The 247,823-nt window shown below is 40.0% G+C and overlaps 15 protein-coding genes across 26 annotated transcripts in view; 9 read left to right on the plus strand and 6 right to left on the minus strand.

The window, feature by feature from the left end:
- Nucleotides 1-14,646, plus strand: part of LOC306817045 (rho-related GTP-binding protein RhoN-like) — a 31,602-nt gene extending 16,956 nt beyond the window's left edge. For both annotated transcript variants that reach the window (XM_079333601.1, XM_079333602.1), the window contains 3 exons: nt 6,904-7,013; nt 11,106-11,240; nt 14,275-14,646. In XM_079333601.1, coding sequence (XP_079189727.1) covers nt 6,904-7,013; nt 11,106-11,240; nt 14,275-14,529 — 500 coding nt within the window. In that variant the 3' untranslated portion in view covers nt 14,530-14,646. The remainder of the gene's footprint in view (nt 1-6,903; nt 7,014-11,105; nt 11,241-14,274) is intronic.
- Nucleotides 14,647-24,919: 10,273 nt separating this feature from the next.
- Nucleotides 24,920-47,921, minus strand: LOC306817046 (uncharacterized protein). Of its 3 annotated transcripts, none has more exons than XM_079333604.1 (21): nt 47,726-47,921; nt 46,797-46,884; nt 46,662-46,715; nt 46,471-46,551; nt 46,287-46,375; nt 46,163-46,193; nt 45,934-46,055; nt 43,172-45,808; nt 42,912-42,985; nt 42,055-42,178; nt 41,630-41,687; nt 38,864-38,952; nt 37,542-37,738; nt 37,361-37,448; nt 34,955-35,032; nt 34,757-34,797; nt 34,166-34,249; nt 31,906-31,963; nt 28,390-28,463; nt 27,710-27,770; nt 24,920-25,186 (listed from the first exon to the last, which is right to left on the minus strand). In XM_079333604.1, exons 2-21 carry the CDS (start codon nt 46,868-46,870, stop codon nt 25,092-25,094), a joined length of 4,209 nt encoding a protein of 1,402 aa, XP_079189730.1. In that variant the 5' UTR covers nt 46,871-46,884; nt 47,726-47,921; the 3' UTR covers nt 24,920-25,091. The 3 variants fall into 3 exon arrangements, with proteins under 3 accessions (XP_079189730.1, XP_079189731.1, XP_079189729.1); XM_079333605.1 differs by having other exon boundaries at nt 37,542-37,735; nt 46,797-46,897; XM_079333603.1 differs by having other exon boundaries at nt 46,797-46,897.
- A 472-nt stretch (nt 47,922-48,393) lies between these two features.
- Nucleotides 48,394-53,535, plus strand: becn1 (beclin 1, autophagy related). The gene is made up of 12 exons (XM_079333743.1): nt 48,394-48,514; nt 48,804-48,936; nt 49,049-49,113; nt 49,556-49,614; nt 49,733-49,823; nt 49,931-50,067; nt 50,152-50,346; nt 50,721-50,867; nt 51,035-51,184; nt 51,847-51,907; nt 52,005-52,147; nt 52,634-53,535. Exons 2-12 carry the CDS (start codon nt 48,810-48,812, stop codon nt 52,800-52,802), a joined length of 1,344 nt encoding a protein of 447 aa, XP_079189869.1. The 5' UTR covers nt 48,394-48,514; nt 48,804-48,809; the 3' UTR covers nt 52,803-53,535.
- Nucleotides 53,536-53,658: 123 nt separating this feature from the next.
- LOC306817125 (serine/threonine-protein kinase tousled-like 2) lies at nt 53,659-62,931 on the minus strand. Of its 2 annotated transcripts, XM_079333741.1 has the most exons (21): nt 62,810-62,931; nt 61,998-62,092; nt 60,623-60,694; nt 60,144-60,216; nt 59,981-60,018; nt 59,686-59,778; nt 58,857-58,964; nt 58,320-58,412; nt 57,919-58,029; nt 57,635-57,771; nt 57,362-57,514; nt 56,490-56,556; nt 56,299-56,396; nt 56,088-56,169; nt 55,903-55,994; nt 55,730-55,819; nt 55,455-55,624; nt 55,215-55,353; nt 54,965-55,076; nt 54,762-54,869; nt 53,659-54,642 (listed from the first exon to the last, which is right to left on the minus strand). In XM_079333741.1, the coding sequence occupies exons 2-21, from the start codon at nt 62,088-62,090 to the stop codon at nt 54,469-54,471; spliced, it is 2,103 nt and encodes a 700-aa protein (XP_079189867.1). In that variant the 5' UTR covers nt 62,091-62,092; nt 62,810-62,931; the 3' UTR covers nt 53,659-54,468. The 2 variants fall into 2 exon arrangements, with proteins under 2 accessions (XP_079189867.1, XP_079189868.1); XM_079333742.1 differs by lacking the exon at nt 59,686-59,778 and having other exon boundaries at nt 62,810-62,930.
- Nucleotides 62,932-65,398: 2,467 nt separating this feature from the next.
- Nucleotides 65,399-83,235, minus strand: LOC306817127 (integrin beta-3-like). Its single transcript, XM_079333744.1, has 15 exons — nt 83,138-83,235; nt 82,534-82,619; nt 81,667-81,871; nt 81,235-81,487; nt 78,653-78,815; nt 78,221-78,382; nt 77,985-78,080; nt 77,175-77,264; nt 76,561-76,695; nt 75,224-75,668; nt 71,155-71,377; nt 70,967-71,067; nt 70,707-70,826; nt 66,292-66,458; nt 65,399-65,726 (listed from the first exon to the last, which is right to left on the minus strand). The coding sequence occupies exons 1-15, from the start codon at nt 83,202-83,204 to the stop codon at nt 65,658-65,660; spliced, it is 2,382 nt and encodes a 793-aa protein (XP_079189870.1). The 5' UTR covers nt 83,205-83,235; the 3' UTR covers nt 65,399-65,657.
- A 3,098-nt stretch (nt 83,236-86,333) lies between these two features.
- Nucleotides 86,334-102,488, plus strand: cpn1 (carboxypeptidase N, polypeptide 1). Its single transcript, XM_079333901.1, has 9 exons — nt 86,334-86,764; nt 89,395-89,591; nt 92,141-92,296; nt 96,507-96,683; nt 96,773-96,884; nt 99,828-99,967; nt 100,630-100,729; nt 101,716-101,834; nt 102,008-102,488. Exons 1-9 carry the CDS (start codon nt 86,527-86,529, stop codon nt 102,116-102,118), a joined length of 1,350 nt encoding a protein of 449 aa, XP_079190027.1. The 5' UTR covers nt 86,334-86,526; the 3' UTR covers nt 102,119-102,488.
- A 4,406-nt stretch (nt 102,489-106,894) lies between these two features.
- Nucleotides 106,895-148,320, plus strand: dnmbp (dynamin binding protein). Of its 4 annotated transcripts, XM_079334540.1 has the most exons (17): nt 106,895-107,261; nt 117,264-117,418; nt 118,664-118,786; nt 120,925-123,186; nt 140,617-140,825; nt 141,391-141,490; nt 142,041-142,188; nt 143,273-143,290; nt 144,086-144,285; nt 144,391-144,521; nt 144,662-144,766; nt 145,053-145,181; nt 145,281-145,613; nt 145,749-145,937; nt 146,055-146,253; nt 146,348-147,033; nt 147,193-148,320. In XM_079334540.1, exons 2-17 carry the CDS (start codon nt 117,274-117,276, stop codon nt 147,376-147,378), a joined length of 5,163 nt encoding a protein of 1,720 aa, XP_079190666.1. In that variant the 5' UTR covers nt 106,895-107,261; nt 117,264-117,273; the 3' UTR covers nt 147,379-148,320. The 4 variants fall into 4 exon arrangements, with proteins under 4 accessions (XP_079190666.1, XP_079190667.1, XP_079190668.1 ...); XM_079334541.1 differs by lacking the exon at nt 143,273-143,290; XM_079334542.1 differs by lacking the exons at nt 106,895-107,261; nt 117,264-117,418 and adding an exon at nt 118,980-119,012 and having other exon boundaries at nt 118,727-118,786.
- Nucleotides 148,321-149,254: 934 nt separating this feature from the next.
- On the plus strand, nt 149,255-154,955 carry LOC306842250 (hyaluronan-binding protein 2-like; the record flags this gene model as incomplete). The annotated part of the gene is made up of 14 exons (XM_079372377.1): nt 149,255-149,335; nt 149,455-149,482; nt 149,575-149,673; nt 149,863-149,973; nt 150,829-150,945; nt 151,049-151,165; nt 151,276-151,447; nt 151,914-152,005; nt 152,091-152,352; nt 152,901-153,043; nt 153,164-153,301; nt 153,523-153,576; nt 154,292-154,437; nt 154,516-154,955. The coding sequence occupies 14 exons, from the start codon at nt 149,255-149,257 to the stop codon at nt 154,672-154,674; spliced, it is 1,719 nt and encodes a 572-aa protein (XP_079228503.1). The 3' UTR covers nt 154,675-154,955.
- Nucleotides 154,956-156,032: 1,077 nt separating this feature from the next.
- LOC306842251 (hyaluronan-binding protein 2-like) lies at nt 156,033-161,426 on the plus strand (the record flags this gene model as incomplete). Its single annotated transcript, XM_079372378.1, has 13 exons — nt 156,033-156,098; nt 156,234-156,246; nt 156,543-156,629; nt 156,727-156,837; nt 157,121-157,240; nt 157,391-157,507; nt 157,796-157,964; nt 158,731-158,822; nt 158,926-159,178; nt 159,279-159,421; nt 159,755-159,892; nt 160,541-160,683; nt 161,149-161,426. The coding sequence occupies 13 exons, from the start codon at nt 156,033-156,035 to the stop codon at nt 161,302-161,304; spliced, it is 1,608 nt and encodes a 535-aa protein (XP_079228504.1). The 3' UTR covers nt 161,305-161,426.
- Nucleotides 161,427-161,489: 63 nt separating this feature from the next.
- nrap (nebulin-related anchoring protein) lies at nt 161,490-182,097 on the minus strand. 2 transcript variants are annotated; one of them, XM_079372036.1, is made up of 43 exons: nt 181,866-182,097; nt 181,073-181,167; nt 180,841-180,928; nt 178,919-179,023; nt 178,595-178,702; nt 178,371-178,475; nt 178,121-178,225; nt 177,882-177,989; nt 177,693-177,800; nt 177,364-177,471; nt 176,505-176,621; nt 175,703-175,807; nt 175,435-175,542; nt 174,998-175,102; nt 174,748-174,846; nt 174,514-174,618; nt 174,292-174,399; nt 174,077-174,184; nt 173,760-173,957; nt 173,030-173,134; nt 172,823-172,921; nt 172,632-172,736; nt 171,493-171,600; nt 171,203-171,360; nt 170,682-170,835; nt 170,483-170,587; nt 169,048-169,146; nt 168,730-168,834; nt 168,497-168,604; nt 168,148-168,261; nt 167,862-168,059; nt 167,590-167,694; nt 167,224-167,322; nt 166,939-167,043; nt 166,730-166,837; nt 166,307-166,618; nt 166,120-166,224; nt 165,001-165,099; nt 164,790-164,894; nt 164,582-164,689; nt 163,993-164,304; nt 162,452-162,607; nt 161,490-162,372 (listed from the first exon to the last, which is right to left on the minus strand). In XM_079372036.1, the coding sequence occupies exons 1-43, from the start codon at nt 181,929-181,931 to the stop codon at nt 162,079-162,081; spliced, it is 5,415 nt and encodes a 1,804-aa protein (XP_079228162.1). In that variant the 5' UTR covers nt 181,932-182,097; the 3' UTR covers nt 161,490-162,078. The 2 variants fall into 2 exon arrangements, with proteins under 2 accessions (XP_079228162.1, XP_079228163.1); XM_079372037.1 differs by lacking the exon at nt 178,919-179,023.
- An 859-nt stretch (nt 182,098-182,956) lies between these two features.
- casp7 (caspase 7, apoptosis-related cysteine peptidase) lies at nt 182,957-192,766 on the plus strand. The gene is made up of 7 exons (XM_079372473.1): nt 182,957-183,131; nt 183,487-183,605; nt 187,083-187,234; nt 187,305-187,433; nt 188,951-189,126; nt 189,475-189,613; nt 189,731-192,766. Exons 2-7 carry the CDS (start codon nt 183,487-183,489, stop codon nt 189,955-189,957), a joined length of 942 nt encoding a protein of 313 aa, XP_079228599.1. The 5' UTR covers nt 182,957-183,131; the 3' UTR covers nt 189,958-192,766.
- Nucleotides 192,300-212,757, minus strand: LOC306842304 (zinc-binding protein A33). Of its 2 annotated transcripts, XM_079372472.1 has the most exons (7): nt 212,640-212,757; nt 205,944-206,047; nt 196,639-196,734; nt 195,642-195,869; nt 195,509-195,528; nt 194,609-194,751; nt 192,300-194,433 (listed from the first exon to the last, which is right to left on the minus strand). In XM_079372472.1, exons 3-7 carry the CDS (start codon nt 196,672-196,674, stop codon nt 193,856-193,858), a joined length of 1,005 nt encoding a protein of 334 aa, XP_079228598.1. In that variant the 5' UTR covers nt 196,675-196,734; nt 205,944-206,047; nt 212,640-212,757; the 3' UTR covers nt 192,300-193,855. The 2 variants fall into 2 exon arrangements, with proteins under 2 accessions (XP_079228598.1, XP_079228597.1); XM_079372471.1 differs by lacking the exons at nt 205,944-206,047; nt 212,640-212,757 and adding an exon at nt 196,822-196,878.
- LOC306842303 (pleckstrin homology domain-containing family S member 1-like) lies at nt 199,126-210,355 on the plus strand. Of its 2 annotated transcripts, XM_079372470.1 has the most exons (17): nt 199,126-199,242; nt 199,693-199,730; nt 200,045-200,142; nt 200,223-200,335; nt 200,487-200,621; nt 201,446-201,521; nt 201,633-201,662; nt 202,501-202,554; nt 202,718-202,789; nt 202,931-203,053; nt 203,246-203,301; nt 203,441-203,479; nt 203,573-203,698; nt 205,992-206,108; nt 206,740-206,835; nt 208,094-208,229; nt 208,338-210,355. In XM_079372470.1, the coding sequence occupies exons 2-17, from the start codon at nt 199,706-199,708 to the stop codon at nt 208,407-208,409; spliced, it is 1,368 nt and encodes a 455-aa protein (XP_079228596.1). In that variant the 5' UTR covers nt 199,126-199,242; nt 199,693-199,705; the 3' UTR covers nt 208,410-210,355. The 2 variants fall into 2 exon arrangements, with proteins under 2 accessions (XP_079228596.1, XP_079228595.1); XM_079372469.1 differs by having other exon boundaries at nt 208,094-210,355.
- A 482-nt stretch (nt 212,758-213,239) lies between the features above and the next one.
- On the minus strand, nt 213,240-222,445 carry dclre1a (DNA cross-link repair 1A (PSO2 homolog, S. cerevisiae)). 2 transcript variants are annotated; one of them, XM_079372465.1, is made up of 10 exons: nt 222,363-222,380; nt 221,824-221,961; nt 219,773-221,086; nt 219,523-219,656; nt 217,458-217,576; nt 216,386-216,529; nt 215,976-216,121; nt 214,751-214,905; nt 214,337-214,478; nt 213,240-213,734 (listed from the first exon to the last, which is right to left on the minus strand). In XM_079372465.1, the coding sequence occupies exons 2-10, from the start codon at nt 221,915-221,917 to the stop codon at nt 213,568-213,570; spliced, it is 2,415 nt and encodes an 804-aa protein (XP_079228591.1). In that variant the 5' UTR covers nt 221,918-221,961; nt 222,363-222,380; the 3' UTR covers nt 213,240-213,567. The 2 variants fall into 2 exon arrangements, with proteins under 2 accessions (XP_079228591.1, XP_079228590.1); XM_079372464.1 differs by having other exon boundaries at nt 221,824-222,445.
- A 213-nt stretch (nt 222,446-222,658) lies between these two features.
- Nucleotides 222,659-242,725, plus strand: nhlrc2 (NHL repeat containing 2). Its single transcript, XM_079372466.1, has 12 exons — nt 222,659-222,848; nt 224,265-224,417; nt 229,126-229,175; nt 229,678-230,083; nt 230,814-230,935; nt 231,042-231,171; nt 234,008-234,101; nt 234,403-234,634; nt 237,658-237,780; nt 237,921-238,130; nt 238,293-238,506; nt 242,098-242,725. Exons 1-12 carry the CDS (start codon nt 222,686-222,688, stop codon nt 242,358-242,360), a joined length of 2,160 nt encoding a protein of 719 aa, XP_079228592.1. The 5' UTR covers nt 222,659-222,685; the 3' UTR covers nt 242,361-242,725.
- The last annotated feature ends 5,098 nt before the right edge of the window (nt 242,726-247,823 follow it).

A 247,823-nucleotide genomic window follows, 5' to 3' on the forward strand; every position in this document is an offset into this window, starting at 1 on the left:
CAACTAAAAGAATGGAAGTAAGCTGTAGACAAGTGATATTAGGCACTTTGGGTTTAGCCATTTCGTGATTGGCTTCTACGACAGTACAAGACTGAACCACCTGTCATAATAAACGCTATATAGAGAGATATTCACGCATGTGTGTGGTAATCGCTTGTCACATTGTTGACAAGCAGATCGTGGAAACAAGTAGTCACTCCTTGATGTTATTGGCATCACCACCATCACTTAGTCCTCCAAAGTGCTACTTAGACTTTTGTTTTGTATTAAAGCAGAGGAGTACACATGACAGCAAGAATAGGGCTTTTTAGTTAGACGAATCCACGACTCATGAACGTCTATGTGCCTGAAAACAGCACCTGTCTACCTGAGCTCTGTGAGCTCGCTTAAATTAATTCGGTTGCCCATTTAGAGCTGCAGTTGGAAAGATCAAATATTGAAGTACTGTATATAGAATACCTCTAGCATAAAATCATAGCCAATGAAAAAGAATTAGTATCTCCTTTAACATCATTGCATGGAAAACAAAAGGTGGAAAAAAAAATAAGCTGAACCTCCAAAAAATGTTGCCTAAATAAACTTGAGATGTTTAACTGTCCATCTTTACGTTGCAACTTGCCAATACATCATGCAGAGTCTCTGTTTTGTTAAACTCGTCACCTTGTTTTTTGGCTTCAAATCTCAATCTAATCTTTAAACAAATCTTCTGTAGAATTGGTAGCACTTAAAGGTTTCTAATTTCCTCAGCTTAACCAGTTTCATTTTATGTAAAAAAAAAAAAAAACCCTGAAGGAACAAATTGCGCAACTTTTTTAGAAATAGATTAGACCATCTATCTGGCCTCGTTGGGGAGTATTTTGAATGAAATTGCAAACAAAAACATGTAACGCATAAGACATTTCCAGCTGGAATTGCTTTGAAGTCAGTCGTGATTCTGTACAGGTGAGACATGACACCTTGTTAGCTCTGCAGGGTGTCTCAAATTGTCTTTTCTGTCAGCGTGTATTTGTTTGTGTCCAAGCTGCCATTGTTCAAATCCAAAGTCATACAGGCTGATTTCCCTTCTTTATTTCCCAGACAGTCAGGTTGTCACCACATCGCACACACAATGAGCTCCAAGCAGAAGGTGGTGGAAAGAAATATGTGGTAGTCAATTGTATTGAAAGCTGCTGCTGCTTCATCTTTGGATGTGTTTAGGAAGTTTAGACCTGCACTCTTTCTCCAGAAGGGCATGACAAAAAGAAACGGGACAACACAAATGAATGAATATCTGAGTGTGATGCAAGACTAAAGATTGAGATGTCATAAGAGGGGATTAATGGTGATTGTCAGCGCAAAAATCTCAAGAAGTGTTTTTTTCTCCTTCTGAATCATGCCGAGCTGAGAAGAGTGAAAGATACGACAGGCAGTCTGATTGTCTCTTATCAGTCACTCTGCAGCTCTGAGCTTAACTAACCAAAGACACTTCCAAAAATATAACAATGAGTTTAGAGTTGATAAAAAAAGGGAGCTACTGTATCTCTGGAGCATTAAGAAAATCAATAACGACACATGGAGGATAATATCCCCCATTTTAATTGATCATTTAGAAAGCTGCCCATTGGGACTCATTAAATGTTACTTCTCATGAATCATTACTTCTGAGGTAAGGTTTGTTCATCTAATCCAGGAGAAAAAAGCTGAAGTGGAAAAACAAGACACTTTTTAAAGAGTTGATGACGTGTTATGTCTGACAGTCATGAAAACAGCATGTTTCCTTTGAAAGAGCTCAGACACTGAAGCCATTTTCGTGACCTTCTTAAAATACTCTGTTTTCTTCCATCATGTCGCCAAAAAAAAAAAGGAAATGCTAGGCAATGATACGTGCAGGACTTGATAACAATAACTTATTTGGATCATATACACACAGTTGTCCCCTCGTATTTTGTCTCACATAAAAAAAATAAAAAAATAAAAAAAATATATATATTTATGAGAGGACAGTATGTGACATAGATTAGAGATTTGTAACAAACGTCTGGCTTAATGTTGCAGGCGCTGACCCGTCAGCTCTTTGATAGATCGATATGATATGATACCAAATGATAAGATGCGATACTCTTTGTTGGCCCCTGAGGGAAATTCATCATGAACTGGAGTGCTGCACACAATTAGCTGCCTTTCACACAATAACCAATAAATAAGAACAATAGAAAAAAAAAAACAATGCACAAAAGAGAAACACAAAAGTGATGCTTACAGAATGCCATTTGAAAGCAGGAATACCTATACGCCCCCTGCTACGCCGAGCGTGCACTTTGTAATACACTGATGCGGAATGGTGAGTTGATTTCGTTATACCCCTGACCTGCTGTCTTCACGGGGGGAAAGACTGGCAATGTGATGATTGTGCTACCCATCGAGATGCACTGTTGCAGAACTACAATCTGTAAAGGGCTAATGGAAGCAGAAAACTACATTGTACAAAACAAGATAAAAAAAGATACACGCTGAGAACACCAAGAGCCTTTTGTGAAACCCAAACAAGAAATATTAAATACTAAAACTGAAAAAGGCATCTATGGATTGATCATTTTAATTATTGTTAATGAGATTCAGCAAACAGGAAACATCCAGCAGTTTCTGTGCCGAGCCCCTTAAATTCGATTGTTTGTTCTGCAGTATGCGATAGTAATCTGAAACGTTATGTGTTGCACTGTTGATCAGACAAAATCAAGCAATTGGAGATGTCACTTTTAGCTTTGGAAAATGTGTAAATGAACGCTATGCCAGTCCATTGACATTAAAAGAAGCATTGCTTTATGTTGTGTTGCTCAAATGGAAGGCTCTAAGATAAGAAGGACAGCAAATACCAACCTGTCCTCTCCTGTGGTGCAGCCTTATTTCTGCATTCATGTCTATAGCATCATGTTGTTAATCCTCACTTCAACACATCACTGTAAAGAACTCATCAGTTCTTAAACATATCTTTTCCACACCAGTCTTTCCTCTCTAAACTCAAGCACAACCTTTCTTCAGAAGCCTCTCACAAGTGGATTACAAAACACTACAAGGTTTAGACAGAACTTGCTTAGCAGTGGTTTTTTCTGTGTGCAAACAGACGTGAGAAGAAAGGAAACAGCTTTTTGTGAGTTTCAGACGTCACAGGCATGACAACCCCATGTGGAGTCACAGCATGGGGTTGCTTTTTTTGCAGCCTGCTCTGCGTCACTATGTCAAATACTGTACGGCAGCCTTTCAATTAACTGGCATTTGACATTTAGTATTTAAGTAAAAATTGAATTTATAGATTTTTTTTTTAAAAGACCTGTTTCATTGAAGTTTTTTTTTTTTTTTTAACAGAACTCTTCAATTTTACGCTCTGCACTTCTTGCTTTTTTGTATCCTAAATATATACTAAAAAAACAAGTTTCAAAGCAAGCTGTACAACCCCAAAATGCCACATTTCGCCCTTTGAGATATCTGAATACATGCAGTTATCTGAGTGGCTTTTTAAGTTTGTTCTTGAGGCTTTCATACAAGGACAGATGGGCTAAAATGTTTTTTTTTTTTTTTTTTTAAATGTGCGTGCGTGTGAACTGGTTCTTATTGTCGAGTAGGCCCTGCAGTTTTTCAGAATTTGATCCAAGTATGACTGATGTGTGTGTGTGTGTGTGTGTATGTGTTTGTGCTGTAGCAACAAGAGCAGGAAACTTCCCATGAGGGGCATCATACTACAGGTCCCCGGGAGGGTCAAAAAAGCCTACAGATCAATACACATTAGCTGCTGCTGGAGTGCTGAACATGGATTAGTTGACATCATGAAACCTTGAGGCTAGCTCTGCAGTCTGTGCGTGTGTGTGTGTGTGTTTGTGTGTGTGTGTGTGTGTGTGTGTTGGTTCTATCATAATTGGTCAAATAAGCCCTGCAGTTTTTCAGGATCTGAAGTATGACTAATGTATAGATGTCCTATACCTATAAGGCATTTAGTAAGTCAAACATACCTATTAAGATACACATGAATGTGAAATGTTTAAGTTTAGGTATCAGACTCTTTCTAGAAACAGAATATATTAATCACAAGATAGAACTGAGTCAGCATCAATTGAAGCATTGCAAGATTAGTTTTGATTTTGTGTGGCGCAACGAATGGAAGCAGGTCTGGTTGCCTTTCGCTCGCTTTTCATACTGTGGTGTACAAACTAAAAGAGCATGATACTTATTATTTATTTATTTATTTATTTGTGTTTGTTGCAAGGGAGTAACATTAGCATATTTGTATGTAAGAGAAGGAGAAGGAGGAGAATTCAAGTGCAAGGAGATTTCAGTCTCAGGAGAGTCTTGATGCTTGTTTATTCTGGCAGTGATAGGTTTAAAGAACAAGAGCAAGGAGAACCTGGCAAAAGAACAAACAGGTATGTAACTGCCAAAGAAGAAGCAACTAACTTTATTACACCTGAGAAAAGAAATCCATTAAAGTTGACTGACTGGATGCCAAATAAACAGCTCACATTGTCGCCCTAGTTGGGCAGGACAAAGCTAAGTGAAGTGGGCATACCACATATTTGCGACTGATCCCTAGTTAGGATGGCTGTTGGTCCAACTTTGTTATTCGACCTAACTTAATAATAATAATTAGGAATACTAACGTCTAAATATTAGACGAGTATGAGAGTGATCAAAATGAATTCTCGGCAAAGTATGTTAAAAATAGGAAGAGGACTCTGAAGAAAAAAAAAAGAAAGAAAAATATCAGTTTAACAAACCTGCCCCCATAGGTAGATACTGCTATGTGAATAATGTACTGGTTGGGGTCTTTGATTTGGTGACATTAGGCTCAGTCGTCCATCTCTAATAATGTCCAAATCACAGAAATGTTGGTGCAGAGCCATACATTCCAGCATTGTTAAAGACTAACACATTTTCTGTATTTGTTATTTCTGACCCAGTGGCAACTTCAGGTGTTTGGGTCAGAACATCATATTTGAATGAATTTTGTGAGAACTCTGCACCACTTCTTTTGAGAGTAGCTGACCAAAACACATGACTCTGCAGTCTATATCGCCCGGTGTACTTGCAAAAGCGCAAAGACAGCAGTTCTGCAATGACTTCTTTTACAGGGACTCATCCCATTGCACAGATTAGTCCAGCAATATTTCATAAACAGTTTTCCGTGCTTCAGGTGCGCTGAGATGAAGATATGGTGTTTTATAAAAAGGAAGAAAATGCAACACTTACACAACATGACAAAAAGAAAACAGTCAGTGACATCTAGAAAACAAAGAAATTGCTGTTTTATTCAGTATAGCAGAGAGCCTCATGGAACCCACTAAATTTTAAAGGAGGAACTTTTTAAAGGCTGGATTATCACAAATGTGAAGCTGAACTGCTGCTGTCTGTTCAATGATGGAAACCTGTGGCAGGTTTTTTTTAGTGACTTTCTAATCAAGTCAAGGTGCCATGCCCTTTTCTGAATTAATCATTCCAATTTGCAGCTGATGTTACGACTTGATCTGCACCTTGAAAAGGTCTAAGTGAGTGTGTGTGATGCCCAGAAGCAGGAAAAGGGATAGGAGTAAAATTGGTTGTGGCCTTTATTTTGACGTTCATGACCACAGAAACACGTGTGCAAGCATGTGTTCTGCTTTGGGGGACATATTTTTACACAACAGGATACATATGGCTGCTCTCTGTGGCAAGAAAAATACTATTATTAGATGTTTAAAATTCGTAGTTTGCCATAGACTTAGATGTGAAAAAAAATCTGAAACAAACTTTTAAATACAATGCAATTTATTGAATTTGTCGATATTAAAAGGTTCACATTACTTTACCCTGTCATCAAATTGTGATCCAGGATTTGTTCAGAAATATGACTAAGTCGTAATGTGCTAGTTGCAGTTACAACAGATAGAAGTAAGTAAAAAATATAAATGTAACAAACTGTTTTGTGGTAAATTCACAGTGGAATTGCAGTTGCAGTGTGTTTTGTTTCTGGGATATACTATTAATGAGTAGAGGAATATGCAGAGGCAGACTGGTGGTGACGTGCACAAAATAACTGAAATATAGAGCTGTAGAACTGGTTACTTCTGTATATGAATACACACGTCACTGAGACTATTTGTCCACTAACTGTGTCGACTGACAAGCTAACGGTCAAGTGCTAATGAAGGTTTTATATCAACTTTTATTAGGTTGAGTTTAAACCCTGACTGTCTTTAAATGTAACTGATTAAATAAAATGTAATTTATCTGAAGCCAGTGACCTTAAAACATTTATATTTTAAAAACTTATTTTCTTCAGATTTTTTTTCTTTTTCTTTCTGTGAGTTATGTAATGTGTTTCTTCAGTCCAATATGTGTTGTATGTGCTGCAGTATGTTTAATTCATTGGGGTTCTATGGGAGTTTTTCTGACAAACATGTTTTTTTGTGAAGTGGTCCAAAGCCTTGTGTGTGGTGACAAAAGCTTGCATAGTGTTGGAGACAAAGAGGGCAACCCAAAGGGAATGTTGTCCCCTCTGGATAGGAATGTGTCCCCTTCCCCAGGTCACAATGTCGGGCCCCCGGCAGAAAAACATGCCATTCTGAAATTCCAGGTGACGCTTTCTGTGAGCCCGGCATTATACATATTACATATCAGCGTCACACGTCTGTCAGCTCTTTCAAAATTGTCAGACAAACAGACCTGGGGTTCGTGGTTGGCGCTTCTCTGCTTGTTTCCAAAGCAATGAATCACACCCACTCATTGTCCTTCGCAAAATGGCTTGGTTCATGGTAATTACATTTAATCATAGTTATTACAGCTGAGAGTGCTCTGTAAGGACTCACTTTGTGATAGAAAAGTTAACTTTCAAAGAAACTAATTTACATGGCATCTATCTGGAAATGTCAGTCACGTCTGTGTCCTTTTCCCCAACAGGTTCAGCCTACTACGACAATGTGCGGCCTCTGGCGTATCCCGATGCTGACGCTGTTCTCATCTGCTTCGATATCAGCCGTCCTGAAACACTGGACAGCGTGCTGAAAAAGGTCAGTGTCACATTAGTGAAGTGAACAGAGTGTGACAGATTTCAAGGTACATTCTGTCTCCTGTCAGGACATCAGACAACAGGAGCCTTAAAGAATGGATTTTGGTATTTGAAGTCCTATATTACATAACTCACATGCAGCACATACACTAAAGGTCACTGAAATCATTTTCTGCTCTATGTTGGCCAAGAAACATTTTTTTTAAGCATAACCACTTTTAAAGACAGTGTACAATATCTACAGCCCTTGTCTTGAAATGTCGCCTCTTAATGCGATTTTATTTCTTTGGCCTCATAAAAACAACATAACGTAATTCACAGAGAAGCTTTAAAGTTCAGCATTAGCCCCTATATCCCAATATTAGAAGTAAAAGACAGTATTCATTGGCTCTGTTTTTATTCTCAAGAAGTTTCAGCTCTCTAGCTCTTTCACTGCTAATGCTAGCTGCTAACGTTTTAACAAGTTTATTTGGGGCTTATAAAGGGACAGATCTTCTTGCATGCCCAAAACAATGCATGAAAATAACACTATGAGAGCTTTCATAGTGAATTACAAGATAAAGTTGGTAACAGTATAGCTTAATAATAACCCTAAAATAACACTTAAAGTTCTCCAAGGTTGGGGGAGCATAAAATTTGTTTATGTTTGTCCTGTGAGCTCTGTGTAGGTTGGTTGCTGCTGGAGCTTTGTTCTGGCAATGGAACCACCAGAACTTAAGACGTATACAATCTCCTGCAACATATCATGGTTTATTGAAACACAAACAAGAAATAATCTGCGAAACATAACTCGGAATGGTGAAGCCTCATATTAGCTCTGCCTAAAAGGCATTTTTGCACCAAACTGCTGATGAACATCAAAAGTGTTGGGGTGTTTGACCTTTCTGAGTCCACAGACATTCCTGCAGTCGTGTCATCATTCATCAGTGACATCATCAGTATAAGACAAAACACAGATCTTTTATGGTTGTCGAGTTCTCACATCTACAGGGGGTCCACTTGAGAACTAACTTGACCGCTGACCTCATTGGATGACCTCAGGTTCCCTCAGTAATAGTGTTGAATAAACTGTTCTCACAATGCATGCACAGGATGCCAAAGTGACATGTTGAATGGTCCCTCTCTAAAGATGAAACTAACAGCTTATGTTTATTCTATTTAATTATTGCAATGTGCCCTTTTTTCTAGTCATGGTTTTAGGTTGTTTTCTTTTTCATTTTCCATCTGCATGCTTCTTTTCTCATGCCGTTGAAGTACACAGCACTTTTCTCTTTCACCATTTCTGACAAACTGTCAGACTAACAAGTTCTTGTGCTCTCCAATTTTTGTTTTAAAAGGAATATTCTTTTCACAGCACGGCTAAGCTACAAAAACACCCCTTAAAGTCTGTATGTTTCCCTTTTTCGTATCCTTTGTTCTCTTCAAATGCTCATCGAGTCTCCTATGTCAGAGCATTACCAACTGAAGATGTTATCCTGGCTATCACTTCTTTGTAGCACTTCAACACTTGTTTTGCCACAAGTGACATTTTTCTCACCTTTTCTCTCTCTCTCTCTCTCCCTCTTTTTTTTTAAACTCTGACTGCAGGAAAAACAGCGAGACACCCCGTCTCACTATTTTTCCCCTGGTCTCTTTCCATTCTGCTGCCATTTCGGATCACTTTATTTGTAAAGGAAATGATGAAAGCTACAATTAGGCTTTACGTTTTGTATCTTTACTTAAAGAATGCAAATTACAGCATGCACAAAGACAAACGGATAAGAAGAAAGCACTGGCTGTAACTGTCTTTTATTGTGTAATCACAGGTTTTACCAAGACCGGCTCTGTAAAGCAGAAGATGTCAGCATAAGGTCGACCGGAAAAAAAACAACTTGTTTTTTCATGAGACTAGAAACCGGCTGCTAGGTGCACAGGTTTAGCTCAGCTGTTAGAGAGCAACCCCATATATGAGGAGCAGGGTTTGAATCTGACCTCGGCCAATTGCATTAAGACTTTAAAGAAACAAGCGGCAAGAGCTGTTGCCAACATTTCTGAAAATTTTCTTTTTTTCCCAAAACTGTCCCATATAATTGCAGCAAAGAACAATACTTTGCAAAGGATTTGACGAGCTAAAGTTGTGTTAGCTAGGAATATCCTTTCTAGCTAATGTAATGCAAATACGTTCTTTTTAATTAAAATATATCCCGTCCCATGTCCTTTCTTAAGCTAGCATAGAAGCACTTAGAGCCATAAACAAAAGAATTATGTGAAGGGAAACTTTATTTGATGATTGTGCTAGATCCAATGTAAGTCATTTGTTCGGGTTTCAGGTTGAAAAAACAGAGGAGGACCCAGGTGCAGAAAACACAAACATATTTATTAAACTAAAAAAAGGCAAAAGCAAAACAAATCTACTTACAACAAGTGTCCAAACAAAATCCATCCAAAGCCAACACCCACAAGGACAAAAAGGCAGAGGGAGACAAACTACTGACTACAACAGACAATGTACCCACACAGGGTAAGAAACACTGGGACTAAATAGAGTTGGGGTAATCAGACACAGGTGAGACTAATGAGACAGGTGAAGACAATCAGGGTAATCAAGACAGGAGGGAACCACAGAGGAGCAGGAAACAAGAAAACACTGAAAACAAAACTACAGAATAAAATAGGAAACACTATAGACTGAAACTAAGAAACACACACGGGAAAACAGGCAACACTGGGGAATGATAAAACAGAAATCAAAACCCTGAAATAAAACATAAACGTGACCAAACCATGAAAGAATTTTTTTATTTTTTTTTATTTTTACATTTCATCCTGAGAACTTGGAGCTCTTCATCAGATTTCAGAACAACCCAACCTAAATTTCAATCAAAGCTACAATTGTTAAGCTCTTGGTGGAAACAGTGGACAAACTAAATCATTGAGATTCATGGTTTGTAAACCAGTAATTTACAGCATGTGTAAGTTAATGTTGATGCCTTTAAACTTCCCTTAATTTGTAGAAATATTACTGCAGGCATGAACTTAGTCTTCTCAATGATAGCTACAGCGTTTCTGAGGGGTTTTGATAAGTGTATTGCAGATAACAGTCAGCTGAAGTTATTCAAAACTGCAGCCTTATTTTCCTCTTTTGATAAACCAGACTCTTAGCTCCGACAGCTCTCATTCTGCTCTTCATTCTGGACAAAACTCTCACTTATTATGAACATTAACACAAACAATAAACCACTCTTCCGATGGCTCCTTTGTGACTCATCTAAATTGGCGCTTATTAACAGTTGCATACTGTTCGGCAGGACGGGTCTATTGAAAGGCAACAGCTCACTCTGCACAACAGCATAACACACTGGAGCTCCCGACAGCAGAGACACACAAACATCCAGCTTTTCTTTTTTTTTGTTTTAAAAGATCTCTTTGTCAAGGGGAACAAATGAAGCAAGTGTGCGGAGTGGTTGCCTGCGCCATGGCATGAGGAGATAATCACTGAAGTTGCAGAGACAAAGTGTTAAATCATTTGAGTCATGTCAGTCAAATGTTAGAGTTTTGTCTATTTACATTTTCACTGGCCGACCAGAAGCATCATTAGCTAGGGTGACAAAAGTATTTTATTTTTCTCTGCTTTTGTCCTGCTTGTCTTGTCAGACCAGTTTATGTTTTGTCATGTTCCTTATCAAGATGCAATGTGCTGTAAGTTCAGATCTGTGGGCCTTGAGGAAGATTCAGAAAGTTTTTTGGAGTTGTGTAGGTGTTCGTTGTTGCAGACATTTAACTTATCTGGAGCAAAGTAACATTTATTGATACTCCCTCATGGAAGGCTTTTACATATACATAGAAGAAGAAAAAACTTCATCCAATAAGATTTATATAGTTTTAGTTTCATATTTAACAGAATTTAATCAACAGTTTTCTTATCACATGTGTCACAACTGTTTTTTCCTCATAAAATGTAAATCACCAATATATTTTGATTTGAAAAGATGAGTTTTTGATGTAAAATAATCTCTGTTTCAATTTAGGGAAGAACAACTCAAATGTTTCCAGTTTATGAGATGATAAACGAAAACATATAAATGTTCATTTGTATTTGTCTCATGATACACAGTGGCAGGGTGAGACGCAGGAGTTCTGTCCTAATGCCAAAGTGGTGCTGGTTGGCTGCAAGTTGGACATGAGGACGGACCTTAACGTCTTAAGAGAGCTTTCCAAACACAGACTCATCCCTGTCACTCATGAACAGGTAAGATAAAATGCCATTCATCTTTTTATATACAGTATTTATTTTTGTTTCCGTGGAAAGCATCCCATTGTCTGCAATCATCAGAGTCAAACCCAGCTAAAAATGAGCAACAGCTGAGCAGTGTTTTTTTTTCAGCTTATCTAACAGAATAATATTTGGAACCTGCTTAACAAATAGTTTCAAACAATTACTGCTCTACAACTTTCCCCTGCATATTCATTTGCTTGACACAAATATTACAAATCTCAAATTATTACCGCAGACAAATGACACCCATTACTTTCATCCCTTGTGCACTTAAACAAAACTTTAGAAAATTAATTTTGACAGTGACATTTGCTTCAGATCATAACTTGACCAAATATGGCAACATTGGGAGGATAAAAGAGCCGGGGACTGAACAAAGATAGAGGCAAACAGGCGGATGTGCGATAATGCAATTGTTTTGTTTGTGTCTTGAAGCGATGAACAGTGGCATGCATGAATTTTAATAGCCTATTTTCATGTAAATTTGAATTCCTTCTTCTTGGCACCCTTTTGTCAACATATTAATATTTTCCCATACCTCCGACAAAGCAAATGTTATAACCACTCTCATTTTGCTGTCAGTAATGACATCAAAATTGGTCTATCACGATCCCAGATGAGTTTCTCTGCATAAAGTTATTAATTTACATTTGAACAGAAACATTTGATCACAGCAAACATCTTACTGAAACTCTCAACTTTTAAACGTTCAGCCATCCAACTTGCACAAACTGAAATCCTCACATCTTCAATCAGTCCTGTATGACTAACGCACTCAACATATTGATACTAGACACATTTTGTTTAGAGCACTTTGATATATGAAATTAAACATACGAAACTGCACATTATATGTGTAAAAAGTGGGAAATCCATTCAACATATTGCAATGGTGGCTGTTTTAATCTGAAGTGTAGAGTTGAGCTCAAATGGTGTTCTAAAGCAGTGTTGTTAATATAAATTGCAATGAATACAATGCATTGGGAAGAATTGTTGGAACTTTACTCCATAATTGAGCTCAAACGCTATTCAATAATTTAATAACAAAGTCATAACAGCTAACACTAGCATTCAGCCTCCTTAGAAAACATGCCCTGTTCTACTGTAACACAAAGCTGTGAGCTAGCTCACATAATTCTAGCTAGCTAACATTGCTGTTAGTTATAAATGTATACCTGTATTTTCGGTTACTGCAATACTACCACAGTCACACAGTAGTCTAACGTTTGCTTGGAAAAGGTGGAAAACTTACAGTAAGTTAGCTGTTGTGCTTGAAATGTGTCCCTTCTGATTTTCACTTTTAATTGAGATGTCAGAGTGCATGATGGTAAATGGAATTTATATTATTTGTTGTGTATGACTAAATGTGTGACTACAGAGTGAATAATCAACAGCGACAACTTTTCTTTGCCTTAATAAAAGCCAATCGATACGAGCATAGACTAAAGAGCCCTTAACCTTGGCTAAAAAGTAAGCACACAAACATTGAAAATGGATGAGGTGTTGGAAATGGCTGGAGTTGAAAATAAAACTGCATAATATTCCTAATGGGCCTATTTAAACGAAGTAATGAAATGCAAACAGCTAAAAAGAGGGGGTTGTAGCCACTTGACCAACTGATGTGATCCCCGGGGGGTAAGTGTCTCCACCAGAGCAAACCTCTCATTAACTGTTCGACTATAGTGCTCTAATCACCACCTCTAAGGTATTCAGACAGAGCCATGAAGTGTTGGAACGTTTCCATTAATGCAGAAATAATACAGCTTCCCTGGAAGCACATCTCAAGCCTTTAATATTCTTATAGACAAGTACTGCTAAGCATAACTAACACTAAAAGCTGAACACCTACGCTGTCAGACAGACAGTGTAGAGGTTTCATTGCCAACAAATGTAATGAATATAAAATAAACTAAAAAAAGGTAACCAATAAAGTAACACACCGGTGATTTTGTCAGACGGCATGTTATATTTGTATGACCGTTTTCTTTTGTCTTTTTACACGACACACAAAAGCAAAAGTCGAGATCAGCAACATGACGGCGCCAGATGCTCGTCCAACCAGTCCAGATTTAAGATGCTGCCACCACTACTGGGAATAAGCAGAGCTTTTACGCCAGAGTTTTACAGCAGCTCCGATAGGCTTTGAATATTTCATGGCTTTGTGGAGTATCTTAGCTTTCTGTATGCCCTCGCTCGCAATCATGCCTCTGAGATCACAGACTTTTATTAAGTGGGACGCTTTGATCTTAAAAGAATAAGGTAACATTAAGTTATAAATGTTGATCATAAAGTAAACTTATGAAAATGTTTATCGTTGGTTGATGCGCACTCACCACTCTGCAGCTATCACGTGTTTTGATCGGAGAAAGCCTATGTGTCACTCTGTCTAGGAACAAGAGGCATCGAGCAGTATTCAGGGGGTTCAACATGGTTTAAGGACATGCAAAAAGCTTCATTTCCATCGCATGAACTCTCTGTCTTTTCTAAACACACAAACACAATTATCTTGACATCGCTCTAAGTGCCACCACTCAGCAGCTCTCTGTCGGAGTCACCTGCTTTTAGACAACAAACGCAAACCGAGGCATGCAGCTGGGTAAATGCTTATGTTTTAAAGCTGCAAGACTAAATCGATTGCCTTTTTCCCCGTCTGGGAAAGACCCACAAAAAAAAACCTCTTCAACTACAGTTTCCGCCATCGTTATTCATTTAACTTTGTCGCTGGCACATAAACATGTTTTTTGTTAAATCTAATTATCCACATCATCATATTTAAAGATGCAGCTGCAGCAAAAATATTGACCACATTCCTCACACCAAATGGCAGATACAGTTAAAAGAGCCAGATAGGTCTCTTATAGATGGAGACCAAAAAGAGCAAAAAAGAAGGGGAAATGTTAGAATAACAATCATCACAAGAGCAGCTCTTAAATATTCACTGTGAGAATTACACCTGTTTAATATTTCTCTTAACAGACCCATATTCTATGTTTTTCTGTGTTTTTAGGGAACTAATTTGGCGAGGCAGATCGGTGCCGTGGCCTACGCAGAGTGCACCTCGAAGTTCTCTGAGAACAGCGTCCGCGACGTTTTCCACGTCACCACACTGTCGTCTGTGTTTCGCATTCACCGGCCTCAGCTCAAACGTGCTGGATCACGTCGCGGCCTGAAGCGGGTCTCCCAGCAGCCGCCTCGGACTGAAATTCACGAGCAGACTCCTGCCGTGAGAAAGGACCGGGCCAAAAGCTGCACACTCATGTAGGACCGGCGACCTGACCCGCGTGCACTGATGGACATCCAACCACACTGCACATGAACTTAATTTATTGGTGAATTCTTGTCAGATCTTTGCACTGCATAAAGGAAGATACAAGAACAATTGCTTTCCCCGTGGAGTTCTTTTTCAGGAGTTGTTTGTCAAAGCTTTCCCTGTTATATTTCTCTGTGGCCGTGCTCTCATCAGGGGAAGGTACACTTTTACTTGAACAATTTGATAAACATGGTCACGGAAAGGAGTGTGCAGATGAGATGAAGTAATGATAAGAAATATCAACTTGCCCTCTTTTGTGTCGCTTCCTTATGTTGAAATGCTACTCTTTCTTTAAGTGTTTAAGTAAACGAAGCACAAACATGACGCACGCAAACTTTTATGAGTCATTCACAAATGTCTCAAATGAGCTCTGCTGTTTCACTCCATGACTGATTGAAAAGAACATTTGGACAGACAAAAAAAAAGAAAACTACAAAGAAACTGTGGGCTGAGATCACACTAATTTTCTTAAACCACAAGTGCTTTTAATATTGAGATCTGAATCATCACTGACCACATAATACTGACGTGTCGTGAAATTAATAATGTTATAACAATGCACACTGGATGGAGAAGTCATTAAAGGGAGTAAAGGTGACTGTTGCAGTATGTTGTACATGTGATAATGAAATAAAAAAAAACTTGCTCTGCTGAGTGTTGGAACAGCTTTAATACCAAACGTTTTGAATAACACTGCTGTGAAAACGGGAGAGTACAGTGGGAAATCTTTGAGTTATAATACCTGTGTCTTGGTCCGAATATTTCTCACAGCACATCAGTTCTTTGGAGCAGAAAGCTCAATGATTTCCAGTTCTCGAAGGAAGAACGTTTTCTCCAGCAAAAAAGGCTTTTTCTCTTTGGGAAGAGAAGTTGAAAAGGATTTCTAAAATGAATCAACAGAACAGACGTAAAAGCAAATTAGTTTCATGACAAAGAAACACAAAATTAGGTCAGAAATCTGGACAAGATTCACAGCTATGATTCCTACGTGTTAATAGTTTTGTCTTTGTTTAGACTTTATGTAGCATGGCTAACATCTGTGTGAGGTTTAGACACAGTGTTGCTTTTAGCTAAATGTTAATGTAAGCATGCTAACAAAAGCGATCGATCCCACAACAGTGCTGTCAAAGAAAAGTGTCACCATACTTTCTCTGTACAGGTTAAGCCTGTTTATATAAACAAGCCAATCATGTCACTCCTGGAGATTGGATAACCATTTTCATGCTGCCTTTAATTTCCAACTTACAGAAACACTTTAACTGTATTCAGTAAAAAAACAAACCTCTAAAATGAGTGTTTTGGCTTAACATTTAAATGTAATACAGGGGGTCTGGACTGTATCTATGAATCTTGCAATCTGACCTTTAACAGTGACTCCTGTTCCACTTGTTTTCCACCATCATGGATGAGGCCCTGCAGCAAGGCGCTACATCTGTGAGCAACAGCAAAGTGACATTTCACAGCATCACTGCCATGTTGTCGTGCAGCGAGCGTGAGGTCACGCCACAAGCCAGAGGCGAGATCAGGGAGCGGTCTGTAGTCGTGTTAGAGAGGAATGTCCACTCAAATATCCTGCATGCATACAGCGTGTGAAAAATATTTGCAATGTAATTTAGTCACAATTGCTAGTAGGGGTTAACATTAAGCTGGACAAATATGGAGAATGATTCCCTGCAGTGGTTTATTATAGAGATAGGCAGTGGATAGATTCAGACATTTGGTGAGAGAGAGAATGTGGGGGATGACATGCAGAAAAGGATCCACAGGTCAGATTGGGCTGCCCACTTTAAGGACTGTGGCCTCTGTACATGGGGCACGGGAACTAACCACTAGGACACCTGTACCCCAGGACTGCATCATTCTTGATTTTGACCATCCATCCATCTCTCCCTCTCTCTGTCTGTATGCATTCATGTCCCATTATTGTGAGCCACTAACTTCATATATATTCCCTGGAGTTTCTGCAGGTTTCTCGGGTTTATCGTTATGAACTGGCTTAACTAATTGTACAATAATTATCTAGATGATTTATTTTAGGCGGTAATGATAAGACAACAATATTTTACATTATAAGTTTGTCTCCTCTGGATCTTTCTGTCTCCATCCATTCTCCCTAAGTTCTCCGTCCATCCAGTAGTGGCAGACGCTCGAGGTTTCTGCTCGTTAAAATGCTCTTCCTGCAATGGTTGTTCAGTATTTTCACATAAATTCATGTTGGGTATATGTAAATACATTTACACAGTGCAGTTTAGCCAGTTAAGGAAGCGCAGACACCGGAGCCTTGAGATAGGCCGGTAAAATCGATGAAGGTTAGAAACCAAGGCCAACGTGACCTCAGCCTGAGGCAGCCTCTGCTTTGGAGGCAGAAATGTATGTTGTTGCTACAGCGACTGTGAAAAAAAATATGACTTTGCGGTCTCTTCAGCCTACAGCTAAAGTGAGCAACCATATTTAGTAAACACTTATCCCTCATGTCTTTTCAGACCCAACTGGCTCACTAAAATCCCATTCTGACACAGCTGAGTATTACCATTAAACGACGAGTTCCTAAAGATGCTTCATTTTTAAGGGAACATTTTTTTATTCCAGCTACTCTCAGATACTTCCCACTTAACTAAGAGGATTTGTGTGAGAAAAAGCTGAAGTGAGAATAGGGAAATTGAACTCCAAATGGCCCAGAAGCTTAAGATCCGTAAAGTCGCAGAGAAGGAAAAGGCCAGAAGACTCCCGCACGGACACGTTTATAATCCAGAGGTGCTCCCAATGAGTAGAATATTATGCAGCTCCTGGAATTAGAGCAGAAACGGACGAGTCCTTGGTGTAGGAGCAGAGTGAGATTCAACTCGAGAGCAAAGAGAGGTGGAAGAGAAAACACAGGACAATGTTAGGAACACGTTAACATGACGTAGTTCTTTAAGAGTTGATGTTCAACAAAAGAAGATCGGAGGCTGACTGGTTTAAAGTGAGGTAACATTAAAAAAAATGTAGGGCCGTGGCAGTACTAAGTGGTTAAATATACATTGTAATAAAGATGAAGCTACTGTAGCTTCCAGTTGAGAACAGACAGGAGTGGCATCTGTGTTGTTTGGATCCAAATGAATTTTGGTGCAGATGTTTTGAAATATGACTCACAATAACTACAATTGGACTAAGTTGAGATACTTCATGAAATGTAAAAAAAAAAAAAAGAAGTGTTTCAAAGCTGTTTTGGTGCGACAAAGAAGAAGCCAGATATCCTATCTGGCAGCCATGGCGCTTGATTGGCTGAAACTTTAGTTTGAGACAGTAAACTAATGACTGACAAAGAAGAGCTCCGAGCAGAAAAAGGGTTGGGAACCACTAGCTTAGACAAATGAACAAATGATTCTTGGTCTTGTTCCTCAGGATTCAGAGAGCAGCTTTGTTTCAATCTAACAGTCTCATCACACTGCATTTAACTGGAATGAGAGTTAAACGTGTTCTAGAGAAACAACAATCGACTCACAACACACAACAACTCTGGCTTTCAAATCCAGCCCACCAGCTGCATGATAAGTCCCTTGTTAGATGAGGTAGCCATTTGTAAAGTCATTGTGTGAAGTGATTCTTATGTTCACATGTATTTATACTAGATTTTACATGTCACATGGATAAGAGCACTACTGCAAATGAAGATCGTTTGCTTATATACTTCAGAGTCGGACATTTATCCGACTGAATCGTTTTTGTGACATTATTATTATCAGCTCCATTATCTCGATGCAAACACACTTTGCAGGGGGTCCTTTCTTCATTTTAATTCCACTATAAAGCAGCGGTGATCAGTGACCGCCAAGGCTCAACCCTTCTGCATCTTTAATGTCTTTCCTGTTTGCACAGTGTCAGTAGATATAAAACTACCCCCTAATGCTCCAGGAGGGGGGAAGATGGACGACAAAACTGCTCTATTATCCGTTCAGTTATGCTCAAATCCCCAATTTACCATTACAAGAAAGGGAATTAGGTAAAATAAGGTCAGCAACAAGAAATCCAAGTAGCACAATAGCAGTGCCAAAGTACCGGTTGCCGTGTCAGTGTGGGAGAGAGTGATGCATTAAAAATGCAGGACCCATTTAAACAGTATGTAAAATTGAGCGGATTAAAAATATATGTGCTCCGTGTGCACGAGGGCTGAGGCATTTCCTTCTGTTCTCTCTGTGCAACAATGAAGGCAGAAACTTTGTGGAGTCAGGATGAGTGAAAGCGTGCGCACACACACACACACACACACACACACACACACAAGCATGTAAACAGCTCGCATGGACAAGACATTCAAGATTTTTTCTTTTCTTTTCTGAAAGTGGATTTTCACTTGCAAATTTAACCAGGAGTAAAAAAAAAGCTTCAGTGACCTTCTTTTCAACAAGGGAGAACGTTTTCAAGCATCTAGCAAGCAAGGCAACCAAACCGGTTTGTTTTCTAGATGTGTGAACTTAAAGTGTTCGGGTGGCAGCTGAAGAGTTCAACCAAAATAGTGTTACCGTTTAAAAAGCTTAAGGTCAGAAACTAATGAGGATCATGGCAGCAAAAGTGTGAGAGCATTCAGGGTCATCATAGACAAGTACATTCATTATTCACAGCAGCTTGACTACACAGGGATTACATGGGTGAGCACATCAAGTACACAGTTATTTAGAAAAACAGAGTTTACAAACACAGAAGGCAAAGCGCATTGTTAGCTAGTTTTAAGGGTGTGATAAGTTGTGTGTCCAACACAGCTGGTACCTACTAATTGTTCAGCTTTTCCAGGTGTTATCTTGTAGGATAAACACGATTCTGGGTTAAGAACACATTTGATCCACATATGCAACACTGACCCAGGATGACCCTGACATGAACAAATTGAAAGCATTTCAACGCATCGTAACAAGAAAATGTACTCTTGAATGTTTGACTTTGAGGCTATAACTGTTTTCCTTTATCAATCAGTCCAACATGATTTCATTCTTTCCAATCTTGCCAAAGACGTCACTGGACTGTTGAAAATTGTATGACAGCCAAAGATTCCTCACACAATCATTACATCAGGAGCTGGAATCAGAGAGTTACTGAGCTTTTTTAGCCTGAAGCTATGCTAGCAGCTCTGTAAGGCTGACAGAAAGTACCCTGAGCTAAAAATCAGCAAACCAACGCTAAGATCAAACTTATCGACATGTAGGTTTTCAAACGAGGAATGTGTCCTGGTTTTTGTTGTCAGTACGAGCACAATGAACATAACAATACATTGTATGAGAATAAAGCATGTTAACATGAAGACTTACACTGAACAAGTTAAAAATGAATAATAATTTTAAAAAAAAACATCATATGCTACAAATTATTTACATATTGGTACATATTTAGAGATTCTGATTTTATCAGGTATAGTCCGAACCATGTTACGTTAGCATGCTATGATTTGGCATGTATAGCAGTCCTGTTGCAGTTCACATGTATTTCAGTCGTGACCAAAATATTTCACCAACCATCAAAAAATAGGAAACTCTACAGCCTTGCCACTAATATGGTTTGAAATGATTTCAATCAAAATTTGGCCGAATCAGAGTTGGCCTCTACCCAAAAGGTGTCTAGTATCAACAATGTATCAAGGACAGACTCAGACACTTTTGTCTATGACATTATGTAAATATTGAAAATGTGTCTCAATCTCCTCCAGGTGAAGACTAAGACATTTGGAGCCAGACTCTGCACAGTAGAGATCTGCTCTTTACACTTACAAAAGCAAAGGATCTAGCAAGGGATCTAAATTTAAACCATACCCCTTGTCTTTATTATTACCTTAAAATCTGCCTCTTGTTGCCCCTTTTATTGGCACTACTAGAAAGGATAACATGTGCCTGGTACTAATCAAACTTTACAAACTGTCCTCTGCTGAAGCCCTCTGCTGCACTTTTATCCATTTATTTAGTAAACTTGTTTTGCAGTTTAAAAAAATTCAGAACAGAATAGAATAGAGTGACAGGGATATGCTTAATATTGTCAGAACATAATGCAGAGTTCAACTACAGTCTTTATCTCTTTTCATAATCCAATTATTCTTAAGGGCAGAAAAGTATCGAAGTCATTGCTAACAAGACATGTGGGTCTTTCCAGTGGTTGCTGTTGTTCTTTCCCTTCGACCCCTGTCGGGGCCTGATGTTTTACCTCATGAAGGAGACACACAACAACCCCATGCAAACACATATTCATGTGTCACTGCAAGAAAAACAGGAACAATCACTCTGCTTATGCCAAATTTAGCTGGGAGGCAAAGTACTACCCTCAGGTGTTTGAAGCCAATCTGCTTGTACATGTTTGCATACACGTACACAGATGTGCAGCTTCAGAAACAAACAAGCTCTCTGAAACGTTCCAGATGGCCGAGCAGATTGTTTTGTGCTAATTTCCCCTGAGCAGTGTTTGAACGGAAATATCATCCATGCTGGGATTCCCTAGTCAATGCTCTGGATGTTTTAAAAGCAACGGACTCTGAACATTCACAGGTAAAACTCAGTGACTGTGTCAAGGCGGAACAGACCTGTCTCTAATGAGAGAATCTACACCAAGTGACCAACAAATGATTTAATTGGTTCACTCTTCTGTCAATTCTCTAATAGACAATTCTGTTTTCTTTATAAATGTAATTAATGAATTAATTTTTCTGCCATAGGTCTACAGTACCATTATCAGTCTTATAGTTCAACACTGTGGTCCAGACACATAGGCCTACTGTGTAGTTTGTTTTGTTTTTAGTAAAATGTATTTCTATTTCCATTACATTTAACATGTCTCAATTTAGGTTGAATTTTAATTATTTGGGTACTTTTCATTTTGAGCAATTACTGGGTGAATTTAGTAAATTTAAATTAGTAAAATAATCGGGTTTATCAAAAAAAAACTTAAAAACTACAAACATTCCCATCAGCCTCGGGCATACTAGTGCTAATTAGCCAATGACGCCTTTAACAAGCGAACATAGTAAACGAAAGTGTGTTGCTATGTTGTTATTGTGATAATTAGCATTTAGCTCAAACTTAAATTGTAAAGGCTCATGGCGGTTAACATATGCTTGCTCTTATATGGACTAACAGCAAAGAGTGGACTAGTCATGTGTTAGCATTAGCATTTGGCTCATCAAACGATAAATGCTCACAGAGACGCTAACACAGCTGTGTACTATACTAACAGTAAATCTAGGGATTGGATGGATTACAGACATGAATTAAAGATAGTAAATGTATTGTCCGGAGCACATTTGTCTAATTATAAGTAATAAAATATCCCTTACATCGTGTAGAGCATTAAAGTAAGTTGTCATGTGGCTGCTGGTATAGTTACAATTGGTCCACAAAAGGTCACCAACCATTGTGTCTCCATCTATTAAACAAAACAAAACAATCTGACTGAATCCATTCAGTTGAGTGTATTGTACGAGAAAGCACAGAGCTGCATTGAAGAGCCTCAGCGCTGTATCACATTGTAACACATACAGTACAGAGAAAGAGCTGAGTGTTTGCCCCACTGTAGCACAGCGATGGAAAAAAAATCAGCTGACTGGAGGAAAGCAGCATCCTGGCGCTGCGGCGTCTGGCACCGAACATCTGGCATTCAAAAGGGCTCGAAGCGAACGTGCTGACATTACTGTTTCGTGTGGGCTCTCTCTCTATTTTCAGCCACCTGGTTGTTGTCTTCATAATGAATGACACTGAATGCAGCGTTTGTATTCATGCTTGCCTCCAACTCAAAACACAAAGCAGATTATGATAATCATTTATAGCTAATGTCAGTAAGAAACTTGATTTTGGAGGCCAAATTAGTCAAATCTGCAGGAAGAACAGAGTTTGAAAATACTGTCAATGTTGCTGGAGGCACATTTTGTACCCTTTTTAAGCACTTTTTTTTTTTTAAACCAAGACAACTTTTTTTGGCACTTGAAGGCTTTGCAACAGATATACTGAATATATTGACCACGCCAGCCTTCACGTCTCTGTCTCTACAGAGTTGATGAGGGGTAGGAGAGTCATGTCCTGGAGGCATAATTGTTCTAAGCTCCTTCAACTTGAACAGTTGGTATTAGCTGCGGGAGTATTGTGTTTTCCTGCACTTTCTCTGCCCTTTAAACATTCCCTTTGTCACTCATTTCCACAATGTTTTTTGTGGGTTACGGTCTCAGGGATATGATTCCCCCACAACATTAGTTCTGCATAGATTATAATCACAACTGTGCGAGCTGCAAACACATCCTGAGGGATGTTGAGATCGTGCTATAAGTAGAAACCTTCATCATTAATGGGTATGCTTTCCATACACAGAGAAACATTGTCAACATGTTGTACATGGTCTCATTTGTCATGTATGCTGAACAAAAAACAAAAAAGTGAATATATGAATGTAACACGAGATACTAATATAGGATATGTTTGAGATTGTAGAAGATATGAGGCGTTATATCGAAATTCAGTTTTTACATTTGTTGTTTTCATCATAGCAATATCTAAGTCTAGATAGGGTGCAGCATGGGGGGGGGGGGGTTAAGCTATGGATTACAATAACATCAAACAAAAACCTTAAACTGTTTCTGTAATGTCATCACAAACCTGTGTATCACCTGCGTATCAAAGTCCCACTCGCTGACATACGAGCCGTGTAAAATAAGTTCAGACGAAGAAGTTTCACTCACTGCATTATTTGAATTCACTTTGTCGATTTGCGTACTTTAAACACACTAACAGCATTAAGAAGTTACATTTAACTCAGACTTTGGATTTCTAAAGGTGTTAGAAAGTGTAAGATGTCACTAAAGATGTAAAACTTGGGCACACCATGCTACACTGGAACATTGTTACTTAAACGATATCTCTGAACGTATACAGACAGTGACAGCGTTTGTCTTGCTGTTGTACCTTCGTTTTGAGTAGAGGCCACTTCTAAATTGAATTCATATGAACTGATGATTGTGACTGTCACTGTCCCGGCCTAATACCAGGCTATTACTAATTGGTTCTTTCTCTCCTATTCGTAGAGGACTCTACTGAACCAATTTAGAGCTCCTGGGCCTGTTGCTCAACACCAGGTTCTCTCTCTCATGCCACATGGACTCGCATCGATCACTAACTGCACTGTTCAGACTTTGTAACGTTTTGCTTCACATCTCCCACACTTCATTTAAGCCACCACATCCACACCCACACTACTGACCTGGCTGACTGAGACACACTAGATCAGTATTGTTTTTAGTTAACTGGCGTCCTTTCTCATTCTTGTCATCAATGGTCAATGCGTATCTGTGCTGATTGTGACCTTAAATCTCATCCAGATCAGGAACGAAAAAAGACAAAAGAGAGAAAATAAAAATCTGCGGCTCAGTTTCAACTTTTCAATTTTGATACTTTTCTTCTTCTCTTTGTTGTATGTCAAAGTAAACGAATTATCTTGAGGGTTTTTTGTCATTGGTTTAATAACACAAGCACAAAGAAGACATCACTAAACAATAAACAGATTTAACAAAGGATACAGTCAACCATTTTATCCATTTTTATTTAAACAAACCTGGCAAGCACGTTGTATCCTGTCAAATCTCGTTCTCCTGTGAGCTGATGTAGAACACACACAGAGGGGTCAGCTTTCAGACCACTCCTGTAAATCTCTCCTGTCTCATTTGATTCCCACACAATGGCTGTTCAATTATTCAAGACTCTGTGCAGAGCATGTTGCCACATCCAGGACACGTTCAGGAACTCTACAGGCTCTCCGCCTCGGCCAGAAAGCTGCAATACACCGACAATTTGTAAACAACAGTCGCCTTATAAAGAAAACGGAATGACGAGAGCTTATTAAAATACATCGCAACAGACAGGAAACACCGTGAATGGATCTTTAAAAATCCCAAAGTGACATATTGAGCACGGTGAGAGGGTTTAAATTCCACACGACCTTCGTTTGCTCCTCAAGGAAGCTTAGCTCAGCAAGATCTGCAACCCCTGAATGAATTTAAATACATTTGTTTTTATAGACTCTTCAAAATGTTTCTATACCGTCTATAATTTCCAATGTGGTGAAAATTTTTCCCGTTTCTTGCATAACCATTTCAGCATTCAAACGACAGGCTGACAAAATCCCTCAAGGATCATGTTTGAATTTTTCAAACATATTATCACAGTTTGACTTTATCTGCTGATATATTTGGAAGCATAAAGCGTTTTACACTAAAGTTCATAATTAGCAGTAAAGCTTTTCTGCTCTAGGCATCATGTCATCAGGGTCTTTATAACTATGATATTATGTTTAAGCTGTGTGCAGTAAGTTCACAGAACAAATAAAACAATAAGAATCAATTCAAGGGTCTTTTTATAGATTAAACTTTATATACAACATGCGCGCACACAAAACACAAAGAGTTTTAAGTCTTCAACACAGATGGATGACAGTTTAATCAAATTGTTTCCATTAAAAAGATGTTATAAAGAATGTAGGATGAGAAGAAGATCTATGGCTGCTGGTATGATGAGTTTGGCTCATGTTGTGTACTTGTTGTAGTTTTGGAGGGTGTAGGTTGCCACGGTATCCAACAACCAACCACGTGTTACAACTGCAGCTCGTCTGGAGAGACCTGTTGAACGGACAAGGTTTTTTTTTTTAAACACGGCTTTCAATCCATCAATTCATTCATGAATTTCAACAGTTCCAGTAATCACGGTTAATTACTGTATTTTTACAGTTAATCGTGATGCATCAATTCATAGTTCATCGCATGTTTGAAATTCAAGTCTTTTGCATTTCTGAAAACTTTCATACTTTGATTTGTAATCAACTTCAGTTAAGTATAGATTTGAAATTTAATGATTGTTTTTACGTGATTGTTAACTCCAATATTGTTTAATAAATATATGCTAATCCATGATGTTGACTGATTTTAAATTCCATTATAAAAGTTCACCTTTAAAACAGTGATGTGTGCTACTAGCCGAGCAAACATTAACACCGCAACATCCTTGCAACTCGTCACCAGAATTACTGTCCTGTCAAAGTAATTATTAATATCTTTATTAACTCGGGCCCTGAAAGATGGCTGTTGTTTTCAAGCTGTAATGCAGCTATCCACCACTAGAGGGACAGTAGACGGATGTAAACTAGGATACAGAACAAATAGCATCTGGTAGCATGGAGCAATTTAATGTGAACATTGAAACGGAGATAATGTTGTGTGTAGGCTGTCACGTTAAAAAAAGGGAGACGACCAGAAGATGACTGGAGCAACTTTTAACCAGCATCGGAATAAGGATGTGAAGAGGGAGCGAAGGCGAACAGTAATAGCTATGCTAACATTAGCAACACTCAGCAAACCACTCTAACAGTGCTTACCCGCTAACCCTGTGATCCCATGTGTATTTTTTGATAACCACTCGACAGGATAAACAACTTGGGCTCATTTTTGATTGTTTTCTGAACAGTGAACTGATTGACAAGTCTGAATTTAAATGGCTTTAAATCAACAGGGAAATTAGTCACAAGGAACATCCTTACTTTATCTCCTAGAAACGAGATATTAAACTCGAGAAGATTGAAGTTTTTCCCGGCTACTTACCACATCAAAATCACATCCAAAGCAACAAGAAGAACAGCAGAAAATATTTGCAAGCCCATCCCACACAATATGCCTAACTTCTATAGGTTCTAATTAAAACAATCAGCCTGAACCTACATGTCCAGAATATGTTTTAGATAAGCTAAAGAGAGCGCTAGAAGTCCCACGTTTCAGTCACATCAGAAAACAAAGATGTGTGTGATTGTAATCAAAGGTTCAGAAGAAAAGGATGAGGGTGGACAGAGAAGGAGGGAGGGAGTGACGGGCTCCTCGATTACCTGTGCCAAAGGACGTGGAAAAGCGTCATTAAATATGCAGCAGTTCAAATTGGGATGCCAGGAGGAGGTTGGAGGAGGGGAGCGCGACTCGGAGCCACTTTCTCTCGCTCTGTTTTAAACTGTCAGCCATCACCTGTGCTGCGGCAGCCTCTTCTTTTCTGTGGCCAACTTGTTCTGACATTTCCCCCTCGCACCAGTCTGACATTTTCTCTCGGCCATTTCTCTGCTGCAACACTTATTTCACACTCGTTTTCTCTGCGAGTCACTCCCCGCTCCGCTGTCTGACTTTGGCTGGCAGCATCTGCCATTTCACTGCTGTGTCACTTTTCAATGGGAAAACATGTGCAGACACTTACCACCTGACTGAATACCTATGCTTGTGGGGACCAGGTATTCATGTTATGGTTTATTTTTAAAAGAACTGAAACAATATGTCAACCAGTTCGAGTAAATTATTTCATGACTTTATATAAAAAAGGACGTCACTGAGATTAGCTCGTGGATAAAGTGAAGATATTTTGAGGTTACAGAAATGATTTTTATCATACTGAATGAAAGTAGTCCCTTCAAATGAATCTTCTTAACACTAGCCTCGAGCTTCACCTTTAAATAGCTTAACCCATCTCAAGCGATCGAAAAAAATTGTGCTGCTATGGCTAATGATTGTTAGCCTCAGGCCGCGTGTCCAACGAGCGCCAGCGTCTTTTAAAAATGATTTTCAATGAGGAGAGAGCAGGCGGCAACCTGAAGAAAAGGCAACAGTGCTTTCTTTGTGCGGCTACTCCGAGTGCTTTGAGTTAAAAAAAAAAAATCTTTCAAATTTTCAGAAGTGAATTGTTGAGTGCGATTTTTCCATGTGTGATATTCCCTGTAATTTGGTCTACTACGGATCGTGTTTGTACCCACATCCCTTTTGCTCAATGTCTGCTTGGCTAAATATGAGCACAAATAAATAACAACACATAGTTAAAAGAAACAGTGACATACAGGATATTGTCATTAGACACTAGAGTTTCTGTTGTCATAGAAACAGGATGAACGTGCGTCGTTTTTCTCTTCAGAGCACAAACTTGCTTCGTGCAGACTCAAACCTCGGGTGAAACCTTTCATGAAGAGTGCGTTCAGCCTCTGCTGCTCCCGTCAGTCTCATTCCTACATAGGAAGACTGCATGTGCTCCTTTCAGTGTGTGTGTGTGTGTGTGCGCGCGTGTGCGTGTGTGTGTCCCCGAAGCACTCGAATATGGTTATGGTGTGTTCAGGCAGGACTCACCGCTGTATGAAGACGATGACGAGTCTGACCCGGGCTGCACAACGATCATCTGACGAGACCTCTGTGCAACAGAAAGTGAAGGTGAATATGATGGAGTTTTTAACATTACAAGTTCAGCTGTGCAACATACTTTATACTGATATCAAGCACTGCCTGTCAGATTATATTTTCCTATAATCTCTTGGCTAAAAATTGTGGTGGCTGTTGGGTTTCAGTTACCGTGTTGGTGATTGGAATAAGGGGTTTGGCGTTTTGTTTTTTAATCTCTATAACTGTAACTAGGGGATAAAAATCAAACTACAAATGAACTGAAGTTATTTGTTGTTTATGAAAGAAATGCCTTCTAATCACAGTAATAACGTGTAAAAATACAAATCAGTGGTGGTCTTGATTTCAAATCTGGAGTCTGCCCCGTCCAAGACTGAGATAGATAGAAGACACAGAGACAAGGCTGAGACCTTCAATTTTACAACACGAGTCAGACAGACCTGCATTTCCAAGTCCATGATTTTGTATCACTGGTGGGCTGAGCCATGTGAGGCTGTCAAAGAGTTTCATGAAAAGGACTCTGCCTCCGTTTATTTTTTGTTTTTTTCAAGAGCAAACTCTTTCAATACCACCGATCTCTTCAAGCACGACACTTTTGTCTTTTTCATGTCGGAGAGGCTCGACTCTCTTACCTGTTTACTGTCAAGCTGAAGTGGATCTTTGACCACAGCTGCTCCACAGAGCTCCACCATCCACTCCATTTCATCTGCAATGTTCAACACACACACACACACACACACACACACACACACACACACACACACACACACACACACACACACACACACACACACACACACACACACACACACACACACACACACACACACACACACACACACACACACACACACACACACACACACACACACACACACACACACACACACACACACACACACACACACACACACACACACACACACACACACACACACACACACACACACACACACACACACACACACACACACACGGTTTGCAATGAGTGGCGTCTTCTCCACTTTCTTCCCTTTAACCTCTGGGAATACGTAGCAGCAGACGGATCTTTAAGCGCCGACTTCCTTTTGATCGTTCGGATGGAAAACAAGTCAAATAAGTCCAGTGACATCAGTGTTTATTTGATCCATCAGTCCGCACATGTTTCACTTGGTTTAGAGTGAAATTGTTCACTCTTATGTTTCTTTTCTTTTCAGACACCGTACACACACACACACACACACACACACACACACACACACACTAACATTTTTAAATCAGCTTCGTCCCTTGCCGTGAACACTGGTGTCAGGAAAACCTCATTTCTGTTCAACTACAGAACCGCCTCAATTTACATACAACAATGTGAGCAATTAAATAACGGATGAATCTTTCCGGACGGAAGATAAACAGACTCCATCCTATCGTTTGTGCCATGTAGGGAAAAAAACAACAACAAAAAAAACCTCCTCACGCTATGCTAGCAGATGTCGAGCCATTAGCGAAGCTTCATCGATCGAGCGGGCAGCGGGAGGATGCTGCTGCAGGAGCACTTTTAGGAGCCAGGAAGAAGGAAAGCAAAGACTGCTGCCTCGAGGGCTTTTTAAGCAATGGCCCCCCTGAGACATTCACACATGATCTATACGCCGAGTCATTCATGCTGGAAGGATAAAGTAATCAAAGAATCTTGTATGAAGGGCAACTTTTTTTTTTTTTTTTCAGATTTCTTCTCTCGTCTGTTACAGTTTGAACATTAGCTTAGTGCAGAAGCTATAAGAGCGGGATATGGACACAAGATCAGCTGATATTGTCAGTATTAATATGAGCCTGTCACAGATATGTTGGTATCAGCTGAAGAAAATAATAAAAAGTAATAAAAGGGAAAAGGCTCAAGTTGATTTCAAAGCTTGATCCAACTGGACTTTGTCGAAGACGCTTCACTTCTCCTCTTCTTCAGTTTTAAACTAACTGCTGGACACTTTTAAAGATTTCTCCACCAAAGATTACAGTTATCACCGCTGTATTCTTCTCCTTGTTTCCCAAAGTAATCAGACGTCTCTCCTCAGATAAATGTGATTAAACTCCATTAGTCCTCCAGATGTTGTGATTAGAACTGTCGTCTGCTCTGCATAGAGATGGTTTGTTCTTCAGAAGCATGATTATTCTGTTAGACCAATCAGAATCAAGTGTTTAACACAGCTGTATAATGCATTCCTCTCCAGCACCGTCGTAGGCGCATGCGGCGGAGCCTCAGCCCTGACTATTCAGTGACACATGTCGCACAGACAGCGAGGCAAGGTGACATGATTACGCCTTTATGCTCCTTCAACCTGGAGACCTGGGAGAAGCCTTTTGAAGATCGACACACAATCCAAACAGAAAAGCTTCAGAAGGAGCTTTCATTTTCCATTTGTGAGAGAGAGAGAAAAAAAAAAAGTATACAAAGTTCCTTAAATGCAAACTATGTAAATTCCACCACCAGAGGGCTCTCAATCAAAACAATAACAAAAGACGAAGGCATGGGAGTGAGACGCTCTGCTATTCCACCCCGACACATCTGAGCTGACCGTGTCAGGAGGAAAGTGCGAAACGGACCTGAGAGAGAGAGAGAGATTCACAAATTGGCAGCTCAATGGAAGAAATGAATTTGTAATCGGTATATAAATGTTTTGTGAGCCTGTCTGTTTAATATGCAGCTAACTAACCCAGGGATGTTATGTAAAGTTCCACCATTCTAGTATAAGGCGTTTATTCCCCTCTTCTTAATCCTCATCTCTACCCGTCTCTAAATCGGATCCTGCTCGTTTTTTGTTTTTATTTTGCCAAAATTAAAGATCCTGTCAGCGATAGTATTTTGGTATTGCCTGAAGGTCCATCTTCATCATCACAGCTAACACCATGGCAGCCGCTGAGCGATGTGACAAAACCCTCACCGAAAATATCTCAAACAACTCCTTCGTCTGTATTCCATCCACCCACGCTCTGGAAAACACCTGTCATCGTTCTCTAGTGCTGAAGTGACAGGGCTTTAAAAAAAAAACCCAGCACAGGCTTCAAGCTGCGTCAGTCAGAACCTCACTCTTTTATTTATTTATTATTGTTTTCCTCTTTTAAATGCAGGCTGGGCGTCTCACAGAGTCCTGCAGGAAACCGACATCAATAAAAGTGAATAAGTAGTTATTCTGAAAAGTGCTTTTTGATTAAGAAAGCAGAACAGAGTAAACAGCCTGAAAGACATCGCAGTCGGGGATTCTTTGAAAACATGCACATGCACACAAAAGCAACATTTCTTGTTTTGTGTCGAGTGATCAGAGGCATTTTTTCCCACATTTTTTAATTTCTGTTCAGTGTGCCAAAAAGAAAACCAACGTGATCGAAATATTTCACGGTGGTTGTCGAGAGTGAGCACTTTCTCACTTTGCTTTTCTTCTTTAACGCAACTGAGACTTAAACACACGAAGAGAGGAAACAATAAAGAAAAAATAAAAACTCAAATACAAATACTACACGTTACATCTCTATTTGTGCACAGACTCTCACGTAGTGTGTCGGTATCGTCTGGTGTTAGCTAACAAAACAAAGACACTCCTGGAGGTGTCCATGTTGCTTTTCCGACTTGCAACTGGAACACGCTCAACTCGGGTGAGACGTCATTCCCAGCTCCGAGCTACATGGAAGTTTTACACTCTATGCACTGATTCCAGTCACAGTATATAAACACCCCTCCCCTCTCCTGATTGGCTGGAGGTGACTTCTTTGGATAATATCCCGCTGTGTTCTCAACGTCAGCGCACTCGGACTTGCTGCGGAAGAAAAAATAAAATAAAATAAAATACGAAGGGATCTGGCAGGAGAAACTCCGAGCGAGTTTTTCAGGAGATTTCATGGAAGTGTGAAAGCCCAAATAACCGAACTAAACCCACCGACCAGCTTCTCGACAGAGCACAAACATGAAACGTCATCGATTTTTTTCACCCAAACAAAGAGCCTCCCTCCGAATGCAGGAACACGACGCATGAAGAAACCAAAATGTCAAACAATCTCTTTAATCACCAAATCGAATTCACCCATCTCCCAGTTTTCAATGGAATCAACGTCAAACTTAAAGGATGGAATCGCGTCTCTCTTACCAAGTCGGAACAGTTTCATGAAAAGCCTGACGTGTTTACCTGTGGTCATGTCCGTAAAAAGCCCCTGGAAGCAGATCGTGTAGCCCTTCATGAGCAGCTGGGAGAAACAAGAAAGAAACAAAAAGGTTCAAATGATTTTTCTGAGACATGATGACCAAAAAGGATTTTTTTCCTTCAGTTGACTTAACCTTCAGAAAATGTTCAAAAATACAGTTTTTTTTGTTTTTGTTTTTTGAAAGCAGCTTGGACTCCCACAGCACTGCATTCTTTCTGAACTCTTAACACTGACTGAATCACTCCACCAAGTACATCTTGCAATTTATTGCAGGTACTCCTCACTAAAGAGTGTTAAGAAACATTCCTGTAACACATAAATTCAGTGAGGACTTGAACTGTGAGAGCATCCGCCGAGGTAATAGTCGTCCTGCTTTGTAGAGCGCGAAGAAAAACGACCCACCTGGCGCACGTTGTTTTATTGCACTCAGGGTCAATAAGTTGGCTTGAAATGGGAATGTAAAAAAAAAAAATGTTCCCTTGAACTGTAGTAACTACTGAAAAGGAAAAGTGCGCCTCACCTCACAGGCTCGTATACACTGTGCGGCTGGATGGAAGTGTTTGGAAGATAAATGTCGGAGCAGCTGGAGAGAGAAATACTAATTTCTCACACCTCCATAACGATCATTAGCCAGGGGTGCTTGCTGAGATGAAAAAGTGTTTCTGTTACTGATTTTTAATTTAGACAACACCTAATGTCCTTCAGGGGGTATTAAAGTGTGTGATAACACACACACACACACACACACACACACACACACACATACACACAGTGTCTTTGACAGATTTCCTGTGCATCAACATTCAGGTGACAGAGTCCTGGCTCTTCATTTTTAACCTCTGAGTCTGTTTTGTCGGAGCAGAGCGGATGACAGGAAGCGAGTACGAACAGGACAATCCGTCTGCCTCCATCAGAGTGCCGCGGATGTGCTGAAGCCGTTTAAAAAAGGAGCCTGAAATTACAGACTAATTCAATTAGCAGAGCTCCTTCAAAAGGCAGGGATGCAGCCGACATGACATCCAGCCATTTCTAATTTTCCCCATCAGTGGGAACAGAACTGGAGCTGCTGTGCTTTACACCAGGAGGAAAATTACAATTAGCTTTTTTTTTTCTCTCTCTCTCTTTTCCAACATGGCCTGAGCTGAGACGAGGATGGTGCAATAGGAAGAAATAGGTATATGTGCTGTTTGTTATTGGGGCACGTTATTTGATTTTCTTCACAGAACAGGACTTCTATTTGGGAAGAACAGGAAGTTCGTGCTTTTTATTTTGGATCTTTCCTTCCTCTAAAAAGGTTCCATGTTTAGACGGTTGGTTCTGCTGTTAAAGCTCCGGTTGAGGAGGATTTGAAACAGACTTAAAATGAACACTGACCGACAAAAGCGCATTTACAAATCAGCAAGCGTTTATGCGTTTACCTGCCCAGACGCACACAACGGTCACAGGCTACAACGTTACACTTTAACAAACGCTTCAGGTTCATCATTTATACAAACTGATGTTGTGAAATGAAGAATTGACGTCACAGTAATCAATGAGCCATTCAATCCAAAGTCAGTACTTGATGTACTAAAATTAACCAGACCTATAAGCTGGAAAAACCTGTGTGTTCTGTGTGTGGCAGGATGAAGGCGGGCTTTATGTGTAGTGTAAATGTGTGAGTGTGAACCACAATCTCTTCATTCATTCATGAGTGCGGCGTTCTCTTTTATTGACAGAAACAACTGGATCGTTCCTCACGTGTGAGCTGCTCGTTCATTTTTGAATTTTCAACAGTCCACGAGGACGAGTCGCCTTCATTCGTGCTGATTTTACAGCAGGCGGGACTCCTTAAGAAATACTTCAGGAAACAAAGTGAAAGTGATCTCAGGCATGTTTGGGGGAAAAAAAAAAAAAAAAAAAAAAAAAGTTGAAGAACTTTTTCCAAACACGTCTGTTTGAGCTTTGAACAAACGTCTTCGTGTACCTTCCATCACTTCGCTCTCGTGTTTCTTTGTGTGTTAACCTCACAAATAAAGTCACAATAAAAGAAAGTTAAAAAAAAAACGTTGAGGGTGCATGCAGGTGAAAGAACGTAGCCTCTTTTAGATTCCTGTGGGAGACACTACATTTGAGTTTTGAACTTTGGATATTGTTATATGGTGTGTGTACAGTGCATGGTGTGTGTGTGTGTGTGTGTGTGTGTGTGTGTGTGTGTGTGTGTGTGTGTGTGTGTGTGTGTGTGTGTGGGGGGGGGAGACTCACATTATTGCTGTCAGTGGTGCGAGCTCTCATGGGGCCCTGGTGGCTCGCTCCGTTCACGACGTCGCCCCTGACTTCATAGAGGCTCTGTTGGCAAACAAAGCAAACCTCTTCACTTTCTGAACATTACGCAGTCGATCCCAAAGCTACAAAATCTTAGATGCCATTTACTTTTCCATAATTGAAGCAATGATTCACAGTAATCTGACAACAGAACTCCTGAAAGGCAGCTAATATTCTTCGGTTTATTTCAAAAGGGAACAAAATGCTCTCACGAGTACGCAGAGCATCCTTCAGTCTGACACTTTATTTTCATTGTACGGCTTCTTTCTCTACATACGCGATGTGATGCTCCGAAATGCTAATAACCAAACCCTCACGGCGGAGGAAAAAAGTTTGAAGACTAATAGAGATGTTACACTAAAGCTGGAGAGGGATTACACTCGCACAGCTCCGAACAAGTTGCAGGGATTACTCAAGCAAATGGATGTCAAATAATTGATGAGGTATCACAGGCGAGCCGCATGGAGAGATTCATCATGCAGCCTTTAATTCAACATGGAGACACAGAGCGAAGACAACAGGCGAGCGTACCTCGTCTAAGAGTTTCTTTTGCTTGAAGCACTCGGAAATCCCTGCGGAGAGGAACAAACGCTCATGAGCTTATTGTCAGTGTCACTCTCCTGGTGGGGAGAGGATTATGTAACGCTGCTGTTATACCAGACGATGCCTCCACTCTATGGCGTTTTGTGTTCAGAAATCTGTTTCATAACGGGAGTCGGCAGGACTCACACTGGAAGCTCACGACCCACTTCCTGCCGGCGATGCCGAGGAAGTACTTCAGCGTTCGCTCGCAGACCAGTTGTTCGTCTGGAGGAGAAAAGGAAGTTGTGTGAAAAAGATGCTGACCAGCAGGAGAATGCTCGTAAACACTAAATGATTAAAGGCTTTTTCATTTTAAGCGTAATAGACAAAGAACAATGGCTTTAATTAAGGACTATGTTCCATGATTGTAAATTAAGTTTAATTTCAGAGGAACAAAGTTGAGTATGTTCTCGTTTCCAAAAAAAGGATCCGTTTCTCGTCAGCAGATAGAAACAGGCGGCGATCCAAAAAAGTTTCAACGTAAAACTCAATAAAAAAAAAAAGAGCTATTTATAGAGTAATAACTGCTGCTCACTCTTCCCAGAAATTACTTTTTTTTACTATGTTATCATTTATAGTTAGAATTAAACCACTTGTGTAAATCTTGCTCCGAGTTCTTTTTGAAAAAAAAAAAAAAAAAAAAAAAAAAAAAAAAAAAGAACAGTGTGATGTTCCACACTGACGACCTTTACAGTGAATCTGGAACCTGTTTCATCAGCTCTGGCAGATACGTCTGCTCCTTCAGACAGATTTGAAACGCAGCAAGAGCGCGTCTAAAAGTGACCAGGTTTTACCATGAGCCACTTTCAAACGTGAAATAAACACTGTTGGATATAAAAGAAGAAATAGAAATTGAAGTAGCGAGCTGCATGTGTGAAAATAAACATGCAACCGTTGTAAAGCCAAACAGTTCAGCTGCCAGTACGGTCTTCTCTTTATACTCTGATTATGTCCAATTAAATACTGCATTGATAAAATATACTTTGTTGCTTCGTCAGCCATCTTGGATACGTTGTAGGCATTACACTGTTGGTGCTTTTACACATGCACAAAAACTTCAAAAGTAAATTTGTGAAGACAGGACGAGCTGATGTGAGATAAGCAGCAAACATTCAGGGAAATACAGTGCGAGCGAGCGGTTAGAGGGGGGGGCGTGTGGTTTCTTAAATGTGACCAACACAGGACCATAAACCGTATGGGTGTGCACACTGACATCTCCGTGCACGTACTCAAAGTGCTTCATCACTACAACTACATCATGTACTGGCTTCTAAAACTCTCCCATATACAGATTTCAGGGGGGGAGCCTGCCTGAAGTACTTTTTTAGAAAACATGCGTCGTGAAAACTGCTTTTCTTTTCACAGTGAAAAAAAAAAATCATGTGTAAAAAATTGTGTGAAAGTGCATGTGTGAAAAGGGCTATTTCTCACGTCCAACTTGGAAACAGAATCTGATTATGATTTCAAAAACAAAAACGACTAAACAACTAGACCAAGACAAAATCCTTGTGCTGTATATGGAAATGTACATGTCAATAAAAACAATTCTGAAAAGAGGTCACAGCAAACCCACAGTTTAACTTCATTAAATTAAAAATAAAAGCCCTTCAAAATTGGATGTTAGAACTCAAAACCCAGCTGCATGCACGACGGTAAGTATTACATGTTGATCGCTCTGATTGGTTGTTGCTTTCAGTGGTATCTTAGTCTGCGCTGTTGACACTAACTGGTCATTAGAAATGTACTCGGATGATCTTTACAGTCAAAGAAAACAGTCAGAATTGATTTAAAGTGAAACGTACTTGCTAGTATCCAAAAGCAAAAATGACCCTTTTAAAACATCAGGCGGATGAGAAGCTGTACGTTCATACATACATTTTTATCCTCATGATTCTAGACTGAAGTGAAGACAGAGTGTGAAGAGCTTCTCAGACATAAATCACAGTTAATCACTCAGGTTTTTCATCACTCAGTAAATACACTCGCTTTTTATTGATTTTTATCCAGGCAAGAGTCAACTGCACTGTATCGATATTTCTTGATTTTCAATGATTCCCCCCCTTCTCCTCCCGGTGTGAAAGGGACACCTCCTGCTCCTCTCCAACCAAAGAGATCAACAAGCACAATGTTCCTGTTTTTTTTGTTGTTTTTTTTGTTTTTTTTTAAGTAACCCAGGAAACAGCTGCTCAACTCATTAAAAACGCTCTTAAACAGTGGCAGTTCATAATAAGTGGAGACAGTAAGCTCTGAAATGTAAAAAATAATCAATCAGAGAGGGTAATTAGCAACGAGCGGATGATTGGAGGAGAGCGCGAGTGTGTGAGAGAGAAACAAAGAGCATATCCCTGAGGAGCCCTTTAAAAAAAATAAAAAAACGCACAAAACAAGCCGGGACTTCATGTTCAAAGAATATTGTACTTTGAATTTAAATTTTCCGGCTGAATAAAATATTGAAAAACAGAACCTCAAAAGACCTTAAGTGGAATCTTAAAAAAGGCATTATATCAAACATGAATTAAAACCCGTTTGGCTGGATGCTACACTAATACTGACCTGTGTGCATGACGACGTGAGTCACTTCTGGTGTTACCTGGGAAACCATGAGGGCGCCGACTCTCTTGGCAAACTTTTTCACCATTATCTGTCGGAGGCAAGGTTTGATTGGTTAATCTAGCCAATCACGCAATGCCCTTTAAAAAAAACCCAAAAAAAACCACATTGACTTGATCCAAACCTGCTCATTGGGGCTCAACCCAGACGACACCAGAACCATCGCAGCTTTACTCCCGTCCCTCGGAGGAGTGCTGTTCTCTTTGTCTTCTGACGGAGACGCGTTGTTCTTTGTTGTTTTGGCGGCTGAACTTGTAATAGGAGTCTTGGAGGCCCCGGTGCCTGTAACGCTCGGCAGTGTGTGTGTGGAGCGCTGCACTGCTGAACAGAGAGGGAGCTACATCAATCCAAATACATGAACATCCTGATTCTGGAGGAAAACTTACATTTCTAATCGTCCGTTTAATAAAGTTTTACCTTCAGCGTTTGTGTCCATCCATATCAAAATGATGAATCCAATGCTGTAATCCATGGATGTATGGTTTGTGCAACAGCGTCAACATGTTCCTACTTATTTCTTTCTTATCTATGTTTTTGGTCTCATGTGGATCTTGCTTGAGTGTATAGTATATATGAGATTAACAGTTAACATTAGTATTAGGGCCTGACCGATGATTGATCTTTGGGGCCAAAACTGATATATATTGGCCAATATCTTTCTCAGATCTATGTGCGATCTGCAGAGATAGATATAGAGACGCAAACTGGTCCCTCAAATGCAGTTATTAAACACTTGAGGAACGAGACCCTGCACATGTCTGTTCAGGACACTTGACACTGTGGAGAGTGATAATGCTCGTTCTAGTTCCACATAGCACACTCTGCTGGTGACAGTCAGAAGGAGAAACGCTTGTGTAACAGAAGACGACTTCAATGAAATGTTACTCGAGAGGGAAATAAATCGAGTAATATCAGCCCATATCTGTGGTAAAATCAGCTGATACTGTTGGTCACTTGATTCGCTAAGATCCGCCGATATCATCCGCTAGCCGATTAATCGAGCTGTTATAAGGATGTGCTTCTTTGTTTTCGTGGATTTTCAGCTTCTGTGGATGTGTGCAGCACTTTAGCCCGAGACAAATTCGCCATAGGGGACAATCTATCGTTTGGTATTATTATTGATTAAGTCTATTGTATTTTTTTAACCCCTTTATTTAATTCATGTAAACTTGCTCATGGCTGTTCTTTTCAACTTTTTTTTGTTATTGATGCTGTTTACGTTACCTGTTTTACTGTTTTTTGGAGCTGCTGTAACACCCGAATTTCCCCAATTGGGGGGGATCAATAACGTTTATTCTTATCTTTATCCTACTGTATCGTAACAAACCGTATTGAATTGTGTACGGTGTGGAATCAAAAGCTCATCACATAAAGAGTTTGTTCGAATGTTCCCGTCTCATTGGTTCTTCTAAAACAATCCAACAGGCAGTCTGTCAGCAGTCTTACCGGTCTCGACAGCGCTGCTGGGCTGCGTCACAGCTTTGCCACCAGACCACCTTGTTCTTGGCTCTGCTTCTGCTTCGGGAGGAGTTTTCCTGTGAACAGAGACACGAGCGTTTGTAGAAGGCATCGAGTGAGACGGTGTGAGGACATGCTGGGCTGTTTTAAAAAAAAAGTTACAATTTTAAAATTTAAAAAAAAAAGTTGGAAGGATGGATTTTGGCTCGTTTGTATTTGCAGGTGCACCATTGCTTTAAAGCACGAACAGGGGAATCATAACTTTCATTTTTATGTTGTTCATGCTGGAGATAAAGAACGATGGATCAAATCATATCAAACCACTTCTGGGAACAGATTGGATGGAGCTCTCGTAATAGAGACGAATAAAGATACAGGAGAGTACTGATGAGGCTCCAGCTTTAAAAACGCACTCACAACGATCAGCTGCAGGACCGTGTGCTCAAGACCGACAACTCCCACAGATGACAAAAGGAAGAGAAGCAGTGCGACAACAATGTCTGCACCTTTTCCAGTTTAACTCGACTATTTGAATACACGCACGATGCATGCATCTTTAAAATCCAATTACAGCTCACCCCCGGTGCAGAGGTGTGCAGATCACTCAAAAGGATGAATCAAAGCATGGCACCTGCACGTCACGGCAGGAAGTCTGCATTCAGAGTTCTCAGGCGTTTGAACGCTGAAGCTGTTCTCTCCATCTTCTAAATGCACGAGGGTGCAGCATATATGAACGCGCGGCTTCTTTTTCTGTTCGACTCTGAAGCATGTGGACAGTAACACAATCACGTCGCGCTCTCTGAAGCAAAAGCAGCTTTCACTTCGGTTCGAGTCACTGGTGCAGCCACACAGGAAACGAGAAGCCGTGTTGGGTCGTCTGTACGTTTGAAGTGGTTATCCTGCTGCATTATGTACGAGCAGCCATTCAAACTTTTAATGATTGGAAGCTGAATTTACCTCTCTCCCCCCCCCCTTCCCCTCCCCTCCCCCCTGATGGTTGAAATGCAAATGTGGCTAGGATGGGGGAAACTTTCTGAAAATGAAAATAATTGGCAGGAAGAAAAAAAAAACACTACAAAAAAAACAACAAAGAAACAGAAACAAGCAGGCCAACATTAAAACAGGAGAGTTTGGTACAGAATTATTTACAAAGGGACTGAAATAAGAGCTGGGCATCTCTCTCGTGAATAGATCTTAATATTGGTGCATATCTGTGATCAAATTAGCCGATCGTCTCTGGATAAACTAATATCAGCCGCTATCATCAGCTGGCTGATTAATTGCTGGGGCCTCAGGAAGGATAGTCCTTATTGCAGCGGCCGTGGGTTCGAATATGATCTCAGCTCTTCACTGCACATGATCCCCATTAGGGTAAAATACATTTTCACCAATTACACTCAAGTTCCCCGCTAACGGCCAACCTTCAATTCTGTAAATTCCCAGTTTATTCCATTACCTTTTTAATTCAATAGAAAGTTTCCAACATTGACCCACATTTAAAGAGACAATTAAACACGCTCTTATCTTAACCACTGAAAACACTAAACTGTGGATGCACTGTGCTATTCAGTTAAGCATAAAGATGTTTCAACAGTCTTTTATTACCGACGGTTTATAAGATGTTTAATACTCATTTGCAGGTGATTTTTCCATTGCTGTTCCGTTGGGTTCACTTTCAGACAACCAGCAGAGGGCCTGCACTGAAGTTAGCAGCACTGATGTAATAAAGACTCACTGAAAACTTGTCAGCACTAACTACTTCCTCCAACTTCTCCAGCTCCCTCATGGAGCGCATCCTTTTTAATTTGGAACTTGTCTAACTGAGACCCTCTGTGCTTTCATCTGCTTCTTCCTTTCTTCCCTCTCTCTTGCCTGAAGGAGTGAGTGCACTTCCCTTCAAGGCGAGAGGTTTGGAGGGGGGGAGGGGGGGGGGGGGGGTGTATGGAGCAGTCAAGCAGGAGAGATAAATGGCTGTGGCAACACAAGTTTCCCCTCTAAGTGCTCTAAATGACACATAAGACGCAGTCTGTAATGACTTTCTTATTCTCCACAGCATAAGCACATTCTGGGTTCATTAGTGAGATTATCCGCCTGTCCTCTCCAGAAGCATCGCCCTCTGAGAACCCCCCCCCCCCACACACACACACACACACATATACACACACTAACTTTCTCCTTCAGTTAAAGAGACCAATTACATACAACTTGCTCCAATCATTGTTCTGTTTAATATGTAGCTCCAGTTAAGACGTATTAACAATCGATAAGTGTCTCTGCGGAGAGAAATTCTACGCACTGACGATGAGATTTTTTTTTGGACTGTAAGGATTTAAGCTTTAAACTGATTGTAGTGACCCCAGCAAAACCTTTCTGCTAGTCAGGCTAGCTGTTTGCACCCGTTTACAGTCCTTATGCTAAGCTAAGCTAAAAAAAAAAAAAGATGGCTGTAGCTTCATGTAAAAGAGAATTACAGAACCATATTTCCCAACATGGTTAGTTGTTACCTTTGAAGTGTGATGGAGTTAAATAAAGTGTACTTAAAGTCTGAGTGATGTATTCATCTGTTTGCGTTCACACATTCAGTACAGCTCCTCCTGAAGATTTAGCGATTAATGCTGATAATGTAATCACTTTTTATTGTATAATATATAAAAGAGATATTTGAGTGAACTCAGATCAGGAGACAGTGACATAGTCTGAGCAGAAATAGATGTTTCTTGTTATTGATACTCAAAGTTCATTTTGTTTACTCACTGGTCTGAACTTTGCTCTGTGTTCTGGTCACATGGGACGGGCCCGGGTGCGTTTGGACCTGATGAGGAACAAAAGAAAGAAGAAAAAAAAACTCTTAATATTTGCAGCAAACTCATACATGACTCCTCACAGATCCCGAGGAGAGACTCTGTTTTGAGGATTCACTCAGACGCCAGACGTTTAAAAGAAGACAATGCAAGAACTCAAAGAAGTTTCCCCTCGATCTCTGCTTTGTTTCTTTATTTTTCCCCGTTTACCCAAAAATGTCTGTAGTGTGTTATGTTTTGTCCTTATATTACTATGTTGTACTTATTTCTTTGTAAATGTGCTTGAAAACGAGGTGCTACACCTCAAGGGGCCTTCTCCCAATATATAATACATTTCAACTATTAGAGCGTCATCGTTTCAGACAGAGGTAAACTGACCTGTGCTTCGGCTGCTCGGATGAACTTCTTTTGCAGGACTGCCTTCTTTTTCCTGAAGCACCTCCGACACCAGAGCCATCAACTTCTCCAACCGCACCAGCTCCTTCTGCATCTCGACCTTTTGCTGGAAGAAAAGGAAACACGAATCAAGAATGATGACACTTCAATAAATGTAAGGCGGGGAATAAGGGGGGGGGGGGAGAGGAAAAAAAAGCAGCAATGCTTTTATGATCTCGGCTGATCCAGGTTATGATGTCAGATTTTAAACGTCTTTTTCAACTTGTGCAAATTTGCAAAAAAAGGAAAATCCATATGTTTAAATTGTTTCAATGCTTCACTGGACTAATACTTTGTTATTTCATCCTTTAAGTTTACCCCTCAAGTAAGCCCATTGATTATTTATACAGACACACAACACAAGCACCAAATCTCTGTATTCTCAGATGGTTTTTAATCCTGGCCGCTTTCTAAAGCCCGGGGGCGTGAAACTCGAGCTCGCAGTCAAATACAGTCGACAGATAAAAGTGAGAGTGCGGGAAGATGGATGAGGTAGAAAAACAAGAATCATCTCTTCGGCGGCGTTTCAGCTAACGTAAATGAAATGCAATTTAGAAAGCTGCTGAGGGGGACATTTTTTACTGAGCGAGGTAGTCTGTCATCTGGGACGCTTGACAGTTTGGTTGGTGGGGGGGGGGGGGATGTGGTTGCTGCCCTCTCCGGGGCGCAGCGTGACAGTGCATCAGCAGGCAGGTAGTGCTGAACAGGCAAAGAGATGGACTTAATGTTTGATGTGTTCAACATAATGGAGTATGTAATCGTTTGATGCCGCTAAAGCGCAAAACACAAATCACATTTACCTGCGTTACAAGAACTTCGCTCGAAAATTGCGACGATTCCACAGAGGCGTTGAGGTCATTTGCCGTGACATCACCTGCGGAGAGGAAGTCATGGAATTGTTTCCTGTTGAAATTCTTGAGAGTCACTTCCTTTGCCCAAACGGACACAGAAGTCATAACAACGGGAAACAAAACGAGCAAAAAGTGCACATCTGGCAGATCTGAGAGAAAAATAAAAGGAGTTTCAAAGATGAATTTCAGACACTAAAGAGTCCACTCACATTCTTCTTGGGTCCCAAACAAATCCTCCGATCCTTGACTGGAATGAACGTGCTCGGGGCTGACGCAGGCAGGTGGATGGCTCCGCCCTTCTTCTTCTTCTTCAGCTGGAAGATCATTCAGTTCGTCGGCTTCATTCCAGGCCTGAGTCCCAGCACAGCGGGGAGCTGATGTTCCGAAAATATCCTTCAACGCTGGCAAATCCTCTTCGCTGCAGTCTGACTCGGACGTAGAGTTGAGCCTCTGGGTCCGTCTCCTCTTCCTGCTCTTGACGGAAGGATCGCCGAGTTCTCCGCTTCCATTGAAGCCGTTTGACTTCGCATCTTGGTGAACGGTCGGCGGTCCAAGGCCGTCGGGAGTTAAAGATGACTGTGCATTTAAAGAATGTTCCTCGCTGTTCCTTGACAGTTCCCTTGCAGCATCTGAATCCCTTCGCCCTTCTTCAACAACCTCTCCGATGTTCCTCGCGGTACATTTGAGCTGATTCTCAGGGATCGGAGATTTCTTTGAGGCTGAATTGAGCTCCTCGTGTTCAGTCCCCGAGTAGCAGAGCCCAGAATCAACGACACGTGGCACAACAGAAAGAATCGAACCTTCTAATTCATGCACGGTCACTTTATTAGGAGTTAGGTCACTGCTGACAGAGACAGAGTAGCCTTTAGCATGTTCTTGTCCTGAACAGATACTATCAGGGATTGAGGCTTGAAGCACCACCTGATCTGTTTTTCTAGTCTGACCAGGCGAGTAAGAAGGGGAGATGAAATCGCCAAAAGGCGAGTTTTCATTGTCTCTTAATGTCTCTGCTTTGGCGTCTTCGGACGTCCTGGTATGGCTTACATTTCTTGCAGATTCAACTCCAGCATCATTTCGCTTGCTCTCCTCCGTTTCCTCTCCTGCAACAGTTCCCTGATCTAAGCCACGGCTTCTTTTCACATTCGGACCGCCGAGATGAAAAGACTTCCTCTTCGTGGCTTTAAAGCTCCTGAGAAGTTGCTCCGTGTCCAGCTCGCTGTCGTTCTTATCATCCTCACATTGCGTTTCGGCACACTTAGACTCGCAAGCTGACGACTCCAACCGCACGGCGTTTGGAATATCATGTGCTGGATTGTCTATTTCAGGTGTCGGACCGACCACGGATGCTTCAGCTGGACTTGTAGTCGTTGGGACCACGTGGACACAAGCAGCACTACATTCTGATAAGGTTCCAGTATTTGGTATTTCTCCTGTTGATCTCAAATTGGAAGTCTCCATGTTTTCTATGCCATCTAAATCTTCGTTGTAAATACACCCGTTTCTTTCAGCCACCTTGTTTGTGGTTCCGTTCTCAGGTGATGCCTCATCATTTAAGGTTTCGACGGTAGCTCCATCGGACTCTACATTGATCTGTTTTTTGGGAACTACGGCTTTCAAGTTCGCTCTCTTGTGACCTTCCTGGACTTTATCAACGAACGCTTGAAGTCTTCTACTTTTTCTTGTGCTCCTTGTGAGGGGAACTTCTTGGTCCTCACTGCTTGGATAGTTCTCGATATGAACTTGAACATCCTCTGCCCTTGGCCTAGCCATGGGACCGGTTTCTCCATTTTGGACTTCGACCAGATCAAGTGGTTTTGGCACTCTAGTAAGCCTTCCAACTTTTTTCCTCTTGCCAGTTTTCTTTTGCTCTGTGACTTCCTGCTTCTCTTGTTCTTGTAAATCACTGTCAACCAGCTCTACAGCTTTGGTAGTCATCTTTACATTTCTTTCTGTTTCAGGCACAAGGCAGGAAGCATCGTTTGTACTACAATTTTTGACACTTTCTGGCAAATTGTTCAAGTTCTCCTCATTTTTCTTTCCATCCCTTTTTTCCTGTATGACTTCCATAAGGTCTGTGTTTCGAAAAAAGTCACTGTTGGTGTGTTGCTCTTCCTCAGTATTGCTTTCGATTGATTTTTCTGAGCTCGTTTTTTTATCACAATCAGCATTGATTTCAGACCTTTTCTGCCCTCTTCTAGGAACTGTTCCGGTCAGCTTACTGTCTTTAGTTTTTGGTGGTTCTGCGAACGCATTGCGCAAAGGAGAGCTAAATCTGTTCCCTCTTGGCTCTCGTTTGTAAACGGCCCCAAACACCTGCTCTTCAAGAGCTTTCACACGATTCTCTCTCCTGGCATTCACATCACTGTAATGTTGCTTGACGTCGATTGTTGAAGTGGAAGAACAGCTGTCTGAGTCGTCCGTGTCTTGGTCTGGCGGTTCCAATTCAATACTTCCTTCAGTTGGAACTTTCATGAGCCACTCAGCTACTTTCTCCAAACTTTTCTTCTGTTTGTCATCAAGAATCTTATCAGGCTCCTCGCCCCTGTTCGTCTTCTTCCTCCTTAAGGACTTTCTTAAAGGTTTTTGTTCAGTCTCCTTTGGAATTAATGGTGGACATACAGTGGTTTTCTCTGATTCAGGAACTTGTTTTTTGCCTTTTGTTTCGCGTGTTGATTTTGCATTTTCCACGTCTTCTGCTATTACCATAAGAGCTGGTTCGAAGTCACCTATGATGTTCTGGTCAGTAGTTGGTGGAGCCCCTCCAAGGCCACTGTCCAGGCCTTCGTTTTCTGTCATGACAGGACTTGAGTTTTCAAGACCCATTAGTCTTGCAAAATCATTCTGAGCTGAAAATGAACAAAAATGGCATTAATAGATACTCCAGAGGAAAAAAAATATTGATCTCCATTAGACTAATAGCTCTAAAAGAAAACAAACCTGCACCCTTATATACTAAGCTGCAAGATTTTACCTGCTATGGTTGAGGAGGGAGACTTTGGAAGATCACTGTCGTTTTCCACATTTTTAAGGTCAGTTCCTGGTGTTTCTTCAGATGAAATATCATGACTATATTTAGCGTCAACATATTTGACCCTGGAAATAGGAAACAGGATAATACAGGAGGAAATAAACAGTGTGCAACCACTTTAAATACATTTGAATTTGTATTACTGCTAGTAGGGGATGTTTACAGTTCTTACCCTGGTTGTTCTGTTTGCATCCCAGTAAAGTCTGAAAACATAAAAAGGTAAGTATTTTGATCACGTGTTTCAAGCTCGTCTTTTACCATTCAGTCATTTTTTGAAGTCCATGATGTATTCTTACAGTTTGTGCCAGTGTCATGTTCATACGCCTGTATCATGTCCTGCAATCCAGTTACAAGTTTCTGAAATCCAGGGCTCTCCTGTAAGCTCCTGCACGGATTGAGAAATACACACTCGTTAGGATGAAGTTCTTATAATGAAACAATGAATGTTGTCATAATATCATATTGCTGAATTTGTCCAACCTTCTGGTTATCTTGGCTTTACACACTGGACAGCTTGCCTGATTTTGTTTTTTATTGTCCAAAAGTTTTAACATGCAAAATCTAGTTTAAAAAAAAAAAAAGAAAGAAGAAAAACACCCGATTGTTAATGAATGCAATCAAAAACGATATTAACCTTTACATTTTTTTAAGCAAAAGGAAAAGTTATTTACTTGCAAAACTGATGGTCACACTTAGTTGATACAGGTGCAGTCATTAAATCCAAGCTGCAAATGAGAAAGGGAAGTTAAGAAGTGACAAAAGAATAATCACTTGATTCACCAAAATAAATTAAAAAGTAAACTTACCATATGGGACACTGAAGGGTCTCCCAAAGGACTGAAATCCCTTTTTTCACATCTGATGCCTTTGGAGTTCTCATGGTGATTTCTATCACTAATAAACACAACTATAAGTGGCAAAGTATTTGATGCATTGCATTATGAGAAATGTCAATTTGTTTATGTAAAATATAGCAGCATGGATATGGCATGCGAGTCTGCTGACCTCAAAATATTCTGAACTGTTCTGCGGTTTATCAGCTTCAAACTGAATAAATGTTTTATTTGACATTATAACTTATTCTGCTACGTTTATTGTAAAGTAAAAAACCTCGGGCTCACCATATCAAAGTTTAATGTCAGTGTTGTTGCTGCAGAAGTCAAGTTATGACAATTGATTATCTTTGTGTACTTTGGTCAGGTCACTTTCATTGTACATGTAGATACTATTGTTATCCAGGTAGTCAGCTTTATCTTAAAAAAAAAATAAAAAAAAGTTACAGAAACTAAACTTTCCCTGCCATTTATTCAATGTACATAAGAGTCAGCAACTCAAATGATTTCAATAAAGTTGTAATATTGTTAAGAAAGTGTCCAAATTAAATGGACATGTTCAGTAAGAGGTTTTCTGGATACCCAACAAATGTTACACTGTACACGTCTACTGAGTATAAAGATGTTCTTAACGGTGATGAGCGCAGAATAAGATTCAGATTAAAACACTTGTGAATAACAAATAATAGTAATAGATGACTTAGGGGAACAGTAACGTAAAAATCACAGTTTCCTAAACATAAACAGCAGATCTCGTTACACGCCTTCTGTTTCAATGCGGGACTGATCAGAGGATGACAGTTGACTAGAATGAATCGGCGGACTAAGTTGTAAGTAGAAAAGTAACTCAAAGTTTTTAACATCACAGTGACACTGTCTTTATCGTATATTGGTTGACTTACCTTGTTTTATTACAGTACGAAGATCTGGACTCGCAGGAAACTAGGCTTCAGTTTTCCCGCAACTATTCTCTTCTTCTCATAATGTTTAAAAGCAATTTGTGTCAGAGCGCCGCCTACTGGTCCGGAGGGGGAATCACACACTGCACAGTACAGTGTAGAGGGGACATTTTTATTTAAATAAAAAAAAAAAAAAAAAAAGTTCAGAGCTTACGTTTGTCCAAACAGACGCAAAGACTGAGACTGATACTGCTGTAGTAACGCTGCAGCTTGGAACCAAACTATGAACAAGACAGAAACACACACACACACACACACACACACACACACCATAGACTCTAAATATGACTCACACATACAAAAACGATACTGCACTTACGAGGAAACAAATATTTGGGGGAGGAAATACTTATTTTTCATAGGTGGCAATTTGTGTAGCTTAACTCTATCATTTATGTACTAATCAAAACGTTGTTTGGATGATGTTATACCTTACATGTTAATTGGCCTAATTCAATCAATGTGTCATATTATTTTTTGACTGACTGTATTGCAGCTGATTTTTTTTTCATCGTACATCACACAAAACATACATGACATACACAAATTATGTCATTTGGTACTACTTTTTGTGTTTCTAGTTAGTAATGTAAAAAAAAAAGTATTCATCTGACAAACGTAACTCTGACGTCACGTCCGCCGTAAACAACAATAAGGAAGTGGAGAGATAAGCCCCGAGGTGTAAAATGCAACAGTCACGCTAGATACATCAGAGCGATTTATTTCCCTTCGGTATGTAAAAGCCAGGATTATAATGTAATATTGTGTGGCTCTTCACACCCGCAGTGAGTCCTTCTGACGTGTCTTGACGTTGTTACGCTCTGGCTAGCTGCGAAGCTACAATTAGCCAACTCGCTGTTTGACAGTTAAACATTAACAGAAACAGAAATATATCCATGGTTTTCAGTCACTTCTAGACATTGAAGAAAAATGCATTTGGTAGAAATAATACCAAGCTGCCAGTGTTGTTACTCGTCCAGCCCTTTAACAGTGCCTTGTATTATTTTTGTGTTTCTTGAAGCTAACGATGGAGGGCTCCAAGTCGTCGAGCTCGACCATGCAGGTGAGCTTCGTGTGTCAGCGCTGCTGTCAGCCGCTCAAACTGGACACATCCTTCAATGTCCTCGACCGGGTCACCATCCAGGAGCTCATCGGTGTGTATCACCCCCATACCTTTGACATGTTTACAAAGGAGAAATGTCCGTGATGTTTAGTGTAACAGTTCCATACAGTATGTGTCATGAAGTGTTTCTCTCTCCTCCTCAGCTCCTTTAGTCACAGTGACCCCGAGCAAACACACTGACAGCACCGAGGCTCAGACAGCTCCAGAGGTAAGTACAGTCTTTAAACTGTCTGATGTTTCACTTTGTCATGTTTACAAAGGAGAAATGTGGCAGCTCCGATAGTGACTACAGCTAGCACCACAGAATTTATGAAAATAATGTGTTTTGAATGAGCTAATTTTAGTTTTAAATTTAAGTAGTTATATAAAGAATCCTTAAGAAACCTTTTCCTTTCTGCATAGTTCATAGAATCCAGCACAGGAAGTAAAAAAAAATGATTGCACAATGTGAAATAACATAATTACATTATTATCAATATATGATGTCATTGTCAACACTTAACCTTTGTCTGGTTCTGTTCAGGATTTTTATGAAAATTAAACAATTGTGTAGATGTTTTGTGTGTGTGTGTGTGTGTGGTTTTTTTGGTTGTTTTTTTTTTTTTTTACTACAAGCACGGTTGATCATCAGAATAATATTTTCCTTTCAGGAGACCTTTGTAGAAAACAAGACAGATGGAGTATCAAGAAAATACATCCCTCCTTCCCGGTGAATATTCATAAAGATTTCAATTCAGAATATGGAACAGAACTCATTCAGGATCTTTTTTTTCTTCATGGTGTCTGTGTTTAACATTTTGACTTAACTGCTGAATTTTGCATCCCAGAATGATGTCAACAGAGAGCGCCAATAGCTTTACGCTGATTGGAGAAGCATCTGATGGGGGCACCATGGAAAATCTCAGTCGTAGACTGAAGGTGAAGCCTTTTTTTTCCTTTTTTTTTTTAAACTAAAACCACACAGCTAAAAACACTTGTGTAAACTTTATCTGATCCTTTAATTGAACTCGTCCTATCACACACAGGTGACCAGCGACCTGTTTGACATCATGTCGGGCCAGACAGATGTTGACCACCCGCTGTGTGAAGAATGTACTGACACGCTGCTGGACCACCTGGACACACAGCTCAACATCACAGAGAACGAATGCCAGAATTACAAGTAAGTTCACTTTAAATCTTTTTAAATAACTGAACTCAAAAAAAGTGCATGTTGTAACTTGAACTGTGTGTGAATGTATTTCAGGCAGTGTCTGGAGCTGCTGTCACACCTGCAGGTGGAGGAAGAGGAGACCCTGCTGGCAGAGCTGCAGCATCTCAATGAGGAGGAGGAGGCTCTGGTCCAGGAGCTGGAGTCCGTGGAGGAGCAGAGGGCCGCCGTGGCCCAGGACCTTGCAGAGAGCAGGATCCAGTCTCAGCAGCTGGACACAGAGGAGCTACAGTGAGTCTGTGCAGGGTGGCGAAACCACCACATAAACTACATTCAGCAGCTAACTGCTTATAGTAGAGCAACTCGGGCCCCTAAAAGTTGAGATACCCCAACCCGAGGTAGAACAAAGCACAACCATATTTTTTCATAACTTGAACATTAATTTATTAAACTGTTTGTTGTATACAAATATTTTACTGCACAACTACTATTTTGGATGTTTTATGCATCTTACCAACAAAGGGACAGCTCCAGCCTTATCACATGTATCTCTGGAAATCAAAATCAGAATGTCACCAAATCAGGACAGGATGTTCACAGGTGGTTATTAATAACTACATTTGAGCAAAGTTTTATTTTTGTATCAATAGTGTTTGTGCTTAAAGGTACCAAAAGGAGTACAGCGAGTTTAAACGGCAGCAGCTGGAGCTGGATGATGAGCTGAAGAGCGTCGACAATCAGATGCGTTACTGCCAGATTCAGCTCGACCGTCTGAAAAAGACCAACGTCTTCAACGCCACGTTTCACATCTGGTATGCACCCGCATGCAGTCAGACACATACGATGTCATGCACGGGAGGATGAAGAAGTCCTTTGCTTTCTGTAACCCATCAACCAGTATGGGAGCAAATATTTCATACGTGTGTTCACATAATCGAATCCAATGAAACTGTCCTTTGACTGAACCGTCTGTTTGCAGGCACAGCGGACAGTTTGGTACCATCAACAACTTCCGTCTGGGTCGACTCCCGAGCGTGCCGGTGGAATGGAATGAAATCAACGCAGCCTGGGGGCAAACAGTGCTTCTGCTGCACGCTCTGGCTAACAAGATGGGGCTGCGCTTTCAGAGGTATACACACACACACACACACACACACACACACACACAGATGCATCTGTGCTTCCATGCAGCATATTCTAGGGTGGAGGGGTGGTCACGGGGAGGCAAGACGTGATTTAAAAGGACAAGGCAGCAGATGATTAATTGGACAATATACACAGTATAAACAAACAAGTTGAATCGAACATACTTAACTGTCGGTTAAAAAAAAACAGTCCCACCAGTTGCAAAGCTGCCACAGGATATATACAGTGAATATCAACCCCGCTGCCAACCCGCTCATGGAGACTATTCCTGACTATTACCTTCTGCGTTCACACATCGACTCCCCCCCCCCACCCCCCTGGTGGAAATTTTATTCGTCCATCAGTAAAAAAAAATAGGCAAAAATAAATATTTGCCTGCTTTGCAGTCACACCTGAACATTTGAGGAGTTTTGAGCATGTGTGAAAACAGCTACTGGAGGAGTCTATGAGTGTCCATAAAGGTTTTTAGTTGATTCCTGTAGACTCCCTCACACTTATGAGGGGATTTTAACCCTCCACCTGTTTTCAGCTCTTGATTTGCTGCTTGGTTTTTTTTTGCACATCATGCTAAATTTCTTTTTGGAGTGTTTTTTGTTTTGACTTTTTAATCAGAAAATGAAGCTTAAACGACCCTTCTCTCTTCAGATACCGCCTCGTCCCGTATGGAAACCACTCGTACTTAGAGTCTCTGACAGACAAGTCCAAGGTAACGACCGTAGTAGGATCAAGCTGAGCTCTCCCATCAACAGTCAGACACTCACACAGGCTCAAATTCTTTTCCCCTCCGTCTCGTCTTCTTCCAGGAACTCCCTCTGTACTGCACAGGCGGCCTGAGGTTCTTCTGGGACAACAAATTCGACCACGCCATGGTGGCTTTCCTCGATTGTGTGCAGCAGTTCAAAGAGGAGGTGGAGAAAGGAGACACCGGCTTCTGCCTCCCGTACAGGTCAGACGCCCTCAGTGCCAGGATGAACAGTCTTCAGCACCGTCCTCATTAAGAAGGGCATCACTGCAGCCATTTAGGACGCAGCTGTGAATATTCATGAAGTTTAAACGCAACTTCCAGAACCATTAAGCGTAACATACTCTAGAGGGTCTGTAATAGTGTGGGCTCTGATGATGCCTTTGAGAAAAATAATGGACATTTGGGAAAGCTTTGTCTTTTATAACTCTTTGAATTATTAAAGCGGGGCCTCCTGTTTAGTCACTTCAACCAGCACATCCGCACCACACTAACGCCGCAACTGGTGTTTAATATTTGATCGTGCATACTTGTATTATTTTCATTAAATAATGCAGATAAAATGGTATAACTTTGGTCGACCCTGTAGAGCTGTATGCACAACAGACCTTGTGCACTTCTTTTCTGTATAATGGCATCGATAGCAGGAGTATTCGACGACTGTGGTCTGTGTTTTGTTCCTCGTTTCAGGATGGATGTGGAGAAGGGTAAGATCGAGGACACGGGAGGCAGCGGCGGCTCTTACTCCATCAAAACGCAGTTCAACTCAGAGGAGCAGTGGACCAAAGCGCTCAAATTCATGCTCACCAACCTGAAGTGGGGACTGGCCTGGGTGACTTCGCAGTTCTACAACAAATAAACCGGCTGGAAATCAAGTCGTTGGGTTTTTTTTTTTGGATGTCATTCGAATCGTATTTGGATACTTTGCCAAAGGAAAATAAATAATGTTTGCACTCTGCACTAGTTTTGATTACAGAAAACTAGATCCTCAGTCCAGACCGTGTGTTTCTACTTGTTACAAAGACACGGTTATTGTAACTTCTTAACCCTGAAGTGGAGATTAAAAAATGTAGAAGCTTAATGGTCATGAACAAGCTAGTTTTGATGTCACTGAAAGGAAGCAGCATAAGACCGACTTTGTTTTTATCCTCTGCTTTTTCCACTAACTCTAAGTTGCATAAAGATAAAACATACACTTCCTCTGTCTAGAATGTAATTATGAAGAAGTCTTCGTTAGATTGAGATCTGATTGATATCTTATGAGGTCCTTTATTTCCTGTTGCACTGCTCCTCTTTCACTCCGTGTCTCCACGGTCAGTCTCCTGTTCAGTAAGCTCTATGATGTGATATGTTCAAGGGTAGGTTTAAAAAAAAAAAAAAATTTAACAGTTAAGTATTTAACCAGTCTGTCAGTATTTTAATAGTCTTGATTGCTGTTATCTCATACAAACTTGTTTTGCAGGCTGTGTTGTTGTCACTGATAAACTGATCAATGTTACGACTGCTCAAAGTCTGCTGCATTCGTTTGTTTACAGACGCCACGGATGCTCTCATGTCAGGATTTGAATGAATAAACATTTTACGCTTTTAAAGTGTGGAGTGGAGAATTTCTACAATCTTCTGAATCACCTTTTAAAGGTTAATTCAATCATGTATGTGAATGTGCACCAAAAACAACAACAGGTTTCCCCCATGAATGGACGGACACAGCACAGTTAACCAAATGTTTTTTTTAATTTCATTATTTCTTTCCACTCTTAACTCTCATCACAACACTCACTCGTAGCTAGTCCCCTCTTTAATGTTAAAACCATTACAGGGATTACATTTCATGGAAAAATATGGACTGCACAATTCAAATCATACGCTGACTTCCAGTTTTCCAGTAAATCTTTAAAATAGGTCAAAAAGCAGCCGCTCTTTCTAGAATCAGCTCTCCTCTGTTTTCAAGTTAATTCTTTAGAAACCATTTCATGGTTTCATGTGGACAAGGCCGGCCTTGAACTTTGGTCATCGGTCACTCCTTATTACTTTAACAAGCCCTTCCTTACGTCTCGGGGTTCAAACCTATAGGGAGACGCGTTTCAAAGTGACTGCTGTAGTTATGAAAAATAGTTTGATAGACGATACATCTCGAGCAGAGTGCAATGACACTTCATGAACGCCTTTTCCTTCCACACGCTCCTTTAGAGTTCAGGCAGATCTTCCACGCATGGCGAAGTTCTCAGCCTGTCAGTTGTGCAATTTTTCTTTTTTCTTTTCAGGTGCTCTTACTTTATCAGGTAAAAAAGCCCCTCTTAATAAGTCAGATTTTGTGTGTTGCTGCATGCATATGGGCAACTCTTTCAGTTCTAATGAGCCCACAGCCACAGACCAGCATGTCACTTTTACCACTTGGATGATGGAGGTGGTCGTGGTTTTTTTTTTTTTTTTCCCTCTCACCACATCACCCAGCATTTTGGTTCCATTCACACTTTTCGTCTCCACGTGGCTTCATCCTATTTTTTTTTTTTTTTTTCATAGCTTCAGTCAGAGGCACTGCTGCTGAAGACGCTGGAGGTGGAGGGAAGAGGAGGCGGCAGCAGTGTGCTGCTCCCCAGCGCTTTACGAATATGTGGCATGAGGAAGGGGTCGCTTGCCAACTGCAGGACGTCCACGCGGTCCTCTTTGTGATACGCCAGGCAGCGTCGGATGAAGGCCTGTGGAGGCACAAAGTGACTTTTTTTTTAACCATTTCTGCAGTGTTTGTCATAACAATCTTCAACCTAAGATCAAAAAACTAAGGAGCTAGGTCACATAAATCTTTTGAGTATCACACCTTTGCTTCTGTGGTGACCACAGGTTTGGGGGGAAACTGCACATCAGTAGCTTTTAATATGGTGTTTTCTTGAAGGATGTCCTGCTGTGATTGGTTATGACCAAACGGCTGGGGAAAAACAAAAACAGGAAAAGGTGAACAGGCTGCTTACTTTTAAACTGGATTAAACAAAACCTGAAGGAAAAAAACTGATCACTGCTTACCTTGCGCCCATATAAACACTGGTAGAAGATGACCCCCACAGACCAGACGTCCACCTTGTTGGATATTTTGGGCGGCTCCTTGCCCACCACAAAGCACTCAGGGGGCAGATACCTGGAAACACAACGAGAACAACTTTTCTCTTTGCATGTTTTCTGAGTGGAGAGTGGGTTTCCAAAAGATGGCCTACAATCATGTGAGGCCTTATTTGTCGTTTGGTTAGTAAAGTGAAACGTGTGTGTGTGTGTGTACCAGTATGTCCCTGCGCCCTGTGACGTCAGATCCATGCCATCTGCGGAGCTGTAACTGTCGTCATCCATGATCTTTGACAGACCAAAGTCGGTGATCTTAATCTCTCCACAAGCTGTGCCGTTCACCAACAGGATGTTTCCTAAAAATCACAACAAGTGAACAGAAAGGTATCAGCCAGACCAAACAGAAGAAGGGAAACGAGGCTCATCTGAGAAATATAACCTCGAGCTGTGAGGTCACCTGGTTTGAGGTCGTAGTGGATGATTGGCGGGCGGATCTGATTGAGGTACTTGAGTGCGTTGACAATCTGCATGACGATGGAGCGACCCTCCTTCTCAGGCATCAGCTTATTCTGCTTCAAGTAGAAGTCCAGGTCGTTGCCTTCACAGTACTCCAGCACCGTGCAGAACCTGCCAAAGGTCACACAACTCAAAGATCAGCACAGTCGCGATCACAGTTACGAAGAGATCGGATATCTGCAGATCGCCAGTTTGAGCTTCCACTGGTTCACTTACGAGTCTGTTTCGAGGGAGAAGTAGTCGAACAGTTTGACTATCCTCGGGTGGTCAAGCTCTTTGTGGATTCTATACTCTCGACACGCGTGCCTGTAAAACACGCGACACATTGATTTCACTTCATTGTTTAAACACAGTTTAAAGCTCGAAGGACTGCGGGGGCTCAGACTCACTTGTGGTAGTTCTGCTTCTTCTCCTCCCTCCAGTTCTTGTTGAGCTGATGGATTTTAATGGCCACATACCTTTGCTCGGTCAAATCAAAAGCCTGCAAGAAACATTACACGATCACCAACGAGTGTTGAGATTGTAAAAGTGGAGCATCTGAAGAATGAAAGCATGCTGAACACCTCCTGCTTACCTTGAAAACTTCACTGAAGCCGCCTTTCCCAAGTAAATATAACAGAAGATATCTCTCGTTCAGTGTAGGGTGGTCTTTAAATCTAGAACAGAACGTTTCTTCAGTCATTCATCTTTTTGTTTTTTTTCCTCAAATCATTATTTCATGCTAAAAAAACTCTCCACAGAACTTTGACAGAGTACATTACACTGATGACGATGATGATACGTACTGGGAGCTGTCTTCGTTATGGATTCTCTTCAGTTCCCTGATGTGCAGGTTCCTAACTCGCTCCAAATGTTCGAGCTCTGATTGGATCTCTGCCTCTTCCTGTAACAATCACAACAACGCTCAGAGCTGGTAAAGAAGGACACGTAGGGGGAAAAAAACGGAAGAAAACGCTATTTTTTGGGGATCCGGTACCTTTTTCATGTGACCAATTCGAAGTTTGAAGATCTCCTCTTGCTCGTGATATTCTGCTAAAGACAACCTGTGTCAGACAGACAAAAAATGCATTCCAGTTAAACCTTCAACACCTGAAACGAACCAATTCAAGCCTTCCTACAGTTAAGACCCGTTTCCACCCGGCAGTTCGGTTCGTCTCGGTACAATGCATATTCCTGTAGCGTTTCCACCGACCAAAGCTGAGAGATTTCCAAATTACAGACCCGTACCGGCCTACTGTTTGGGACCCTAAAAGGTGGAGCTAAACACTGCAGTCCGTCGATTGGTCGAAAGAATCGTCACTTCCTGTGTGACAGCGGTGAACACAACCCCGCCGTGTTTAAAGACACAGTCGGTTGTTTTTGTTACCGTCTGTATTTCTCCTCGTGGCACAGAGCCCGCTCTTAAGACAAAGCTCGATTGTGTTTTTGTAACGAAGAGCCACATGAGTGGATGAACTGCTGGATGTCTTTCATCGTTGGTCTTTGTTTACTGAGTCGCGTTTTTCTTCTTTGTTGAATTTATTAGCGGGATACACTGAGTTGCGCTGCTAGGGATGTCATGCTATTACATAGCTGGCGCAGATATCGGTCTCCGGCTTACACGCCGCCGAGCAAATATGGCACGATTGGCTGTGGGAACGCAAACTGGATCAGGCTTTACCGTACCAAACTTTACAGATCCGTACCGGAGTGCTTGGTGGAAACGGGGCTTTGGTGATTTATACTTCGGCCTGGTCAGAGCGGGGCCTGCGTCCATTAATCTGTTAATGAACTGTGCCCACCTCTGGGCCTCGTCCTTGTGGATCATTCAACACGGTGATGTAACTGAGCTATTGTTTGGGATCTTACGCCTCGTTCTCCTGGCCGTTGCTCCGGCTCTTTCGCTTGTTCTGTTCCAGACTCGGTGGAAGGCCCGAGGCCATGGAGGGAGGTTTCCTTTTCCCGAGCAGCTTCCTCTGCCTCTCGATGTCCTCCCTCTGCGAGTTGATTTTCTCCTGCTGCCTGGAGTGTGGAAGAACAAGCTCGCGTGAACATTCCCCCGTATTCTTACAGCTTAAACAAAAACAAAACAACAGCAAACAAATAAAGCACACAGATGTTTGAGCCTGTTTGCATGCTGACTTGATGAGGTTCTGGAAGGCAAATCCATCCGTCCACTGCTCAGTGAAGGAGGCTCCATGGCGGACAGTGGTGAAGTGGCCCAGACGCAGACGGTCCTGCATGCTCTTGTCCCTGCAGGCCATCTTCTCCTGCTTTGACTGAAGAATAAAGGAATAAACTTAAAACGCAGGTATTCGTACGAAACGGCTTGACTGATTTTTTTTTTAATATGACCGACTTGATCTAAACACTCGTCCATGTTAGTTTAACATTATTGGATAAGAAAACTAACACGATCAACCCACCTTCTCGATCAGGAGCTTCTTGCTCATGGTCACACACTTGTTGAGCCGCTCCTTGTAGCGCTCCAGCATCTTCTGCTGCTCATCTACCTGCCGCCGCAAGTCACAGTTTGCCTGCCAACACATGTATACATAAAGACTCCGACATCTAACTGTGCGTACGAACACTTTACAAGGCTGCAACAACAACTCAGTTTGCTGACATTTATACTAAATCTAAATCAAGCGACAATGGGATTTGAGAATGAATGAGGACACTTTTAAATTGATCTCTTAAATATGTTAAATGAGTCATGTGTATATTTTTGCATTTTAAAGTATGAGAGTTTGTCGGGAATATAAAACGCCTCTAAAGCAGAGTTCTACTTGTTGGCGTTTTTTGCTGATTTTGCACATCCTCTCACCCTCAACAGATCGTCTATCCTCCCCTCCTTCTTCTCCAGGTCAGAGTTCTTGTCCTTCTCTAGAGCGGTCAGCTTCAGCAGCGTCAGTTCTGACTGAACATGGAGGGAAAAGCCACAGCAGATTGACAGTTCACATCTCGTCCTGATCAAACTATGTCGACACCCTGCCAGGGTTTAACACACGATCACTTTCAATGGATCAAAATGAGTCGTCGGCGTTTACCCCTGAATTCAACATGCTGACATTTAATAAGTGGAACATGCAGGGGTAGCTGGACGAGTGCTGCATGTCAGATGACCTGCAGTGTGGGTGGTTTGACCTTTACTTTGAAAAAAAGTGGCACTTCTTTTAATTTTAAAAAAAATGCTTGCCTCAAATATATATATTTTTTTTTTCAACCAATCTCAACTAATGCGGCTAAAGCCACTTATATGAAAGAAGGAACACTTCGTGGAACAAAAGAGACGTCTACAGATGAACACTCAAGAGGAAGTTGAGGTGAAGTTTCCCCTCGAACGGGACAGTAGGGGAATTACCTGGATGGCCTTGTGTGAGCAGGAGTATGTGGGGGCTGCTTTCACAGAGCTGCACGAGGAAGAGTCAGTGTGGACTGAGCCTGTGGACGAAGGGCTGCCGTGCTGAAACTGCAAATCAGAAAAACAACAACAACAACAAAAGATATAAAAAGATGATAAATGTCCTGGTAAGAGGAAACAGATATTATAGAGGTATTAAACAAAAGGAACAAACGTGAGCTATTACAGGAGATACATTTATGGAAATAGTGAAGGATAATAACAACACATAATTTCAGGAGACCTGAATGATTAAGAAACTGTGTTGGCCCTCACTCTTTCAATCCTACAAAAAACCCAAAATCTTGAACCTGAAGTGTCGTGGCCTGTGACAAGCTTCCAAAGCAGAGTGGCTCACCTGTGCTCCAAGCAAAACATTGACACCAAACCAGCTCCTTGAAATCTTTTTTTTTTTTTTTTTTTTTTAAACAGTCCTGTTTTATGATCGGAGTCAAATGAACAATGGAGACGGTTTTGTATGTCAGGGCAGAGAAGTTTTTAAAAAGCCAAAATCTGAATTAAATCCGACTTTGCAGCAGTTGAACATGTTGATGAAGAGCTCCAGAAAGTGGGAGGCACACAGTGAGTCGCTGATCACCCGTGTTTATTAGACACAACACACATAGACTGCTTGCCCATCCCTCTAACATGAGCAAAAAGCAACACATGAATTTGAATCTAACTGAAGACTCATCAGATGGTGAATTAGTAAGAAAAAAAAAAGAAGAAGAAGTGAGAAAGGACAGAGACAAAGACGGAGAAAGCTATGAAGATGGATGCTGGTGCTCACCAAAGGATTAGACAGTGAATGCTGGGGAGAGGAGCGCACCAGCATGGAAATGCCCCGAGCAGGACTGGTGCCAGAGCCACTGCTACCAGCAAACTGGCCGCAGCGACATGAGTGACAGAGAATGCAAACAAGACAGAAAATAAGCACAAATAGATGTTATTTAAGAGGGGAAAGGAGACGGACTCGCACTGTCAAAGTCAGAGAGTGTGGGTTAAGAGGTGATTTGAAACCAGGCGAAGCAGAGTGTTTTATGACCAAATATTTCCACAAACTAAAGGAATACGTTTTCACTCACCTCAAAATAATCACTTATTTTATGCCCTCTCAGTTTTCCTAGAAAAAAACAGAACAGATGTAAGGAACGACACGCAATATGACTCATCCGTATAGAGAGCCAATGAAGGGGGGGGGGGGGGGGCTGTCTCTTTTGGAAGCCCTCTACCTGAAGTAAGACTTACCCTGACTGTTGCTGTCATAGATGTCTCCTTTTCTCTTCCTGATTCTCTGCTCATTGCCCTTCTTCTCCGGTGTCTGACATGAGCAGAAAAGCAGCACAGCTTTAATTAATCAACGTACATTTCAGTCCACTGTTTTTTATCCCATGAACCCCTTTAAAGTACTGGCAGAGCAACTCTTGTTCACAACATAAAGCCTCGTGTCTTACAGTTATGAAGAGGATTTTTGTCCTTGCTTGTATTTGTGGTGCCACGAAACCTCCAATTTGCCGTTTTACATATTTTTAATTGTTTTCAAAAATGTTTCCCATTCATGCCTCAACATGTATTATTAATCAGCATGCATCACTTTCGAATGATCATCAGGAAAAAAAAAAGAAAAAAAGACAACAGGTCACCACTACAATCAGTGACATTGAAGAGCAAATGATGAGACGGTCATTTGTTGCATCGATTGTAAAAAGAATTCCTGTGACACCAACCTCCAGTTCCTTGTCACTGAGTGATCCTGCGCTGCACAGAGACTGGTTGGATGACTCACTATTGGCTGAACTCTGGAAAGTCAAAAACACATTTATGAGACCTGTGTTGTGCTCAGTTTGAAGTAGATATATACAGGTTTATAAAATGTTCAGTGAACCACGCTGTCCATTCATTCCAGTGTCATACATTTAGCTACGGTTGTGTTTGTTTTAGGTCTGTTAACATTCACATACCGTACAAGAGAACTCAATCAAAGTGCAGATTTTCCCAACTTTCTCATTTTTCAAATTTAACTAACTGGCTTAACACTTGATATACTCACTTTCAGCGCTCACAGTTGGGATACAAGTTCATTCAGATTATAAAGCCCTTTTGAAGCTTTACATTGTTTTTCCCACCCTGGATTTTTTTTTTTTTAGAAATGTCAGTACACGCTTTAGATCATAGGTGACTACGCTCTAACTGTCCTAACAAAGCAGAGCCAATAAGCGAGGACGCTACAGAAGGAGAATAATGTATCCCCTTGTTAATCTGCAAATCTTCAGCTAACATCCACTAGGTGGAATCAGCCTGTGTCATACCTCGCGTTCACGGCCAGCTGCACAGTCTGATGAGACTTAGAAGAAACAGCAGGCTAATTGGAGCAGGAGGTTAATGCTTTTAGGCCTGTTGGCTTTCTGCTGCTCAAGGTCACACGCACGGCCAGAAATGCTCTTTTCTTTTTGTAAACAACATTTTTATCGAATGGTACTTTAATACAACATTTAATCTGTTTGTCATACCCCCAGCATTCGATCATTCACAATGTAATCTCACAGCAAGCAGGCCGAACACTTCATTTTCAAAGCAGCACTGCAGGTCCAAGCATGAACAAGAGTGATTGCTTTCTCAGGGGTTGCCATTTTCTAATTCTCAGTTCAACAGCAGGGTTGCAGCATCACGCACAGCCTGAGCTGTGAGCTTCAGCCTCGGTGCCATTTCACTGTCACTAGTCTCAACTGAAACAAAGAGCTGCTGGCTGGCTCCCATGTCAGCCGAGACAGAGATCGTCTTGTTTAGCTTTAGCTCAGGGAGACGCCATCATTCCACGGGGGAAACTCAAAACACAGGGCATCAGTCAATACTGGAAAGAGAGAATACTCCCAAGCTGAGGGGTTTGCATCCGAGGGAGAAAATATGATGCCCAGGTTTAGAGTCACACTTCAACCACAGGGCTCGGGGTTGTAGGAGGACTTTCTGCATGAAAACGGGGAGCCTTTTATTTGCATTTAAACATTGATTGAAGCGCAACTTAAAACAGGACCCTCATTAGATTTAAGAACAAACTCAGAAGCTCCAATATTTTCATTTTAACCGCTATTTAGAAATGCAAACCTTGGTGACACCGACTCCAGTAAAGCGAGCCTCGAGCAGCTCCTGCCTGCGTGGGTCCAGGCTAATAGCCTGGCTATGAAGTCCCTCCATCATGTCTAGAATGACACAGACAGACACAAACAATTAAAAGTGTTATCATGTAGACTAAGTGGTTTGGTTACCATGGAAACAGAATAAATTGGTATATATGAATAGGCATTAGTTTGCCGGTTTTCTGATGTTAACTTAAATAATTTAAATAAAAAAACAATATTTCATTGTGTAAAAAATGTTTACAAAACTTTTTTTTTTCTTACAAAATCCATCACAGACTGTTTCTTCAAATAACATTTGACAGTCACAGGCAGCATTGACACAGCTCGAGTTTTAAGCTTTATAGTAGTAGATGAATTTCACAAACTGTACTGAAAATATAGTTCTGCTAAGATCTTGAACCCAAGCTAAAATGATTGAAACAGTTCACAGGCAGTTTGTGTGTTTTCTCATAAGAGAGCATGGTAATCTAACCAGTTATAACACTGCATGCTCAGATGCAGGTCCTAGGACACTCTGCAAAAAAATTTAAAAAAAATAATTAAATTTATCAAATCAGCAAGTGAACAAGTAAGGAAACCTGGGAGAGGTTATTACGTCATTGTCATCATTTTATAACCAATTGAAGTCACTGACACGTACCGACAACAGACCAAAAACGGAATATCTTCTCTTGTTCTGTTACATAGTTTATAATAAGTTATTATAAATAATAAGTTCTTATTAATAACTAAATGAGAAATAAGGTTTGACTTGATTTCTCAGTCGGGAAATCCTACCTGACAGAGTCCATCAACTAGTGTCTTTTTTTGTTGTTGTTGATCAAATTATTATGTAAAGGTGGTGACAGTCAGTCAAACATATCAATACGAACTGGTACAATTTTAAACAAACAGCTGTTGCCAAGGAAACAAACGTTTAAATATATTAACCGAACAATCACAAATAAAAACAATACGACTAAATGGTAGTTAGCTGAAAAGAGTTATAGATTCAAACACACCACTGACCTGTTTTTAAGTTAACCAATCTTTAAGACCGAAACAAGCGTTTTAATACTTTTATTGACGAACAAAAAGGTGCTACTTCAGGGTAATGCTAACTGGCTAGTTAACGTTGTTAAATGCTATTATGCTTGACCACAATCTTGCCAACATTTCAAGGCTGTGATTATAATTCACTGTGATTCTGTACCAAATAAAAGTGGATCTTAAAACAGTGTTTACAGTAACAAGGCTGTTACTTTACACATATTTAACTGCTAAACTACGTGGTATTTTTTAGTTACCATTACTAGCTAGCGTTAAGTTATTTAGCTAACAGTGGTTGCATTAATGCTACAAGTCTCACCTGAAGACCCCTCCGCAGTTTTTACTCACGGTCCAGAAATGGATGTTTTCCGTCCGTCCATCCGGTAAAAGCGACCTCCTTAACAACTCTCACCCTTAAACCTCACCTTAAGTTTTTTTCAATACACGTATCCATTTACAATTATGTCGAATTAGGGGAAGACATTTGTTAGCCTGGCTAATGCTAGCTCAGGAGGGGATTGTGGCTGGCTCCTGCTGGTGTCATCCGGACAGGAGGCCCTGATCCTCGGGGTTTCCTTGTCCGTCTTGGAGCCCCGCACGGGCAAACCTGGAGCTGTCAATGCTCTGAAGCCTCCCAACAACTGTTGTTACATTTCTGCTGCTCCATCGGTCTTTGTACTGTCATTGTGAAGCGATGTTAAGGTTCACACTGGGAGGAGAAGTTCAGCCACCTCGTTAGTGTCCATTTTGCAACTGTTAATAAAAGATCATTACCCCCTGCTGTGAGGCCACACTGGGCTCCAGGGAGAGCTTTAACTGATGCTTCCCATACGCTTATTAAACAGACCGATGCTCAGGTCAGAGCCTCACCAAGTCCACTCATGGCTTTTGAGGGTGTGCCACAGACCTTCAGGGACCCCCATTTTTTTGGGCTTCTTTTCTTATTATTATAGTGAGTTATCTAACTATTCCCATCACTAATGTTATAGACTACATGAATCAACAATGTCCATCCCAATAATAACTGAGCTTGAACTCACTTTGTGGCATATACACGACTGTATGAGGAGTGTCATGATACTTTAATTCTTTTCAAAACAACCCTTTTAAAAATGTCAAAATCTCTATTATTTGAATGATTGATAGTATTGAAAAGTAATGAGGCTTACAAAAAAATAACAGATCTTAAAATACTATTTTTAACCATGGCGTCGAACTTCAAATTTATTTAATTTTTGCGACAGGTACTATTAATATCGTTTGAATTTTTACTTGTATCATATCTAAGTTTAACATTCTGGTATCATGACAACTTTAGCGTCAAGCAGGCAGGTTTGTAGCTTTGTTTTGTATTTGTAGGTTTGATTTGTAGTTATATGCCCATTCAGTTTAAAAAGCAAATACTTTTTGATGATGATGAATGTTTAAGAGGAAGAGGACACAGGGGCCTCTCCTTGATGCAGCTGTAGGTTTAAAGGGCCTTCTTACCCTGCACACACGCAAACCTCTGCTGTATCATAAGTTTTGTTTTCACATCATCATCCAGATGCTGGTCCATAAACTAATTAGAGAACAATTTATTTTAATCATATTGTGTGATTTCTACGTAAAGCACTTTGCACATGTTGGACAGACCATGTGATCTGTACTTGCAGCTTAAAACCAGGAGATGGAGGCAGAGTATTCTTGACAAAAAGGCTTGCACACTAAGGTAACAAATAGAGTTGAGCTATCTAACTAATTGCTCAACTTTAGTAATTGAATTTGTGGTTTTGAATATCTAATAACTAAATTGGAGCATTTCCTTGACGATATACATGTTACTATTAAACCACATCATGTTTCAATCATGTTCACCCACTAAAAGTGATGTCAGCCTGACTACAGTGGTTCTTTGTCTCAATGTTTTTATGATGAAGTTGAGATTTAAGGATGCTTAGATTCAACTTCAAGAAGGCATTGCTGAATAATGCTTGTTATTTTATCAACACAAAGAACTGCACCACGCCTTAGTACATTTAAACCCTTACTTTTAAACTACACTGTATCTCCAGCCCGTCATTTGACAGCCTATACAACAATCCAAATGAGAATCACGAACACCAAATCCACCTGTCATAAACAGAAAATAATGTTGTTTTGAAAGATGACCCAATTTGTTCTCCTCTTGACTTCAATGATTCAATAAATAAACTGCATCACTTTAAATACCAAATACTGTTTGGATTTGTTACTTTTTCATACCAATGTTAAAAAAAAGAGTTTTCACAGCAGTCTATGAGTTTCCTGTAGTATAGTACTACTATAGTACAAATAATAAATAACTACAAACATGGCTGGAGTATTGGTAGAAGTCTTGTTCAATCACACAAAATCAAAACAACATCTCATTTATCAGCGTAGAAGTGGGCGTTTATGAGAAATGCCTGATAAACTGTGTCCTTAAAATCACTTTCTACATATTTACAAACACAAATAATTATTATTCGTTGTTATCTTGGGACAGTAGAGGCCTGCACATGATTGGGTGCCTTTCCACAAAGGACAGTAAAAGTCTGTTATTTTATCCTTTATCTTTTGTCCTTGTTCAGCAGTGTCAGTCTTTTCCTCTGTATGTGATGTTTGTGAAAGTAGATGTGGCTCCTTTGTAGAGCGGGTTGTGTCCCTGTTGTGAAAATACACATAAAGAGACATAAGTTAAAGGGAAACAAATTAATGAATGAGAGAGAACATTAATGCAATGAATGGCTACTCCATGTCAGCATTTATTCAGTACACCTCTCCTGGGATTTAGACACGAGTATTAACTTAAAAGTATCGTCGATGGATTTGGTTTCTGTTACTAATAAAGCACTCTGATAGTGTTCAACCTTATGGGATTCCTTTTCTCTTTTTTTCAGGCCACAAAGAGGCCTGTTACCAGTAAATAGCTCATTAGCGTTTGCTAATTTAAACCCAGCCCTTCCGGTGGCTGCCTTTTGTTCTGCTGGGAGTTACAACATGCCACAAAAATAATAAAAAACATCTTCAGCCAAGGAGGGTGAGAGACTGCGTGTGTGGCCTTTAGTGTGTGAATGTGTGTGTACAAAAGGTGCTTTCAGGGCGGCAAGAAATAATGTATTAATTGCATCGTTGCTAAGTGTATATTTTCTAAATAAAGACTACGAACACTGGTTTATCTTGATTGATGCCTGAAAAAACTGAACGGAGTGCGTGCTGAATTTACTGACCGTATCCCATTTGGCACGAGCCCGTTCTTCCTCAAATTTGGCGAACTCCCGTCTGTCGTGAATTGTGACAAGTAGTTTCCAGATAAGCAGAGCGGCCAACCCTAGAAAGAGGATGGCTCCAGCCACAGATAGAAGAACCACCAAAACGTCTGGACCTTTGGGGCAGTCTGGGTGGAAGAGGAAGGGCAAAAAAGAAGAAGAGATAAAGTCATGAGTCACATGGGCACACAGGAGAAGATAAGCCAGGAGTCATGACAGAGGAAGTCTGCTTTCATAACACTGTTTCCTCCCTGCCTCCATCTTCACTTACATGGATTTTATATTGCTTTTGCTGCTGCCCACTCTTCTATTAAATCTTCTAAATGACTTCTGGATTCAGAAATATTCTCTTGGATTCTATTGGATATTTTACAGGAAACCTTCAAGGTTAAGTGATGAAGACAATGTAGAAGAGGCAAACGCTGCAGTATGACTGGTGGTCACTTGAGGCTGGCTCCAAAGATGAAGGAGACCAGAAGGAGGCTGTACAATTTGACTGATAGTACAAGTCCCTGTTAACATGAAGCTGTCCTTCCCTAAACTGTCTTGTAACTTTACACTACTTGCTTTTTTTTTTTTTTTTTTTTTTAATTTTCCCAACATTAGCTTCTCTGGAGAACTTTGCTATAAATGAACCACCAAAAACGGTTTCTTTTTGAGGCTCAAAGGTTAAAGATTAGGTTTTCAGAATCCTATTGTTTTTGTGCCAATTTATTTTTATTTGTCCCATGCCGCAGCTAAAATTCCCTTCAGACACAACACGGAGCTTGGCACAGTAACTGTAAATGATGTGCATCAGCGTCTCAAAACTATAAACACAATTGGCAAGATGGTGGCGCTTCATTTAAAGACACAGACCCAATTGTTAAAAGCTCATGTCCCTCACACCACAAGTCATATTTACTTGACAGTTGGTACACTACTCCAGCTCATTGTGCTCTACAAAATAAGCCTCTCGGACCAAAGTCCTCCATGGTGTATTTTCTGCATTCTTTTTTTACATCTCCTAAACTGTTGGGTCAAATTGTAGATAGTTTGCTGTGGATGCTCATTGGGCAAAGCTTGTTAAATGTTTCACAAATGTTGTTAATATCTTATTAAGTTTAAAATACATTGAGAAATACATTTCAAAAGCGGTGGAGCTTATAAGAGAAAACAGCCATAATAATGATTCGGCCAATGGGCCGTCTAGTAAATCCATCCTAACCCATAGCTGTTTCCAAAAATGTGTATCTGAGGCACCAAATGGCCTTGCAATTATGTTGCATGTATGGAGGCTTTAATTCTTGTAGCGGCTGTAGGTTTTAATTGGACCTCGGCCCTTTGATGCATGTTATCTCCCTCTCTCTTCTCTGAATGTTTTCTGGAGCTGTTCTATCCATTAAAAATGTCCTGAAGATATTTTCAAAAAAGTGTGTGTGCCATCACTGGGTGGCCAGATTATCTTCCAAATTGGTGTACTTTCTCTGTGGGTAAGTATTCATCAAAATGTCAGATTGATAAAATATTGAATAGCTGAAGGGTTTGTGATTATTTTATGACTAATTAATTGTGCTCACTCCTTCTTTAAGCAGAAGGAGTGACCAGCTGAAAGTGTTGTGGCTGGAACCCTTTAACTGCCACTCGCAGCAATTATTTTTTTCTTTTTTTTGCCACCAAAAGGCAGTAAAAACAAGCTGTGAACACACTGAGATTTTATTATTGTATCAGATTGGGTGGAGCCATCTCTCCTCTTAGAGAGGGAGGGATTCATGCAAAACACAAACATGTATGGAACATGTATGCAGGACACATAGACAGGCTGCGTATCTGGAATGAGGAGCAGTTCTAAACACAGAGCTGAGAACTACAAACCCAGAGGACTGAGGGAGGTCAACTTCACTCAAACATTTTTTACTCAAGGATATGTTTTCATCAGGGATATTTGATATTTGCTTTATTTATATTAGCAAATTTGTAAAATTAGTCCCTTAAGTTGATATTTCCAACTTAATAGCAACAAGTTTCCTTTTCACACAAGCAGCAATAGCGTGTATTTGGAGTTTTTTTTGGGGCTATGTTATGTATGTTATATCCATAGACTGTAAAAATTAACGAACGAAGCCTGAGTGACATTAGCAACGGCAGGCGCCTCTGGATGCTCATTGGCTGCTGCCACCATGTTGGAAATGCTGTTTCAGCCTCACTTTCAGTCAAAACAATGACAGGCTTAGAGCCAAAGCTGAGTCGGGTTTTAAGCGTCTTGACAAACGTTTTCTAAATCAAAACTGAGCTGTTTTAAAAACATTCACCCCCTGTACAGTGTGTGCCTATGGTGACAATAGCTAATCAGACCTATATCGATTTTTGTACCAGGCTGTAAACATATTAATATATGCTGCAAAAACAGATTATTATGCCAGTCATGTTTCCAGTATGTGACTTCCGGTGTTCCTGGAACCAGCTTCAAGTGGATACTTTTCTAAGAATTGCAGGATTTGCACTTCCACAGTGGTTTAATTTTTCAAAACAGGAGATAACCACTTGGTTATACCTGATATTAAATCCTTTATAAGATTTAATTTAGCTCCACTTTTCTCACCCGCTACTTGGCCAGTTTATTGTTTTTTATTCCACAGTGGCCTTCAGAGGTTGGTTTTAGAGCACAACTGCCTGCTGTTGCTGAATAAGAACAGTAATGAAAAAGAGCCAAAACAGAAACGTTTAGCCAAACCAAAATAATTAGCTGACAGTGACTATGAGGCTAACTGTCGAGCTTGGTGGTAAATAATTCTTCATCGGTGAGTACAACTTATCCTCCTAGCGGCTTTACTTTTATTTGCTACATTACAAGAAATGGACACCAATGTTATTGACAAAGAGATGTCATTTGATTAAAACAATGAAAATAATTTGTTTTCCTGGTAACAGGATGCAATGATTGAAGTCTGGTAATGGTTTTCTTCTTTATTGCAAATGTCTAAAGTTTAAACTTCTATTCACCAGCGTTACGATCCGTCTTGTCTCTATATGTTTTTGTTTGCCGGTCTGGATCTCTGTACTATTTACTCACTTTCGTATGTGCATAGTAAGCCAAGTGGATAGAAGGAAGCTGGGTTAATGTAAAGGTACAACCAGGGTTAATGTTTACAACCAGCATCAAAGCCTTCTACCTCTTCCTGCCTCCTTATAGCTTACGGTATTTCCCTTTACTTCCTGCTCTTGAACTGACCCTTTTGATCCCTATAGATGCTACCAATAAGGCAAAACACACATTATACACACATTAGAACTCATGACTATTTCTAAACCTACTGTTATACATATTACGACTATTGAATGAGAAAATGCTTCATATCTTTTTCCCAATTTCACTGTCCTCTCTTCTTTTTATCCTGTAAGTCTCATTCTTCCCTTATAAAATGTTTTCCATCCCTTTCTTTTTCTTACAAAGTCTCCTCTATTTCTCCCTCTCCTGCTTCCCTCTTGAGGATTTGTGGAGTCAGCGGGTTCCAGGAGGACCTGGCCAGCTGTTTACGACCCTCTTTGACACGACGGGGTGCACTGTGTTCAAGGCAAATTTTGGTTTACTCCTCTGCTACCCAGTTGTGTCTTAATTAAACCCACACATTCATTAAAGGCAAACCCTGGGACAGACTTTCTCTGCGGGCACTGCTGGTCATTAAAGGCTGTTTTGCCGCCTCACACTATTTCTTTTTGGCCACTTAACAAGCAGATGAAGGGCATGCAGAGGGATGTGACAACTCGTACTCGAGTAAAGAGAAAACACACAGGTTTCACTAGTAGAGGATTTTGTTTTTCAACTAATCTGACTTGAATGTTAATTTTCCTTTCTGTTTTCTGTGCAATGCTTGCTTTTTATGCTATCAATTTTGCTTTGCTCGTATCTGCACAAAATCCAAACCATGTTTTTTATACTGTCGTTTAGCCAGTATTTAATTTTTTGGGGGTCATTTTAGAGTGCTAAACAACATTTAAACACTACATTGAAAACCATGAAAGTGTGGAATAAATATCTGACTAGGTAGCTGCTAAATGATTATTTATGTTCAACAGCTCATTTCTACAGCTTCCTGAGAGTTTGGTATTGTTTAGCTAAAACAATGTAACCTAGATTATTCAACCTTTTTTTAAAGCAGCTGAAAAGAAGGTTAAATAGAGATTAAGTCAAAAACAATGAGCTAAAATAAGATAAATCATTCTGAAGAAAGAGAGCAGTAGAGTTTAGAAATCACATTTGGGTTCCTCACAAAGAGCAACCCATTAACATCAACATTTTTTATTGAAGTAATCATTAAAATATTATATCATTGATTAAAACAGCTTTAATTTTCTGTGGTTACTCAAAATTTTAATGCACCACAGATTTTTCTTACCTGGCTCTTTGACGACAAACAATATAGACTTGCCACTGGTGTCCTCATAATACTGGAAACGCTCCAGGCAATCATCCTCATCCTTGTAAGTGCAGTTCACAGCATTTGTATCATGGAGCACTGCGTGGAGAGAAAATAGTTTCTTTTTAAACAGAAAATTCCTTTTTTTTTTCATCTTTTTCTTCTTGCTAGTGATTGTAACTGTTTTCAAGTTGTAAGTGATGGCTTTATGGGTTGGTAATTGTTAAGATTGGTCTCACCTAATATGTCAACCAGCATAATTTCATCCTTGCAGATTCGAGAGCAGGTGTTGTCCTCAAACAGCTTTCCCCTCTTGAAGTGCTTACACTCCACACACTCTCTTCATAAAAAAAAAAAACATACATTCAATTGTTACTTTATTCCGAAAGCAGATGTTTAATATGTCCATTGTTTTTTGTCGACTTACTTCTTCATCGTGCAGGCATCAGGGCAGGTGGGGCATTTGTCACATGTGGCTCCATAAGCACCTGGCTGCGTGCACTCACAGGCCCCACATTCACACTGGCCCCTACCGCTGCACAGCAGACCCACATTGGACATGCAAGTGTCAGTGCGTCTGGAGCAGTTACAGTTCTCACCCTGCCAGTCTGGTGCACACTGGCAGAAGCCACAGTTACAGACGCCATGGCCTGGTACAGGGACGACGAAAGAGGAATCAAGAAAACAACCATTTATTATTTGACCACTTTGCTGTTGCTTTTATGCCCGGCATGAGTATGTAGTGACAACACCACCAAAGTGTCAGTGGGTGCAGAGGCTTTTCAAAGCCACTAGAAAATTGTTTACTGGTAACAATTTATTTCCAAAGAGACAGCCAATAAATGATTAAGGAGAGGAGGACAGTGCGAGTAAAAGAAATTCCGAGCTAAAACGCGGGTGTGGTCGGAGTTTGGAAACAAAGAGGAAAGGCTTGGGCTGCTTTGTGGTGGTTGACAGGACTGTATTTTAAATTGTTGTGGATTATTTGTTTTGAATGAGTCAGTTTGATAGGCTAATATTATATGTTGTTATTTTTAGCCGTGTTAACAAACACAAACTTCTAGTCTAAATCTTTTTCACGTTATAACCCCATAAAAAGTCCTTGTACCTGAATCATTGTCATCTTTTTTTTTACTTTATCACCATAGGGTCAGTTTATTACTCTAAAGATTACATTTATACAGTCTTTACAAAGAAAAGGCAGGTTTTCATGAATTCATCTAATGCCTAGTATTAGATTCCATTTTCTAGGAAAGTTTCTTTAGAAATCTTGGAAAATTTCTGTGGGCTTCAATGTTTGTCAGGTCAGCATGAGTCTTTAAATGATCTATCCTAGCTTGTTAAGTGGTTTTGAGTGTATTTACCACAAGCCTGTGTCAGAACTTTGTATATTTTCCTATTGGATTAAATGTTTGAACTGTGTTGTTGTTAAGAAATTACAAAATAGCTTGAGAATATCCACCACTTTGCCTTTAAGACAAAAAACATACAAGCTCCCTCAAGCTAGCTAAAACATGCTAGCTGAGATACATTCAATTGTTTTCTTTTTCTGAATAATAGTGTTTGCACCAACAACCACTTAAACTTTCCAATAGAAACAATTCCACTACATCTTGGTTAGACATTTTTTTGCATATGTTAGCAACCTCTATGTTTGATTTTGAGAAGTATTTAGTGTTTGTTAAGAGACACAAGCCCCACTTGATCTTGTGGAGAGCTTTTACTTTTGGATACATGGTTCAGTGTGTCAGGGATGAATTTGTCCACTTGTGTTTGTTGTTATTCCATGTATCTATGTGTGTATGTGCATACCAATTTACAAAGAGTGACAATGCAGAAAACAGTGTGGCCTATATCAACACAACAATGCCATGGTAAACAATAAGACAGGAAGCTTCTTGGAACCGTCTGACTAAATAAAAATGTACCCTTGACCAAACCATCATTACCACTTGACCACAGAACCGCTGACTTTTAATTACATCCCTCAGTGGGGACGAACATAGACTGTGTTCCTCATCGTGAACAAGGCATTTTCAGACAAAAGACCATATCTTAGATGCACGCACAGACCCACACACACACACACACACACACACACACACACACACCTACACACACAGTGATCATTTCCAGTTCTCTCCATCTCGGCCTCTTTCTGACCAAACATGGGTTTATTTTTAGCCTCATTACACCCCACGAGCCAATATGTAAGCAGAAAGGTATTTTTCATGTTAATCTACGGGCACTGGGGAATAAACGAAAACATTTCCCTGTGAGGGGAGCAGATGGGGGGGGGGGGGGTAGAGTGATATGATATCTTATGGTAAGCTATAGGCAGTAGTGCAGCCAATGTGCAACAATGCTATATGAACATTTTTCGTACATTTTTTAGTAAATCAATTACCAGTTGATGTTCTAACTACTATACAATGTAGAAGAGCACTTGTGATACATCAGTGTAAATTCTAAATTCTAACTTTGTCTCGACTCCATCCTCCAGCTCTCTTTGCAAGAAGAGGAAAACAGCCAGCCTGACACAAAATATGTTGTTCTTACATGTCTGATTGAGCATGGATGGTAAAGACTAAGGAGTTAAACGTTCAACATTCAACATCAGGTGTTAGCTGATGTATTTGTGCTGTTACAGGTTAGCCAAGCTAAACTAAGCTCTAGACATGTGCTGCATCAACAAATAATTGGGCAGAATGGGTAAAACAGAAATATCTCACACAGATAAATGATAAATGGATTGGAACAGAGACTTTTAAGTCTTCTTACTACTTAAAGCAGGTGTAGCAGCAGTAGCACTTAGGGGTTGAGTAGCTTGCCCAAATGCACTTTAGCATGTGGCTTCATGATGCGGGGAATTTAACCGCAAAACTTCCATAGAGAGATTGCCAACTCTACCATGATAAATATTGTCATGAATAATAACCAGTGATGGTGACTACATGTCTTATTTACTTGGTTTAATGCACAATAGTTTGAGACATCTTCTATCCATGACTATGTTTAACGGTTCATTGAATTTCCTTGTATAGATTATGCTGAATTTAAGTGTTATAACAGGTACATAGAAAATCAATTACTATTAGAAAAAGACTAAAAGCATGGACAATTAATATGGTTTTATGTTTATCCCAGACTGAAAATAAGTGACAAACCTCCTCAGGATAACATTTCTTTTGGCTGAATAGCATACTATCTTTTTTAAATCAATAGAAAACAGAAGGATTCTGAGTCTCTGACTTAAAGCTCTTAACAATTACCAAACACAAACTCATCCTAACTATTTCAAAACCTCAACCACATTAATGAAACGTTCAGAAAACCGAGACGAGTCTCCTTTAAGCGGAGAAAGCTAATGTCAAACTTGAGAAATCTCCTCTATACATCAATCCTGTTGAACTTTGTCATACAAAAGCTTATCCTGACTGTCATAAACATACAACCTGGGTTTACATTCACACGCATGCACACATCACACCATGTGTTTATTGTGAATGGAGCCCATGTCCCGGGCAGAGGGGAGGGTTGTTATTGTAAGTAATGTTTCCCAGATTGGGTGGGTGGCAAGTCAGTGTGGTGAAGGGGGACCGCAAACCCCTGATGGCAAAGAGGCATACATTGTCTGAAACTCTACACATTATGTTTATGAAAGTCAGAGGGACACTTATACCTACCTCATCCTTCACTTTCACCAGTATTGTTTGATTCATGATGGAAAACGGTTTCACAGTTTAAGAAATAAGATGAATCTGAACATAAAGAAAGCAGCAGCTTTGCTTAGCTTAGTATTGTATTATAGCCTTGTTGTGAACCCTGCAATGCTGATAATACTTCAGGAAGCCACTGCAAAAATTATGAATGTGATATATTTACAAAAGATAGGGGGGAAAAAAACCCAAATTTGCGAATTTACATGTCAGATGTTTGAGGGATTAAATACTTTTAGCCAGCAATTACCTTTATCTTAATGCTATGCTAATACGCTAATCAGCCCTAATAACATGTTCAGATAGGAGAATTGTATTATTCTTCTGGTCAAGCTTGACAAGAATACAACAAATCATACTTCCTAAAATATTGAGCTATTCCTTCAAACGTAAAAACAAACTATCAATGTTCATCAAAATGTATTGCATAATGTTGCATATCTGTTGCAAGCTGTATTGCATAAAAATGTTTTTCAATTATTTGTTTTGCATGATTTTGGTGGCTCACACTGAAGAAGTTTAACCTGTTAGGTGTACCATTTTTTCCTTGGTAAATATTTGTAATTCATACATTTATATTGGATTTTACACTCATGGTTATATGTAAGGAGATATCAAGGTCTGGGTGATTAAGGTGTGAATGTTCTTCTCTATCCTCTAACTTTTACACAACAACAAACACAGCAGTAACAATTAATTTCAAAATCATTTGATCTTTCTATTAAACATTCATTCTAAAGGCAAATCATATTCCTATATTGGCTCATTAGATCTTACCTGAGCATAGTTCACCCTTGTAGCGAAGGCAGTTGAAGTCGTCACACTCGCAGAGCTTTCCCCACACTTTTCCAAAGTCGCTGCTGTGGCACACACACTGGCCGCACACACAGTCTCCACGGCCACTGCAGATGGCAGACTGAGGACCTCTGGAGCCTGCAGGTCCACTGCAGCGGTCTTGCTCTGAGGGGTTATAATCCCCCTCTGCACATTCGCAGTGCGGACCAAGGCGGCCTGGGTGGCAATGGCAGATGCCACACTCGTAGGTGCCATTTCCATGGTTACACTTAGGACTGTCGGGCTGGGCTTTGCTCTGACACTTACAGTCGCACTCAAAGGTGACAGTGATGGAGAGGGAATCCTTAAAGCCCACAGGTTTAATGATGAAGGTTTTTTTCTTCTGTTTGGGGCAACCACGAGCTCTGGCTTCCACGCTGAAAGAGACCTGAGAGGGAATTGAAATTGTGACCAAAACAATTGGGATGAAAGAAATGTTTGTCTCAAAAATGTTTAGAGTTTTGTGTTTGAATGTTTTCTTAAGTTTTACAGCAGATTCTGTATCCAGATTATCTTTTCTCTGTAACACCCGATTGTAAATGAGGTAACAAATTACAGCAGTTAAGTAAATGTTGTTTTATTAGGCCTTTAAACCATGAGCATTGTCTAAGCATTGGGTGGAAACAACACAAAAATGTCAGACAGGAATGCCTCCATATGTATTTAGTAAAAGTAACTGTTCATTCAGCATTACATCCCAATCTGGTAAATGTCCAAAAGTGGGCAGTTTTCAAATCTGGAGAGAAAGCCTTATATGGTGAAAACAAGAGGAGCCAAGGCAGAAAAAAGAAATGTGTGAAGGCCAAAAAATGTCACCTGCAGTGAGGAGAGAGCTGGGAAAATAGCCAAAGAAGAGGTGATAAAGAAGAAATGCAAAATAAAAAAACAACAAAAATAACTGTGAGTTGTCAGATTGCTGTGAATAAAGAAGCCAGAAGAATTGAAAGACAAGAAAACATAAAACTCTAAAAAAAACCCTGATCAGTTTTTTTCCCCATCATCTGCTCTTTGACTCCATGAGGGAAAATCTTGTTAAAAGCAGCAAAAGGGGAAATGGAAAGAAACCAAAAATAACTTAAACTAAAGTCTGTCTTTTTTTTTTTTAATGAATCATCCTAATGGAAGAACAATAATCCATTTTTGTTGAACAGAAAATTTGTTTTCCATTAATTTCAACAGTGATGCCATGAAGTTTGTAGAGAGAGTCAGAAGTAGACATGACTTAATGTTAATTGGCAGGAAACATGAACAAATGTGGGTGTCGGATTGCATGCACTAACCGTGTCTCCTATCTTGAGTCCAGAGCAGGATTTAAGGCCAGGGATGATCTCTCCATTCAGACAGGTGGCGTTGAAGGACAGGGACAGTTCCTCAGGGACTCCTTGAAGCTCCAACTCCACCTTAGAGCGAATTTTCTGACAAAAAAAAAAACAGTAGGAAACACATGGAAGGCTTACAATGGAGATAATGTTGAAACTGCTTAAGTTAGTGTTACAGAAAACTAAATAATTAAACAACTTTTTTTCACAAATCAAAACATGTATTATTTTTCCTCCCATTCTCCCAAAACATTGCTTTGTATGAGGGAAATACAAGTGCACATGTAAAGACTTAATTTCCACCTGCTTGCATTTAGATCTTAGACCCAAGTAATCACACAACAAGGAGTTTACTGCATTTGGTCAGCTTGACACTTCGACCACTGCAGAAGTTCAGCTGAGACTTTGGCTCAACTGTGTATATGACTCAGACGCTATGGGTGTGTGTCAGCAAACACATGTCAATCCCTAAAACACTGTCTAGTCTAAGGTTTGTGCATGTGTATGAATGTGTGTGTGTGTGTGTGTGTGTGTGTGTGTGTGTGTGTGTGTGTCTGTGTGTGTGTAACACTTACAGTGTAGGCCTTCAGTATGAGCTGAATAACATTGCCAGAGTCGTTTGACAGTATTCCGACCGTGGTGCCAGGAATAAGCTCACTGTAGTTCTACAAGACAGAAAAACACAGAATGAACGCCTTCAGAAAACACAGTCAGAAAAACTATAAATCAACATTTTTTTAATGACTTTTACTTATTAGTTCATGTTTGTGTCACATAAACGGTGAAATGAACGTCATTAAGATTTTTAACGTAATTACTTTTACCTATACAACTTGTACTACTGCTGACGACTGAATTATCAAAATCAATGCAACTTTGTCAGTACAGTTCCACTGACAGTGTTCCCTTCATTTAAAGAAAATTGATGGCAAACAAGGTCACCAAAATGAAGCTTATTGGAAACTCTCTGGGTTAGTTTTAAAAGGTGTACGTAACCTTTTCTGTCGTAGGGGCAAGAAACATTTTAAAAGCAGTAGTTTCTCACACTCTTAACCTGCCCTATGTCCTTGGATTCCTTACCTGTTGGTTGGATGATGAATTGAATAATCTTCCTCTGTAATTCCTTCAAACACTCCAGTTTGGAAAAAAAAATGAAGTTTGTATCTTACTGTGTCTGTCCTAAAAAAAGTGATTCATTTTGAGTTTTCCAGTCTTTCAATGCAGGATCCAAGAATCTCAAAACCAGTGAGGTTTGGGGGACTTGTGTTAAAATGTTCTGTGTTTAACATGAGATTAAAACAGACTTGGATTTGTCTATATCTCAGTTTTCCTCTAAAAACATTGTGCTTAAAGCACTTTGCTGTGTACTTTTCTGTGCTGCTGACCTGGTACAGAGGAACCACAGGGTTGGTGACGGCAAAGATGAGGTTGATGTTGTTCTCTGACATCTTCTCTGTGATCAGAGCGAGAGACGGGTAATCCTGTGGAGTCAAACCAGGTGGTATGGTAAGCACATGCACACATAAACACACATGTTCCCTCTCACACTTCGACAGTTTTAAACAATGCCTCACCCTTTTCTGCTTGTCCAACTAACACACACTTCCAGTATTACACTAACCATGATGGTAGACATGTTGTACATATTGTCAGAGTTGAGGTGACACTTTCCATCGTGGGGCTGCACGATTCCAGACAGACGACCGTCCAGAGCTTGGTGGGTCTTAGCATCAGAGGTGAAGATCAGAAGGTGAGAAGCACCAGGACGCCAACCAATCTGTTCCTGGTTAACATCCACACATGTAGAAAGATAGAAAGGAAAGATTAAACTTTTTTTGAAGTCAGATTTTGAATGTTGGAGAGGTTATATTGAAGTCAATTTTAGACTCTTATCTTAATCAGACATTCTTTTTACCTCACCTTATGTTGTTTGTTTACCTAAAATCTAGTTGCTGTTCTTTTTCCTTAATTGTTTGAGTGTGCACATCTGTTACAGAAGTGTGAAAGACTGTTAAACAAAATCGGAGTTGCGTGTTTCAGTATGTGCACACACCTTGCACACAGCAGCCTGGATGATGGCATCAAAGCCTCCCTCAGGGGCATCTCGGTTCCTTGAGACCATCTGCTTCTTCACCTCCTCTGTGAAGCGGCTCACCTCCTCCGTCAGAGACAGAACGTGTTTGTAGCCAAACTGGGGCAGACAGGTGGTGTTGATGCTGCCAATAACACAGAGATCATCTAATCAGAGGAGCTGATCAAAGCTTGGATTCATCTGAACATATTTTTTATAAAAAAGTTATTGAAGGGAAGTTATGACTGGGAACATAAACAGCTGGATCAGGTTTGTTACGTTTGTGTTTGAAAAGGTATATCAATCTAAAGATGTTTTGCAAAGCCACAGTTATATTTATTATACATACCATAACATACAATTTATTTTCTCCTTTGGGACATTTTGTTTGGACCCAAGTGCTGCATACATTCATTGGGCTCTAATTTTGACATTCATACAGTTTGGCTTTTATTCATTAAGATTTCTTTGCCGTATTTACTGTCAGACTTCAGACTGTCAGTGTTCATTTTTAAACTCAAAGTCATTTTATATTTTACTCAGGTGTTCCAAGACAGCATTAACAGCCATGCTAGCCTCTTAATGAGACTTTAATAAGTTACAATGGTGCTTGAAAATAAAATCTAAAATCAGCAAGGAACAATGGTAACATTTGTTTAGCTTTCTTACAAGCTAATATTTGCTAACTTGCACTTTATGCTAATATTGTGAGAATGCCCATTTGTTTTGTTATTATTTGTTTGTAAGTAAAGTATGTAAGTCAAATATATGAATGTTTCTTCACAGACATGAGCTACAGTAAATAGTGCTTTACATGGACATACCATCAAGAACTATTGATATAAAACATACAACTGTCTCATGAGCCAAGCAACTAATTATGTTCAAAAATGTCTGACACGTTCTCTGGCTCATTGAAAATATCTAACTACCCAGTACATTGACAATGTTTAGCATGATTAAATAAATATACCACTTGACTCTTGAACTGGCAGACCACAGGGATATGTTCTAAGTAATCTAAAGTTTGGTTGCACAAAGCCTTAAAAAATATATGAATCTTAATAAATTATTTCAAAGGGAAAACAACAACTTTTTTTAACAACTCTAATGCCATTCATTCAGAAGTTTCTGATATATTCAACCAAGAAAAAGAAGAAACTCAGTAGTGCCGGTGAGTGAATAGATTCCTCAAAGTAGAATTCAAGCTGCCATCAGATAGCATTTGAGATGTTTCAGTTTGGACCAATATGATGAACAAAATAAAGGTGCCACCTGAGACTTTAGACTTTTTCATTATGTTAATTGTTCTTTTCCAAAATCCTTTAGTTTCACAAAAATCACTCTTCCTCGAAGAAGACTTTATCAGCACTTCCATTGTGCCCCTCTGTCTCCCTCCATTATGAATCACTGGACCAAAATTCTCCCCTTGTCTTATCTCTTATCCGAAACATTCCTGGAAGCTGGGTCTCAGCAGACCGTTTGTGAACAAGAAAATAAATGACCGTCAAAGAGACCCTTAAACAACCAAATCAACCTCAGAAGAGCTTTGGGTGGGGTTAGGTGGTTTGCATTGGGACACTTTTAACCTCTCAGTAGATTACCTACAGCTGATTCAGAGCAGCTGACCAAGCAGTATGAAACCACAATAAGCCTTTAACAAGTGCTGTGACTCTGAGCATGCATGAGTTTTTACTGAGCAACGCTGTGTTTAAAGATGTCCTCACGAACATGACATCATCTGCATAATGAAGCTCGTTCCCACAAACAGACATAAACAAGTAGCTAAATGAAATCAACACCAATCAGTAGTCCTGGATATAAAGAGTGTTTAACCCCTGACGCCTGAATTTGTTTCCAAGTGTTAAAACATTTTTTTACATGTGTTTCTGCTTTCAAGTAGATGCTAAATTAAGTTGAGAAAGTTTATTTGAAAACAGCATATAAATAGATATTACATAAAAATAGCACATACATAGCACATGAAACGGATGTTGTTGGTATGTATTGAAAGTTCATCAACCGGCAGTGGAGGAATACGGATGCTATTTTGGCTGCATTTGGAGCGGAAGCGGTTGGATGCAAATTTGCAACAATAGGCGTCAAGGGGTTAAAAGTCAATATTTGACTTGTTGCATTGTTGGTGTTAGATATTTAAAAGTGTAAAACATTGTATAGTTTTGGGATCCTCTCAGCTTTTATGCTTTACGAAGCTAACTATCAGAGAGTAGAAGGTGTTAGCGTATATACAAAAAAGTCAAGCTATTACTTTAATGTTTTTCATTTTGATAAATTGCCCTTTATAGCTTACAGCTTAACCAAATCTAAGGAAACACAAAAGTCTCATTTTTTGGACATTATTATTTCATGGAGGTAATTACACTTGGGAATGATGGAAGTAATTGATCTTTGATATCTTTAATTTGAGGAAGTGTACCTGGCGATCCACAATGTAAGCATCAGGAGTACTATGAGTTATGCCTGCATTGTTTTCCAATATGACTAACAAATACACCGTTTCATAAAACTGAAAGAAGTATGACATTCAAAATCAAATCCTGTACCTGTAACAGGGATTCTTTACCGCCTCTTTGGGGGAGATGTACATGTAGGGTGAAAGCGGCTTGTCCACAAAGGCCCCAAAGCCCATGCGGAGGTTGCTGGTGGTGCGATTCATGGCCTCTGCCAGAACCTTACCCAGAGTCCTCAGACGGAAGAGGTCATCGTTCATTGAGTAGGAGAGATCCATGAGGTAGTAAAGATCCACCGGGTAGTCCTCTACCTGACGCACTTTTACTGTAAAGCGCTTTGCATCATCTGATGGGAGACAGGAATTGATGTTACTTCTACTGTGACTATTGCATGACACTAAACTTATACTTACACAGTACATAAAAGGTACCGTGCATATAACTTTATTTAAAACAAAACACATATTTTCGCCATCAACAAATCGGAAGTTCTCCCGCCTTGGTTGTTCTTGGTTAGTGATCTACCTGGCCTGAGGGTGATGCTTAATTTCTGGGGTTTGATCTGGGTGACGTCTTGTGTGGCTCCCGCTGCCTTGTTACTGAGAGGCCGGTCTTCAATCACCTGAAGTTTACTGTTTGGAGACTCCAGAGCTGACAGAGCACAACCGGCTGCCACAAGGTTACCTTTTAAATCACAGCGGGAAGAACTGGCAAAACCCTGGCCAAAGTCCTGAAAGAATAGATCACAGGTTTTATGCAGGAAATCAGTCCATTTTCATTAAAAAAAAACACTGCTTTGGAAGTATATTCTTTTAAAAATGGAACCCAGCTGTTATTTATTCACAGAATTCTCAACTGTGACAAAGCTGTGTTGAGAAAGAGACCATATTGGATTCATTTAGAGGCTAAAGTCCCAAAATCACCATGAAAATGGTGCTTGTGTTGAAGAAAGAATCTCCTAAATTCACCAAATTGACAGCTTTAAAACGCAAAACCAGTTCATGTGCTCCTATAAATGATGAACCTTACTGTCAAGTCATCCTTAGAACATTTCACACTTGAGTGAAAGGCTGAGTTTGTTGACTCCCAAGGTGGGTTTACAGTTTTACATCATTCCACTCATTATAGTGAAACAGGAAACATACAGTAATAGTGAAGTCACTGTGTCTATTATACCAGGAATCCAATCCAAACAGATGGGAGAGGGTTTTGACAAATAGACACCAAAAGAATGAGCTTCTTTTATTCCTTTTCCCCTCGAATTTCTTTCTTTGGAATTGTACATCTGCAAGAATTCTTCTAAGTTGGATAACATGTCTAAAGAGGAGATCTGTACCACCCAGCACCAGCCCTTCATTGCCTGAATGAAATGAAGCGGAAAAGGGAACCCACCTCTTGTAAGCACCATGCGCAGCTGGGGTGAACAGCCAGACACTGCTTGCATGTGCTGGCCCCTCTGGTGGTGCAGACATTTGAACCTGTAACCAAAAAGTGTCAATATTTCTTCCAACAGTAAAGTGATGCCTCACCCATTACATCTTCAAAACGTCACAGAAATTTGTTTTGCCTCACAACATCTTATGTTCTTTTTTAATATGAAGTTAAAAAAAAAAATAAAAAAAAGCTTTTGCATGTGACAAAAGAGTATATGGGCCAAATGTGTTAAAGAGAGAACGTAGCATCAAGAGTTCTGTCAACAAAAGAACTGCATGTTATTGGGCTTAATTTTGGCACTTGACTGAGAAGTAATTATATACACATAATGCATCCATGTGCATTCTCTGCATTGCATTTTTCGTATTCCTGAAATGCATAAAGAAACACCAACTAGACCCTAAAAAGCAGGGATTCTCTCCAAATCTACAGAGCAACTTTAACAATCCAGTTATTTAAGTAAAAAAAAGAGAACACTTTATGAATCTGTGTCTCTGTGCAAAATATACATCTCTTAAGTAGCAACACAATAAAACACGACAATAGTATAATTACTACTCACCGTAAACTAATGTTATTCCATAAAATATGAGAATCCATAATATCCCTGACGCCGGTTGAGCACCCATCCTGGTGCAGGCTCTCTGTGGGGACGCAGCCTGCGGACGAACTCTGCTGATGCAGCTACAACTAGAAGAGAACAAGAGGAAGAAAAAAAAAACTTCCCTCTGGAATGGACACAACTCCAAATAGAGTCAAATGCCTTAAAACCACCCCTCACTCCACATCCAAAGCCCTCATTATCATCCTATTACATGAAGAGGGCGGGAAGAGGGCACGAAGAGGAGGTGGGAGCTTTTATTATGATGGAGGGCAGGTCTGAGAGCATCATCTAACATTTCATATGTGACGTTCAGATCCAGCTGCTATGTTTTTGTTGCGCACTTCGGCATATATTTATAGCCCATTTTATGAAAAGCACAGCATTTTAATTTGATAACAGATTCAATTTGGAATAAAACATTCTCATAAATAGGCTGATGATCTCTAGGCCCGCCCACTTAATGATAATGTAAAACTTTGATCATGGCATTAAAAAAAAAGTTTAAGGCTGTAAAATGAGTAGTAGCCTAACCGTAATAAATCTATGAGGTTGTAATCTTTCACTGTCATTATGCTATGACTGCCCCCTAGTGGACATAATAAAAAGGGCACGTCTCAACAAAATCTGTTTCCCTTCTTTTAATAAATATAAAACAACAGAATCAAAAGTCTTTGAAGGAAATAATAGCCAAATATATCATCTTATATACTATTTTAGTTGGTCACGTGCATTTAGTTCTGATTGTTGTTTGTTTTTTAAAGGGTGTGTTGAGAAGTACAGTCTCTAAGTTGTGACTGAATTTCCTTTACATATCTATCGTCAGAATAGGCCCTGACAGAGTGCTTGATATGGCCTATATAACCTTATATTATTTTTGCAATCATGCATGAATTAGAATTTTAAGGACATTTTGTCTCTTAACATAATTATACAGTTTCTTTGAACCGTGAATGTAAAAAGGGCTAGTATATAGGCCTAAGATGTCGTGTAACTCGATAAAATATAATATTCAGTTAAACGTGCTGAATGGTGTCCCATGTACTGTAGGGCAGGAAGCAGGCCAGGGTTCGTATCCGACCTGTGGCTACTTGACTGCACGTCCTTGCCCACTCTCTCCCCATTCACTCTCCTGTCTATCAAATAAAGGCACAAAAAGCCCCAAAACACAATTTTTTTTTGAAAAAATAACTATTATACTATTTGATCTGAGATGAATGACAGTTTCAATAAAACACTGTATGATGTAAATACTCAAGTAAAGTAAACACATGGGGACTTATTGGTCAGAGAGCTGTTCTATGTCATTGGGATATACTACTGCTTAATAGACATTATGAAACAAGTTAACTTCAATGGATTCTTATATCCACGAGTCTTTCCAGAAGAAACAATACTGGCACCATAAAAGCAAGCCCAGTTCCATCTACATCCACCAGGTGTCATCTTCCTGTTATGTTTTCTGAATCAACTTTACAACGTCTTTTGGCAGCAAATGAAAGATGCATCTGCATTTGAATCACATTTCTGGGTGTCCAACCCTGTAGGTTTCAATGAAATGAAACATATGACAAATCCAAAGTGTTCAGATAAAAATACAAAATTACTCAAGGTAAAAATGTGAAGTTAAATTATTTGGCTCCAAATGTCAGCTGTTTTCACTTATTCAGTGCCAATGTCAAGAAAATGTTTTTTATCTGGTGAGCTGAACATTCTTACCCACATTACTAATGTACTGTACAGAAAGTTGTTGTTGCTAATCTGCAACTTTTGTATTTTAATTGGCTTTAACATGTAGTGTAATGAAAATATTCAGCTTTGTCACAAACCAGAATACATGACAAATATGGAAATAGAATTAAATGTATGTACTATCATTAAACATTTAAACCAGTACATAGGTTTATTCATTTAAAAAAAGACAATAAGGCTTAATCCAGAACTGCTTGAATTACTTTAGCTTTTAAAAAGGAAGGACATCGATTGATGTTATAAGAACAATTTCAGCGATACATTTTCAGCTTTTCCTTACAGACGTTACAAGTACATCCAACCATGTGTTCCTTTATTGTCTCATTTTCCCTTTGCACTTCTCCTGCTCTCTCTCCATCCCTGGAAGTTGTTCCTCCTTGTCTACATCTTGAGCCCTCTGTTGCACAATTTTCCATCTGTTACTTTTTCTCTGTCTTGCTTCACATTTGCCTTTCCTTCCCTCTTCACTGCGAACCTCCGCACACAGTTGCACAACACTGCAAGAGAGAAAGCTCCTCTTTTCTCCTGCAGATTTGATTGACAGCACCCCTTGCACACTCTTCAGTAAGTGTGTGTTTGTGGAAGGGAAGGGAGTTGTGCATGTGTCTTGGCATCAACCTGTGTCTTTTAGTCTAAGTCTAATTGCAGCATTTGGTCTTACTTCTGTGAGCCAGAAGTGCATGAGTGGAGACTCTTACACATACACACACTTTTTCTTATGTGTTTGTGATTGTGATTGTTAGTGTTTGAGTATTGTGTGTGTGTGTGTGTGTGTGTGTGTGTGTGTGTGTGTGTGTGTGTGTGTGTGTGTGTGTGTGTGTGTGTGAGAAAAAGAGAGAGAGAGAGAGAAAGAGAGAGAGAGAGAGAGAGAGAGAGAGAGAGAGAGAGTGTGCATGCACATGCATCTCAACTCCTCAGATGAATCAGTGTGAGAGCTCTTTCGCAACCTTTGGACTGATTTGGTTTCTCTGTTTTCTAAAAGCAGCATTCACGCACACACAAACACACACACACACACACACACACACACACACACACACACACACACACACACAGAAGGGTTGTGTGTTGACTTAAGAGTTAATGAATGGATGATTGAGGGCTGCAGGGGTTAGGGAAAGCAGTGCCGTGGAAACAACCCCTCTTTCCCAGGAAGGGAGTAAAGAACAAGAGTTAAAGACAAAGAAAGGGACAGAAAACAAGTGTCTCCAAGACAGAATGAAATTCAGATTGTGTGTGCAGAGAGCAGAGGGGGGCCGTGGGGCAAAACTACTTGAGGCAGAAGCTTTGTAAGAGCCAATAAAGCAAGTAGCATGTACTTGACAAGGACCCAAAGGGGAAGAGAGAGAGAGGGAGAGAAGCAGCTGTTGGAGGAGGAGAGTGAGACAAAGAGGGAGCAGGGGGCTGTCCTTACTTAGTCTTCAGTGTATGTGGGAGGAGGCACAGGGAGACCAAGAGAAAGAAGAGAGCAAGAAAGAGAAATAGCAAAAAGGGAGTGAGCAGTATGTTTGGTGTGTGAGTAGATAAATATACTTTGGAGAGTCTGTGAGGTTTTTGGAGAGTGTCCTCTTTACTGCAAAACTTTGGGCTCAGTGACCATGCAGCAGGGGTGGACTCTTCTTCCCTGGCTCCGTGCTCTCCTGCTGGGGCTGATGGGGCTCCTGGTCTGCAGCTCGGAGTTCCAGCATCACCGCTATGAGGATATGGTGAGAGCCCTGTTTGCAGTGCAGAGTGAGTGTCCCTACATCACTCGTATTTACAGCATCGGGCGCAGCGTGGAGGGGCGCCACCTCTACGTGCTGGAGATCAGTGACAACCCTGGCATCCATGAGCCATGTGAGTAACACCTGATTCAATGTTTGACAGATCAATAGATTAGGATTTTAAGTGTTTGCATGCAGACTAAAAATATTGCAAAACAGGTAACTATCCCTTCTATGCAATGAAACAGTACCAAATGATATAAGTAAGTATCTCATGAAAGGATTAGACCATAGAGCAACAATAAAGCCACAATAACTGAGTATACTTGACTAAAGTTGCATGAAAAAAATGTCCTTCCAATAGGCAGAAACTTTCAGCAGAACCTCTCATCGATCTGCAGTTATCTGCCTTGACCAGAGGTGTTAAGATTTCCCTCACTTTCTGCAAAAATGTAAAATATGCAACAGAGTGAGTAAGACTAGAAACTGATATTCAAATGTGTTTTGGTGTCACAGCTAATTAACTGAAAATGACCATGGGTTTCACATGCACAGGCCATTTGTTTTGCACTTCTTACTGATGTGAAGTGAGAGCATAGCTGGCAAGAGACAGCAGTCTGTGGGGGCTTTAGTTTTTTTCCCACAGGAGATGAAACGCAAGCTTTCCATGTAGCTTTCAGAAGCTGAATTACTGTGTGGCTTCATAGTGAGCAGGGAAAAAAGAGGAGCTTTCCCAAGCTGGCTTCTTTGATAAACATCAGTGGAACACTCAAAGTGAAACCCCAAAGCAAAAGAATTGCAAAACATCTGTGATTGATTTGATTTTTTTTTTTTTTTGCCATCCAACCGCTGACAACATGTGGGGTGTTATTCAAAGCTGAGCAGATGACACAGGAGTTCACTTCAAGTTAACATGTCTTTAACCCTGAACTCGCTCTGGCAAAATCTTTGCTTGTTTTCCCTCCTTTTCTCACCACCCAATTCAGCTTCCAGGTGTTTATCTTGCATATCAGTTGCTAATTTAAACACCACAATGTTCTCATAGTGTTTGTATTTAAAACAGGCCAAAAGGTCAGAAGAGATTTAAAGTGTTTTTTTCTGTTCTTTCATCTTTCATAGTAACTCTTTTTGGGGATAAAAAAAAGGATTGACAACTGCGGGAATGCTGCATTTTTATCATCATTTGCAGTCATAGGGGCTTCCTTCAAGAGAATTGAAGGATGTGCGCCTGTGCTGTTGCATGATGACCGAGGGTGAAAAACAGGAACTGTGCACTTCACTGAAGGGAGTGACCTCAGGTCTCGTCTGGGTCAGCCCCACTGCTATCTTTAGGAAGTTCATTTCATTCACATGCTGCTGAGTTTGTATGTGTGTGTTTCTGCCTATGTATGTGTGTGTGTGTGTGTGTGTGTGTGTGTGTGTGTGTGTGTGTGTGGCTGCATGCTAAAGCCAACACTGTTTTCTAAACGTGAGGCCAGTTGGATGTTACCTTGATAAAGAGGAGGTGAATGGTTGCACCCAAGTTGATATTTGGATGCTTGAAGAAATTAGTAAAGAATGTTTATGCACTTGGGTTAAATTGCTTGAGCCAACATATAAAAAAATCTCATCTCCAAAAATACATGAAGTTCTACTCATAAGCAAAGAAATACCTGTTACTGTATGTGCCATGTTTGAGGTATAACAGCCATATAGAGGGCACAATGTTCTGCAGTAGCTCTGTCAGCATCAGGGTTTTGAGGTCCTTGGTTCTATCAACACTCCAGCACCAGCAATGATTAATGAAGGGACCCTTGGGAGAAGGGAACCTTATACAGAGAGAGAGAGACTGTTTGGATAGGTGGCTCACCCAATCAGTGACAGATAGCCATAGGAATGCAAGATGACCTTATCCAAATAATTCAATCAGTGGTAATCAGAATCACTACCCAGAGTTCACCTTTGACATGACTTAAGCTACCCTATAAAAAATTTAAAAAAATTGGGAGTGACGTGTATTACAATTCGTTTTGAGGTTTTGAAACCTTTATATTTAAAAGTTGAACCCATACACAATAAAACGGGCAACATTGCTCATTCAACACAGAAAGGACTAAAAGATACAGCCTTACTCAGTCTGTTATTGCCAGTTGCTCTATACTGTAGGTAGCTAATGCTAGGTTTTGGGGAATGCTCAATAAAGTCTCCTGGACTTGTTTTTTAGAAAGGGTATTTTGTTTAACCTAGTGTGGAACCAGAGATAGCTGCTAATAAATTGCCAAAATGCCACCAGATTGGAAATGAAAAAAAAAAAAAAAGGTTTGCAATGTCAGTTACCAGAGTTTTTAATACCCCGAGGCTAGCTAAAGGCTAAACTAGCCTTTAGTAAACTAGCTAGCATTACACACCAAAATCACAAAACTCTTGTGCAAAACCTGATTTAAGAAAATCTCAATAAATGGAAATGCAATCTGGTATAATGCTGTAAATATCATTTTTACTTTTGACCAGAACAATTCAATTACGATTTTTGTGTATTCACTTTAAATTTTAATCTGGTAATACTTTATATAATGACACAATGGCTCATAGAAAATCTCTTGTCTTGGCTCAGGTTCAATTTGAAAAATCCCTTTCACTTGAGTCAACTGTTAATGCATATGTTACAGTGTATGGTTTGTATGTGTGTGCATGCTCAGGCAGTCATTTCAAATGTCACGCTTGGCAGACCTGTGCAACCTTTTGACCTTTATGTCCCCCTTCACCTCTTCACTTCCTCCTCAGTGGAGCCGGAGTTCAAGTACGTCGGGAACATGCATGGCAACGAAGTGCTGGGCCGTGAGCTCCTCATTAAGCTTTCCCAGTTCCTGTGCGAGGAGTACCGGGCCGGAAACCAACGGATCACAAGACTGATCCATGACACCCGCATCCACATCCTGCCCTCCATGAACCCTGATGGCTATGAGGTGGCTGCCAGACAGGTAATGTGCACCCTGAAAATAAATGTAAGCTGGAGGCATTGAGAACAAAAAAGAGCAACGTTTCCCATGCTTTAGCTAGAACAATCATTAATCAACTTGGAGAAAGGCATTTCCACTGACTGTGTTCTTGCCTGTGGAAATGACATGTAAAGTTCCTTCGGAGTAATACTAACACAAGGACAGTATCCACTAACCAGCAGTCTTAAACTTACAGTTCCTTCTTTTGAAAATAAATCTTTCACGGTTTGCTAATGTCTGTAATAATCCCATCTGCTCACCATGAGAACCCCTATTTTTACCTTTGGGGAGTAATTATAAGGATCCTAAAAAACAGACATACAGTACATGCAATCCCCTTTAAAAACAAACACATACACACAATCTTTTAGAGACTAATTATATGTCTTGAGGAAGCAATTTGCACATGACAGTGTCTCTATTTGCTACTCAGACAACACATTCACACAGCACTGTAATTTATTGCATCAACAGATGTTGAGATGCAGTAGAGTCATCCCAACAGAAACAGGAAGGCAGCTCCATTTACCAGCATCCACAATGTCCAAGTGTGGATGTAGGGTACTGATTTTGTTAACAACACATTGTTTTATACTCATAGCATCCGAAGATGCAACTATACAAGAGACCACAGCCATGTTGTCAGCTTTTTACAGTGCATCTACTTAGACACTGTGGTGCTTTGAGCTTAGAGCTAACCTTCAGAATGCATTTAGTGATAATGTTTTTAAAAAGTTGATGTTAAGCAGGTTTCATTATATTAGGGTGACCATATTTTGATTTCCAAAAAAGAGGACACTCATGAGACACAAATTCAGACAGGCTTCTCAGAGGTCTATGATCATGATTTATTATGCCTCAATGGTGCAAATGTAACTTCTGTAATGAAATATGTAACTACCTCACAAAATAATAGCTCTCTTTTCAAATAAGCAATGTGAAAATATGAACTCTTTGTGTTAGAAAATCCAGCTTTTAATATATACCTTTTCAAGGTAACAAGATAAATAATAAATTAGAAAAAATGCTCATAAAATACTTTTTTTTTGTCTTAATCATCCTGCTTTTCTTCTTCATCCTCCTTGTCTACCCATCCATATTTTCTGCAGAACTGGTCTTTCCCAGCAGTTTCCAGTTGCTCAACAAATAAGCGTAAAAGTCTTTGCAAGACATCTCTTTGCTGTTGCTGTGTAGTTGCTGTAGTGTTTTACAGTGTTTTTGTAGTTCATCTGTGAAGCTGCGCCTACGCTTCGGCATTTTGCTCCGCTGCCTGCTCTATTGCCGCTGTCTGCTGTTCCCTGTGCACGTGCACGTCGCAGAGCCGCCCACAAAGCAGCCTCTCGAGAATTACGTCACGCAACGAAGTAGCTACCGTAGTATTTTGCGCCGGTCAATTTAAGTACAAACTTGATGGTTCCATGAAAGACAGTGAACCCCGGACAATTTCATGATTTTATAAAACGCCCCGGACAGGATGTAAAAAGTGGACATGTCCGGGCAAAAGAGCACGTTTGGTCACCCTACATGATATTTGCCTTGTTCCCATAAATCTGGGAATCAGGAGTGAAGACAATGTTTAATTACCTTAAAACTGGCAGCAGTGTGCGCCTCTAGTGGATGCAGAAAGAAGTATGAAAGCAGATGAGAAAATCAACTTTTCTTGGTGGTTGAAATAGTGATTAATTAATTAACAATAGTTCATTATCATTGAGTTGATGATCAGTAGTTTAAAGCTTTTTTTTAATGAGCATGTTGTGGCATGTCATGATGACGTTCCTGTTAGCCTCTCAAAGCCTGTTTCTTCACGATCACATTTTAGCATGGTAGAATGGTAACTTTTTCTACTTACTAAATACACATTAAAAGTGGAGGGCTTTATCTGAAACCACAAACTAAATGTGTGCCTACTACAAGTGTGCATACTCAAACAGTACATACTGCCTTTAAGTGCTGATGCAATGGTGAAAGTTAAGGGATCACCAAAGACATCATGATTTATCCTGTTTGTGCCAATTTTCACGCCAATATGGAAAATGGGCTCGAGCTTCTATGTGGTTTTCTAGTCTTCTGACGCAGGTCACAACTACCGTACCTATTCACACACATTCAAACACTGATGGTACACATTTATAGGCCGCCCCTATATCCTAGATACATTTGGAGAAAGTTCAACAAATACATGAAACCTACTGTATAATGCTTGTCATTCTTGACCAAACACTTTTCATTGTTCTCAAAACATATTCTAGGAGTCTCTTGTCATCCTCGCTTGTTTATAGTCTAAACATCCTTTAAAGGTTTGGGAAGTTTTGAAGTTTGGATTCCTAAAAAACAAGTGAATCATTGTGAAGGAAAGGTTATATCCAGAAAAAACCCTGCTACAAATAATTCACTGTTAATACGCTCAGTAGATCACATAAACCAGTTTTCCTTCTCTGCTTCCAAGCAATGTGAACTCACAACTTAAAAAGCTCTAAGCCAGCGCTGAAAACCCAAGACCCCAAAACGAATGATTGATGTTTTGTGGACAGGGTCCAGAGTTCAACGGCTACCTGGTGGGCAGAGGAAATTCAAGAGACATTGATCTTAACCGGAACTTTCCAGACCTGAACGCCCTCATGTACTACTACGAGAAGACCAATGGACGAAACCACCACTTGCCCCTGCCCGACAACTGGGAGCAGCAGGTCAGTGCTGAAAAAACACACACAACCGCCCTTATCTTTCTGTATGTGCTTGTGCATAATTATTCATGTATGTGCCTGTGTGGGTAGGAAAGGAAGAAGGGGGGAGTAGATGGATGAGTACATGTCTCATGCTTGTGTGAGTGTGTTTAATGTTTAAATATGTGGCAATAATGAGCAACTGTTTCATAGATGACTGGTCTTGGCTTTAGAGATGTTGACATAGAGATTTTTGTACTGGATCAGATTCCACTGAAAATAACTGAAGTAAAAGACCCTGCATATGAACTTCAATAACAAGTAGGAAAAGAAAATGGCTCAGTAGATATTTTGTTCGTGTTGTATATGTTCATGTGCTTGTACAGGTTGACCTTTCTGGATGGGTGTGTTTGCTGTAATAACCTAAACCTCCTCACACACACTGTTTGCCCTCTGGGTCAAACCTCCTGGCAACTCTCCTTTGTCTTTCCATCATGAAACAACGGTGCATAAGTGCAGCCTTACTCATTTCAAATTTGAGAGTTTAACAGGAGCTTTGTTCACAATGTAGTTTAAAAAAGAAGTTTTGACTATTTTAATAGCAGTTTTCTGTTGTTGTAAATTGTAAAAATTAAATCAGAGCAAGGCGTATTGAATAAGAATTCTTACGAATAGCAGGATAGTGATGGTGCTGTACATGAAGACTTTAAGCTTCAGCTAAACATTTTTGTCTTTCTCACACCACCATGACAGTCCGAAATGACCTACTCTGTGGTCTCAGAGTGTACATGTTACCTGCGAGCTTCATATGAGACTGCACGTAACCGCACATAGCATACAACACAGGTCTAGATATGATGAATAGAATACTTTTTTTTTTTTAAATAAAGGTTCAGATTCTTAGAACATTTTCAGATTTTTGTAAAATATTGAAGAGTTTGATCCATAAACTAAGGTACTAACTTAGAAGTATAAGAACATTAAATTGCAACACGGTTGTTATAAAAACCTACTACATACTGTAAGAACACTTACCTAGCTATATTCCAACACTGTGGCTTTTATCAACTTTTGAAAATACATTAAATCATATTTTACAGAGGCCTATAAACAAGTGGCCCTGTTGGATAGTTTTCACTGTTTGATACTTTTGGCAACTTACTGACACTCTGTGATCCTTGAAATATTTCAAACTTGGCAACAACAAACTTAGTGCTCTGAATAGCCAGGTACTGTACATGTAACAGCATGCACTAGCCATTCAAACTATAAGAAGCTGGGTGGAGGAGTAAACTGAACCAATCATTCAAAGAAATACTCAGATGTGTTGCACGTGGCTCAATTTTGCATGTAGTTGACCAGCTGCTGTAAACACATTTCTGTTCCAGTGAACTCTAAACTGTGCACTACAGTATGTCAGCTCACTGAGGTCTATAGGTGAAAAAAAAGGGAAGGATGAAAGTGTGTGCTGTCAAACTACTGCTAATATCTAACCGAGGAGATTATTTGAAATATTAAGGTCAGGTCCTTGGGGAAGTTCCGTCTGCAGCTGTCATATCTTCAGCAGACACTAAAGAAGCGTCTGCTCCCACGGCTGATTTTCATGAAGGTTTCGCTCTCAAATTGACTTGCACATTGGTTGATTGGTACAGACTGTCTTTGCTTAACAGATTAAGCAAATGACTGTGACTTTACTTTTACTCTTACATGTTCAATGACATCATCAATAAAAGCCTGATGTAATGGATTCAGCCAGCATTTCCATTCAGCAGAAAAAGACAAGAATAATCAACAATCATGTGGAACAATTAATAATATTTATACGTATCACAACAGTGTAAAAATAAGTATCTATTTTACCCGTTTTTTCTTAACAAATAACCTCAGTGAAAGACCCAAACGCATTGAAATAGGTGCTACAAAGGAGTGCTTTATAACCACAGAAACCACAACATTGAGCCTCTACGGATGAACATGTTCTTTCAAAATAACTCGGACTGTTTTCAGTAGAATTTGGCGAGGATTATGACATTGTAAAGGAGTCACGGCAGAGCTTATAGTTAAATATCAATAAAATGTGTATTACAAGTGAGTTAACACCATTGGTTTGTAGTTTTTCCTATTTATTTGATCCTCAGTTGGCTGATTTGTTGAGAGAGCTAAAACGTTGGTCTTCCCAGGCTGGCTGTGTACCCACATGACTGCCTCCTGGAAGGCCAACACAAAAGAGTAACTGTGCCACTGTTACAGATACTTCATTCATGCCTCTCAGGAATACATTCTCACAGGCTACATGAGGCTACACACACATGTGCAAACTATGCTACATTTTGATTAGCTGCATGGCTGATGGTGCCTCATGCCGAGGAATGAGTCTGTTTCTCGGTTTCTCGCCTTAGCATGATAGAAACAGCTCCATGCCAAGTCAGACAGAGACAGAAATGTGCATGTGCATGATCTCTAAAAGAAAAACAAATGTTTCACCACCTGCAGACAGAAGGGTCTGTTCTAAGCCCTGCATACCACATTTTTACATCCTGTATAGAACGCCATGATAACCATTTGTTTGTCCTCCCAGCCAACCTTGAAATAGTTATCTATAAGCCGCTAAGAGATTTCAAATGGGCAGATTTCTGTATGTTTGTTTTTAAGATGACACGGTTCACTCAATTGTTTGAGTTGACATGCTTATCTGTGTGTATATGTACATTTGTGTGTCTGTCCTTCATATGCAATCCTACACCATAGTGACAACTCTGACTTCAAAGCTTGTTCATGTGTATATATAGATTCACAGACAATAAACACCTTAATACAGAAGGTCAGCTTCTTGGTTACCAAGGCCGCATTCATAGCCAGTAGCCTAGATTGTCCTCCAGCTGGACCAGACTGTGTTTATTGTCCTGCATACCTCATTCAAGGAGAGGTATAATTCATTGCCTCCATGTGTGATATATGGCTTGGATCATGTGAGAAGAGTTAGTGCTGACAGAGACAATAAAAGGCAGCCTGACCTGGGATTGATAGGTTTGAGATTTTTTTTTTTTTAATACTGCATTCGAATGTGAGATGCCAAAGAACTGTCAGTAAGAAGACAGGGATGTAACATCATCTTGATGACTGATCGTTTTTCCTCAATAAACGTTGAAAGACCAGAAACAAAGAGTATTTAGAGACTAGATAAAATGAGATGCCTTAAAATTGTTTGCCCATCATTACCTTGCATTCAAAAGTGAGAATCAGGGGCAAAGTTACAGAAAAATGTGCGCACAGTAAAGCAGGGAAAATAAGAATTTGTCAAGATAACAGGCCAAGTAGAAGAGCCAGATTTTCTAGGTAAAAGGAAAACCAGATGTGGTAAATCCATGGATGGTGTTAAGGGAATGTCTGGGATGAAGTGAAGGTCAGGTGCATTATCAATAACCAGACAATACACAGAACATCTGACAAGAACTTAAAGTGTTTGTACAGTTCAATTTGAGGATCAGGAGGAATCTGTGGACTTTACAGAAAATCTTTTCCAGTACCTGAATAAACCATACAACATGAGTTGACTTTATTTTTGTCTTTGTAGAAGTTGGCTTCACAGCAATGACATATCACATTGCTGCAGTTTAGTTTAAAAAGACTTTAAAGCAGCTTTCGTTAAATTTTTTTTTAAAAAAGCCTGTTGTTTAAAGCAGTAAAGCAGAGTTAACAACCTTTTTCCTCGGTGCCCAAGTTTTTGATTCTAAGAAATGCTGAGATCCCAAAGGAACAAAACAAAAAAAAATGATACAGTGCTGACAAAAAATAATATTTTATTTTTTCATTATAACCAGAAATATAGGTGTAGTTAAAACATCTTTGAATAAATTATTTAAAAAGTGGGTTAACATTGTTTAGTCAATATGCGTAAATGTAATTTTTACCACTTAGGAGCAAACAGAGCCTTGGCCCCCCCAGGGATCTTTGGCCCCTCCTGGCGAGGACCCAAGGTTGGAAACCCTTTAGTTTACCAAGACAGACTAAAAGCAATGATATTAAACGAGTATAGAGTCAGTAGTATAATATAGATAAACAATAAAGAGCTCTGGCCTAAAGGTAATACTCGTGTTAGCTCAAGTTAGAAATTTGTATAAGAAGGAAAAAATGGTATTAGAGCAACTTCATTGTGTTTATAATGTGCTGACGTTACACAAGAGCTGAGTGTTCGTGCTCACTTTATATCCATCTCTTTTACTGTCATCCACAGGTTGAACCAGAGACTTTGGCGGTCATAAAATGGATGCAAAACTACAATTTTATCCTGTCGGCCAACCTTCACGGAGGAGCTGTCGTAGCTAACTACCCATTTGACAAGTCGAGAGATCCGAGAATTCGAGGCAGGACCACGTATGCAGCCACTCCTGATGACAAAGTCTTCAGAAAGGTGTGTTACAGATTAAAGGTTATTTCCAGATTCTAAACACACACGTCACTTTATATTGTGTGTTTAAAAAAATCTGTGTGTAATGACAGTTGGCAAGGACGTACTCATATGCTCACAGCTGGATGCACAAGGGTTGGAACTGCGGGGACTTTTTTGATGAGGGCATCACCAATGGGGCCAGCTGGTACTCTTTATCCAAAGGTAAGCAATCTAAAGAATTGTCTAAAGAATTCTGCATTGTCTTACAATGTTTAATAGTGTCCCTAAATCTCCAGTTTATTTAGTTAAAATACACAAATTAATGACTCAAAGTAGCTGTTTCTTGTGACTTGTTGTTTTTGGTTGATTCTAAAATTCTGCTTGTAAATTTTCACCTTTGAAAGTCCATTTGCTGCTGTGGGTTAGCATTTTTTTGTAGGCTAATTTACCAGTTAGCATCAAGCATTGTTTTCTGAACAAAAAAAGCCAATTTGATACTTATGTTGGACAGAAAAAAATCTCATTGTCAAACTCAGATGATTAGATTTACTTACTTTGTTCAGAAAGATAATCTTAACAAATGAACAACACTTTTATGTTTTGAAAGCCCAAGTGAAAGGCTAACATCAGGCTACAAGCAGAGTACATGTCAGGTCTTCACTTCAGTGACCACACAGTTAGATTCTCACTGTTTTGTTCCAGGTATGGTGAAATGGACACCATTATTTCATCTGTGCTCTGTTTGAAATATTAAGCTTATCCAAGTAGCCAGTAGATTTAGACTCACAACATGGACCTTTTACACTTAGGTTTACACTTTGGTTTCACAATATGGATTTGATGAACTATGTCATGAAAAGTCATGACAGTGAAGTCGATCAGGGAGCTCATCTAAGTTTGTACTAGAAAATATCTTGTCGTTCCACAGACTGACAAAGCCACCTGCAGCTGACTTAGACTTAGACAATATTCGGTTTAGTGTGAATGCACCCTTAAACGTGTAGGACATGCCTGGTACGATTTGCAAAGCACTCATACCTACTGTGGTCATGAACTCTGTGACTCCTTCTGTGGCCTCTGCAGAGGCCCTGCTTCTCCACAGGCAAGGCAGGCAACTGCTTGGGGCCCTGGGCCAGTAGGGGGCCCCTAAGGACTGACAAACTTTCAAACCACAGACAGCATTGCCTCAAATGGTGCACATTTTGACATCACTCAATTTAAATGCCCTGCTAACTGTAACAGCATTATTACATATATAAGGGGCCACCAATGCACCTTTTCCTAGGTTCCCAACAGACACTAGACACTCTTCTTTACTGTCCTGACTTTGACCTCTTCATCTTTTAGTCCTACACCAACAGCTGCAGCTCCAGTGACCCCTCAAATTAGCTGCATGATGTAACCAGTGGATATCCAGACAATAGATAATAGGAGATATCCTTGTTAGGACTTTCCTTTCATTGTGCTGGTCATTATTTATGATCCAACAAGCAACTTGAGATCCCCAGTGTGCATTTTTCTCTTAAAAATTGTTAAAAACCACATAAAAACAGAGTTTTTCGGCAATAATATGAGGACATCAATTGTCAACGTTTGGACTGGAAATCTGCTTTTGTCACAGGACTTGTTACACATTCACACACATATCAGCTCCAATTTCAAGAAGTCTTATATACGGCAGCTACACTGTACTGAGCAGTGCATCATTTTAACAAGATGTCATTGTTGATTACAGTTGGTGCTCACTGGGACACACACACACACACACACACACACACACACACACACACACACACACAGAGTTTGGATTTAGAAAAGACATTCTCAACATATGCAAATATCCTTTTGTAGGTAGTAATCCTAAACTGTAGATATTAATGGACTAAGCCTGAGTGACATCACCTATCTGTTACTGCAGGGAAAGCCCATTGATGGCTGTCGCCACGCTGGAAATGCTTCCTCAACCTAACTTCCTGTCAACCTAAAGAAGGATTTTTGGAGGGGATGTCACATACACAGTGGACACTCAGCAGGATTTTGCACTTGGATCTTGTTTTTTCAACACTTGAGGTTGCTGCTTGATAATAATTAGAAGCTACAATAATGTGACATAAGATGATAGCCAATAGATTTTAAGATTCTGTTCAAACTTAATGGGTTACAGTATAGTATGTTTGTAAAGGTTACAAGTGTTCAAGCCAACAACGCTCTTGTTGCTTTACTTTAACAAATGAAATGTGTAGATACAGTTTTTCTTCTCGGTCTTGTGTGTCTGCCAGTATGCCTGGTCTCGCTGCTTGTAAAAACATTGTGCATCTTATGCCAATAATAATAAATACGTCAAGGCAGTTAAAATTTTTCTCATAAAATAACTTGAAGTAAATTTTCTTTGTATTAGGTTCTGGTTTAATTTTGTGTTATATGAATTTACTGTTAAGTCCCAGTCCCCACAAACCTTTATTTGATTTAGTAGTAAAAACGGAAAAAAATGTCAATGACTTGTCAGAAGCTACAGTGCACCAAATTCTTTAAAACAGTCTGGGCATGTTTTCAGCTTCGGAACAGTTAATCTATAACACCAACAATAACAGTATGCACCTCTTTGATCTGTGAATCCTGGTCAGGGCTGGTCTGGATCATGTCAAAAAAAAAAAGAAAATCCTTTGAGCTTTTTTGGTTGAGTCATGAAAGCTTTAGAATTAGTCAAAAACGCTTGGCAGTCACATTTAGTAGGAGCACGTTATGTTTGTTTTAACAAGTAGCTCCAAAAGTTACGTCATGGTCTATGAGGTTACATTTGAACTTTCCCTCCCTTGTTTGGCCACATATGAAAAGTAGTTTATTGCAAAGTTGCGAATCCGAAAACATATAAAAAAGGCTCATTATCAGTTCATCTAAAATACTTTCTTGAATGTTTTTCAAAACAGCAAAATGCAGTGGGTTGCACAAATATATGCTAAACTGTAACAAAAACTGAGGAAAACCTGGAATCAGATTTGATTTCTAAATAAGTCTGAAATGACAAATCACATCAACTCTTCAAAACTCTAAAATGCCCCGTTATAGGAAAACCAAGGTTTCACAAAACAACACAGGAAGAAGCCATCAAATTGTGCGGACTATCCATGAAATCAAAGATAAAGTGTCCTTTTCTGTGTGTTTTAGGCATGCAGGACTTCAACTACCTGTACAGCAACTGTTTCGAGATCACCCTGGAACTCAGCTGTGACAAGTTCCCTTCAGCGTCTGCGTTGCCCAGAGAATGGCTTGGAAACCGTGAAGCACTGGTTTCATACCTTGAACAGGTCAAAGCGCAAAATATACACACTCTAACTTTTTTTCTTCCAAAAGCACAGGTATATCGTTTCCAAGCTAGCAGCAACCACTAAGTCATGAGTTTTATGTCCTTTTTACGTGTTGTCTTACTTTCCCTGGATATATAAACTTTAAAGAGGGTGCGTGAAATATAGTGAAATAAAAGTTTACTGACTCTTACCTTCTGCCAATCATTATAAAAGGTCTAGCTTTAAGAACTAAATCTCCTTCAACCTTAATTCTCAGAGTGCCAATAAACACATACATGTATTTCACTTATTAATGGCAGGAATAACTTTTCTGTGATGATGATTGATCAAACCAGATTAACAGAGTTTGTAATTACTGATCTGTTCCTGTTTACTGTTTGAGTGTTTTAGGCCCTATAGCCTTAATGTTTGGAGACTTACATATACAAATGTGTTATATGTATATAACGGGCTGCGGTGAGGAACTTTTCCTTAATTGGATGGACAGATCAAGAGAAACAGGAAATGTTTGGAACAGAGAGTGGACAATGAGAACTGTAGATGCTGTTCATCTCAACACATGTAAAAAACAAAGGCTTAAAAAATTAGTGACAGTAATATTTTAAACTCAAGAGTAACTGAAATGTTAACATTTTTTGTACCTTTTTGTTTATTTTATACAGGTGCATCATGGGATAAAAGGCATAGTTTATGATGAAAACAACAACCCTGTTGGCAATGCAGAGATCTCAGTGGTTGGAGTCAACCATGATGTGACCAGCGGTGAGATTGGAGTCTGTTTATTGTAATACAGATGTGGTTGTTTTACAGCTGTGGTTACTCTTTTCATGGTGTGTTTTGATTTTTTATACTGAAATGTTAAGAAGTTAAGGGAGTGGTAAATTTAGGGCTTGTCTTAAATTATCTTTTGATGTCTTGGCTCTTCGAAAACCTGTCGTCCTACAGACATTAAAATCAAAGAAAGCAGGCTTGTTCTGCGACTGAGAAAGGTTTAGCTCCTAACAATGTGGATAAATAGTCTGTTGGAAACTGGAAACTTCTAAAGCCATTTACACTGGAAAGAAAAATGCCACCCTCTAATGGGCAATGGAGGTATTACATTTTAAAAAATATTTAAAGACATATACACTACTTTTTTTTTCATGAATGAATTTACTCTTCAATACTGATTTTCTTGTAGTTATTATAGTTTTATGAAGCTTTAGACAGTACCACAATTAAGAAGGAAATATTGTTTTGTTGTATATTTTCTATCTGATTAATAATGAACTTCTTAACTTAAACTCTTGGATGTTACATTTTCATATTGTGAATTACACCAACTTACATCACACATAATGGATCATGTTTGCGTAACATATTACTTTAGCTTCGATTCAGATCTGAGTACAGTTTCCACATCTATTAAAATTGCTACTTTTATTTATTATAAGATGAAGGACCTGATGCATTGTTACTAAGATTTTAAACGCAAACAGTAGTAAGTAAGTAAATTTTATTTATATAGCACCTTTCACAGACAAAGGCCACAAAGTACTTCACAAACATAGTTTAAAACATCACACACAATATGAAAGGCCAAGACAATACAAAATCATAGCAGGCCAAAAGTAGCTAATTAAAAGCATAGAAGTGTCTTCAGTTTGCTCTTAAAGTTGTCAACTGAGTCAATTGAATGCAACGAGTGCGGTAGTTCATTCCAGAGCTTAAATGTATGATTTGATGTCTAACTTCTGACCTATTTCAAGGAGTGGACGGCGACTATTTCAGACTTCTGTTACCAGGCACCTACACAGTGACAGCATCTGCTCCGGGCTACGTCGCCTCCACCAGCACAGTCACAGTGGGGCCAGCTGAGGCCATACAGGTGTGTGTTTTTAGTATAAACAAGCTGTCTTAAAAAAGGAGTATAAAAGCAGATTAAGTCATTTCAAACAGAAGATGCAGGTTTAAATACACCTTTCGGGTCTTGTTTGTTTGAATAGTTTGTTGTTGTGGCTTTGAGCTCTCACACCTTGTTGTTCATGTCTTCCCTCACAGCTTCATTTTTACTTGAAAACGGCACCAAAACAAAACCTGAAAGGGAAGCACCACAACGGCAAGAAGAACCTCTCATCTCCCAAGTCCCCCTTAAAGCTCGGGCCTAGATGAGGCGTAGTCTAAAATGAACAAACTTACATTAATACACAATTACTGAGAATCCGACACGAAACACACCAGCACACGCACACACGCACACACACACACACACACACACACACACACGCACACACACAAACACACACACGCACATTTTGGAAAAGATAATTGACCGTTAAAGAAGTATGTTATTTTTTCGTTGTAGTCCTATGATGTATTTCATTTTGTGTTTTTGTTTGTTTTGTTTGATAATCGGTCTGTCTGATGTATTTATGTAACAGAGTTGTTTTGTATGAACACAGCTATACTGTATTTTCTATTTCTGATTTATATAATTTGTTGACAATTGAAAGTGAAATAAAGGATGCATCAGTTGTTAATATATTATTTCTGCTTTGGTTTTACTCTTAATTGACTAAAAAAACAGTTCTTGCACTAAAGTGATAAAAAATAAAAATCAATGACACTTTATTTCTAGCATAAATAAATAAATAATAACATTATAGGAGACATAACAGGAAATAAATAAATATAAAAGTAAAATAATAAAAAAAAAAAAAAAAATCTTAATAGATATAATGCATCCCAAAGACTCAGAAGAGGGTTTTTTTTTTTTTTTTTTACAGATTTATGATGATTTAAAAACACTCCACTGCAATTATTATCATTTGGACTAAAGAGTTTAATTGATAGGATAATGATAATATAATAATAAAAAGTGTCATTATAATAATTGTTATTATTATTATTCCTTTTCATACTATTATTTTCAAATTATTCAGAGGTTTTTATTGACAACTGGAGATAATTATTCCTGGAACATGTGTTAAAGTAAAGTGTCAGGCCTCTCACTACCAACAGAGAACAGTAGATGTCACTGCTGTATAAAATAGATTTATTCATTGATCAATCATCTAAAATGTTAATAAAAGTTGTTATTTGACAAAAAAAGGAGTATATCTGCAACTTCCCAGTGCTATTTAGGTGGAGATGTGAGGTTTCTTCTGATGTAAACAATGTTTATGTAGAAAAATGTATAATGTATCTTAAATTACAATTTAACTACTGTAAGCAACTGAGATCAGTGAACATCAAACCCACAGTCAAACAAAAATCCTAAGTCATTCAGTTTCTGACATCAGTTCAACAAGCAGTCCAGTAAACCTCAAATAACGAGCACAATAATTTCCTTTTTCTTCCAGCTCTGACTCTGTCACAGCTGATCTTTCTCAGATCAGACACAATTGGGTAATTGTACGTCAGCCAAATGTATTCTCTGCCCACAGAGCATTATAGTGATGATCAACTGGCAGCAAATCCTGAAAGACAACAACAGACCCACATACTGGCCTTGAATGAAAGTGGTCACTGTGAGAGAAGACAAAGCCAACGTTCATACACAGACACTGATCTGGAGTTTTCTCAGCTGTAGTAGTGTGCGAATGTGGTGTGTGTGTGTGTGTGTGTGTGTGTGTGTGTGTGTGTGTGTGTGTATATGTGTGTGTATGTGTGAGAGAGGCGGTATGCACTTGTATTGATGTGCAAGTAGCTCGCCTAAAGTGGCGTCAATGAAGCCCACCAGTAATCCTACAGTGTCACACATCTCTTACAACAACTCACGCATATTCATTGACTCAGAGTTCATGGTGGGATTCTATAAACCTGGGGGAGGCCTTCTCAGAAATGACAAAACACCACTCTAAAACTGATGGGGAAAAAAACAGATGACATTTGGAGAAAGACTGAAGTAATTGGAGATTGAGGATACACTGACATGATGACATCGATCATTAATATGTTAAGAGATGCAATTGATTAAGTCAATGATTATTTCCACCCAGTCAATAAAAAACACAGGAAGTGGCAAAGAAGAAGTTAATGATTGTTTAATAAACAATTGAGAGGTAAGATCAGTGGTGTAGTGTAGGGTATACACAGGTATACACAGGTATACAGAGTATACCAACTTATTTTTCTGTTTCCATAAAGTAAATACGTTTCTAAATCTCCTCTGGTTCACGCCATTGATTGATTGACGATATTCAGTAGTATGCTACATTTTGTTCCTATTGGATAGTAAAGGGATGACTCTCCCAACTCTGTCTCTTATTTGCAAGTACACGCTGACTAAATCTACAAGACTGGTCTTGCATGTTAGTGTTTATAACAGAGGTCATTTATCCTCTGCTGGACGGACATTCAAAAAAACATATTATGGGTAAAAATGAAGAGTGTACTTTGTCGGGCACCACCACACAACTGGGTAAGATCCTACAATAACAGTACACAAGAATGAACTTTGTTAAATTAGATATATACAGAATAGGCTGGCGTTAGTACACACTGCTTCTTTATGGTCTGCAAAGACAAATATTGATTACTTTGTTATTATTATTTTTAGTTCCTGTAATTGCAGACACCAGGTTCAGGTAACTTGGTATGTTTTCTTACTTAGTGACATCAAAACAAAACAAAACAGCCTTTGTTTGTTTTTTTAGTGATATGCTTTCCTGTTTAAAACAAGCAGGATGTGATTTTCTTCAGAAAACATAACTTACACCTTTCAAGGCAAGAGCAACAAAGAGATGACCTGCTGTGTCCACAAGATGAGCAAAATCAACTAGAATTCAAAGCTCATCATGGGAGGTTCAACATTAAGTTAAAAGTATTACATATACAAAGTAAATAAAGTATACATATAGATTGTATAATACATAGGTTATTGATGAAGTTAACTTCAGTAAGTTTATTTGAGTTTTATTAAGGCTGGTTGTTGGTTCTGATAAAAATTGGATTCAAGGTTAACAAAAGCTGCACTCACATGAGATGATGTTTAAGATAGTATCAAAACTCCATATGACATTATCATCATTATCTAACCTGTTGTTATTGTTGTGTCAGATTTTAATAATAACACGTTTCATGATGTGATATATCTCAGAAGCAGATCTGTATAATACGTCAAGGTGTGTATAGTATAGTATGCAGGTATGTAAGTCTCAAGGGGAGCCTGTTTTTCATCTGTTTTTCAACCTGGCAGCTCTGCTATCTTTTCCTTTTCCGTGACAACACTTAAAAGCAAAAGCCTCCAACTCACTCAGTTTCCTGCTATTGTCCTGCACATACTGAATCACATATGAGGAAGCTGTTATTACTGCAGACACAGCGAAAAAACTGGATCCAGTGTTTCACACCACAACACGCTGAAGCAATGGAAGAGAAAAGGGTTACCCAACATATAATCCCTGATGCAACAACTATGATTTTCTCTCTGTAAATGTAGGTTTTCATTGTCTCAATGAATGTCCCAAATGAAAGATCTGCAGCCACAAATAGAATACAGGTTACACCTTCCTGCTGGGTGTCAAAAAGTTTGAATGCAGGGTAACTTTTTGTACACGATAATGGAGTATAAGATTGGTTAGATCATGTGAAATGAGTCATAGTGACACTATCGATGCCCAACACAGAGATTTAGTTCCATACATAGACAGTGCTACTTCCTATAACTGCTGTGTTGTGAGGCCTGCGTGGAGTGGTCATCTCAAACATGTGCTGACCTGCACAGGAATTGAGGAAATGTTTCATGTTGTTTTTTGTCATTCTGTACCACGAAAAGGTCTTGTCACATGTGTTTAACAAACATTACAAAGCTTTATTAGCTATTTAAATGTAGCTTTGTTGCATTTTGCATAGAGGAATTATATCTGTGGGCAAAATAATTCAAAGATTGCTCACACTTGAGTTAAATGAAAATGGAAGATCTTAAAAATGAAAAACTAGACGTTAAAGTAAAAACATGTTTCTGTATGTCAACTCTGTTTCTTTAAATGCTTAAAAACAACTTAAAAGACAGCAGCAACATTTTCTTTAATCAGGAGTTTATATGGTATTTTAACATTCAGTTGTAATCTTAAAAAGTGGACTTAATCGATCCTGCTGCCTCAATAGTTTTTTAAAATTCATTAAACAGATGGACTCTGGACTACTTAACAAGATATACATTTAATGTTCACTTCCTGAGAGGATTTATGATATCTGCAGTGAAAAGAGAGTCTCCAGATCCTTTTCTTGATTGAAAGTTGGGTCCTGCATCCATTATGTCATTTAAGGTCAACTGCAAGAGTGCAAGTACAAAAATGAACCAAAGAAGAAAATGGGGTGTGCATAAAAAAGTTGACATATTCTTTTGAGCAAAGAAAAATAATAAAAAGACTAGATTTTAGGTTGATTTTCTTTGACTTAAATTTGTAGACCTATATGAGCAATTACAGCCCTTAGTGCCAGAGAATAATACATAACTTATTCATAACTTGATTGGGGTTTAGTCATCTTATTATTTAATGATGGTTACTTAAATAAAAAAATAACAGTAATGCTTCAGAGTAGAAAGGGTACAGTATGTGTGACATATCATATAGCCATTTCATTATGAACTTGGAGGGAAGGTAGCCTACATATCTAAGGCTAATTGTTCAGGGGAACTGTGCAGCACTAGTTATTTGGACATGACTACATTTGTTTCATTAAGAAATAACTAAGTGAAAGTGTGACTTTCATGCAGCAGTTTAAGACTGAACTGTGACAGGAGCCTGCAACGTTGCAATGTTGTGATATGTTGAACCACTCCAAGTGATTTTGACACAAGGGTTTGACACTTTGTGTGCATGACACTAAAAATAAAACAAATGCAGAGTGTTATTCTACACAAGCTAGAAGGGAAATAAATCAGGTCCTCTTGTTCTTTTGGAGGAACTTTTAAGTCAGGCATCAGCTGAGCCACCTACAGCACCCTGTGGAAAAAGTGGGTGGCGTTGTTTGTATGTATGTAGGCATGGAGAGAAGCAGAGCGACTCGGCTTCTGCTGTGTCTAATGTGATGACAGCTGATTCTGCCGAGACAGAGCCGCAGGATCGACGTGTCAGCGATGCTGTAGTCGACATAAGTTTAAAGTTGAAGACCATCTCTGCGGGAAAATCATGAATCTGCGCTCAGCTGCGGGGCCGTGGAGGGAAGTGTAGCCGCTCGGAAAAGTTGAGGGAAAAACCGCCGACACATCACCACCAGGTTTGAAGAAGAAGAAGTTGGATATCTCGTCTGACTGGATATAACGGCCCAGTCCCACGTTTTCCATTTGGACCCAGACACTTTACAGGTAAGAAAACATACCAAAAAGTCTGAAAAGGTTGACCTTACTGGCCCTGCTCGAACCAGAGGAACGCCTGTTATGGCTTTGAAGGATAAGAAGATAATCATGTAAGTTTGTATTGAGACAAAAAATACAGGCTTTTACTTTCAAAGCCATTTGCAAAGGCACAATAGTAGTTAAAGTGTGGTTTGTCATAATACTACTTTAAAAAGAAAATGAACTCAAGCTTTTTGCTTTAACATTCAAGTGCTGGTCTTTTATATTAGGGCGTACTTTGAACACTATTTATCCTCTGAGCAGTGAATACAGAGCTCTGAAGATAACTGAGTCATGACGTGAGCTGAATGGGTGATAGCTGTGAACACAAGCGCTTTACACCAAGTTGTCCCCCCCCCTGTCTGTCTCTGTCACCTGTGGTCCCTAATGTCAGTTGTTCCATTAGGAAGGACAGAGACACCCCCAACACTAAACCGTCTGAAAGAGAGAGGGGAAGATAGTAGTCAAACACACGTGCACACTGGACTGGTCACTAAGACTTTAATATTTTGTGTATTTTAGTATTGATTGTTATTACTGTGTTTATTTCTTGTCCGCTCTGCTCTCCAATGTCCCATGCTGTTCATTTCTGCTCTGTTCTGTTGCACAATGTTGGTGCTGTTGTTTAATAATCTATGTCCTGTTCTGATTTATTCTGTGCTGTTTGCTGTCCTTTCTATCTTGTTCTATTCTGTCTCATCTGTTCTATTCTGCTCCGCTCTATTATTTTGATTCCGTTCGAGCCCCTCTCCTTCTGTGTCGTTCTGTTCTGTTCCATACCATTGTACAACAGCATGCTGAGATGTGCTCTGTGGTACAAATCATTCATGACTGTGCAGGTCGTCTCATATCAGCCCGAGCTCATTTACTTTGAAACAAACATGCTGAATACATGTTGCCTATAGTTGAAACCTGAGATGGCCATAAAATAACCTGTTATTTACATTTGCATTTTCCCAATACAACTAGATAGCCGAAATAAATGATGGTATCAAAAAAATAAAGACAAATGCGGTGTGTCGCATTTATAATATTTTCAATAAGAACAATATATGAATTGTACTGCTTTGAATGGGAATCAGAGTTTTTAGATATATTTGCCTGCAGGTATCAAACCATCAATGTTAATGTGAGAATGAAAGACTCAATAACGTGTTCCTTTTTTTGCATGTCCACAGTACATGACCATATCCATGTTTAACTTTTCTTCTTAGTCGAAACACTCTGCTCTTGCTCTTAATTACCGTCAGCCTTCATCAAGGATTCTGTCTCTTTTTCCTCTTCTCTCGTCCAGCTTTTGTGTTCAATGCCCTGTCAGGATTTGGGAAGAACATAAACGCCCCTACACACACTGAATTATTCAACAATTTGCATTTGCAGCAGGGTCATGTAGCAGCACTTGGCGGTGGAGAAAGCTGAGACTTCAGTGTCAGTGTGCATGTGTTACATGCCACAAACACTTTTGGGTCAGGCAGAGCAAAATGACAATGATGAGAATAACTCGATGATTCATTCTGATTATGTAATCTGCCGGCGGGATGGTGTTTCTCAGATGTTAAAAATCACATTCTTCGTTGCCCAGTTTTCTGGCAGAACAGGCAGAGAAATATGTAGGAATTCAACTGTTTGTAAAAAAGAGGCAGGGTACGTTTAGTGTTATGATACCAATGGACTTTAAGATGAAAAGTTTTGCACACCTGGCTTGAAGGTTGTCAGTAAATTAGGAGAAGACCATGGACTATTAAAAAACTCTGACACACATTCGTCTGTACTTAAAATAGAAAAACAGTGAATTATCAGAAGACCCTTTTATCAGTTTTTTCCCCCCTAATAAGAACAAATAAGAAAATGTTGTTTTGTAAGAAGGTCCAGACATGTACCTGTGAGTGACCAAGCGAGTGGTTAAAAACGTAAAGCAACAATCGGTAGAGAGAATGCGTCTCGTCAGGAAGTTTTTTTTTTATTTACCTTTTTAAGACTTGCATTTGTCATTTAGATCATGCACTATAAGTTTGAAATTAAGAGCAATCCCAAACTGTGTTAGCGCATGTTTGCTTTGTAAGTGTGTGACCGTTAGAACCTTGATGTAGCTGAAGTCTTCATCAGATATTCTTTTTTTAATTATTTTTTATTTATACACTAGGTGGTAAGTACATATTTAAAGTGAGAACAGATACAAAGTAGGGTCAGGAAAATGGGGGATTAACAGTTGGGGGAGGGATAAAAACAATGGGGGGGAAACCGAATCAGATATTCAACCTGTGTTTGGTTTTTGCCGGTCACAGTGAGCTGGTTGTGCCATCTTAGCCGTCTCTTGTTCTTGTACTCAATTCACCCTGAATTCTCTAAAAGTTTGGGCAGTGACAACTTGTTGGATTCACATCTCTCTAATAGAGAACACATATTTCCCCCTCCATGAATTGATCGTGTTTCTGCAGGCACGTCATGGTGTGATTCCAAGGCACAGATCAGTTATGTAACAGCTCACATGCAAACTATTAAAGTCCTCCATGTTTTAAGGCCGAGGCATATCCTGGGGCACCTCTGGGGTCCTAGCAGGGAAAACCCTCCTGCCGTCCAAACAGATCCCTGTAGCCATGACAACTGCAGCCTCTCTCCCCCCCCCCCCGAGCTCAGACGTCTGAGCTGTCCTCCTCACTGTGGAAATGTTTATGCGAAAGAACAGCTCCACCCTGTTTGTATACGTGTGTGAGGCCAGTAATGTTCAACACGTGCGCGCTTGAGAGGGGAAAGGAGAAACAAACGTGCGAGACAAAAGGACAAATGGAAAGAAATTCAAAAAGTATGAAACGTAATCTGAAGACGCGACACGTGCTCTGCGTGCTACAATCTGGGAAAGATGCTGGAATCGCAACGTGAACGAGAGTGTGAAGAGGATGGGCGATCTCTAGAAATGGATGAGCCAAAGAGTGTGCTGCTTCCAAGGGCCCACCCAGGGTTTTCCCCTCGCATTCACGGAGCCACTCCTGCAATAGTTCCCTCTGCGACTTGAAATCCTGAGAAAAGTGGAAACGTAGCATCTTCAAACCAGCGTTTAAACACTGTTGCTGTTTTCTGAACCAAAGTGTTCCTCCTAAAGGAATGCAAACAAGACGGGACTTTGTAGGAAGTTACATGTGAGGAAGCGGACTGCTTTGCTGGGCTCGTCCTGCCGTGACTCATCCCCCTGTTAGCCAATAAATAAAACAATTGACTCCATTCAGAATCTGACTTGCCTAAACAGGTATGAAAGCTGTATTTAGACGACCCTCCCAGCATGCTTCAGGGTTAGATTCCACTTCTTCAGAAAAGTGAAGAATCTGCACTGGCCCATTAATGACCTCAGATGATTTTCCTATCAGTGAGATTCAAGATTTACGAGGCAAGGAATAGACAGTATATATATGTTGAGCCCCATTTCCACCAAGCGTTCTGGTCCAGTTCGTTTTAGGACAGTACGCTTTTATTGGCGTTTCTACCGTCAAAAGTTGGTAATGGTATCAAAACACTATAATCATCTGTATATATCCCCCCCTTACTACCTGGATTTTATTCGTTTTTTGACTTTTTGTGTTTTATTCTGCACTGCTGCTGCTGCTGCTGCTGCTGCTGCTGTAACGCCCGAATTTCCCCATTGGGGATCAATAAAGGCCATCCTAAAATAACGGATCCACACCGTCCACATTTTTTGCTACCCTTCTGTTCGGGTTTAGTTCTGACCCTGGACGCTGGAGCTAGACACAATGCAGTCTGTTGGTTTGTGGAGAGATGCACTACGTTTCGTTCTTGTTGATTTGTATTAGCGGGCTCCACTGCGTTGCGCTGTTATGATGTTACACTTTAGTGTAGCTGACATGGCTGTTTCTATCAGACGTACACTCCCCCATGATCATACTTTAGCATACCAAACTGTACAGAACCAAACTGGACCTCATGGTGGAGACGGGGCAAATCCGAAGATCAATATCAGTATATTACATCAATTCCAATTTACTGATTTTGATAACGTTAGCAGTTTAATCTGCGGCAGTTGATGGTTAGCTTCAAAACACTTCAGGAACAATGTGTTCACTGTGCTAGTTTTCTGATTTTCTGTCAGAGCCAGGCAAACTATTTACATGTATTTTACGCGCTAATGCTAAGCTAGGCTATCTGCTGTTGGTAAAAGCATCACATCAATCCATCCAGTCATGTTGATGACGACGATGATGATAATAATAATAATGTGTTTTATTTAAAGGAGCCTTTCAGAACTCTTAAGGTCACCTTACAGAGCAAAGTAGCAACGACATCGCTATAATTAACAATGTTCTCAATGTTTACAGGCCGAACTGCTGTCAGATTTCCTTCTGAGGGTGGAAATCACTTGAAAAAAGTGGATACACAGCATTTTTAGAAAGAAATAGTGTGTCATGCTTACCACATAAATCAGCTTTCTGTGTGAGTCAAAAGAAAGAACAGTTCTCTCTGTCTTTGGTTCAATCAGTTTGATTTGCTGTCTAAACTGCTTTGTTTGTGTTTCGCTGGTTGTTTGCATTGAAAGGCCGAGCTTTCACGTCAGTTTATGGCACAGTGTGTCTGCTGTCTTCTTTAAATATCTCTGTGTATTTGTAGGTTTGAGCATACCAGGACCACGCCGTCTTCTTCAGGCATTTGACTCGGCTCGCCAGATGTGTTCTTCTTTCCCTCCAGCTGGCTGAGGCCACGTCGTGCTGCCTCATCTGGATGAAATGTTCTTTAGAGCCGGACTGTTCTCTTCACTGTCCCGCCTTTTATCTGTTGTTTTTAGGCAATAACATTAGAACACAGGCCTTTTTATGAAGTGGATTAAGGATTCGAGGAGCTGATAACTCGGTTCTGACCCTGGACTGAAATCTGATCCCTTCAATGAAATGGTATATGGGTCACAGCTGAAAGACCTAGTGGAGGCTCATCTGCAACTTTTTGTTTAACAATTAAAGTGAGCGGGAAACCCCCCCCCCCCCCCCCCCCCTCTCCATGATAAGAATTGTATTCCTTTTTTTGTCATACAAAGTGTAACCCTAAAGTGAACATTATTGGTAATGAACGTTGTTGAGACAACATGAGAATTCTTCACAAGGTAACTTTGTGAATGTAAAACATTTAATAAACTGATTTAAAGAAAAATCAGCAAGTTAACTGTGAATCCTGAAACAAAATAATTAGTTGTTGGTGTTTTTAAATGATTCGACAACCCGTAACAGTTTATTGTTTGCTAAAAGTGATAATTATTTCTAACACCTTTTGTTGGTTAATGTCGTCGGTAAAGTAAAAAAGAAAGCAAAACTAAAGAAGCAGTCGCAACATGATGCCTCCGGGTTCTGTGAGGCTCTGACTCTACACAACCACATGACTCATGTTGACAACTGTCAGCCTCTGCCCCCCCCCCATCACATGTGCTGAAAGACTAGACGGTGAAAAAGAAAAAGCAGCAGATGTCCCCCACAGCTTTTAATATCTAGAACCTTCCATCGGCTGCTCACCTGTTTTGGGAGATGTTGTTTGGCGGTGAATGTGTTTTGGAGGACTCAGCACTCTGCAGGACGCGCTCTCTGTAAACAGTCCCAATCAAAAGATCAGCTGTCATCCAGCTCACTCCAGAGGATTCTACCAGCCTGTGTGTGTGTGTGTGTGTGTGTGTGTGTGTGTGTGAGGCACATGCCAGCCTGCCACCTCAGTGTATCTGAATAGGATGAATGGCACATAGGCCGTGAATCAGTGTGAGCCCCGTCCTGGCAGGCTCACACATAATGAAGCGGCGGCTTCATTGTTGGCATCAGATGACCGCGTTCAATAGAAGGTCCAGGCAGTCAGCAGATCTGACTTCCTCCGCTCTGTCCTCACATTACAGTCACTCAGCACACACCACCTGCTGTACCTGTGCAGACACCCTGAGCCAAAGAACGGACCACTCAGACACTGATACTTAACACGGAGATAAAAAAAAAAAAACTAAAGTAACGGGAGAAGACAAAGAGCATGCTCAGCAGTGTGTGTCCCAGTCACCTGCAGTGGATGTGACATGTTGTTGCACCGAGAAAAAAAAAAAAAAAAAAGCCTCGAACATTGCAACATTGCCAGAACGACAACACAAAAATTCCAAAGGGACTGAGTGACGAAGCACCTGCATGACCTCGATAAATGAAGCATTGAAATGCTTCAGTAATTCTCCGCAGCTTTCACTCACTTCTCCCAGCCCTGACTATTCTAACTGCTTGAATGTGATTCATATTTGTCTCATTCTGGCTTCGTTATAACCCTCGTGGAAACCTTCTGTATAAATGTGTGAAACATGTTTGTAGATTTTCTTGTTCGCTCATCCTTGCTGTACACGTGTGTACATGTAAAGACAGTCCAGTAAAGCTCGGCGATGTTTTTAAGGCCATGTCTCAGGTCAGACAGTCGGCGCTTTGTCCCGCTGTCAGCTGTAACGTGTGTGTGTGTGTGTGTGTGTGTGTGTGTGTGTGTGTGTGTGTGTGTGTGTGTGTGTGTGTGTGTGTGTGTGTGTGTGTGTGTGTGTGTGTGTGTGTGTGTGTGTGTGTGTGTGTGTGTGTGTGTGTGTGTGTGTGTGTGTGTGTGTGTGTGTGTGTGTGTGTGTGTGTGTGTGTGTGTGTGTGTGTGTGTCTCAGCTGTTGATTTAGCTGTCTGCCATAATCCTGTTACTTTCTCCATGACGATGCCAAGTGGAGCACACTGGTCCCAGTCCCTTTTCGTCTCGAGAGCCTGCTGTCCTGAAACGCTGTCAGCAGGCGGGCTAATGTCGGAAAACAACTTTGAATTAAGAAGCCAGCATTTACACCCAGGTCCATGATAAACTCCTACTTGCACATGCACATCGCTCTCGTTTTTTTTTTTTTAAATCTTCGAATTAGATTTCTCTGTCATCAGTAGTTTATTTAAGGACACTCGTCATAATCAGAGTCCTGTTGCTTATCAGGATCTCATGAATCAGGCTCAAATGGACACGCCTGTTTAAGTGTTCTGATGAGGAGCGTACAGTGTGCCGAATGCCCTTTGTACCCAAACAACAGGTTACACCTCACTTTTCTCTGACACTTGAACTCGACTGAACGACAGGATGTGGAAGTTCCTTCTCGTGTGAAAAAGTTCTCCTTGTTTTCTTCGCTGACCTGATATGTTGCCTTTCATGGATGGGTAGTGATCCTGAAGCCTGCAGCTTGGCTTTCTGCAGATCTGTCGGCTGCTTCCAATGTGATCAACTCAAAATGAGTCTCGCAAAACTCATTTCTAAATGGAAGAACCTTTTTTTTTTTTTTTTTTTTTTTTTTTTTTTTTTTAATTCAGTCAGGAAGTTGAATCTGTGCAGGACTTTTTTGCACTCGTGGTTGAGCGTATGGACGCTATGAGCTGATTTAAACATGCTCACAGTCTTGTATAAAATCTGATCGATTTTGTATGGAAGCCGATCAGATAAGTCCCTGTATGGAACCACACTACCTCAGGAATCTATCTCTGGTCTTCATCAGGCAGCTTTGACCATCATCTTCCAGAGCAGAGAGTAAACGTCACCGAGCACAGAGTCCACTGACACACTGACAGAAGCCCTAAATACACTTAAGGAGCTTGTCTGGCTGGCTGCAGATCGGGAGGATTAAGTCGAAGAAAAAGCCGCAGCAGCCCGGTGACTCCGTGCACGATCTCACACCGCATCACGTGTGGGAGGAGGTTTTGGTCCTCTGGGTGTGTTGGCTGTAAGCTTAGCCGGCTGCTGTGGACAAGACGTGATGAGTCAAGTCGTGGAAAGTGGCGCGTTAAGGACGACACGTTTCCCACAACAGTCATTTTGATGCACTATTTAACATTTAGAGAAACACGATTCAGTGAAGAAGGTCGCAGTCTACACAAAGATTTCACATTGTGGAAAACCTACCTAATTACTCGGGGCGGCTGTGGTTCATTTGGTGGGATGGTCGGGGTTCGATCCCCAGCGCCCGCAGCCACATGCCCGATGTGTTCATGTGGAAGACCCTGAACACCAAGTTGCTCCCCCTGCTTCGTTGGCTTGTGATATACTCATTTAGACTTTCCACAGCAGCCTCTTCCATCCGTGTGACACCTGCGTCGTGAAAGCACTTTTTAAGTAGTCGGAAGACTTGAAAAGCGCTTTACAAGCCCCAAGTCCATTTATTAAAAATGCAAATGAAAGTCAAAATGAGACAAACGGTCTCACGTTTTGTTGTGAATGCCTTTCAGCCACGGGTGTCTCCGTGATCTCCTCGCAGGAGCTGCAAAATGTACGTGAATGTACAACATTTTCCTGTGGGGGTTCAAGGTTGAAGAGTGTCGAGGGGAGTAAAATGTTTCACCTACTGTGAATAGAAATGATTTCCAAAATCTCTGAAAGGTTTATCTCGGCCGCCCCCGAAAAGTCTAAATCAAACACACAAACAGAGGAGGATCTACTCCTGCTAAACGTCGACTCCCTCGAGGTGAGTCCATCGGGTGGATCATTATCTGTCACTGCTACGTGCTCACCTGAGTGAATGCCAGGACACGTTCTGACTTGCTGAGGTGTCGACAGTCAGCCGGTGTTTCATTTGAGCTGAGGAGGAGCAGACAGATGAGCTACATGTATTTCAAAGGATATTCAAAAAAACAAAATATGTGTGTGTGTGTGTGTGTGTATATATATATATAGTTATTTTTGTGTTTCCTTTAAAAACAGGAAGTTATTTTTAAAGATACAACAACATGGCTCATTTAGTGTGTGGAAGCACACAGTCATGTGTGTTATTGCCCGGTGTGTGTGTGTGTGTTTTTTGTTGGCCTCCTGTTTTCTTGCATTAGTTAAATCCTTGGCTTGGGTTTCACTCCGGCTCTAACACCGTGAGGCGTTGTGTTCACAAACTTCTACTTTTGTGAAGAAAGAAAGAAGTGCGTCACCTTCACACTCAAAGACTCACATGTCCAGTTGTTTTTAGTAGTAGTCGACCTCCCCTTGTATCTTTACCTTCACATGATGGATAATCTCAGAGACGGTGACACTGGACCGGGTAACGGTTCCCCCCCCTTCAGCCATCGTCCCACTTAACAGAGGCCCCATTGATCGACGCTCACTACAGCTCTCCTCTCTTATTTCCAGTCTGTTCCAGCGCCTCCTTCCCCACCTGTGGTTAGTCTGTCTCAACATAATCATACACAAGGGCTGCAGAAATACTCATTAAATACATGTTTGGTAGTTCTGTGTGCAGATGCTCATTATGCTTCTATTTAATATGGTCAGAGATTAACCACCAATTTAGACAACTGTTGTAATGACATGTTACGTGGCATAAGGTGATGAATGCATTCGGGGTTCTTCTCACAAGTTCGCTCGCATTCTTTCAAAGTTTTAATTTCCTTTTTTTGATATATCAGCAAAAAGTGTCAGAAATGAAAACGCTTAGGCTACAGGAAATGGATGAATGGTTAAAGAGGGTGGATCTGATGAGGCGTAAGGCTCAAAGGTCAAGGGATAACATACAGGAGGTAAACGTTGTTAACTGTTCAATGTTTTGTTTGCCAGTTACCCAGCATTCACCGGCCTGTAGTTCCTGTGCATCGCTTTTTTTTTTTTTTTTTTGTCCTCGTGAGAAAGAAGAGAAACTGGATAAGGATGGAAGAGTGTCGAGGAATGTCCCGCAGCCTTCTAAAGCGCGGCTCTCTCTTCTCAGCTTTTTTTTCCTCTTTTCCTCCTCTCGACACCAAGGTTTCTCACGCTCTCACTTTTATTCGCCGTGGTTTCATGAAAGCTCGCTCTCTTAATCAGGCGTTTGTTGAGTTGTATGGCGAGGGGTCTGAATAGCACCAGTATGCTTTGTTTACAAAGAGGAGACTAATCTCACATAGGAAACACTTCCTTTTTTATTTTTTATTTTTTTAAGTTTCACTTGTGTAAACATTCATTTAATTTAAAACTTTACTATAAATGTGTGTCTCTCTTCTTTAAAGGTAATGAGTAATGGAAGCAGGATCGGTGGTGCGTGCCGTGTTCGAGTTCCTCCCCAGCGTTTCTGAGGAACTACCACTCTTCCCTGGTGATGTCATCGAGGTGCTCAGTGTCCTGGATGAGTTCTGGTTGCTTGGTAACAAAGATGGCGTCACAGGTAAGGTGGCACGCTGATAGCACGTATTTAGCGTCTTAAGATTTATTGATAAACACATGAATTATAGGTTGTTGTTTTTTTTTAAACAATGGTTGCTTAATTTACCACAAATGATTTGAGCTGTTGAAAAATCTGAACTGTATATTATTGATCACAAAAATTAGCCAATGTTGAACTTTTTTATCACAAGCAGTTTCATCCAAAAATGCTTAAATTGTTGTCATTCCTTTGATAATGTTCTTTGACTTTAAAATGAACTACATAACACACCAGACCTAGCCTCCTGTGAAATCAGTGTGAAGGGTTTAAAAAGTGTAGGGGACTACAAACGGAACCATTTCCACCTTAAGCAGGTGAGATAATGGTGAAAAAAGTAGATTAAAGCTTCACTTTAAAGCAAAGAACAAATCTTTGGGAAGTTGACAGTGGAAGTTCAGTTGTGGGTTTTGCAGAGAAAAGCAGTCCTGAGGTGTAACCGGTCACACTTTGTCGCACTCTGCCCTTGAAGGGTCAAACTCGCAGAAATCCACTTAATTTTTCCGAGAGTCGGACGTCGCTTAAGACGAAGGGAGGGGATTTCCTCAGAGGGAAGAGGAAGTGCAGATGGGAAGTCAGTGTTGGCTTTGCTGGAAAAATGGGATGACGCCAGATACAAGACAATTAAACTTCAAAGTTCAAAGAAATACACATGCTGTTTTTAGAACACTACAGAAACAACTTATAACCTTCATTTTTGTTTCTTTTTAAGCAATTAAATGCTGCCCTGAACCGGAAACTACATCTGAAGTACACGTATAAAGATCCTCCTGTTGTGTATCGTCGCTGATTTTGTCCTGTACACACTGCCGCTTCTGTACAAAAACTCATCCAGCTTTATTTTAACAGACTAACGTGACTCACTGTGACTCTTTGCAGGGGAAAATCTATACGATAAAACAACAATCAGTCTTGTTGGGAATAATTCACTCTATTTCATAAGCTGCTAAAAACTCCTCACAGTGGCCTTAGAGTGAGAATACTATTAAAGAGGTTGCAGAACAAAAAAATCAAAAATATGGAAACAAATGTGTTTAATTACCAAAACATCCTTTTGTTCATCTTATAATGGAGAAACAGTGTATACTGTCTTTAAATGACTCTTTCTTCTTCCTGTATAGACATTAAATCCACTAGTTCCTGATGACAACAGAAGATATTTGGAGTGTCTGCTGTTGTCAATGTACCGTCTGTGTCTCTTCTCTGCAGGTCAGTTTCCCAGCACCTTTGTGGAAGAGGTCACCATACCCAGCACCAAACCTGAAGACAGACTGTACGTGTGCATCAATGACTTCAGCTCAGCAGAGCCAGGCAACCTTCACCTGAAGAGAGGTACGGACATGTTGCATTTACTCACCCTGACTCCGACTCTTTGTCTTTGTCATATTCATCCAAACTGTTCGATTCGTTTTGTTCTTTGTCGTCTGTTTTGTGAAAGACACTGGACGTGACGTAAAAAATCCATCACTTTGTTTCAAGTCGTTCCTCTGTGAACTCTAACAACCAGTCGTGTTTCCTCACTTAGCTTAACGCTTCTGGTTGATGTCGCTGCACTCAGGTAATTGTGACTTTTGTGTTGTCGTGTCTCTGTGTTGTGTTGGATACTTTGACCTGACTGATGCACTGTCTCAGCTGCTACAATCTGGGAATCCTAAGAGTCTATTGTTATAACTGAAACACAGGTTTCTGCACCATTTGATTTCAGTGTAAAAGATCGATATGTACATACAACCATGAAGAAGAACGAGCTAAGAAATGCCATATTAATCACACTGGAACAGAGCAAGCTCTTATTGCACTCACCACAATGAGAGGAGAGTTGATCTTTTCTTTGATGGCATCCTCTTTAAAGAGAATCTTAGTTGCAATTGTTGTTCAAAGACTGAAACAAAGAAACAGCTATTTCTAACAAACTCGTTGAGGGTTCTTAAACTGCTTTACAAGGTTAGAAATCTCATTAGAATGAAGTAAGATTAACATAAAACACAACTTTTTTTTTTTCCTCCCGTTTCCAATCCCAAGAAGACATCATTCATATTTTGAGAAGATATTGACCTGTTTCTTCACCTTAAAGTCAATTGTTAATTAGTTAAAAATCGTGTTCAATACAAAAAACATGACACTCTCCCTCAGAGTGAAATGTTCCTTGTCTTACAGAAATCTGTTTGTGTGTATGTGTTCTAAAAAATCCTGTCAAAAGAGCTGCGCATTGATTTAGTTTCTCTGCACATTCGTGGAGTTTTCTCTTTAAATCTTGGGGTACTTCCTGAGTTGTTCCACATACAGATCATTCTTAAGAAAAGGCCACCTCTTGCTCCGTTGCAGCGTCGCACGCCAATACGTCACACAGAGTGAATTTCCTAAACTCCCCACTAGATGTCCCCAGATACCAAACGGATCCCAATATCGACTGTCTTCACTTTGTTTTCTTTTACATTCCTGAATTGTTTCAAGTCTATTCCATTTTTCTCTTCTCGTTTGCATCCACAACACTCCCAGAGATACAACAGTGATGTTTGCAGAGAGGCTTTACATCGGTAAACCTTTTTGTCCTTAATCATGTCATTAAAAGAGCCAGTAGTAGTAGACGTAGTCATAGTTGGGGTAGTAGTAGTTGAAGTATTGTGATTTATACAAGGCAATAAAAGATGACTAAAAGTTGACAAAACTTTGAGTAAATCCAGGACATGGATATGTTCCTGCTGCTAAAGCTCTTAATTGTGTTCTTTAGTTGCCAAATGAATGTCAAGGAATTACTTAGAAATTCACTCAATATACATCATACACATTTATGTCTTATTTTATTTGGTGTTGTTTGGTTTAAATCCCATAAACCAAATTCACCTGAGAGCAATAACACAGTGTTTTTTTGTTTTCCATCTGATAAATAACTCATCCCAGATCATAGGAAACATTGGATACTGTGCTTACTGGCCACTTGAGAGCTTAAATGTTCATTTCCAGTATGGTTTTCCATTGTCCATGTTGGCTGTGTTCCAGTTGTGGTTGCAGACACAATGGGAGGTGGGGCCAGAGGCCTTTGGAATGTGACCCCTGTGACTTCTGGCCATGTAGTCAACGCTCCAATAATCTGATTCTCTTGTTATATTAGCGGCACTGCTGACATTGGTACTGTTATTAGAAATGAAATAACAAAGCCAAACCTAAAAATGGATGTTATCTTACCTGGTCTACTCGAAAACCAACTACAGTTTTTAGAATAGTTTTTTCTTTAGTTTGACTTTTGTCCTTTTTCAATAAGTTTACCTCAAGTTAGTTCAATCTAGTGCATTTCTTTTTTTTTTTTTTTTTACAGTTACCAAAACAGTGCACGGTATTCACAAAAACACATCAACTCCTACTCTCAGTGCCAGGCACACTTACCAAGCACTCTTCAATCTGCAACTATAGAATATATATAATATATATACAATCATATATATGATTCTCTTCATTCTGTGTCTTTCCAGGTGATGTGGTTGTTGGGGAGGCAGGAGGGTCCGTGGACCTTGGAGAAACCTGGCAGCGTGGTTGCAATGCCTGGGGCGTCCGTGGCCTCTTCCCCACATCATGTGTGAAGGAGCTGAACCTGTCATGCCGCTCCAGGCAGCTGTCTGAACGCTCGGCTCAAGCCCAAGCTTCAGAACTCCCTCCTTATGCCCTGGGTCAAGCCAGGGCCCTTATGAGCCTCCATGCTCAGTTAAATGAGGAGCTGGACTTTCGTGAGGGGGACTTAATCATCATCACCGGCCTCCCAGAGCCAGGCTGGTTCCAGGGGGAGTTGGAGGGTCGCCGCGGCATCTTCCCAGAGGGTTTTGTGGAGCTCCTGGGTCCTCTGCGATCACCTCAGGTGCCCATGGACTGCCAGTATTTGAACAATGATTCTGGACCGTATAGTTATGAGGACCCTTATGATGCAGGAGAAGGGACTGAGGAGGAAGGAGAGACTTTACAGAAAGAGGAAGAGGAGCAGAAAGAGGCTGTAGTAGTAGAAGAAGAAGAAGAAGAAGAGGAGGAGGAGGGCGGTGTCTATGTAGTGGCACTGTATGAGTTCAGGGCCATGGAACAAGGAGAGTTGGACTTTGATACGGGCGACCGCATACGTCTGATAAGCACTTTAGAAGATGGTTGGCTTGAAGGGGAGCTGCATGGGCGACGTGGTATTTTTCCTCATCGATTCGTCAAAATGGAGGATAATGGGCAGCAATCTACAGAGGAAGCAAATGTTGCGGAATCTGAAGAAGACAAAGACAATAGCTCTACTTCTGACTACAGCTCTGGCCAATTATGTTCTAATGAATCTGAGAACGATGCTGACTGGAGGACTTATGAGGATCACACAGTGTGGGACCTGGATTACTTTGAGAGGACAGAGGAGAGGAGGTGGCAAAGTGAAAACCAAACTACTGGAGCTCAAACAACCAACAGAGGACAAAGAGATGGGGGTATCAGGCCTGACACTCAACCACGTAGACCTTCTGCTCCAGCACAGAGACGGCCAGAGAGACCCAGATCCACTCCTCCGGCGAGGCCAAGACTCCCAGCGAGGCCTAGCCTACCTGCACGCAACCGTAGGAATCATGGTCCATCTTCAGAGACTAATAGATCTGGTTATACTAATGGTAACTCGCAATCCTCACGTCCAAAACTAACCCATAGTCTAACCCTACCTAGAACTCTGCCTGGTTGGTCGAAAGAAAGCAGATACAATCAAAAATCAACAAAAGACAGTTCCACCACCAATAACGGAACTTCCAGTCTTGGCCAGGTGTTATTAAACCTTGCTGAGGGCCACATGCAAAACAAACTAACTCGCCATGCTAGCGTCAGTGATGCTGATATGAGGATTGGTACTTCTGAGACGCATCGACAATCCCATCAAAGGGTACGTGCCTCCAATGGTTTGACGTCAACATCAATGACCTTAGATGCTCTCACGACCTCCGCTGGTGACCTGGAGGCCAAGTTGTCCCAGCAGCTTTTTGAATTTGAGAAAAGCTTGACTACTTCATATAGTGATTCCAACATGAGTTCTGATGATCCACGGGATATTTCCCCGCTCAGCGATGGGAACCGGCAATCCCAAATCTTGCGCCACTTTTCTATAATGGACTACAGCGACGAAAGCGACATCATCCGAGGCTCCTCTCGTTCACCGGTTTCCCACCTGCTGCGCTCCAACTCTGCAAACTCGTCACTGGAAAGACGCAGGACCCTTCGCCCTCCTCCTCCGCGTCCTCGAGTCCTTCGTCCCCAAGCCCGGCCAGTGTACAGACCTGCTCGCCCTCCACCACGTCCGCCTCCTCGATACCCAAGACAAAACACCGCTCCTCCAGCCAGCGGCTCCCTCCCCAACAGCCAGATCTTCTACGCCTCTGACGAAGCCGACACAAATGTCTTTGACCAAACAACAGACGGGCAGGCCGAGCTCGGTGACCTTGCTGCTGCACAGGAACATGAAATCCAGTGCCAGCTGGACGCTGAGCGAGAGCTGGAGACGGCAATGGAGTTGGAGAGTCAGAGAGAGAGGGAAGAGGAGGAAAATTACCAGCTGCTGCTACGGCTGCAAGAGGTGGAGAACGACATGGATGCGTACGCGCACACAGCTGAGGAGCTGCGGACGATGTTGGAGGAAGAGGAGGATGAGACGGCACGCGAGCAAGCCCTGGAGAATCTGGAGTTCTGTAACTACACATTGGAGACGCTGGCCCTGGAGCAACAGCAGCTACAAGGTAAGAAGGGAGGGAGAAGTATTTTAGTAATATTGTGTCTTTGTAAGATGGTGAAGAGTAGAGAAATATTAAACAAACGGTCCCAGAGTCGTATCAAACTGGGAAGGTTTCAATCTAAGACCACCTGGACCTTCTAAACTTGGGTTTGTTCTGTGTCTCAAGATGGAGCCAAAAGATCATCGTCATAGAAAATGGGTTCACGGACTCAGCACTAAACCCTGCATTTTCTTGTTTCTGTTATGTTGTGTTGTGTTGCGTTGCCTAGACGATTAACCAGTTAGTCAGTGACCGGGTATCTAGGTCTAGATCTAAACTAAATGTAGTGGTTACACACTCCCAATATGTTTTCAACATTTCATTGAAGGTTAAATATCTTTGGACCTAAACCACTGGTCCACTGGTTTAAATCCCCGCCCAAGGGACAAATAACTTTTTTTGAATTGAATTGAGAAAACCAACTGAATAGTTTTCTTTTGCGTCATTGCCGGCAGGTTGGTCACAGGAGACAAAATGTAATATTGCAGGAATCTAAAAGTGAGCCATCAGTGCTTTGCAGATTTCCTCTTGGACTCGCCAGATCCAATCCTGTAAACACACAGACAAACACGCACACACACACACACACACACACACACACACACACACACACACACACACACACACTTGTATAGAAACAGTAGTTATTCAAATTCCTCGGTGCACTAATCAAACAAGACATCCCTATTTACTGCCACAATGATCAGAGGAAGAAGAATTGTGTATTTAACTTAAGCGTTATCATAACACTGTGTATACCGGTGTCTCAGCGCTACGGAATTTTCTTTGTCCCATGACAATGCTAACTGAGGAAAGAACAGCAACATTATTCAGGATGAGTGCTTTGCTGTAAGGTTATGGTGGACAATAATTTAGCCCAAGTTTGGGATAAGTTAAGTTTGGTTTTCAAAGGTTAAATTACAGTTGAAGTATTTATAGTAAATACATTATACATAGTAGCATTTTACGTCTTATTTGACATTGCAGATCCAAAGGAGACAATGATGTAAAATTGAGGAATCAAAAGTTTATTTTCAAGGATCTGAAGATCCATTTTTATTGGTCCTGGATGAGGCAAGATTTCAATGTTTTAAACGATTCAATATTCTCAGATGGGTTTTGCCATCTAATACAGTCGTCTGCTCGTACAGTGCTGTCCCAAACAGCCCAACACTCTTTCACATAGGTACGAAGTGCATTCCACATATCACACGAGAGGGTTAGCAATGCACATGGGCCTCTGTCTCTTTTTCCATCCTCCCTTTAACTCCCTCTCTCTACATCCAAATTTCCAAAGTTTCCTCACTCGGCACCTTTCAATGCTTTTCCTTCATCATTAGTTCCTCTTCGAAAAGAGTGAGACTAAGGAGTACAGTAGTTGGGGGGTTTTTTTTGAGGGGGGGAGAGAGAAAGGCAGGGCATGGCCCATTCTAGAGTGCGGCCCAAAGTGTGGCTGTGGCGAGCTGTGACGTGGCCCATGGCTCACCTCTCCACACTCTTTGGACTTTCTCAGGATGCCAGGTCCAACAGAGGGGCAGGTAGGCTTTGAATCGAGCACATATTTTCCAGACCTTTGTGTTTTTATAAAGGCGGTGTTTTTGAATGTCTGTTTTACGTCTCTGCTTTGTGCTCATTGAGTCAGTGCAGTTTTTGATGGGTTAAAACAACCAACAGGCAGGAGGTAGAAATGTGAAAAACTTTTTTATTTTATTTTTTTATTTTTAAATTTTTAAAAAAAAATCTTGGTTATCGAAGCATTGCTAACCTGTCCTTTTTTTAATCTGAGTTTTAATTTTAATTTCAAGTTTGAATATGTAAAGGGGAGAAATGAATTTACAAGAAAGCACAAAAACAGTTATATTTACAATCAACGAAATGATGAACTGTCAGGTCTTGAGTTCTCTTATCTGCAAGTAAAATCACAGGCACTAATATCTGCTTGACAGGAACTACTCGCCGTCCATGTTTTCGCCACAGACCTCACTCATTTCTGTTACAACACACACACACAGACACACACACACACACACACACACACACTATACTTTCCTGCAGTTGTTTCTGCAAGTGTTTTTGTTACTTAATCAAGTTTCTCAATAATCTAAAAACAGATTAGCATTCTTGACAGCTGAGGCTATTATTCACCTACACTAAGCTCATCTCACTCATGTAATCTCAGTTATAATTGGATGCTAATGAGTTCAATCCTATTTTTATTGTTTCTATTCTTGTCTTATTCAAATGACTCCTCCTGTTATCTGACACCCTCCACAGCTCATCAATTTCTGTCTGATATTTACGTCTGCCAATGAAAGCAATCAGCCTGCAGGCTCGCTACAGGTGCCTCTAGGGGTCATGCGGCCACATAGTTTCAGTTCACTCCTGAAACTGCAGAGCTTCTCACACCCTCTTTACAAAGTCATTAAATCTGTTATGCAATCTCTGTTTTTCTGTTGTTTGGGTATTTGTTGCAATGTTTGATGTGGAAACGGACCAAGAATTTGACGAGATTTGAGAGTTGAGATCCGGCATCTCTGTGGGAGAAACAGTTTAATATGATGGTAATCAACACATCAGTGGCACTCCTTGATAGGATGTTTTTCCCCTTGAAAAGCTTAGCTCATTGAAAGATTTGTCAATATCAAGCATAGTCTCATGATCTTTCTCATCTCTTTGTTATGCACACATGCTCGCAGGAGGGAGCATTCTCTGTGGTTTTGCAGGGTGTGTTCCTGAGTGTAACATTTGAAAGACAATGGAAGCTTATTGTTGCAAGGCAGGGAGTTATTTCCACATGGAGGCTCTGAGTGTACTCCACTGTGCAGAGGTCTGTTTAAAAAAACTAAAATGACATCCAAATAGAGAGAAACTTGAATCTTTAGACGTTTTCAGTGTACAGTTCAAATATTTGTCAACTAGAGAGACTGGTTCCTAAGTGAGTGAGTTAAAGTGCGATGTAGGGGGGATGTGTGTTTGCAAGTTAGGCTGTTTAGTATGCATGGCTGATGGACTGGGGGATATGGTTGAAAACAATCGGCACAAAAATAATGTTCTTCTGAAATCAGAACCACAAAATGGCAAAATGAAAACTGAAAACGGAATAATCAGGATGATGTTCTGTTGAAAAAGTTCTGTTTTACTGCTTCACTTTAAATCAACACAACGAACAGAGTGATACCATGTTACGATCATTAAATCAGGATATAATCTCAGCTTCAATGCTGTCTTTGAACTCCTTGTAAGACTTTGCTCATTGCTAGTGTTTTCTGGGGATTCTTTGGAACCGAAAATAATCAAATTAAACGTTTAGAACATGTATTACTGTATGTTGTGTTTGTATTTAAGTGCATCATAGCTGGTGTAAAGTGGGATGTTTAATCTTCGAACTTTTTGAAAATGACTTTAAATGTGATCGGTGAAAGTTGCGTCTTCAACTTTCCTTGACCTTTACCCTCTTTTGATTCGTAGAACCCATCTTTAAAAGGCCTGCACAAGCCTCAGTGACGCCACAGTCTGATCGATTTAACACTGTTTTGTAGGATCTGTTTCAGCTTCAGGTTTCCCTCAATCTGTCTCACAAACTGTGCGTCTCCCTGGCTGCAGACAGTTTTCTTCTTTGACCATGTTCCTTGAAATCACACCTCTTTTTTGCAAAAGGTGAGCCATCTGTTGATCACGTGTCATTCAGCTTTATTTACACAAGCTAACACAGCCACCTTGAGGAATGTTGTATTATACATTCCTACAGTAAACACCCGCACACAAAAGTGGTTTCGGTCTTGTTTTTGTCACTGAAAGCTGAGATGTTGCACACTGATAATTAAACAGCCTTATGTAAGAAGAGAACGAATAAGTTCCATTATAGTGTTGAGTCTTACTTCATGAAACTTCATGAATCTGTGTGAAAATATGGGCCTGTTAAATTAAAAAAAAATGGTTCATTGACTAGTTATGAAGAATAGAAATGTCCAAAAAATTAAACAAAATGAAGGCAACCGTCATGTCCAATCTTTGAATAATCTTAAAAAACACTTCAGATGTGAAAATTATTTTTGAGATTAGTTCAACTCGTTATGTAGGAAACAACACTGGACACAAAAGGATGTGAGATAACATCACAAAGCTACCGGTGTTGTCTTTGGTTAGAACAAAAAATCTTAAGGTGTGTTTCATGTCTCTGTGGTTCACTGTGTTTGAAATTTGTAAGAAAGGAAGTACATTACATTAATACATTTATTTCCTGTTTGTGATAAGAGTTTTAGAGGCTTGGCTTACTTCAACCAGGAACTAGACTTTACTTAAAAATTGAATTTTGGAAAAAAAAAATCTTTGGCAATAAAAGGACAAACAAGCCCTTTAAACCTGTACTTATAGTGCCTGTTTCTTTCATCTAGAGTTAAGGGGGAGGGATATATTAGACTCTCCCTTTATGAATAGTTTTTTCTCACACTGAAAGATCGTGTCTCTTCTGAGAGTGGGGACAGTCTTCAACAATAGCTCTTTGTACACACCAGCAGCTACTTTTTCATTGGCTGCTCTAATCGGGCTTTGTAAATATCTTTCTTGCTCCACACTCAGGGACTTGAATAACTTTTCTGAAAAAAAAAAAAAATCTTTCCCCTTCACATTTTCTACTTCAAACTTCTCTTTCAATTAATTATTGCTCCGAAAGAAAACGTGTGTGTAATCATGTGTGGGAGTGATTGCTCCTCCTTGAAATGTAGGTCAAAGTCAAACAATTGGACCGAGGTCAGTTTGTTGTTCAGTTTCAGTTCAACCAACATAGCAGCCTTTTGAGACGTGCTGAAAAATATAATGTGAAAGAGCATGTTGTAAAATTTGGTGCACTTGTCACTGCTGTTGAACATGGCAGTTAAATGGAGAGGAAATGGCGAAACAAAGAGAACAGGATACTCGGAAGGATGGAGAATTGTTTGTGAAAGGGAAAGAAAACATTTGGTGCCAAAAGTCTGTCTACCAGACTAAAGTTTGTCTCCGTCTTCCATCAAAGACAATATTCTGCCAGACAGTTTTCCTGCAAACACAGGCCCTAGCCAATTGAAAGAATGGGAGGGGCTGTTGGGCTAATCCGCCACTCATGTGACTGACCGAATCATTAACCTAAGGAGGCCCCACCTTCACTAACACTGCTCCCCCCTCTCCCTCTCTGATTCGCTGAGATAGCTGCTGGGAGGGAACGATTCAGTTACACTCAGGGCTGGGAGGTGCTTGGGCCAAGCAGTTCTACTGAGGCAGAGGAGAGGAGACAGAGAAAACAAGTGGGAGAGTTACAGACAATATGCCTGACAGGTGGAGTCTCCTACAGTGCTTTGTTGTGGAATGCAGGACTTTGAAAAGAGGAAATACGCCATGTTGAAGAAGAAATTGTGTCAGCTATGGGTGAGCTGATTTAAACCACTACAGCCATGAAGAGCCCGGTGGTTTATGGCAACCCAGTCATGTTTGGTCCAGTGGATTGGAATCATGCAGTTGGTGCCCCGGTCAGGAGAGGGATGAGTGTGGAGGAGCTGGGGGATGCCGGTTGGGCCAGGGAGCGGGAGAGGATGGCCCATCTGCAACAAATACAACAACTACACCATCTGCAGCTTCAGCAGCAACAGGTTGGATATCCTGGGTATGGAGTAGTTCCTCCTGGTCAGCCACAGGGGCAATTTATTGTAGCAGGTCCTTGTGACCCAGTTCCAGTTCCTATGCCAGTTCATGGTGGCATGATGGTTCCTGCCGGCAGTCAAATGCCACCTCCAGTGCATATGCCAGCTCAATGGCCAGCACAATGGGACAAACAACCTCAAATTGGACCTAACAATGTTTGCCACCAAAGAGAGAGGCCTCCAGGCCAGGATGTTTACTTCCATCCAGGTTCAGAAGACGGTCACCTAAATGTAAGGGTATCTGAATGGAAAGGCAAACCTATTTTTTACCAGGGTCCTGAGGATAATAGACACCAGGACTGCAGCAGAGTGCCAAAAGAAAAAGACCCCAATGACTTCCGAACACAAGAGCGGTATGAAACATTGGACGAGGACCGAAGAAGAAGGGATGAATGGGTGAGAGAAAATGACTACAGGACTGAACGTTATGATCATAGGAGTCCCAGAGACTTAGAGGAATATGATCATAAGGACAAATACAGGCACAGGGACCATTATGACAAATATAAAGAGTGCTATGATGACAGAGAGCAACAATATTATGACAACAGGAAAAACAGTAGACATGAACTTAGAAAACAGGACAGTTACAACAGTGAGTATGAAGACTACTATGATCATAAAGACAGTTATGCTCGTAAAGACGACTACCGGGATTACGACCACCGCTATGATCGTGAACGGGATTATTATGATTCAAAAGACAGTACTCGTTATAGAGAAAAGGAATACTATCAGCGCAGAGAAGAGGAGTGGTACAATGAAGAACGAAAGCACAAGGACCAACACTACGACCGGTATGCAGAAGATCGATATGAACGCAGGGAAGACCTTTACACAGACAGGGATGTCTACAATCGAAGGGACAAGGAAACCTACAAGAGTAAAGGAAGGGGCCAGTACGACTCAGAACTGGATGAGCACAGTGGTTACAAGGAGCGAGACCACTATAACCGGTACAGAGATACAGTTTATGATAGACGAGATGACGACCACAGAAGGAAGGACCAATACAAAGACGAGGAGCACTATGAGCGAAGGAATGCAGACCACTACAACCTGAAGAAAGAAGACCACTACCAACCTAGAGAAGGGGATCGGTCCCTCAGAAAGCCCAGAGACAGATACCGAGATCTACGCTCCGTATCTGTCGATTCGCAATATGAGGAGCACCCGAAAAAAGAACGCAAGACACACTGTGAGGAATGGGTTGAACAGCAAAACCAGAAGTTGGCACTCATGGAAATACACTCTTTTGAGGATCCTGTGGTATACCAGCACAGTGATGAGCGGGAAAAAGGATACGAGTCGAGTGCTGGGAGCATAGGTTCAAAACGGCATCGCAAGCCCGTTTACGTGGGCTCACTAGATCGGAACAGCTTCTACAGGAAGACAGCCCCAAGCTCACTTCGAAACTCCCAGTTTGCCACAATGAGGAAAAAGAATCAAGGTAAATGCATATTTGCACAGCCTATTGTGCAACCACCGCTATGTTTGTGTGATCATTTTTTTTAAAGTTAAGAACAATTCATTCATCAAAAGTAAGATAGAGACTCGGGTACAAACCACTTCACTTAACAGATCTTGAAAACAAAAATCACAATTTTCAAGGGCTGTTGTCTTTCAAACTCCTGTGATACAACAGTGTAGAAAGGTCAACAGTCTTTGGTTTCCCATGTCTGCTGATGACCTCCAGAGGTGATCTTCTAATCAATGATGGGGGCTTTAAAGTGCTGACTAGCTGAACTCACCTCCATGCTAAGTGTGTGCTGGAACCTGTCAGTATCACCTATCACACAGGAAAGTGAACTGTCAGGTCTTTGTCAGTGAAAGAACCTGCAGAACAGGTTTTTATAGGCTCTTGGGTTTTGTTGTCGCGCACATTCTTCTTGCCTGCAGTTTTCTTGTTTGCTGCAAAACTCTACATCACTGATGCTGTGTGCTCCCTGAACTAGTCTGTTCAGTTATAACCCTCCAGTGTTGTGTTTTTTTCTTTCAGACGAACATTTTACAGCTTTTTTTTTTTTTTAAACAGTAGATCAAGCTGAGGAAAGTGGCTCAGCTTTTATGATATCTTTTAGTACTGTGTGTAAGCCTAAATGTCACAAGTCCCAAACTTTGTCCACATCAAGATAAAAAAATGAAAAGTTCCCAACAAGACCTGTGAAGCACTTCTAGAAAGCTCTTTATGACCTAAAAAAAACTCCATTGATGCTATTATTCTAACTTTCAGTCCTTTTCATGGATTGATGTTTTTATAACTGTAGACAGGCTAAAGGATGCACACTTTCAGAATGGAGAGATGGTTACGTATAAGTTTGAACATTTGATGGTGGGATCATTAGGGCTCACTTGGGTCCACTCATAAACGGTCATGTTCTAAAGAAACAGAAACTAACAAACTCAGCATCCGAGAGAAAGTGTGCATGTGTGCGTCTTGTTTCCTGAGCAGTCGGGGAAGGAGAGAGCAAGTCCTCTGTCCAAGTTTATTGTGTCTGAAAAGAAGCAGGTGGCGCCCCAGGTCCCCTCCCCCAGTCACCTAGATACACACACACGCACACACTGGCCCCCACCACACAGCTTTTCGGGAGTCCAAGTATTAATCCCTAGCGTCAGCATGGTGAGTGGATAGCGGGGGTCTGTCTGGTGCCAGGCGGTTGCTGGCACTAGCCTGACTCCTTAACTTCAGGACTTCAGTGTGTGTGTGTGTGTGTGTGTGTGGGCACGCATATGTGTGGCCCTGCAAGGCTTATTTGAAAGATGACGCCATTTTTTAAAACACACACACACACACATGCACACTTGGCTGTGCAGTGTCTTGTCATCCTTTAATCTTGTTAAACTGTTTCAGCTCTGTCAGGGGTTTGCTCTGAGTAAAGTATTTGATTGCACGGCTAAAAACATTATAGACAATCTTGTTGCAATGCTTATTGGGCTTACGCTGTAATTGAGTGACATTGAGGTGGTGGACGAGGCTTCCTGAGATGGCCCTTAACACAGTTTGAGGGCCTTTGTTGTTCTCCTTAATCCAGTTTTAGATTAAAGACCTGTCTCGGGCTTCCATTAGTCCCAATAGGCAAGAAATAGCAGCTGGTTTTTAATACTTCAAACATGCAGCTATTACAGTTCTTGGTTTAGTTATTTCTGTTATAAACTGTGTATCTATGTGTGTATGCAGGCATAGGAGATTCACTTTTAATGTTTGACCTAAAACAAAAAAAATTGTCACTATGAATTCACCTGAATTGAATAAAACACTGGCACTAAACTTCAAAAGAATCCCCTCTGCTGTATTTACAGTTTGAACGTCTGTGTTGGCAATGTGTCATCATCCCTCTATGATCTGGAAGCGTATGCTGTCTTGTTGTTTTTAATCCTTGAGCAGCCGCTGTCATTGGTGGGCAGGGGGGACTGAAGTGAGGTCATGTGGGTGCGTGGGGGGGGGGGGGGGGGGGGGTTAGGAGCTTTAGGACAGAAAATCTTCAGACAAGATCTCAAATCTTCTGACATTGATGAACTAAAGACATCTCATCTCACGGCAAGCGAGCGGAGAAAAAAAGTATCTCGCTGGGAAAAGACTTCACCTTTTCTAGCAGACTGTATGCTTTTGATAACACAAAGATCATATGTATGTATTCTGAAAAATGTCAGGACCTGCTGTAGTCACAAACATACTGAAACCTTCGACTCTATCATTCCATCAGAGCTATTCTAACAAGTATTGTAAACCAAGTATTGCATTACACGAAGTGCTTTCATTCACTCCTACAACTTGTTTCAGTTGTAGTGGCGTCTCTTTCTTCGTCCTCTGGACCATTTGTTGGAGTCAACTCAGTATTTGCACTGCGAGTGAAAAGAACGGACAACTTTCTTCCATTGCTAAAGTTTTACTGAAATTTTTTAAAAAGTAAAATCCAGATCAAACTGACGGGTCAAAAAACTGTTCAGCTTCCATCATTATCGGACTCCAAACTGCTTACGTCACAACTTTAACTACTTAGTGATGTCATAACATAGAAAATAACCTTTTCATCATTTATAGACTACTAAATGATGACCTTAAAACAATTCAAAACATTATGAATTTACAGAAAATTACTATTAGCAGATTTTAATCATTGTTAACTAAATACTTAGTATCAATCAGTTATTTGCATCCTGGCTGTTACACAAGTCATCAATCCAATAAACGATGTTAAACAGTTGACCTCTTTGAATGTTGTTTGTTTAATAATCCACCCGGAGCTGTTTTTTTTTTGGTGATGTTTACACAGTGTTGTTTTTACTGACAGTAGCTCACGGGATTCAGTTTCTTATATGTTCGTGCAGTGAACATATCCCAATGGTAAAAAAACAGTGAAGTCACTCAATTGTAAGTCAATATAGTGTCAAAGTCAAACACAGGCTGTGTGAACAGAGCCACTTAAAGCAAATATCAATGCAGTATTAGTACAAGATTTATATTTTGCATTTACAGTAACAGGATAGGTGCTGAATGGAGTTCTAATTCAAAGAGCGAAAAGAGGCTTGAAAAGCGGTCATTAGCCTGGTTCTCTCTCTGTTTGATACGATGATAAAACAGGAGGTGAAAGTTGCGATAGCTGCTCCCTAAAGTTGTTTCATTGCTTCTGAAAGGGGGGGTCATTATTTTAAGATGTTGGCTTTTTCGATTCAACGTGTGGTTGCATGTGTGGGACGTTTTGTCATCCAATCATCTCTTTGTGCAGCGTTCAGAACACTTCACTTGTTGTCTTATTAGGTTTTTTTTTTTCTTTCTGGGAACTCAAAGAGCCCTCAGGCAGATCTTTGTCTTTACTTGTCTCACATTAGGCAACAGATACAGTATAAAGCTGTCGGCTCAGTCATCTCAGCGCCTCACAGCAGTTCTCACACGCAGAAAGAACACGTGTTTCCCACCTCGAGAGAAAGGCAGTAGCATGCAACAGAGTTCAAGTTGTTGTGCTAAACTAACAGATTAAAACAGAGAATGAGTTGTTATTCACTGTTTTCCTTTCTTTTTAAAAAATATTACCACTGAGAATAAAGTATGCTGAATGTTATTTTTTTTATGCTGTTTTGTGGCACTGCTGTGTCTCACCAAAGCACCTTCGGGACCTAGTACACCCATAGTCCTCTTCTTTCCCATTAACTTGAAGACAGTAGAGCTTTGGGTTGAGTGCCCCCCCCCCCCCCCCCCCCCCCTTTTATGTCGGGGATCCTCCTGAAGCTCTCTCTCTGCACATATGCAAAACTGATGGTCTCTTGAAGTAATTGGACACTGTTTGTTGGATACATGAGACCAAATTAGAAATTCCAAAGAAGCCACAGACCACAGTTTAGGTCCAATTTGATTCAACTCATTTATTGAACTTGTTAATTACACTGTAGCCATGGCCACTTGGGAAGACGAGTATTTGTATGTTGTGGTGGTGGCCACTAAACACAGGAGGGGAAAATCACAATCTGAAAGCCTCATGTGTCATTACGCGTCCTGCGCTTGTAATGATTGGTGTGAATTGAATGGACGGCTTTAATTAGCAGGAGTCCCCAACAATGGCCCATAAATGTTGCTGTGAGATGCGGCTTGGAGAAGGAATGTGACCTTTTGACATCTGACCCTATAAGAGATAAACAAGATGGTATGCCACTGAATAAACTTCCCCCTGTTTGTTCTACTCTGAGTGGCCAACTTCCTGGTGCAACCGCCTTGCAGTTAAAAATCTGGACAAAATTCTCTGAAAGTCGTCAAATTTAAGCATGTTCAGTGGATAATATGTCCAACTTTTAGGACGGAAAGCTCCTGTGAGGAGTTTTTAGATGTTTATGAAACCTGCTGAAATAAGTAAAGACGCCCTTTTTTGACCGTTAAATGCAAACTAGACCACCAGCAGAGAAATGGAGCGCTTCTATCTAATCGTTTTGAAGGTGTGACAAAGTCTCAGACCAAAAGTCCCTCACAGGAGCTTTAAGTCGACATGTGAAGAGGCCTCACTTTGGAGGTCATTGAGTCATTGAGATTAACACTACCTGTGCTGACCTGTTTTTTTTTTCTGTGCCTGCTACTAGAATTGTGATTTTAATTTGAATATTTCAAGGAGTAAATGCAAGTCACGGCCTGCAGGTTGTTGGATAAATGTTGCTGTTGCAGTTGACGGTCTTTGTTCTCAACCATGTCCCCACCAAACACTCACACAGTGACCCGCATGGGATATTTCAGCAGAGCCGCTCCCTGCCCTCCCAAACTTGGCTTAATATGAGAAAGGCCCCCTCCTGCTATTTGTGTTGCCATGGTGACTGTGCGTTCTGCTGTGAACTTTGGAGCAGATCACAAACACAGCGCTGATTGTGTCCGACCTCAGTGTGTGTGTGTGTGTGTGTGTGCGCAGGGAAGACTTTTGACTCTGCGTGGCTTTTAAATGTGGCATGGAGTGAAGAGACAAAGAACCTGGAGAAGCTTAATTTAAAGTTATCATAATGATAAAAACAACAATAAACTTTGTTTTGCACACAAATAGATTAAAAATGCAAGAGTTAAAAAAAAAAAAAGAAAGAAAATGTAAGGATTCAAAAAATCATTAAAAATGTAAAAACAGTCAATTATATCTGGTTGTTTTCGGAGAGGATTCCCCGTAGGAGGATTTGCATATTTGAAAGAAATATTGTTTCAAAATGAAAAAGATCTGAAAGTTAACTCAAGTAGAGTTGCAGAATACATAGAAGAATTGAAACATCCCTAATAAGTTTGAGGATTGAGTTGAAGATGTAGAATCATTGTTTTGAAAGATTTCAGCCTGTCCGAGGAGGAGCCTTGTTACGTTTGAGTACACTTTGAAACGTGAAGCAGACGTCTCTCAAAGATCTGGACTATAACTCCTCTGGACCGTGCTCGTCCCACAGCTGTTAAATTCACCTGGCTTCTCATAAAGAAACTGAAACTCAAAATCTTTAAAGTCCAAATATAAAAAGTTTACTTGAACAGCTGATCAAATCCACAAGAAGTGAAATCCCATCACAAGGTTCATTGAAAGTCGAGATAAAAAATGTGCATTTATCAAAACAACTGAAAACAGACAGCATGCCTGCTTAACACTGTGTGCTGCTGAAATAGAATATTCTCCAACTCTACAGCAGGAGAGGAAACACTTGAAACATTATGATTAAAAACTTTTAAAAACCCCCAAAGATTTACGGCTGATGTTTACTTTTTTTTTTTTTTTTTTTTGTAAGGGCTAGTTATTCGAAAAGTGTCTGTAACACTCACAGCCCACTTCACCAATTATTTTATTATCTGTTCAACAGTATTAACAAGCGTGTAAACATGTTTTAGACTTTTTCTTGCTTTGATGTTTAGTATGGAGTTAAGACACTGAAGAAGTTTAGAGGCAAACATGAAGGTCCAGCTCCAGGTTTTCCTTGTAACCAGAGTGGTCGACCGCCCTCGTATGTGTGTGTTTGTTCCTATGTGAGTGTGTGTGTGTGTGTGTGTGTGTGTGTGTGTTCCTATGTCAGTGTGTATGTTTAATGATGGTGGGTTCCCATGCATTCTCATGCTAATTGGAGGTCTGAAATGGAGTTTGTGCAGCGAGACGCTCGGTCCTCTGCAGGGCTCAGGAGCTGGTCTTCAGATTTGACAATGGACCATGGCATTATGGGTGGCGTTCTTTAAAGTGCAGTGTGTGTGTGTGTGTGTGTGTGGGTGGGTGTGTGTGTGGGTGGGGGATGCGCTTGTTTTTGAAGTGGTTCGAAGAAAAGTTACAAGCAGCAGGTGGGTGAAATCTCATCGTCTTCTTTTTTGTTTTTGGACTGCAGCAGAGACAATAACGTTCAGTAGAGAGATCCACAGTCACTTGAAGGGCACACAGCTCTAAGACAGAGTGGAGGTTTGAACACTTCGGTTTTTAAGTACATTTTCAGAACAGGAAAGCGCGTTTAAGGGGATGTGAAATCAAACCTATGTTCAGTCTCATACTTTGAAGTATTGTAGTCTTTATTTAATTGATACAACACAAACATTATAAGAATTAAAAACACTGCATAGCCATCGTAGGATTTGTATAAAAGCAACTTTATCATAGTGGAAGCATGTGATACTCGGCAGCTCACTGCAGCAGCTCTTTAGATTCAACCTTTAAAAAATCGTCTTTCTGAAACTTTAAACCACACATTTCTTCCTGAGCTGTGATTTGATTTCCTCTCCGTTTGTTTCCTTTGGCATCTTGAATGACCCGTGAAGTCGTCATGAGTGTGTGTCCATACACCCAGTGTGTGTGATTAAGAGCTATAGTGCGTTGTGTGACAAGTTCTGTGCGCGCGTCATTATTTATTGTGCCGGCATGTCCACTCCCTGTTGTGATCAACAGTCCCATAAATCCAGTCTGCCGTGTGTTTGTAACTCTCAGATTAACGTCCAACATGATTCATAAGGTGGCAACTGAGAAATCACTCCAGCTTTAAACTATTTACAAATTGCCTGATGACAAATAAGTCATGACACATTGCTAAATGTGTTTGTTGGTTATTTTCCACTAATCCAAATGTGTGCTGGTAAAAACAAGGTGACCCTATATTTTATATCTTCTGATTCCACCTGTTGATGTCTGGACAAGTCTTTAATGGTGAGAAACAGACACTCACCGTCTGTTTAAAGCATCCACAATGTTTTCTGTCTGAATGTGTGGATTATTATTAAAGAGAGATATTTATTTATTTATTTATTTACTTCACACAGAGCTCCTCAAAGCACAATTCACCAGAGCTTCATTATCAGCCCTGTTCAGATCAAAATCTAAACAGATTCTTTACCCCCACCTCCAATTCTGTCCAGAAATGAAATATAAAAAGTCAACCACTGTAGGAATGTGACTAACGCTATTTTCCAAATCTTTGGTGAAGAGCCGGGACCAGATGAGTACATTTCCCGTGCATGCCTTTATCAGCCCATTGAACCCATTATGACCCTTTATTGTTCAGCAGACTATATACGCAGACGCTTTGTTTTCCTATTTCAAACTCTCTCATATGTGTAACCAGGTCAGTGTTTGAATGAGGCTCATTTACAAACCCTCATACTGCTGGCTCTCTGTACCGACCCCGTGAGCCCCCCCCCCCTTCCTGTAGAGCCCTGTTTTCTCTCGTCCCCGTTAACATTCAATCAAACAATGTCACATCAACAGTACATGGACTGTGTACGCTCAGGGTTTAATTTATTCTCCAGGGAGGTCTCCAATGTTTGACATGATCACGCAGCATTTGTCTTCCTGTCTGATGCTGATTCCGGGTCAGCATCAACAGGTGTCTACAGTTCGACCACAGCTGATACGAATAAAAAAAATGTCCTCTTAGGCTTTCTGTACTTGTTGGTAACTTTCTTTTTCCAAAAGTCCTCCATAAAACACCTGGTAGATTTAGTCTCCCTGTTTGAGAACAAAAGGCGTCGGGTTGTCTGGCAGGCTTCCACAGCGAGGTTGTTGTTTGTTCTGAGTGATCAGCCACTCTGATTGTTGGCATTCCCTCTCAGGTGTGTGATTTAGTCGGTATATACCTACTGAGTGATTGTTGACGTGGGTGTTTCCTGTCGCTGCTGACGGAGCAACATGGCGCGGCTCCTGTTTTACACGATGATGTTACACCTACATTAATGGGCGTCTGGCAATTTGCAGTATGTTACGCGTTTCTTCCAATTTCACTTTAAACGTCCCTGTTATTAAGTTAACGACAGCTGTGTTGAACACGTACTCGTGGATTCCTGCACCCTCTTCACAATAACGAGCAGGACTAAAAAAAAAAAAAAAAAAAAGAAAATTCCTCCGAAGTGGGTCAAAATTGGGTCATGCGGTTTCAACAGGTTGGCCCCGACGGACACGGCATGTGAAGTGGAGCGTGTGATGTTGTGTGTGTGTGCTTGCGCAGAGGATCAAACGTGGGAATAAGCCGATTTGATTCCAATTAAAGTCTGAGTCTTTTGTTTTGCGTCTCCCCTTTGTGTTGTGTATGACTTCTGAAAAACCCATTAGCGGACTACTTTCTCATCGGCGGAGAAATGCTCCAGTGCTGGCAGAGCCGCAGCGGAGGGTGCTGCAGATGGAGAAGCGGCGCAAACATGGCGAAAAGCTCCTTTTTAAGTCGAGCTTGAGCCAAGTCACGTGAAGAGAGAGAAACTGACAGAGAGAGGAAGGAGGTCAGAGTGGGAGACCAAAGGCCCCGATGTGAACGAAAAGTTTCCCTTAAAAAAAAACAAAAATCTCTGTAGATTAATTTCAACAATATCTTGTGTTTGATCTTAAATCACTCACAAGTTTAGTTTTAGTTTAAAGTTCTTGTTTTGGGACTTCAAATCCGACTACGATGCTGTAGCTACTGAGGTTTGTGAAGTGAAGCATGCTGGTATTTATTTGCAGGGGGGTAACATGAGGGTAAGCAGAGTTAACTTCATTAGCCTCTGACAGCATCTGTTCCAGGAGCAAAGGTGACGTCACCCTCATCTGTCAACACAAGGCAGCACCGCGAGGCCGCATCCTCCACTGAGACGTTACAGAGCTTTATGTCAAAACGAACACTGTCAGCTGTTCACGGATCTTCCTGAACCCCTGTGAGGATGTCCGACCGCCTGTACAGAAACAGAACTCACGCTGCTTTCTCATGCTCTGCTGCTTTCTGCTTCACAAACTCATTAACGCATTTTAGGCTCTTTGAGAAGTCGAGACTGAAATGAACATGAGAGTAATTCATCTTTGTGTCCACAACAGAAGTCATGCATTTAATCAGAATCATCTTTTTCTGTACTTTTCAGCGCTATTTCCAGTTAAGATAGGCTGTTGAAGTATTTGCTGCAGCAGCATGATATGTTTGTTTAATTTAGAAGAGCACAGCGTCCATGTTTGATACAAAGATATAATGTGTCAGCATGTCCAGCAGTCTGGCTTAAGGATGCGTTTATTGTAGTTTTTCGATCCAAATGATGAAAGGAAATGAGCAGTAATAGGATTTGGATTTTAAAAGACGTATGCTTGTTTTCTTTTAAGAGAAATTGTTGAAAGTTTGAAAATGATCCTTTAAAGTGCACGAGGGTTCAAAAAGAATCAGTATCATGAAGATATTTGTTCAAGCTTTATGCTTAAAATTCCAACTGTGCGTTGGGTTTCAATTCACCGTGTATCATCCCTCTAAAGCCCTGTTATCTCTCCTCCCTCAGAGCCTCCTTTAACTGCCTCTCCTTTACTGCCTGCAGGTCCCTGAGGGCCTGTCTGTCTGTAGTAGCTGTCACAGGCCATTGTGCCACGCACAAAGAGTCCAAGTCCACTCCAGTTTGAGCTCCATTCATAAAAAGCAGCGATGCATGAACCGGGCTCTCCCTCTGGTCCCAGGGGCTACCCAGGGAGAGATCAGCCCACTGAGGGTGATAGCAGAGACATTGATCAAAAAGCTAGTGAGACAGGATGAAGAGTTAAGGATGGGCTGGCTGGGTGGGCAGGAATATGTTTGGATACATGAATGAGGGTGTGGGTTCGGGAAGTCTTTGCGAAAATAATCCCTTGAGTCACATTTAGCTACAACACGCCTTGTGTTTGCATCAGTGTCATGGTTTTTATAAGCAGAAACGGGTACTTAAATTAGAAGGCTTTCACAGTGTTTCGTCCATGAAATAAAGAGGATTTCAGTTGAAAACAAGGCGTAATGTGACGTTAGAATGCAGCTAAATGTGTCTCCACTCTTGTCATTTCAGAGATGACGCTCCTCTCCTCTCAACCCAAACCCCTCGACTCCACACCGACCTCGGACACCAGCCCCATCGCGGGCACCGAGGATCCCGAGCTGAGGATGCTGGAGAAGAGGTCCAAGGTCATCGAGGAGCTGCTGCAGACGGAGAAAGATTACATCAAAGACCTGCATATGTGTGTGGTGGAGATCATTGAGCCACTGCAGAAGAAGAAGGTAAAAAAAATTGTTTTAAAAAGTGCAACTTTTTGATTTTCGTGCTTTCCAGAATGAAAGTATTGTGTTTCTTATGCACAAAACATAGCCAGGATGACCGGGATATTAGTGTTCCTTACTGCATCTTTATCAGTCGCCATCATTTTAAAGCTCCTGTGAGGATTTTTAACTGGAAATGAAACGGGCTGAAATGTTTACTGATGCCTTTACATGACCGCAAAAGAAAGCGTCAGAGAGAAGATTGACTGTTTCTATGTAGTTATGTGATTATATGAGTATATCTGTCACCCCTGCTGCCACGGGGTAGCTGTCGAGGTGAAGAGGTGAGGTGACTCACTGTGAAGAATAAAGGCTGTCACTCACTGTAAGTTGCAAGTTAGACATTTAAGATAAAGAAGAATGAGAACGCAGGATACACGACTTAAACACAGACAGGAAAAGATCAGGGGAAAAAAAGGAGGTAACATATTGTCCACAGGGGGGCGACAAAATCAACACAAAATCAAAGTTCCTCATAGAAGCTTTAATCAGAGTTTTAACAGTTTGTGTTTGCTTTTCTTAAAAGGTGAAGAACGTCGACTTTGATGGACTCTTTGGAAACATCAGCTCTGTGATCGACTTGTCCCAGCGTCTGTCTGATTCTCTGCACGACACAGACTCTATCGGTAAGCAGATGGCTTTTAGAAAACATACGGGTATGCGATGAAGGGATTTTGGCAATCAGAGGCCAATCAGATGGAGTCTCTTCAGCATGCTACATTCTGTTATCCTTGTCAAATCCAATCTTCATTATATATTGTTAAAAAAAAAAACAAGCAACATTTACTGAAGTGCTGCACCGTGGATTCATTAAGAAATAAGACCAAAAAAACCCATCAAATAATTAACATAAAAACACTTACAACTGAAAATTTTGTAAATTCTTTTTAGACAGTACAAACTCACTTTTCTTACATGATAAATTGTCACCTAAATGTATTTGTTGGCCAGTCAAGCAATTGTATTTTGAAAATAATCACTATCACAAGAAATAAATAATAGAGTATGAACATGAAATGTTATTTTGTTTATTGTAATGTTCAGTGAAATGTAGGAAACATAAAGCAAAAGTGATTGGCCTTTTTTTTTTGTGTGATTTCCTTTTTCCCCCTTTTTTTTTAATTATTTTTTTTTAAAGAACATATGATCTTATGATTTTGCCTCTTGTGCTCTTAGGGAAAGTATTTCTGGACTTTAAATCTGAGCTGGAGGAGGTGTACAAGGTCTACTGCCAAAACCACGACGATGCCATCTCTCTGCTGGAAAGTTACGAGAAAGACGAAAACATCCAGCGCCACGTGTTGGAGTGTCTGGAGAGACTGAGGTAAGTCAAAAACATGGATCGGTGGAAAGTCTGAGATTTTAGTTTATTACCCTTGATTAACTGAAAAAAGGATTTTGCACGCGAGTGACCACAGCATGTGAGTGTTTCAAAGCATGACAAAGTGGGAGTGGCCACTAATACAAACACTCTGTTTGAGTCTCACATTAACTGTGAAAAGCTGTTGTACATTTACAGTTCTTAAAGTTGAGTATTTATAATTATGATTAAAATATAACTTGGTTAGCACACTTTGAACTTGTTGTTATGGAGTTCCAGTAAACTGTAAGGCCTCCTGATCGCTGATATCACATGCAGTTAAAGCATGACGTGCTTCCTTCAGCGGACTTTGCACGGCGATTCAAGGGCGTGTTATGATAAAGAAGAGCACCTGCTGAGTGTATGCCGTAGCAATGCAGAGAAGTCAAAGAATGCACTCTGTCTGGTTTCACCTGCGGAGTTTCACCATCAGTGACTCAAGCTGTTGAGTTGACACAACAGCGCTCCCTTTAAGTCACGTTAACGATCCTTATTTGAAGACAAACGCAGGTCAGAGGGCTGGACCGGAAACTTCAGAAAGAAGAAAAAAAAAAAAAAAAATGGAGGTTGTTTTCAACAAGAGTTAGAACAAGAGGAAAGAACGTTTTACAGCTCACACTGTGCAAATAAGATGTGTTTTCTTTCTTTTCTTAAAACAACCGTCTCGACGTTTGTTGTCGAACCATAAATATTGAAGCCTCGTCAGGAGGACAATAACCTTTTCTGAAGTGTGCGTGCATCAGTTGCAACCTATTGAGCTTTGAAAAGGTCATGTGTTCGGCCTCCTTCTTAAACCGGCCACTATGACTGCCAGTCTGGGCCTCTGTCCAGCTTTAAGAGAGGATTCTCTAAACAAAACCATAACAACCTGCGGGTGCAGTGGGCTCGGCTGTTTTTAATTGGCCGTACAAAGTTCAAGTGTCTGTATCTGTTCCTTTACCAGTCCTGCACAATTCCAAAGTAAACGAAGCAGATTTTAAAGTGTCATCAGGTCATAGGTTTATAAATTGTGTCTCTGTCATTTTCTATCTCCTCCAAACCTCAACAGGGCCATATACAGAGATTGGTGAGTTTCCTTCAAGAGTGTCGTCATGATTTCTGGCATGAGAATCATCCTGACTGCATGTCCTTTGCTCACTAACTCCCTCTGGAAATTACCGTTTGTGTTTGTGTGTGTGTGTTTACCCAATATGACGGCAAAAATAAATCAGAGTGTGTGAGAACGACAACTTCCAACTTCCTTCCCTGGACTAAGATGGACTCTTTCTTTTTTTTTTTTCTTTTTTGCTGTTTCTGTTTGCATGTGGAAAACTGTTTACTGTTGTTGTGAGGACAACATGTGCATGACCCCTCCTCTTCTTCTCTGCTGCGTAAAAGCAAAGTCAAACTTTTAATGCCCTCTTCTGGACTTAAAGAGCAACAGCGAGTCAAAAATGATTCACCAAATCTTTTACTCGATAACCGTGAGACGTTTTGTCAGTTCTCCAACAAAACAAATCTGAAAGAAGATGTGGTTTAACCAATACCAATACATACATTTGTTAATAATCAGGAACGCTTCACATGTCGGATGGGAAACAAATAAATAAAATAAATGTTTAATTTGTCGCTGTTGCAAACTTTGTCCCCTTGATTGCATTAAACTAAGCAAACCAAGATTTATTTTTGATTGTGCCTTCCCTGTTCTTTTACATCACGTCCGAAATGTTTTGACCATCATCAGAATATCTGTTTATTTGATGATGCTCTACATATCATTGGATCAGACAATCCACATGATACATGATGCGTGTGAGCAAAGGAAGAACCCTTTCTTCTCATCGTGAATTGTTCACCGCAACAATCGCCTTTTCTTTTCCAGGGGGAAAACGAACTACATCAACTTGGGCTCTTTCTTAATAAAGCCGGTGCAGAGGGTGATGCGTTACCCGCTTCTGCTGATGGAGCTGTTAGGAGCAACACCTGAGAGCCACCCCGACCGGCTGCAGCTGACTCTGGCACTGAAGGCCGTGAAGGAGATCAACGTCAACATCAACGAGTACAAGCGCAGGAAGGACCTCGGTAAAAATCCACCGATGTCTGATTCATCTGAGTCATGCTGGCGTTACTTTTTTTTTTTTTTTTTTTTCTAACACTCTGAACCCATGTCCCGTCTGCTGTCCACAGTGGTAAAGTACAGGAAAGGAGACGAGGACACGTTCATCGACAAGATCTCCAAACTGAGCATGCACTCCATCATCAAAAAATCCAACCGAGTCAGCAGCCACCTCAAACACCTCACGGGGATCTCACCTCAGGTACGTCACTGCCCCCTTAACTGTCCACAGTGGTAAAGTACAGGAAAGGAGACGAGGAGAGCGCGTGCTCTCAAGGAAAAAACAGCCCGGAATGTTCTGGATGAATCTCATCTCCTCGTTCGCTCCCGTCTTTGTTCCAGATTAAAGATGAAGCGTTTGACGAGGCGGAGAAGAAGTTCAGGCTGCAGGAGAGACTCATCAAGAGTTTTATCAGGGACATTTCTTTGTACCTGCAACATATCAGGGTAGGAGCCTTTTTTACCCCTTTCTACTTCTCAGTGTGTTTGCACTTTTTTTCAAATGGAAATAAAATCCAATAAACTCCCTTAAAACTGAAACTAAAGATATTTCAAATGAAACCAAACTTTATTAACCACGCAATGACTTAGGTTAACTGGAAGTACTGTAAAGATAAAAAGACATTTTGACATTCTGTGTTTAAGCTGATCACACTAAGGAGCCTTTATGTGTTTTGGTTAATAGTATTTTTGGAGGATTTCTTACAAATCTAATAAGTATGTATCTCTTTAGGAATCTGCCTCAGTGAAAGTGTTGGCAGCCATCAGTTTCTGTGACATCTACACCGAACGTAGCATCCTCGACCCCGAGCGCTTCCAGAGAGCTCACCGCTGCATCAGCGACAAACAGTTCACACAGTTCGTAAGTCCTTTTTCCTCCCCTCAGTAAGTTGCTGAAATTGAATGTGGGGAAAAACGTCTAACCACACCACGTCATCTGTCCCGTCTCTCCCCCGAGCAGAAGGAGCGCACCGAGGCCTTGGTCATCAACCCGCTCACCCAGCTGCTCCTCATGTTCGCCGGGCCGCACAAACTCATCCAGAAGCGCTTCGACAAGCTGCTCGACTACGACAACTGCAAGGAGCGCGCCGACCGCCTCAAAGACCGCCGCGTCCAGGACGAGCTGCAGGTGGCGCGCAACAACTACGAAGCGCTCAACGCGCAACTCCTGGATGAGCTGCCGAAGTTTCACTGTGCGGCGGAAGATCTGTTCACCGGCTGCGTGCGGGATTTCGCTCAAGCTCAGAAGGACTTCATGAAAACGACGCTGGGAGAGCTGAAGCCCCTCTTACAGGTTGAGTGTTTGTCTTTTTTTTTTTCTTTTTTTTTTGTAACAAAGGACCTTTTATCATATTTATTAAAATTGATTGCAAAATCAGAACATAGCCAATATTTAATACAGAGCTTTTTAAATGATGTCTCTCTGCAGTTTCCCAGCAAAGTCGGCACCGAGGGAAACCTGATCGCACAGTTCCAAGAAGAGTACGGACGAGTTCTCCAACTTCTGCAAGGTTTTAGCTTCTGCCCGGAGAACCTGCCTCCAACCGCCTCCACAAAAAAGCCCTTTGAAAAGAAAACTCTGGAGAAGCAGACCTCTAAAAAGCAACTGCAAGCGCCGGTGAGTCCTAAATTAGATTTTAATAAACGATGCACAAGGAATTATAGGCCTGTATTTTTCTTATCTTTTTTTTTTTTTTTTTTACCTGCAACAAATGTTCTTCTTTTGTTCTTTCAGCCAAACTGCATCCTGCAGACGGACGAGCACAGAGCAACACTTCTGGCACGCTATGGGCCTGAGAAGCTCTGCCAGGCAGAGAGAAACTTTAACGCAGCGCAGGACCTGGATGTCTCCATCCAAGAGGGAGATCTCGTGGGTGTTATTAAGCAGCAAGACCCTATGGGTAGCAACAACCGCTGGCTCATCGACAATGGAGGTAATTTGTTAGATCAATCAGCAACATATTGTTTTATGTCGACACCACAGGGAGGAAAAAAAAACCATAATGTAATCTTTTTTTCTCACAACAGTCGCTACGGGTTTCGTGTACAGCTCCTTCCTCAAACCTTACAACCCACGCAGGAGCCAATCAGACGTTTCCATCGAGAGCCAGTCGTCCAATGAGTCCGGCTACGGAGGCTCCTCCCCCGTATTCTCCCGCCAAAACAGCAACAGCACACTGACCTTTAACCAGGACATGGCCACGGTCAGCTTTTCCACGTCACAGCCCCAAAGTCAATCATCGCCACACCCTTCGATAGACTCTTCCTCGTCTCGTAGGAGTCACCTCAGAGAGCCACCCAACCCAGACTCAGTCAGCCAGAGCAACTCCATCAGCTCGTCACCCCGGAATCTCTCCAACCGGAAGGAATTCTCAGACCAAACTCATCGGAACTCCTCCAGTCACAGAGACGCGGAGCCTTCTTACCGGCATTCAGGCAACCACAGAGATGCGTACGATACAAGTTACACGAGTACGAGCAGCCGCAAGGAGGTGCCGGACCTCTCTGAGAGCGAGTCCTATTCTTCAGACAGACCCAGTCGCTCACAGCGCTACGGACACTCAGACAAAGCTAACAGTTCATACCATCGGAGGAACGGAGATATTAGTAGCCAGAAGAGGTCGACTTACTCCAGAGATGATTACATCGAGCCGGAGCCCCAACCAGAACCAGAACCAGAACCAGAGGGGGAGAGTGAAGTCGATGGTCATCAGGTGAGATTGAAGTTTTATTGAATTTGTCATTGAAATCAGACATCTACTATATCAAGACTTTTACCATATCAAAAAAACAAACTGCTTTTGAAATAAATAATAATAAATAATTACTTCAAAGAAAAATAGTGACTTATAAATCAATGTATGTGTTTCCAGATTTACTACGCTCTTTACTCCTTCGATGCACGCTGTGCCAACGAACTGAGCATCTCAGCCAACCAGCAGCTGCGGATACTGGAGTTCCAGGACATGAACGGCAACAGTGACTGGTGGCTCGGGGAGGCAGGCGGCCGGCGAGGCTACGTGCCATCAAACTACATCCGAAAGTCTGAATATACATGAAGATGTCCTTTAAAGTGGACCCGAGACTGTACTTTGAACTTTAGGAGACTCCCTCTGCGAGCAGTTAGAACAAAACCACAAACAAGCATCAGGACACGCTGTGACTTATTTTTGATCTGTCATCATTATGTTTAATACGGAGGACTGACTATTGCTGCTGGCACTTTTCCTACAAGTTAGCATTACATGCCTTTTTATTTATAGACTTTTTGTATTATTTTTTTTTACTTGCTGGAAACTGAAGCCTATGCTTTCTTGTTTCCTGAGAAAAACCTGTGAATTGCACCAGATAGTTGCCCCATTTCTGAGGCTGAAGACAATGAATTGTATGTTTAAGAGAACAGTCCTTGGGAGATTGCAATGGAAATGTGAATATTTTGGGAGCAGGCTGGTTCTTTCTAATTAAAAACGAGAAAAAAAAATCATGTTATTATGCAGACGGACTGACCTAAACACTGTTTACATCTGCATGTGGTTCATTCTTCCACCAGCGTGTGATGCATGAAGATTAAAGCAGCGTACTCTTTTACAATCAAGGTTTGAGGCACTTATGATGATTATCCACTGGTTTTGAGTTTTGTAGTGTCTGTGGAGCTATCAAGCAGGAGTTGGAGTGTTATATGAACCTAAAATGGGCTCTCTGAATTTCAAACCAAGTACAAAGTTGAATGGCATATGATTTATAGTTTACAAGCACTCCCTTTTGTAAGCAGGTCGACAGTGCAAACGGGTGATGGTCCATTCAACCTGTGAGGAGGTCAACGAACTGGGAGAACGGGGAGAGAGAGAGAGAGAGCTTGTGGTCTGGACTTAACTCTGATTCCTCCTCATACTCCCTGTGTACATTATATATAGTGTTAATATTGAGAATATGCTATTGCTCCCACTGTAAAGTGATCACTGTTTGAATAAAAAAACAGCTCAGCTGAAAAATGAAAATTACTTGAATGTTTTGGTCTTTTATATAAGACTATATATATATATGTATATATATATATATATATATACATACGTATGTATGTATGTGTATACATTGTCATGGTGTTGCTTTTTCTTGTCTGGTTTTATAAAACCAAAAAACTACAAAGATTGAATGTACCACAGAGGAAAATGGATATATTAACAACGATGTTTGGCATTTTTTGGCATCATTTTGCTTTATTTTTGAAAGCCAGAAATGAGCATATGGGTGAGAGGGTGGGGCAAGAGAGGAGCAAAGTCATGGCAAAGCAAAGCTCATCCAGTGTATCCTGGTAATGCTAACCCACCTAGCAAGAGGCTGCCAAAATTCAACAAACTTACATTCAAATATTTGTATTCACAAAAAATACTTTGAAACATTTTAAAAGACATTTCACACATCCGACCAATCACAAGGTAGCCATGCCTCTAATTGGGAGCATAATTTAAAATACCAACACCATGCTGTGTTTAAGAAGACTGAAAACAAGGGATTGAGATCATAAACACCTTTGGAAAATGTTCCCTGAATAATAAGTTAACTGCAATGTAGAGTATTTTTTTTTCATCATAGGATATCCCGGATAACTTACTCCGTCCAGTTTTTTAAAACGCACCAACAATGACAAGATTGCCCACTATAGTCTAAGATCTGTGTCTTCGTATCTTTAAGCATCATTTTCATGTTTAACAAGAGTGTATCACTAACTGCATCTACTTGTGATGAACTCAGCAAAAGTAAAGGCCAAAGGGCCAAAAATGAAAAACATTGAATCCTATGTAACTCCTTTCTAATCAATGCAGGGTACCAATGATTAACAGGTAGGTGGAGTGTTTGGGCTCTCCATGTTTAAGAGGATTATTTAGGACCGTATGAGCAGAAGCAAACAATAAAGTTACCCTGCATTTTTCCAACATGGCCGGGGTGAAAAAACTCCACTGCTCACTCGTTCTCTTCCAACTATGTGCACTCGCTGCATTTGGACAGGAGTTTTTTGTAAGTATGCAAAAGAAATAATAGAAATTTGTGTGCAATAAAGGATTGAAGCATTTTTGACATTTAGCAAAGAACACAGAGCTGTCGAGTACATCTTGTTTATTTTGGTGTGATTACAGGTGATCGATGAAACAGATGACACTGGTGGTAAAACATGTTATGTCAACCTGATTTTTAGTTCCAAAAATGTATCCAATCTTTATGATTTGACTGTATGAATGTTTCTTCTTTCCTTGCAGAATATGAGTATTATTATGATTTACCCACTGAAATCCCTCAAGAGGCTTCAGAAATTCCTGGTTTAGACGACTGGTTGTATGAACTCTTGGATTTTACAGGTAAATAACCTTCTTTTCCCCTCTTCAAATAGCAAAGTTGCGCTCTGATTATTTGTATGCACTCTTCTGTCTTAACATATATTCAATAACTGAAGCAATCAATCAATTGCACTCTGCTCCTGACTGATTTTCTGAGGTCAGGAGCAAGTCAGGTTTTTGTTTGAACCCGCTGATTCTGTCGTCTTTCAGATCAGTGTGATCCAAACCCGTGTTTGAACGGAGGCAGCTGTGACACTTATCTCGATGGAAGTTTCACATGTTTGTGCCCAGAGCCTTACACAGGAAAGAAGTGTCAGACTGGTAAGAGTGCTCATTTATCTACAGTAGGGGAAGAGAGACACTGGGTAAACAGTTTTCAAATTCAATGTGAAGGCATTTATTTAACCTTTATTTAACCTGGTAATTAACCCATTGAGATCAAGATCTCTTTCACAAGGGGGACCTGGCCAAGAGGGCAGCAGCACATGTCATGATTAAAACAGTTTTCAAACAATAAGCATTTTGACCCCATTTTTTAAATGAAAATTTCCTGTCCTATCAATTGAAGGTTTGAGATTATAACTGCATATTCAGCAAAATAAAACACGCATACAGCACACTGCTTTGCTTTGTCAATGTTTGTGTAATTTTCCCCTTTTCCATTCACTTCATCTGTTTATGTAAATCTGTAGAATGAGGAGCACAATATACTTATGACAGACTGAATCCACATTTGCTAATCATCTAGAATAGGGCACAAAGCATCAGTCTGTATAGGTAGTGTATGTGTCTGCAAGTGTTTCTAACATTTGTTTGTCCGAGTCTTCAAATGAAAGGTAATAACAAAATAAATATTGAGGCAAATCAGAAATTACATTATCATATAAACATGTGAGTGTTTATTAATTATAAGGCCAACCTAATATATTTAAAAAAAAAATAAAAATAAAGTAGAAACACATTGAGCTCATCACAGCACAGTCTTTACTTTTAAAAAATTGCAAAAAAAAAAAAAGAAAAATAAAAAAAGAAAAGAAAGAAAAGAAATAGGACTTTGGCGCCTGGGCCAGAAATAAAAATGCACAAAGTTGGTAACTGATAAACAATAAAAAGGCAAGTAAGTGGAGGTTGAAATCAACTTAATGTTGTTTGTAATACGTTTTATTATTTTTTTAGTGAAAGATGTTTGCAAGAATGTGAACTGTGGCCATGGGAGCTGTGTTGTTAAGTCTACTGCTCCGTTCTACGAATGCAAGTGCAAGCCTCCGTACAAACCACCAAACTGCAGGAAAGGTCTGTTTTATAGGGAATATAAAGCCAAATATTATTTATGTTTTTTTGTCACTCCTAAATCCCCCTCCAAATGTAACACTGATCGTGTTGCCTGCATTTAAAGCTTCTCCTTGTAGACCTAATCCCTGTCAGAACGGCGGCTCCTGCATGAAAGGTCCCAAACGTTCGTCCTTCCAGTGTTCCTGTCCTAATGGATACAACGGAAACTTCTGTGAAGTTGGTAAATGCAATTCTCTAACTGCCATAACAACAAAAACACTTTAAAACCATCTTTTATGCAACAAGTAGCCTGGAATTACCTGTCTCAAGTTTAAATACTTTTTCTCCAAGGACCAAATGACTGTTACCAGGAGGACGGAGAGCTTTACCGCGGTATGGTGAGCGTGACGGTGGAAGGAGAAGAGTGTTTGGACTGGAATTCTTATTTCATCCTGCAGCATGGAGGAGATCCTTTCAGGGATTACGCAGGCTTCGATGGAATCGGTCCACACAATTTCTGCAGGTGATCTTATGTAAATATTGCATGCTGTGGACATTGTGTGCATATTTGGCAACAGAGTATATGCGGTAGGCTCTGTACTGTGTGTGACAGACTGATTTTTTTCTATGTTGTTAAAAAAGTTTTCTCTCAAGTTAAATCCAAGAGGTAAAATGTGTCCCAGAAGCCACATGAACATCAATAATTAAATTGATGCCATTTTTAAGCAGACATTGACGTAAGAAATTATTTTGGTCTCTTAGCTCTTTCTTTATTGTTTAACACACTGAGTCTACACTGGGGGCTGGGGATTTTAGTCTGCTTTCAGGCTGTCAAAATACGATTTTGGTCGGCACAAGTGAGTGTATGTCCTTTCTGTGAGGTTCTAAAAAAATATATTCCTTTGTGTCATGGGGTGCAAACAGAGATTTGCATAAATGCAGTTATATGGTTTATTTATACTTGTTTTTAAAATCTTTGTCTATTAAAGGAACCCTGATGGAGACGATCAGCCCTGGTGCTTCATTAAAAAGAACAACAAACTGAGGTGGAACTACTGTAAAGTTAGGAAATGTTCTGCAGGTAAAACACTTACAGAGATGAAGGTTGCAATTTTTTGCACCATAACTTTTATTCTTCATATGGATTTTTTTTCTCTCTATCCTAGCACCACCCGTCATACCGACCATCCATGAAACAGATCCATCTCCAGCCAAGCCAGAGGTCCCTGCTGTCCAGTTCTCACAGTGTGGGAGGCCACAGCCAGGCCGTTCTTCCAGAATATTTGGAGGAAAGAAGTCTCTTCCTGGAGCTCATCCCTGGCAGGTGTCCCTGCAGACCAGACCCCGAGGCTCCTCTGGGCCCTTCGGACACATCTGTGGAGGCATCCTGTTAGAGTCCTGCTGGGTGCTTACTGCTGCACACTGCATGTAAGCTCAGAGACATGTGTAGCTTCTTCACTGTTGGATGATTCTGTCTAGTTTTAAATGTATACTAGGGGGCGCTGGTGAAGCAGCGCCTGCGTCCCCATCAAGTATCGAGGCCGGGGCTCGCATCCGACCTGTGGCTCCCTTCCCGCATGTCTCTCCCCACTCTCTCTCCCTGATCTCTGACTCGGTCCACTTTCCTCCTTCTATAATAAAGGCAAAGTGCCAAAAAATCATCTATAAATGTATATACTTATTTATTTATGATTTATTTGATATGGACAGTTACAGTATACAAAAACAGGCTGAAAACAGCAATCCTATGCTAGGGCCATATAGTGGATGCTAATTTGCAACACATCACTCTGTCATCTCTTACCTTTTAATGTCTTGACTTTCCTTGTTCTACCTTGTTTAGTGACTTTAACTGTATCTGCTCTATTGTTGTCAGTACTAATCAGGACCATTTTAAAAGAGAGTTCTTCTCCTCTGTTTTCAAAGTTGTAAAATTAATAAATGATGGTGATGACGATGATCTTAATGCATTACAGTAAAAGTGGAGTGGAAATGCAGGTGGTGCTTGGAGGAGTGGACATAGAGAAGGATGAAGCGTTCGATCAGGTCATTCCTGTGGAGAGAGCCATCATAAAAGAGGATTACAAGGAGACGGCCTTTGCTCTTCATAATGACGTTGGTAAGTTAAAAGAAAAACAGATGTCATCAATCATAAGCCTCAAATTTAAAATCTTGTTTAAAAAAAACTGCGCTGATACATCATCTCGTCTATTCTTTGTTTTGTGCATCTCCTGAGCAGCCCTGCTTCAGCTGAAAGTTACAGATAAACCGTACTGTGCCAAAGAAACACGCTTTGTCAAAACAGCCTGCCTCCCCCAAATGAACTTTGACAGCGGGACGGAGTGTGTGATCTCAGGGTGGGGCGCAACTGAAACGCGTAAGCATAATTCATTTTTGTATTTAGATGCTGTAAAACAAACTGTTGTAACAATGTGGCATCAGCAATGGCGGAACAAAACTGTATTAACTAAAAAGTAACTGTAATTACTGAAAATAATTTAACTGAACTATATAAATATTTTAATAGCATAACATGTGAAAAGCAGCTCATTTAGAGGATAAGATAAATAAAAAGTAAAATGTTTTACACTTTGGCAGCTCATGGATATTCATCCAATTCACCTCTAGCTCGCATATACATCGGAAAACAGGGTAAAGTATTTTCTGCTTTTCAGCTGTGCAGCATGGAACTGATTTTTTTATGACTTTATAATGGCACATGCACTGGGCCACAAAAATCACAGAAAACCTTCAGTGTATGCAGCATGTAGTCTGCACCACTGAGCATTTCAATATTACAGGAATCATGTCATATTTATATTTACAATTATTACCAGGCTGTGAATGTGTTTTTTTATGGAAGTTATAAAATGTATCATATCACAGCAACGTTTACAAGCCGCAGCAAACACTTGTCAAACATATATGTATGGATGCCCTGTGAGGCAATTATAAAATAGAACTGTGGAGACAATTCCTAAATCTGCTTGAAATCGCTGTCACTCCTTGGGACTGAAGAACCAACAAATGCTATGAAGTCACCCTCTAGTGGCCAATATGTGTACTACAAATAGAAACACAAAATGATCTTGGGAAATATGTGTTCAGCACCTTTTTAAAAATGGGTCATATCTACAAAAAAAAAAAAAAACAGAAGACAATATATGTTAGAGTTGGAAAATGAATAACCAGAATTGATATTTTTACATCCCTCGTAGGGCTTCCTTAGATAAAAATGCGGATTAAAGTGTGCAGGGAAAAAACTCACAAAGAGAAACACACTGGGACTAAACTAATGTTGTCATTAAATTCATTTGAACATCTGTAACATCACAACATTGATGTTTGTATGATGTTGCTGTCTCAGAGAAGTACGGTACCAACCAGCTGCTGGATGCTCGTGTCCTCCTGATCTCCCAGGACAAATGTAAAGCCCCGCACGTTTACGGAAACTCTCTGGATGACAGCATGTTCTGTGCAGGAAACATGAAAGGCGGCGTCGACTCCTGCCAGGTCTGCCATTTTTCCTTCACACCAATATTTATGAAAGTAAATGTGAGATCCTGATGTGACCTCTGTTTACCTCTGCAGGGTGACTCTGGCGGCCCCCTTGTGTGTGAGCGTAATGGGACACACTATGTAGTGGGTGTGGTCAGCTGGGGTGACGGCTGTGGCAAGAAGTACAAACCTGGTGTCTATGCCAATGTGATCAGATTTGTTGACTGGATCGCCTATCATTTACTCCGATAAACATGAGGATTGGATACCTTACCCAGGTGTTATACCACTCTCCTGTTCCAATGTTCCAATGTTAGCATTCTTGCAACAAATGTTAATAAAGATGATTGAAAAAAACTGACTAACTAACTGATTAATCTTTCGGAATGATTCCTTCGAAAAAGAAGTTCCCAAACTTTACAGGACACGTACCAGTTTGAATCTAAACGAAAGCCAGCCAGCTACCTCCAGTGTAATAACATGAAGCCAACAACAAAGTGCAAAAAATAAATAAATGCAGTTCCAAACATGTGGCCCCTTGTGCTGGACTGTCTCCGGTGTGTCGTCTCTTGTGCTAGTTTTTTAGAACAGTGACTGGTGTTTGTTTTAGTGTGGGAAAACATGTCTTAAAGTAAATTTTCCAACGTACACACACCTAACCCTAACCCAGTTTTTGACAATTTTAGAGGCGTGTGTTAATGTTAGCTTAGCATGACTAGCAACAAGCACTTTGTGTGAATAACTTCTGATGAATCTTCAAAATGACAAATGACTTCAAGCATTGTATTTTTAAACAAAAACAAAACACCTTTTTACATTAACACATTTTATTCATTATTACACATCAAATATGTTGTTAGTCACCTGTTGCTCCAGCCTGCTTGCACAGACTGTTTCTCAACCAGGAAGTGTCAAACAGAGCTGCAAGTGCCCAGACTGGTATTGTTTAGAGCTCAGTCTCCTCTTTCGTTTGTTCAAGATGGATTCATGTTGAGTCTTTGTAAGTAATATAACGAAGAGTAACATATTTGACCAGCTCTTTTGTTTCCCTTTAAGGCCAAACACAGACACCACACTGCCTCTTCGCAGTAAATAAGACCAGGTATTCACTACTGTAAACCTATCTCTCAATATTGTTGTGGGACAGCAGTTGTTTTTCATGTTGAATGATTTTAACGTTAGTTTTTTTGTACAAAAAAACGTAACATCTGTAGATAAGCACAAGCACTGACAGTAGTCAATTATTGGTGAAAGTCCATTTAAATATTGATTTCCCAAAGTAGCGTCTGACTTTCAGTTCTATTTGTACTATTGGTCTGTTTTGTTCTTCTTGGTCTGATGTTTAAATGACAAAGCAGAAAAGAATACAGCTGATATAAGAACAGTAGCATGTGTTTACTGACAAAGTTTGAAGTATAATATAAATAAGACAAGGGATTAATAAATGAGACCACACAAGGTAGAAAATAAATGTCGCAACACACAAACTCCCACATAATCGATGCAGCTGGCTAAAGATTGACAGCTCAGGGATACTGAGGTAGTTCTGTGTATTCAATCCTTCACTGGATCTTCACTCTTCTACAGTGCTGGCAGTTACACACAGCACTATGTTGCCTGCAGGGGCCTTTCTCATCAGCTTGTTTTTGCTCAGTGTCCACCACATTGAAGCAGCTGTAAGTTTATCGATACCTTTGTTTAAATATCAGCAATGAGCATGTTTGTTAATGTGTGGAAAAAAATTAAGCACAAGAAAGAGAAAAGCTTGTTGATCTTTTCTCTGATTTTTTTCTCTTTTTTTGTCATTGCAGGTGGATGACTTGTGTAAGTCTCATTTCTTTAATTAATCTTTGTTGTGAAATGTTCCATCTTTACATCAGACCAATTTATAAGTGACTTACTGAATCAAATTAATTGCTTTAACAGCTTATCAGTCAAACTTTCATTCTCATCACATTTGTGTTAATTGTGATGTTGTTCTTTGCTCTTCTTTTCGACGAACACTGCTCGCTCTGTTTCATATTCTTATTCTTAGTTGAATTATTAAGATTAAGTCTGTATTCTCTGCTTTTTTATCAAGAAACTGCAGTATGAAAATTGTATTTTTGTGTTCTCCATAGACGTAGATTATGGATCAGAGATCACCGACGCTCCCAACCTTATATTTGATCTGAGCGACTGGTTGTTTGACCTTGTAGACGAGTCCAGTGAGTGACCCGGAAAAAAATTCCATTATTGCACATTTTATGCAAATTTCACCTTTAATAAACTGTCTTATGTGATCCTCTGTCCCTCCATTTTCAGATGTTTGTGATCCAAGCCCTTGCTTTAATGGTGGCTCTTGTCAAGTGAAATCTGACACAGAATTTACTTGCATATGTTCTGAGCCCTACGCAGGCAAGAGGTGTCAGAAAGGTAAGATTCCCAAATTCATAATATATTGATTTTGTGAAACTGCAGTTGGTTCATTATGATGTCTCATTTTTACACCAGGTTGAAGTGACTTGATTTGAACCCAAAGCTATAATTGGTTACAGGCAGAGTCACATACAGTATACTCAAAAAAAACACAGGCAATACATAAAACTTCATGTAAATATAATATCTTAAAATATATAGACAATGTTTTAGTTACCTCATTAAAATGACTGTGACTGATCTACTGTTACTTTATTTAAAATTGATTCTTAATATTTAGTGAAAAATATTTGTGAGAACGTCAGATGTGGCCGTGGTGACTGTGTCGTCAACTTAAAGAAACCACCTTTTTATGAATGCAAGTGCACACCTCCATTCTCCGGCCCCGACTGCAAATCATGTAAGTATCCCAACCCTAACTTTTTACAAGATTTCAAATGATTTGTTCAAGAAATTGAAGAAATGATTCCTTTTGGGCACTTAAATGCTTTGCTACGGCGCTGCAATGATGTGCTGTAATCGTAAATGGATTCTTTCTTATCTGACTCAGTGTCAACATCACCTTGTCAACCAAATCCCTGTAAGAATGGAGGCTCCTGTACGACAGGGGACAAACGCTTACGTTGTTTTTGTCCTGATGGGTATACTGGGAGGTTCTGCCAAACTGGTAAGGAGTCAGCTATCACAATAAAGTCTATTCTTGCGGCTCGAGTTGGAGTTATACTCTTTACACACATGTGACTCCAAAGTTCAATAACAAAAAAAACAAACACAAAAACGCTCAGCAAATATTGATCTTTTAGCAAACCTCGAAAATATGACCACAGCATTCAGTATCTTGACTAACACTTTGAGTAATAACCTTTTTGTTCAACTAAAGGCAAAACTTTGTGCTTTAAAGTTTTAAATATTTGACACTTACATTTTAGAGCTCACTTGAAGTTTTCTCTTACAGCAATCAACGATTGTTATGTGGGGAACGGGGAGTCATACAGGGGTGCTGTCAGCGTGACAGAGAACGGCTTGGAGTGTCTGGACTGGCACTCATGGTTCATTGTGTCACGAGGGGAGAATCCTTTCGCCATGTATCCTAACTCTGGATTAGAATATAACAATGACTGCAGGTAGATTCAAGTTCTAATTATATTGTCTTTATCAATTACATTTGTAGAAGTTTACACATAATGTAATACAATACAGGTTTAAGTAAGAAGTTACATGGTTTGTAGTCAGTCTGTCTTTTCATTGCTCCAAAAGTTGGTGAGGGGAAATCTATGTACTGGGGGGACACTTCAACTATTTTACTATTTTCTACACCTGTATGTTAAGATAATTTATTCATGTTTTATTCCATATCTGTAAAACTGTTCACTTTGTATGTTATAGAAATGCTCTGGGGTCAGCCCAAACCATTAACCAATTATAAAAGTCTTTTAAAACTTGTTTCCCTAAAACTGACAGCCCTGTTTTGATTCTTACCTCATTTCCCACATTTCATTCCCCAGTCTCTCTTTCTCATTTCCTACTTTGTCCACTGTCCTATTAGAACAAATATTAAAAAGCCCCAAATTAAATAATAAAAAAAAAAAAAAAGTTAATCTTACATGCACCCTTTTCAGTACTTTTAAGGCCCACACATGGAAATTAATTTTACAATTATTACCTAAATTATACCTGAGGTGTCACATCTGTATTTTGTTGGTAATTTGTGTTGTTTATAGTGTTATTATATTGAATTGTATTTGTTGTTGTAGCATCTAAATTGTTTCTGATTACCTGATATCTACACACCCTACTATGAAATAGACCAGTTAGTTGAAAGAATCTTCCCGATATATAATTTGTTTATCTTTTGTAAGCCGGATGTTTTGTTATAAATTTACATTTTAGGAATCCAGATGGTGATGAAAAACCTTGGTGCTATGTTAAAAAGCAGGGATTACTGGAATGGGATCACTGCAAAATCAGGAAGTGCTCTGAAGGTAATCGCAAATTTGTACACAAACACAAACACACACATTGATTCAACAATAATTCCTCTTATGCTCCCATCGTGCCCACTTTTTTTTTTCTACTGTCCCTCAGCTGCACCCCCTCCTCTAACTCCAGTCCCAACAGTACCAGACTCCAACCCGTTCTCCCAGTGTGGCAAAGTAAACTTAGGTACCCAGCCTGTTCGCACTGGCAGGATTTTTGGGGGCACCAAGTCTTTCCCTGGTGCTCACCCCTGGCAGGTTTCTTTGCAGGCCAAACCAAGAGGCTCCTCGTTTGGCTTCAGTCATGTGTGTGGTGGGATCCTGCTCTCATCCTGCTGGGTACTCACTGCTGCACACTGCATGTATGTGTCATGTGTATCATATATTTTTGTATTTTCATTGTATGCCATTGTCTTAGCCATCTTTCTGCTTTATCTTTATTGATTTTTTTTTTCATTTCAGTTCCAATGCAAATGAATACAGAGTGGAGTTGGGAGGTGTGAACTTAGAAAAAACGGAAGTGACGGACCAGACGATCCCAGTGATACAAACCATTGTTCATGAGAACTACAGGGAGACTCCATATGCTCTTTACAACGACATTGGTTTGTCCACAAATGCACTTGAATACAAATCATGTTTTGACATAGACAGATCATAGATAGAAAAGTACAAAGTATACAGACCTATAGAAAGTATAATACCATGACTGCAACATAAGATTTGTTAATGTTTCATGTCTTTTCAGGCCTCTTTAGACGTCAAATGGGCCTATTCATACAGATTGCTTAACTTATATGAGTCACATTCAGACCTTTGAGTTATTCAAACATAACTGCAACAACAAAATAATAATTAATATTTATTTTTTTATCTACCATATCAAATACCGAATTGTAATACTGTAATTCATTGTATGTTTTATATTTTTTGTGTAGCTCTGATCAAACTACAAACAACAGAAGGCCCTTACTGTGCCAAAGAAACACGCTATGTGAGGGCAGTATGTCTGCCAGACCAGGCCTTCCCTGCCGGAAAGGAGTGTGTGATCTCAGGATGGGGAGCCACAGAAAACCGTAATGAACAATTCATTATGTCTTTATTGAACAGATTTTTTTGGACGACTTTAATTTGGTATGTATGTCCACAAAGTTGGAGGAGAGAGTTACTGAATAAGTATGAAGCTGATAGCATACAGTAGCAATAAATCAATCTCTGGTAGCTTCATTTCTCCCAAACACAGCTAACAGCCCAAACCAAACAATGATAGTTTTCCATTCTATTCGTATCATATTTCCCTGGAACAATTTGAATTAAATTTTTCCAACGTCTCAGCTTGAACTACAAAATGGTCCTATTTGATGCAATTTTACAGACTTTTACAGATTTTCTGAATTACAACTAGCTGCCTGGCTAACTGAGCCAACTAGAGCTTTTTTTTTGGCAAAATACTTTAGCAAAGCTATCAGAAACTAGATTAAGTAAAATCATCTAGATACTGATTATTTATTTAGTTTGAATGCTTTTATTGTTTGGACTGATTCAAGATGTTACAAAATACACTACCACAAGGTGTTACTACCACAAGCTAGCTATGGACTGTATGGAAGTCAACTAAAATAAATTCTAACATTATCCTTTGTGCACTCTATACGCTGATATTTTGTGTTCAATTAAAAAACCTATCTACCTAATTCTAATTCCCTTTCTCCTCCGCTTTTCAGAGCGATACAGCCCTCATCTGTTGAACGCTCGTGTGTTCATGATCTCTGATAGAAAATGCACACTTCCTGAGGTTTATGGAAATGTACTGGACAACAGCATGATCTGTGCCGGGACTCTGCGGGGCGGCATCGACTCCTGTCAGGTGTGTTTGTTTATGAATGTGAGGAATACTGATTCATAAGAAGGAAACAGTCTGTAAGTGTTTTAGATACCTTTATTGGATTGTTTAGCATTTTGAGACTCCATTGGAATACTCAAATGGACTGCAGCCATCTGTTGTTACTGCAACCGGTTCTCCTCCAAGACTCGCTTTGATTGGCTAGACATGGGCAAACCAACACTGATTGGTTGTTTTGATTCAGCCTGGATGTTTTTGGTAACTGAAAACAAAGAGGTGTACTGACAAATACATATCAAACAAAAATCTATTTAAAGCAACTATTAATTCATTTAATCTTCTAAGTGATATACAATGATCAAAATTTGCAATGTTAATTAAAAATTGAATGAAGTAATGTTTCATACTGCAGCTTTGATCATTTCCTCAGTGGGCCCTTTACAAAAAAAGTTTATATATTAACTTTACTTTATTTTGTTTATTCGACAGGGTGACTCAGGTGGACCTTTGGTATGTGAGCAGAATGGTACACACTACATCAGCGGTGTGGTGAGCTGGGGCGACGACTGTGGTAAAAAGAACAAACCTGGGGTCTACGCCAACGTCCACACCTTTAACAACTGGATCAAAAGCAAGATGAAGTAAACAGTCAAGTATTATCTATTGAAATAAAATCAAATTAAAAACAAAACAAAAAACTTAGTGTTTAATTTGACTTGGAAAAAACATGTTTATTATGTCAGCAATAAAACCAAGCATTTACTCCAGCCCAGCTTTGAGTTAAAATGGGACCTGATACAAACTCACAAAGCTGAACCAGCCAGACAGAATGAAAAGCACACATCATTTCTTTAGACCTGAATTTCTTATCCACAGCTCAATGCGCACTATATGAACAGACTTCAGGAGAAAAATAATGGTTTGCATGGTTCTAACAATGTTTAGTCCTTGCCTTGTCTAATGATAATAATAATAAAAACATACATGACAATCTCAATCCAAGCTTCAAAAAACATGTATTATAAAAATGCACAATGCAAACTTTCCACTTTATATGCCCTCTCCTCTAGCGAAAAGCAACCTGAATCCAATGTTTGATGTGTTCTGGGAATTAGTGAACACCATCCTTCATAAAACAGCTTTAAATTCAACCTCATCAGTTACGTTTATCTTCAATCTTCATCTTGCTCAACACATACACTGACAACCCTTTTACCTTACATGACAAGTCCTGTCTTAAACAACTTACCTCATACACTTTGCACTCACCCTATTATAACTGTTTTATGTCGGTGTGACATCTCATGGCACAACGGTCATTTCATCAAAGTCAGTATCTGTAACTTAATCCATTTTGTAAAATGTAACCATGTGTTCTAAATCTTAAAAGCTCTGTCGAATATTTACAAAGTATCAGATCTAAGCGTCCTTTATTGCAGCAGCTTTATTAGACGTGGATGACGTCACTGAGCTCTGGAGAGCAGCTGATGAGGAGGACGAGGAGGAGCTCTGCTTCTTCTCCATGGATTTGAACGAGGAGGTTGAGGTAGTGGAGAACTTTTTCTGGACGGTCTGGATGGTCTTCATCCTTTTGACGTGAAGGACCTCCATGGCGTCCATGTTGACACCTTTGTGAACCTCCTCACTGGTCTCCACCTCCTCTGAAGTCTGCTGATTTTGTTGCTGTAGCTCCATCTGCTGCTGGTGATGCAGCTGAATGAACAAAGTAGATACGTTTTAAACAACCCAAATAATAGAGACGAAGGATTTATCATCTTCGTCGTGTCCTCACCATCATCATGTGCTGATACTTTGCGATGGCCTCGTCTGTGCTGACCCCCTCAGCAAAGCCCAGCTCTGCAGCCCGGCGGGCCAGCTCGGCCTTATGGGAGCCTGGAGGGGTCCAGCCCGCTCCTTTGATCCAGTTCAGGTCTGACTTGTAGTTCACCTGCAGCAAGAGAGTGCCAAAAATGTTTTTTTTTTAACTGATACTGTAGAGTTGTAAGAATCAAATATGTTTAGGAATATTTGGGTGAAGATCACCACATTTAAATATAAAATAATAAACTTTTCAGGCAAACAATATGAGAGACCCTGATATATAACTCCTCCATTGTCTTAATGATCACTTTTAACATTTATGAGGCTTTGGACTAAGAAGCAATGCAGTGTGACATGGCCACTACTGTTAGGGAGGTCCCTTTGTATGTGTGTGTCATGTTATTTCCCTGTCTGAAGACTGGACAGGTGACCTAATTAGCCAGAGATACACAGGTGTGTAGGGGGGCGGGGCAAAGGTGAACAAAGGGAGAGGGGAAAATGTTTGTGGAGATTTTGTTTTTTTGAGCTTGGGTGTGGTGTGAAGAGAGGAGTGTTTTTCCGGATGAGGATCATGGATTATCTTTTCTGAGAGGTGTGGTGTTTCCTCCTGGACATGGCTGTCGAGCTTGCGTTTTGGAGGACCGTATGACACTAAAAGAGACCTGTATCTCCCCTGGGGTAAGAATTAGGCTGCCAGACCAGTGAGTGGCAACCGAATGGATATTTTCTGTTCCTTTTTTTTTTTTTTGTGGAGGCTAGTTTTTTTTTTTCTCTCTCTTTCGGTATGAGTTTGTTTTTGTTGTTAAAGATGGTGATATAGCCTGCATTTCGTTTCCCACCTAATTTCTTAGTTAAGGTCATAACCCAGTGGCATTATTGAGATGCAGTAGGTTTTGAATAAAATAAATAACTTTTACCTTAAAAATATTAAGTGGATTGTTATCGCAGTATGATAGGATAGATGGGATAATTGATCATTCTGAAGCAGGTGAAATGGATTGAACCTTTTTGCAAATACAATTCATTTGTATTTGTTTTCTAAATCAAGTCAAGAATACATTTTGGTGATCCAAACTTAACCACTTTGCCCGAGTTTAATGTATAAACCAGTTCTTTGCATTGAGCAAACAAAAATAAACTGCCAATTAGCACTTCCAGTGAATATATGTGGCAACATTAGTATTCATCATGACTCATCAGAAACAAAATTAGCTTAATATTTTATTTTTATTTGTTCTTGGTCTGCACCATGTGACGAGGGAATCACTCAGCTCTTAAGCAGCTTAATGCTCCATGTTCGCCAGCAAGTTGGCAACTTTGTGTATCCACCTTAAGGATGCAGTTATTGAAGGCATATTCTATTCAAAAAGCTGCCTGCTGTGTCTGAGAAAGACAATGATTCATATTGTCTGATTTATATGCACACAATTCTTAACTGAAATGCAAAAGTTATCAAAATATAGATATTGATGGAGGGCTGCTGAAGCGTTCTCAGAATTCTCCATGACTTACATCACTCTGCAGCTTGTAGGCCTGCTTGGCGTGCTTCACATTGAGCTGCTCGGGGTCACAGGTGTAGTCGTGAAGTTTGTGGCGGTAGGTGAGGTCACTGGCTTGAGCCTGACTCTTCTTTGCCAGCAGGAACTCGGGCTGGTCGGCATGGATTTTAAAGTGGCCCTGATCTTCTTTAGACTGGCGTTTGTACTCCAGGTTGCTCTGGAGTTTGCTTGCTGCCAGAGAGTGCACCATCTTGGGGTCGTCCTCCACACAGCGCAGCCCCACCTGCTGGCCTTTCTCCTTCACGTGGGACTCTTTGTAGCGGAACTGAAAAAAAAAAAACATTTCAAGTTTTACAGCTTACTCCATGTTGCATTTATTAATTCAAGATTTACATAATATTACTTACAGTAAGAATGCAGATAATTATGCTTTAAGCTTTTGTGGGTGGTAATAGAATGCATGAACACAATTTTCCAAAACAAAAATATGAAGCTTTATGAATAAGCTGTGGGCAAATGTAAATGTAAAAAGTAATGTGGCCCAACAATGTTTTTTTTAAAGGTTAAACACTAAAGGATCTGAAACGTCCACATGAACTCACATCGCTGGCGATTTCTCTGGAGGCCTTGGCAGTTTGGAAGGGTATCGCGTCCAGCCTCAGATCGCAGCCTGAAGTCTTCACTTGCTCCCCAGACGCCTTGTAAACTTTCTTTATGGGATAAAATGTTTAAAGATTTTTTTTAAAAACATCAAAAATTGGTATGGGCTTCTTATCTGCGAAAATGTAATGTTGTGATTTTGTGCCTTACATCACTGATCTGCTTAGCGTTCATCTTGGCTCTGACAAAGTCTGGATCATCTGAGTGTAAAGTGTATTTATGCATGTCGTCATTCTTCCCAGCTTTGTACAGCCTCTGCAGCGTCAGGATATAAACAGGACATCAACATTTTATGCTTTAGAAACAGACGTTTTAAAAAGTCAAGTGAGACTTTGAAAACTTTTTATCTTTAACACCTCACCTCACTGCACTGCTGGTAGCTTGTCTTAGCGTGGACGATGTCCGGAGAATCAGCCACTGAGGTGAACCTCAGGCTGTCTGGCAGCTGACGATACTTCTTCTGCATGACAGAAGAGCACAGACACTTAAACAGCAGGAACACAGACTGCCATGATTTCTGTTAAACTATGTCACGTTTAAAGTGGAACACAATGTGTTTCATATATGTAAGATATTTACTGAATTAAAAAATAAACTTACTATCTATATGCTATGTGCTATATGCTATATATGCTATGCTACTACAACATGCTATGTTGTAGTGCTGGCTTCTCTGTTGATGCACCAATCAGTTTTTCATCCTTATAAGTTTCTATTCCAGTAAGGAAGTTTTGTTTTGACAGAGAGGGTATAACCGACAAACCAACAGGTGTTGCAGTGATGGAAGAGGGGAAATGAACTTATTCAGCTAGAACTAATCCTATCCAGTCTAAAAGAAACCTCAGCATTTTTCTAATAAGATCCAGAACCAGAAAGGTGATCAAACTAGGATAAATACTGGACATGCGTTTTTAACAGAGACAGGTTAGAACGTAAATGTTTTTTAAGACCGCTGCAGAGCTGGCTAAACACTGAAGCTTCGACTCGAGGGAGCAGGGGGCTGGGGAGACAGCTCTGTTCAATGTTGTGAATTTGTATTGTAGTACCCATTTATAGTTGTCACATGTACATGCTGCTCCTTTAATTAGCCTTTATTGAATTAAATGTCTGGAAACAAATAATGTATATATACCATAACATACTGTATGTTACTACAATACTGTAGATGCAGAATAAGTCTTGTACACAGTATGCAGTATGTAGCTTCAATTATCTGCAGGGAGTTTAATCAAAAACATACATATACTAACTGGTCTTTTTATGACCTGACTTCAGTATTTACAGTTGTCCTTTTTATTAACAGAAATAACGCAAATGAATGTTTGAGAAACTGTACTAATATCTTCATGTAAGTAAATAAAGTTAACTGAAAGAATACTGTAACATGTTAAAAGAAAGAACCAAGTATTAAACATCCATAAAACTATGAGGATGTTAACAGTCCATGACTTTACTATGAAAATATCAAAAATGTTCTCACATCGCTTATGAGTTGTCCAGCCTTCTTAGCAGACTCCATCTGAGGAGCACCCACGCCGTCCCAGGCTACACCCTTCATGTAATTAAGGTCGGACTTGTACAGTTTCTACACACAGAGAAAAAATTAACAGCAAAGATTAATCACAAAAATCACGTCCTCAGCCCTTTCTAAAAAACTGATCTCTCACCTCACTCTGCAGGTTGTACGCTGTTTTGGCCCACTTGACCTTCATGTCATCAGGCAGCACTGTGTACTCGTGCAGCCTTTTCCTGTAGTCCTGTTCGCTGGCGAGGGCCTGAGCGCTCTTCGCCGTCACCAGGTGGATCATGTCATGGTCAAGGTGGTACTGCCCGCTGGTCGTCAGAGCGTCCTTGCGGTACTCCTGGTTGCTGGCCAGCCTGCCGGCCTGCATGCAGTGCAGGAGACGCGGGTCGTCCAGGACGCTTTTGATACCAATGTGCTTCCCTTTTTCCAGCACATGGTTATGTTTGTAGTTGATCTGCAGGGATACACAAATTAAACCTATGTTTTCTTGTATTATATTACATTTAGGAAGTTAAATATGACAAATATAAATACAGCCATTTGTTAAGGGGGGTTCTGATCTTACATCACTTGCGATGCCCGTGGAGCTCTTGGCAGCCTGGAAGGGGATGTCCTGCATGGTGAGCTTGTAGCCCTGAGCCCGCAGTGTGTGCCAGGACTCTTTGTACTTGATCTACAGCAGAGAGAGAAAAAACCCACATTTATTAACCTTTTAAAAAACACACTATTAAAAAAAAAAAAAAAAGTCATGTTTGTTGGTGCACGGAACACTACCTCACTAAAGTTGGCTGCATTTATCTTTGCTTGAGTAATCTCTGGTCTCTCAGATGTAATTGTGTAGTTATGCTGGTCGCTCACCCCTTTCTCTTTGTACAAGCGCTAATAGAGAGAGAGACAGAGAGAAAGAAAGAGGGGTAAAATATGATTTAATACTTACAATCTTTTGACTAAGTTACAGTGTCAACTTAACTCGGCAAACAAATATTATAATAAACAATCGAAAAACCAGGAAAAGATTTCTAGAACAGTGATCAAACTTAAGGCAGATTTTTTTTTAACCTCATTTGTGATCTGTCCGCTGAGTTTTGCGTGGACAATATCTGGAGAGTCAGCGATAGAAGTGTGCTTGAAGTTGTATGGCTGCTGGCGGTACTTTTTCTGTTACAAAAGAAACAATGGTTAGTCTCTATGATGTTTTTGGGTTTGTAAATGTTGAGGTTATTCAGTTGAACAAATTGAATTTCAACTTCCACAATCCATAAAGATGACAGAGAAAGTGGTGAATAACCACACAGTATACGTTCTGAATTCACAATTATATCAAGTAGATGACGGCTGAAATTCATACAGACTTTCATGAAAGCAGTAAATTCTGAATCTACAGTACATATTACAGATTGAGAAACAAGTTTTAAGAGGTCTCACATCACTGATGAGGTCTGTGGCCCTCTTGGAGCCTTCAATCTGCAGAGCCCCTGTGGCGATCCAGGCGGCGCCTCGCAGGTAATTCAGGTCAGAACGATATACTTTCTGTTACACACACAAAATGCAACACGCATTTTTAAAAACAGATTTTTTTTTTCACCTCAGGACCTTCCAGTTGGGGTATTTGAATTTGTTCTTGAGAAAGTATGCACAGAAGACTTAGTTAAAATAAGCACCAAAGATTGTTTGCAGCCACCTGCTGTCTGTCTCACCTCACTCTGCAGGGCGTATGCCCTCTTTGCAGCCTGCACCTTCATGTCATCAGGTAGTGAAGTGTACTGATGCAGGGTGAGCCTGTAGTCCTGATCGCTGACCAGAGACTGAGCCTTTTTAGCATGAGACACCTCCAGCATATCCATAGACAGGTGGAACTTGGAGAGCTCCTTAGCTGATTCCTTTTTATATTTAATCTGGAGAGGAAAAGGGTCCGACATGTTTCACATAATAAACTGTTTTATTTGCTTCTTTTCATTTGGTTTAACAGTTGTTATAACTCACATCACTCTGTAGCTTGTTGGCATGGACAGAGTGAGCGATGTTGATGTCATCCTGCAGTCCTTTCAGACCGATCATTTTCCCTTTGCTCTTCTCAAATTCTCCTTTGTACTTTTGCTAAAACAACACAGAATCATTTTATTTCAGATGCAGTGATGAAATTAAATGCATCACTGTGTTGAAAAGTCATAAAAATAAAACTGATATATAACTCTTTTTCCAAGGTATAAACTTCTTTGATTGGGCCAGATCATTTAAGAAAATCTCCTTTTGGTTTAAAAAAAAAAAAAAAAACTTCACTTTTGCAGGTAACAGCATTTTGATGATAAAGAAGAGTACATTGAAAGCTTACATCACTGAGAATCTCTGCTGATGCTTTGGCAGACTGGAAAGGAATGGCATCCAGACTCAACTTGTATCCGCCGTCACGGACCTTAGTCCATGACTCTTTGTAACCGCTCTGAAAATGTACACAGCAGAAGCTTAAACACAGTTTCAAATGAACAATCTGTCCCAAGGAAAAGAATGCAGAGGATGGATTGATTTGCTACTTGGTGGTTTAATGTATCTGTGAACTTAGCTTACCTCACTGATGTTCATGGCATTGATTTTGGCCTGAACTATTTCAGGCAGCTCTCCAGTAAGTGTGTAGTCGTGCTTCATGTTTTCCCCTTTCTCCCTGTACAGCCTCTGTAAAGAAGAAAATAAAACATTACTGATACCTAATCACTTAAGTGTTCTCATTTACACCAAATATTTACAGTATTTATGTGAAGCCACCAGTGCAGGACTTAAACATGCCCAATGTTCAGAAAAAGCTCCCACATTTTAGCAAAATGTGACAAATTCATTATGAAGAGGCTCTTATCAACAAAACCCATGACTGAGGACAGCTGAACTTACATCTATGGCCAGCTTGTTGCTAAGTTTGGCCTGAACCATCTCTGGTGTGTTTTCAACGCTGGTAAACTTCAGAGCACTCACATCTTGACGGTACTTTTTCTGGAGAGGTAAATATCAACATTAAATCCTTGTAGATGTCACCATGGGATAGAGGTGCAGAACATTCATGCAGACGCATAATGAGCAGTAGAGAGCACCATGATATCATCTGACTAACTAACAAACAACCTGCAAAATCACACAAAAACCCCCCAACTAATTTAAAAATGTTTTTGTTTGAAATAAAAATACACGGAGAGCCTGAAGGTGCATAAATAGAGTACACTCAAAGTGTCAGTTCTATTCATGCAGAGTCTATCATTTCATGGTCTAATGTTGGAAAGCCTGACCCGAATGACCCTTTAAATACGGGTATGAGGAGGTTATGAATAGAGCCGGGTGTTGGCAGTTTGCTAGATGTGTCACAGAAAGATCTTCATGCACTGCTTGCACACATCCTCGAAAAAAACATTTGTTCAAAGATTTTATAGGTCAGACAGAATTTCAATTTCTATGACGTAGTAAACCAGACCATCAGCAAAAAACCCAAAACATTATTCTAGTTATTTAATAAAGATCTCAGCCTTTCTGCGGGTAAAGTGTCAGACAAGGTAATTGACAGCACACTGCCACAACAGTGTTTTTTAGTTTTATCCAACAGGACAAAATCAGTAAAGACGTTACTTGTCCCGCTTTTGCCAAAAATTGACACAACTCGACAAAGCCTTAAAGGAGCTTTAAATCATGCGATTGAAATAAGATTGAAAATCCAAATGTCTAACTCCTTCACTTGTCATACATTATTGTAAACTTAGAATTAATTGGCTCAGCTTGGCTCAAATAAGCCCTTAGGAAACTGGACACTGGGCATTAAAAAAGGATTCTCACAGTCTTTCCTCTTGATGGCTTGAATGGCAAAAAGGTGTTGTCAAAACATCCTAATTTTCCTGATCTAATTAAAATGAAAGAAAGATGAACTGACAAACGTTTTTGGTGAGGAGAATATAAAAGGCAAAATTCAGTCCAAATGATCCTTTTAATATGTGGCAGCTTTAATCACTGTCATTATTCTGGTATCTCGTCATAGCCGGGTGAAGCCCACATACTTAACCCAGTTATTGGAGAGCAGGAAAGGTCGACTGCTCTTTAAATATATTCTGATCTCAGCTGTAAACCTAAATATGTGCCTTCCAGCTAGATGTTACACAATTATCTGTATTTCTCAGGCCCCCTGTGGTAATAGACCTTTTCTGGTTGTGAATAGCAGTGGGGTGTGGTTAATCAGATGCTTCATGATATTTGGTACATTACATTTAACTTGAAGTTTTAATGCAAATGTAAAGTTTTACATAATGTTTATATTCCGATCATAATGCATTCTGGGTTACAAAATTACCTCGCTTAGGACCTCCCCAGCTTTCTTAGCCTGCTGGACATCCAAAGATTTTGAGGCCTCCCAGCCGACACCCTTCATCCAGTTCAGATCTGACCTGTACTGTTTCTAGATTACACATACACACACACAACTTTTAACTTCGGTTTTGTTTCCTTTTGTATGAAACAGGCTTTTATATGAATGTCTATATGAGACTTACATCGCTCTGCAGTCCATAGGCCTTCTTAGCCCAGGCCACCTTCATGTCAGTTGGCAGAGTTGTGTAGTCATGGAGGATAGTCTTGTATTTGGTGTCAGTTGCCAGGTCTTGGGCCTTCTTGGCATGGCTGATGTTAAGCATGTCCAGGTGAAGACTGTGAAGGAGAACAACTTCATACTGTAAATTCTGTTCTGGTACAACACCAGATGTTTCCGCAGTTCTTGTATTGTGATTCTGAATTTGTACACCTGTTTCCTGCCCAGTCAAAAAAAAGAAGCTACTTTACCTACTAAGAAAACTTCTGCACTTGTTTCACCTGAGGTCAAAGAAATCTGAGCAGCTTTAAATCAGATAATAAAGGACCGAGTGGTCGACTGTTTATCTTATCAGCCGTATAACGACAGTTGTATTTTGTTCCCTGGTGTCTTCGGTAGAATATTATCCATTATCACATCAACATAAGTTTTAAGAATAGTGGACTTTTAAAGTTCAAATGGCTTGTTAAAGGTAATAAGCCTCACCTGTATTTGGTCTTAGTGTCCTCGTAGTCCTTCTTGTAGTTGAGGCCACTCTGTAATTTGGTAGCCAGAGCAGAGTGAGCCATCTGAGAGTCATCGCTGATCGACTTAATGCCGATCACTTTTCCTTTGTTTTTTTCATAACTCTCCTTGTATTTGACCTGCAGGGATAACGAATGATAAGGGTTTAAACAGACTATACAATATACACATTTTTAAAAGCACCTGATGAAAAATTGTTTTTCTCTGCAGGAAAATTCAAAGTGGAAGAATGTTTTTTTAGAATAACTCACATCACTGGCCAGGTCTCTTTTGGCTTTAGCTGTGAGAATAGAAAGAGAGTCCAAATGCAGCTCGAAGCCCTTCTCTCTCTGCTTCTCCCAGTTTCTTTTGTACACTTTCTAAAAATAAAAGGAAAGGTTTCTGTATTAAATCTCTCTACATATTAAAAGGACAGAAATAGTGAACCTCCTCCAGTAAAGAAACTTTTAACCTCCTTTGAACAAAGTTTGATTTTGTTATTTCTTCTTTGATTGATTAAATAAATAAATGTGGTTCCCAATTATAAAGTCAGTTAAAATCAGTTGACAATATTTATCAAAGGATATTTGTTAGAAAATGAAAATTTGAAAAGAAAAGATGTCAGGAAGCACACAGTACTTTTATCTCAACAGAATATTAAATTGCACTGCACTTCTTTAGTGCACGGATCATTTCTGGCCACATGCAAGTCAAACTGGCCATGAATGACCTTTTTGTTCAAAATGTTGTATCGGCCTAATGTCATTTAAACTTCGAAACAGGAATTGCATTATATCATGTTCGATTCAAGTTGATTTATAATGGTAATCCAATTTTCTTTATTGCTAAATCCTGGATAAAGTCCTTTGTTAATCAACTTAATGCCATATGAGAATACTAAATGGAGTTCTACAAATCATTGAGATTCTCCTTCTTCTGAGATCAGATCGTTTTAAACCAGGTTAGCTTACACAGTCAGAACTGTATAGTATGCTTTACTTTATTCTCAGACAACATAAAAACGTCCTCCTAAAATTTAAGAGAATATGCCTTATGATTAAAAACGTAAATGTATGCTAGCTTAAGCATAATAATGTGTTCTCCTAAAAGCAACTCGATCCTGAGGTACACCACTCATTATCATCAAAAAAAAGAAAACTACATCTGATAATACAACAGATTAGAAAAGGTTAGCATTCATTAGTAACTCAAACCTTTCTAATATTTGACTTGATTAAAGTGCTAACAAAAGTTCATGTACATTTTTTATGTTTTTAATTGTATTATTCCAAATGTTAATTTCATTGTATAAGTGAAGGAAGATCTTCATCAATGGCCTTCATCATACTTCAATCAATTGTATTAAAATCTGTAATTGTGTAAAAATATACATATAGTTAATGTAACTTACCCCACTGAGAAGGTCAGCATTAGCTTTTGCTTGTTTGAACAGAGGCTCATCTTGTGTCATGGTGTACTGGTGTATCATCTGCTCTGTGTTGGCTTTGTATGCCAGCTGGAAATCAAAAAGATATACTGTGTGTTTTCAGAGTTCACCTTGCTGTAATATTAATGACTGCAACATAACGGTGATGACCTTACATCGCTCTGCAGTTCTTGGCTCTTTTTGGCATGTTTGATGGAAAGATCGTCAGCTACGTGGGTGAACTTGATGCTGTCAGCCTTCTGACGGTATTTAGTCTGCCAGGGGAAAAAAAGGCCAGTTGATGGATAGTGTATCTTGAACAAAATGAAGTTAATTATCAAACAGAATGAAGTACACAAAGACACAAGACACAGTTTGCTCACGTCACTAAGCATCTCTCCAGCTTTCTTGGCTTGGGTGATATTCATACATCCCTCAGTCTCCCAGCCCACTCCTTTCATCCAGTTTAGGTCTGAGCGATACTTGTTCTGTGGGGGGACAAAAAGTGTCACAATAATTTGGAATAACGGAGATGTTCAAACACCATCAAACACCTGTAATGCCAGTGAAAAAAAAAGTATTATTTTTATTGTGATTATTATCATTATCCCTTTACAGCTGTATACTAACGCTAGATGTCATGACTGCTAAAAAAACCAAACTGTTTGCGATTAATTTTGCGTGTGTGTGTGTGTGTGTGTGTGGACTGCTACTCATATAGATAACTTATATTATCCTGCTTAACAAGTTAACTAAAGTTAAAGAGATGGGAAACAGCTGTACATACATTTTGTTTAACTTTCTTAACATTACAGTAAACTCTTTGCTAGAAGCTTGCTAACACACATTACTTTTTATTGACCCTTTAAAACAGTTATAGATAGTTGAAGCTATAATATGTCATTTAGCTGTGTCGGTTCTTGTTTTAGAGAAAGAGAAACAGGTTAACAAATGCAGTTTCTGGTATTGACTTTACATGCCATTAACAGATATCATATTTTAGGCTTTATCAGTAACATTGCCAGTATGAGTATCAGAAAAAATCCAGTAAAGCATTTCACTATTTGAATAATAAACTAGGAGCTTGTCGCTTCTTTTTGTGTTCTCCATTACCTCGCTTTGCAGTGCGTAAGCCTTTTTGGCCTGCAGGACCTTGATGTCATCAGGCATGACGGTGTAGTCGTGCAGCTTTGTGCGATACTCCAGGTCACTGGCGAGGGCCTGAGCCTTTTTGGCGTGGCTCAGGTTGATCATGTCGTGAGGCAGACTGTACTGGCCCTGGCTCTCCTTGGAGCTCTTCTTGTAAGCAATCTGATGACAGCAATTTATATAAAAAGGTACATTTTGAATGTCAGAGTGCAAATCATTTAGTCCTCATTTTTGTCACCTTAAATAAACCTGCTTAGGTGTAAAAAAAAAAAAATGCTTACATCACTGCTCAGCTTGGCTGCTTGAAGAGAGTGAAGAGTCATGGAGTCACTTAAGTTGACCCCGACTGCCTTTTCCTTGTCTTTCATGTACGTTTCTTTGTATTTAATCTGAAACCCATGTCCATCTGATTTAATTACCATATTTAACCAAACCCACTTCAGTTTTTTTGCACCGACAGTCTCCTTGCAGTGGAGGATAGCGTGTGCTTACTTACATCACTGGCAAGATCACGGGAAGCCTTGGCTGCACGGACACTCAGGTCGTCCACACCAATGTCGCAGGCTTTTGACTTTGTCTTCTCCCACTCCTCTTTGTATTTAATCTGGACCAATAAAATGTGTATAAATCTTCACTTGAAAATTATGTTGTTTTTTCTCTCAGATTTACATACACACTTAAAGACTGTATGAGAAATTTCTCATGTGTCATAACTTACATCACTGCACAAAGCAGCATTAGCTTTGGCTGTTTTGATCTGGGGCAGGTCCTGAGACAGAGTGTACTGATGTTTGGTTTTCTCATAGTCTGCTTTGTAATTAAGCTAAAAGACAAATAAACAACGTATCAAATTCACAGTCATGAACATAGCTGGAAAGTGCTGATAAAGTTAGAGTTAAATCAAAGTTTTAATCATTGATCCTCAGTGGTGAGTTATTGGGCAAACACTTACATTACTGACAAGATTAGCATTTTTCCTGGCTAGAATAATCTCGGGTGTGTCCGTCACTGGACTGTATTTGACCTGGTCAATGTGTTGCCTGTAGTTTTTCTACATTTGAACAGAGAAAAAAACAAAAGAATAAATGTTTCAAATAGGAGGATAATTGTAATGTTTCTATTTAAAAATGTTAATGTAATCGGCATATTCCCAGATATTGACTGTAAGAAAAGAAAAAAAAAACTGAATTGTAAGAACTCACATCTTTCAGTGGGTCCAGTTTCCTCTGGCTCTGGTAGCCTGGTGTTTGGGTAGCTGGGTAGTTATATTCACCCTGCTCCTGTTCAACACCTTGTTTATAAGAAATCTAGGATTCACATAAGAAAACTATGTCAGTGATATTACTCACATTGTATTTAATATATATGCATACAGTTGATTAAAACACCAAGACATTTGTAGCGTTTGCATTTGTATAGAGTAAATCATTACAATTAAAAATGTATGAGAAAATCTCATAACTAGATGAAACATAAATCTATATCCTTTCAGAGACAATCAAGTAAATTAGAAAAGCCTTTTGAGATCAAACATTGTAAAGATGCCACCTTTAAGAACGAAAAAAAACAAAACCTTGTGGGCTTTTGTATAAATGCCTTGATTTATAGTGACAAGTTAATGAAGAAAGCACAGCCTTACATCACTGGCAAGTTTCCTGGCTTTCATAGCGTGCATGGTCCTCTTATCGATTCCAGAGTCTTCATAGTGGCCTTTCATACTGCTGGTGTATTTCTCTTTGTACTTATTCTTTTAGAGATAAAAGAAACAATCAAGATGAATGATGTAGGATTCTGTTCATTAACCATATGCCCAGACTCTGTGGTTTAATAACTTATTTGTTATCGTTTTGTTGTGCTGGTGTTGATTCCACAAAGGAAGAATGGATTGTAAAATGCATTACACTTACATCACTTGTGAACTGGGCAACTTTAGCAGCATTTTGAAACTGTGGTGTCTCACAGAAATTGATGCTGTGACCTTTGGTGTTCTCAAGGTCCTTCTTGTACTCCACCTGGTTAAAAATATGAACAAAATGACAGCAGCTGCTTTTGCATTTTTCATCACAGCCCTCTTTTGTTGTTGATGCACAGCTAGAGTTGAAGTTATGTGCTGAATGTAAAGCTCCTTCCACTAATCAGTCACCATCAGTGACACTTTTCAATCATAACTCAAGAGACCTAAAATCCTTAAATCTGAAATATGTGTTGCTACGCGTAACAATGACAGCATGACACCATTCAACATGTCAGTACCTTAAACACTTCAGCAGCCAAACAAGGAATGTTTTGTCACCGTTCAACTTTATTGCCAAAACAGCACTGGCAAGAAAAACGCCCTTGTGGCTGTTAATGTCAAATGATCAAAAATGAGATAATCACAGCTAACATTTTTTTTTTTTTAATACTATTCAGGGCTGAGAATGTTGACTTTAACATGACGCTCCCTTCTGAGGTAATTTTATTTTGACAGGGTGTCCTGTGGCCTTGGAGGGAAACTGTAAACCCAGCCGGTCAGCATGTCAAAGATGCCAAAAATGCAAGTTGGGTGGCTTCATGTCTGCTGGAAACTAACACACTATGCCGAATACTTCCTGCTCTAAACACATACCCACGAAGCAGCAACATTTGTCTCAAGCTAAAGTGTAGATTTAGAACTTCACTGAAATGAAAAGAGTTTCTTTTTACTAAATGAAGGTGGATTAAGCTCACCTCACTGACTAGCTTGTTAATCTTGCGGGCGTTCATCAGTGCAAGATTGTCCTCAGACGTCAGACTGTGGAAGTGTGAGGTGCCCTTCATCTTCTTTAAGTCCTTCCTGTATTTCAGCTGCATAGGGATGAGAGATAATGTAGTGTGGAAATGAGGACCACATGTAGTGTGAAGAGATGGGTGGTATGCACAGACGTATACGTTTACACACGCACATGCACACGCACACAGTCTTATTTGGTAAGACTCGAGAGTTTAAAGAATGACGATATGCAGCCATGGAGGCTCTTATTGTTGTCCGTCATCTATTCTGCCCGGTGATGACACAGCCAGATGATGGATGAAGCTGAAGAGCTTACATTCTACACTCTGTAATGTTTTGACAGCATGCACAACACCGTTACACATGTGATACAGACTCCATTTTTAACTGCACAGCTTGCAGACATTCAGGCAGACCAACCTTTCAACTACTTTTATGCTATATACCCAAAATGAAGGGGAAACGATGGGTGGCCAGTGGGGCTTTGGTTGAAGCCCTTTTGTATATTAACTTGTGTATCACACTTTTTTTTTACTTTAAATCAAGTACTGAATCATAACACTAACCCCCTTATTTAACATGTTATATTTCAAATGGAAACTCGGTTTAACCAGATTTGGTTACAAAATAAACGCACATTGCCAGAAGTGGAATAAATTAAAAGAAAAACAAATAACTTTTTTGTTGTTTAAGAAAAAAAAAGTTAAACAATAATTCCTTCGGACCCACTTCAACAGTCAAATCATCTAACAATATAGCCTCAAAATATTCATCCACTCTAATGCAAGTAATTGGATGCTTTTACGTGATACTCACATCACTTGCATTCTCCTGAGCTTTCTTTGCGAGATAATAACCAGGAGTGATCATGGCTGGGAAACTTCCTTTACCCCGTTGCTGCTCATACTCCTCAGTATAGGCAATCTGCAAAGACAGCATACCATATTTTATTGTATTCATTTTTAATTCTCAAAATACAACACTTTCACTCCCATAGTAAACTAATTCAGACAAGTCGGTTTCCTAAATCTTTTTTAGGTAAGCAACTTTCTTTCTTCTTCAAATTACTGTCCATAATGGTTAAAGGGAAAAAAAAAACTTTATGAGAATTTTAAGTTTAAACTCATTATGAAATAAGTACTCACCTGGCTAAAGTTCTCTGCATTTTCTTTGGCGTGAACAGCTTCAGCCATAGCTACCTCTGTGCTGGCCTTGCCCCTTATCTCCTGTTCGTACATCTGACGATACTTTATCTGGAAGGACGTTAAAAAACATTACCAAGGCATAATCAGGGTTCTGTAACACTGTCTATGTTTTTAATGTGGCTTACTTACATCACTCGCCTGCTCAGTGGCCTTTTTTGACACCTTGTATCCAGGCGTCAGATGTGCAGGAAAACTCCCTTTACCTCTCTGCTGCTCATACTCTTCTGTATAAGCATACTGCAGGGAAAACAACACAATCAAGTTTGTTTTTATTCTACAGAGTTATTTAGAATAAAATGCTTAATGAAAGCTTTATGATACAAAATACAATTCTAAAGTCACAGTGAAAGGCTAAATGAAGGGCTTACATCGCTAGCAATCTGGCTTTGTTTCTTTGCCAGAAGCACCTCTGGGGGGTCAACAAATGTGGTGTACTTGGAAACTCTCTCCTCATGTCCTTTTTTGTACTCCAGCTAAAGAGAAATGGAAACATTATACATACCAAACAGGCACATTTTTTGACGTCAATTAATCAGCTGATGTTAAATATGAAGTTTTGGATTTTGTCTACTCTGTGCAGGGAGGTAAAAAGACGAAAATGTGTCAAACCTGACTTACATTACTTGCCAGAGTATTGGCATTTTTAGCAGCCTGGTAACCTGGTGTGATCATAGCAGGGAAGCTACCTTTTCCTTTGGACTCAAACTCCTCTGTGAAATTCACCTTCAGAAGAAGCATAAAAGCAATCAAGGTGATTGTCTAGTATTGAATAAGAAATACATTCTTATTAAAGACACCATAAACGTTTATATATTTATAAATGAGGATACATCTACACTTACATCACTGATGGTCTTCTGGGCCTGGGACATGGTAACTATCTCCTGGTTGGTCACAGTGCCAGAGTACCATGTCTGCTGCTGTGAGAACTCAGACTGCGACTTAAAGGCCTGTTTGAACAATATAGACAAACTGTAGCATTTTCAACCACTCAGGAAACTGGTCGCACTGTACCTTTTATATCCTAACATTCAGAAAGAAAATTGATTCTTTGTTATGTATATAATAGAAATGCAAAAAAGAAGGACATTACAAATTGGGCACAAGTTTGGGCTTGAACTCCCTTCAACTGGATGTAATGACCAGTTGCTTTCCTGGGAGCTCACCTGGCTAGACATCTGATTGGCTAAGCGAGCCCTTTCCAGCTCCATGGACCTCATGTCTTGGTGGAAGGTGGACATAAAGCGTTCGCCATCTTCACGATACTTCAGCTACAACACACACATAACAACAAGCGATAAGCCGAGTTCAGCACATGCACACAGTACATATGCTTACAAGGTCCTTTCTGGTATTAAACACATGAATTAAAGCCAACAAACAGTCATACACTGACTCAAGACCACAGAGACAAGCATCTTGCAAGACTCAAGTTGTCAACTTTAAACCCGACATCCTGAGCAGGGTGCTTAATATTGTGGGATTATATTAAGATGCTGTTATAAATAAATAGGATGTTCCAGTTAAGGTGGAGCGGACCTGCCAGGAAAGATCCAGAGTGGAGCACTGAGTGATGAAACGTTGAGCTGTTAATGATCCTTCAGCTGTTAAAATATTTTCAAAATAATTTTGCAATAGCAGTTTTGCAACGGATAAGGTTTGCTTCATTATATTAAGGGCACAAAAATAAAGACTATATAAAAAAAAATAAAAAAAATAGCCAAAGACTTAAAAATAAAATGGTCTCATATCAATTCTGAAACCAACAGGCTCCAAGTGAATGGATGCTACAACTGGGGTGATATACTGTAGGAACATATTTGTTTGCTGGGCTACTGCATTTTGGATTGTTTGAAGGCACTGGATTTTACTGCGATATCTTGGCCTTTGTCATCGCATTCTTTTGATCCATGACTGACCATATTTAGACAACAGGGTGATACACGCATGGCCACCATCTTCTTCTGCCATCATAGATTGTACTACTTCAGTTCAAATTGTGGGTCATATTATCTGTTATATCATGAGCATCTCAGCACTTCTCAATAAGTAAAAATATGTTTTTGCTTGGTTTAGTGAAATAATGATTTGTCAAACAGTGTTAATGTATATGATTGATGACCTGGAACACAGCAGTCTATTTAGCAACCAGAGCAGAAAAAAAGGCCCCTAAAAAGGAAGCATGTTGAAGTCAAATTAACCTCACTTTCTTATCGTTGACTTTTAGCATAACCCAATAGCATCACTGAAAACAAATATTCTCAGAAAACTGGTAAAAACAAAAATTCTGCATGTCATCATGCCGCCATAGCATGTTTTCAAAGACCCTGAACAGGATTGACGGTCACTCAGTGTGATCTAATGTCTGCCCTCAGATCAAATATCAACATGTTCAGTCCTACAACTTTTAGGGCGGCACAGCAGTAGCTGAAGAGCTTGCTAGCCTATTGCTAATATTAGCATAAGAGCGTTGCAAGAGCTGGTAGACACAGACAGGCAGCAGCAGGTGTCAGAGAGAGGAAGGGATGCAGGGCAGTTTTTCCTAATGTATAATTTTAGCCCACTGAAGTATAAAGTGAGTTAAGCCAAAGGGGGTTGTCTGGTCTCTCTCACTGGAACAGAAATAACCTGAGCCACAATCTCCATTCTTCACCGCTACAGTCACCATGGACTCAGAGCAGCCGTCCATAGATCTATCTTCCAACCAATAAAGAGGAATAAGAGCTTTACGGTCTCGGGTTAAATCTTGAATTTTTAGGCCACATAGTTTGAAGTTGTTACTGGAAATCAGGACTGTCCATTTGGAAATTATTTTTGGATACTTCTTTAATTGAATTTCAATGCATGCATCACTCTCTTTAAATTTATCGTCTTAAATGTCCAAAGTAATACAATGACCACTATGAATAGCATCTCCTGTGTAAAGCTAGTCATGACTAACCAATGATTCATGTTCAACTCAGTCATGGCATCGACAGTTACTTATGTCAGCCTGTCAACAATGCACCTTTCCTCGGATCAAGGCTGAAATATTTGGTTTCACGTTGCCACTTGTGTTTTCTTTTCTTGCATTATGACATCATCTTACCTCACTGCTCGCCTTGCTTTGCTTCTTTGCATTGATGTTGACTGGGGTCTCATAGACACTTGTGAATGTGTTGTTCCTCGGATTATGCCTTTAGGAATGGGATGTTATTTTAGTTATTTTAATATTCAATTTTGAGCTCATTAAAACAAATGTAACTTAAAAACAGCTTTTTTTAATGATTACTTATCTGTTGGTACAATATGTCATCAGGTGTTTTTTGTGTATTACTTACACGGAGCAGTATGGCCTCTTCTTGTGGCTCACAAAGTTATTGGCAGTGAGGACCATCTTACAGACATCACAGTGAAAACATGCTTTATGCCAGTTCTAAAGGACAAAAAAATACAAAACACATAAAAAAAAAACCCCACTTAAAAACTAAATTCCAAGCTCAAAATTCATTAAAAAGAAACCTAATCTTTCCTATGTCAATAAAAAGTGCCAAGTAATCCAAAGGACCAAAATAACGGTGGCAATCAAGCTTGATCTTTTACGAGAACAGGCTGACTCTCTAATATAGCATATAGGTCAGCTTTAATATGTACATTTCATGCTTTCAATCATCCCAAAATCTTATGACAGAGTTTAAGGAAGTTTTTCATACTGCGTTTGTGTTCAATAACACACACTTCAACGGTCAACTCTATGAGGAAACAAATGTTATTAGTTTTGTATAAAATGTATTCTGACCCATTGCATGTTGAATATTAAATGTAATGACGAAACTGTCATTTTATATTATATTTGTATCATCACAGTTCTTCAGTAGATGCTATTTATATGTGAAGACTCTACAGATTTAACCAAACATTTTACACGTTTGTTTTTTAATGTTTTGAGTTAAAAAAAAAAAAAAGTTGATTTGGAAATATTCAATCAGTCCCCTCAAAGTTTGTAAAGTACTATACTTAAATAGGAAAACTAATTTTCTTTTTTCACTATAAATCTGATCAAAATGTTCAGAAAAAATTGAAGATGGACTCAAATATTTGTGTCTCAGGGACCACAATATCTCTGTGTGTTACCTGGTCAATGCAGTTGATCTTCTCAGCTGGGTAGACCACAAACCCACATCTGGCACAGGACTGCATGATGGATGCTTCTCCTTTTCTCAATTTAAAAAAAAAAAAAAAGTTAAAAAACCTGTGTAAAAACAACAACGATGGCAAAAGACAGTCAGGTCAGTCAGGCAGAGAGGCTTCAGTTTAGGAGAGAGACTGGCAGTGACTCCCAGACCGTTGCAATAGTGTGTCTCTGTTGGAGGTAAACTTAGCTCTGTCTATGAACTGTCTCTTACTTGACACCATGTCCCATGATGAACCAACCCCCTCCATGTAGCGTGCGAGATGACTGGCTAAGTCCAGCTGTCTGTTAACACAGAGAGAGACAGACAGAGTTGAAATGTCAGTGTACATGTGTAATGATCCACAGTTGGACGGTTAGGTCAACTTTACCTCATCATGACACTACAACATAAAGACTCAACTTCATCAAGCAGGTATAATGACACATATAAATAAAGTGAATATTTTAGCAGCTTTTGACATACTTGAGAAAAAGCTAAAGAAGTGATAACAAGAATGAGAAGTTAGAAATCATCTCTATAGAAGAATTGTTTGATGTATATCTAAAGGCAAAATTCTAATTGAACGTTTGAAATGTTTAAGTCAATAATTTAATCACAATGTATTCTGGATTTTCAAATAATTATTTATCATTTTGGAAGGGCCTTAAATGAATGAAATATGACTAACAATAACTGAACTATTTTTTATGTTAAATGGGAGTTTTCACTTTTGCATTCTAAGCAGCAATGTAATAGGCCTACAGTATGTGTGCGCTTAATTTGCTTTATAAATCCTTAGCCCTGGTTTCGAAAAAAAAAAAAAAAAAAAAACGACACAATTTTTGTTGAACTATGAGATATTTTTTATACTCTGATATTCAATGAAATTGATAGTTATCCTATTTATTGTTTTGGTTTTTGTATCTTCGAACGGCTCTTTGTATTGTGTTATGTGTTTGTGTTTGGCATAATTTGTAAATTGTATGATACAATAATTAAAAAGAAAAAAACTTATTTTTACAGTCTATGGGCTGAACAGTGTAACGCAGGGCTATGACGTAGTCACGCACATCAGAGACACGACGCAGGACGTAGTTTCGTTTTCTTTACTTTTTGAAGAAATAGAAAGTCGGCTGAAACTTTAGAAAAGGACTTACTGTAAAACTACTCGGTCAGCCTTTTTCTACAGAATTTAAGCTGACTTAGCACAACACAAGAAGAGGATGTAAGTTAATGCTGGCTTCTGTGGGAAATAATAATGTTCACTGTAGAGTATTTGCCTGTAACTATGCTAACCAGACACTAAGCTAACAAGTTGTATAATTGGGCTAAATTATTATATTACAATTTTAAATGAGCTCGCTTGCACTTGAAAGCCAAGCTTGCTGTGTTTGAGTGTTGTGTTTTTTTACAGCATTTTATCTGTTTGAACGGTGTTTAAGTTAGTAGTACAGTATTAGAGAAGAAGGAGGAGCCAATTCTCCGTAAAAAAAATAATGTGACGTTAGCATCTCATGTCACAGTTATTTGTTTTTTACTTTATTAGATGTTACATTGAATGTACCAAATCTTTTCCACAGATGGCTGGAGAAGCTGCTGAGCCGACTAAACTCACAGTTGAAGAAGATGAAGGGAAGCTGGGGGGAGACGAAACAGACGCCAAACCAGACCGCAGAGGAAGATTTCTTCTATTTGGGAGGTAACTTCATTTCAAGATTTTGAGACACATATAACACATAAGGGAAATGCTTTTTATGTTTTGTTTATTCCACTATAGGATTTATGTTTAGTTATCTGCACAATTCATCAATGCACTGTAATGTTTTACTGTAGGTTTCACATTTTGTTATTATCCCCTCGACTTTTACTGTTTGACAACTTTAGATGCAGCACTACAGAAGAGCACAGCCAGTTATTTTACAACTGTCCATGTGTAGTCAATTTTGGTTGTAATTTCAATTATTTTTCTGAATTTTAAGATTCTTGCCTTCGTTGATTATTTGTGCAGCATTAAGAGAATTTTTTATATCATGACCAGATTCTGATTTAATTCTGCGACTTCAATCTTAATGCTACAGTGTGCTTCTAAACTAAAAAGACCTTTACACATATCAGTATTCTTAGAGTAGGATCCACTTTGTACATTAAATGAATGAAACTTTAAAAGTTATAACAATCTTACCCATAACAAACCCGTTTTAAATACTTTTACTTATACTTAAATTACTGTTAAGGGCAAGGCAGATGAAAGCTGATCAGCTCAGAATTAGAGTCATGCTGTACAACAGTCTATCGTGGCTGCATAAGTTCAATGTGTGATCCTACAGTTTCATTTTGTCCCTTAACCCTCTATTGCACCTTTGCACTTTTTAGTGTTTTTGACTTTTTATTTATCATATTTTATCCTTTTTTCATGCATATTGTTGATGATTTATTCAAGGTTGTGCATTTTTGAGTGTTCTATAATTTTGTCATGCATTTTCGATTTTTAGCATTTTGGAAACAACATAGCATGAAATACTCACATTATGCACCCTTCGCACTAAAAAGTGCGCATTGAAACCCATTCAAATCACTATTTTTGATCCTACTTAAATTATAAAGTATAACACGTGCATCTTCTCATTTGTCCCCTTAATTTGAAGCATGGGGCTTTAAGTGTGTGCTCTGAGGGAGTCCCTTCCTGATGATGTCATTTTTACCATATACAGTATGGTAAGGGTTAAGATTACATAGTGTGAGTGTTTGACACTGAACAAAAAATAATAATGCATATAAATAAATGTTGCTGCTAATCTTTCACATATACCAGGCTGCAATAATCAAGCCATAAATAATCAAGTTTTCATGAAGTATATTGAAAATTAATCATTTATTGTGAATTTTAGACCATAAAATAGGGTTGCGTCATGACAAAAACATGGCAATTTAAGGGTTAAAAAATAAACAAATTTATTAACATTTGATATTTATGATTAGGACTGATGCAGATTCATAACATTATTAAAAAAAAACCTAAAAAAAAAAACATTATAATTTCTAAAAATTTGAGAGCTTGAGTTTTTATTTACACTTTTTAGTGAGAAGGGTACTTAATGTAAGTATTTTAAAGGTGCATCTAAGGGTTAAAAGTGTGACCAGACTAATACTGACTAACATAAGGGTAAATCCTCAACATGTTCCAGTGTTGCTCACAAGGTGGCACTGTGGACGTTTGTCAGAAAGCGTCATCAGGTGCCTGTTTTCTCTGCATGGCATTAAGTTTTTTACCCTGAACTTCCAGGATAACATTGGACAACTTTTAATTATTTATTTAAAAAAAAAGTAACAAAAATAGTTTTAATATATAGGATCTTCAGAAATAGCATTTTAATGTGAAGAAGATATTGCTTGTCAGGTCTAAGGAATGTTATTGTGTTCAGCATCACCACTGAATTTATTGAAGCCATTAAATAATTGTATAATCTAATCAGTTGAACCGAGTCACAGTCATAAATAAAAGACAGGACCAAACATCAGACTTGTGTTAGATCTGGTTGTCCTCCTCTAAAGTGATTGAAGATATCTTAATGATTGCAGGTGGTTCTTCAACTTTTATGTATTTTTTTTAAGTTGCTTAAAAATGGGGGTAAAATCAAGAAATTTATAAAATTATATTTTTTGGGGAAATTGTTTTGTCAGTCATTACTTTTTAATATTATTTATTAATTTATTTTACAAGTACCCTGTCTTGTACATCCATCCCAGAAGTTGAGGCCTGTCGGTCCTCACAGTATGTACATGACTACAGGTGGATTCTGTGCCTGTCAGCAGAGGAACAACTTGTTGCCCTGTCTGACCTCAGCAGGCAGTGGGGTGCTGGGCCCGTGTGTGAATAGGCCTTTAGAAAGCACTGGTGTGGTGGCGAGGCTGCTGACTCAGGGGGCTCACAGTGCGCCGCCCCTGTCCTCAGCACCTGCTGGCCCAGTCAGGTCTCCATCCAGTACAGAGAGCATGTCAGTATCCTAGCACACAGCTAAAAAATAAGGTGCCAGGTCTGGAGGAACATACTCTTTTGGGGGAAAACGGAGAAACAAGACTAAACCAACGCATTTCAGATGCAGAGTGGCGTAGCGCTTAATGACGAACCCAGGTAAGACTTGCGTAACGGCATCATTTTCCTCTTAACAGACCTCCAACCTGCTCATCTTTCTGCCATGCCCAGCCCACAGCAAAACAGCGTTGCAGCTCTTCGCCCAACCTCCACAATTGTTTGGTTACTGTGTGTTGGCACAATTCGGAGGTGGGAGGGGGGGGGGCTGGAAAAAGTTCTGGATCACATGTTTATCAGGGGGGAAAAAAGAAGGCTGGGCTGTCTGTGAGTGTGCATGGAACTATTGGTGCGCAGTGTATTGTTCCCATGCCTGAGTAAGTTGATGACCAGGCTCTTCTGGAACAAGTGTAGATTTTTGAAGCCCCCAATGGGCCACTGTTGGCTTAGCTATCTGGATGGATCCGTTAAAGAATGGAAATATGACAGGTGTGTGAGATTTGCCACTCGTGGAAGATTTCCTCTTGCTCAATCTACATCGATGCGAGTATGATTTTTTTTTTATATCTATACTTAGTAAAAATGTTTTAGTTTCTTCTTATACTTATTGCTGGATTACTGCAACCACATTTGGCTGTGACTTTCATGTCTTATTTAAACCTGTATGTACCGTATGACCGTTGAGTACGAGTGTTTTCAGTTGGATTAGTGTTCCTATATATTTACCTGTTATGATGTCATTGTTTAGTGTGGTTGTCTTAAAAGCGTTTTCATGCGACCTACGATTCAGAATATTTCCTTAATGGCAAGTACTTTTTTTTATGTTGAGTTTGGAATTGTCTGCCAGTCAGTTTCGTATTCTTTGCTATTTTCATTTCCATCGTTTTTGCATTATTCATGTGTTTGTTAATTGTTTATCTGTGTTTTCCCATATGGTCCTAAAGCCATTACTGTTTGAATATTGATGGATCGGATCTGTGTGTTTTTTCCATGTATCTGCTTTAAAGAATTTGATGTCTCCAAAAACATAAGAGGATATAAAACATATTGTGTTAAGTTGAAAATACAATCTGGGTGAAGTTAAATAAATTCTAGTTTAAATCATTGCTACCATAAATTCTGAACATCAGTGTCTGTGGCTTTTAGTAAGAAGACTAAGGATGGCCAGATGCGGGGGCAGGACTACTCTTCTGAAAGCCATTACCGAATTGTTTCACCAACATTCCAGTATAAGATGAGCCACCAGCGAGTGGGCAAGTGTATCATCATCAACAACAAAAACTTCGATGAAAAGACAGGTACGGCAAAACATTTGTGCTTCGTATTACTGCACAAAGAGAGCGTATTCTGAACAGATTGTCTCGACAGGGATGAATGTACGCAATGGCACGGACCGAGACGCAGGTGAGCTGATTAAGTGCTTCAAGAGCCTCGGCTTCGACGTCTGCATCTACAACGATCAGACCTGTGAGAAGATGGAACGTCTGCTCAGAGAGGGTGAGTAGTGAACACCTCGGCCATTATCACACTTTACTCGTAGGAAACGGTAGGAAGCCAACGCGTATCCTAGCGTCCAACAAAAAGGCTGAGTTTAAACAAAATGGCCTCTGTGAAACGTCTTCAAGAACTCTCATAAACTGGCTGTAGCTCTGCGGTAGCTGCCAATTTATCAAGTTCACCCAACTCCGTTGAATAAAGTGGTGCACACTTAAGCAAACTCCTTAACAGTTTTAATGTTGACCTTTTTACTCTTCTGCTTGGGCTGCTAAGTTGTGTTAAAGCTGAGGATGGGAAACCTACACGAGTCAGGATGTTTGAACGTTTCCAATCCAACAAATGCCAAAGCCAGTTCCTCAAAACGAACACAGGCGAACAAAAAAAAACTAACTTTCTTTGACGTGCCTCTCCTGTGAGTAGCTTGCTATTGAACTCTGATGTTCAGGACTCACATTCAATAGACGAAGGGACCTTTTCATGAGGTGCATTTTTTAAACTCCTGGTCAGAGACGGACGGTGGCCAGCCAGGTTGCTGGAGATGTATCAGTGTTGCGTCACTGGATAAAGAAGTTTCACGAGAAAGATAATGTTATCTGATGGACAAGTCACCTCTCAAGTTATATGAACGTAAGAACACTCAAAGTTCAATACAATGTTGGATGTTTAAATAGCCTCTAAACTTTCCACGGATCATTGAAGTCTAAAGATGACAGCAGGTCAAGTTTCTGTATTTAAGACCCTCAACTAAACACTGAAACATAAAGTACCTTTGAGTTTCAGTATGAACCCTGGTGTAGACCAAAAAAATTTACCATTTGTTTGTGGTCTGAAAACTGACCTTGATCTGCCTTAACTGCAGCTTTTTTGGATTAAACCAGTGTACACAGCCAGTTCACTATCGGAGGGATTGTTTGACTACAGAAACAGCAGCATGATGAGTATCGCACAGATGTGGATTTGTCAGAAGGTGCAGTTTTTCATAGAGATTTTGTCGGATGACTATGTATGCTCACAACTATCGGCAACGAACAAAAACACCTCAGTGTACTCGCTCTTTAGTAAGTGGGTTTCTGAAGTCAACCGAACGGCGCCACATTTAGGCAGAACGGTTCACCAGCAGTACAAGTGCTCAATGAATTAACTAAGGTAGGTCACCAGAGTATACTGCTTTCAAAATACGTAGTTCACATGGGTCCTAGCTGCTTGCAGGTGAGAAGTGGCGGCAGTTTCAGACCTGGTTTGCTTCAACTAAACATATCAACATGTAGATGTTTCAGTCTGTACATTGTCTATGCCAGTTTCTAAGACATCTACCCGACATAGTTTTCCATAGTTTCCCTTTTACTCAAATTAAGGGAAGTTTGAGTTTATTTCCATCCTAATTCTAAACTGTCCGAATAAAAAAAGGATCAAAGTCATCTCCAGAGAGCAACACACAAGTTCCCAGATTTCTAATTTGGACGTTTATTGGGGCCCCGGCTAAGCGACGAGTGTGTTTTTGTGTGTGTATGGGTCAGCCTCGGAGGAAGACCATAGTGACAGCTCGTGTTTCGCCTGTATCCTGCTAAGCCACGGCGAGGAGGGCATGATCTACGGAACAGATGGAGCCATGCCCATCAAGACCATGACCTCGTTGTTCAGGGGAGACATGTGCAAAAGCTTAGTTGGAAAGCCAAAACTCTTCTTCATCCAGGTATGTATATTTATGGTGTAAAACCCTTTTAATTTATTCTTTTTTTTCTAATTTTCTTGTGTGATGTGTATAAAAAAAAAGAAGTAAAATAATGTTGCAATTTTATTTGTGTCAAATTAGAAACCTGTGACCCAAACAGTCAACCAAGGGGTTGAATGACAAGGAAAGGAACTCTTATTTTGATAGGAAGAAATATTCAATCTGGCCCATGGACAGTTAATTGTTCATTGTGTACAGTTTTGATCATCTCAGCCTTTAAACACAGAACATTTTGAATTGCTTCACCAGGTCATCGTTGAGAAAGCTACTCAGGATCACAATGAAATGTCATTTCATTTACTTCACCAGGCTTGTCGGGGTTCCGAATTTGATGATGGTATACAGACAGATTCAGGTCCGCCAAATGATACTCTGGAGACAGATGCTAATCCAAGACATAAGATCCCTGTGGAGGCAGATTTCCTCTTTGCCTACTCCACTGTGCCAGGTACTTAACAATCATAGACAGGTCTCTATTTGTTGTATATATTTTTACTGTGGTGTCATTGCTTTGAGCAAACTCACAGACGATTGTTCCACAGCTGACAAATTTGGATTTTTCCAGGGTATTACTCATGGAGAAACCCAGGGCGTGGCTCCTGGTTTGTCCAAGCCCTCTGCAATGTCCTCAATGAGTTTGGCAAACAATTGGAGATCATGCAGATCCTCACACGGGTAAACTACATGGTGGCCACCAGCTTTGAGTCCTGGTCTGAAGATCCACGCTTCAGTGAGAAGAAGCAGATTCCGTGTGTGGTCTCCATGCTGACCAAAGAACTCTATTTCAACTGACCGCCAGCTGAAATCACTGTACTGTATAATCCCAAAGACTGACTGACTGACTGACTGACTGACTGACTGTTTCAGGTACCGACTAAGTAGTCAAAGCATTCAGGGATGATTCAGGGCCCAGCAGCACATTGCACATTCGGAGCACATATGACACTTTGCATGTGTAGTTGGGCCCGAAAACAAGCACTCTGTGAGAAAAAAATATTACAGTGGCACTCCTCGTTCATGTGTTGTGGTGAAACTTCTTCCTCTTCTTTAGGTTATTATTCAGAATGATGGCGTCACATTTAATCTAATCTTTTTGACAGGCATTGTTAAATATTTATGTTATTCTACCAGCCCGCAAAATTTGCTGCCAGTTTTTGTTGGTTTGGGGAATCGTATCTGAATATGTCTGTCGAATTTTCCAGCACTTGCAATAGACTTTAAAAATCATTTCATAGTTTACAATTGATGCTCTTGGTCTTCTCTCTAACTGAACTACGGAAGCCCTGAGTTGCAAGTGTCAAAACAAATCTTGACATTTATTTTCTAAGTTTGAGTTATGTTGTTTTCCCTTCTTTTTAATGGCATAAGAATTAGTGAAGACCTAAGATTTTGCCATCATAATCTTTTAAAGTTTCTCTTGAAAAGATAAACCTTTGACACAGCAAAAAAAAAAGCTTATTTTTTTCTGCGTGTATAAACGGCTTGTTGCTTGTTTTAAAATTGGGCTAGTCGGGCCTTCATTTTTTAACTGCTAATTTATCATAGTTAAAAGATCGTACAGGCACACTTTGTTTTTTACAAGACCATTTGTTATCGACATAGTCGATGAAAACAAATACATATCCAAAGCGAAAAAACATTTACTCTCTTTTTCCCCCCCAGGCCATTCAGGGCTTCTGTAAAAAAAATAAAATCTAAAAAACTTTTAAAAATACATTCTAAAGTATGTAGGACACCAGGTGACAGTTGAATTATTTTACAACCACAATTAAAACAATTTAATTTTGATTTAACTTATACAAAAAGTTAAAGTGAAAGCTATTGAGTCTATTGAGTGCCAAGAAAAAGGATTTTAAAGCATTTAATGCCATAGCAAACAGGAGGGAGCTGCCTTATTTGCAAAACCCAGTCTGGTGCACTGTTAGACAGCACTGGCAACAAAAAAAAAGAAGTGTTGGATCTGGAAAATGGACCAGATTATTTTCAGCTATTTATGTTTTAAGCTGCAGTTGTCAAAAATAAGAGACAGAAGACCATTCGAGCCTTCCTAGCAGAGTTTAAGTTGGTAGCATTATGCTGGCATCCTCAGGTTCTTTAATGTCCCATGAAGTGGGTAAATGTAATGTTTAAGAATGTCATATTCACATGGATTGGAAGGTGTAATCTTTTGCTGTGTATTCATAGTTATATGGGATTTTTGGTCAAGTGCATATTATATAGTTCACTTCCATTCAAACAAAGATTATTTCAAATTTTTCAGTTTTCTCAGCATGATGAAATCTTCGTTGTGCGACCCTGAGTTAGTGAAGTTTGTGTATTTTTTTTTTATAATACATGAATTATGCACTTGTCTTCCTAGTCAGGGTCCAGTTCAAATCAGTTCAATCTCTATTTTAAGCTATATACTATTATATTTAGACATTCCAGTTTATCATTTTGAAAAACTAATAGGGTTCATGCTGTAGAATATGAACACGGAAAAGAAATGTCTGAAACTGTTAAAAAAAAGAAGAAAGAAAAAAAAAAGGAATATATAGTGTTAAACTGGACCACGGCCCTAAGCACAAATGCCACATCATTTCACTGTATATTAGTGTTGTACACTGTTATTACACACTACACCGTTTTAAAAAGTACCGAGCAAGTTCTTCTTCTATTTTATCTTTTAGGTTAAACTTTGATAAAGACAGATTAAAAAATACATCATTAAGACTTTTTTTTTTGTTACTGGAAAAGACAATTCTTCAGCACATGGTGCACTTTGCCTAGTTTTTTTTTTTTTTTTTTTTTTTTAAACACCATTTAGGAAAAAGTTAATAAAAGATGTATCAAATATGTGTTAGGTAACATCTATAATGTTATTTTTAATTATTATTTAATAGACATTTGCTAATGGTATGCAAGACTTACAAAATGTTTGTTTCTGCACCTGCGGATTTGTTGTCCCAAAGTCTGTCAATCACAGAGGCAGCTATTACTGGTGGTAACAAGTTTGAACATCCACAATCCTCATGTCCGCAATAAGCAATCATTGTTGCTGCAATGTTTTTAATTTTTTCAAGATTACATGTTTCAGTTATTTAGGGGAGAACTTAAGCACGAGATATTAGCTTGTCATAATTATTTTTCACTCCTTGTATTTTTCTTTTTTTCATTACTATTATTTTTTTGATAGCACTATAAACATTTATAGTTGCCAGAAGTGGAACCGATACTGGCCTAAGTTAGAGACGTACCATTCTACGCTTGTCCAATACAGCAACAAGTCTTGAATTGTCTCGACACATGGACCTCTCATCAGTGATGTGGTGCCCAACCTGTGCTGAAAGGAGTGTTTGCTCCACTTGTTTTGGAATGGAATTGAAGCAAGGAAAATGTATTTTCAAGGGTAAACGTTGTAATGCTTTCTGGGGTAAATGCTTTAGTCCTCAGGAACATATTTGAAACGATTTGGGGGAAAAAAATTAATGAATTTTAATGAAAGTATAATCAGGCCCATTTTTTTTATTTGGGGCAATACATTGTTTAAAAATATTCAAACAGAGGAATGCTTATGTAAACATTTTGTTGTATGAGACATAAAGAATTTATTGTGTAATAAGTTGTGCGTCAATTTTTCTTCATTTCTTTTAAATGTTTCTCATTTTTAGACACTTATTTTTATTTAGGCAAGGAGAACTGACTGAGACCAAGATGACTATTTCAGATAGAAACAGCATCAATACAATTAAAACAGAAAACAATAAATATGTTTTTTTAAGTGTTTCTAAGATTACACATTACCCAGACCTGCAAATACAAACTGATGAGCCCATGCCCCATCCCCCATAAATGTACACATTACTCCAAAGATGATTCCAAATCGTGGATGCAGCAAAAAGCCAGTCCTCAATCCTATTTCAACCTTGTTATTGTATAGCTATCAATCTTTCAAGTCTTGCTTTATGGCTTGAGTTTATAGAAAACAGTATAGTCACAAATAAGGGAGTTTACGAATAAGTGCTCTAGGTTAAAACCATATCGTCCCTGAAATTGATTTTAATAGCTTCATATGTATACTTGATCTGGTTGAATAAAAAAGTGAATCGCCCTCAAGAAAAAATGTTTACAGTTTCAGAATTTGGAGTCAATATCATTCAATGTAAATAGAAGTTGTCCAAAATTAGATCCCTGGGGTACTCCATGTTGACCATCTACAGTGATTGCTTGAGTTTAATTCTCTTTAAGACGAGCAATCTCATCAAGACTAAAAGATCCAATTCAGCGTAAAAATAGACCCATGATGGTCCTTTGTATTGACGGTCATTTATCAATAAAAATGCTGAAGAGATTGTACAATGCCCAAGTCAGGTATTTTGTTTGCAGTTGCCTTACAGTCAGAAAAACACCACCCTTATAATCCTTTGAGCTGAACATGCCCATTAACAGTTGACCAATCAGTTCCTTGAAAAAGTATTCAAATAGCTTACCTGTCTTAGTCCAAGGCCAGTAATTACATTTTAAATGTTTTGACAGTGGAAAGAGACCTTCCTTAAAGTCCGATTGGTTTAAGGTACAACTTAAAGAGGGAAGCATATATGAGCCACATGACCAGAGGAACGATAATAAAGATGTGCTTTTCAAAAGAGCAAATTTCGACTAGCCTGACGAGCCCCACTGCACATCACATTCCTGACATTTCTGCACCACCTCAGAGAACAGGAGCTGATCGAGATGCATCACAGATCTTTAGGGACTTCCAATTTGTGCCTTCATTGTCATGGCCAGGACATAATGCCTGATGTAAGGTGTCAGTAAACGTTCCGGTGCAAAAGCAATGGAGAGGCGTCATGGTGTCGGCTCCTAGAAAACACACCAAACCGCCGGGGAAACTGCAGCACACCCCAACGCGGTTGAACTTTTTTCCTGCCAGCAGAGGCAGCTCATATGGGACACCCCCATGCCAGGCTGTGTAGTCTCCATTAAAATATTCCACACACCAAGACTCTTTGCCTCGGCCCAACCAGGAGTCTTCTTCACGGCCCTTACGTGGGATGCTCGGGTAGGTGAGCCCCAGCTCCCAGTAGGTCTTCCCACTCACTTCAACCTCCCAGTACTGGCGGCCCTCGCTGAAGCCTTGCTTGCTAATTACATTCAGGGTGGTGTCAAAGCGGGAGACAGTTTCTGGGACATCTTGCCAGGTATCTGTGTAAGTAACTGAGTCACCTTTGGGGGAGAGGATCAGCTTTGGGTGGGCTGTGTCAGCATCAAGGACTACATCTGCAGCATCTGCAAAAGAAACAATTGTAGTGTCTTGTTTAAAAAAAAAAAAAAAAGATAGTTCTAGAGCTTGACAAATATTAATCACTAATGGCATTTCCTAATAGACTGTAACTGTGCAACCGTTGACATAGCCAGCAGCAAAACTCCTCACATGTCTATCTACATGTTGGAGAGAACTCACAGCTCTGAAACAGCTTCTTGGTGACAGGGACCTGTGACCTGATGAACAGCAGCAGGTTGATGGTGAGACCCAAGAGTTGTTCATTCTTGAACTGATCAATCTGAATCAGGTCAGGGTCGGTCAATTTCAGAATCTCAGATATTCTAATTTTAGAACAAGAAAAAAACAGAAATCATTCCTCATTAAGAAATAAAAGCACATTTCAAAGACACCACAAACGTACAAATCCATAGAAAAACATACCGAGTTAACCATGTATTAGAACTAAATTTAAAAGCTGTTCGTCAGACTTTTTGTAAATGCTATGAGAAAGAAATACTTTAATTTGCGACTACTTTTTTCATGATCATTGTTTTCGAAAGGGAAATCTTTGATAGATACTCTCAATGTATCAGCATAATAAATCATGCAAATTATTGTCATTTTCGATTAGTGCAGGTTGTTTTCAGGATTAATGCATTGAGGGTCAGACAATGTCCAAAAACAGATAAACCTTTCCCACAGTGTAAAGCCAGGCCTTTCAAATTGGTCCCAAACCTCCAAGCTCTTCACTAATTATCATAAATTACAAAGACAAGCAGCCTTTTTTTATAGTTTAACAATCAATGGTGTGACATCATAGCCTGAAAAAAATACGCAAATCGATTACTTTCACAATAGTCGGCATCTGGCTTTTACTTCTAACCACTTAATAGACTAATCTTGTGGCTATTTTTGAGGGTGTTTTTGCCTGTCTGTATGGAAGATGAAGAAACAGATGAGATGAAAAGAAAGAGGGGGGTGATAAACTGTAAAGGAAGAGGCTTGAAATCAAAAGCCCACGCAGGATATACGCTGATTATTCTCTACTTACACACCAGGTATTGAGGCAAACTCTTATTTGCTGAAAGGTGAACTTACCTCTCGTCAGTTTCATCATTCTGTTAAAATGAAAATAAATGGCATCATTACTTAATATCAGTCTGAGAAAAAAAATAAGATGTATTTAATGCCTCATTTGTCACACAAAATCACAGCTTTAAGTTTTGCTTACTTTAACACCAAGTTCTTGTGTTTTCATTTTGGCTAACACATCAGACATTTCCTGGTCCAGTTCTTGAGTGAGGTTATAGCACTCCTCTATCCTGTCTTCCACCAACTTCTCTGTGGCCTCAAGCTCTGTGTCCAGCTGGGTCAGAGTGATCCGAAGATCCTCATCCAGAACCCTCTTCATGTCCTCGTACTTTTTCCTGATTTTTTCCTTCACCTCGTTGGTCTTCTTCTGTGATGGAATTGCAAAGAGAATTTAAAAAAAAATGCATTTGTATCAGAGTACTACTTACCATATTTAATAGTTGACATGTCACGGGCATGTCCCAGCTATCATTGGGTGGCGCTACAGCTACGCCAATCAATCACAGGTCTGACATAGGGACATCCAAACAGCCGCACTCACTTTCACAACTACTTTGCATGCACTTTTAGTGCCACTAATTAACCTAACACTACCAGTCTTTGGAACGTGGAAGGAAGCTGCAGCACCCAGAGAGAACTCAGACACGCACAGAAAGAACATGCTAACTATGTCCGACAAGGGTTCAAACCAGGAACCTTTTCGCTGTGAGGCAGCAGTGCTAACCACTGAACCACCATGCAGCCCATTTAACATATTTACTGTAACCTTGACTTAAATTAACGACAGCAGCACGACATTCTGCTGGCGGTGTCTTAAATCAAGACGAGGCACTTAAAAAAATAAATGTACAAATCAGCAAAACCAGTCAGTTAGCAGCATGTATTGTGATTTAGGAATGATACTGTGTTGTCTGAGGTTACCGTACTAGAAATAACAGTAATAGAAAAACCTCCCCCTTCAAACAATGTGATGTCTGCTTCATGATTACAGACTTTTCACCAACATCTAATCCCATGGATTATTCTGCATGTGTTGAATGCAAGAAAGGAAATGAATAGCAAATGGCATTTGTCAGAGAGCATTTTGCTCTGTATTGTGAATCTACTTACGATAGAACAATAAAAAAAAGACTCACTGTCATCTCAACCTGCTTAGCTGCAAGTTTCTTCATCCTGTAGGCGATTACATTTCTCTCTTTCTGCAGGTGCTGCTGATGTTTCAGAAGAGATTCCTAAAGATAATGAACCGAAGGTAGAAGAACCAAAAGTTCAGAGTGCACGGTCATGAAAGTTAAAGAAGCCAAAGTGTAAGCGCTTACTTCATGTGGGGCCTTCCCTCCCGCCTTACTATTCATGTCAGCTCAGTGGTTCAGATTAAAGTCCACTAAAGAGGACAACACGACCAGGAGGGCTTTTATAGTCATGTCACAGGTGTGAGGGCTGTGTTGTGGGGGAGGGGTGGCCTTGTGACATCTCAACGGGTACACTTGCAAGTACATGCCTTTCATCAACAAGGAGGAAACATGAGTCCAAACTTTGTAGACAAAAAAAAAACATTCAGAAAGAGAGAAGGGCAACAGACTGGCAGAATAGTCAGAGTTGAGCAAATGGTACACAATGTCCTGTCTATTGATGGCTCTATTTATACTAACCTGACACTGACCTTGAGGTATGTTTGCATGTTTGACCTACATGCACCTTTGAGGACGTCTTTAGGAGACATTCAAGGTGTTTTTGTTCTTCATGGAAAAGCTCACCTATTCTTAGAAAGTGCCTGTTGAAAGTGCCTACTGTGACCTTTTACATGCAATCACAGACACATTTAAAAGCATGTTTCTGTCAAACTCAACAAAGGCAACAAACTCATTGCCCTTGCATGTAAATGGCATCAGCTTAAGTCACACACGTCATGGCAAATATGTAACATGTCAATACTGCCTCAGAATGTAACTGATCTGTCTCCTCCTCCGTATTTTCCCCTACATATTACTCATCTGAGGACACGTGTGAGAGTAGCATGACACAACAAATCTCACCGACGTACCCATGAGCAGAATCATTTCAAAAAGAGGGATGGTTGAAACTGCCCTAGAGACGTGTCAACAAGTCACGTGAGGTAAACTATTGTGACTTGACTGACACCTTAATCTGTCTATTACAAAGCATATGTGTTCGTTTTTTTACTCCACCTCAGCCTCAAACATCACTATTGTACTTTACTTCAATTCTTTCTATTTAGCCATATTAAGTTCATTAGAAACATTCAATACATCTTTAATGTTGCTTTCGAAGGTAATTGTAAATGAAAATAAGTGCTTAATGTTAATAAAACAATGGTCTCATGCACACAGTGAAATACATGTGAAAATGAATGTCAAATCTTGTCATATAAGATGGCTCTCTTTTGTTGGAAAATGTCTCGTTCTATACAGTTATTTAGCAAACACATGACAAAAGTCATACGCTGTCATAGTTTTGCAGCAATGATAAAGATACAAAGAAAAAACATATCCTGAAGGAAATTCTACTGCAGCCTAGGGCCACAATTACACTGCAAAACTCCAAGAAACACAACAGATAATTGGGTAGAAGAAAATATAGAATATACAGGGTCAATAAAACACCAAAGTAAAAAAAGGGAGCGTGAGTAGAAAATCAATAGTCGGATAAGTTAAGCACAAAAATAAGCTTTGTAGAAATGAGTAATTGCAATAATATTGACAGTTGTTTTGTGATAATGAGAGGTTAAAGAAATGTTGAGATAGCTCTCAAGACACTGTATGTGATCAGAGACCAGCCACCCTCACATTCACACCGACAAGCATTTTATTAGAATCACCAATTCACCCAACGAGCATGTCTTTGGACTGTGGGAGGAAGCTGCAGTACCTGGAGAGAACCCACACATGCACGGGGAGAACATGCAAACTCCACACAGAGAGGCCATGTCCGACAGGTACTTGAACCTCCTCGCTGTGAGAGCTCGGTGCACCCACTGTATTTGTAATATTTTTTGTAATTTTACATATCTATAATTGAATTACAATCAATTTTTTTGAATAGGGATGATGTAATTTAACATAGTTTTAATGCACAACATGAAACTGATGTGTTGCACAGAGAGTTTATAGTTATTGTTAATTTCCAACTCAAGTCCCAAGTCCCTTTTTGTAAACAAACGACTTTATAAAATGTACAATGGATTTGATAAAACCCCACAACACTATATGCAAATACATTAAAATACATCTACAAAAATATGATAAATTATTGATAATAAGCTACACTCATTTGATTTCACAAGACTGTAAGCTATAAACCTTTACAAAAGCTGTCATTATGCTCCAGAGTGCATCAATGTGGTGCTCTTTAAAAAAAAAAAAAAATCTAACTCTGTTGGACCTCAGCCTTCCCTAACCTTGATTTGTGTCTGTACTGTTTGGGATGTTTGATTCAAAGTTCACATTATGATGTTGTACACATCGGGAGAAATGCCTTAAAAGTGAAACATTTCAGTACCGTGTTTTTCCAGAGAACTAAAGTTCCTCCGCAGTTAATAAACACAATAAACACAGCTGGTAAACCTTAAAAGGCAATTGAAACCAGGAACCAGAAACTCCAGTTCCAGGTATGTATATGTCTTGAGCGTTTGCCAGGTGTGAGAAGCAGCTTCCTCATGCTGAGACACTTATTGTTTCAGAGAGCAACGTGAGCTGAATCTCTCCACAAGTGATCCACAAGTAAGTGTTTATACATGTTTATATCTTTTATTTTTTATAAGTAATGTATTTAGTGAGCCATGTGTTGGAATTATTTGTATTTTCTGTGATGTTCAGTTTTATTTGTTCATCCACTTGCTCAGACATAATTGCCTCAGATTGAGAGCAAATAATCGTTTACATGCTAACAGTAACATGTTATAAAGAGAAAAGTCAACACTGCTGAGTAGCTATATATAAAAAAAGTAATATATATAAATGTTAAGTCTTAATTATTATTCATACACCTGCACCTTCAGACAGCTTTTGTGTGTGAATAGAGCACTATTTCATGCTCTGCTTTCACTGAGGAATGACTCTATTTTTAAACCCTACATTGTTTGTTTCAAAAGGTTAACTATTTCCTTCTCAATATTTTGATTGTGTCTGAAGAGACGGAGACTGATAGATTCTTCTGTTATTTTTGTTCAGGTGCGGTGTCACAATGCATAAGAACCAGAAGAGCACTGGTAATGTTTCACACCTTTGAACTCTTGATTTATTTGGGTTTGACTTGTGTTGTGGTGCTGCTCAAAGGACAGAATGTGCATATGACAAGGACATTTGAGATATGCCAGTGACACAAAAAAATGTGTTAAAAGTTGGGGGACTATTAATGACTATCATCGTTTTAACTTTCTTGTAAGAATAGTTTCAACTTTTCTTTTTCTCCCAGGAAAGAAATTTCAAAAAAAGCTCAAGAAAAGATATGAATTTGGAGATTTCCATAAGGAAAGACTAAATAAGATAATGAAACAAAATATTTGGCTTTTTTTCAAATCAGGGGGAAGTGCGGTTTTCTACAGACCAGTTGGAGGTGCAATAGAAATAAGATCGGGATACCTGTTCAAGTCTCCTCCCCAAAAACGGTTAAAAGCTGAGGTGAAAAGAGTATTATATTTAAAGCTATTCTGCAACTCCTAATATTTGTTTTTAATGTAATGTTTTTTTCCCTACATAAGTGGAAGAGGAGATATTTTGTGCTGTTCAAAATCAGTGAACAGGACCATCAACTCAAGTACTTCAGAAGTTCACAGGAAAAAGACCGACCACTTGGAGGGATCGATTTATCGCAGTATGTTCCCTGACATCCCCTTATGAGCCTGCTTTCTACACAACATGCCCAATCCATTTGGACTTTTATTCATCTATGTCATGCATTTAGTGGCTCTCAAATGGTTTTTCATTATGCGAATTTGACCAATATTCTTATGTCCCTGTGTCAGTATCTCACTGTTGAAAGTGAGCCCTCAAAACCACCAAAGATGGGGATGGGTGCAGAAGAGTTTCAAGTGCTCCCCGTCCTGTGTGCTCTACATCAGAGCTGCAGACCGGGACTACTTTCTCATCGGGGAGAACAGGTCAGTCAGATATTATTGTTGGGGTTATTTGTTTTTACAGGGCCTAATAGTTAATTTAAAGCATCATTACACACTTCTATGCATTTTACTAAACTGGACTATAAAAACTCCTAACATACCAAGGACAATATTCGATGAGAATATAAGGTACAGAAGAATGTCATTTTAATTAAAACACTTTGAGAAACAGGTAGAGTTGTGCTTGAGCTTTGCTTGTTTTTGTTTTTTTGGGGGGTTTTTTAAAAGTGGGATTTGTGGAAATAAAAATTAAAAACCTTCAATCTGAATTAAACTTTTTTTTTTCATGAAGGCTATGAAAGCTATATGAAAGCTTAAAAAATGATTCAAATAAGATTTAAGAGTCAAAAACTGTTATTGCCTATCAGATAGAGAAAGACCCATCAGTATGATAAAAGTTTATTATTAGTCAGCCAAACTGTTAAAAATGTTACTCAAGCAAAATAACATATTTTTTGTATTCACATGGAAACATGAATTTCATTCATTTAAAGTTAGTGATGACCTTCATGTGTTAAACAAAGATTAACACATGAAGGAAAAACTTTCCGAAGCTATATTGTATTTTGGGAGATTTTATAATCAAAACATAAGTGTTTTTTATGATCTGTTTTGTAATAGTGTTTTAACTGATAATGGCTCTGCTTTTCCCTTTGCTTGCTTCAAACTGTTGCTACATGTCATTTAGTTCCGCTTAACTTGTTTTTTGTTATTGAATTTTAAATTAGATATAATTTAAATGTTAAAGCCATGATTTGAAGTGTCTAAAAATGAGGTGTTGTTTCATGTGTCCCTTCTGTTTAAAGCGAGGATGTGGATGGCTGGTTCTCTGACTTGTTTGATGCTCTGAAAAACCGACCACATAAATATGTCAGTGCAGAGGTAAATGTATATTTCAGTGATTTCTCTTATTGTGTAACAACTTGTTGAGACCAAACCGTTTGTTAAACATTAATATAATTATTTGTTCATTGTTATTTTTTGGTGTTTAAGGACCTGTCCGTTGGGCAGCACACCATTGAGGTAAACTTATTAGGAAAATAAAACAAACCTTTTTGTCAACAGTTTGCTGAGAAGATTTATAATTGCATGCTAGCTTAGCTTACTTTAGTTGAAACACTGGGAGCAGGGGGAACAATCAGTCAAGAAAGGAAAATTCCACCTACCATGCTTCCTTTAACTTACTATAAAACACTTAATATTTTTTTGTTTAATTTTTTCAAACAAAGACATGTAGTGGTTTTACTGGGGACCTTATCAAGGACTAGTTTGGTAGCAGTTTCATCCTAGTAATAAACACCACACATAAAAATGGTAATCGTTACCTTCTACTAATTAAAAAGAAATAACTGAAAACATGCAAGTGTTCCGATTTTTGTAATCCTTGAATTTAGATAGTCTTCCCCCTGCCGTTTTTCTTTTTTGCTAAGCTAAGAAACGGCTAGCTGTAAATTAACATAACGTTTTGTCTTTTATATTATATAATGATTTAAAAGGCATACTCTAAATGTCCTCAGAGTTCTTAGAAGACTCACCAAGCATCAACTTGACTGAACATTAGCAGTCTATTAACCACACTCATTTTATTTTTGATTAATTCTTTGAGCATAAGATAACAAATAGAATAAATAAACAACAAAAGAAAGAACAGTCAAAGTCCTTCCATCGCTCTTACATGCCTGAAAAGGAGTATGAAGAAGTTACATTAATCCTACCCGTTTATAGTCAAAGCCCAGTGATTTGGATTACCCTTTGTCATCCATGTACCTCATAGAAACTATGTCTTTATCTCTCTTTTTGGATGATTGAATTTTCTCTCTGTGTAGTTCTTAATATAACTTCTCTCTCCCTCTTTTACCAGACTATTTCAAAACCTACCACACGGAGAAACAGTGTCAGCGCTGTGCCTGATCAGGTTTGCTAAATCCTTGATTAATCTGGCTAGTCTTTCTAAAACAGTCACATTTCAAGTAAATAAATAAACACTAAAACTTTGTGATGTCAAAGAAAAATATATTTGGCTTATCTAACAGATTTTGAACATTTTGAGATGTTAATGTTTGAGTGTATGTTTTCAGGCAGTGTTAAAATTACGATCGAAGTCTGAGCCATCCTCAAATCTTAGGGATGGAGAAACAGAGAAAGCAAAGGTACAATTCTTTTGTTTAATCAGTTTTTACAATGTCACTTTTAGATTAATGTTTCACTGCAATGTTGTATTCAAGGTAATAGTGGGTATGAAATGTGAATGAGGTTTCACATTCTTAATTATATTATTTTGTGATTATCAGAAAGATGAAGATTACGACAGAAGACGAGCATCAGCACCAGTAAATCCAATCTACGACTATCCCATATCCTACTGTAAACAACAACAACAACAACAACAACAACAACAACAACAACAACAAGAAGTAGGGGGGAAACAACCATTTCACTATTAATAAATAGCAAAATATGCTCTTGATTAAGCAACAAAGGTTTAGTTTGTAGAATGTAAAAAATAAATGTTTATTAAAGTTACAGTTAATTGTAATGCACATAATCTAATGAGAGTTTTCATTTTTCTTCTCTTTTTTTGAAATTTTTACAAACAAAAAAAAAAGGGTCAGGATGATGTGGATTGGGAAAATGGCGTGACCGCTGTCAAAGCAGAGTCAGTGTGAGTATTTACATCTCTGTATGTACAAATGTATCTGATATTTGATTGTTTCAGTTTATTCATATTTTGGAAATCCTCTAAGAGTCAAATACAGTTTAATACGTTTGTATTTATAAAGTCTGTTTATCTGTTTCTATAGGTATGAAACAATGGTGGAAGTTAAACTTGCTCAAGAAGCGTAAGTTTAATTTATAGAGTTAAAGAAGACGTCTTTCCTAATAATTATAAATAATTGTAATTGAAATCATTTTCTGGTGCTGGTCTCTTGTAGTGACCGTGAAGTTGAAGAGGTCACCAAAGGCACCCTGATGAGGTCCGTCAATCAGGTCTTTGACAAGCTGAAGACCCAGATTTCACCACTCCCTTCGTTCAATGAGGAGTCAACCTATGAAGACAGGTAATTCTCTGATTAATGGCAGGTTTTTTTTCACCTTCACTGTGTATTTTTGACTTTGTCTTTGGCTTCAGCGCGCTTTGCTCTTTGTGTAACATGTTTTGTCAGTGCCCTAGATACTAAAATAGCTCACTCATAAGAGGTAACCCCGACCTCATGGGCTCAAACATCTAAACTGACAACGGCTCGCGTGTAATTGAGCATGTTATTTTTAACAGCACAGAACTGTTGACACTTCAGGACTCGTCAGGAATCTAAAAGAGGCAGCGCCTCACAGCTTTTTTAGCAATCTATGACTAGATGGCACTTGAACGAGTTGGTACAGATTTGTCACTCAGGTTTAAAAAAAGCATCCCTTTATACCCATGTATAAACTTGGTCCCAGGTCAGGTTTAACCAATTACTCAAAAGTAAGCCATGATTTGCCAAAACTAAATGCAAACCATGTCCACAGTGACCCTAAACTTAGAAAATGATTTAACAATACTAACAGAAAATAGCCAGTTAAAAGTGAAAAAAAACAAAAAACACTGAAAAACAAAGTGAGTGATATCCAATGATAAAAAAAAAAGTCCACATTTATTAGACTGGCTAAAAAAAGTTGATAAACTAGTGTGAGTCATGATTGCTAACATGGCTACCATAAGCTAGTAGTGGTCATACTGGACGAAGTTAGGCTGTAGCTGAGAGTTAGTGTTAGCTCATGTTTGCTAACAGGAGCTATCCTAATAAGCATACAGCTTAAGGTCATACATGACCATGTAAACCTGTGACTGGAAAGGACCTGTATGTTGTGACTTGACAAAGGGTGTGTTTTATCCCTTATGAATCAACACTTCAACTTACTATTGGAAACTGATTAATCGTGTAATATTCAAAGTTATATCAGAAATATATATATTTATGTAAAATAGTTTTTTAAAACATATCTAATATTAAATGCCATCGATCTAAATTCTTGTGGACAATGTCTTAGTAAGACTGAGAAAATGTTGCAACTGGCAGCAAACATTAGTTGCTAACGATACCTCCCTTCTTTGTCCTATAACAGTATCTAATGGTTACTAGACCAAGCTACACTGGAAAGCACCTGCGTGTACAGTCTTGACAAAGGGTTTGTGAAATACCTTATGAATAACCCTAATTACTGGAACAGGAAAATGTCTTGTTTCCTCTTAATAAAAACAAAACGTTATCTACCTTTCAGGCTGGGGCATGCAAAACAATCCTGTACACCTGATACATTTACTCATAAAAAAAAAGGCGAACATTTTTTAGCCTTATCTCGTGCAAATCGCTGATGGCTAACTCATTTTTGTTAGATTTTTTTTGTCTGATATAATAAAATTCTATTCTGTTTTCCTCCAGGTAGGACTATCAAAGTGGCTAGGCTGTTATACTATCAATCAATCAATCAATCACTTTTAAAAAACAGCAACAGCTGACCAAAGTGCTATACATGAAACAAGAGAGCCATGCAGAATAATTAGTAAAACAAAACAACAAGACAGAAACTCGCACATACTGTACACGTTTACCAACACACATGCACACACAAAAAACCAACAATATAATTAAGACAGTCAAATTATAAGACATATAAGACACAAGAACTACAAGCAACCTATCAGAACTCAAAAGCCAACATGTAAAAATGTGTTTTGAGGCGGGACTTAAAGGATTCCACAGAGGAAGGCTGTTCCAAGCGTGGGGCCTTAACTGCAAAGGCTTGGTCACCTCGAAGTTTGTAGCGAGAGTGAGGTACAGTTACTACCTATGTTTCGTCTTTCAGGATGGGAAATATGTGTCAAGTTTGACTTCCTTTTTTTTACAACAGCATTATGGGTTAAGAGAATCGTTTCTGAAGTGCTGTAATTTCCGAATAATTAGTGTCTCCCGTGCAACCTCTAATAAGCTTTTTCTTTAAAAAATAAATAAATAAATAGCTTCAGGCCCTGTATATTTTATAATTTGTTTTTTTTTTTCAAATTCTTTTTTACTGTCCCATGCTCTTTGGTTTCATATCAGACATTATCGTCTACATTTTTTTCCACAATGCCAAATGTGGTTTATTCAAAGTGTGTAATGCTGCACTTAAAATCTTTTGTTATGCCATCTGTCTCTGAGTCAGCCTCTCCGCTGCACATGCAGATTAAGATGGAGTTCTTTCCTTGCTTTTCTCATAGCTCTTTCTATATAAGGTCCTTTGAACCAGTCTCATCTATCAAAGCAGTCTAAGAACACTTACAATGTTGAATCATTGAGTGCTGTTTCTTCCTCTCTTTTTTTTTTGCAGAGGTCGTCTCACTTCAGACTTCAGCAGCAGCTCCAGTGACAACGGAGCCATGTCTCCTGTAGAGATGATAGAGACACATCATTCGACCAGACTGGATAAACAAAGCTCAACTGAAAGGTGAGAGAGTTGACCCCCGATAAATAAAAGACAAATTGAATACACTAGTTTCAAGATGTTTTTGTCTGTTAGCATTGATGTTGGTGTTTACACTCTAGTTTAACAGCATAAGGAGACATTTGAATTCTCCCTGAAGGGCCATCTGAGCCTGTCGGAAACAACCATGTAATTCTCAAAGATAAAATAAATAAATAAGAAGAGACGACACCTTTACAGTGACGCAGAAAATAAATGACCTGAGAGGAATGCTGGGATCAACACTGACATGTTGCAGGACTGGTTAGAGAGGTTTTCTGCAGGCAGTTAAATAACACTTGAATAATGAGCACGATATAAAATCAATGATGGCAACTCAGGTACTTTTTCTAAAATAAGTTGTCCAAAGAGAACAACAAGCACTTATCTGTAAAGATGCTCTTTCATTTTAAAATCAACAGTTTGTGTTTTAGATAAAATAAAAAAAATGCATCCTAAACAATTATCTAGGAATCAACAGGAGACGAATAGGGACAACTTGTTTAAGGCTTTTAAGTAAACAACTTGAATAGACATGAATGTCAAGTGTCAAGATTTCTCTAAAGCCGATCGATATAAACCATTGTTTAAAGCGGTGGTTGTTTTTCTCTTACAGCCTTGACACCATCACCCCAGAGGAGAGAGACTTTGAGATCAAGCAGGCAGATTTGAAAAAACACCTGACGCTAACAGAAGTGGACGGGAAGCCAAGGTAAGCTTGAAGCTATGAGAACGGACAACGAACACTATTGATGTAGAAGTCTAAAAACAGTCAAATGTGTTCGATATCACAACTGTTTGGTTTGTACTGCAGGCTTGTCATCCTCCATTAAATCACAGATTCTAATTGTTTAAAAAAAAACAAAAAAAACATTTGTAACAGGAAATGCTGTTTGACATGCAACAGGTCCTTCTTTGTTCCCAGTTCTCATTAGTAGAGGATGACTCAGAGGATTCAGCTGTATTGTGTGGAGTTCCTGGAACATCCTCCAAAGAAAAATACTGACCATAATTTAAAACAATTTGTTTCATTGCCAACAGTTTCTCCTTCTGAGATGGAGAGAAAACATCAATTGAACGGGCTTTCCCCCAAGGCAGGCTTAGTTATCAGGAACTCAATTTTACTCGTGTCTTGGTTCTCATCTCAGTCTTTGCCCTTCTTACAGTACTTTAGTCCTCACTCACTAAATGAACTGTTTTTTTCCTCTGAGCTGCTATTAAAAGTTCACAGCGTCACACTGTGTCTAACTGGCAGCATATAATCAAAGTAGCAGCAGCCTGAGCCCACAATCAGTCTACACACAGCATGCATTCAAGGCATCGCACCGAATATGTCAGCCAAAATCAACATATTATGATACTAATACAAATGAAGACTAAAAAGTGAGCCATAAGAAAACTTTTGTAGACAGTACGGCCGATTGCAAAAGAAGTTTATCTGTCCCTTCATGCGTGTGAGAGAACAACATAACATAGGTTTATCGCGTCTTGTCTAAACAGATTTCAGACCAACTGCAGTAAACAATAGACTACTTATCTTCTGATGACATTTGTGAATTTCCATTTTTAGAAAATATTTTAGTTACTGCAGATATATATTTTATGAAAAAGTGGAAAGAACGTTGACTTGACAGCTTGAGAGGGAACAAGTGTAAATTGACGATTTTTTTTTTGACATCTTGTTGCTAACGCTAAGCCTCATTATCTGATTCTGAATGTGCAAATTCGAAGGAAACTTGACTGCAAGGTTTCACAATTCGTCTTTCACCAGTAGAAACAGTTTTCTCCCTTCAAAGTGTCGAGTTTGAAAAAGCCTCTCTCCTGGTCCAACTGCTTCTGATTCAACGCATCATTCTTTTCAGAAATCATATCACATCTCTACTTAGGTCAAACGGTTATGAAGTGGGTAAATGCGAGAGCTGCAGCTTGTATCATCCTAAAGGTAAAACATGTGTCTGTGTGTGTTACAGTGTGTCAGGTTGGACAGGCCAGCCACAGTCAGTGTGTCTGTTTCACAAAGGTGATCAAATCCTGGCCATCAATGACCTGCACACCTGCAGTGTGGACGAGTTCAACACGCTTCTCAGCAAGTCTCTGAAGAGTGAGGTACAAACTTCACACACACACACGCTAAACAACAGGGTACCGCTTTTTTTGGATACACCGATGACTGTATTACCAGTTTGGCTGAGAGGTAAATGGTTTCTCTTTCAGGTAAAAGTGACCATCCTTCGTCTTCCTGGATGTCTACCTCTGCACGCATCAAACATTCCCTGCATTGAATGACAACCCAGCAATCTATACAGACAAACATTCCCTTCATCTTTGTGTGTTTAAACGACTTAATGGCACCTTCTTTTTAATAACACTTGGTTGTACCAAGTTTTGACCACTCCAGGCAAGGGGACTGTTTTATGGAGAAGTGACGAGTTCTCTTTAAAGAAAGAATGTGTGACTTTTTGCTCCTGGAGATGTTTTCCCTTGAGCGCCAGCATTAAACCAAAACAAACTGCCGTTTGGCGACACCTCCGCTGTTCTGAAGCCTCCGCTCTCATACAGCGGCACAACTCCAACCCCTCTCCACTTGCGTTCACGCAAAGGAGTTATCAATTAAAACGCACCATGAGCAGCGTTAAGCTTAACGGGGCGGCCAAAATTGTCCATTGCTCGAGTTGCAATTGCCTGTGTCCTGCATTCTTGTGCTAGCAGGCTAACGTTAGCCAGTTTAGTTAACTCATAGCTTCATACCAAACATAAATTGACACAGAATGACCATAATCTAAAGACACTTATGTGTCATCCAAATAAGCAGTGAGCAGGCTATGTTATTCTTCTTTTCTATAGTCCCTGATTAAAACAGCTTTAGCTTTAAGGCCGTCCATGAAAACATGATGGAAACATGGCTCAAAGGTACAGCTGGCAGGACTCATTGTAGACAATTTATGACTCAGAGAGATAGTTACAGAGAATACCTTGATTTCTGCTCTATTTGTGCACATTCTTCCTTTAACCTGTCATAGCTCAGTTCAACCTCTGAATATAAGTCTAGAAGAGTTTAAAGTGAATTTAGCAGATACAATGAAGGATATTTAAATAAACCTCACACGTATAATATCTAAGAAGATCAAGTGTATTTACGTAACTGATTCCTTTTTGTTCCAAATAGTAACTTCATGTTGATAGGGGCTGTGCTCTGTCATTGTGACTGGAATGAAACAAAAGGCTGAGGGTAAGGAGTCATGTTTCCCGAAATGACACAAACAACTTTTGACAGGACAAACGTTCCGATTCACAAGATAAAGTAGGAATCTTACAAGGCTTGTTGGGCCAAAGAACATGGTGCAATATTAACAAAAATAACACCAACTCCGTACACAAAAATGTGTTTTAAACAAAACTGTTTTTATAGCAACACTTTTTCCACACTTTAAAATACAGCAGAAGCAACTAAAAGTGTTGTTTTACGTGATTCAGTGTAAGTGTAACAGCGAGAATGTCTGGTAATTCTGGATTTGGCTTTTCTTTTTTTTTTGTGATTTATACTTTTTTATTTTGTTTTCCCATCTTTAACATATACCACCAATTTACAAATAGTGTACATATTTCAAAGCAAGTCAAAATGGATGTTGCTTTTCTTACTGAATCCCAAAAGTGACTTCCGTAAGAGCACCTTAAAAAAAGAAGAAAAAAACAAAACAGAAAAGAACAAAATGAACTAAGCGTTGGCGTCATAAAAGAGTACAAATGGATTTAAGAACATAAAAACAGGGATGAGGAAAAGAAGACGTGGATCCGGAATTTGCATTTTTTGATCCCAATGAAGACATTTAGTGTCTTTTTGAGGAATTTTCTAATTATTTCCTAAAAGAATGCGACTTAAGCAATAACTGATGCATGAAAAGTGTGAATGCCAGCAGTGCTGATATATTTCCAGTCTGCCTGGTATGCTGCACCTGTGATGCCACTTCTTTGTAAGCCGTGCCTGATAACGCCTTCCTGAGAACACAAAGAGACGAGCACACTTTGTTCATGTGTCTCTGTTAAACACATGCTACTAGTTACTTCTCTGTTCCATCTAAAATTAAACTATGATTTATTATGTATCTGAATTGTGTTTCAGGAGACAACAAATAAAAAATAAAAGATTTCAGAAAAACAGCAGCCTGTCACATCATCCACTGCTCAGGGAAAGTCTGGTGAATTAATATGCTGACAGAACGGTGATTCACCTCGGGCTGTGTTTCACTTGTTTCTCTCTGATTCCGAACACAAACAGTGACTAAGACAGCCGAGGACAAATTTGCTAAAATATAGCTCTAATTCAAGTCTTAAAAATGAGTTTTTATAAAATAAGGTCAGTTGAGCAGAGCCTCTCCCGGATAAAGCAAACACCCAAATGGATCCTTTCTAAGGACTCCTCAATTAGAGCGCTGCAAACCAATCACCATTTTTTAAATCATGTCACAGACTAGTATCCACAGAGAGCGGGGATAAAGCTTGTCTTTAAACTCGACATCAAATAATTTAATCTTCATTTGTTAATACCCACATGAGTGTTTTTCCCAGAGCACTGAATCAGCTGCTCAAAGCGTTTAGTTTCAAGTTTGAATGGAGCTGCTGTATGGATCAGATATGAGTTCTGACAAAGCAATTATTCCGGATGTTTAGTCTTTGAGGCTGTACTTTAACTGTGATGCTCAAGCTGTGCTGTATTATAAATACACTTATTATAATTTAATGCATCCTTTACAAGGCTGCAGAAGTTGACTGTACTCGGGGAAATCTGTGTTTTATTTTTTAGTACATAACCTGCTTAATAATAAATTATGCAAGATGGATAAAAAACACTGTTTCCTCCACATGTTTCTTGAACAGAATGTTAAATACAAAAACTACATAATTTTCTTCAATCTTCATTAAAACTTCACAATTGTAACTTTTTTTGTGAGGAGCTTCCAGGTTGTGTTCATTTGTGCGCCTTATGTGGACACAGAAGGATGATGTAGCTCTTCTTATCTTCTCCTGAACATGTGTACATAGTTTTTCCTGACCAAAAAAAAAAAGTCTTTTTTGGCAAATGTCAAACATACAACTCACTATAATTCTTTGGTGTAGAAAAAAACCCCCGGCTGTCTGCAGACTATGGTTAATCCCCTTGTCTGATGCCTACCCTGTGGCTATGGTAAATGGACTAGAACATGTATAGTCTTCTGACAGGTCACACCTACCCATTCACACACTGATGGCAGAAGCTGCAACCATCGGTATTAAATAATCCATTCTTACACATTCACACTCCACAGATGAAGCCGCAAGAGCAACTTGAGGTTAAGTGCCTTGCCCAAGGACAAATTTGACAAGTAGCTGCAAGAGCTGGGGATCGACCCCCTGCGACCTTCCGTCTGAGAGACGACCGACTCTACCAACTGAGCCACAGCCTCCCCCAGGATGACAGGTATATCAAATATCAACTCAATCTTCTCCCCGATGGTCTCGTGTGCTGTTAGGTCATGTAAAGGCAGTAGTAGTAATTTCATCCTGTTAAAAAACTCCTCTCAGGGAGAGGTAGCATAACAAGGGAAGGAGAGTATTTTTTACATTAAAATGCCAAAATGAGTCACCAATAAGACCAACCCACTGACTGAATTAAAAAAGATAATTTAACATCCAATTTCTTCTTCAAGAGTTAGTCAGTGTGTTAATGCCAGAGGGATAAATACATCATGGTGTTTTTATTAGAAGTGGCTCCCTGGATCAGACATGTCTGTGGGCACACACACAGTCACAGATCGTCGAGGGTGTGATAATGACATCTGCAGGATTTTAGAATAGAAGGAATAATGCCGGGAGATGGTTTCAAAACGGAAACTTTAAGAGAATAATAAAGTAATCATTACATGTGATGGAATTAAAAGCCAGGCTGCAGGTATGCATATACAGTAGGTAAGAGCAAATAAAAAGGAAATGACAATTCACAACTTGTTCGATTCAGTTGCTGCACACTCCGGCATATATATTGCTGGATTCTAAAGAAACACATTTTCAATATGGAGACTTAGATCGTATCGCAGACATCCTGCTCCCTCGGGCCTCTGAGTGAAAACACAGCTCAGGCAGATGGAATAAGTTGAAGATGTTCGACATGAAAGACGAGATCAAGCTGCGTCTCTTTGAAAAAGCCAGTTCCACAGAGATAAAGATTCAGAGAGCTCAGTCTCTGTTGCCTCAGAGATAAACGGCTGACAGATTCGACAGCAGTCTGCCAGACACTTTAACCTTTTTAAAAGCCAGCACAGAACAGTGATTCTTACTTCTTTAAACGGCCGCAGGAGAGTTCAATGTGTTCGGACAAAATCAGCAATATAAAACGTTTAAATGGCGGAGGTGTCATTTTCAAATGCAGATAATATAACCCTGAAAACCGCTAAGTTGTTACATTTTTACAGGAGAGTAAACTAATATTGAATCTTATCTTTTTCTGTAGGCCTACGTCTTGCTCTCCGTCTGTTTTCCCACCTTCTCTTTGTGTAGCCTACGTATCGATAGCTCATGATCTTGATCTTATCTCTGGCTTGCTCCAAAATCTGAAGATATACAAGCGTAAGCACACACATAGATTAGATAGTTATATACAGTATGTCTTTATGTTACCTCTCCCTATATCCTCAGCTCCACTTATTCTCTCTTAAATACACTTAAACTACATTTGTCTGTATCTAAGTCTTCCCTAAATCCCAACATTTCATTTACTTTTACCGTGATAGGTCATTTTTTGTTTTTTCTCCAGACCTTGAATCATTTGGTCCCTCAAATTGAAAAAAAAAAAAAAAAAAGCACAAATCAGATAAAGAACCATCCCACATCTTTACTGTGGGCAATGGCAGCATGGCATGTCTCAGCCTTTGTTATCTTGGGCTTATAAATAAATCGGTTTAAATGGAACAATTAGCTGTTATCTTGTGATTAATAGGTCCGATATCTTTAGCAAGTCTAGGTTTCCTTTAAATGAATGGAAATGACTCAGTATCAGTAAATACAAGGTATGAATGTCCACATAAGGATTAGTTAATGCCATTTTCTGTTAATGTTGTAGACAAGGAAGAAAGTGGCTGAAAATAAGGTTTTAAACATTTATTTACATTTAAAATTCTTATTAAAATAATACAGATAATTAGGAATTTGCAAAGTTTTAAGCAGCACTTGCATGTCAGAGATTCTGGAGGTCCAACAGGTGGTAATGCATCAGCTCTTACAGTATTAGTGTAATACTTTAATGACACTGCTCTTATCGTTCATGTGAATCCTCAGAAACACCTTTATAATAAAGTGGATCAGAGTATTTTGAAATCAAGCTTCTTGAAAGAGGTCAAACCAAGTAGTGTTCATATATAGCAGCATTTTAAGTTCTTAGACGCCATCTTGAGGTTTTTTTTGGTTGTCTCCGTCACCGGTTAGCTTTAGCTTCCGTCAGCCACTCACTGAAACACCTCTCCATGGCCTTCCTGCTGGCCCAGCTGCCCACGTTGACCGTCGGGATGATCTTGAGGGGCTTAAGCCACTGGACGAAACGTTTCAACTCCAGAAAGCTGCTGTGTTCACTGTATGGGATTCCTGTTTGGACGACAGAGAGGCAGCATTAGACTTTAGGCTTCTCTTTAACCATTCTAAAAAAAAGACTGATGAGCATGAAGGAGACATGAACTTTTGGATTTCTCAAGCAGCTTTATTTGTATTTGTTGCTGTCTTTTTTCTTATTTTCAGTTTTTAAAGGATCATGGAGCAGAGGGAGAATAGAGTAGATTTAAAATAACGGAAGGAGAAGTAGTCATCTTTGTATAAAGCATAAGAATCAACCAGATACGGGTGAAGTCTAACAACAAAGAATGGATTTCACCCACTCAAATACTAATATGTCACCCCTGTCTTTCCCCCCCCCCCCCCCCCCATATAGAAAATAAAAAGATCTTTTGTATACTTTACAGTATCTGGACACATTATGCATTTTGGAAGGTAAAATGGAAAATTGTATTTAACAAAAGGTCTATCTGAACTCAAACAGTAGGTCACATTAGTGTTGCAAAAAAAAAAAAAAAAAATCTATAAATAAATTTTTAAAAATTAAAAAAAAAAACAAGCGTATTCATGATTATCATAAACTTTCAAGGCTGTGCTTTTTTTATGAGTAATTAAAAAAAACAAAAAACATTTTGTACCGTAGATTGAGATGTTGCCTCTGATCTCAGGCTGAATCTCTTCCACTGAGTCCACCTGCTGGCTGAAGGTCCAACCTGTGGGCTTAAAGGCCACCAGCTGATCGTAGAGTGAAGAGAAGCGGGCCAGGTAGTCCTGCAGTTTCTGCAGACGAGATGTAGACGGAACAGGGAGAAATGGCAATGAGAAATTCTATTTTTAAAAAGGAGCCATATTATACTTTAAACAGTTTGTCAAAAAATATTAGAAAGGAAAAGTGATCATGATTACACACCGCTGCTACAGTAAGCATGATGAGCATCCAAAATGTAAACTAATTGCACACGTTATAAAAGCTTTCTTTGCTGAAAGACCCAAAACTAAAGCTCTTTATCCAAACCCGAACAGTCTGCTCTTTTCAGATCAGTTGCACCTACTTGGAAGTTGAGTTGCATCATGGGTAGTACGTGGACCTGTGCCGCCTTCCAGTCAGTGGTTATATGTTGTCTAACCTGCTCCGACTCCAGACAGCACATGGTGTTGTATTTGTCTCTAGAGAGGCACACCTTCGAGCCCAGGATCTCGGCCAGTGCTGCGAACAAAGCAGTGTGAGAAATCCAGCCTCGCCATTTTCAGACCCATTACAGATCCCATCGTTATCCTCCGCTGACTACTCATTCAGGATTCAGTTGATTTGTATTCTGCTTCACACCAAACAGTGTAAGGTGCTTTGTGTTGAGGATTAAAAACACTTCAACTAAGATGAGTGCAGTTTAGCATATATTAAAGTTGGCTGTTGTTTTTCCTGGCGTCAGTTTCACGCAGATTTAAACCTGATTACAGGATGAACTCACAGATTACTGCAGTGCGCCAACAGAGGAACAGAGACCATTTCTCCAGACGGCCGACACACGAGGACAACACACACACACCGAGATTTCTCTTCTCTCAAAACAAACTAATCCTCCATTCTGCTCCCGTTTCAGTGACCTTTAAACAGGAAGGAAAGGTCAGGAGTGATGCGAGGATACAGACGACTCTTTGTTCATTAAAGTTTAGACACAAGCCCCACGGATCGTGTTGGAGGTGATGCTCGTCTTCACGACATTACCTGATGGAAATGTTTACGTACTACCATGTCATTTTGGAGAAAACGGTTTATTTAGTGTTGTGTAGACATAACAGAACTGAGAAGTTACTTAACCAACCCTAATGGCCTTCACAATCAAACCAGAATTGACCCCCCCCCACAACAGACCCACTATCCATAAATCTGCATTTACATGGTCACCATTAATTGACTGATCAGATCTTAACAGGAAGTTGTGAGAAATGCGTCTTCAATTAATTCACTAAGTACAACATTGGCCCACATTGGACTTTTTTTTCTTGAGAAATCACTGAATAAATTCCGCCATTATTTAAGATTCAGACATTTATTTTTCTCTCGTTCGAGTTCTTGTTCCACAAAGTTTCAACTGAAGGATAGGGTTTATTTCCCCGTAATAGGAAAGACGCATTACATGTCTCTTCCTTGATGTTTAAAAGCCCTCGTGTGGATTCATTGAGACAATGTTGTTAATCTGAGATGTTTATTCTGACACAAGACTGTCAAAATAATCAAGAGATTTAAAAAAAAAAAAAAAAAAAAAAAAAACTCACCCAGAAAGACCTTCTCTTTCCCTATAGAGTAGGAGCCACACACCACAAGTGTCCGTGGGTTGAGCGTCACAATCTCAAACGCTGTGTTGGCAGCAAAGTTGATGGCTTCTTGCTGTTTGGGGAAGGTGTACTCAGGGCTGCAGTAGCTGGAAGAATAAGAGAGCTGATCGTGAACATCCGAGTTCCCTCAGGGTTCTTTGCTTCAGGGAGCTGAGGACATGGACTGAACACCAAGAGTTCACATCATCAGCAACACTGATCCACTTTAGCCGAGGAGAGGAATATTTACAAAAAAAACAACACAAAAGGTCACAGACACAGCAGGGAGAAGTGCAATATAACGGTTAATCCTCAGCGTTAACCTCACTGGTTCATTCAGTGTGAATGAGAGGAAGCAGACGGGTACTGACGTGGTGTCTAGGTAGAGCGTCTGAACTCTGCAGCCGAGCAGCTCGGGGTACGTCTCCATCGAGGGATCGGCTCTGAAGTCTCCAGTGTGGAGGACTGTCTGTCCGTCGGGCAGGAAGAACAGCAGCATGGCAGCTCCTGGACAACTGAAAATACAAACACAGACGAAGTGAGGAGCTGGATACATGACAGAAGTGGAAATACTCGTTTAATGATTTAGAATAAGCTTAGAAGATTTGACTGTTGAGGAGCGACATGTGAAAAATAAGTCGACTGCCAACCAGCGCTTTTATAATTAAATTAAATCTGTAGGAGAACAATGTAGAAAAGCTTTCCCATCCAGGGTCAGGTAATCCATCTCACTTTTGTCTCATTTTCTTTTCTGAGAAAAAACTGGACAGCATCAACCTTATCCTAAACCTTATCTTAAATTTCCTGAGGGAGTCATCCCAAAGGATCAATAAAGTTTAGTCTAAATCTAAGTCTAAGTCTATCCAGATACAGACTTTTAAGTAATACACCGTTTGTCCACAGGGGGCGCCAACAGTTCCTGAGAGCGGCTCAAAGTTTAAAAGTTAGTTTGATAATAACAGCTATTTGTTTTCTACTGTGTGATTCAGCAATTCATAGGCAAAATATTTAAATAATAAATTAAAAAAAACCTCATGTATCAACTGTTTTTTTTCCTACTTGAAAGTGTTCTCTCACTTTGTTCCTGTTATCCCGGCCCTCTGCTAGGATCAGGATTATGCAGATGTTTTAAATCAATTTTATCTTAATACTTCTCTAATGTTTCAAATTGGAAGATTTATTAGGATATAAAAATAACAAAAAACAGTAGATTCCCTGATTTTATAATTCTTTGTATGTCTTGAGAACACATTTGATTTCAAGACTTCATCCAATACGATTAGCTTTAATCTAAATCAGATTCCTTTTAAAGAAATACAACCAATTGACTGCTCAAAGAACCTCACCATAATTATAATTAAGCACTCCTATAAGGCAAACAGTATATGCCTCCTGTCAAAAAGCAGCTCAGTGGACTGTATTGAGGGCTGGGCGCTGACTTACTGGTTGGCCTCCAGGAGGATGACCTTGACTCCCTCCACAGTGACCTTGGTGTTCATGGGGAGGATGTGGACGTACTGCTCTGCCACCTTCAGTTTGCTCTTCACCAGGTTCCCGGTAATCTGACAGAAGAGGCAACTGTCAGTCAATCTGTGGCTTATTTACGTACAGCATCAGTCAATGGTTTGATTCTTCAGACTACTCAAAGGGCTTTGACCCAGCAGGTCACACCAACCCCATTCACACACATGATGCTACAGGCTGCTATTCAAGGAGTCCATCAGTATTAGCCAGTCCCGTTCGTACACTTCCACTCAAAAATAAAACCCTTCAAATCTAATTTCCTCTGAGATTCTGGTCAAACAGGCTGTATCTGAAGGCTATGACCCACCTAGGATCAAAAATGAATATGTGTGTGACCCACCAAATAAACAAATCCCAACAGAGTCCAAATCAGTCCTGGCAAGTCTGCTTTTAGTTGTTGCCCCAAGAGAAGACCCAGTCAGCTGTGATGAATCCTGATCCATTTGACAGGAGAACTTTATATCCGGACTCTTTTGAGACACTGCGTTTATGTCTCAGGCTGTTTTCATGTTGCATCAGCATTTTACAACATCTGAATTAAGAGCTGGAAGCAACTCAATATACAACTGCAAACCAATCATATGATACATCACAATGTACACAGAATGACTGTAAAAAGCTAAAGAGCAGGGTTTCAGTTTCAGGTCTGATCACTCTTCATCTCTCAATTTCCTGTGTCCTCTTCTTGTATCTCGTCATCCAACGTCTTTCCATGTTCCCCTCATTCATGTCATGTAAGCAGAACTACGAGGAGACGTGGTGAGTCACGCTGCCAGTCAAGTCTCTTTAGATCGTCCTATTAGCGATATCATTGTATCTCACGAGCAGCGGCGCCAACTAGACAACTTTCTGGCTAAATCTGACGACTTTCCAAACCCTCTTGTTGACTTTTTTTTTTTTTTTTTTTAAAACATCAGAAGCCACGAGCGACAGAAGTCTAGCGACTTTTCCTGGTGTTACATGTAAACACATTTAGGGTGATTTTTTTGCCACAACGTTATTCTTCTCTCCTACAGCGTCCATTACAATTACATGCAAATTAGGCAATGACATCATTTAGCAACTTTTAGGTCAGCCAATAGCTACTTCCCTTACTGAGGAGTTGGCAACAGTGCTCACGAGTGAGGACGATGATAAATCGTGTACTTGTTTACTTCTAGACCTTATACATGTTTTTGTGTAACATAATCACACAAAAAAAAAATCATGTAACAAAAATGTGTTACATGTTATCATCACACATTGTGTTGCCACATTTGCACACATACAAGCGTGGTGATGTTATCTAAGAAAGGACCAAGTGACACAAAAACCAAACACTTTTTCATGGATCTGCTTTTGTCCAAAATTGTTTTGGAAAAACACAAAAGGTCTTCAAATTGGAACTCAGAGCTCCCCCTTGTGAGGTCATTTTTCATTAACCTGACTTTATGCAGAGCAGTGAGATAACTGAGGCATTCAGGCATTCACTGTATAAATTCTGCATTAGAGAGCGATGGGAAAGCTTTTTAATGGAGACGCAAATAATAGGACTGCAGGGAGGAAAAAGAAAAAGAAAAGGGGGGGGGCTTGTTGCACCTTCAAAGAGTGAGCCCATCGTTTGTATTCAAGGACGAGCAGGCTCTGTGTTTAGCTTTCAAAACTGCTGACGCATCAAAACTGACGCCATTGTCCGTCCTTCTGCTGTATGAAAACGAAAGGAGGCCAGTTGATGGAGGATACTGAATCGGTGGTGAAGTAAAATGAAATCTGGGTTAAAAAAACCAACAAAAAAACCCCAACAAAAAACAACACCATTGAATTTTTTCTCACTTGCCTGGATATGAATCTGTACATCATTATGGCCTGTCTAGGGATCATGGTTTAAATCATTAGCTTCATGCTAACTTTGTCATCAACAAAACAAAGAAATCACTTCATAAAAAGAACTTCTAAACAGCAGCTGAAGTCACTTTAAGACACACACGAAGTACTGAAGACTCACTTTGTTACAGTAGATTGGAAATGTGGATTTCTTGGTCAGCCCTCCGTAGTGGTCTGAGTGGAAATGTGTCAGGAAGTAGGCAGAGATACCCACAATGTCTCCGTAGTGGAAAGCATCTATTGCAAACTTTGTTCCTGTGAAAACATACATCATGTGGATGGAGTGTTATCACTTTATGTCTCCAGAGTTCAATAGTAAAAAAAAAAAAAAAAAAAAAAAGTATGCCGCGTTTTTTTGCTGGGCGATTTACCTGGAATCTTCTTGTAGAAAGGACAATGTTGTTGCTGGACTTCTCCATCAGCGTTCGTTCTGTTCCACCTCCCTCTCCATCCTCCTCTCCTTCCTCCTCTCCTGGCGTCTCCCTGAGCCTCCGCTGCAGTCTCACTGTCCACAGCATGTGAGCTGCCTGCAGATGTCTCTGTCTTCCTTTGTCTTTCTCTCCTCTGTCGTCTCCGTCCTTCAGGTGGTGGAGCAGAGTTTGTGTTGAGTGCGTTTGGTCCACTCTCGGCCTCGTTCTTCTTCTCCTTCTTCAGCGGTTTGAGGCCAAAAAACACCCCGATGTCAGTCTGCTTCAGACCGGAGGCCTGAGCTGCCTTGCTATGGTCCTTTTTAGGCGGCATGCTTTGCCATTTTTGCACACCGGCCGCTTGTGATGAAGGCACTTGTTCTGACTGAACACTGCTGTTATTCAAGTTTTTTATATGCAGGTTATCTGAGCTAAGAAGAGTCTCTCTCAGTTGATCTAAAACAATACTTTGCGGTGACTGAATGCTACTCTTGATGGCACAGCTGGGAGTTACTTTTTCGCTTGTGAACGCCGAGGCAGCGAGCTGATTGGTCGGCGATGATGAGTTAACTGATTCCAGCTGTGTGTTTAAGGAGGCAGGTTCCTTTACCTGCTCACTTTTAGATTCCAAATTATCGATGAATTCAGTGAGGAGCTCATCTTCACTCGAGAAACGGTCACTGAAAAGCTCCCCCGAGTTTTCAGTCCCATTCTCACATGCTTTATTATTAAAAAGGTTTTTTTTACATTTGCTAATGTCGTCATCAGTCTCTGCAGGGAACTCAGAAAGTGGAGAATAAGATATAAAATCATCAGTGTCAGGGAAAGGTTGACTTTCAGGTGATCCACTCTGTGACTTGACAGGGGTGGATGAAAGCTCTGCTCTACTTTCCTGAGAAGAACCGAGAGACTTCTGGCTTTTTGTTAAGCTGGACCAGCCTTTCTTTTTCTTAAAATCCTCGGGGCCCGGTGAGCGCAGGAGCAGAAGGCCATTTGTACGTTTAGCCGGAGGTGTTCCAGGATGATTACTGACAGGGGAGACACTACCATTCGATAAAACAGAAAGACTGAGAACACTGTCCTGAGAAGACGGTAAGATACAGCCATCCTTGTTCTTTTTTACCAATCCTGGGAGATAACTGAGGCTCGTCTCTGCCTGCTGGGACAGACTGAGGAGCGATGTGTCACTGTTTGCACGACTGTGGGCCAGGAGTGTGTGGTTAAATTTCTTGTAATGGTTTGGAATGGTGGAGGAGCACTGGAGGCCATCTGGACATTCTGTGTAAACAGATAAACACATGACACTCAGGTTGAAACGGGGCATGCAATCATCTCTACATCCATCCAATATGGCCTGCATACAGTACATTGCACATTGATATCTGTCAAGGAACTGATCAAGACTTGACTCCACACAAAAGACTCATTAGACTCAGATGGCTCACGTTGATAAAAGTTTATACGTCAGATGAATACTGCAGGAGACATGATTCAACATCACACTTGTGGTTCAGTGTCATGCTCAAATATAACTTCCAAAAGCTCTGCATATATTCAGAAAGATATTATCATTACCAGGGTCGTGTCACATCGACCCACCGAGACGTCAAGGAGCCTGGAGTAAACAACAAACATCCTGCAGATATCAGGAAGAGCCGCTCCCTCTCTCTCAGCTGTTTCTAAACAAAGCTGAAGTGTATCAGGTCAGACTAACATCAGTGACAGTGAATTAACATTACACATTAAGTAATTACAGAAATCCTATGATAATATCAAGCTGAACCATGGGAAATGTAGTCTGACCACCCCAGTAACTACAGATCTACAGATCAGTCAGAGAAACAGAAAAACAAAACTGTAGTTCTCTTTTTAATATGATAATTTAATATTAAAATCTAATATTTTATTTCTATTTTTCAAGTGATTTCTTTTGGATTTATGAGTTCCTTCATTTAAAAGGAACACAACGCATTGATCTGCTCAGGTATTGACTCTGAAGAAACTGGTGTTTGTACCTTTACTTGTTATGTCCCTACAGGTGTCCAGACATTCAGCAACATGCCACCTCTGAGTCTGAACCACCAGAATGGAAAAAGGCATCTGACACATGGGGCAGAAGTCTCCAGAAGAAGAAGATCCCTCAGCTGCAGTGTCTGTAAACACATAATCAGGAGGAGGAACTGACGTCGATGGGAGATTATTCACTTCTTCACTGCTATGTCCTTCATTAAAAGTACTAAAATCCCCTCCTTCAGCTGTCTTGACGCAGACAGAAGTGTCCTTCTTGCAGTTTCTTTTGGCTGTGCATCTTCTTGTAGTGACAGCTGCAGGTGATTCGTGTCTCTTCTTTTTCTTCTCCAGGGGTTTGTAATCCCAAATGTCATTTTCAGAGTCACTCTTTTTGGACATTTGGAGCAAAGATTAAGCGAAACGTATCCGAAGATATCCAACAATCTCCACTCGACCCTCGTTATTACCGTACATTAAAACTACTGCTGCAGATACATCTATAACGTTAAGGAAATATGAAGACATGTAAATAGTTTATATTTACGAATTGGCTCTCATTTCTTCTTTCATCTACTGTTAGCAGGTTGACGCTTACCGCCACAGCAGAATGAAATGTAGTAAGTAAATGCAGGCGAAGAATCACACAAGACGATTCCCTATTTTTTTCCTCGATTAATTACTTATTAGCTACATTTACAAACTAAGTAAAATACTATAATATGTTCCGGATAATTCACTCACTAAATGTAACAAAACAGATGTTAAAAGTAATTCTTAAGAAACATTGTTTTTATTTATGGTTGTGTCGAAACGAGTGGCACGAATCTTAGTTACGTTTACCTAACGAGGTTGCTTGTTGTTGGAAAGATGGCGTCTCAGTGTAGCCTCTCTACTTTATTTCCTATTCAAAGTCAGCTCGATTGTGACTTAGAGGAAGCCAGTACGCAACAAGAGAAAGACAATCTTGTCTACCAGTATTTAAGAAAACTAGACGAGGAAGAGGATCTGAAGATACCCGATTTCCAGACAGGTTAGATGACAATCTAGCTCAACGCTGTATTGTAGTAGTTGAAGAGTTAAACCCGAGTCTCGACAAGTCTGATCTGTATGGACACTAAACTGTTGGTCTTTTAAAAATGTTCCTCATTTACAGACGAAGTACCGTGTTTATGTAATGTTTCTGAGTTGTCTCGAGTTAGCCATCAAGCAGAGTCCCAGTCAGTCCAGTCCCAAATAAACTTCTTCCTTTATATGAAGCTGATTATTCTTTAAAGTTCAGTGTTTTCTCTCTTGTGTTGAGCTGCCACTGTCAATCCAACTCTGCATTGTAGGTTTGCCTGCATCCGTCAACTTCCTCTGTCCAGGTCATAGGATACTTTTTTCGATGTTTTTTGTTTAATAAACTAGAGTATAATCAGAAGCAACATATATATGAAACTTTAAGACCCATTGTTATTGTCTACCAATACTACTGGGAACTATTAGCACAGTCCAAATAATAACATGCTTCTGAATTCAACACTACAATATTACAGGCATGCAGCCTGTTGACAATATGTCATCACACCAGTAGATGGGGATCTACAGTAGAACAATGAACACAGGAGAATCAAACGGGCTGTGTGAGATCATAACAGATCACCAAACCTGTGTACAGTCTATGGACTACACACAACACACAGACCATTCTTTAAACTGCAGTACAGACACGTTTTAAATATGATCCTTTTAGACTTTAAGACAGTTATTCATGTCTCTTTTCTGGGGTTGTTGATTGGTTTAACATAAAGCAACCTGATGGACGGGGGACAACAACAAAAAGGATGGGATTTGTCTTTGTTAGAGTAGACAGAGAACAGGGAAGGATCAAGATATTGTATTAACAAGTTTTCCCTTCTACGCATAGACTTTACATTTAAACTTGCTCAGTTCAAGTCATTACAAAAAGGAGGGGGTTTGTCAGACATAATTGTTAGGCACGACTCTATTCACAAGTTATATTTACAGCTGCATATGATCAATCATGTGTCATCAATCTCTTGTAAAGATGATGAGGTATTAAAATCAGAAGAGCACATTGCCTTTCTGCCTCAGGGTCTTCAATAAGATTTTTTCTTTTCGTTTCTAATTATGCTGTAAAATTTAAAAGCCAAGTTTCATTAAGTGCGTGTGCATGGCCAACATTATTCGTGAAGTTCTTTAGTGCATAATCAGACATGAATCTAGATCCATGGAAATGAATTAATGGCAATTCATAGCCTAAAACTCCTCTGAAGTCTTGAGTGTTTCCATGACGATGCTTTAATCTGTCAGCTTTTTCCTCCGTGTGACAGAAATTCAGAATCAGGCCAGACAGATATACCCGTTGAGGCGTTTGCCTTCACTGTGACTAAACATTCATTATGAGGATGACAGTATCATTTTTCCACTCTGTGATTTCCTCCAGGCTTGGAATGGCTGAACACGGAGGGGCCTCTGTCTCTGAACAAGGAGCTGGCTGGGAAAGTGGTGCTGCTCGACTTCTTTACGTACTGCTGCATCAACTGCATGCACATCCTGCCTGACCTGCACCAGCTTGAGCAGAAGCACTCAGTCAAAGGTATGGACTTCAGCTGGCTTGAATGCAGCAGCCACGTGATCCTGAAGGGCTGGAGAGATTTTATGATGACCTTGAGTTCAATTTCATGGCTCGAACTGTCATTTATTAAACTTGCAATGGATGATATTCCCCTTCACAACATTATTGACCTAATTTCATGTGGAAACATAGGATGGTCCAACCCAAATTAAAGTCACGCACTACAGGAATTCAACATAAAAGAAAGCCTAGAAGGAATGCCGATAAATTAATTTGTCACAATGAGAGGTGACATGAGATTTATAAAATCTGCTGTTACAAATAACCTGCCGCCTTGTAAAGCATGGTGAGGGGAAATTTTTCAAAGCTGTTGAGATTAATCCAGTTTTTAAATCACTTTTCATCACAAGGCTTTATTGCCTTTCCTTTGGGGGAAATGTCGTTGTAAAGTGTGCTTGTAATCCTCTTTAGCAGTTTATTAGCGTCTATCTGTGATAATTAGAATTGTCTGATACTTTTCTTTCTTTCTTCTCAACACACATAAAGAAGACCTCAAACTACAGACAAAAGTGTCCTTCTCTTCATACACTCGGTTGTGTCATGGAAAAACCTCTCTGTGAAGGACCACAAAATTCTCTGATCCAGATTGCGAGGTGGTCTAGTAAGCTGATCGGAGAGCAACCGCTTAGTTTAGGGAACCTTGTACACCACGCAGAGCGGGAGCGGATCAGTTGCTCAATCTTAAAAGATGAGTCCCACCCTCTGAATTATTTCGGAGTTTCAGCTTCTTCCTTCTGGACACAAACTATCTTTTTCACAGTGCAGAACATGGCACCGTAGGAACAGCTTTGTCCCAGCAGCTATCATTGGGCGGAAGAAGTCGAAGGACATCTGCGAGAGATTGTGCTTTTCTGCTTTGCTGCTTGAAGAGGTTGTTGTTGTAATTTCATTGAAGGTCGTTAGGACCATAGATAGCCGGCTTGGAATTTGGTTTATTCATTTACTCATTTAGTAAATGCTTATCTAGTAATTTACTTATTTATTAAATGAATAATAATAATAAATAATAATAATCTACTTATTTAAATCTTCTTCTCCACTCTGTAACCATTACAGAATTTTAGGTTTGAATCTTCATGCACTTTCTACCGACGTACCATGCATTTGCACTTTCATTTGCATGTTTCTATTTTGTATGCTTTGTCAATTAAATGTGACTCTCTCTGGTACTAAATGTAGCTACCCGGGCACAAAGAAAGAAAGTAAGGAAGTAACCGGAAGCTGAACGTGTACAACTGTAAAGAAGCCTTCTTGCTTGGGCCCAGACACAAACTCCACCAAGTGGACTGGTTAGTGTTACAGTGTGACACACAACAATGTTTTATCAATCAATCAATCAATCAATCACTCTAATTTGTATAGACACTTTACAAAAAACAGGTAAAGGACCTCACTCTTTGTCTGTTAACATTACAAAAGATCAGGTAAAAAGACCACGCTCATCTTTATGTTTACAAGAAGCAGGTAAAGGATCTTATTTGTCGCTGCATTACAAGGACCAGGCATGATCCGCCATAGCCTGGCAAGAAAAGACTTCCCTTTAACAGGCAGAAATCTTCAGCAGAAAACAGCCGTCTGCTAAACTGTGCTGGGCTTGAAAAAGGGATAAGGGGAGATGGGATAGGATGCCGAATGACGGATAGGATGGGGGGGGGGGGTTGGTTGTTTGGTCAGGCCATCCTCACCAACAGTCTCGAGGAAACTAACAGCGCTGAGGAGCGCTAAGAAAAGGAGTGGTTAGTAACTGGAATTTAAAAATAGTGACATGTAACAATGTAATGATTGTCTAGTTACGTCGTCATTGATCAGATAGGGACCTCTGATTAGCTAATCAGCTGTTTCCAAGCTGTTGTCAAGCTGTAGAAGGAGACATAGTATCAATGGTGACCCCTGTGAAGAAGCGACGCTGATTGAACAATGTCTACTCAATACTCAATAACCCCCCCACACCCTCAAAAGACTGGAGCCAAAGACTGAAAGTTAGAAAAGATACAACAACACAAACAGAGTTGTAGTCTTTCTCGTCCTCCGTTGCCCCCTGCTGTTCTAGTTTGGCTGCATGTATTTCAGGCTTTTGTTCTATAAGAACCTGAAAAAGAAACAGAGAAATAAGCCTCTGTGTTTTGTTCTTCTGCAATGTATACTTGTATTAACTGGAGTCTCTATAGACGTGCTATTCTGTTTTGATAGGTTCAGTATCACTATTCAATGGAGTCCCAAAGGTACAAACTGTAGTTGGATGTACACCATAGCTAATATTTGTTTGTAGATACACTTCATCATTGATGCTGGGGCTTTTCGTGGGGATTTATCAACAAGAAGAAACCTTTAGAATACAGCCGGAATTAGTATTTAACAAAGCTTTAGTTTACCATTTGCCAGATGAAAAAAAATCCAGGAAAGTCAAAAAAGCTGATTCCAAGTCAAGACTACGGGTGCAGTGGGTCCCTGAGGTGGCAGCAGCCTGGCAGGCTTTACTGGGGGGAACACCAATTTCACAAACAGCGTATTTCATGTCACTCTGTGTCATAGGATTACGATGAAGGTTCAGTGGGGTGGAGAAGCTGTCGTACATCAACTCCACCTTTCTCCTTTTTTCATTTCCAAGTCAAAGAGAGCTCTTATCTGAGCTTTGAAGAGACAGTCACTATAAATATTCACAAGCCACTGTGTCATGGGGCCCATATTTGTCCCGGGATGTACTTTCACTGTATGGCTCTTTATATAGCCGCTCCTTGTAAAGCATAATCACATCCGACTGACTCTGGCATCCTGCTGACCCATTCAAGGGATCATCTGAGGAAGCTGTGCGGCTTGAAATTCAGTTCCGAGTGAGGCCGGCGGCACAAACACACACGTATACAAACGCTGTGCCACCGCACATTATCTCACTCTCCTTATCTTTGGCACTGCTGTGGGTACATTCTGTTTGCTGCTCTGGTCAGTGAGGTGTGGGAGCCACCCTGTCCAGTCACTCCCACAGTCCACCAAACCAGCCACCCATCGTCACTGCAATCTGGGCCTGTACTATACTGCTTGGCAGAGTCTGTGAGTGACGAAATCCACCGCAGATAGTGTGAGTTTTTAAGGGTTTGAAAAGGAGTGTTTTAATTTGTGTTGAGGGACGACATGATGTTGTGAGTGACTGCAGAGAAAATGTCCAGTTTAGTCCATTGATGGTGGATGGACGGTTTAGGGTCCCAGAAATGCTCTGTGGTGTTTTGTGTCTAAAAATCCTTCAACGATAGAACAAATGAAAGATGGAAACTGGGACTTTGAGTGACCATAGTAAACAAAACGTAACTTAAAGCGATGTTTTATCGCATTCATTTTAAAATACTGGTGCTCACTTTGAAAGCTCTGTGTGGTCAAACACCCGGGTACATTGCCGATCTTTTCCACCCCTTATGTCCCCAATAGAATTCTTAGGTCTGGCCAACTTCAACTTCTTGCAGAATCAAAGTCAAATTTTAAAACCCGTGGTGATCCCGCATTTCAAGTTCTCGCAACGAAGCTCTGGAATGCGCTTCCTCAAAACTTGAGATCGGTGAAATTTTTATGAGGCAGTTAAAAACACTTTTATTCAGACAGACTTTTAGTTGACCAGTAGCTGTTTTATTCTACTCTTTTGTCTATTTTACATTTTTTGCTGTTTCTGTTTTTAACTGTTTATCACCTTTTATTATTGTAAAGCACTTTGTGGTCCTTATCTGTGAAAAGTGCTCTATAAATAAACTTTACTTACTTACTTACTCCTGTGAGGAACTTTCGGGTTTCCTGTTGCTTTTGGCGCCCCCTGTGGATATGTCGGGATGATTCATCACTTTGTTGATCCTGTCCTGTAAATGTTTAGGTTGTGTTTTCTGGCAATAAGGACGTTGTAAAATTTGCCACATGGCAGCCGTGGCTCCGTTGGTAGAATGGACCGTCCTCAAGGTCGGGGGTTCGATCTGATTATTTGCTTTTATTGAAACACATTAAAGTCAAATGCTTAGCTGTTACACAACATGTGGAACAAAATTGTGGTCGTAAACATTCGATTTTTTTTATTAATCGTGTAAATGTGTCCGTGAGGGATCATGATGGAGAAAAATAAAAGCTCTGCTTAGGCACTTGTGCTGCTCCACTCTGCGTTTCACGCGGCATTTTAAAATCAAGAAACACAACTGGAGCTCCAGGTTGGTCAGGGGGAGGAAGGAGACTTGTCAAGAGAGTGCGTTTAAAAAGAGCAGCATCACAAACATCTTTCTTGACACTGCTGAGTTGCCTAACGTCTAAATATCCGCTGGCTTCGTTTAAGGTCGTAAATTCTGAACTGGTTAGTTCCACTGTTTTGTTTTGTGCAGCACTAAAACATTTCACATAATAGAAAGCTTCTTTTTTTTAGCATGGGGAATCCCATCTGTTTCCCTCCCAGCCAGAAGAGTGTGTGCACGGGATAATTGTCTCTTTGTGGCCTTATCGGTCATGTTTTATGTGACTTGTTGACACAGTGATTTAGAAGGATATTCAGTGGATAGTATGAATGGACACACATTTTCAACTTCAATGTTTTTTGGGGTCTTTTCGGTTTCTTTCATGAACTCAGTTTCGGTGAGTCTTAAGCGCTCAATCGACCGTTTAATGCGTTTGAATCTTTGTATCTTCATCTGCGCTCTTCCTCCCTCAGATGGACTGGTGATCGTCGGCGTGCACTCGGCAAAGTTCCCCAACGAAAAGGTGAGTGCTCTTAGTCAGCGTCATCGTTTAAGCAGCCCTGGTAAGTATCTGCAAAGAGGGGCAACTCGAAGAAGAAATGCTGTTGAGAGTGATGCAGTTCGATCCTCGTCGACGTGAACCTTTGTCCTGCAGTGCTAATCTGAAGTAACCTGAGCATTAAAATGTGTCAGATGCTCTTCATAGGTGTCTTTTAGAGCTTGAATAAGATACATATTTAATAAAACATTGAACAGTTCTTTTTGTAATTTTAGTTTTGGATTTTAGTTTGGATTTTACATAGAGCACTATGGAATTATGATATTTTCATTTTTTTGACATTTTCTAACATAAAAGTTCAAAGAATGATCTTGAAACTGGCTGATCATGACGTAAATGTATTCCTGATTAAAACTGCTTTAATGTTCTGCTGCAGGTTTCTCACTGATTTCTCCGTGTGTGTGTAATGTGTTTGTGTGTGTGTGTGTGTGTGTGTGTGTTTGTGTGTGTGATCAACCCTTTAAAGGTTCTCGACAACATTCGCAGCGCTGTGCTCCGCTACGACATCTGCCACCCGGTGGTGAACGACAGCGAGGCCTGCCTCTGGCACGAGCTGGAGGTGTCCTGTTGGCCCACGCTGGTCCTGCTGGGCCCGCGTGGAAACCTTCTCTTCTCTCTGGTCGGAGAAGGCCACCGCGACAAGCTGCAGCTCTTCACTGACGTCACCCTCCGTTACTACGGGGAGAAGGGTCTGCTGAAGGCACACGCTGTGGGGATCAAACTGTACAGAGACTCCCTGCCTCCCAGCGTCCTGTCTTTTCCTGGGAAGGTGGCCATAGACGACAGCAGGAAGAGACTGGCCATAGCAGACACCGGGCATCACAGAATACTGGTGGTGACCGTTACTGGACAGCTTGAACATGTCATAGGAGGTGAGAAGTAGGAAAACAGTATTCAGAGATTCTGAACTACACGTTCTTTCCCTCAAGTAGAGACATACAAAAAAAAAAGATTAGAAGTGCTACCATTATTATTATTTTTTTTTAAAGAAAGCTTATGTTTTTGCTTGTAATCTGTTAGAAAAAAAACAACAAATATTTTTAGAGTACTCACATGCTTCAGTAACCCTCAGAGGAGCCACATGGTAGTCTGTGCAATCCAAACAGAGAGGTTGGCAACAGCCAGGAGTGGGGCATGCTGGGAACTGGCACCGACCTACGTGTGGACAAAGTAGAAAAACATATCTGTAGGTTGACCATTTATCATCACTTACACATTATAAGGAGTTCCTTACGTGTGTTTGAGTTGCAAACCTCAAGAAGATGGTAGTCACGAGGGCCAAATATGAAAGCATGTCTTCGTTTTGTTTTCTTTTACCGTGCACTGATTTGACCCTTGTCCCTGAAATGTAATAGGCCACAATTCCCAGAGTAAATGTGCATGCAGTTTTAGGAACACTAGGTTAGATAGATCAGAGTCTCAAGAGGTTAAATAAGGAATCCAGTTCAAGAAATAAAAGGCCACAGATGCTTTACGCTAACATGCTCGGCTTTATGTCCCATCTGCAGCCTCTTAAATCCATCCATGGTGCAGATTTAGTCAGGACAAAGGGGTTAACATTCTGTGCAATGAAAGACATCATTTGCATCTTTTTTTTCCAAGGGCCCGAAAGTGGAAGACAAGATGGCGACCTGTCCAAAGCGTCCTTTAACTCCCCTCAGGGTGTGGCCGTTAAAGGAGACACTGTATATGTGGCTGACACCGAAAACCACCTGATAAGAAAGGTAGCACCTTCAGCTTTCACTTCAAACGTCTGCGTTTAGTCGTTCTCTTTTCTGATTTTTTTTGTTGTTGTTGTTGTTGTTTGTTTGTTTTCTTGGCTCCTTTCAGATCGACCTCTCAGAGCGAAGAGTCAGCACTCTAGCCGGAGTAGGCGCTCAGGGCACAGACAAAGAGGGCGGGGCCATGGGACCTGAGCAGCCCATCAGCTCTCCTTGGGATGTGACTCTGGGCTCTGCCGGTGAGTCTCGTGACGCCTTCAGACCGGAACATGATGGACGGGGGTTTCAAACATGTCTCCTTCATTCCCGCTCTGTGTCTTTGCTGCCTTTACACCCTACACACTATTCTGCTGTGTGTTTTCTTTCTGCATGCTGCCACACGATCAATAAATCCTGAGAGGCAGCTCAGCCGGATCAGATTGCCTACACATGGTTCGATTACAGTGAAGCTTGAAGGAGAAAAAAAGGTCTTTTAAAAACACACAGGGACACAATCTTGCAAACATGCATCTTTATAAAATCCAGAAACACACATGGACACATGACATAAATGTTCTTTGATGAAATCAAATAACTTTTTAGTGCAGAAGCAATTCAGTATCCTTCCAAGCATTTCGTCGTTTCAGCTAAGAACAGATATTTGGATTGAATACAAATCTTGAGACAGTCGCTAAATCCTTTGTCTTAAAATGTCAGACTAAATCCTTGAACCTGATTGTGAACACACACACACAATATCAGTTCTGTGCTGACTTTAAACATCACGTTGAAGGAGAATCTAAATGTCTATCAGGGTTTCCCGCTTGCACAGCCTTTTACGTTCTCAGGTGTGCACGGGTTGCAGAACAATACCATGAAAATGAAATACAAACCTCTGTGGCACTGAAAGTAACTTCACGGTATTTAATTGTTTGGAACACGTGGACATGTTGGTCCTTAAGTGACTCAAAAAAACAAAACATGAAGTGTTTATACTTCATGATATTCAGATTGACAGTCATTTAAATGTGTCTTTCTCTTCAGATGATATCTCTGAACCTGAAGTCAGTTCTGTGCAGAATTCAAACATCACGTTAAAGGAAAACGCAGAGAGGCAATCCCTGTTTTTTGTGCACTGTACAGCATGTTGCTGCAGCACTGCTCTATACATAAAGCTGGACTGGACTGTGAGATTCACTTTGCCAGAAATGCCGTTCTACTGAAAGATGTTTCAGACTCAAATAGATATTAAAACAATAAAACACCTGAAAAGATCTTTTTGAAGTTCCAGATAGTAGCTCTCCTGTTATTAATTTGCCTTTTTTTTTTTTTCTCGAACTAAATCTTATGTAATATTTCATGAAGAGCACAGACATTATGAATGTCATGTGTTGACATCACTTCCTGTGGGCAGGGAGGATGTTTAAAAGTAGTACGTTTTGCCTCAGTCATTCTTTTCATTCAGAAATTTCAAGTGAAATATTGTTCCGGAAAAAAATTCTCTTTCCAGTCCTTGTTGAGCAATCACAAAAGTGTTATATTAGTTATTTATCTTTTATTGATGAAATAACTTAATCATAACATATGTATATATATATATATAAGTAGATGATTGGACTACTTATTTCACAACATAAAGAAGTGCAAAAAAACGTTTTTATTTTTATTTTTTTTAAACATTGACTTCCTTAATCTCTGCTGCCTTCAGCTGACCATGTTTGCGCCGGAGGTGTCGGACAAGCGGTCGTTTGTGTCTGTGTCGGAGCGTCCCAGCGAGGCGGTGTACTCGCATCCATCAAACAAAAGATGAAAGCGCGGCGTGTTTGTTCTCATTAACAGTCCCTTTACGTTTCAGAGGAACGCTGAATCATTTATCACCGTCTTTGTGAGTTTAAAATGTTCATTTGAAACCGTTTTAGGGGTTCGTGATTATTTCTACCACAGCTCTCAGCTCGGACCGCTTAAGGCAATCAGTCTCTGTCCAGTACTCTGCACAGATTTAACAGGTTGAAACGGCCGGCTGGTTTGCACATCACCACATGTTTCTAAAGATGTGGAACCAGACCTTTAACTCCTCTGACATTGTCCTCTGAGAGTACATCCAAACGTTCCTCTGCATACTCATTCTGCGCTCCATGATGTGGATGAATAATTAAAGGACCGAATCAAGAGGGGCAAACACCTTTTGAACCGTCAGTCCTCCAGATTTGACAAAGATGAGCTGAGCTCTGCTGGATTAAATCAATACAACAGTACATCTACAGGGGGTGTGTGTGTGTGTGTGTGTGTGTGTGTGTGTGTGTGTGTGTGTGTGTGTGTGTGTGTGTGTGTGTGTGTGTGTGTGTGTGTGTGTGTGTGTGTGTGTGTGTGTGTGTGTGTGTGTGTGTGTGTGTGTGTGTGTGTGTGTGTGTGTGTGTGTGTGTGTGTGTGTGTGTGTGTGTGTGTGTGTGTGTGTGTGTGTGTGTGTGTGTGTGTGTGTGTGTGTGTGTGTGTGTGTGTGTGTGTGTGTGTGTGTGTGTGTGTGTGTGTGTGTGTGTGTGTGTGTGTGTGTGTGTGTGTGTGTGTGTGTGTGTGTGTGTGTGTGTGTGTGTGTGTGTGTGTGTGTGTGTGTGTGTGTGTGTGTGTGTGTGTGTGTGTGTGTGTGTGTGTGTGTGTGTGTGTGTGTGTGTGTGTGTGTGTGTGTGTGTGTGTGTGTGTGTGTGTGTGTGTGTGTGTGTGTGTGTGTGTGTGTGTGTGTGTGTGTGTGTGTGTGTGTGTGTGTGTGTGTGTGTGTGTGTGTGTGTGTGTGTGTGTGTGTGTGTGTGTGTGTGTGTGTGTGTGTGTGTGTGTGTGTGTGTGTGTGTGTGTGTGTGTGTGTGTGTGTGTGTGTGTGTGTGTGTGTGTGTGTGTGTGTGTGTGTGTGTGTGTGTGTGTGTGTGTGTGTGTGTGTGTGTGTGTGTGTGTGTGTGTGTGTGTGTGTGTGTGTGTGTGTGTGTGTGTGTGTGTGTGTGTGTGTGTGTGTGTGTGTGTGTGTGTGTGTGTGTGTGTGTGTGTGTGTGTGTGTGTGTGTGTGTGTGTGTGTGTGTGTGTGTGTGTGTGTGTCATTGGTTTGTGCAGGCGGCGATGAAGATAATGTGCTGTGGATAGCCATGGCTGGGACCCACCAGATCTGGGCTTTGTTCCTAGCAGATGGAAAGCTGCCCAAAGGAAGGTGAGAGACTGCGACACAAACAGAATGGCCGCTTGGTAACAGCAATCATTCAAAACCACAAACAACTGCTTCAAAATAAGAACGACGTACAGAGAAACGGACTCCTTCAGATGATGTATTTTTTTTGTCACTGAAACAAAAGGACTCAAGGTTGTGTCGCCCTAAACCACTGCAAATAAGATCTACCTCCCTCATGCAGAGTAACGTTTCAGAGAAATGAAAACCGTGTTCATGATATGTCTGCTTTATTTGATCTATCCAGGATAGAAGTATTTTCTTATTGTCTTCTATTCTGCATCAGTGAGTCTAAGGCCGGAACGTGCATACGATGGGCTGGCAGCGGCAGCGAAGAGAACAGGAACAACTCTTACCCCCACAAAGCGGGTTTCGCTCAGCCTTCAGGTCTGGCTTTAGCCCCCGAGGAGCCATGGAGCTGTCTGTATTTAGCCGATAGTGAAAGCAGCACCATCCGCACGCTGGCACTGAAGGATGGAGCGGTCAAGCTGCTGGTCGGAGGAGAGAGAGACCCAATGGTGAGTGTGCATCGGTAGATGGATGTGTGTGTGTGTGTGAACACCTGGGTGGACGTGTGTTCACAAACGGTTTGAATCTACCAAGCTTCCTGTGCGTCCTTTCTTTGAAAACTGTTTCTTCTCTCTTTTTTATATCTTGATTTGAGGAACTGTTCACTTTACATTCAACACTTCACACAGTGTCAAGGATTATTTCAGGTCTATTCTTACGACCCCGTGTCCAGCAAGCGGCCCCGTTTGGTGTCACAGTGTGTGAATTGACATCGCATCACGTCGTGGCAGAACACCCAGAGTGTGAGCACACAGCGGGAGCTCCACATACACACACACACACACACACATTAAGAATGCACACACACAGCACTATTCCTCCTCACTGGCTCTGATGTCACACAATGCCAGCTCGTTCCCCCGTACTCGCCTCTGTCACTCCTTCCGATGGTGGGTCAGGGGGATGGGACTGCCTCGCTTCACCATTCGTCTTTCTGCTTCACACAAGCGAGGCATAACGGGGGACGCAACTATTCCTCCTTGAAATGGCAGTCTTTAGGCGCAAATGTTTTGTATTTCAAACATCAAAAAATTGCAGTACATTTTACAAGTGTGGCAATAACAATATTTTACACATATATCTTTAATCCTTATATAATCCATATATAATCCTGTAGTAGGTGGGTCAGTTTTTAGCCTTGTCCTTGTGACAGGAGACGTATTAGTTTCTTACTCTGTCTTCATTCCACACATCCAATCAAAAGGCCCCCATAAACTGTGTTGAACAAATCAGCCTCAGAAAACAAGCACCTAGTGTATTCCACGTAGCTTTAATGTAGTTTCCATCTTTAGTTCATTATGTCCATAACTTCCCTCAAACTGAGTTAGCATTAGAGTGTACTGATGATTTTCCTGCTTCTGTTAAAGGAGGAACTCTTATCTAATATCAAAGGCACAGACGTGAGCAGAAGCTCCAACAGAACGCCGGAAGAAAATCAAAGTCCCCTCCCAAAGCAGACTGCAGGAACTATAAATAAATAACCTCTAATGAATAACTTCTAATGCAGTACTTTTCCATGATAATAACCCGTGGACCACCACCATCCATCAACTGCAAACACACACTTCAAACCTGCACAGCAGTCTTCTGCTAATGCGGTGTGAGAAAACCTTAAGCAACCGTTCTGAGGAGAGATGTTGCGCAACACTTCGACGAAGTCCTTTGCAATTGGATGGTTACAAGGCTATTTCTCCTACAGATAGGAAGTATTGATGAAAGGAGTGCCATGAATAAAACACGGCTCCTCTTGTTTGTTGCTTCAGCACAGAATGAAAACACTGTCTTGCACTTTATTGTGCTCAAAGCCCTTTTTCCTTCTGGAATATTTTAACCAAGTCGAAAATATCTCCAGATCTGAATATAGTTACCTTTCAGATCTGGAGAAATGAATTTGAGAGTCTTACACAGAGCGTTCATTATTATGGATCTGTTGCCCAAAGATATTTACACTACTCAGAATAAAGTTTGGGATACTGTGAGGTCCTCAGTGGGTTCATACATAAGGTGTTTGTTTCACTTCAGTGATTTTTGGGATAGGGAGGCAATTGTATTTGGGTGATAGGCACACCTTATTTTGTGTTTTCCACGTAATGGTCTCACTGTGTACAGTGCATCTTATATATTGGCTCCATTACCAAAAAAATACAAAAAGACCCTTTTCAGTGTGGCATCAGTTTCAACATTCTGGGGGTAAAAAAAGCTGGTATTGTCAGTAAGTCATTCCCAGTTCATCAAGCACTTAACGGACGAGCAGCACCACCTGGCCATAGTGGTCGGACCTCAATGATGACCAGTACCTAAGGACATAATGCACTCAGGCACCGTTATGATACTGCCACTGTTTACCAGAAGTGAGGGGTGCTGAGGTTTCCAGACAAACCATTCGGCACAGACTCCACCGCTTTGGCTTGAACGCCAGACGACCGTTGCATGTGACTCCACTGATACCAAGACACCGCCGTGACCGTTTGCAGTGCGCACAAGACCATGTGACCCCCGGACAATACAGCACTGGTCTACCGTCCTGTTCACTGATGAGTGTCAGGTCACCTTGCACAGAAATGATCGTCGTCAGCGTTGCTGGAGAAGGCAAGGTGAGCGATACGCCGAGGTCAACATGGTCCCCGAGGTTCGCTTTGGTGGAGGAGGTGCAACGGTCTGGGCAAAACAGATTTGCTGATTGTAGATGGCTCACTGCACGTACTTACCTCAGAGACTTCACGGAACCCGTCATCATCCCCCAATTCTGCCAGCACACTCCCAACTTTCTGTCCATGGACGATAACGCTCCAGCACATCGTGCCAGAATTGTCACAGCTCGACTTCAGGAAGTCGCAGTGCCTCATATGGTATGGCTAGCAATGTCCACTGACCTCAACCCTATAGAGTACGTCTATGACGAGCTGAAGCAACGACTGGATGCTTGTACCTCACCCTTCACGTGACCTGGCTGAACTGTGTGGAGCACTTGTGGAGGAGTTGAACGCATTGCCTCAGAACATCATGAGGCTAGGCTAGGAGCATGAGACGTCGCCTTGAGAGAGACAAGAGAGAGAGTCAGGCTAGCTGTTGCCCCTTTTCTCAAGACTTTATGCTAAGCTAGGCTAACTGTCTGCTGGTTATGGCTTCGTATAAAGATAAGTGGGATCATGTTCTCATCTGACCTCTCGGGTCGCACCCACTAGCAATGAATTTATCGCACTAAAAGATTTTTCCACAAGACTCTTGTTCTCTTGCTTAGCAGACTCTCGCCCTCACAGGTTATCTCTGCAGCCGTGGAGATTCAATGAGCTGTAGAGGATCATGGGACAATTCACACGATTGTTATGTCCTTATTTGTGTGTTACTGAAAAGCTCTTTCTTTCCGAGTCAGCCGATTTTTAAATAAATGATTTACAAGTTGCAGCTCAGGCGTCTGACCACTTTTATATCGACATCAGATCTCATCTGAACATCTCTCTCTTTGAATCAGAACCTTTTTGCTTTCGGGGATGTAGACGGGAAAGGGGTCGACGCCAAGCTGCAGCATCCTCTTGGTGTTGCCTGGGCTCCGGAACAAAGCCTGCTCTATGTGGCCGACTCTTACAACCACAAGGTAACTGTTGAACGTCACAAGACTTCAGCTTAAAAAAACTGTTCTGTTGCTCAAACTTGAAACAAATTCTTCAATGTGTTGTTTGTTTAATGGATTCACACCGCATGTTCGGGTACACAACTTGACCTCTGGTTTTTCAGATCAAGGTGGTTGACCCGAAGACGAAGCAGTGTAGCACGTTAGCTGGGACTGGCGAGGCTGGAGAAACTCTGGGCCCTGAATTTGACAAATCCTGCTTTAATGAACCTGGAGGAATCTGTGTAGGCGACAGCGGCAAACTCCTGTATGTGGCTGATACCAACAATCACCAAATCAAAGTGTTGGACCTGGCCTCCAAGACCGTCTCACTGGTGTGTGTGTGTGTGTGTGTGTGTGTGTGTGTGTGGGATCGTTCCTAAATGTTAGAGAGGACGTCACATTTTGTCCAGGACTGTGTAGTTGTTCTAACTGTGTTTGTATTGGAGGATTTAAGCTCAATAGAAACCAAACCTCCAAATCTCTCTCCTCTCCAGTTCCCCGTCTCCATGGACTGCACAGACTCAGCACCATCACATCCTCCAGGTCCAGCCAAAGCCCCGACGCTGCCTAAATCAGCTCCCAGGATACAAATGCCTGCAGCGGTGGTGTCTGCAGGCCAGACTCTCGTCATGTCAGTCACTCTGTCACTTCCAGAAGGAACCAAACTCACTGAAGAGGCCCCCAGCTGCTGGGCGCTCTCTGCTGAGGGTGAGAAAAAGTTTAATCACTGCCTGCCTTTCTTTGTCAGATTTGTCCCCAAATTTCTGAGAAAAACATTTGAATTGTTCACACCTATGTTCTTAGAGGGATGAATGCCATGCCCTCGTAAGCTGGAGGCTTGTGCATGTTTTTTTTTAATCCAAAGAGAAGTCAGGAGTGATTATGCCTAAATTCAAATCTTAACATTTTTAGGCATTGGACACTGAAATTGTTCTAAAGTGGATGTAGTTCTGCTGGAAGTGAAACCAAAACAGGCCAATTTAATCACTTGATATTTAGTAATCTCATTAGTAAATACAAAATATGCACTCCAAACATTTACATTGGATGATATCACAGACAGCGCTGTCATCAGAAAGGATGTACAGCACGCTGTAATCAGATGATGACCAGACTAAGTAAGAACCTTTCAATCTGGAGGGAAAAAATGGAAACAAAAGAGAGACACGAGCAACATCCTTCCTGCATTTATATAGAAAGCTGACGCTGTAAAATTGTTATATTTCTACATTTTTAATATTTCTCTTTTAATTGACCGTGGGAAGGTGAGTTTTTATTGTTTTGAATAAACATGTATGTAGCGTGTATCTTCACAAGTTCACATTTTCAAACATTGCATGAGTCAAATAAAAGACGACAACATTTACACCTTCTGTAATTCTATAAATGTGCTGAAAGAACGTGTCATTGTGCTCTCGCACATCTGCAATCAAATGTGTGCAAGAGTGCTCACGAGTGTTTTTGGGTTCAGTTCTCGGTTTGAAACCAAATCCCGTAGATGAAAAGTTGTGATGAAAACTTGTCATCAAAACCGTTGGTTTCTCAAGAACAAATGTCCTCCCCATCTTCAGACTAATCGTAGTAGTTTTTGTAAATTCTATAAAAACACATCGCATCGTCCCCTGCACACTTAAACATTTGTCAGAAAGAAAACTTTGCCTGGTAAAGGTTTCTGAGCTGCGACGTATCAGTTAGGAGGACCAGTTTGGTAAACGGGCCGGATCAGCAGTATTTGACAAAGACTATACAAAGAATCTGCTGCTGAACGTTGAGGATAATGAAGTGGTATAACAAGACAACATCTCATTTTCACACTTTAGAGAAGAACTCGCTGATTTTGTGAGTGGGTATTTGTTTCATTTGTTCCCAAAATCAACAGGCTCTAAACAGGATTCTTTTACATTAAAGATAAGTCCTCCACCCACACTAGTTCTCTTCACGTCTAATGACCCTGCAATCCCCTCGAGATCTCCTACTGCCTTTGCTTTGGGCTGTTATTCACAAGTCTGTCAAGCATTAATGGAATTGAAACTTTGTTTTCACTGTTCAACCAGCAGATTGTTCACTCTGCCAGCCCTCTCTCTCTGAGCGTTGTCCGAGACAGACAGTGAACGGAAATGTCACATCGTTATCTGATTTATTGGACTTCAGCGCTTTGTTTGATGTTATTACCTTGTAATCAGCCCAAGACTGACCCCCATGGCTCGTGTGTGAAGTGATTGAAGATATCATGTGGTTGATGCTCCATTTATTAGGTTTGGAACAAAAGTGTTTCCATCATTCAAAGTGACGCAGCATGCAGCGGGCGATAACAGTGACCTATTTTTAGAGCATTTCGATAAGACGACATGCCTTGGTTCACATAATTAGCTAGCTGGCTATGTTACGTGATCCTCCGCTGTCCGATTACACTCAGTCTAGACTTATGCTGATCACATCAGAGCACAGGCAGGAATTTTAATGTATTGACTAAGAACAGTACGACACATCGAAACAGTTTTTATAAGCTTTTCGGGAACGGCGTCCTTTATGTTAGACATTTGTTTCATTAATAACAGCTGGCAAGGATTTAATGCTCTCCCTGGAATCCTTTTTTTTTTCTCATCGTTAAAGTTCAAGACTTTTTATTTCTTTCACGACTTTCATTCATCTTTCAGTGGCCGCAACTCTTTCTAAGTGTGTCTGTTTCTAAAAATATCCCCCCCGTGTTTCAGTGCAGTCATGTCCTCGTCCTCACTCTATTTGATTCAGTGGGGTTATTTGGGTTCCTGGCTAATGTTGTAGAGGACTCCATTTAGCGCTGATGTGCTCTGCTCAGACTCGAGATGGAACACAGGGAGCACCTTGCCACACTCAATTTTGAAAATGTCGATGTCAAACGGACATTTTCATAAAAATACAGTACGCATCTTCCCCTTTCACGGTAAGACACAGAGTTTCCGATGTTGTTTTTAAGCCTTGCATGGAGGGCGTCTCCGGGGATGGCAAGGTCGGTCTGTGCATCCTTCAACAAGTACTTAATGAAGTGCCATGAGATCTTTTACGGACAGTCAGTCGCCTCTGAGAATAAATCTCACCGATCTCGGTTATGGAAAAAAATTGCCAGCAGCAGGTTGACGTTTTTATGGTTGGAGTAAAATGTCAATTGTTGGATGACCTGGAATGGCATTTTGTGTTCCCATAAAACTTTGATGGAGAAACTTCATCAGGTTTTAACTTTGTCCAATAACAAACCAGGAAATCAGACAAATCTGTGCACTCCTCCTGGAGCTCAGACATATTTCAGCCGTCTGAGAGGAAGTCAGAGTCATCGGAACAGTTCACCTGATATCAGGCAGACAATCGTGAATTAGCTTTGCAAACTACCAAGATGGCTGCCACTGTTTGTGTTGCATCAGAATTATCACTGAAGTCATTTAGATTTTAATTTAAAAACGTATGGAGCTGAACCAGAGTGCTAAACAGTCGATGAAGATGTTAAGATCCCGACTACACGGATCATATACAGTATATATCATTTACATAATATAATGCAATCACGATGACAAAGAAATCAGAATCAAAGTTCAGATCACAGAGAGAAGAACAAACATTTAAAACACACAACAGACAAACAATGGAGATGGACTCGGGTGGAGGAGCCTGCTTGTTAGTTGTTGTGCCCCATGTTCAGAGGCTGAAGTCCTTTAAGGATGGAATCCCACTTATGGCTTCTTTCTTCTTCTTCTTTTCGCTACCCTCTCTCTGGAATAAAGGCAAAAAAGCCTGCATAGGAAATCTTTCAAAAAAGATAAAGGACATTGCTAAAAGCTGTGGCCTGTCATACTAACACTTTCTTTTTTTATATATATACTTAGGCTGGTTGTTCCAATCGCTTGAGACATCTGGAGGCATTGAGGCCGGCAGCATTGATAACTCTGCTTGGAAAAAAGGAAAACTTTAGAAGCTCTTAAGTTTAATTCTCACTCTCAAATTGAGTCAAACGTTGCTAGACTACCAGGCTACCTTAAATCAAACACATTCTGAAAGTGCTAGCATGCTAGCACACTAATCTGATCAAACTACGTATCTGCGTTCGGATTGTGAACAAGTCCAACAACTTACTTGGATTCATTTAGCATGTTAGCTCTGTAATTAGGAGCATGTTGGCATTAAGTTAGGATTTTATTATTTTAATTTAACATTTAGAATAGCCACACAGAGCTGGTAGGAGGTTTTGGTTTTTTTTAACAACCAACCACATTGTCAGAGAATTAGTGTTGATTCTTCACATTGAATTATTCTTCTTGTTTTTGGCAGGTAACGAGTGGCTTCTAGGAGGTCAGGTGGTCACTGGTGACATATTGGATGTGTCCAAGCCCATCTCCATCACGACCAAACTTCCAGCTGTTATAAAGGACTTAAACAGCAATCCAAGCCTCACTCTGGGTGTGTGGCTGTACTACTGTATGGAAAAGGGTAACACCTGTATGATGAAGGCTGCCTCTTTCACACAGCCTCTTCAAATAAGTGCCAATGCTGGAGACGGAGACGCTACTTTGTCTTTAGCTCACGCCTTCTAAGACCTTCTTAATATTTTAAATCACAATAACTGCAGACTCAGTACCTTCCACACACACACACATTAGTTTTCCTTTCTGTCCTAGCCATCTACAGCTCCTGTGTTGTTTCAGGGATTCCTTAAGAAGAGAGCACAGATTGTTTCTGACTGTCACTTCTCACAAAAATGCAGCTCATACAAATCGGATTGTCTGGGGAATTTCATTTCAAAGTGCTCAGAAGCAAAACACAAGAGAAAACAAATAGTTAGGTCCCCAGGCGTCTTACAAAGCATGCACGGGGAAGTAAAGCGAAAACAAAACAAATCTGTTTCACATCTCATTTATGCAGCAAATAAAAATGAAAACAAATAACATACTGGAGGTTTAGTTCAAATGGGCTGTTAGATATTCAGGAGAAGATTTATTCTACCCTCTCCTCGCACAAGCATTGCTTTTCGATGCTAATACAGAGGTATGGCAAAACCTCGAAAATATAATGTTGGAATCCCACGAGGCTTCCAGTTGGATTATTAAGATCCCAAAGCAAGAATCTCAAACCCTTTCTTTATTCTTAAGTCAGGGAGAGACGCAGAAAAGGACAGGTCAGGAGAGGTTATCTATGCAGAGACGCGTTCCTTTAATCATGACTAATTAGACAAAATGTCTCGCTTCAATCAAATATGAACTGTGGACTTCTCAGTAATATATATGTCCATGTGTACGTGTGGTTTCTTTCGTTTACACTCATTCATCGTGGACGGTTTCTTCAGGCACACTTTTCTAGCTGATCAATATTTGTTTATGCACGTTTTCACCCTCTAAAAGGTTTTGCTTCGCTTACAACTTTGTTCTGCGTCTCCTCTGCTTGTTTCATACTTTTGAATTGCATTATTCATGACACAAGGAGACGTTTTAGAAAACTAAAATATGACTCTTATCTTAATGAATAAAGTGCCTGCACTGCGTGAGTGGACGCAACCTCCTGCAAACTAATGATCGGCTTTCTGCTGCCTTTGCACTGTGAGCGACATCATACTAAGAACGTCTTACTGAATAACCTCTCAAGAATGAATACATTTCACCTCATGATAAGGAAATGCTCTCACACTGGGACAGACTCTAAACTATGGTATGATAATTAGCAAGCTGTCATTTCCCATCAAAGTCATGAGCTGTTGTCAGAAATGGGCCAAAGAGTTCTATTTTTTCTGTCATCATGTCTCACATCATAACTGTTCTTTTCAGACTCTTTTTATTTGGTTTGGATCAGTCGGCTCAAATGCCTTGTGAAGAGGTGCCACCGTACGGATGGTGAAAAACTGATGACACTTAAACTGTATCAAAAGCAATAATATTTGTGTAATGGAAGGAATGTTTTATTTCCCACAAGTTGTTTATTTCAAATGGACTGCAAACGATTTGCGAGGCCGGATTCTTCAGGATTCTGGCCTGTTTTTTGAACCATTATGAGCTTGAGTTGCTTCAGAACTTCTGGTGTTATTTGGGACTGTCTGTGTTACTACTTCTTAATGTTGCACTTTAAGATTAAACAAAAAGCTAAGAAAACATGTTTTCTGTGTGCAATGAATAAAAAGATCATCGCTTTGCAGGTCCTTTACACATTCTTAATATCTGACAATCAATTCTCAGCATAACCAAAAAAGACTGATACGTTCAAAGTAGGACTGCCATGTTAAAAAAAAACGTTCATCACGAATCATCAAACTTTAAATGGCCTGTTATGAATAAAAAATTTTCACATAAAAATTGTTAGTTTTTTTTTTTTTTTTTGTACTTTCTTAAATTCAGAGTATTTGCTTTGTTTGTTTCTAAAACTGGCTATTTTGAAACATAGTCAGGACCTTCCAGAAGTTCAAAGGTTTTTACTTTACATTTAACCATGGGAAAAGGTACAGGAACATTAAAAAAAGTTGAATGTTAGATGTCACACTGTGGATATTGTTTTTCACGCATTGACTGAGCTGTCTAGGAGTTTGTGTTTCAAGTTACAGTAAATGAGACGTTCAAAGACAAAGCGGTTTTGGTTTGTTTTTTTTGCATCGCGGTAACTACAGAAGCTTGTCCACGGTGTGCCTAAAGGGACAAAATAGTATGTGATTGAAGTGATTTTAAAAAATGCAGCCATTACAGACCGTAATTGATCTTGATTAACTCGCTAAAGCTGACAGCCTCGGTTCAAAGACATAAGTCGGACATTTTTGAAAAGCCTCTCTAATGAGCTAACACCTTAATAATTTGACAAACGCCTCATTACACGTTAGCTTACCTCAAAGGATAGACTCATATACACAACATGCAGTGAATGCCTTTCATTCATCTCATTCATGTTACCAAGGACAGCACATTATCTTCATCAGTATCAGTACCACTTAACTCAGTTTGGCCTTGAACTAATCGTGCAGCACAACATTTAAGAGGAAAGTATTAATATTTAAGTACGTTCAGACCAACACTACTTTGTGGTTGAAGATTTACGATCAAGTAAAAACTAGCACACTGGAAAAAAAAAAACACTAACAACACAAGAAGAAGAAGAAAAACTAAATGACAAAGGAATGAAAACTGTAAGGATTGAAAAGGTTTTTTATTAATACTTTTCACATGACGTCACACACTTATTGTAGAAAGGGTGTGTGGAAAGTGGTTCAAAATTAAATGTTCTGCATCGCACCAAACAAAGTGCCAGGACCAGAATATAGCTTCATCACAGTCTGTACGTTTTAAATGATTCCCACTTGAAGTAATAAACAGCATTCAGGTGATTTAAAGCTGGAAGTATAAAAAAAAAAAAACCTCTTTAGGGCCGAAACAATAAATCTAATGAATACACTAAACCATCCGATAAATGAACGGGTGCGTATATTGTTTGTTCTCACTCAAACAATGTTCCTAACACAGTCGGGCTGTCATGTAGCTCAGCATGCTGCAGTAAACAAAGCGAGTGAGCATGGCCTGCTGCAGACCTCCTACTTAGTGAGACGTGGCCTCAGGTTCAAGGCAGGAAGTAGGCTGACAGAGGAAGTGGGGTCTACAAAACGTATGAAACACTGTTAAGTGTCAATTAGCTGATTTGAGCTAATTAATGTATAAAGTATTTCTTGCCTTTTACTTCCCAGTCACATTTAAATTACGTACGTAAAGCTGTCACAACTTTGGTATCTGTGGTGGCTGTTGAAGGAGAAGGATTCTCCACTAGATCTAATGCATGTAAACATCACCAAAGTGATGTCTTTTGTTTGGTAGTTGGTGGCAGTAGCAGTGTATGACACGACGGTGACAACGATGTCAGGCTTGATCTTCAAAGTTTGATCAGTACATTAATATGTGCTGTGGCAAGCAGAATGGGTGTGGTGTCAATTCCATGGTTAAACCAGCCAACTCCCTTCGGAGAATGTCCTGGCACCAAATTCCTTCAACAGTGGAATATCTTAGCGCCCTTTAGCGGTTTAGTTTAGTTTATTAAGATGCCGATTAATTCTCCCTGGGGTCCACAACAATTTATACAGTGACTGCGCCATGACATCTTACACTTGAAATCACCACAACACTAATAAACAGGACAACATTCAATAAAACAACATCAAAACTTTACAACAATAACAGATGTTACAATACATTAGCTCAGTAACACAATGAGTAAAGCTCCGGAGAGCAAGATGAGATGTATTCAGAGTACTGACGTCAGTGTGGAGCAGCCACTGTTGGGTCGACTGGTGATCTGCTGATGGTAGAGGTAACTGGTGGAATTAATTGTAGTTTTTCCACATTCACCACGATATTAACGACACCATTATGATTACAATTATACCATCACTACTGGAGATTTTCTTGCTTCAACTTCAAGCACAATAGACAGAGATGCACTGTCCAATTCAATTCAGAGTCAATAATCCCGAGCAGTAGATCCTGAATATATCTTCGAATTTTGGAAAATTAGTAACAAATCATATTTATAAGTCATTAATGTTTTTAACATTATGTCCACCCCTCATTAGCCAGGGATGATAAAATCACATTTTAAAGTCATTACTGGCTCTCGTCTCTCCCTCCACTTGTATCAGTGCCCACTGTCTCCTCCCTCTGTCCCCCTTCTGACAGCGTTATTAACCCTGCGTGATGCTGGTTGCTGTCTTTGCTGCCAGAGGCCACTCACACACATACACACCGTCTGGATTAATGTGTGCCCACTGAAAAAATCATAGGGGATGTCAATTAACTAGAACATTTACCGATCAGGGCTATAATCAGGTGGTGCCGCCTCCCCTGCGTCCAGTGAGGGCCTGTTTAGTCATATGAGCGATTCAAATAATCGAACTTTAAAAACAAGCAAACCTCTGAAGTTAAGTAATCAGATAAGAGAAGCCACAAGAACACAACTCCCTTTAGATGCATGAAAAGGCTTATTTATATAAGCTTTCTCAAGGGCTTTTTCACACTCTCAAGACACTCATATGATGCATGAAAGTGAGCCGTTCCTTATTGCTGACTCCTCAGAAGTATGAACAGTGAGATGACTTCTTTTTGACTGGAGTTATGTTTTGCATGGGCTTTAAGTCATAACCATATGCAGGTTTAGTGATAAGGAAAATCACATATTTCACAGCCGTTTTTCTATCTGGTTAGGCTCCAATGAGAGATTTTTTCTGCGTGAGAAGTAACATATTGTTACCCAATATCGCCAGTTTGTGTGAAGGCGCGGGGAGAATGCTAAAAGCTCAATAAGCAGGAATAAATGAATAGTTTCTTCACTTCACCTGAAAATGTCACACCAGTTTGTCTACTGCTCTTTCTACAGACTGCTGTTTTTCAACTTCGACCTTTGACCTGAAGCTGCTGTTGACACCAAGAGGTCAATCTTCAAAGTCAAGTGGAACCGGGCTCCACTTCCCTTTATTCTGGCATGCAAAACTTGCATGCAGATATGTGGGAGGTAGCTGCTGTTCAGTGTTCAAGAGCACTACTGTTGGATTCTCTTTTTGAAGGTGTGGGAGTAATTGTACAAAAAATGTGGACGTTTGAAGAGGTGCAAATGCTTTAAATGTATCCTCTAAGAGAAATTAATACACCAGGAGAGTTGAAAATGTGTTTCAAGGGTTTTTTAAGGTAACAGCTTTTAAAATACATTCATTATGCTCAAAATCCATCAGTCGCACAAATCACTTAGTGGTTTCTGTCCCTGCAGGTAGTTTTGGTTCTTTTTGTTTAGTTTATAGATTTTTGCTGCTGTAATGATAATCTGAAGAAAATTACAGCGACATAATAATTTGTTCTAAAGCGCGCACAAACCTGGCATTTAATAATTTCCGTTTCAACTGCTATTTATCCAAGCAGACATCCAGCAGTCTTCAGGCGGGCAGGAGCCAGGATTTTAGAAGAACTCCATGTCACAAGACCCATCCCTCCCAGGGGCAGTTTAAGGTCATTTAAAGCTCATGTGAGATGTTTTTTTTGGACTGACATATA

The sequence above is a fragment of the Symphodus melops genome (assembly GCF_947650265.1).
Source record: "Symphodus melops genome assembly, chromosome: 21".
Classification (NCBI taxonomy): Eukaryota; Metazoa; Chordata; class Actinopteri; order Labriformes; family Labridae; genus Symphodus; species Symphodus melops.

Excerpts from the sequence above, each read along its gene's own strand:
- LOC306817127 (XM_079333744.1), bottom strand. The coding sequence starts at position 83,204 with ATGGGTGCTCAACCGGCGTCAGGGATATTATGGATTCTCATATTTTAT. Across the intron at positions 81,488-81,666 it reads AAGCATCACCCTCAGGCCAG|ATGATGCAAAGCGCTTTACA; the intron begins GTAGATCACTAA and ends GTCTCCCATCAG. Across the intron at positions 65,727-66,291 it reads CTCGTGCCAAATGGGATACG|GGACACAACCCGCTCTACAA; the intron begins GTCAGTAAATTC and ends TTTTCACAACAG.
- cpn1 (XM_079333901.1), top strand. The coding sequence starts at position 86,527 with ATGCAGCAGGGGTGGACTCTTCTTCCCTGGCTCCGTGCTCTCCTGCTG. Across the intron at positions 92,297-96,506 it reads CCGACAACTGGGAGCAGCAG|GTTGAACCAGAGACTTTGGC; the intron begins GTCAGTGCTGAA and ends TGTCATCCACAG. Across the intron at positions 101,835-102,007 it reads GGCCAGCTGAGGCCATACAG|CTTCATTTTTACTTGAAAAC; the intron begins GTGTGTGTTTTT and ends CTTCCCTCACAG.
- dnmbp (XM_079334540.1), top strand. The coding sequence starts at position 117,274 with ATGGAAGCAGGATCGGTGGTGCGTGCCGTGTTCGAGTTCCTCCCCAGC. Across the intron at positions 118,787-120,924 it reads CAACCTTCACCTGAAGAGAG|GTGATGTGGTTGTTGGGGAG; the intron begins GTACGGACATGT and ends GTGTCTTTCCAG. Across the intron at positions 144,522-144,661 it reads TCACGGGGATCTCACCTCAG|ATTAAAGATGAAGCGTTTGA; the intron begins GTACGTCACTGC and ends TCTTTGTTCCAG.
- nhlrc2 (XM_079372466.1), top strand. The coding sequence starts at position 222,686 with ATGGCGTCTCAGTGTAGCCTCTCTACTTTATTTCCTATTCAAAGTCAG. Across the intron at positions 230,936-231,041 it reads AAAACCACCTGATAAGAAAG|ATCGACCTCTCAGAGCGAAG; the intron begins GTAGCACCTTCA and ends GGCTCCTTTCAG. Across the intron at positions 237,781-237,920 it reads CCGACTCTTACAACCACAAG|ATCAAGGTGGTTGACCCGAA; the intron begins GTAACTGTTGAA and ends CTGGTTTTTCAG.
- LOC306842304 (XM_079372471.1), bottom strand. The coding sequence starts at position 196,857 with ATGAATAGTAAGGCGGGAGGGAAGGCCCCACATGAA. Across the intron at positions 196,735-196,821 it reads GAGGGAAGGCCCCACATGAA|GAATCTCTTCTGAAACATCA; the intron begins GTAAGCGCTTAC and ends CATTATCTTTAG. Across the intron at positions 194,434-194,608 it reads CAAGAAGCTGTTTCAGAGCT|ATGCTGCAGATGTAGTCCTT; the intron begins GTGAGTTCTCTC and ends TTTCTTTTGCAG.
- LOC306817046 (XM_079333604.1), bottom strand. The coding sequence starts at position 46,870 with ATGAGAACTCCAAAGGCATCAGATGTGAAAAAAGGGATTTCAGTCCTT. Across the intron at positions 37,449-37,541 it reads GGTTGAGCCCCAATGAGCAG|ATAATGGTGAAAAAGTTTGC; the intron begins GTTTGGATCAAG and ends TGCCTCCGACAG. Across the intron at positions 31,964-34,165 it reads GCACCACTGACAGCAATAAT|CTGCTCATGAAGGGCTACAC; the intron begins GTGAGTCTCCCC and ends TGTTTCTCCCAG.
- casp7 (XM_079372473.1), top strand. The coding sequence starts at position 183,487 with ATGGCTGGAGAAGCTGCTGAGCCGACTAAACTCACAGTTGAAGAAGAT. Across the intron at positions 187,235-187,304 it reads AAACTTCGATGAAAAGACAG|GGATGAATGTACGCAATGGC; the intron begins GTACGGCAAAAC and ends TTGTCTCGACAG. Across the intron at positions 187,434-188,950 it reads GGAACGTCTGCTCAGAGAGG|CCTCGGAGGAAGACCATAGT; the intron begins GTGAGTAGTGAA and ends TGTATGGGTCAG.
- LOC306842303 (XM_079372469.1), top strand. The coding sequence starts at position 199,706 with ATGCATAAGAACCAGAAGAGCACTG. Across the intron at positions 200,622-201,445 it reads TTTCTCATCGGGGAGAACAG|CGAGGATGTGGATGGCTGGT; the intron begins GTCAGTCAGATA and ends TTCTGTTTAAAG. Across the intron at positions 202,790-202,930 it reads GAGAAACAGAGAAAGCAAAG|AAAGATGAAGATTACGACAG; the intron begins GTACAATTCTTT and ends TGTGATTATCAG.
- dclre1a (XM_079372464.1), bottom strand. The coding sequence starts at position 222,217 with ATGTCCAAAAAGAGTGACTCTGAAAATGACATTTGGGATTACAAACCC. Across the intron at positions 219,657-219,772 it reads TTTCTACAAGAAGATTCCAG|GAACAAAGTTTGCAATAGAT; the intron begins GTAAATCGCCCA and ends ATGTTTTCACAG. Across the intron at positions 214,479-214,750 it reads TGATGCAACTCAACTTCCAA|AAACTGCAGGACTACCTGGC; the intron begins GTAGGTGCAACT and ends TCTCGTCTGCAG.
- becn1 (XM_079333743.1), top strand. The coding sequence starts at position 48,810 with ATGGAGGGCTCCAAGTCGTCGAGCTCGACCATGCAGGTGAGCTTCGTG. Across the intron at positions 49,114-49,555 it reads AGGCTCAGACAGCTCCAGAG|GAGACCTTTGTAGAAAACAA; the intron begins GTAAGTACAGTC and ends TTTTCCTTTCAG. Across the intron at positions 50,068-50,151 it reads AACGAATGCCAGAATTACAA|GCAGTGTCTGGAGCTGCTGT; the intron begins GTAAGTTCACTT and ends AATGTATTTCAG.
- nrap (XM_079372036.1), bottom strand. The coding sequence starts at position 181,931 with ATGCAGTCCTGTGCCAGATGTGGGTTTGTGGTCTACCCAGCTGAGAAG. Across the intron at positions 179,024-180,840 it reads AAAGCAAGGCGAGCAGTGAG|CTGAAGTATCGTGAAGATGG; the intron begins GTAAGATGATGT and ends TGTGTGTTGTAG. Across the intron at positions 167,695-167,861 it reads CATACGCCCTGCAGAGTGAG|AAAGTATATCGTTCTGACCT; the intron begins GTGAGACAGACA and ends TGTGTGTAACAG.
- LOC306817125 (XM_079333741.1), bottom strand. The coding sequence starts at position 62,090 with ATGATGGAGGGACTTCATAGCCAGGCTATTAGCCTGGACCCACGCAGG. Across the intron at positions 56,557-57,361 it reads AACGGCCAGGAGAACGAGGC|GTTGTCTTTAGCAGAATATC; the intron begins GTAAGATCCCAA and ends TGTCTGACACAG. Across the intron at positions 54,643-54,761 it reads TGGTCACCACAGAAGCAAAG|GCCTTCATCCGACGCTGCCT; the intron begins GTGTGATACTCA and ends GTGCCTCCACAG.